Source organism: Diadema setosum, chromosome 7 (assembly GCF_964275005.1).
Source record: "Diadema setosum chromosome 7, eeDiaSeto1, whole genome shotgun sequence".
Lineage (NCBI taxonomy): Eukaryota > Metazoa > Echinodermata > Echinoidea > Diadematoida > Diadematidae > Diadema > Diadema setosum.
In genome coordinates this window covers 7,487,789-7,776,146 of record NC_092691.1, presented here as the reverse complement: position 1 = coordinate 7,776,146, position 288,358 = coordinate 7,487,789, and the positions used below count along the sequence as shown (strand labels likewise).

At 37.3% G+C, this 288,358-nt stretch overlaps 8 protein-coding genes and 4 pseudogenes across 8 annotated transcripts in view; 11 read left to right on the top strand and 1 right to left on the bottom strand.

Moving 5' to 3' along the window:
* The first annotated feature begins 10,806 nt into the window (after positions 1 to 10,806).
* LOC140230328 (scavenger receptor cysteine-rich domain superfamily protein-like) lies at positions 10,807 to 26,699 on the top strand (annotated as a pseudogene).
* Positions 26,700 to 31,531: 4,832 nt separating this feature from the next.
* Positions 31,532 to 46,541, top strand: LOC140230667 (scavenger receptor cysteine-rich domain superfamily protein-like). The gene is made up of 7 exons (XM_072310807.1): positions 31,532 to 31,595; positions 32,791 to 33,135; positions 36,284 to 36,613; positions 38,093 to 38,422; positions 43,967 to 44,296; positions 45,501 to 45,812; positions 46,129 to 46,541. Exons 1-7 carry the CDS (start codon positions 31,532 to 31,534, stop codon positions 46,539 to 46,541), a joined length of 2,124 nt encoding a protein of 707 aa, XP_072166908.1.
* Positions 46,542 to 52,144: 5,603 nt separating this feature from the next.
* Positions 52,145 to 102,209, top strand: LOC140230666 (scavenger receptor cysteine-rich domain-containing protein DMBT1-like; annotated as a pseudogene).
* A 4,158-nt stretch (positions 102,210 to 106,367) lies between these two features.
* On the top strand, positions 106,368 to 120,216 carry LOC140230664 (scavenger receptor cysteine-rich domain superfamily protein-like). The gene is made up of 6 exons (XM_072310805.1): positions 106,368 to 106,431; positions 110,046 to 110,393; positions 116,108 to 116,428; positions 117,195 to 117,527; positions 118,810 to 119,136; positions 119,987 to 120,216. Exons 1-6 carry the CDS (start codon positions 106,368 to 106,370, stop codon positions 120,214 to 120,216), a joined length of 1,623 nt encoding a protein of 540 aa, XP_072166906.1.
* A 5,263-nt stretch (positions 120,217 to 125,479) lies between these two features.
* LOC140230663 (scavenger receptor cysteine-rich domain superfamily protein-like) lies at positions 125,480 to 149,987 on the top strand. The gene is made up of 8 exons (XM_072310804.1): positions 125,480 to 125,539; positions 127,883 to 128,231; positions 130,367 to 130,699; positions 132,536 to 132,868; positions 134,739 to 135,060; positions 135,507 to 135,517; positions 148,229 to 148,552; positions 149,950 to 149,987. Exons 1-8 carry the CDS (start codon positions 125,480 to 125,482, stop codon positions 149,985 to 149,987), a joined length of 1,770 nt encoding a protein of 589 aa, XP_072166905.1.
* On the top strand, positions 138,515 to 139,528 carry LOC140230506 (uncharacterized; annotated as a pseudogene).
* Positions 149,988 to 152,685: 2,698 nt separating the features above from the next.
* LOC140230661 (scavenger receptor cysteine-rich domain superfamily protein-like) lies at positions 152,686 to 183,725 on the top strand. The gene is made up of 8 exons (XM_072310801.1): positions 152,686 to 152,728; positions 155,433 to 155,759; positions 156,533 to 156,877; positions 157,984 to 158,313; positions 162,598 to 162,930; positions 164,064 to 164,399; positions 180,131 to 180,460; positions 183,388 to 183,725. Exons 1-8 carry the CDS (start codon positions 152,686 to 152,688, stop codon positions 183,723 to 183,725), a joined length of 2,382 nt encoding a protein of 793 aa, XP_072166902.1.
* Positions 183,726 to 185,475: 1,750 nt separating this feature from the next.
* LOC140230658 (scavenger receptor cysteine-rich domain-containing group B protein-like) lies at positions 185,476 to 199,733 on the top strand. Its single transcript, XM_072310799.1, has 7 exons — positions 185,476 to 185,518; positions 188,950 to 189,276; positions 189,517 to 189,861; positions 191,164 to 191,493; positions 193,985 to 194,317; positions 197,334 to 197,660; positions 199,429 to 199,733. The coding sequence occupies exons 1-7, from the start codon at positions 185,476 to 185,478 to the stop codon at positions 199,731 to 199,733; spliced, it is 2,010 nt and encodes a 669-aa protein (XP_072166900.1).
* A 5,154-nt stretch (positions 199,734 to 204,887) lies between these two features.
* On the bottom strand, positions 204,888 to 242,963 carry LOC140230657 (scavenger receptor cysteine-rich domain-containing group B protein-like). Its single transcript, XM_072310798.1, has 8 exons — positions 242,900 to 242,963; positions 231,467 to 231,817; positions 229,352 to 229,684; positions 210,218 to 210,544; positions 208,784 to 209,098; positions 207,455 to 207,775; positions 206,090 to 206,407; positions 204,888 to 205,204 (listed from the first exon to the last, which is right to left on the bottom strand). Exons 1-8 carry the CDS (start codon positions 242,961 to 242,963, stop codon positions 204,888 to 204,890), a joined length of 2,346 nt encoding a protein of 781 aa, XP_072166899.1.
* An 11,246-nt stretch (positions 242,964 to 254,209) lies between these two features.
* LOC140230730 (piggyBac transposable element-derived protein 4-like) lies at positions 254,210 to 256,057 on the top strand (annotated as a pseudogene).
* Positions 256,058 to 273,001: 16,944 nt separating this feature from the next.
* On the top strand, positions 273,002 to 279,705 carry LOC140230656 (neurotrypsin-like). The gene is made up of 5 exons (XM_072310797.1): positions 273,002 to 273,056; positions 273,877 to 274,197; positions 275,915 to 276,244; positions 277,882 to 278,205; positions 279,674 to 279,705. The coding sequence occupies exons 1-5, from the start codon at positions 273,002 to 273,004 to the stop codon at positions 279,703 to 279,705; spliced, it is 1,062 nt and encodes a 353-aa protein (XP_072166898.1).
* Positions 279,706 to 286,348: 6,643 nt separating this feature from the next.
* The window catches only part of LOC140230655 (CD5 antigen-like), a 6,659-nt gene continuing 4,649 nt past the window's right edge, over positions 286,349 to 288,358 (top strand). Inside the window, exons 1-2 of the mRNA XM_072310796.1 lie at positions 286,349 to 286,403; positions 287,086 to 287,406. Of these exons, the coding sequence (XP_072166897.1) occupies positions 286,349 to 286,403; positions 287,086 to 287,406 (376 nt within the window). The remainder of the gene's footprint in view (positions 286,404 to 287,085; positions 287,407 to 288,358) is intronic.

The window sequence follows — 288,358 nt, the reverse complement described above, 5'->3', positions numbered from 1 at the left end:
GATAATTGCACCACCGTACAGATACGCTAAATGGGTGGCATAAACACCATATTTCAGACGAAATTGTGGGCTATTCTTCTTTGTTTGTTAATCAGGTTTTCGTCACATACATTCCTTTCATAAATTACTGTATTCTTCAAGGAACATAGATGCTCCTTGACTCCGTAAAATCTAATTTCGTGTATGACGAATGTTCTCTGTAAATGATTATATGCTTGGAATAATATGGTGCAATATAATTAAATGCATTGATTATCATTTTTCACAAATCTTTTTGTTATTGTTAACGAATGCTACTTTCAACAAAACAAACAAACAAGCGAACAAAAAAGACCCTAACCTGCTTCTTCGTGTCACTTCCTCAGAAAGATCCACTATTTCCTAGCACGATCCCCTAGATATCCTGGCCACTGCCTTGATTAATGTGAGTATGCCAGCAGCTGCACATGTATATTGAAATGCTTACAAGTACACGTAGGCCTCATTATTTGCGCATGTTTTCAACCGGTTGTATGTTCATAGACCACATTGTGGTAACATCCAAACTTCTAAAGCCTTATATAGAGGACACAACACATTTATTTCATTGTACCAGGTCAATTGTTTTTGCAGCGCTTCTTAATTCTCTTTTTCTCTCTTTATAAGGCCCCAGTCACATAATGCCCTGCGTCCGGAGTTACGTCCCAAAAAGTCATTTTCCTGCGGACTCTCGCGGAACCCTTACCGTCACAAGAATTTTGTATAAAAAAAAAATACGGAAAAATGCAGGCGATACGGACAGATACTATCAGATGCGGACACCTGCGTCCACTTGCGGATAATCTTACGAATTGACACCTTATTTGTTTTTTTCGACTTGCGTAAACTTCCGAATACTTCTGAACACTTGCGGAGAGTTACGCATAGTTACAGATTGTTATGAATAATTATGGACAATGTGGTTTTCTCTGACGATCCCTGCTCAGATACTGTATTATGACAACAAGGTTATCACATATTGGACTGTCTTGTATTGTACACTAGGAAAAGTTATGTCACGTACAATTTGTTAAGACTTTTCGCATTCCTTGTTTGTTTTACAGCAATAGAGGAAAAATGAAATTTTGAACTCTAAGTTTGAATTGATTTTGTGCAACTCAAATATGAATACGAAATGTCCAGTATACATAGCATAATTATACCACAAATGAATAGTTCGATAAGTTAAACAATAGAGTAAGAAAAAATAAATCAGAGTCATGGAATAGACAAACTTTGCTTTAGCTGTAATTGTGCATCGATAGTCATGACTTACTGCGTTACGTTAAGGAGACTGATATAATAAAGTTACCGTAATGCTTAATAAGTTTCCAGATATAAAAAAAAAATAAACATCTGGACTTTAGAACACCCTCCATTTCCAAAATATAAAATAAAAAATGTAATACACATTCCCTGGAGTGTAAAGTGGTTTAAGGGGATGGCTAGTATACCTGATCAGTGGGAATCAGTGGGAATGCTGGGGGATGATTGTTCCAATCCTTGTGGGATTCATTTAAGAGTACATTATATAATATATCTCTTGTTGTGTGAAAATTATTTGCTTCAGAATGGCCTCATATTCAAGTAGTGTGCAGTTCAATGTTTCCAGGTTAGCATGCATGTACAGTGACTGGGCGATCGTTAACTATCGCCCCGACACTGTACAGGCATGCAAATTACTTGAATGTGAGACCATTCTGAAGCAAATAATTTTCACACAACAATAGATATATAATGTACTCTTAAATGAGTCCCACAAGAATTGGAACAATCATCCCCCAGTATTCCCATTGATTCCCACTGATCAGTTACTAGCCATCCCCTTTAAGACTTTATAGAAATACAGTCGTTCTCAATTTAGTCTATCGCTGCCCCACATCCTCCCCAGCCAGAAAAGTAAATACTATGCTGTAACCCCATTCCCTACCCAAAATATTGACCTTTTTCGAATAACATACATTCAGAGAGTGCAAGAAAAATAAGTTCAGCACCAAGGGTCAACAATGTCATCTGTATATGGGTGCCACCTAAAATGACCATTAATGGGAGAAATTTCATAACTTAACCATGCAACTGTTCTGCCACTCCTCCGCTCGAATGAGTTGCAGTATTCCTTCAGATACAACGCGCTGCAGCTTAGCAACACGGGTGGTGTACTAGTAGGTTACCATGAGTCTCTACTCCCATGGGAGAGGAAAATGGAAAACGCCAAAGGACGCAATAGTCCGCAGCACCCGTAACTGTCCGTAAATGTCCGTAAGAGGTCGTAAGTGTTGAAATACGTTAACTTGCGGTTATTTTCGGATACGTACGGTGGACGCAAATGAACGCAAATGGACGGGAGGTACATTTTTTTTTTTTGTGTGGATAGTCTGCGTCCAAGCTACGGATAGCTACGTTTAGTTACGGATAGTTACGTTTAGTTACGGTTACTTGCGTAAGTCTGCATCCGTGGAGTCCCTCTGTGACATTTTGAACATTTCAAAATTTCGCAGGCTTGGCGCCGTCATTTTCCGTTTCTTTACGGATTATTTACGGACAGTTATGTCTACATACGACCCTGCGGATGCCTGCGTCCACGCTGCGTCCCTCTGCGTCCACTCATCCGTATCAATCCGCGGCCGACGTAACCCATCATAAAGCACTGTGTGACTGGGGTATAATATCTATACATATGTAATGCACTGAATATGGTGACGTAGAGGATGATAATGTACAATATTGTATTCCAAAATCTAAGTTACTCAAATAATGATAATAATCAGCGAAATTTGAAAATCAAAGTAGGTACAAGCAAAATCATTAAGTGCGAGAGAGCAGAGTTTTCATTGACTTTGTATATACTGTATATATGTATATAGTTGCGATGGAGGAATGGCTGCTGGCATACTGCCAAGCCCTTGAAAAATGCCTGTAACTAGATCGAAAGCTTTGGAGAATTAAAGGCAAAGTCCACATACTTTTACTCATCACGTACGAGGCCGAGCCAACTTTACCTTATATGTATATGTATATTATGTTTATATATATATATATATATATATTATATATATATATATATATATATGTGTGTGTGTGTGTGTGTGTGTGTGTGTTTACTAACGTGCCTCCCCTCGGAGAAAGTTCTTAAACAATGTTTCTACAAAAACAGTGACACCTGTAAGTGCTGGAGATTGCTGAATGCTCTATGATGATCTGTGTTGTAACCAACAGTTCCGACGAAAGTAATAATTAAAATGTAATAACAAAACAAAGTACATATCACTCTCAAAAAATATGTGACCGAAGGATAACGGCTATTCGATGATAAAACTTGAATCTTCGTATTTTATGTTTCCGAGGTAAACGCCGGGTATGAGACCATAGTACAGTGTGATATGAGTAGGAAAGCTGAGTCTGCATTGTTCGTTTGGCTGCATATCACAAAAAACAAAAAAAAAAAAAAAAACCCAAAACAGAATTTGTGAACGGACAAAGAGGATTCCACAGGAAGATATGACTATCTTGGGGATGAATATCTGACTATTTTTATCAAGCAGGCTCGAATAACAGCTCCTCCGATGACACCTGCACTGATGACGATCAACCAATCTCCAAAGTCAAACAAAAAAGTGAAAAAGACAAGAAATCCGGAGGGAAAAATGGGAGTCAACGAAAATAGAAAAACATACAAAACAAACAAGCAAACAAATGAATGATCATGAAACCCACGGTGGTGATGATAATAATCGAAAAGAAATTTGAAAGAAGTACATAGTATGACGTTCTAAAAAAAAAAAAAAAAAAAAAAAAAAAAACCAAAGCATATCTCTTTTATCTCTCAATGTACGGGGAATCAGAGACAAGTTCAAAAGAGAGAAAATTTATTTTTTTTTTTTCTGGATAAATCATCAAAAATCAGATGTTGTTATGTTGCAAGAAACATTTCTAACACCGGAAGTGGAAGCAGTTATCAGAGTAGAAGGTTGTTACCATTGTTATTTCAATCATGGTTCAAACCACTCAAAAGATGTAGCCATCTTTATTTGTAGAAATGAATTTGTCAAGCCACTCGAATGCTACCCTAACTTTGATGGAAGAGCTATAGCATTACGACTGAATAGTGAAATTTCTTTATCTTGATTTGAATGTTTATGCACTTACCAAACGTAGCGACAAAGAGCAGTTTTATAGAAAATTGTTCAAATGGCTAAAGATTGTGAAACGTAACAGTGACTTATTGATATTAGGAGGGGATGAGAATTGCGTGCAGAACCCTTCGCTTGATACTCGTGGCGTATCTTGTGCATATCAACAAGTAAATTTGATTCAGAGATTGCTTAAGCGACTTCAGTTGAGATATATGTATGGAGACATTTTTTTTTTCCACTCAAAAAGCAATACACTTGGCGTCAATTAACGCTGAATGTTTTTTTCGCAATTAGATTGTTGGCTAACACCAAACTTTCTTTCACCTTTTGTTCAGGCAACAGAAATAAAACCAGTAGTAAAGTGTGATCATTGTACCATCACCTTATGAATAACAACCTCGCATAATCAGAGAGGAAGTGGAGCATGGAAGATGAACAACTCTTTGTTGAAAGATGATGATTATAAAGAAAATGTAAAGTGTGTAATTGCCAAATTTAGATTGGAAAATATTCAAATGAATGCGCAAGTTAAATGGGATATGTGCAAAACACGAATTAAAGAATACACGATTAAGTATGCGAAACAAAAATGTAGAGAAAGAGAGGAAATGTGGAGAAAGCTACAAAATGAATAAGAGGATTTTTGTTGTTGTGAAGACTGGTGAAAATCCGTCTGAGGAAAGTGTAAGGAAATTAACAGAAATTCAGAAGAGATATGATGATGTTTTAACACAAAAATGTAAAGGCGCGTTTATAAGGTCAAGACAGCAATGGATGGAAAATGGTTAAAAATCCACTAAATATTTCCTTCAAGTTGAAAAAAGGAATGCTCAGAAAAAAACAAATAGACTGTATCAAAAGAGATGGTAAGCATGTTACAAATCAAGAAAGTATACTCAAGGAAATATATTATCATAAAGAGCTGCATTCTCAGAGGTCTGAATTGGATGTTGATGAATGTGATGAGTATCTAACCTCAGTCAAAGTCCCCACTCTTACTGATGAAGAGGCAATGTCATGTGAAGAACAGATTACTGAGAAAGAATGACACGAAGCCCTTTTAACATGAAAAATAAGTCACCAGGTAGTTATGGACTGTCGGCTGAAGTTTATATGTGTTTTTGGGATGATGTCAAGTCTTTATTAACCGAAAGTATGCATGAAGGTTTTCGGAAACAAGAACTATCTGAATCTCAGAAGCAGGCTAATTTGACATTATTGTATAATAAGGGGGATAAACAATGTTTGGATAATTGGAGACCAATATCCTTATTAAACATAGATTATAAGATTATGCGAGGTATTGTGTAAAAGATTGAAGAAAGTAGTAGAAAAGTTGGTTTCTATTGATCAGACAGGTTATATCAATCGTCCTTCGGCTATGCAGAATTTACGTTTAGTTCAAGACATTATTGAATTTGATTTACCAGGTATTTTATTATTCATCAATTTTCAAAAGACTTTCGATTGTATTCGTCATGAATTTGTTTTTCATTTCAATATTGCGTAAAATGAATTTCAAAGAAAGTTTTATTGGTTGGATTAAAGCATTATATTTTGATGTTAGAGAGAGTGTAATAAATAATGGATGGGTATCACAGAAGTTTGAAATAAAACGGGGAATAAGGCAGGGCTGCCCACTTTCCGCTTTATCATTTATACTTGTAGCTGAAGCAATGGCCTTGAGATTTAAGCAGAACAGTCGTATAAAGGGTATCACTGTTATTTCCGGCAACACAACCCAACAAAAAGAAATCAAAATCTCACAACTCGCTGATGATGCTGTTATTTTTGTTAATTTGATAGAGTCTGGTAATATAGCACTCGGGGAAGTTTAACGTTGTGGGCAAAATTGCTGGACCAGTTTTGAATGTCATGAAAACAAAAGCAGTAACAATGAAATTTCAAGAAAATAGAGTAAATGATTTAATTTGACTAGTGACCCTGTGAAATATCTGGGCGTATTTTCAACAAAGAACAAAAACGAATCTAAACAAATGAATTGGTTTTCAAAATTAGAAAAGGTCAAAGCTATTTCAAAGTTCTGGTGAATGAGAAATCTAACATTGTATGGTAAAGTGGTAATCATCAAATCATTGATAATTTCACAATTTGTGTATGTAGCTTTAGTATTACCATTTCCAGAGAAGTCCATCATGCAATAGAATAGATTGACTTATAATTTTCTTATAAATTCTAGCAGAGAAAAAGTGAAGCGATCTATTCTACTAAATCCTATTGGAAAAGGCGGTTTTATATGTTTGATTTACATGCTCAATTTCAATCACTGTATTTCTCGTGGTTCGCAAATTATCCAAATTGTCATCCAGACTCTCGCCATAGAAGTTTATGTTCAAATGTTGGGTAGAGAAAGTCGGTCCAGGTCCACTGACAAAGAAAACGAATTGTTCATGTAAAGATATGTTAGCACTATGCAAGGAGCATTGACTACCTGGTTTCTACACTCACTGTTTACTTTCGTGGTGCGAATTAAAATATAAAATGATTTTCTTCATGTGAATAAGATACTAGATGATGTATTGTCGAATAACAGTAATATTATGTTTTAATGGAAAAACTTTGTTTTTTGAAGAATGGCATAAGAAAGGTATCTTGAAACTTAATGATGCAGTTGAAAATGATGTTTCGAATCTTGTGAGTTATTTGTTGTGCTCTTAATTCTGATAATTTGTTAGTGAACTTTAAGTATTTAAAACTTAAAAAAAAAAGAAAATTCCAAAGATATGGGTGGAACGCATATCAGAAGTAGATAACTATGAAAACGCTCACAAAGATTGTGATACTTATTTACATGCAATAAAGGACAATGCTTATGTCAGATTATCTGAAACAACATCGAAACAATGTTATGATTTGTTATGTGAGAGTAAGAAAAGTGATCTAACTATACTCTTATATTGGAAAGAGAGATTTGATTTGAATACTGATTTTGATTGGAATACCGTTTTGAAACAAAAATTTCGAAAACTAAGGAACAACAAAGTCAAGCAACATCACATAATGATATTACCTTGTATTTTACCTTATAGATATAATCTTTTCAAATGGAAAATTGTAAGTGACAATTTGTGTACATTTTGCTCTGAAACAGAAACCTTTAGTCATGTTCTCCTGGAGTGTCCTAAAGTGTCTATGTTTTGGAAAAGGATTACTGATTTTGAGAAATTATTGATTATTGGAGTGGAATAAAAAAGTCCAAATGTAACAAATATAAAGAAAATATTGATATATGCTCTGTATGCAATTTATAAACAAAACATGATGCATTTATTTCAAGGGCATTTACACCATAGTTTGAAAATATGGATTAGTTCCAGAAACGAAATGCTGTTAGACAATGTTTCTGAGATCAAACATGATGAGATCATTTACTTATTAACCAATGAAGAAGCTGTACTTTTTTGTGTATGTGCCCATTCAATTGTTTAAAAGAAAGAAATCGTTCGATGTATAATTTTGGAAATGAATGGATAAAGTGCCTCTGTAGGGGAAAAAATCAAGCAGGCTCGTCATACTCAATGAGTTCATCGAAATCGATGGAATGGTAAAAATACGAGATTATTATAACTAGTCGAATTGACCTCCTATGAAACGAGTGTTGGAGAAGTGGGATGTGCAGTTGATTTGATTTGATTTTGATTTATTGATTCCTGTATTATCATTGAACATGAACATGCATGTGTTGGAGCCATTCATATATACATAAACATGCATGTGTTGGAGCCATTCATATATACATAAACATCAGTTGTTAACAAAACATTTTTCTATATTGCCTTTACACAATGTACAGCAGAAATGTATCAGCAGTACAACCGTACAACGAATAATACAGTCATGACAGTAGGGCTACAGAGCTTTGCTTGATTTGGGTGCAGCCCTCGTACATAATACACATAGAAAAATAGGAAGGAAAAGTGATGTTGTGTAGAGATAGGATAGTAGAAAGGAGAAAAGGAAAGGAGAGGTCTGTCTGCTTTCACTAAAGGCTTTACACAAAGTTAGTTCACTTGGATCAATGATCAGTAAGGCATGACAAAATATTTCTCACCGAGGTACAGGTGAACAGTTACAGTTCATGGTTGGTTACATGATTACATTATACATGAAATGCGGCGATATTTCTACGAAGGAATTTCCTGTATTATACACTAACAGTGACAACGAAATTACCGATACCGAGAGAACAACATTGCTCTACAACTTTCTTAAAAAAGGACACGGACTTTAAACTTCGAATTTCAGAACGAAGAGAGTTTCAAACATCGGGTTCGGTGTGTCTGATAGATTTTAGAGCCATCACTGTTTTAAGATTATATAAATGAAGTGATCAGATTGTCTTGTGGGATAAGAATGTATGTCCTTGTTTAATTGAAATAGTGAGAAGAAAGAAGATGGCAACTGACCATTATGTAAGCGAAAACATAAAGAGGGAATTTTGCAAAAAAAAAAAGTTAATGTCATTTACCTTGAATGTTTTTATTTAGAAACAGATAAGGTTAAAATAATGTCCGTTATTTAATTTAGAGAAAGTCATATATTAGCTAATAGTTGTCCAGCAAGCTCTACAGGAAAGTCTACATTATTATAATAACTAGTAGTAATAATGATAATAATAACAATAATGATAATGATAATAATAATAATAATAATAATAATAATGATAATAATTATTATTGTTATTATGACATTAATAATTATGATAATAATAGTAATGATATTTACGATAATTATGATAATAATAATAATAGAATAATGCCTTTTTTTTTATCAAGGGTAGCCTCTTCAGAAAAGTACAGAATGAAGGAAACAATGGTGACAGGTTACTGTAATGACCAACTGATGCGATGGAAAACATTTCTAAATCATCTTGAGAGTCTAAAGAAATGAGAAGTAAACATCCTTTTTTTTTTTTTTATGAAGCAGGACCGAACAAATTATTTAATGTACATTTTTTTTTCAGTTGCTCTACAGTTTATAGCGTAGTTATTACATATTTTCTTTTTGATAGTCTGACGTCGAAGGTCGTTAAATGTATTACATCAGTTTATCACTCTTTTCTCTATCTCTGCAGATATTGCATAGACAAAATGGATCTATGGAATGATGCGATGACGGATTTGCATTTCAATGAGAGGTTAAAGTGAAACACTTCGGAAAATACTTTTTCCTATTTTTTCATGTTCCTTATTTTATGCTATCTTATATATCATTAATTTTGATTGTAAGAAAGAAGTATGATACGAAATAGTCAATTGCACATGAAAAGAAGACAATTCATAGCATAATACCCAAAGATCTAGATCTAGATCTTTGGGTAACTCATGCGGACCTCGACGTGAGTCGTATCGCGCTCGGCATGGTGCACTCGTTCACGCCTACGTCCATGGCCCTACAGACTGTGTTGCATCAAGGAGGTGGGAAGAGCACCGTCCTGGTTGCATACAGCTGGTTGCCATCTGGTTGTGTGGCTACTATAGTAGTTCGACATCCCAAGCATGCATTACGGTCGATATTGCTCTACATGCATTGGCGTTCGAGAGAAGTACGCGAGCGCTGCTAGCACTGTTCAGCAGTATGCTCTCGTCACGAGGCGGGCGTGCGAACGTCATGGCTCATGCATTACAGTATTTAGCCTATAACCTAGGTGGGGACGCAGCTGGTCTGATGCGACGAGACTACGAATAGTGGATGCGCGCGAATACACCGCCTATGATCCAGTTGTTTGTCGTTGTTTTCTTATTTTTTTTTAAGTCGGTGGCAGTCTTCTTACACGGAAAAAAAAAACAAAAACTGCCACCGATCGTGGCGCCTAGCGGACGCGGTAGATGCGTCCACTGTCCGCATCAGATGTATCGCTTGGCAAAGACAATTATCTCGCTGCATCATACGTTTAGCTTTAACAGCAAATTACAAAGACAATAACTGCATTCTCCGCCTAGATTATAGGCTATGCAATAATCCATCATGCTGAAATCAATATCACCACATTTCTTTTTGTTTGTTTTTTTGTTCCTACATCTTTTTCTTTGGAGAATTTCGGGGGGGGGGGGATATTTGTACAGGCCATCCCCCCTCCTTCAAAAGTGGGGGGGGGGGGATATATCCCCCCATCCCCCCCCCCCCCCCGATTTACGCCCATGCTTCTCATGCAGCAGTGACTGCACAGAAACTTCAAAAACTCATAACATTTGAACGTATCGTCCAATTTTCATTAAACTTTCAGTGATGTTTTCTACTAATATTGCTGCATTCACTCAATCCACATGTATACGAAACTGGACTTGTCCTTTAGATTTCCGTATAAGTAATAATTTCATTTTAGCTCGAATTATCAAGGCACTCATTTGGTAAAGTGCGTGGACTTTGTATGAATCTACATGGTTACTCTATCTCTAGGACGTATACATTCAGATCATCTGTGGGTTGCTTGCATTTACGTTCTGGGCTCAAAGGTTGTGCACAGAACGTTATAGATGAGCAGCATTATTTCCTCCATATACGCATGATGTCAGATCGTATATCGCGAATCGCATATACGTCTGAACTGCCATGCCAAAAGGACGCAGTATTTTAGCCATAATATGTTGTGACGGTATTTAAAAGAGGAAATATTTGGAAGGTGAGGGACACAATGGTCAAGTTGGTCAAAGCATGTATTTTGCTGTTGCTTTGTGGGATCACATTCGCCGACGTTGGTAAGGGATCCACAGTGACTGTTGTTGCGCAAAAAAAAAAAAAGAAAAGAAAAAAGAAGAAAGAATCTATCTGTGACTGAAATTGATATCAATCTGTATAGGTACGTGGGAACAGTTCATTTAAAAATTAACCCTCATTCTTTTGTCTGTGGATCGTTCTAAGTATCATTTGGCTACTCTACTGCTTAAATCACTAAGTACTCGTTAGATAATCACACACATTTTTCCCATTAAATGTTTTGGTTTACTTTTTGGATATTATTCGAAAATGTTACATTTGTATGACCTGAATGTATTTATGTCATATTATACACCATTTCAAAGAAGAAACATTAGACATTTTCACTAGCAAAATTTGTCATTGACAATTGCATGTTTCATTATAATATCTTATTCAAATCATAAATTTGCATATTGAAAAAGACATCGCAATTAAAAAAAAAAAAGATTGTAATTCTTCAAATATTACTGGAACGTTTCCCAAATTCGCAAACTAACGTTATTATTATAGTGTCTTGGGAAACCGATACAGGATTTTTAGGTCTTCATTTATTTTCTGCTAGGATATTTTAAAGTCATGAATCATGTTTCGCAATGTCTGTGTAGTCCCATGTAATATTTTCCCCGTGGCACTTTGTGCAAAAGCACATATTTTGACCTCATTTGTAGCTGTAAAATTTAATTCTAAAAGGACACTTTCTACATTCGTTTGATGAAAGTGAATATATTTAAATGAAGTAAAAGGGGTTTCACTTAAATAAATTCTCATCTCATGATAACAAGCACTCTATTTGCTTTTTGATGACGGTGTCCACGAAATATATAACTGTTCACACGTACATGTATGTCATTTCCTTTTGTGTACATGGCAGACCGTAATCCTTTATTATGTCGCAAGTAAGATTAGAAGTCTTAATTTTATTTCCATTGTGCATTTGTTTATCTTTTTTATATTTATACAAGTGGACAAATAAAATCAAACTGAATCGCAACTGAAAAAGAAATAAGGTCAAATTGTGTTCATAGATGATCGTTCATTTAAAGTATGTAGCATAAGAACTACATTAATCAGAGTTTCCTATCTTTTTTCACTGTTCTTAGGTTAGTCAGACCCCTCCCCTTACTTTTTTTTTTAAATTTTGCATGAAAAGCGTACACAAAAGTAGCCACAAATAGCGGCTTTGAGGGGTGGTAGAGTTTTGAATGAGATGAGAGATACAAATCTATACTTTTATACTAATCGAAAAGACATGATATTAAAAAAAATACTAGAGAAATTCATCGTTTAGTTTATGTGAAATCGGTCTCGAAAGAGCTGAGAAATCCCCCAAAACAAATAAAACAAGGTGGTTCTAAAAAGGTGGTCCTAAAATAGGACCTCATGTTTGTTTTTTGATATTAAGCCATTTCTTAACCGATTTTCATAACATGAATTTTGAATTCATCTTAGATTTGCATGCTCCTACCTATTTCATAATGGTTTCTCATTTCGTCACTTAAAAAGTTGGAAATCTAAGGTCCCTTTCAACCAAAGCCAGGGGCGGATTAAGGAATTCCGTAAGGGGTTAAGGGACAAGGCAGTTTACATTTCTGACGCCACTTCAGGACTGAATCAGCTGATAAGGTCCCTCCCCCCTCCATATACCTCATCAGGAATTTTCTCGCGGCGGGGTTAATTGACAAGCCAAAAAAAAAAAAAAAAAAAAAGAAGAAGAAGCTAATCTGGACGGTACATGAATTATCTATTCTTGACCTATTGATTAAAATACGTGTGGCGTATTATTGATAATTTCAAAAAAAAAAAAGGTATTTCCAGCTCCATTTTTTTTTCTTTCCTGATGTCATCAACAGTAAGGCCAGCTGTAATAAGCATTAGTGTCTCCTGTTAACGCACCTCATATCTTTTTAACTACAGGGCAAAACTGAAATAGCAATACAATTCTAGTAAAGTTACACCTCAGATAATGATTATGAGGGTCAAAGCTGCTTACCTATTAAACAATGTCAGGATTGGAAATATATATGAAACGATGTTGGCGTTTTTGTCTTTGATATGAAGCAAAAAAAAAAAGTTTGTGCACACTATGGAAGTCATTACTTATGTCTATACATTTGCCGATGTTTGCGTCACTAGATCTGTCAACTGTCAATTGTCTCCTTCCTGTAAGTTTCATTTCTTGTAAATTTTTAGGCAATGGGAGTGCAAAGAGCTTTCAGAGGATACATGAAAAATAAGATCACCACTTTCCATCGCCATTGTTCCTCAGGAACATTAACCTTTTTTTTTTCAAAACAGAAGGACTTCTAGTTTTCTTATTCTATGAAATTCAAGACGTTCAAACCTATAACACTTCCATGATACTTTGCCATACGGGGTCAGAATAGGGTACAATGTATTTGAAAAATCTCCTCTGAAGAACTTTCAGAGCGGAATTAAATCGCAGATAAATGAAGTAGGGCATGCTGTCTTATGTCTTCACTAAATTCTAATATTTCTTGGAGGGAACATTCAAAACTATCTGTCTTTCAGTTGAGTAACAAAATATGATTATGTCAATATACTAAAAGTCATCACGTTACAATTATATTGTTTCCCAATGATCATTAGGAGTGCCAGAAACTGGTGAAGTGCGTCTTGTCAGCGGTTCGGGAAGCTATGAGGGACGAGTCGAGGTTTTCTACGACTCTCAGTGGGGGACCGTGTGTGACGATTTGTGGGATATCGACGATGCCTCAGTTGTGTGTAGACAGCTTGGCTTTGCTAACGCCACCAACGCCTTCCGATGGGCCTTCTTTGGTGGTGGCACGCCTAAACAGCCTATCTTTATGGATGGCTTGCAATGTAGTGGGCACGAAACGGAGCTAACAGAATGCGAACACAACGGATGGGAAATTCATAATTGCGTTCATTCTGAGGACGCAGGGGTGAGATGTCATACAGAGTACACCGAAGGTAATAATCTAAGGCCAAAAAAAAAAAAATGTTTCTTTGCCCTTAACTGTCAAAACCCAAGAGGGTCGGTAGGTCGTGTTGTTGTTGTTGTTGTTGTTGTTGTTTTTTTAGATACAGGGTACCCTTTTTTCCATGTCAGTGCACTCAAAACTCCAAGGGATTCATTCAAATTTACATCTTGCCAGGGCCCGGTACGCGAGGCAGAAACACTCACTGACAAACACTTAAAACATTCATCTTTGTTAAATTTTGCAAACAGCTCCAAAAAAAGTACCTTCCAGTGAGATGCTGGCAACTGAACTCCAAACAGTTTTGGTGCCATGACAGCTGGTAACGGATGCTGCAAAAGTAGCCATCTAGGCAGTCGCGCTGGAGCGCTGTGCCGTGACCGGTACGGTTGCTAGCTAGCGAGTGCACTATCATATATGCATGCATTGATTGGATTTCGTGCGTGTGCACGCATGTGAGCCAAAAAGGTAGCTAGCATGCAATGCATGCTATAAAACGTAGCCTGCGGCCCCGCGGGGCCCGAACGCAATTACGACGGGTCGATGAGATGAGAAAAAAAAAAAAACATTTTTAGACTTTTTTTCATTCTTTCTTTAGCTTAAAATGGATAATTTTGGGTTTAAAACCGTTCACAAATTTGTAGAAGATGAAATTTGTGGAAAAAAATAAACTTGAAAGAGAGAGAGAGAAAAAAAAAACGCGACCCGAAATTTCCGTGATTTTCGGTCGGTCGCGAAGGGCAAACAAGCCATTTTTTTTTTTTTTTGACCTAATGGAAATCAAACAAACCTGAAATAAATGTTGTAATGAAAAAGCTAAATAAAAAGATGTAAACAATGGTTGACATGAAATCTGAATCAGCGAAATGCATAATTGAAACCGTATTTTTATTTTATGCATGCTTCGTTCACAAAAGTTGTCCTTTACAACCACAAAGCTTATCGCAGACTGGCCCTTCATAATTAAAGCAACAACTAAATAATGATTCCTGCGTTTAGAACTTAAAGGGAAGATAAACCCCAAGAACAATGTGGATTGAGTGAAAGCAGCAACATTAGTAGAACACATCAGTGAAAGTTTGAAGAAAATCGGACAATCGATGCAAAAGTTATGAATTTTTAAAGTTTTGGTGTTGGAACCGCTGGATGAGGAGACTACTAGCGGTTATGACGTATGAGTGGACTACAATATCAAGAAAATATAAAGAAAATACTACAAAAATCCATTTTTCATGAAAATTACAAATTCCATCTACTTGATATTGACATATGTTAAGGGTAGCAATTATTCCCCCTGCTTTCTGAAAGCGGTTGGTCCACTGCTCTTTCATAATTCTAGAAAAGTGAATTTTTGTTGAATATCCTTTATATTTTCTTTGTATTGTTGTCCACTCATACGTCATATCCTCTAGTAGTCTCCTCATCCAGCGGTTCCAACACCAAAACTTTAAAAATTCATAACTTTTGCCTTGATTGTCCGATTTTCCTCAAACTTTCACTGATGTGTTCTACTAATGTTGCTGCTTTCACTCAATCCACATTGCTCTTTGGGTTTACCTTCCCTTTAATGAGAGGGAGCAGGTGAACGAAATGCTTTGTTTCTAGGCTGTTGGAAAAGAAACATCGATAATAGGCAGTACATTACAGAAACGAAAGTGATACTCTCTTACTCACCCTGCTCCTTTGGTCCATCTTGATAGACTCAGTAAATAGTGAAACACGCACACGCAGAACCAGAAATGACAGATATTACGATTAAGCCGTTCACTTTGTCTGTGGATATTTATATTCCTCACATTTGACAGGCGTGTTACTACATTACTGTGTAATATACCATACGAATCTTTCCTGTACATGAAAACTTATGTTATATATAACATATGCATTTTGCTCGTAATACGAAACCGATTGAAAAAAAGAGAAAAAAAGAGAGAAAAAAAAACTTAATGACCTGTACTAGCTGAAAAATTAAAAGGTTCGATTTCTTGTATTTTTTCAGTGCCATTGGAAGTAAGTGATACACAATGTTCATTTCTGTCATGAGGATTAAAAACAAAACAAAAACATTTGTATGGGCATTTAACACCCGAACTCAATTGGACAAGATGTGTAACGCATTTTCTGATATCATCACGGGGGAATTTCACATCAGGGACTTAAGCAGCTGAAGCAAAACGAGTATAATCATACCATGAAAGAATAGTAGTGAAATTTGTGTGCGATATTCAAGGCGATCGTCAACGAATCAATTACTTGCCTTCTCTTCAATTGACCATGTTATAGCTCTTATGAAAATTTGAGAAGTTCCCGTCTGTCTTACTTATCTTTAAGCGGATTTCAGGAGGTTGTCTTCTTACTATTAAGCTTAAGATTCCAGAGATTACAGATACAAACGGCGACATTGCCCAGAGTATAAGATGTGAATTAATCTCGGCCAAGTTTTGAGAGTGCTAACCCCTAGTGTGCTTTACGAGATGATCGGCACAAAATACGCCATTAAGTGCTGTAGCCTATGCAGTGTTCAATGTCCCTTTCACAGAAAGGACTAAGAGCCTTTAAGAATTGAAATAAAGATACTGAGAAATGAGAAGGTTTGACCAGGTTTCGTGAAAGATTTCAGACAGAAGGCTTGGTTGCAAGAAATTTGACTGTAGACATGGTAGAACTCTGTATTTTCAATACTTGTGGGGGTAGTTCAGTAGTACACTGTATACGTTATCACATGGTTAATGAACAATAGAGTTATTGATAAGGCTGCATTGATCTTAAACATACTTTGAGCTTAATGTCATGGTTATGATCTCGTGTGTATATTATTTACGTAAGCGATAATCAAGAGATATTTCTAACCTTCCTGAGAGTTCGTTTTATCTCTGAATGTCAAGAGGCATGTTTATGACATAGACGATACATATCTAGACCATGTAGACAGCCTGTCATTCCGAGATCATACGTTTGCCCTCTCACAAAGGATGGCATAAAAGCCCAAAGATACAGGAAGCCTTTCGTAACTGATGATATCAATCAAAGTGAGGTCGGTTACGATATCAATCCTATAGCGATTTTCCTCATTGAAATTGCACATACCATGCATACTGTGTATAATGTGACAAACTTTCCGGACAAATTAATTTCATTTATTCATTTTATTTCCACCAAAAATGTCATATAATTGCAAGTAAAAAAATGTTAATTCACATAATTACACACCACACACACACACACACACACACACACACACACACACACAATCTGTACAACATTGCAGTCTAAAAACAAAACAAAACAAAAAACCCACAACCTCAAGCCTGTTAACACACTATTTAATAGGCATATGCACAGACAGTCATATCTCCCTGTTCTTACCGAGTCAAGACGATATAATAAAAGTACATACTTGTGATCTAAAGAATACCTCTAACTGCTAGTCATTTCGAGATGTCATGTTTGCCCTCGTTCTAGGGAGGCATAATGGTCGATTGTATAAGAAGATAATATTGAAAATGCACAATGTTATAATATATGGGTGTAGACCAATAACTCTTCATATTCACCACCGTTCCTTGGACCACATACATCATAACTTACAGAATGGAAAACAACAAAAAAGTCATATAATTTCTAAGCTCTTTCTGCTTGTACGACAATTGCTTGCCAACCGGGGCTGACCACAAGGGGTCAGCATGTCCCACCTGTTCTCTGGGTGCATTTCATGTTGGAATTGTGATTCTCTCAGATACGGGAGCTCCATGAATGTCGATTCAGTGGGCAAAGTGTTGTGTTTCTTACTGGATTTATGGGACTGCACATGATAGACTCGCCGGGACTCGAATCCTACCTTTCCGTCTTTTCCTTTTGGCAAGCACGCTATCTACTGAGTTCCCCCCCCCCCCGCCTCCGCCCTGTGTGATGATACAAATAAGTGCAGTCCTAGAGCCTATTATCTCTACTAATAGAATCATCTCAATGAAACGTCTTCCATGGCTTGACATTAGAACTACATCATGTCCTTTACAAATTATTATTACATAATTGCTATGCCGGCGCCTTTCCGATATCCCACTTGCTTTGGTGATATTAAGAATAATGTAAAAAATGAGAAATGTATGAAATATGATTGCCGTACAAAATGTTATAATTTCCTGCAAGGTGACGTGAGATTGGCTGGCGGTCCCACGTCTAGAGACGGCCGACTTGAAATCTACCACAACGACGAATGGGGCACTGTGTGCAGTACGACCTGGGGTCCCGAGGAAGCAGAGGTAACCTGTCGTCAACTAGGGAATGACGGAGTGAACAATGTGTACTACTCTCCCACACCTGGTAATGGACCAATCCACCTGTCTCATGTGGGCTGTATTGGAAATGAGACTGGACTTGTCGACTGTAACGTTACATACGGTGATGATGGTAACAACTCATGTACACACAGCGAAGACGTGGGTGTTGATTGTTACACTTTACTTAGAGATCCAACAGGTAAGTTTGAATTGAGAATGTGGACCATAATTTTCTACTGCATTCTCAATTATGCCACATTTCCAGTTTGATAATAAGGAACATCGTCTGAAAATCTTGTAAGAGCTTGTGGTGTCATCATGCTTGCATTGGGTCGGGCATATTCGTCAATGTTGAATTCAGAACATACAACATCATTTCGAAGTGACTTGTTCCGAAAACGAAATCAAAACACGCCGTGCTTGACAAAAAGTTATATAGTTTATATTTTTTTTTTACTTAATTCAATTTAATTTAATTTGATTTATTTATTTATTTATTTATTTACTTATTTATTGTTATTTTTTTTGGAGGGGGGGGGGAGGGGTTGTTGTTCGTGTACGATGTTGTTTGCTTTACGACATCATGGAAGTTTTAGGTGTTGTCTACTACAAGTGTTGGGTCACACTGTAGAGACTGAGGAGCAGTGGATTCCAGAGTTTGGGGCAGCCTTTCTAATGCTTTAGCACCAAACCCAATATGAAACCGTTTTACATGTCGAAAACAGATATCGTGAATCATGAGACAGTTTTATATCATAAAACCCTGTTCACAGCGGGGTGACTTCGTAATTACTAGCCATGCGAAAAGTGAACATAATCATCAAGCTTTCACATATATGGCGCTTTTTAAGGCCTGTTGCAACTTTCATAATATCAGTCATAACTGTGCAGACTTGTATCTGGTATTTCCACCAGACTAGAATCATCAGCGTATCAAAAAAACATGATACCCCTAAATCATCAAGTAGCCTGCTTTTGATAGATGGAAATATTGTTCATTTCCTGCAGCTTTGCAAGGGGAAATTCGACTCACCGTCAGCATGACAAAACCAAGAGATGGTCGTCTGGAAATCTACCGTGGTAACTCCTAGGGTACCGTGTGTGGAGACGGGTGGCATCAAACTGACTCGCAAGTCGCTTGTCGGCAACTTGGCTTCTTGGATGCGGGTGGCGCTGTCGAGCTCGATGCACCGAGGGGATTCATAGGGCCTGTCCATCTATCTGATGTCAACTGCACTGGGGACGAGGTTGCACTTTCTCATTGCTCCCACGGTGGTTGGGGAGAAAACGAATGTCGACATGCCAGGGACATATGGCTGTCATGTTTACGCGACTACTACGGTGAGTGCCTATTGAATTGGAATTGAATATTTTTGCGTGATTATTTTCTCTGAAGAGTGATTGTGGATAAATTCACATATGTGGATTTGGTGACATCACGATGTCATAGGATGACAAGTTTCCCATTGCCTTACGAACGTAATTTCGCTTCCCCCCTGATAATTACTCCTCTACGGTTTTCCTGTTGAAGTGGGTCATGATCGCATTCTTTTCAAGCTGTCTCTGCGAAATTATAAAACATTTTACAGATTGATATAAAAAAGGAATATGCACTGCCAGGAAAAAAAAAAAATGAGAGTACCTGTTCAATATGTATGGCCTACATATCTTCAACCCTTTTGCCGCGGCCTTACTTATAGGAAGTTTATGTGGATTTTAAAGGTGACATGTAACGTGTTACTATACAACGTATACGATTCCATGTCTTTATCATCATTTCTCGCATAGATTCAAGAGGAAGTATTTACATTCTCCGCATCTAATTCTTTTAGAGATATGAGAATTAGCGGTGGAAAAACCCGATAGTTTGTATGGTGTTTGCGTACCAATCAACCAGAGGACCACCCTAACCTCCAAGTCTACTATGCATACCATACTTTTTGGACAATCATGTTCAACTTCAAAAAATTTGATAACGTTTTATTTCTTGTTCTATTTCGAGGCAAATGACATATATGTATACTGTTTGTGATAGGCAAATTGGATATATTGTGATTATCTATTCTTTATAGGTCCGACTTCAAGTCAGTTGACATCAGTCATAAGCAACCATGCTTATGAAATTATTTTTGTACACCTGAACATGAAGGAGGGACATCACAGGAAAATCAAATTGTTTAAAGACGAACGCACCTTTCCGCAATAGAAAAAATGGTCTCAGAGTCAAAATTCATGGATATCAACCATAAAGTGTATGATACACAACAGAGGAACAGAGGGCTGAAGGGTGGGTGGGGAGCTGCCCCCACAATTTTGTCACTTAGAAATAAAAAAAAAAAAAACAGGAAAAAGAGTGTCGAAGGTACCGCCCCGATTCTATCAAAGAAAGGGGGGGGGGGGGGGCGATGGGAGCACTGACCCTTGACCCCAGCAACCACAAGTACCCCACAATCGCCCTGTCCTACCATAATTACATTTTGTCAATTCATTTAGTCATTTCAGTCAAGTTTTCCACACAATTTATAATATTTTTATAACATACATCTACAGATACAGCTTGTAAGTGAACGGTGTTATGTCTTTGAAACCCAGTGCATCAGAGTATACAGACTGAACATTAAATGATATCTTATGGCACAGAATGGATTTAATTTAGTCCAGAATTTATGTCATATTCATATTTGAAAATCAAGATAAGATAAGCAATGATGAGAGAATGACATTAGACAGCCTTTTACTGCACGTCTGATGAAAAGCCGTTTGTGTTAATGGCAATGACATTTTTTGGCTATAAATGTAAACTCATAAGTAAAAGCTCACTGGGACAATAATCAGTTTCTGGTGATACTAATGATATTGTTTTTAAGCATAACAAGTTATGAGTTGTATTACAGTTGTAGTTACTATGATTAACTTTCATACCTATAGTTGGTTCCATAATGTTTATCTAATCCATCTTCCCATTGCACATATAACTGATACCTGGTTTCATTAACATAGTACAGATGAAATTCTATATTATGAAGGCGATGATTCAATTTTCTGGTGCATTCATATTTCTTAATCCAACGAAATGACAAGGAGAGAATCTGTCATGAATGACTCCCACTATTTGCTAGCGCTCACACTCTTGATTTCAATCGGATCTGGTCTTCTTTAACCCTATGAAGCCCAAAGGGGGGGGGGGGGGAGGGGACATTGTGCCCTACCATATTTTCGTTTGCCACTCCTATATATACACCCTATACTCGATTTCAACCAAATTTGGTGACTTTTTCAAGAATCATATTGCAAACATTTTTATGTATGTCAGATATTGTTGGTTGCCATGGCAATTGTAAACTGACAACCATGTTCGTCAGATTTTGCATGATTTTTCTGTTCCAATTTTAGTTAACGATATAATAATGGATGAAATGGGGGTTTTCCTAGCTGTAATTTGCTGAAGAACCAAAATGTGAAGTAATAATGGTTGTGAATTATCCTGAAATTGATCTTCTAATTATTTCCTTTATTTTTATATGACATATGCATCAAACAATAGATATAATAGAAATAATCGAAATAACAGCATTTTCCAAAAACTAACCTTTTATTTTGTGTTATCTTCACACAAGCTTTGCCTGTAACATCATTTGTTTATCATATTATCAATCTGCAAATTAAAAATGTTAATATTTTGGAAATATGAAATGTGATACTAATATGCAGTGGTTCAGGAGTTATCAAGAGTTATCTAACTGATCGCAAACAATATGTTTTTTGAGCAATCATAATTCTGATATGAGAGAACTTAAGTGTGGCGTGCCACAAGATAGTTTATTGGGCCCGCTGTTGTTTATTGTTTACATTAATGATTTTTGTGCTTCGTCCGATGTGTTATCGTTCATACTTTTTGCCGACTATTCAAATGTTTTTTACTCACATGAAGACCCAAATACTCTTGTGCAGATAGTTAATTCTGAATTACAAAATTAATGTGAGTGGATACGAGCAAATAAGCTGTCTTTGAATATCCAAAAAAAAAATATATGCTTTTTAGTAACACTTAAGATAATTTGAATATGGACGTTTGTTTTGGTTACGCTGTCTTAGAAATTGTTTCCCATATAAAGTTTCTCGGTATTACAATGGATAATAAACTTTCTTGGAAATTTCATATTGATAATGTCTGCAAGAAAATTTCACGTAACATAGGTGTTATTAATAGACTAAAACTATCTATTCCTCAACATTCGTTGTTTACGCTGTATTCATCTTTGATATTGCTCTATTTGAATTATGGAATTTTGGTATGGGGAAACATGCACCAATTATTATTGGATAGGGTTCTACTGGTACAAAAGAAGGCTCTTCGCATTATATGTAATACCGTTCCATATTCTCATACAGATCCTTTGTTCTTTGACGATAAGATTCTGAAAATCAAAGATTTGTTTTTACTTAAATTAGGGCAATGTATGTATACTTATGATAATAATTGCCTCCCGTTTATTTTTAACTGCATGTTTATGCGCAACCAGACATACCCAACTAGACAGTCAAATAAATTTCATTTACCTCTGTTAAGAACCTTGCTGGTTCAGCAGACTTTTATTTATGTAGGTCCAAGATTCTGGAACTCCCTTCCTATGGATATAAAAAATGCACCTTCATTGAATTCTGTTAGAAAGAGATTTAAAATGTTTCTTTTGAAGTTTTATAATGTAACCGAATGAACTTAATTTTGTAATATATTTCGTAAGCACGATATTATCTTCTCTTCTTTCACTACAGGCTGTGTTCTCTTGAGGCATCAATCAATTTTTTTACTGCCTGCTAGTATTCCATAATGTGCTCTCGTCCTCACAGTTACAATCTCTTCCGCTGGAAAGCAGCTCGTTAATGTATCACTTTCGAAGACACTTGGCTAACTGTCTCTGTGGGCTTTCGTCCTTGGTGTATGCATCAAAATGATTTAGGCTTTTCTCTCTTTCTCTCTCTCCTTTTCCTTGTTTTTTGTTCCTTTTTTCACACTTTTGCTTTCTTTTTTTTTTATTCACCTCTTTCCCAGTTTTCCGCACTCTTTGTAGTTGTAAGTTTTTCACATCCTTTTTCCCCCTTTCCCTCAGAGGTACCCACATGATACAAGCATAGTCTTTTGAGTGGGTACCTCCATTTTTTTTTTTTCGCAGAGTGTTTAAACAGTGTATTTTTTTTTTATACTGATCATGTAGACATGAACATATTGTTAATCCTGTCTGGCTATGTATATTTTCAACGACTCTCATGTCAAATTCATAATATTGTTTCTTGTGCATTCTGTTGAAAAAAGTGAAAATAAAGGTTGAATTTTAAGTTCGAATATGTACCCATTCCAATCAATACATCATAAGTTTCATATAATTCTTTATATTGTATTGAATAGCGCCCCCATATCTTGACCTTGACAAATTTCAACCATAACAATAGTAAAGATTGAGTTGCTTTTCCTTTTTGGTAAATATAAAATAGAAACATATATACTGGGGATAAAGAAATAAAAAGAAAAATAACATGATTTTAGCATATTTCCTATGTATTAATTAATATTTTGGTAAATAACGCCCTCAGTGGATGACCTTGAGAAATTTCAAATTCAAATGAGTCATGTAGAGTATGAGTTGGTATACCCATGTGCCCAATATGACGGTCATACATCATATAATAAAGAAGTTATATAGGGGGCATAATGTGCCCCCCCCCCTTTGGGCCTGGAAGGGGTCAAAATAGCTTGGCTTTATAGGGTTCAAAGGCCAAGTAGTTTCATTACCTTGCAGTTTCACGAGTTCCATTTTAATATGTCTCACAAAATGCACCATAAACTCCTCTGTTCCTCTCAGGGCAATGAAGACTTTACTAGATTCTAGTTTGTGTATTTAAAATGAGTTGAAAGAAATAGCATGAAAGTAATTGAGTCATTTAGGTTGTTATTCTTCGTGTCTAATTACTGCGAATAACGTAACAAATCAGCTCATGACGGCGACGTCCGAATTGTTGATGGTGAAAAACCTTGGGCTGGCAGACTTCATATATTCCATGACCAGCAATGGGGCACGGTTTGTAACGACAGCTGGTCCTACGAGAACGCACTGGTTGTCTGCCGTCAGCTCGGCTTCGAAGGTGTCGTGTCGTCCTACGAATACTACGGGCAGGGGTACGGTCCAATCCAACTGGGTGGAGTGGCTTGTGCGGGAAACGAAAATACGTTAATGGACTGCTCGCGCAGTGAATGGGGTGTCAGTGGCTGCACATCCCACGAACAGGATGTTGGAATTAAGTGCACGGAGAGGGTCGGTAAGTGCTGTGACTGTGGTCTTAAAATTTTGATCTTACATGACTCCATAATGTCGTTCTTGAGATTGTTTCTCTCATTTAAGGACATATTTATGAATTTGCATTTTTTATATATATTTGCCATAGTCAGACGTCAGCATGTTGGAAAGATTCAATGCATCAATAGTATATTTTAATATCTTATTGTTATAGTCTCAAACATACCTTTTCATTTCACTAGTATTTCAGTCTAATTAGTTACAATGTACTGTTTGGTGATGTGTCGAATTGTTAGTTGATTATCATGTATCTATATGTGCATGTGCATTTATATGTGATCTGTTTGTTATTCTTGTCATGTTATGCTCTGTTATCTTGCCAGTGGAGGAAGATTTTCTGTATTTTTTTAAATCAGACAATAAATGATTGAATCTTGAATCTTGAATAATTGCAATCAAAGTTAATCAAAGTTACATAATATTTGACGGAGAGAAAATAAGCACAAAAATCACTTTTCTTGGCAGGTTGCCTTTTCGATCCTTTACATATACGCTTGCCTTCATGTTTTTGATGCTTATTACCTAACATAATTGGTGTGAAGCAACGTGAATGACTGATTTGCAGGTTTCTTGTTTTACATCAGGTGATCCAGTAATTCATGATAAATGTTTAGTTATGTGAATATTAGTTAGTTTTGTGAATATGAAATGTTTGTATGATTATTAAATGTACTAATATACTGTATGGAGGAAGGGGGCATCCATGAATTGTAGGGTTTATACGTGGAAGGTAAATATTAATGGCATAGGATATTTGCTTGATGAAATACTTGTAATTTACCCTATGTTCTAAGTCTTCCTTCGTTAGTTACGTACTCTTTCAATCACCCATTGTCGTGCACATGAAGAAGGTGAGCTACGTCTTGTTGGCGGCCATGACTATGGTCGTCTTGAAATCTTTCACAACGACGAGTGGGGTACCATCTGCAACGACGGGTGGTCAACAAACGAAGCCCTGGTCGCCTGTCGCCAACTCGGGTTTCCAGGGGTTGCAATGGCGTCAAGTTATTACGGGATTGGCGACGGACCGATCCACCTCGACGACGTTTCTTGCACAGGCTACGAATCACAACTGATAAACTGCAGTAATAATGGATGGGGTATACACAACTGCCAACACTACGATGACGTAGGAATCCAGTGTTTGCAAGGTAAGAGCAAGCACATATCATACACTGTCATAGGGACACTTTACATTGAATCTCCTGCAATGCCATATACCTGGAAAGACGCTGATATTTTTGATCTTGCTTTTAAACAATTTATTTGATATACTGGTACATGTACTATGCTGATTATGACTCTTTCAAAAATACTTCTCCTCGTTCAAAAAAAAAAAAGAAAGATGTATGAATATCATCACAAATGGATTAATATCTGCAATGATGATCTGAAATCTTTTATTCTTAGATGCCTGGAACTTTCTATCCCAGATATTTTTATTACAATATGGAGTTGATGTCTTTTTTTCGTTGCAATCTGGGTGGATCTAAATCTGAATCACTACAACTGACACAGACGACTTTTTTGTATATTAAAGCTAACTCAGTGTGTAATCAACGAAGTGTAGGGTTGACACTTTTTGCATGTGCCTGCGAATCGTGAGTATTAGGCCCTATTCATGTTTTGCGAGTATACGACATGGTTCTTTTCGTATCTAATCATTTTTAGCAAGAAGGTATACACGTGTTTGTTATTTAAACTATTCCTGCCATTGGCAATAGCGACTTTACTGAATTGAACTGAACTTCAGCACTTTTTAAACAATGTGTTGACTAGGTGTGATTTATGCGCATCCTATTCTACGCGGATCTTAATGATATTAAAGTGTTGGTTGCCTTTTTTATTCGGCTTGTATTGCCAGCGTGCTACAATCACATGCGCTTTTCAATTGAAATGATATCATATTTTTATAAATTGCTCGCAGTACCTGAACCAGTGGATCCCATGGCAGGAGGGCTGATTGCAATTATCGTCATTGCATCGGTGGCGGCGCTGTGCTTTATTATTGGCATCATCATGTGCTTGTGCTCCATGAAGAAGAAACCACAGAGGACAACCACAGCCCCACAACTTCAAGCAAGCGGCCAAACCATGCCAACTGGGCATACAAACCCCGTGGCATTAGCACAGAATGGCGTCATGTATTACGACCCAAATAATACCCAACTGAATTATGGAGATTCTCCACCTTCTTACCCCGACGTCATGGCGGGCTTACCCACTTCAAAGTAGCAAAACGTGGATATCCGCGAGTCCACTGGAACCGCACTCATCCCGAAGAAAGAATAGGATAGCAGCTAATCTACTACTTTACAGTACTTATACGAGTGCAGAGCTAATCTTTGAATATAAGGGAGAATCAATGTATACCAGTTAAGGACGATTCTACACTCTCAGGCTGTATACAAGGTATAGTCCATTTACCCAGGTAATAATAAATATTACAAATGAATGTTTTAAAGGTTCCAAATTCATCACAATAAATGGAGAGCAGCTGGTGAACTAAAAAAAATGGCATGTAATATTGTCGAAGCCACCAATCATCGCAATTCTGAAATGTCATCAAATCTGACTAGTCTGCCTCCATTTTTGAGAAACTAGACAGCACAAAAGTTTTGCATCTTAATTTTCAGTGATGAATGCTATTGAAACTGATACATATTTGCAGGGAAATAAGCCTTGAAGAACTTGATCTAATGTTGCTTCAGAATGAGGGATGTGTAAAAAAAAGAAGAAGGTGAAAACACCCTGTCGCTCACAATAACTCTTGTCATATAATGTATAGATGTCACAAATTCAAAAGACATTAAATTAAAAACGACAAAATACTGGTTAAAATCACACTGCGCGACTGAAACCTGCATAGTATTGTATCATTATGAAGTCATAACTGTGCACCGTGGATCGTACAAAGAAGGTGTTTTTCTTTCAGCTGAGTCAGTTTATGTTTAATTATAACACAAATGCACTTGCATCTTTAATGCAATGTCTCCACGAAATCAATCTTTTCATAATAATCCCACCAGGCGATCTAATGAGTTTCATTTACCCCTCCTGAGAGCTTTATTGGCTCAAAATACATTTTATATACACCGGCCCTAGATTCTGGAATTCTTTAAGCTATGATATAAAAAATTCTCTATCCTTGAATTCTTTTAAGCGCAAGTTGAAACTTTTCTTTGGTTAAATTCATACTATAAAGATATATACTATTTGTTAGCTAGCTTGTCTCTACAACCTAAATCATTGAATTCATCATTGTGTAATTTTTACATCATCTTATTTGTGTAAACTTTGCTCAGCTGCTCGAGCTCTTCAGCGTGTGGGCTTTTCCTTTCTTTTTCTTTTTTTTTCTTTCTTTCCTTTCTTTCCATTATCCTGTTGTGCTTTATTACTTTCAATGGTATACCCTTCTGTCAAGTCATGTAATGTCGTTGTGTTTCTCCTGTCTTGTTCTGTCCTGTCTTTGTAAACAAATATGTCCACAAAATCCTTTGCGTGGTTTACAATTTACAAGCATGTTTTTCAGTGGACCTCTCAATTCTTTTTTTTTCTCGAAACATAACTTTGTATTTTGCCGGTATGCATGTATAATTTCTTATTTTGTTAACCATTATCTATCATGTAAAGTCAAATACATGTCTATGATATATCTTCTGATTCATTTTGAGGTATGTTTGGTGAAAAAAGAAAGAAGAAAATAAATGAAATGAAATGAAATGAAAAAAAAAAGAAAGATATCGAATCGGTTGCCTACGTTACGTAGGGTATCGAATGTCACAAGATATCCCTCATTTTGAAGCAACAATACCTTCTTCCAGGTATTATGAAAATAAATGTCATATATCTAACTAAAGAGCATTATTTTTCTTGAATGTCTTCTTGCTTCTTTCAATAAGTCAGCACTTAGAAATAAAGTAAAGCCCAATCCACTCTTCTGAAAAACCCTAAAACCGCCGTGACGTATGTTACATGTTTTTATATCAAAGTGATTATTGAATAATTTTGTAATTAGATACGTGGCAGAAAAAAAAAAGTAGTTTATTAATCTTGATATTATCGGTAGTAGTGTCTATGACTGCTGTGGAATGGGAAATCGTTTAAATCAAGCAAAATATTAAATTTTGTCCTTTTGTTCCATCAATATTAACTGTAAAACATGTTAGAGAAAGTTTAGTTATGGAAGGTGAAAAACGGCATTAAAAAGCACGACAAATCGATCGTTCTTTCCTATTTGCGTTGAACAATCATAAGCGTTCATATAAACATAATTTTAAGAAGGATTCTAATTTGCATTAGCATTACCCTGACAAGACTTGTTTGTTTGTTTGTTTGTTTGTTTGTTTTCCAGGGACAGGTGTTTTTTTTTTTTTTTGTCCACCTATACCCCTAACTTAGCGGGCCATGATACATTGTACCAGTCTTATATCCCTATAGATATGCTTTGAAATTTACTTGCACATGCCACTGAATATACAGATGCAAGAATTAGGTTTTTCAATCTTTAATGTCCTTGAAATGAAGGAAGAAGGTTCAGCGACGCCAAAATTTAAGTATTGCGCCGATTAAGTGTGCTTGACCAATTAAAAATTCAGCACGTACATACATTCCGCAATAGACGTTGCCTAATGACAAAGGGTGTGTCTTATAACAGAATAAATTTTACGGCAAATGGTAGGTTGTTTTGCCTTAGTTTAACCGATTTTCCTGTACTATACTTATGCTCAAATTGCTATATTCTGCAAACATGGATATAATCAACTACATGAATACATAACGTATCTGTAAAATCTATTTTCGTTTAGGACAGATATTTGTACTGTATGTCTGAGGATAATGTGAAACCGATTATGATGTGCAATCTTGTGTGCAATGATATATGATTCAATGATTATAAGATCTATCACATTACGTTTTGTTATCTTTCAATACTTTTATAACAGGCCCGTATAACTGTATAAAAAAAGAATATCCGCAACGACAAAAGACCCTCTGTCGCTTCACTCCCTAAGATAAGTGACCTTTTTTCAATATCATCCCCCCGTTCCCTCGAAATATCCTAGTTACCGGCTTCCTTGATATAATTATGATACTGTATGAGCATACCAGCAGGTTAATGTATGCCGTCATATTCTTATACATTCAGTGCGTGTTATAGATACAGATTTACAGAGACTAGTAAGATCAATACGTATACATTCGTATTTACGTAAAATTACGCATTCACCTTTTTCTTTATTTATTGTTGAAGCTTGGACCAATACTAAGCAATATACGGCTATGAAAAGCTAACGCATTATTTTTTTCTTTGACTTTTAATACTGATAGAAAGTATTCGGTAATGAATAAACCAATGACACCAAGTTTGTGTATTCACGGAATTTATCAGCTGGGTTAATGATGATATTGTCATTAACTTTACAGACCATGGTGTTAGAGTTACAAAATGAAATATGACATGATAATGTTACAGTAATAGTTTAATATAACATTTCGGATAAACAAAATAGTCTTGTATGTGTGGATGATTTAAATCTGATTTGAAAGTTTAAGTCGGATGTGATCTGAAGCCACTTGTTGCCTCGTTCATACTATCTGTTCTTCCGACAACGAAATAGAAATCTCCGAAGAGCAGAAAAACCTATTCAAGCTCAAATGGGGAAAATATTAAAGGATAAAGTGGAAGTATAAATAAAATCGACAGTAAGAGAAGCATTTAATAATCAACACTTTTGAACTGCAGCGGCCAGATAAACACATGACAGTCATCTTATAGACCTATGTATTACTTTGCCTGAATTATCATACTCGTAATAATATTTTTGTGAAGAGTCCATTACGCTTGTAACCGCACAGTTTTGAACTAGGTCTTTGTAACGAAACCACTGTTCATAGAATAAATCATATCACATCAAAACTTATAAGCATTTTGGCGAGAGGAGAGAAGCATATCTTTAATATCCTAAAATCAGTTGTGGAAAAAAAGCCTCAGTTTGTTCATTCTCACAGTTAACTATGTCATTAAATCGATGAAGAGAGAGAGAGAGAGAGAGAAAGATAGACAAACACAGAGTGCGAGATAAATGAAGATAACAGGGACATTCAAAATTTTGTTTGAGCAAATGTCATGCCATGAAGATTATCAAAAATCATTTTTCATCTATTCACTATCTTTCTGGAGTACAATAAAGAGACACTCAAAATCACATTATCATATATACAAGTAGATTTTGTAGTAGAAAACAAGACTAGTTGAGCTGATGGTGAGAACTCGGGAGAAGCAGTGCCTTAAAATACAGTAGTTCAAACATTGTATTAAACTATAACTAAACTTCGTCATGCTATCAAGGAAATATTTCAATTGTCCGTTGCCCCGCACTGGACTAAGCGTGTGTGGGAGTGCTGTGTGGGTGCGCTTCAGTGCGTGTGTGGCTGTGTGTGTGTGTGTGTGTGTGTGTGTGTGTGTGTGTGTGTCTTCGTGTGTCTGTGTACGGTCGGGGTGTATGGCTTAGTCATGGAATCGAAATTCGGCTCCTGTGGATGTTGTATTCTATGATGACGAATACTACTACACTACATTTATCTTTAAAAAATCAATTGGAGAAAATGATTTTGGTGTATTGAAGATAATGATTTAAACAAAACAAAACAACAACAACAATAACAACAACAACAACAACAAAATAAGGTTTCCCGACTTAATGGCATGCTTTTGTTTTTTTTTTGGGTAACAATAATCTATTTTAATACATGACGCTGGTTATTATTTACTCATTTGCTAGAGAATGGAAGATACGGCACACTTCAGGTTAGGTATGTGGACTTTGGAAGAGGTCTGTGATAAAATGCGTACCCATCCCATCCACACAGGATCAAGCTTTGATAGCCCGAAATGCCAAAGAAAAGCGATAATATTTCTTTATACACATATCACGTCAAGCTGTAGGCAAATTGTATGCGTTATGATATATATTAATTCCCGCTCTAAGGAGGCAGTAGTTTATTTCACTCATCTAACATTGAGGTACGAGGTAAAGAACAGACACTGGATTTGACAAGACACGATGCCGAAATCTGTCAAAGCATGCTTTCTGGCTCTTCTTTGGGGGATGACATTTGCAGATGTTGGTAAGAGCTCTTGTGAAATCCTTCGCATCGAATCTATGTAACCCGTATGTGATTAGAATAGACACGGAAAAATACAAAGACTCACAAAAATAAAAGTAGAAATGCAATATCAATAGTGGGTGTATTGCTGTCTGAACCATTGAGCTATAGGTGTGCAGCACAAATTGATTGCTCATGAGGAGATCATACGACGGCTGTGCATTTTTAACAGGTCGCTGAAAAATGATCTATAAGCATATACCTGTATTAGTTAGCAATTCAAGTAGCAATTCAAGTACCACCTTGGATTAACTTTAAATGAAAAAGAAATAAGAAATTCCACTTAGTCTGCCCTATATTGAGGTAATAGAAGCCTTACTGACTTTGAGAAGAATTTAACAAAAGAAGGCTTTAATACTAAATGTTGATTTATGAAAGTCTAGTTCTCGGCGAGCTTATTTGGATGTGTTTAGACAGTATCCAAATGACAAGGATAATGCATCGCCGGTTTGTAAACAGAAAACCTCTCTCACAAATCCACCGTAAGTAAGAATGAAGGAAGGAAAATACCCAAACATTTCGGTGTATTCGTGATTTGTGAGCCATTTCGCAATTAAGACCATGCACATTTTGATGCATGATACTAAATTTAGAAGCACCCATCTGGCCCTACGTAAAGATTCACTTAACTTTTAAAGAGGAGGCTCCAAATTGAAAACAATTTCTGACAGCTTGACTGGCACTGCTAACCTGTTCAAAGTTTGGGCTTTTAGAATTCCGGGACGTATAGAACTGATTACAGTTCGTTATTGAAACGGTTCTTTATTCAAAAGCTTCGTTAATCCGAACATGAAATAAAATTTTCTGATACCGATGGTTCGTTGTTTTGAAGGTTTGTTGCTGCCAACCTTTATGTTACTTTTTATTTCTCATTGCGTCTTTTTTTTATAGAACCCAGAGAATTACTAGCGATATTTCATTTTCGAATCAACGACACTTCGGAAAACGCGCATCATCCAACGAACTAGCTTAATTAAGGAAGTTTCGACACAAAGTGTATGATGATGATTCGGTGCTTTCCTGTCACGAGGTGAAGAATGAACAAAGTTACGACTGCTTCTTCTTTTCTCCATTTATTATCGTCATACTGGGTGGCATGAAAATCGCGAACACTCTAGTCCATCTGGTTGCATTGTTTCTTAAATGTCATGTACAGGTGCTCAAGAAACAGGCGCAGTACGTCTTGTTGATGGTTCAGGAAGTTACGAGGGACGCGTAGAGATCTTCTACGACTCTCAATGGGGGACTGTGTGTGACGATTACTGGGATATAGCCGATGCAACGGTCGTGTGCAGACAGCTTGGCTTTGCTAACGCCACCGATGTCTTCAGACATGCATACTTTGGCGGAGGAGAACCTGATCAGCCTATTTACCTAGATGACGTACACTGCGACGGGAATGAAACAGAACTAACGGACTGCGAACACAGGGGTTGGGGTATTGAGGACTGTATACATTACGAGGACGCGGGCGTGAGGTGTTATGTAGAGCAAAACGAAGGTGAGGATCTTTAAAAAAAATGGTGAATGCAACTGGTTGACATATTGGGACTTGGATTTTTATCATAGCCACTGCAAACACCGAATAAGCGGTGCTTGCTGATTTTCATATTGTTCATAGATGTTAAAAAATGAAGGTTATTTCCGTCTTTTTTGTATTCACTCTTTTAAGAGTGAATATTTTCACTCGATTTTTTTAGAGAGTACTCTTTATTTCCTTTTTTATTACTTTATTTATTTATTCATTTTACTTTGCTGGTGATGTACTTAACGAGCAGAATGTTTTCAACGAACTTACAACTGCAAAATGTATGACTGAATTTTTGATTGACTGAAATGCCGTTTCTCAATAGAATTGACAAATATATGCACACTTCCTTTTGACTCTGTACATGATTATCAAAAGGAAATAAGTCCATCAACTCTTTTCTGATGAAAATATATCCAGTGAAATTCAAAGGCGGTAATGAAATGATAACAAATTAAGCATTAGAATTTGACGAGTAAATACGAAAATTACCATTAGCAATTTGTGACTTGAAATGAATTGAAGTGAATGTGTATATTTTGATAAGTTTAATCCACAAGAGCAATCGTTTAAGAGGACTGAACACAATTATGACACTTAAATATCATCATGTTCTCATAATTTCGAGCTTCAAAATGATTTTGAGCTGAGAAAGAACGGTTTGTAATACATGTATCAAAGTTTGCCAAGTCCTGGTAAGAAATCTATCTAGAACGGAATTAATATCCACAATCCAATCAATATATGATGACAGAAGAAAACGTTGGAGACAAAAATCTGGAGCTACTACGTTATAATTCAATAAAAAAATTTGGAAGACCTCGGACAGGCCTCATAAGGTATGAGCGTACCTAAAGATTCGGAAGAGATATATTTTCTCCGTCATGAATGAATTGAGAAAATTATTAGAGACAAAAAATGTAATCAATAGTTCTCGGTAAAATATGCTTGACACATGAAAAATATAAGACAATTTTTCTCATTTTGTTGATCTTTTTTTTAATAATTCTGATACCGAAGAAAGTATTTAAAACGCTTTTGTTACAACGGCTTTACACATTAAGAACATTAAGAACCTACAAGTAACAATGTATGCGAATGATTCAGTAGTTTTAAATTGAAATTTCAAATTCATTTTTGTTTACTTTAAATCAGATATTAGTTTGTTGAATGTTAAAAAAAAAATGTTTACTTGTTGTCCCGTTATTGCCTGCTGGCCAGTCGAATCGTTCAGCTCTCGAGAAATAGTTACATATCATTTTTTTTTTTTTTTTTGTCGACAAGGAGAATACATATTGTCCCACGGATTTCCTCCATGAAAGAAATTTACATTACATTCTCACATCAATGTAATTACTCATAATACTTCTAATTCTACTACGGTGCTCGACAGGACCTATCACTCTGAATGTAGCGTCGAGGGGACTTGTGAGTGTCCCGTGCAGTGCAGACAGAAGGTGCTTATAGTACAAGGTGCAAGTATATAAAAAAAAAGGCCACATCATTTAGTGGTTGAGTGATGTGAGCGCACCCTTTAAAAGGCTGCTATTGATGTGGAAGCGGGGAGCGCATTCCATGCCAGTATGGTCCTCGACCAAAAAAAAAAAAAAAAAAAAGTTCTGGTATAACCGGGTTCGTGCAGGTATGGATTTGAACTTGTTTGGATGATAATTTCTAGTGTTTGTGTAGGGCATGGGTGTCAAGAGAAAGATGGTCTGCGTTGACGGCTACCTTGTTGTCCTTTATTTTGTAGAGAAGAATGAGGCAGTAGTGAAGCCTGCGGTGCTCTAGTGTGTCCCAATTAAGTTGTTGGATCATATCGGACACATTGTCCCTGTGGTGGTACAGGACAAATCGAGCAGCTCGTCGCTATACTGTCTCAATTCTGGATACATCCTTCTTTGTAAATGGATTCCAGACGATGGCACAGTATTCCAGTCGTGGCTGCAGGAGGGAGAAGTAAGCCTTCTGTCGTATCTTCTGCGAAGAACGTCTTAAATCCCTGTTTATTAAACCTAGCATTTGGTTGGATTTAAAAACAATGACATCGACATGGGTTTGCCATGAAAGATTGTGGGTGAGAGTTAGTCCTAGATATTTATAACTCTGCACGGCTGTGAGTTGGGAGTTACCCAATGAGTAATTTCCTTCTATGATGTTATGAGGCAGGGTGAATCAGAGAAGATGGCACTTCTCAGTGTTGAATTTCATCTGCCATATGCTGGATCAGAGGTGGAAGCGGTCTAGGTCTTGTTGAAGAGCATGGTGGTCTGAATTGTTACGGATTGGGCGGCAATCTGCAAACAGTAATCTGCAAACAATCTTATCTTGGATGTTATGTCAGTTTTGAGGTCATTGATGAATGAGATGAAGAAGAGAGGCCCCAGGACTGTCCCTAGTGGTACTCCTAATGAAACATGGGTCCACTCAGATGAGACACCATCAATAACAACCCTCTGTGACCTAGTGGTGAGAAAGGATCTGATTCAGTCAAGGAGATGAGCTCTAATACCATAATGATGGAGTTTTAACAAAAGTCGTTCATGGGGCACCCGGTCGAAAGCTTTTGAGAAGTCAAGAGCGATTGCATCAACCTGGTCTTTTTGGTCCAAAGGGAATCCTTTACAGAATTACTCAGTGATATGTGGCATTTTTATCCAGTTGATCTCAGTGACTGAATAATCTACGCAGATGCCCTTATCTACCCCTAATCGATGTTGTTGTCATAGTCCGATCTCATTTTCTTTTTTTTTCTATTGCTAATGATGTAGATATCAACGTGGGAGAACATCTCTACAGGTCAGGGTGCATGTTTGTGTCTCAGAGAGCAATATCATGACCAGTCAGCAATATGAGCCTTGTAAAAAGAAAGATGCTTCGCCTTCTAACTCAACATTACTCTCTCGCCACTATTACTCATAAATGATCAATAGAAACAACAAGAAAAAAGAAACAAAAAAAACATACAAACAAGTGCAAATGAAGACAAATTTGTAAGATTAGTAGGCCCTATTCTGTTCTGTCAATGAGATGTTGTAGATCCCTTCTATGACAAACGAGAAAATTATAAAGTCACAGAGATATGGTGGTTGCCCTTCAATCTTGTATCATTTCCTGCAAGGTGACGTAAGATTGGCTGACGGCCCGACGTCTAGAGACGGTCGACTTGAAATCTACCACAACAACGAATGGGGAACTGTGTGCAGTACGACCTGGGGTCCCGAGGAAGCAGAGGTAACTTGTCGTCAACTAGGGAATGACGGAGTGAATAATGAATTCTACTCTCCGACACCAGGTAATGGATCTGTCCACCTTTCCTTCGTGGACTGCAATGGGAATGAGACTGAACTCGTCAGCTGTAACGTTACATATAGTGACGGAGGTAACAGTTCATGTAGACGCGGTGAAGACGTGGGAGTAGATTGCTTTACTTTACTGCCAGATCCCTCAGGTAAGTTCGGATTGAAAATGTGCACCAAAATATGACACAAATACTTGCTTGTACTTTGTATAAAACACGTCCTCACAATGACGATAAGTAAAATAATCCTAAGGCAGTTAGATATATACCTTACATAGATCTACATGTAGTTCTCCAAATTGCCCAAAACCTTTCAAACATATCTTCGAAGAATCAATACCTTTTTTAGCTTTATATATCTCTGGTCTTATCTGAGTTTGTCATTATCATATTATAATAATTATCATAAAATGTAATTCAAGATACCATTCATTTGCAAATATTAGGGAATGTTTTATATGTAATTTCATATATAAGAGATATTAGAGCAATCCGGTTCCAGATGATGCTAGCAACTTCCAAAATGTTCTGTTACAAGCAGAAAAAGTCTTTGTGTCAACAGGCTGACGACAAACAACAATTCAAATCAAATCAATTTAATTCAATTCTACATGTATAGTTCTCCTTATTGTCCAAAACCATCCAAAATACCTTCGTAGAATCAATGCTTATTTTGGCTTTATATTTCTGTGGTCATATCCGAGTTTGTTATCATTACATAATTATCATAAAATGTGATTAAGTTATCATTAATTTGCAAATATAAGAGATTGCTTCATATGTAAGAAATATTAGAATAATCCGGTTTCAGATGATGTTAGCAACTTTCAAAATATTCTGTTACAAACAAAAAAATATCTTTGTGTCAACAGGCTGACGACATCGACGGTTCAAATCAAATCAATTCAATTCAATAGTTTATTCATTTCCATCAAAAAAATATAAAAAAAATGATTCAAACCGCTTAAACTGCCAATCTGACCATTAGCCATGTGTCAACCCTGCTAGAAAGAACGCAGTGTCCCTCAGTGTGAGAAACACAATGCGAATACACTGTGAAATCTTTTCACACTGTTAAATTCGAGCTTTTTAACAGTGTGAACACATTGTGAATCATCAATTCACAGCTTGACACAGAACATTACCATGTGAACACTCTGCGAAAACCAAACCACCCAGTGTGAAATCCCCGCACTGTTAATTTCGAGCGTTTTTACATAGTTTACTATGTGACCACACTACGGGACACAGGGTTCCTTACGCACAGGGTTCTTTCCAGTAAGGAACCTTTGTGTGTTGCCACAGTATCAGTAAGATTCATCGATTACTAAATATTGGAGTTTACTATTAAAACAATGTTTACTACACGCACATGACAACTATGCCTTATGGAAAGTTATTAGCTGTGAGGTCTAGCACAATAAATTTCACATTATGTTTTATTAATCATGATGCACATTACCATGACCGTAGAACGTAGTACACACTTTCTATCAAAATCTTGTGATATCTTCTGAGTGTATTTACACTGAAATGTCATGAAGAGCCAATAGAAAGGCTATCATTATAATATCACACGCCCATCACGTTTTTGATTGATGGCAACTGTCACTGGTTCATATTCTGCAGCTATGGAAGGGGATATTCGCCTTACCTGGGACTCGTCAGAAACATTTGGTCAATTGCAAATCTACCATGGTAACTCCTGGGGTACAGTGTGCTCAGACGGATGGGACCCTTACAACACGCGAGTTGTTTGTCGGCAACTCGGTTACACGAGCGTGGGAGTCCTTTACGAGAGCATTCCAGATCCAGGATTTATTGGGCCTGTACATCTGTCCGAAGTGAACTGCACTGGGGACGAGATTGCACTTTCTCACTGCCCCCATACTGGATGGGGAGACACCGGGTGTCGACACACCACGGACTTGCGGCTGCACTGTCCACCCGACATCACTGGTACGTACCTGTTGAGAAGAGACATTATTTAAACTTCCAAGTGAAGATCATATAACCAATTATTGCATCAAGCAAAAAGGAAATTGCATGAATATAAGACAAAAAAGAGAGGTATGAAATATTGCAGTTTCATACATTTATTTTTAGGGTATTATTTACCCATATTTTGTAGATGAAACAAAAACCCAGCGTAAGCGCTTCAAAGTAGTTCTTTTAATGTGAGTTAGGGATATTAACGACCAACGTAAAAAAAAATGTAATCAGTATAATCAATGAAAAGTATTGCTAAATACACAAAATGTTAAAACAACGGTTACAACAAATTTTTTGTATGTTTGTTAATTTTATTTGATTTATTGCTTTGTTTCGAGACTAAACTGTCTCCAGTAATGTTTTACTCAGAAAAGAAGTGATATCTCCCTATGTTTAAGGTTCTATAGGGAAATTTTATATGATGGACACATAATAATGCATCAAGTGTGTTAAGTTAAACTTTTTTTTTTATATCACTGCTCCCAATGGTATTAAATGTTGGGGTATCGGAAATTAAGAATTAGTGAGACTGTAAATGATATCTATATTTTTTCTGATATTTCTCGCATTCATACTATCGTGAATTTAGTTTTGAGAATCGCTACAGTATCTTATGCCAGATTTTGATTCTTGCGAATTTTTGATGTATATATTTCTCGAACAATTACAGTCATATTCGACGACTTTTAGTATTCATTAATTCTGAACTATTTCTTTGTATTATTCCAATTTACAAATTTCTACAAACTTCTACTGAACAAAATAATAAGTTTTGTCCTAAATTATCATATAAAGATATTTATCAGAGACTTGCAATATTTCCTGCACTTCACAAAGATAGTCTGCTATAACTGTCCGAATCCAGTAAAGCTAAACATTTTGTATCTTTCCCTCTCGCACGCGAGATGCACACACACAATAGGCAACCTTCCACTCATTCACTTGCACTCACCCACAGTACGACGCGCGTCTGTGTTCAATGGCCTCCATTTCTTCCGTCGTGTTCTCCTTTGAATAATGAATAACGAACCTGCACACGAAGCTGAGGACCAATATTTAACAGATCATCATAGTGAATACTTCACAATTGACGAATTCAATTCCGAATTTTGCCCCCAAACTGGAAATGACAGTCGATCTGTTCACAGTTTTTCCATAGATAAATACTTCAGCCTCATTCATATCAATTCACGAAGCTTGAATAAGAACTTTGAATCAATCGAAACGCTCTTAAACTCTCTTCACCATTTTGCCTTTTCCGTAATAGGAATTTCTGAAACTTGGTTGCATTATGTCTCCCCAAATATGTTTAGTATTCAAAATTATGATATGATTCGTGCAGATAGAAGGACTGGAAGAGGAGGTGGAGTAGCCTTGTATATACATAATCATCTTCGTTACAAACTCCGACCTGACTTATCCATTAATGGTGTTGAAAGTTTATTCGTCGAAATTATAAATGATAAAACTAAAAATATTATTATAGGTATTATTTATAGATCACCAAATAACGAAATAGATTTATTTTTAGACAGCATTGAAATTTTTTCAAATACAATTATTCATGAAAATAAAAGTTTGTTCTTAATGGGGGATTACAATATTGATTTACTAAGTACGACAAACCATAATTCTTCTAGATTTCATAACACATTATCATTAAGTAGTCTTTATCCTCACATTAATAAGCCTACGAGAATCTGTAACACCACGTCAACTGAGACTTTAATCGACAACATCTTCTCTAACATTATTGATAAAAACTATACTAATGGCATACTTTATTCAGATATATCTGATCATCTTCCAATATTTACCATTCACGAGCAGATTGGAAACGTTCAACCAAAACAAAAATGCTATAGAACGCGAAGAAAAGAATCTCACGAAAATATTAATTCATTAATATCTGATTTATCACGCGAACAATGGCAAGATGTGACTTCGGTCAATGACGCGAATTTATCTTACGAAATGTTTTTGCATAAATTTCTTTATTATTATGATAATCGTATTCCCTTAGTTAATAAGAACAATCGCGCAAAAACAAAACAACCATGGATTACCAAAGGGCTAATGCGTTCTATACTCACCCGTAATCGCTTATATAAAATGTCCTTACGTAAACCAACACCACAGAACAAAGCAAAATACAGAACATATCGAAATACATTAACCACATTAATCCGGGCATCTCGAAAGCGATATTATTCAGACATACTAGAATCAAATAAGGACAGTAAAACCAAACTGTGGCGAACTATCAATGACCTTATTAAGAATAAAACGAAAGAACTCCCGACCGTTATTTCCGAAAATGACCAAGATATTAACGACCCTGAAATCATTGCAAATTGTTTTAATAAGTTCTTTACCAACATAGGCCCCAATCTCGCCTCAACAATACTTCCAAACGCTGGAAATTTTACAGATTACCTTCCAGAAAGTAATAATAATTCTTTATTCTTTACTCCCACGAATGAAAATGAAATACTGAATATTGTTCGATCTTTTAAGTCGAGTAGATCTTGTGGCCACGATGGATTAAGTATGCATTTACTAAAACAAATAATACATTTTTTAGTAACCCCCATAGTACATATTTGTAACTTATCATTATCTACTGGGATCTTCCCAAATTCTTTAAAGATTGCGAAAGTAATCCCTATTCACAAAAAAGATGATGCGTCCCAAATAAAGAATTATCGCCCAATTTCATTATTGCCCGTCATTTCCAAAATCCTTGAAAAGATTGCACATGAACGTTTGTATAAGTTTCTGGTTGATAACCACATTTTAAATCCTAACCAATTTGGCTTTCGCAAAGGTTTTTCTACAGATTTTGCAATCATTCAAACTTGTGACAAAATTATCGATTCTATTGCGAACAAACAGCACGTGATAGGAGTTTTTATGGACCTGAGCAAGGCCTTTGATACAATAGACCATGGAATTTTATTAAAAAAGCTACATAATTATGGCATAAGAGGAATAGTTCTTTCCTGGTTCCGAGATTATTTATCCCAACGTCAGCAATACGTAGCATTTCATTCAAGTACCTCGCTTAAAGGGGAAGGCTAGTAACTGATCAGTGGGAATCAGTGGAAATGCTGGGAGATGATCGTTCCAATCCTTATGGGATTCATTCAAGAGTTCATTGTATATCTATTGTTGTTTGAAAATGATTTGCTTCAGAACGGTCTCATATTCAAGTAATGTGCAGTTTAATGCTTCCAAGTTAGCGTCCCTGGTCAGTGACGGAGCATTAATCTGCACATTACTTGAATATGAGACCGTTCTGAAGCAAATCATTTTCACACAACAATAGATATACAATGAACTCTTGAATGAATCCCATAAGGATTGGAACGATCATCTCCCAGCATTTCCACTGATTCCCACTGATCAGTTACTAGCCTTTCCCTTTAAGTCATATATTACTTGCGGTGTACCACAGGGATCCATTTTAGGACCTTTACTTTTTCTTATATATATCAACGATATCATAAATTCCTCAACCCTTCTCACCTATGTATTATTCGCGGACGATACCAGTGTCTTCTACTCTCACAACTGTTTAAACACACTAGTTGATATACTTAATTCTGAGCTTGCAAAAATTTCTACATGGTTTAAATGCAATAAATTATCACTAAATATAGATAAAACGTGTTTTATAAACTTCAATACTTCACATTTGCAACCGATAATGCCTAATAACATTATTATTGATGGTATGCCCATTATTGGAAAAAAATCAACCAAGTTCTTAGGGGTAACCCTTGACTCCAACTTAAATTGGAATAACCACATTGACAATATAACCACATTAATATCCAAAGCCATTGGAATACTTCGGAGATTAAAATATTTTGTAACGGAAAAAGTACTCTTTATGTTATACAATGCATTAATCTTACCGTACATTAATTATTGTAATGTTGTCTGGGGAAACTGTAATAAAACCAAAGTAAATGTTATTTTTCTTTTACAGAAAAAGGCAATAAGAATATGTACCAACTCACATTATCTAGAACATACTGATCCATTATTCCTTAGACTAAAAGTTCTTAAAGTTGACGATATACACAAATTTCAAACAGCAATATTTATGTTCAAATACACGCAAAATCTACTCCCACTCTTCCACAACGCATTTTCCCTTAACAGGGATGTCCATGCTTATCCCACGCGCCATCGTAATGATTTCCATTTGAATAACCCTAAACTCCTATTAGCTCAAAAATCAATTCGGCATAACGGGCCTGATATTTGGAATTCACTCCCTCTCCACATAAAACAGTGCACATCTCTCTATTCCTTTAAGGCAAATACAAAGAAATATTTCTTGGCACAATATCATACGGTACAGTAATCATTAAACATGTACCTCTTATACTCAACAACAAGGCAATATTTGGTCCACCCCCTTTTCCTTTTCTTTTACTTTGCTGCTTGACCCTTCGCCCATATTATAACATATCCAATCATTTTCTTAGAAGTGCTGACCATCAACACTTTCGCGCTTCATCACCTGCACACGCACCCACAGGCACCTCTCCTGTTTACCAAGTAATTGTATAAAACTGGATTTACACGCACTTTAACATGGCCCATCTGTATTAGTGTTCAAGTACTACAATAAAAAATGGTAATTTAACTCTGGCTGTCCGTCTGCTCAAGCACGGCTTATAACGGCGGCCCTCTGCATCATATGTATATATTATATATTGTACTGTGAATTAAGTCATTATTGGCCATATAAACATTTTGTATGTTATTTAACGTTTCATTTGTCTTTACATACAAAATATGACATACTATGTAATATGTCAATAATTTTCAGAATTGTATTTGTGTAATTGAACCTGCCTTTGTTATTTTTGTTATTCTGAAAGAAAATATGAAATGCAGAAATAAATCTTTTTTTTAATATCAAATGGAGATGTTGGTACCTGTAATGAATGAGAATCCGGTGACATGGTGACGTTTTGGCGTCGCAAGTCGCTCTATTTCTTGTAATCTTCTTTCTTTACCCTTTGCCACTTCCTTTGATTTTATTTTAATTTCCTCAAAGATTTATCTTAAATGTTATGGCTTTTGTTTATTTTAAGGTGCCTCTGTCAGTATTGATACTGAACGATTTTTGTTAGATCACTTTACGATTTAGTAGCTGAATTAACAGTTCGATATATAGGCCTTATCTGTGTACATCTTGTTAAAACATCTCCTAGAAACTTACAGAGGATCAAGAGATTTAGACAAAAGTGCATTTGTCCATATAATGGCGTTATCATTTCTGAAGTGACTTCAAGAAGAAGAGTTTTTATTCAAACAAAGTGCACCTTACGATGAAAACAACTGTTATGCGGCGATTAAATGACGCAGTTTCGTTGAAATGTATTGATTAAATTTTTGTTAATCAGAAATTATGCTCTAAGATATGTTGCAGAAAGGGAGATGCAATGGCCAAGTCAGGGCGTTGTTATTTTTCTTGTCTATTCATATCAGCTGAAGATGGCGACGTCCGGCTCGTTGACGGGGATAACTCTTGGGAAGGTAGACTTCAGGTATTCCATGACCTGAAATGGGGCACGGTTTGTAATGATAGCTGGTCCTACGAGAATGCTCTGGTTGTCTGCCATCAGCTCGGCTTCGAAGGTGTCGTGACGCCTTACCGTGATTTTGGGCCAGGGTACGGGCCAATCCACATTGGCGGAGTGGTTTGCACGGGAAAGGAACATACCTTAACGAACTGTTCCCACAGTGAATGGGGTTCCAGCGGCTGCATATTTCACGAACAGGATGTTGGCGTTCACTGTACTGAGCAGACTTTAACAGGTAAGTGTTGCGGAAGTGCCAAAGTCAATCTTATATAGATATAGATAATGCTTAGAATCTACCTATATATCCTGGACATCAAATTTGTGTACATCTAGAATAGACAAAAAAAAAAAAAAAAAAAAAAACAAAAAACCAGCCATAATTCACCTGTTAAAACCAATGAAAGTATATAAATCAGATTATATCTCCATAACAATTATTGACACCGGCCAGCACTGGTGGTTACGCGATCTACTAGCTATATAATGTGTGCGCGATTCCCCTTCGATCGGTTATAGCTGACCGCACGCACGCATTGCATGGTCGTTTAAGAAGTATTTAGGGAAAAATAATGAAAGCGCGATCATTCGATACAAATATAGCAAATATGATACTCAGGGTATTGGTGCACACTTTCAGAGGACAGGGACTGGTCAAGGAACTGGTTTCGTCCCCAGAATAAAAATGTGGATATCATAACTCCTATGCTATGTCCAAATATCTGTCTGCGAAGCGTTGCCAGTCTTTCAAACTGTAACTATTTCAGACAAGTGGCCTAACTTATGACAGCCAGAACCAATATCGACAACGCCAACTACAATACACACTCAGAGAAAACATTCATTCATACATACAAACAGATATGAGTAAATACATGACATTATAATAAATGCATTTATATTATGTAGTTATGATATATGTTAAGAGATGATTAATGTATTTGGTTTATAGTTTTCTGTTTTTGAGTTTATTCAAAATATTCACAGGAAACATTAACAGAAACATAAATACAGGATTATGTTTAGTTATTAAACCTAGAAAATTATATGATGAAAGTAATTTATAATAATTTCCATTATGTATTACGTAATTAATAATGTCACTCTATATACCTAATATGTTACTTTTCTGTTTACATGTAATTGAAATGTGTATATGCATGCATATTGTAATATATCAAATCAAATCAAATCAAATCAAATCAAATCAAATAGGGAGTGTTTGATAGACTGGTAGAAAAGGGCACGGCTTTTAGTTTATACCATAGAAGAAGGCTTGGTTCCTTTTTCCCCAAAATCAGGCAAAAGCCATGCCAAAAATAGTAAGAACAGAGAATACAACGTTTGCCTGTTAACAAAGAAAACCGATGTTCCCTGTACATTGGAACTCATCTTTCTAGAGTCTTTGCTTTATTTTGAATGTCCGTTGAGTGCAGGTGAAGAAGGTGAACTACGTCTTCGTGGCGGCCCGTTGTATGGCCAGGGACGAGTCGAAATCTTTCACGACTTTCAGTGGGGTACTATCTGCGACGACGGGTGGTCGAAAAATGAATCGTTGGTGGCTTGCCGTCAACTCGGGTTTGATGGGGTTGTCACTGCGATAGAATACTTTGGGGCTGGCAAAGGACCGATCCACCTGGATGAAGTTTCTTGCACAGGCGCTGAGTGGCGATTGGAAGAATGCATTCACGATGGTTGGGGTACACACGACTGCAGTCATTACGAAGACGTGGGAATATACTGTTCGTACGCTAGTAAGAAAATCTTCAAAATCCTTTTTTTTTTTTTTATTGCTAGGAATGAGTGAAAGGAAAGTTTGCAAATTACTTACTTCTGTTTAATATTGACAAGTGAAATCCCGAGATAATTATAACGCAAATAAGGTCAATTACATTATTCCGTATAGTGCCAATTGTCATTTTCGTTCGATAAAATCAGATAGCAGTCTGGTGCTTTGTTGTGCTTCAGCTTCATTTTCAAAATCCTTGAGTCGAAGACTTTTTTTTTTGTTGGAGACGTAGCCATAAAAACATCCTGCTTTTTTATTGTTTCATGCAGTGACTGAGCCAGGGGAACACATTGGATTGTTTGGATGGGCGATTGCACTTATAGTTATTGCGTCCGTGGCTGCTTTCGCTGTTTTTGTTGCCATCATCGCATGCCTATGCTCGATGAAGGAGAAACCGTGGCGAGTTGCGACTTCAGGAATTCAAGTCAGTGGTCAAACCATGCCCACTGGGCACACTAACTCTGTAGCTTTAGCCCAGAATGGGGAGGTGTATTACAATCCGAATGGTATCCCCCCGAATGGTATCCCCTTGAGTGGTGGGGCCTCACCTCCTGATTACTCTGAAGCTATGGCAGACTCGCCCATTCCCTACAAGCAACCCATGGACACTAGCGATCCTAGTGGAGGTATGCCAGTGCAAGCGGGAGGAACGAACATGTCTTCTGTTGATGTTGGGACAATGGATAGTAGTTAATCAGTACATTATTAATCCCTGTTCCGTAAAATTCAGATATTCAGGGATCATTGTATGACAGCTGAGGAAAAATAAAAAAGAATCCTCGGTTTTGATGATGGTCCGTATTGCGTCATCGTCACAAAAAGCTTTGTGCATCTTTGCTTGCATGCAGTGGCTGATGATGTTTTCCCTTTTCAGCAGCTTTAAGCTGGTACCTCACTGAGCCGCGAACATTTGCGAACGTAGCGAATTTGAGATTCGCCAACTTTTTTCACGAATGTTTTCGAAAAATCAAAGTTCGCTTCTGCCATTAGTGACAGTTAGCGAATGGTAGCAAATGTTAGCGACAATTTTGCAAATGTTAGTGACAGTTTTTCCAATATTAGCAACTGTTTGCAAATCCTTCGCGACAATTTGCGAATGTTTTTGGACCTAGATAAGTATATACCAGGCGAGTATGTGTAGTCAGACCCATAAAACGAACGTAAAAACTTCCCCTGAATTCAGATCTCATGTGACAACCGTTCAAGATGGATTTCCAGTATATGGAAATAAATTTCTGCCAAGAAGAGGCTCAACGTGTTACTATTCTTGAAGAGCTGCTTTGTCTGGCTGCTGCTACTTACTATTGTGCAGCATAAGAGAAAGAAAATAAAGAAAAACAAGAAAGGAAGAAGAAAAGAAAGACTGTTGGGGTCAGAGAGTGGTTGTTGCAGAGGACAGACTTTGGTCAATATGAAAAGCTTTTGCAGCAATTACAATCATGATGGAGATGTCAAGAGCTTCGAGAACTTTCTTAGAGTGGAACCATGTCTGTTTCAGGAGCTTTTATATCGCCAGCAGTGGCGAATCAAATAACAATATTAGCGATACCGTATTACGACCGTTTGTGAATTCTTGTACGAGTGTTTTGCGAATGTTTGCAATTGTTAGCGAAAACACAAATTCGCAAAGGTTCGCAAAGAAATTTTGAACATGTTCAAAAACCTTGCGACAAGAAAAACTGTTTGTGACAATAAAAACCGTTTGCGAACTTTCTTGCAACTGTTAACGAACCTTTTGCAACCCCTTACGAACCATGGCGAAATCCCAAATTTGCTACGTTCGCAAACGTTCGCCGCTCAGTGAGATATCCCCTTAAGAAAGCTCTTGAAGCTCTTGACATCTCCATTAGGTAATTGCTGCAAAAGCTTTTCATATTGACCAAAAGTCTATCCTCTGCAGCAATCACTCTCCCCAAAACAGTCATTCCTTTCTCCTTCCATTCTTGTTTTTCTTCATCTTCTTTCTCTTAAGCTGCAAGACAGCTGTAGCAGCAGACAGGCAAAGCAGCTCTTCAAGGACATCAGCACGTTGAGCATCTTCTTGGCAGAAATTCATTTCCATATTCTGAAAATCCATCTTGAACGGTGGTCACAAGAATGCAGTGGAAGTTTGTACGTTCGTTTTATGGGTCTGACTATACAAAATCGCCTGGTACTTTTCCAGGTCCCAAAACATTCGCAAATTGTCGCAAGGGATTTGCAAATAGTTGCTAATATTTGCAACACTGTCGCTAACAGTTGCAAATTTGTCGCTAACATTTGCTGACAGTCGCTAATAGTCGCCACCTGTGTTTCGCAAAAATTTAGCAAACATTCACTCAAGTGGTGCTAATTGTCGCTAAATGTCGCTAACACCTTGATTTTCGCAAACATTCGTCAGAAATGTTGGCGAATCTCAAATTCGCTACGTTCGCCGCTCAGTAAGATACCAGCTTTACGGAGTGCTCTCCAAGGTTTGATATGGTGTTAATGATTCACGGTGTCACCTTTTGCATGTTTTGCAACCTGACAGAATGTGTTAACTGAAGGTCGTTAAAATGATAGTACCCTCAGCAGTGCACTGTGATGATCAGCTATATCAAATCTGTGGTGATCGCTTTCGTATTTTCTCAAAGGAATTCACTCTGTGGACTAGTCTTTTTACTGAAATGTCATAAATGTAGCGTTGTGGTATGACCATGGATAGAACAAGTGGTGATATATGCGTGTTCTTCTCATTGCTATTCCATGTAGAAATAAGAACAAAAGACAAACCTAACAATAAAAAACAACGAATTAAGTTACAAGATGACCCTCTGGAATCTTTTACATCTTTCACGCCTTAATGATCAATAAAAGCTAAAATAATGAAGGAAAATGAAGAATCTTCTGTGAAATCCAAATTCGAAAGAAATGCGAGAAGGAGCAATTTCAAAAAAAAATGTTAGGAATTTGAATTAGGATTTAGGAAAATTGCACATGACGGTCGGTTCTTGAATTAGTGTCATGAAGGCTCTCAAGTTAATAAGAAAACAATAAAATAAAGTTACTCTGTTCATTCAATCATATTTGTGCCTTACTCCCTATGTCATTTGAAGTTTGAGTTGACTGAAAATTCTTAAATTCTTATTTTCCCCTTTTGTTCCTCACATTGATTTTGTTTCAGGTTATAAAAAGATAAATAGAATGAAAACTTGTTTTTGTTGTTTCAGTCGTGTCTCTTATAGTGTGAAAGTGGTCTTTTGTTATCATTCGTACATAATCTTCATGCGTATAAGTTAAATTTATATTGACCTACTAATTCGAAAGCCAAATGAATTATGGTACTAAATACATTTATTTTTATCAGAATATTTCATAAAAATATCTTCTCCTTTTTTGCTGAGTGTATATATGCCCATATATCGACAATCAATAAACATCAATGGACATTGTTGTGTTGCATAACCAGTGTGCACATTTGTTTATTCAAAGTATTTTCTATGTTGTGGATCTGTCAGAGGACCGAAGCCCGAAAGTCTATAAAGGGTTTAATAGAACACAACAACGTCCAATGGTGTCTATCGGTTGTCATTATATAATAAGAGTCAATACACCCCCTACCATCACATACATGTTTATGATCCCCCTACTGCTAATAAGTTGTATGCGTTTTCCTGGTCAATTTCAATTACTTTTTCCATATCTAATTCATGAATGTTCATTGAAATTCACACAGCGCACGCACGCAAAAATCATATTCGAGCATTGGCATTCAGAATCCGAGCGATCAATTTCATTTAGGGGAGCTTTTCGTTTCCGTCAAATCAAATTGACGATTTGGCTTTCAATTTCAAGAATGCTACCACTGCAATTCCTACTAGTGCATTCAAATTCACGCGATACAAAGTCATGTGATAGTCCCGATGAGCTTGTTTGGAGCGTTCCATCTCATTTTCAGGCGATCACTTTCCTACTCCGTGCAATCAATTCAATGAGGAAAATGAAATAGATTTTTGAAGAAAGGAGAAAGGGGTATAGTACACAACTCTTTAAAGTTTGCATAAAATTATGATTGTTTACAGGTTCTGTAATTGTTCTGTGTTCATTTATTCTTTGCTTTTCAACTCAAGAAATGTTTAAGTTGTAAGATCCAATCAGAAGTACATAAAAAACACAGCGACAATAATATATAATAATAATTATATTCTTTAAAGGGGATGGCTAGTAACTAATCAGTGGCAATCAGTGGGAATGCTGCGTTAACGATCGCCCTGTCACTGTACAGGCATGCTAACCTGGAAACATTAAAAAGCACATTACTTGAATATGAGATCATTCTTAAGCAAATAATTTTCACACATCAAAAGATAATTTACTCTTAATTGAATCCCACAAGGATTGGAACAATCATCCCCCAGCACATTCCCCAGTATTTCCATTGATTCACGCTGATCAGTAAATACTAGCCATCCCCTTTAATGATACCGAGTACTGACAGCGCCCCAACACTAAACACACAATGACAATGCATCAAATTAAAGACAAACAAACACACAGTGATATCACATAGTTTCGCAAAAGTAAACCAATAAGATAGCAATAAACAAACAAGACGGTTACAATGATCCTGCTATCAGTTTCAATGTCGTCGAATTTTTTTCTTAATTTTGAAGGCGTTGATCAACCTTCCCTTTATGCTTTTTTGAAGATCTATTTATAACGCCTATAATATGTTCCTGCCATTTTTCGCTCATGAAGCCCGAGTTCAAATTTTAGAATGAACAGGTGGATCTACACTTGTATACCGCAAAATGAATAACCTTCAATCCTTTTTTATTTTTGCAACCCAAAGTGGTTGCAGTGAGAAGAGAAAGAGAAACTTTAATCCCCTGCCAATACTTCTTGGTTTATCTTGCATTATGTTATATCCAACGGTACATATAAAAAGGGGTTAAAAAGATGTTGACGACGTTTTGGTCATCTTTTGAATGTTTCCATATAATCTAAAATTAAAACAAAGTTATTGCTTTTAGAATTGCTTTTATGTTGTGTTTGTATGATGTGGAATTGTTATACTTAAAGTTGAACTTTTTTTTTCTGTAATGTTCCAATGTTTTTCTGTGTATGTGTTGTTCTTGTTTCTTGTATGCTTTTTATCAGGATGTGGAAATAAATGAAATGAAATGAAATGAAATGAATTTTTTAAAGAATACTCTGTAGATCGCCTAAGATAGGAAAGATAGAATACTTCTCTCTTCTGTCTGATCGCAGAAACAGAAATGCAAAATGGATGCTCAGACCCTGACTACCACGAGCACATTATAATTCTCATAGAGATTCTTATTCTTTTCGCTATCCTTCACGATGAAAACAAGGAAGCATTCGATGCTTTTATTTCTCCCGTTATCATAGCCTTCATTATGTTTGCTCTCCATAAACTCACTGAAGATATCACTTTCTTCCGATTACAGATTCTAAATATATGTTAGGTTGAAGTTAAGTTGGAGTTGGAGCTAAGTCCTGGAATGAGTTACCTGCTATTGTCAAAGAATGTCCTACATTTTCATCTTTTAAACGTAGATATAGAATGTTTTTAATCCAAAGTGCAGCTGAATTATAATTATTGGGATATTTGCCTTTTTGTTTTGTTTTATTTTGTCTTTTGTGTGCATTTTGCCCTTTTTGCAATTTTGTGTACAATTTCTAATGGTATCTATTCATTCTGAAAATGTATATCTTTGATTGCAATATGTAGCCTCATTTGTAAGGGAATCGGCCTTGATAAGTCCTATAACATCATGGTCTTTTCTGATTCCCACACATTCTAATTATAGCTGTTTGCATCATTCCTTTTGTTTTTTTTAATGTAAACCTAATGTGCAATATATGTTACGTCCATGTACATGTACTTATGTTTTTTATACTTTTTAGCATGTGGAATAAAATTGAATTGAATTGAATAAAAAAAAAGTAAAATACATAATACTAATTTCCACTCTATTTTTAAACGTGACGCAGATTGTACGTTAATCATTTGCTTCAAATTGAATGATAAGACGCTCCTCAAGAACCTCATTTTCTTGACGTCCCTGTCAAGAACCTCATTTCTTCAGCGCACAATAATTTACCAGCTCTTACCTGTATACATTCCGAGTTCAAAGTCTATTCACCAGGTATCATAGATAAGGAGTACTACACACTATATCACACTATATCAAGTTTGGCTACATAAATATGAATTGCCGCCTCAGGTAGAGGCAGTGTGATAGCTTGTAGTTGAAAGAGTAAAAGGATAAACTCGCGATTGAGGAGCGGGACTGTTGAGGAGACACAAAAATGTCACTGTGTGTCAAAGCATGGATCTACTCTCGTTGCCCTATAGTCAAACTATGGATTCTGGGGCTTCTTTACGGGATGACGTTCGCCGATGTTGGTAAGAGCTGTAGTGGAGTCATTGTATCTTTGATAATTTTATGACCCATTTGTGATAAGGGCAGCTTCCGAATTTAGTATTTTCGAACCGTAAGATGAAGAAAAAAATCACTGGTAGGTGGTATGTACTCGGAATCACTTAGACTACTGACATCGTCAATCAATTGGTCCGTATAAGGTAAGCATACGGGGGATTATCGTATGTTCCTTTATTCAAACAATGAAGCATTCAGCTGGGACATTAAAAAGAGGCCATTGTAACTGAGCAGAGTGGAACTGGTAAACATACGTTCACATAAACATTTTCTTTTCATTTTGCGCTCACATCTGTTCATCAAGAAACAGGGCATCACAAAACGAACGAAAAGTCGCACCCCTTATTTTACGTGCGGACTCAAAAAAGATGAAATGGGTCAACCAAGTTAGTCTTGAGTTTTTCACACTCTCTGAAAAAGCTATCCTTCTTCTACGTTATTCTTAAATTTGAGATCATAACATGAATAGGAAAGTGTGTTTTGAGCAGTTTTTCTACAACCCTTTTTGTGGGGAGAGTAAAATGATCAGGTATGTCTTAGAGGCCCATTTTTATTTATAACCCTTCGCACGCTCTTCTTTTTCATGTCAATTAACTTTTGAAGGTACAATAAATGCTACTGCTTTGAAAGTTGGGATTAATCATGGCCACAATGTGTTAACAGCACATACTTAATTTCAGCCTAATCTGATAATCTCTTCATTGCTGTTGGTCCGGTGGTTTACATCTTGCTTTTTGTCCCATTCATCGGACAGCTAGCACCGCATGGTAAAGATTAGGCTCTTGAATATAGACCCTGCATTTCAGAGCCTCTTTTCTCAGTTCACACTTTTCCTGAGTGTGTGCTTTCTTTCAGTATTTAGATAGATAAGGGGAGTCCTTTTGAATTGGGTTATACAGCATTTTAAAGCTGAGAGTCTGCTCTTTCAGAGTCTGCCCTTAACTAAAAATCCATGTCTGGCGCCTTTTTGTTAGTTTCGTGATGCGGGGTCACATTTATCATTTAAGAAAGTTTAGAAACTCTACTTAGTGATATCAGAGCCAGGTTTGAATCGACCTAATTTGAAAAATGAAGTTATCCTCCTCTTCTGGGTATTGTAATGCATTACAAAAAATAAACAATCAAACTCGACACATACTAATCCTGATTTATTCGACACTTAACCCTATAAAGCCCAAGGGGGGGGGGCACATTGTGCCCCCCCCCACCATATTTTCGTTTGCCACTCCTACACCTTTTACTCGATTTCAACCAAATTTGGTGACTTTTCCTAAAATCTTATTGCAAACATTTTGATATATAATTTAGCTATGTCCGATATTGCTGGTTGCCATGGCAACCGTAACCTGACAACCATGTTCGTCAGATTTTGCATGATTTTCTGTTCAAATTTCAGTTAACAATATAATAATGGATGAAATGGGGGTTTTCTTGGCTATTATTTGCTGAAGGACCAAAATGTGAAGTTATTATGGTTGTGAATTACCCTGAAATGGTCTTCTTATTATTTCCTTTATTTTTTATATGACATAGGCATCAAACAATAGACATAATAGAAATAATCGAAAATACAGCATTTTCCAAAGACTACCCTTTTATTTTGTGTTATCTTCACACAAGCTTTGCCTGTATTATCATTTCTTCATCATATTATCAATCTGCAAACTCAAAATTTCAATATTTTGGAAATATGGAATATGATACCAATATATGTACCCATTCCAAGCAATACATCATAGGTTTCATATATTTCTTTATATTGTATTGAATGGCACCCCCACATGTTGACCTTGAGAAATTTCAACAGTAACAAATAGTGAAGGTTGACTTGCTTTTCCTTTGTGGTAAATATGAAAATGATTGATATGAAATAAAAACATATATACTTGGGATATAGAAATAAAAAGAAAAAACATGATTTTAGCGTATTTCCTATGTATTTCTTTGTATTTTGGTTAATAGCGCCCTCAGTGGATGACCTTGGGAAATTTCAAATGTTGGGTCTTGTAGAGTATGAGTTGCTCTACCTTTGTGCCAAATATGACGGTCATACATCAATAAAGAAGTTATATAGGGGGGGGGGGGCACAATGTGCCCCCCCCCCTTGGGCCTGGAAGGGGTCAAAATAGCTTGGGCTTTATAGGGTTAAGACCGTGTACATTTTCATTGTGTGATATAAAGGTTAGAGAGATCATGTAGGTGTCAAACCTAAAAAAAAAACAAACACCTGCAAATTATCATCTGTGATATGTAATACTACACTTTTCGCCAACCACTTTCGGTCTAACTCTATAATAAAGTCTTTTACACATAGAATTTAAAAGCACAGGGAAATCTGGACGGACGGAATACTTGGTCTTGTCCTGTCATAAATTTGGTGACTTGAACTTCAATAGTAATATATATATATATATATTTTTTTTTTTTTAAGCTAAAAAGAAATCTAAAATCTAACTACTGTAACACGAGGGTTTCCATGTTTCTCAATGACTTCTCGTAGCTCCAGAAACAGGCGATATCCGTCTAGTCGATGGTTTGGGACCTCACGAAGGACGCTTGGAGATATTTTATGTCTATCAGTGGGGGACAGTATGTGGCGACTCCTGGGATATCGCGGAGGCATCCGTCGTGTGCAGACAGCTTGGCTTTGCTAACGCCACAGACTCCTTTCGCTATGCGTACTTTGGCAGAGGATCACCGACTCAGCCTATCTACCTAGATGACGTACGCTGCAGCGGGAATGAAACAGAGCTAACGGACTGCGAACACAATGGCTGGGGTAGTGATAACTGCGTACATAACCAGGATGTGGGAGTGAGATGCTTTATAGAGCACAATGAAGGTGAGAATCTAATGAAATGAGACCGTGCATCACAAAATGAACAAAAAGTCACAAGCAATGATTTTGTGTGAGGACTGAAAATAGGTGAAATGGTCAGCCCGGCCAATCTTGAGTTTTTCATATTTTCTGAAAGAGCAAATCTCCTGCTACATTACGGTAAATTTTAGGATCATAAAACGAAAAGGAAATTGTGTTTTTATCAGTTTTCCAACCGTTTATTTTTTTTAAGAATAGTGTGATTAGGTGCGTCCTATAGAATCCCCTTTTCTTTTCTTAAAAACCCTGTCCATACCCTTCACTTCCAACTTTTGATAACTTTTGAAATGATAATGCTATATACTGCTGTGAAGGTTGGCATTATTCATGGACAGTATATGTTGATAAGGTATGTTTAATTTCAGCTTAACCTGACAATCCCTTCATTGTTGTTGCTCCGGTAGTTTACATCCTGTTTTTTGTTCCATTCATCGCACAGCTAACATGGCTTGGTATTAGACCCTGTACTTCAGAGCCTCTTTTCTCAGTTCTTTCCAGAGTGTGTGCTTTCTTTCCAATATTAGGATAGGTTAAGAGAGTCCATTTGAATTGAGAGACATAATTTTAAAGCTTAAAGTCTGCTCTTTTAGAATCTGATCTTAACCAAAAATCCATGTCTGGCGACTTTTTGTTTGTTTTGTGATGTAGGGTCACAAATGTGAACATCCCTCACAAAGAGAGTTTCACAGTATAGGAATCATTCTTTTTTTCCTTGGGCAAGGAATTCTTTGCAGACAGAGAGTGGGAACGTTAATTCACTGATTCCGAAAGATTTGATGGTCCAAAGAGTAAACATTAGTCCCGATGTCACACTGTGTGCGATGTAAGCGAGAAACTAAAAAAAACACACTTTTTGTTTATCTATTTGCAAGGCCATATTAACCTGTATCTTTGTAATTAGGAAGATTATTTTTTTTTTGCACGGCTAAAAAATGTTTCACATGTACATTAACTATGATAAACCTGATTAAATTGAATTCTTTCCTTTTTCGAACCTCCAAGTCACAGAGCCGTATTTTTATGGGTTGACCTTTTTATCGTAATGTATAATACTAATCCGTATTTTTTCATAGGGGAGAATTAAAAAAAATTACGCATGTTTAATTATTGCTTTCTTTAGTACTTACCGAATTTTCGACATCCTCTTAATTTCTAAATGTTGACTGATCTTTAGATTGCCATCACATTTTTAGAGATCAAGGTTGTCTATTTTTCCCACAAATTGGCAAATGTTTGTATATTTCGTTCTGTCTTTTTAACCGTTACTTTCCATCTATTTTCATCTCTCATAAAAGATGTTCAATGACATTCAGCCGTGCCAATTTAATAATAAGGAAATGAAAATGCGAAAATTACAATCGGCAAATCGGCAGCTTGCAAAGAAAGAAAATTAGTGCGATTCTCAAAAGTGTTCACAAGTGGATTCATCGAGAATGGAAATACGGTACAAATGTTTCAGCATGATGTAATGTATATTTTGAGTTTCAGTATGATCGGTTATATCTACGTCTCGCCAGGTTCTCATCAAGAATTTTAGCTTGTACAACACTATTGTACTTGGGACTGAGGCAAGGGCAAAACTTGGAATATATGTGCAATGGAGGCTGTGGAAGGCGCATGGTATCCCATAAGAGGGAGATTTTGCATTTTCAGACCTGAAATTCAGCGATATGGTGCACTTTGGGTATTTCTTTTTTTTTATTTTTGTAGTATTCATGAACTAGCTTTTATATTTTTGATATTGAATTGATGATGTCTCGTATACATGTTTGTGAGGGAATATTTGTGAAAATGTCGATAAAAGAAGTTTACTAAATCTATGGAGGGGAACCGAGCATGCAGGGGAAGGGTAAAGTGAAAGATTTGGAATTGAAGTGACAGATATATTTTCGATCTCCAAAAGTTTGCTAAGTGTATATTGTGTATTGTGGGGGCGCTGTGGCATAGTGAATAAGACTCCCGACCCCCGATCGGAGGACCCGAGTTCGAATCCCACCCAGTAGGCCTGCGGATTGAGGCTGAATTTGGGGGTCAACTGGCAACTATCGTATAACAAACAAATTTTGTAATTTTTTGAAAGTATATGTCTTAACAAACTTACCGGTAAAATTTACCCGAAATTTCTGCGTCGGAACATGCTCAAATGACGTCATCAATATGGCCACCCCAAAACCAAAAAAATCAATGAGAATTTTAGGATATCTCAAGTGTTCATTATACAACTGACATTATAATCATTAGATAAGTTGCCAGTGTATGTATTTCTTATTTCCTGCCTTTCTTCAAACAAAATTGGGCCCATTTGTGACCTCTTTAAAAAAAATCTGAGCCCAAATTAGGTCATTTCTATGGCAACTTTATGCTGAAAATAATGCAACACCCTCTCAACGATGAACACCACTCTGAATTTATATAAGTATGTAAATTTAATAGACTAGAGTTGAGACCTAACCTGTGAGAGACCATAGCTACCATGGTTACACCCAAATTTGCCTGTAGCCATTATAACACAGCTGTCCAGATATCACAATTTTCATTATTAGTGGTGTATTATGTATATTCCATCTCAGTAGCTCGATTACATTTGTTGTTTTTTCTTTTGCATTTGGCACAATCATAAGACAATCTGACATTTTGTTCAAGCCAATTAGGCATAGAACATATAGATTAAGTCAATTTCTCATACTAGATGAGACCCTCCTCCACCTCAGCCCCCTTGTTAGTTCATGGCTGTTCCTTTCTTACAGTCCTGTAGGGTGTTTCACCAAACTTCTCATTGGTTTCAGTTTCACTTCACTGGTTTCAGTCTCGCTATCTCACTTTTTTGATTATGTTTCAGTCACGAGGACTTGCTAAGTGAAACTGAAAACACTAATTGACACTGATCTCACTGAAATCAATCGGTGAAACGGGTCTTGCATGGATTTCTGTACGATATCAAAGCAAGCTCATTATACTCGATGGACTACTACAACAAATACTGTACTTCTGAAAGAAATGAAGCACTGTTAACAGAAACTGGATACACATTTTTGTCATAGATCACATTAGTCCAGTCAAAATAGGGTTTCACCCACTATACTATACAATTGCAGTAGGAAATTCTACTGCAGTGCTACTTGTTATGGGCTCCTAAACACCTTACTCAAAGTCCCAAGAAATCCAGTGGGGCATAGTGGCTAAATTTCCATAATATGCAAATTAGCACCCATTATGATAAAAATACAGTGTTTCCATGAAAACTATACTTCTAGGTTTTAGATTGGAACACCGAAAGTGTTGAAACCTATGTTTATAATGTCAGTTAGTGCGATGCAAACATTCGCCATGACAAGTACATAGTCTTGGCCTCATTTGCATAATATGCGAATTAGCTCCCATAGGCCTAATGATAAAAATACAGTGTTTCCATGAAAACAATGCTTCTAGGATTGAGACTGGAACACCGAAAGTGTTGAAATCTATGTTTACGATGTCAGTGCGATGCAACTATTTCCATGTACATAGTCTGGGCCTCATTTGCATAGTATGCAAATTAGCTCCCATAATGATAAAAATACAGTGTTTCCATGAAAACAATGCTTCTAGGTTTAAGATTGGAACACCGAATATGTTGAAACCTATGTTTGCAATGTGAGTTAGTGCGATGCAAACATTTCCACGTATATAATCTCGGCCTCTTGCATAATATGCAAAGGGTTCCGAGCCAACGGAATATTCTAATGCATCAAAGTGCCCGATATGAGCATATCAAGAGTGTTCAAATATGATATTTCAGTTTCTCTTCACCAAAAACAAACTTTACAGCCTCAGTAAACTAGCATGAATAATATCATGAAATTAGAGTTTGTTATCCAACAGATAATGACAGCTTAAAAGTACTAAATTAAACAAGTGTCAACATCTATAATTTGTCTAATTTTGTAATGAATGAACTCTATTTGGAGGGTGGTTTGCTCGAATCTTGATGATTCATCTCTTGCATCCTTGAGGGTTTTGAGATATTGAAGATGGCACAGTCAAAGGAAACCCTGTAGGTAGTGCCCAAAGTCACCCCAGTCGATCATTATTATCCCCACGACCATTTACACAACATGCATCAACCAACGCGATTTCCTTTGTTTTAAGCGTACGAGATTTTATTTTTAAGTCGTTTGTCCGTCTAGCAAAGACTCTTTTATTTCCATGAAATAGAATTGGCAATGACAGAGACATTTTCCTACAATGTGTATAATTATCTTTAAAAAGTGGTGCACAGTCAAAGCGACTCGTAAGGAGGTACCCGAATTCATCCCTATACCCTCACGGCTCGGTACAAAACATAATTATACACACGTGAATACAGCTGTTTGAAGCGAAAAGACTCTGTTCATAACGTCCTTTTAGTTTCATTTCCATTAAAATTCAGTGGAAGTTATAGAAGAATTTTTGTTTTACAATATCTATAGGGTAAAAATGGTTCACATACGAAGGCAACCACGTGGAGGGCGCCCAAAATTATCCCACCCAAAGGCAGTCTAAGACATGCAATAATCATGTACCAACGCAAATACATAATTATGTTCTATGGGTACATGCCTTTACACAGTCCTTTTGGTCCTCTAGCAAAGAAACTTTTATTTAATGAAATTCAATGGAGTCAACAGACGATACATTGCTCTGCAATTTTGACTTACACTGACATAGTTAAAGTGGTATCATTCGAAGGGAGCGTACTGTATGGGAAGTACCCGCATTAATCGCCTCTATACATGACCCTTTGTAACGCAAATATCAACGCAATTACAGTCGTTCCAAAAGTCGTTCCTTGAGTTTTATGACTATCACTTGAGTTTTATGTGTAATTATCGTATGGTGCTATAATCATTGTAAATTCTTTTCATTCGACATAGTTTTACGCACCTCACTTTCTTTTACAAAGAAAGTGATGTCTCGATCTGTTCTTGTTGAAAATGAAATAAAAATTAAATTGAATTGTATTGAATGGGATTCCTGCCATATCAAGACACTTTTTTTTTTTCTATAAAAATTGCCGGGCTAGAGATAACATAACAACATTGATCTACAATATAATTATGCAGTCCAAAAGGTTCGCTTGCAAAGACCACCTTAGGAGAGGTGTTCAAAGTAACTCCATGCATCCTAAAGGCGATGAAAAACATGCAGTATACAACCGAGAAAAATGTTCCATGGTTATACTTCTGAAAAGCTCTTTCGCCTGTGTAGCACATACGCTTTTATGTTCGTAAAATGCAATTAAGGTGATATAGGACACGTTCGTTTACAATATATATTTTGTCAAGCCCTTCGGAAGTGCCCAGATTACCCCTACCCTAACCGTCGTGGTCCTGAAACAGATTAACAAAACATGCATTTATGCCGAAGCAAACTCACCTGTACATGCATGTAAAGTCGTTTTGGCGAGTGGTATAAAGGCACTTTACTTTTCATGATTTTTAAATGGTAGAGACACTGCTTTGCAATCATCATACAGTCAAAGGGGTGCACATTCAACGGCAACCGAGTGGGATGTGTTCAAAATCATCTAACCCCACGGCAATATAGAAACATACACTAGCATATAGCACAAATATATTTCAATTTTCCATGCCTTCACATATTCCCGATCGTTACGGTTGTAGAGCAATTGCCCTTTTGTTTGTAAGAAATGCAATATAATTACAAAAAGAAAAAAAATGCTCTACATTAACTACATTGTCAAAAGGGTGAACATTCAAAAGCAATTCCTTGGGAAATCTCCAGAATTACACCGCCGCTCAAGACCCGTAATTACATCACACGGATACTATGAACGCAAATACCGACGTTCTTTCGTGCATGCATGGTTTTAGAAGTACTTGCAGCAATACAGCTACACACTTTTATATCAATGAATGTTGTGGAAATGATAGGAAAAGCATTGCTTCAAAATATCTATTTAGTGGGAGGATGCACATTATATGCCAATCCTGTGGGATGTGCCCCCAAAGTGCACCACCCTCATGGCAATATAGAAAACATTGAATATCATTAACGCGAATACACTATATGTTCCAAACATACATGTTTTCAAACTTCGATCGTGCCGCAAATCAAGGGCACTTTTGTTTTCAAAAATACGTTGTAGTTAATAGAGGAGACAATGCTCTATAATATCCATATCGTCAAGAGGGTGAACATTAAAAGGCAACCCCATGGGAATTGTCCAAAGTACACCTACGCTCAAGCCCCCTTAAGACAAAATATAGATATTAGCAACACAAACATCGTTGTTCTATAGCGTGGATGGTTTTAAAAGCACTTCCGGCAATATAGCAAATACACTTTTTAACAATGAAAAGTCATGGAAATGATAGAAGAGGTTTAACTTTACAAGATCTATGCAGTGAAGAGGGTGCACATTAAATGGCAACCCTGTGGTATGTGCCAAGAAATATTCCACCCTCACGGCAATATATAAGACATATAGAATCATATAATGCGAATATGATTATGTTCCAAACGTGTCTGTCTTCAATATGCCATCGTGCCGTACAGCAAAGGCACTTTTGTGTCCGAGAAATACAACTTAATAGAAGAGACATTGCTCTACAATAAATATATTGTCAAAAGGGTGAACATTTAAAATTAATCCCTTGGGAAGTGTCTAAATTCACACCTAAGCTTACGCCCTCTTGTTACAGAACACATATATTAGCAACGCAAATACCGTTGTTTTAGCGTGAATGGTTGTAAAAGTAGTCCCGGCAATACAGCAAATACAATTTTCATTGACGGGAAGCAATGGAAATGATAGAAGAGACTTAACTTTACAAGATCTATACAGTGAAGAGGGTGCGCTATAAAAACGGCAACCCTGTGGGATGTGCCAAAAATACTCCACCCTCACCGCAATATAGAAAACATTGTAATATCACATAACGCAAATATATATGTTCCAAACGTACATGTTTTCGAAATTCCATCGTGCCGTATAGTAAAGGCACTTTTGTATCCAAAACTGCAACCAATTACTAGAGGAAGCATTGCTCTACAATAACTACATTGTCAAAAAGGTGAACATTCAAAGGTAAGCTTTGGGGAGGTGTCTAAATTTACACCTACGCTAACGGCCTTTATTACAAAATACGGATATTAGCAACGCAAATACAGTTGTTCTAACGAGAATGGTTTTAAAAGTAGGTCCGGCAATGCAGCAAATATACTCTTACATCAATGAAAAGTCATCGAAATGATAGAAGAAGATTTACCTTACAAGATCTACATGATAAAGAGGGTGCTTATCGAAGGGCGACCCGGTGCCGTGTGCCCCCAAAATGCCCTTTATCCTCTTGGCAATATAGAAAACATATATTATCCTATGACGCGAATATACAATATGTTTCAAACGTACATGCTGTCGTGCCTTATAGCAAGGGCACGACTGTTTCCAAGAAATGCAATGTAATTAATACAGATTGTCACATAGTTCTTTACCTCAAATGTGACATCCATATTGATATATTTTGATAAACAGAATACACAAGCAAAATGACACTTGACAGATATGTTGAAATTGCACTCTCATTCCATTGCGTAAACCTGTTTCCGAAGCTCTTTCTCGTTGCCATGGAAACAATTTTGGTGACCATGATTAGCCTTACAATGAGTTGAGTCATCTAGTGACTGGATACGTTTACTGGGCACCTACTTTTTTGAAAGTTATTAAGCTTAATTTATAACTATTTGCGTAGAAAGAATTACATTTTATCATTTAGGGTATTTTTTCATGAAAGCGTTACCATGGCAATGACTATATTTCCCCTATATTAACACATGATTAAGACGGAAATTGGTTCGGCATTTCTCTGAAACCAACAAGACACATAAAAAAACATACATTTAGGCATTCTTATTATATTTCAACAAATGAAATAAAAATTATGAAAATCATTATGAATTTTTTTGTTTATTTCTACTACGTCAGTGTAAGGTTGCTATAGAAACGCTACTGGTATGCGTAAAACTCACCAGCTCAACTGAAAATGAGCATGATTGATGGCTGATGACCTGAGGTACATGAGAAATAGCATTACTGTAGCTAGAATTACTTCTTTTCCGAAATATTCCATTTTTATTATTAGAGATGTCGAAGTGACAATTACTCTGGCAAAATTGCAGTTCTTAAGAGGCCATTTTGATGACGTCATTTGAGCATATTCCGATTAGATTTTTTTGGGTAAATTTCAGGTGGGATATTGTCAGGATGTATACTTTTTAAAAAAGTTAAAATTTGCTTGTTATACGATAGTTGCCAGTTGAGCATTTTTTAAGCCACTTTTTGGCCATCGTCTGCAGGCCTACAGTGCTCACGTCCTTGGACAATATGTTTTTACCTACTATGTCCCTCTCGACCCAGTCGTATAAAGGGTACCTGGCAACGCTAGGAAAATAATGATAGCAGGGCCCTCTGGTAGAGCAGTGGCAACAATGAAGAGGCTATATACCCTGGGTAAATAAGACCACATTATTATCATTATTATTATTATTATTATCGTCATTATTATTATTATCATTATCCTTATTATTATTAATATCATTACTATTATTATTATGATTATTATGATTATTATCGAAAAGTGTTGAAGGGCACCTAACATGGGAGGGTGTATCCCCCTCCCACAACAAGATATTTTGCATTTCAGAATTGGAATTCAACGATATGGTGCACACTGTGATTGATAATTTTCTATTAAGAAGGCAAAGAATTTTCCAGATCTGAATAATTGTTTTGACAAAACAATATATTTGCCATCCCAACAATATGTTCGCATATCTTCTCCAAACGATGGAGCTTTTGCACTTTTAGAATTCATATGAAAACATCGTTAACAAGCGGGGAAAGGGTACATTGAAAGATATCCCCTCCCACTCGAGGGAACTTTTGAATTTGTTGGAAAAGAAGTGACAGATGTGGCGCACACTTTCGATGAAATAATTCTTATTTTGAAATTCGTCAGTGTAATAAGTGTATGAATGGGAACCGAGAGATGGAGATTTTGCTTTTTCGGAATTGCAATTCTACGATCTGGTGCTGAATAAATATGTGGTCAGGTTTCTATCAGTAAAGCAAGACAACCGTCCAAATTTCTGGATTGTTGGAGAAGAAAATATGTTTGCCCCTCACCACTCATATGCAAGAAAGATGCCTTACTTGAGAATTTTCACTGGTTATGAATAACTTAAAAAAAGGCTTCGAGCGAGTTTTCTTCATTGTTTTTAGTAAGCTATGAACACGATGAGGAATCTTCAACTTCCGAAATTGGCTGAATTAGTTTCAGATACGGTTAGCAATGCACTGAAAAGATTACATAGTTATAATACTAACAGCCTTGTATCTATGCTTTTGACTGTGCTGAAAAAGCAAAATACAAAGTTGTCTTTAGTATCATTTGATCTAATTTTCGTGTCACTTTACATAATAACTTCCTTTTCCGTTTCGTACAGCTATCGAGGACTTAATGGGAGTACCTTCTATCTCTGAAGTTCAGGGGCCATGCGTGTGACTCAGAGAACAGTGTTTGTAGACCAACCGACATTTATGTTAAAACGGATGCACAGGTTAAGAATATTTTTTCACCTCCATGTTTTGACCTCTTTTCCGCAGAAATGGAAAAAAACAAAGATACAGTCCAGTGCTAATGATGACAAATCTGTAAAAATATAATGGTTCATAGACCACAAACGTTTTCAGTCTTTCTTCTTCCATGACAATGCTATATCCTGAACGCCTTCCAAGACGTACATTACATGAATACATGTACATTAGAATCTAATGGTCTTCGGAAACCAATTACATGAAATGAAAATATGAACGCAATTCAATTTTGTATCATCTACTGCAAGGTGACATCAGACTGGTTGACGGTCCGACGTCTAGAGATGGCCGACTTGAAATCTATCACAACAACGAATGGGGCACTGTGTGCAGTACGACCTGGGGTCCCGAGGAAGCAGAGGTAACCTGTCGTCAACTAGGGAATGACGGAGTGAACAATGTGTACTACTCTCCTACACCTGGTAATGGATCTATTCATCTGTCTCACGTGGGCTGTACAGGAAATGAGACTGAACTCGTCAACTGTAACGTTACATACGGTGATGATGGTAACAACCCATGTACACACAGCGAAGACGTGGGAATAGATTGCTTTAATTTGCTAACGGATCAGTCGGGTAAGTTCAGATCTGAAATGCACACCAGAATTTGCCTTTTCATAAATACTGTACTTGTCAAGATACTTGGTAATGATATCTTATCAGTAGGTATATAGAAAGTCGCAATTAGGAAAATAGAACATCATTCATACACCGAGGTCAGCGTTCTCAAGAAAACAATGCAAAAACGTCTTTTCCATAATATATGTATATCCCCTTGTATATTTCTAGGATGTGTTCAAAAACGACATTGACTTCAAAAACGAATAAAACAAAATTCAAGCAATTTGAAATACCGTTTACTGAAACTAGGTATGGAATGCAGGTTTGCATTATATTTGAGTAAGTTGTTCTAACTAATGAAAAAAAAAATCTCAACAAGCAAAGAAGGCCTGTCTGCCAGAAAATGGTGAATTAATGTTGTATGTAAAAAGTGAATTACTGCCATTTTTCACATGAAGTAAAGTTTAATAAAAGATGTGGTCATCATCAAAATATATGTATTTTCCTTTATGCTCGTTGAGGAGGGGCTGATTTTAATAGCTACAACACGCATTCCCACAGACCTCTGCCCGAGTATACTCGGGCATCCGAGAGCAACTTTCTCTGAGGTGATATTCAAACTCTATGCACATTCATAGCCATTGCAGACTTGCTCATAACATGTGCTGTCCCCATCTATTGGCATCTTTTTAATTTTTACTGAAATAATGTGGAGAACCTTTAAAGCATATCAATTTCTTCTACCTATCACACCATATCCAGGTGGTTGATACCATGAAAACTATGATTGATTCATATTTTGCAGCTATGGAAGGGGACATTCGCCTTTACTGGGACTCAACACCAAGGACACAGTACTATGGTTACGTGGAGATATACCACGGTGACACTTGGGGTACTGTATGCGTAGAAATATGTGACTTAAACGTCGCGCGAGTTGCTTGTCGGCAACTTGGTTTCCTGAATCCAGGAATAGTGTGCGGTAGCAGATGGAATCCAGGAATTTCTGGGCCTGTCCATCTTTCCGAAATTAGATGTACCGGGAGCGAGGATGCACTTTCTCACTGCCACCACGATGGTTGGGGGAACAACAACTGCCGGCACACCACGGACATGTGGCTACAATGTTTTCCCAGCTACATCGGTACGTGTCTATGTATGAAAATTCGTTATCTTGGCTTTGAAGTGGAATATAAGATCAAACAAGCGCAACAATCAAAGAAACAATCAAAACAATCAAAGAAAATGCAACCACCCATGCTATATTACTACTGGTTGAGAAAGTCGCATACAGTCGGTCTGTTTCTGGACTACTCCAAGGCCTTTGAAACAATAGATCACGAAATTCTCTTGTACAAACTAAATCATTACGGTATTCGTGGAAAGGCCTTGGAGTGGTTCAGAAGTTATCTTACCGGTCGAACTCAATTCGTTTCAGTAAATAATCATGACTCTGAAACAAATTGGATTTGTTGTTGTGTTCCACAGGGTTCCCTCTTAGGTCCTCTTTTATTCATTTTATATATCAATGACTTCCGGAACTCATCTTCTCTGCTGCCTTTTCTTCTGTTCGCAGATGACACAAGTCTCTTTTATTCTCACTCAGATCCTTATGTTTTGCTCGATTCTTTGAATAATGAACTTCAGTTGATATTTGAGTGGATTCAGGCAAATAAATTGTCGCTTAATATAAATAAGACTAATTATATTGTTTTTTAGTAACAAAATAGAATTTCTTCCAGGTTTAGTATTAGTGAACGGAATACAGTTAAACCAAATAGATTCAACAAAATTTTGTTTCATCGCAAAGAATTGCAATGAAACTCGGTTTTTTTTTTTCTGGGACACGCTGTATGATATCGTGGACAGTTCCTTTGTAAAAACCGCTAAATGCGCTAACCCCACATAATTTTAGGGTCACTAGAGAAATATTAATTTAATACATAAAGTTCGAGTTAAGCCCGCCGCACACTACACGATTTTGCCCCGATTCACCGGTCTTAAGACCTTAAGACTACAAGTGTGACGTCACAGTCTTGCTATTTTCTAGTCGTGCGACTGGGTCTTAGCGCCAGTCGTAGAGATTTGACATGTTGAATTTCTACGACTGGTCGTAGGCTTTCAGCCATTCACAATGCAGTAAAATGCAAGCGCACGCAGTGCGCACTGCGCGCGCTTTACAGTCGGGTCGTATAGTGTGCGGTGTCCGGTCGTACGACTGGTCGTAAGACCCAGCTTGGCTTAAGACTTTAAGACCAGTCTGATCGTGTAGTGTGCGGTGGCCTTTAAGAGGCACATGGTTTGACTCATCTGTTTAACGAGTGGGGTATTTGACCTTCAAAATATCATTCTCTGAACACTGATATGATATGATAGTCTGTTTCTTTTGTTTTAGAACACGTTTTTTTGTTTTATTTTCAAATGTTAAACTCAAATGTGTTTTACAGCAAACTGTAATTCATTTACTGTTATTAATGGCGTTTTACAAGGAAGGAGGACTTTACTTTATTGATAACACCCATATATTACTAGAAATTATGGCATATAATATTATAAAACCTGCGTGTACAGAGGTAACTAACCCTCATTTCAAGGATTTAAGGTGTATTTAAAAACATGTAAAGAACTTGAGTATCGCATTGCTAATAAGAATGGAAAACTTGTACTTCATTTCCGTAAATGGAGATTTGACATAATATGATGTAAAGGTATGTTATTGCGGTGAACACTCTGAATTTAACATATTGAAGCGATATTATTGTTTATGACTATACCATTGCATATGTACAACATTCTTATTGACTTTATTCTATGCTGCTTTGCTTTGATTCTCTTCATTTTTTTGACTTAATTTTTTGTTATTATTTATTATTAGTAGTATTTTTATCATTTCGAATTTTGTTATGATGTTTTGTAATCTTGTTAATTTGATCAATAAAAACTCAATGAAAAAAAAAATAAAACCTGCGTAAACCCCCCCCCCCCCCCCCGGCTAAATATTGGTTATTGGTAATGTTAGAGTTAAGATTAGGGTTAGGGTTAGGTTAAGGGTTAGGAGTTTGGGTTAGGGTTAGGATTAGGTTCAGGATTAGGTTTAGGATTAGGGCTAGGAAAAGGGTCCGGGGTAATGGCCCGGGGGTAATTGCCCTAGATCCACCAAAACAGCTACTAACATCACCGACTGTTAAACCAAGAAATTGAACAAAATACACCTGTTTCAGAATTTAAACGATTTCCAAGAAATTTTCCATGCAGCAATTTGTCAAACGTATTACCGAGTGACATCATATTCGATTTTTGTAGATTTAAGTGATAATCTATTTACATCTACTCGTTATAATGTTTTATTCAATTTTAAATTCCTGGTAATTACTGGTGCATTGGTGTTTGAATGAGAGAAAAAAAGTGATTAGAATCACCTGTAAGTTCAAGTATACTTCCATGCGGAACCCCGCAATCAATTTGGCTCAAAGAAGATATTTCATCGTTTAAGAAACCTATTTTCTTCTTTGTCTTGCAAAAAAACTTCTTAACCACTTCAAGGCCCATGCAACGTGTGGTATAGTAATTGAGTTTATAAGATAGAATGCCATGTTTAATCATGTAGGAGGCCTTGGAGAGGTTTTGACTTTTTTTTAGATTGGTATTAACCTATTTCCGATTATCAATTTAATTTTCTGCAAAAGCATAATAGATACCATGCAATCTTACCTGTTTTAACAAAGTTTTAAAAAGCCATTAATGAATTTTATCATACTATTGGAGTTATCCTGGACCTACCCAAGGCTTTTGATTCTATCGACTGTGATTTACGTCTCCATAGAATATATATATACACTGAATATATATTTTTCATGGTACCGTAAGAAAGGCATTGGAGTTGTACATGAGCTACCTTACTAATACCAAACAATATTTTACTTATCAATGGTTATACATCTATTGCGTAGAACGTCAGTTGTGTTGTTCCTCAAGGTAGCTTGTCTGGACCCCTTTTATCAAGTTGTTCTTTATGAACGATATATTTGTCGAATTCATTTTAGAATTCTCTTGATAGTAATATAAAAGAAGCTTAAGTTTGAAGGCCTTTACCTTTTAATTTAAGAAAGTTTTATGAAATTTGTACATTTCAGAATGAGCTCTATCTTTGTATGCCTTAATTTTTACCGCAATCTCTTATCGTTTTAATACAGATTTTATACTTCATTAGATTTGAGAGCTTATACTCTATCTCAATCCCTCTTCCTTATCCCTTTTCTCAGTCTGTCTACTATGTAGATAGTCTCTACCCGTAATTTATTCCACGCTTTCACCTTTCCTTTTTATTCGATTACATGAGAGCTGTCTCGTTTGCTTTTGTGTTTGTGTGTGTGTACTTCGTTTCTGTCTTAATACTTTACCTTCTTATGCCTCATTTTATCAGATTAATTTTTTTTTTTTTTTGTAATTAGATTTTTTTTTTTCTGAGGGGAATACATAATACAATCTCTGCTTTTTAGGCAGTTTTTCGGTATTCGCCAAATTTACAAAATTGTATCAATGTTCTTAGTTTTTGTTTTTATTGCATTGTTGTATTGTTAGTATGTGTATTCAAATGTTTTAATCGTATGTGTTGGAAATTAAATAAACGAACGCAACGCAACGAGGTTCAGGAAGACCCCGGCAGTTAAAGATAATTTCGCATGTGATGAACCATGTTCTTTGCGAAATCCAAATTGATTCTTTGACAGAAGATAAGTATAATTAAAAAATCATATTTTTTTTTTTAGTTTATCTTGATTTTGATTCCTTCATTCTTTTACCATAGGTATCTTGCTGTACGGATTGCAACCGATAAACTAAACTCCTATACATGAAGTATCAAATTAGTGTTCTATTGATTCCTTTGAATACAAAAAAAAAAATGACAATAAAATTCTGAAACAGATTGACGATATTGAGGATTTAATCGACTTCCACTCATCTCAAATAATGTGCACTCTTTCCGGCTCACGTCTTCAAATCTTTTGCTTTTATTTTGATCTCATCTTCTGTTTAATAATGTTATTCCAGACCGCTTCTGCAAGCCATTATATAAAATGCCCTACGTCATATGTCAATTCTGAGTATAAACTATCCAATGTCTCTTAATGTCGCTTCATGAATCATAAAAATAAAAAAAAAACAAACAAACTTGGCAGGCAATTTTCACCTCTCATTTTACTCTAGAATTCCTCGTGAAATCTGATTAAGACTAGAGAGTATCAAACATGTCAAATACTCAAATAGTGCTCTCAGTTTACTGTAAACCCAGTGAACCTTCAAATGTATTTTTTTTTTCTTTTGGATTGAAGAAGGTATTTTGCTTTTTTATTTAGGTGATTTTCGCCAAAAGGTATTAAGTAGTTGTTCCTTGATCTGAAATGTTCTCCAACGAATTGATATACAGAAGTTAAAATGGTGATGTTATGGCGGTGTCATTTTTGTATCGTTTTTATGCTACCAACATATAAAATCAGGTGAAGATGGCGACGTCCAACTTGTCGACGGTGAAGGTGCTTGGGCTGGCAGACTTCAGGTTTACCACGACCAGAGGTGGGGTACGGTTTGTAATGACAGCTGGTCTTACGAGAATGCGCTGGTTGTCTGCCATCAGCTCGGCTACCAGGGTGTAGTTACGCCCTACCGTGACTTTGGCCCAGGGTATGGTCCAATCCACCTTGGTGAAGTGGAGTGCATGGGAAACGAACATACCTTGACGGCCTGCTCGCACAGTGCATGGGGTGCCAGTGGCTGCACATCCCACGAACAGGATGTTGGTGTCGAGTGCACGGAGGAGAGGTTAACGAGTAAGTGATATGCTTGTGTATGCCTTAGGATTAAATAATTAAGTGGAATTGCTTAAGGGTGAGACAGGTTCTGGAGATGGTGTCTCCCCGTCAACGAAAGGGTGAGTGAAAATTAACTCTGTCCAACTTATGTCCAACGGACCTTGATTCTCTCTAACCCTATCTCCCAAAACCATGGTTATATTCAGCTCAGCTCCGTTTGTAACAACCAGAAACTAAATAAAAAGAGTTTGTTTTGTAAATGCTGGGAGAGGGTATGGCTTCAGGATTACGGCAGTAAGGGGTTGGGGACTTCAATGTCTCCAAAGAAAACAAGTGTAACGGCAAAAACATAGCAGGTATTACATATTGCCTATTGACTACCTAAACGGATACTTACATATATTCTGTATTTTGTGAGCCTTCTATCTGTACTCTTTTCATTCCTTCTGACATGACGTTGTGTTGAGTGCAGGTGAAGAAGGTGATCTACGTCTGGTTGGCGGTTCTACATCCGACCGGGGACGAGTCGAAATCTTTCACGACTTCGAGTGGGGTACTATCTGCGATGACAGCTGGTCGAGAACTGAAGCTGTTGTGGCCTGTCGTCAACTCGGTTATGATTGGGTTGTCAATTCAAACGAATACTTCGGGGCTGGTGAAGGACCGATCCACCTGGATGAAGTTTATTGCACAGGATATGAATTGCGATTGGAAGACTGCAGTCATGATGGCTGGGGTGCCCACGACTGCAATCATTACGAAGACGTTGGGATCCACTGTTCGCATGGTGATACAAGCACTGGTAAGAACATCTATGGAATTCTTTTCGACCGTAAAAAACGAGTGAAATGAAATTTTCTATCAGCTGTTTATTATCTAGCCTAAAAATCATGAAGTAATCATAATATAGTAACGCCAATGTCCACGATTAGACATTTTCTGCATGTTCAAGTTGATTGTCAGTTGCCGTTGATGTTGTATTTTTACTTCCTGACCTTGTTTCTTCAAAGTCGTGGAAAGGAAACGCTCTCTATTAATCTATTCATGATTGTTGTTGTTTTTTTTTACATGTTACATGCAGCTTTACCACCGGAGACCCATGTTGAGTTGGTAGGATGGGCGATTGCACTTATCGTAATTGCAGCCGTCGTTGTGGTGGTCTTTGTTGCTGCCATCGTCATATGCTTATGTTCGACAACGAAGAAACCGGGGACCATTGCGACTTCAGGAATTCAAGTCAGCGGCCAAACCATGCCCACTGGGCACACTAACTCTGTGGCCTTAGCACAGAATGGCGTGATGTATTACAACCCAAACGATATGCCGACGAGTGGTGGGGCACTGCCTAATTACTCTGACGTCATGACAGACTCACACATTGACTCCAAACAATCCATGGACATTGGCGATCCTCGTAGGGGTATACCACTACAATCAGAAGGAACGGATATGTGTTCTGTAGATATTAAGACAAAGGATAATGTTTAATCTACTACATATTGCTCATAGATGTTCGATGTACTTTTAGTAAAGGACAGAGCAATAGCAGCAGAAAAAGAAGCAATCGATCCTCTGAGTTTTTAAAATTATCCTTCATGCGTCATCGTTACAACATCTGGGTACATTTTGTATTTAGCAGCTGCTATTAATCTTGTCAACGGTATTGCCAAGATTACGGAGGTTATTACTGTTTTTTTTAATATAACATTGCCTTTTAGATCCATTTTGTTACCTTTTGCAGCCTTAAAAAACACTGGCGACAATTTTAACTTGAAAAATATACTCTTATCAGTTCATGAAGTGTAGTTTAGGTCGCAATCAGCTGTATAGATGGTCAGTCTCTGGAGATCATCTTTGCCTGATACAAAATGTCTCTGAGGACTAATCTGAATTTATGAAATAATTTTGATAGGAAGTAGTATTATGCAGTGATCATCTTGAATCATTGCGCTTTACATTTCGTACTTCTATCTGATGTGATACCAACATTTACTTTGAGGTGTGCACATTACGGAGTCTCAAAGGTCTCAAATTCAAGTGATGTGCAGTTTAATGTTTCCAGGTTAGCATGCCCGGTCAGTGACGGGGCATTAAGCTGCACATTACTTGAATATGAGACCGTTCTGAAGCAAATAATTTTCACACAACAATAGATATATAATGTACTCTTAAATGAATCCCACAATAATTGGAACAATCATCCCCAAGCATTCGCACTGATTCCCAGTGATCAGTTACTAGCCTTCCCCTTGAAACATAACTATAAATTCAAAAACATGTTTGTGTATGATGATGTCATGTAAATTGCTAACAAACAAAACAATATCGAATAACAAACAATTACGATATTGGCGAAAACAATTAAGAGCTGAACTTACGTACCCTTTTGCAGTTCACTGTGAGTCCGTGTGTGTTCAGCGCGAGGATTGTGACCTGATTTTTTTTTTTTTTTAGGTTTCTAAGTTTTAGTTAAGGTTTTCAAATTTTCAAGCTCATATACATTTATTCAACTCAGATCAATCACAAAATACAGAGGTACATTAAGATGAAAAAGACCTATACTGTGATTATGATAAGGAGGACATGTCCCGAGAAGATTCATAAAGGCCATTTCACACCTTTCCGGGCAAGCCTTGCGTGCAACTTGCGTAGAACAATTTTTACTACCCAGAGGTCCCCGCAGATGACCCGCACATGACAGTACCTAGGACGTATCTCACCCGTAGTCGCTCGGAGGTGCGCACGCAAATCCTTTTTCCCGCAACCATGTTAAGGTCCTCTCACACCTTTCCGGGCAAGCTAGGATTTGGGCGAGTTTTGCATGTGTCTTAATCGCTAGACGCGTTATACTTAAGTTCTACTTGCGGGTATTTTGTGTGACCTGCGTGCCAGGCGCCTGGGGACTGACAACTTTAATAGTGAAGGAATTCGTCTGATGGAATGGCAGGAAACCAACAGAATGTCAGTAACTTGGCCGCATACGGGGAAAGCGAAGTGCCTGCGTGGGAGGTGCCTGCGAAGTGCTGCTAATGGAATCCAACTGGCGCTCTGCGTGGACCTCTGCGGGCAATGCCCGCGACTCACCCGGAAAATGTTTTAACAAATTTCAGAATATTAAAGTCGAAGGTGACTGAAACTGTTGCCTTGTTCTACATTAACTCTGTTCTAACATGTGTTTCTATGACTACAAAAGAAAGCTCGAACAAACGGAGAAAATCGTGAAAACTACAGTGTACAAAGGCTTAGGAGAAAATATCTATGTAGTACTGACGGTAAGGCAATGATATGGATATCATAGTAATGATAGTGGGTGTTTGTTTTGCCCCTTACCAGTCTGTCTGAGTAATATAAGGGCACCATAAATTCCTCAATCAGCATGAACAGAAAAGAAATGAAAGGTCAATACTTTAAGATGCAGTGTTGAAACCCATTCATGAGAAATAATAATTTTTGTTTTAATCATCTCATTAGAAAAGGTATTTTTGTCTAATGGTATTAATTCTGTTTGACTCTTGAATAAATAAGACACTGATGAGGGACAAGAAGTACTTTTTAGAACATATTTTGCAAGACTAACACGCACGGGAAAAAAATCCAGTGAGACATCCATATAAATCATTGCAGTAATAACGAAAGCTACCATGATAATGAAGTACATTGTGGTATGTCTTGACCTCGATATAATCATCAAAAATCAAACTTAACTTTAAAGGAAACCAAGACCCAAAGAGAAATGTGAATTGAGTGAAAGCAGCAACATTGGTAGAACAAATCAGTGAAAGTTTTAGGAAATCGGAAAATCGATGCAAAAGTTATGAATTTTTAAAGTTTTGGTGTTGGAACCGCTGCAGGATGTGGAGACTACTTGAGTTTATGACATAATTATGTGTGGACAACAACTATTAAGAATGGTGCTTATATTTTATCTGTTTTATCTTATTGCAGTTCTATCTGGGGAAACACGTATTCTTGCCATACTCAAAGACTTTTTATGCTACAAAAGAAAGCAATTCGAATTTGTAAAAAGTCAGATTATAGAGCATCAACATCTAAACTTTTTAAATCATTACACACTCTTAAATTGGCAGATTTGAGTAAAATACAAATATGTTCTTTTATGCAACGTTTCCATGGTAAAACTCTTTCAACTTATTTACAAAATATGTTTTCTGTGAACTCTGATGTACATAATTATTATACAAGATCGTCAAATCATTTTCATCGATGGCGTTTTTTTAACCGATAAATCTAAATATTCGTTGCGTCATACTGGTTCCGTTTTATGGAATACGTTAGAACTTAGCAAATTCAAAACACAGTTTAATAATATGTTCAAAAGGCAGTACAAGAAGTTATTGATTAGTAAGTATTGATTGGATTATATGTATAGATGTATTGGTCTTTCTTCTATTTGTATTATGGTGTTTAATGTTTTTCTCTTTTTTCCTTTTTTTTTCTTTTTGTTATAATTGATTTGATTTTTCTACGTGCATACCATTTTCCGATCAACCAAACACATAATGTTAATGAGTTTCTGTTTTCTATGTACCTATGATGTCTGTTTTCCCGATGTGTTTTTTTTTTATTCTTTTGTCTTTATCATAATCCCACCTTGTTTTGTTGTCGTTTCCATTGTTTTTAAACTCACTTTTTGTACAATTTGCTCATATTCACATGTATTTTTGTATTATATATTGAATCGGAATTAAAGAATGAATTGAATTGAATTGAAAAAAAAATATAAAGAAAATTCAACATGTTTTCACTTTTCTAGCAAAATGAAAGAGCACTTGACTAACCGCTTTCAAAAAACATGGGGAATAATTACTACCCTTACATATGTCAGTATTAAATTGATGGAATGAGTCATTTTCGTGAAAAAATGAATTTTTGTGGAATTCCCTTTATATTTTCTTTATATTGTTGTCCACACATTACGTCATAATCTCTAGTAGTCTCCTCATCCAGCGGTTCCAACACCAAAACTTTAAAAATTCATAACTTTTGCATCGATTGTCTGATATTCCTCAAACTTTCACTGATGTGTTCTACTAATATTGCTGCTTTCACTTAATCCACATTTCTCTTGGGTTTTGGTTTTCTTCAATTACATATTAAACAAAGCAGTAGCAGAGGAGGAAAGTAATTCATTTGTTTTGTGCTCTTAAATATACAAATGTACTACAATGCTGAAGAAGCCAACATTCAAACTTGTTAAATTTCATTTATCTCATTGCATCTAAAGGGGTCAAAAAGAGTTGGCGGCGACATTTGAATTCTGCTTGATTCTGTATCATTTAATGAGTAACATCATATGAGGTTTAACCCGATAAACCTATCATAAAAAAAAAAAATCTATTTTTAAACGTGACGCAGATTGTAAGTTAATTGTTTGTTTCAATTGAGTGATAAGACGCTCCTCAAGAATTTCATTTATCTTACAATCTTCAGATCGTCATAAATTACTTGCTCTTCCCTGTGTACATTCTTGGTTCAGAGTTCAAAGTCTGATTATCCGAATCTCATAGACAATCACTGATATTTGTCACTACACATATTATGTCAAATTTCGTGAATTGCATGTATGAAATGCATGTATATATGAATTGCCGCTTTAGAAAGAGGCAGTCTTTCAGGCAGTTGTTGAAACGATAAAAGGATAGACTCAGGATTGAGGAGCAGGATCGCTGAGGAAACACGATAATGTCGGTGTGTGTCACAGCATGGAGCTACACTTGTAGCCCCATGGTCAAACTATGGATCCTGGCTGTTATTTGTGGGATGACATTCGCCGATGTTGGTAAGAGCTCTAGTGAAGTTGATCGTATCACATCCCGTTTGTGATTTGAATAACTTTCGAATTTAGTACTTTCAGACGGGTTTATGAGAATAAAAAGAACGAAATGTAAATGTAAATCTACCTCGCAATTGTACTTCAGAAGATGTAACGAAATGTGAAGCAACGGTCTCTCTTTTGGGTGTCATCTTTTAAAGCGTCACATCTTACCCGTGACATATGCAAAATTTCAACAAAATTTATTATCTTCATTGTACAACACCACTAAAGAGCTTAACAATAAATCCAGAAAATGCATGTCTTCCTCCAGTTTTGAATCTTATGATAAAAAGCCTTAATTTGAAAAGTTATGTAACATCTACTCACTAATCGGAAGGAAGCCTGTCTATTGACAAATCTCCCTCTTCCGTAGCAAATAAGAGGATCGTTAATCCGCGGTTTGGGAGATTTTTTTTAACCTTTTATCGCAATGGAGAATCTTCGGAATAGCAAATAGCTCAAAAATGTGTGCTTTCTTGATATTGACGCAGAAATATCCCTTCCTTTGAGTATTGTTCTTCCTGTTATTTCAGTGATTTAGATAGTTAGATTGGTTAGATCTTTCCCTTATTCAATCAATGCCTCGTATTGTGGCAGTTCTTTCGTACTATCACTGGACATCATCGTTGCATTTGACTGTTTCGCCGTATTTTTTTTTTTACTACACGTGTAGCTCACGCCAGAAAGATCGCCTCCATTTTCCCTGCTCACACATACCTTATTATAATCCTGTTAGTAACATCGTTTCCTGTGAGATAATGCATAAAACCGTGTCTTCAAAGCTCTTTCTTTAAAGGTTCTCTTCTTTCTGATGTAGCACACTATTTCATTTGGATTAGCCACTCATGACGACGAGGTTTCGTAAACATCGAACATTGCCTAATGATATCATTCTGCTTTATATTGCAAAATTATGTGACTGATATTTTATTAGGCGGAGTAACAGCCTAGCTGATTTGAAGTTTGGGTGGAGCTGTTCTTGTGTGTGTGTGTGTGTGTGTGTGTGCGTGTGTGTGTGTGTGTGTGTGTGTGTGTTTAAAGACCTACCCACTCCTTGCAACTGATTAACAGCTTGCCCTACATCGACGTAAATAAGCACTGAATTGATCAGTGTTTTAGTAGTAGCCATGATAAGAAATCATGGGGGTACATACTCGAGCAGGATTTGAACCTACGACCTCCTGATCACCGGACAGGCGTCATCTCCACTAGACCACCGAGCTTTCGCCCGAAAGCAAGTGTTGGTTTTAATCCTTATAGCAGGCAGCGGGTACTGCTTTGTTATTCAAATTCATGATTTTCTTTCGTCGAAATGTTTTCATTGCAACTGATTGACAAATTGCCCTACATCGACGTAGATAAGCACTGAATTGATCAGTGTTTTAGTAGTAGCCATGATAAAAAAAAAAAAAAATCATGGGCGTACATACTCGAGCAGGATTTGAACCTACGACCTCCTGATCAGGCGCGGTGGAGCACCCCAATTTGCATCTCATTATCGCCCCGTTCTATTTGAATTTCCAACGGGCATCCACGGCTGCCCGAAACTGTGTGCATGAAAAAGTCAAATCTTTACCTTCTCCTTGTGCCGCTATGCGTGCCGCTAGTAAACTCAAACTTCCCACACTATCTAAGTTTTTAAAAACCTTCCTTTTGATGAAAAAATTATGAAATTTGCTGCACTAGAACTTGAGATATTAAAGCGTTTTGAAAATCACCTCTCGCAAAACATGCTCTCTGTTTTTTTCCGACTGGACTATGGCCGGGCTCCAATGTGTCCGAAAGTGGCAACATAAGTTCATCAGGCCTCAATCCATATATGGTGAAAGTTTTCGCTTTGTACCACCTGTACTTTTTGAGAAATCAACTTGTTTCTACAGGGTTTGGAATAGAAAATTGTAGTCGGCGAAACAATTGAAAATGACGTCATTTCTTTTCCCGTAATATTGGGCATGCGTGGTACGTGAGATTCAGGATTTCGTGCTCATTGTTGGTATTGTTGGTTTGCATGTGACGCAGTCAATTTTGCTGAGTGTCGCACGGCGGTGATTGCTGAGCTGCTGCCGCGCACGCTGCATGCAGCAATGCGTTGTGTGTGCTGTGACATGCAACGCCACAGTGACGCGATTAATTATACATGGGACCGACCTGTACGCTTTGCGTTCGTGTCATTTTTGACATCACCTTCTGTTTTTTTCCGACACAACCATGGCCGGGAATATTATGGTATGAAATTTAAAATGCAAGCAGATAAATAAATTTCGGTGTACTTTGTTTGAATGGCGCTTTTGTTCCGCAATCACACTTCGTGAATTTTAGGATGATTTTCGAGGCATATTTTTGGTAATTTTGCTCGCCAGGTTTTCGCTAAAATTTCACATTTTATCATTGTCAAATCCTTTAATATGTTATATGTGCATATTCGGACATGTTTTCAAATTCAAACTAACTCAATTTTAATCCGAAAATAGGTTTCCTGAAATTGTTATTAGCTTGAGAAGTTGTTTACTTTTTCTCAACTACGCGAGTACATGTTGTTTACTTTATGCAAATGAGGCTCGGCTGCCGATGGATTTCTGCGAGATAATTGGGGTGCTCCACCGCGCCTGTGATCACCGGACAGGTATGACGGGCCTGGAGTGACGAAATTCAACACAACCATACAACTATACAGCCATGGAATGGATGTCAGGTTTTATCCAATAAAAACGCAAGAAACCGTACAACTATGCAACTGTGCAACTATGCAACTGTGCAACTGTACAGCCCTAGAATGCCTGTATGGTTGTCACTCGTACGGACCGAAGTGCCATTAACCGAACAACCATGCATCCCTACATGCATTACGGAACGCCTGTAGGGTTTTAGCCAATCAGGACGGGAAAAACCCGACAGACATACAAAAATACATGAGTGTAGGAACGGCTGTAGGGTTTTAGCCAATCAGGACGCGAAAAAACCGACAGACATACATGCATGGGTGTGGGAAAGACTGTAGGGTTTTAGCACACCAGAATACATTAAACTCGACAGACATACACACATGCATTAGTGAGGGACGGCTGTTGGGTTTTAACCATTCAGCCTTTCCCTCTGCACGTAATTAGCCTTGGGGCTCTGCTAACCACTGAAATCCCCTGACAGATTTATTATACCGTTGGTGCAATGGTCTCCATTCTTTCCACATCAAGGGTTCATGACCTGCCCTCCTAAGGCAGGTGTGGACGTATACTCAGGGAGGTGCTTGGAGAGAATGAAACTTTACATGTGTGCATGTGTGTATATCTGTCGAGTTTATTGCATTCTGGTGTGCTAAAACCCTACAGCCATTCCCACACCCATGCATGTATGTCTGTCGTGTTTTTCGCGTCCTGATTGGCTAAAACCCTACAGCCGTTCCTACACTCATGTATTTATGCATGTCTGTCGGGTTTTCGCGTCCTGATAGGCTAAAACCCGACAGGCGTTCCGTAATGGGATGCATGGACGTATAGTTGTTCGGTTAATGACACTTCGGCCCGTACGAGTGACAACCATACAGGCATTCTAGGGCTGTACAGTTGCACAGTTGCATAGTTGCACAGTTGCATAGTTGTACGGTTTCTTCCGTTCTGATTGGTTAAAACCTTACATCCATTCCATGGCTGAATAGTTGCATAGTTGTACTAATTTTGACTCCCCTCGCCTGCCATAGACAGGCGTCATCTCCACTAGACCACCGAGCTTTCGCCCGAAAGCAAGTGTTGGTTCTAATCCTTATAGCAGGCAGCGGGTACTGCTTTGTTATTCAAATTTATGATTTTCTTCCGTCGAGATGTTTTCATTGCAACTGATTGACAAATTGCCCTACATCGACGTAAATAAGCACTGAATTGATCAGTGTTTTAGTAGTAGCCATGATAAAAAAAAAAAATCATAAGCGTACATACTCGAGCAGGATTTGAACCTAGGACCTCCTGATCATCGTACAGGCGTCATCTCCACTAGACCACCGAGCTTTCGCCCGAAAGCAAGTGTTGGTTCTAATCCTTATAGCAGGCAGCGGGTACTGCTTTGTTATTCAAATTCATGATTTTCTTCCGTCGAGATGTTTTCATTGCAACTGATTGACAAATTGCCCTACATCGAGTAAATAAGCACTGAATTGATCAGTGTTTTAGTAGTAGCCATGATAAAAAAATCATGGGCATACATACTCGAGCAGGATTTGAACCTACGGTGAAAGTTATGGTGAACCTATGGTGAAAGTTTTCGCTTTGTACCACCTGTACTTTTTGAGAAATCAACTTGTTTCTACAGGGTTTGGAATAGAAAATTGTAGTCGGCGAAACAATTGAAAATGACGTCATTTCTTTTCCCGTAATATTGGGCATGCGTGGTACGTGCGGAGAGCTGTGGATATTTTTGGATAGTTACGGATAGTTACAGATTGTTATAAATAATTATGGACAGTATTGTTTTCTGTGACGATCCCTGCTAAGTCAGTGTATTATGACAGCAAGGTTATCACATATTGGACTGTCTTACATTGTACACTGGCATGACTGGGGAAAACCGAAATTGAATTACGTACAAGTTGTGAAAAAATTCGTAATCCTTTAATTTGCTGTACAGTGATAAAAGATATATGAAATGTTGAATTTGAGGTTTGAATTTTATTTGTGCAACTCAAATATGAATAAACTTCATAAATGTAAAGAATACATAACATAATTATACCACAAATATATACAATATAGATCGATAAGTTAAACATCAGAGTAAGAAAATTATTACTCACAGTCATGGAATAGACAAACTGTGGTTACGTTGTCGTTGTGCAGCGATATTCATGACTTATTTGGTTATGTTAAGGAGATTTTTATAATAAAACAATGCTTATTAAATTTCCAGAGAAAAAAAGACATCAAGACTTCAAACACCCCTCCCACACCCAAGTACAATATATATACAAAAAATGTAATACATATTCCATGGAGCGTAAAATGGGTAAGACTATAGAGAAAATTCGTTCTCAGTTTTCAAGTTGATTTATGTCACTTCCAACTAACAAAATAATTAGAAATACAATGAAACACTCGAATACACAGATGTCAGGAAATCAGTACCACAATGCGATGAACAGAATAACATCGTAAAAGAGATACAGGTAAATTATCAACAGAGATACAAATAACTGTTACGTCACTGTTGTGAATGCATAAACAATATTGCTGGAAATGGAGGAGACTGCTAAAAAGCAGGGCTTGTAGAATGCAGTCCCCTCATACAAAAAAACCCCACATATATATAATTGCAAAAAACAGCAACAACAACAAGAATTTCCCTAAACGGTAGTAAAAAAAAAAAGAAGACAGACAGAGTAATACACACATACAATACATGCACACATACCAACGCACATTAACAAACACAAAGCGGCTCTTTTATAAGGAAAGATTGATGAGAGGATAGAAAGATAGTAAGGAAGGTAGGAAGTCCGAGGTGGAAAGGGCGGAGGAGAGGGAAATGGTGGGTCATAACCAGGGCACTGGAGGCACAGAACCACGGGCTCGCTGATAAACAAAAGAGTTGTGAGGTAACCGACGCAACAACGATTTTGAAAATCAAAAGTAAAAAAAAAAGAATTAATTATTTTTCTGCATACGAAGTCTTCAAATAATTCTTTAACTTTAAAGAAAATGTATTAAAACTTAAAGCTTCTTTTATATTATTGTCAAGAGAATTCTAGAATTTTGGTCCAGAAAATGAGAATAAAGATTTTGCAAAAACCGTCCTAGTCAAAGGCAAATGATATTGATGGGATTGACGGGTTGGATATGCATGAACAGTTTCATTCTTTAAGAACATGGAATCAATCAAAAGGGGGAGAGAATGGTTAGTGAATTTGTGCATGAATTGTCCTAATTGCAAACGATTAAGGTCAAAAATTTTCAAAATATTATTTTCGTGAAGTAAATTATTAGTATGACTTCTCCACAATTCGTGAAAAAATGATACGAAGAGCTTTTTTCTGTAATAATAATATTTCTCGGTAAATTTTCCGGCGAATTACTGAACAGCACGCATTTTGTTTTCTTTTTTTTTTTTGCAAATTTATTGACAGTTTGTTCGCTCTTATCTAATGGAGTAACTTCGTTAATTCACCGTTTAAAGTATCAATAATCGATCAGAATCAGAATCAGATAAAACACAGTATTATCATCCGCAAACAATATGAAAGAGAGGATGTTTGAAGAATTTGATGTATCATTGACATATAGAATTTTGACATGGACATAGAGAATTTTATATAGTTATCGCTGTCACACACCTTTCCCGGCCAGAAAAGTGAATGAAATGCTGTCACCCCATCCCTTACCCAAAATATTGCCTTTTCGTAAACAATATACATTCAAAGAGTGCAAGAAAAAAAAAGTTTAGAACAAAGGGTCAACCGATGTCATGAGTATATGGGTGCAACCTAAAATGACCATTTTGTGGGAGAAATGTCATAATTTGACCATGCGGTTCTGCCTCTCCACTGCTCCGACTGTGTTGTAGCATTCCTTCAGGTAAATGCGCTGCAGCTTGGCAACACGAGTTATGTGGCTTCCCACGAGTCTCTGTGTTCCCATGCCAGTGGAAAACGGAAGGACGTAATCGTCCGCAGCATCGGTAGCTGTCCTCAAATATCCGTAAGCGGACTAAAGTGTTGAGATACGTTAACTTGCGGTTACTTTCGGATACTTCCGGTGGACGTAAACGAACGCAAACGGACGGGAGGTGAAATTTCTTGCGGATGGTATGCGTCCAGGCTACGGATAGTTACGTTCAGTTACGGAAAATTACGTTTGGTTGCGGTTACTTGCGTAAGTCTGCATCCGTAGAATCCCTCTGCGAAATTTTGAACATTTCAAAATTTCGCAGGCTTGGCGCCGTCATTGTGCGTTTCTTTACGGATGAGTTACGGACAGATACGTCTACATACGTCCCTGCGGATGCCTGCGTCCACGCTGCGTCCCTCTGCGTTCACTCATTCGTATCTATCCGCGGCGGACGTAACCCATCGCAAAGCACTGTGTGACTGGGGCATAAGGATTAGAACCAACACTTGCGTTCGGGCGAAAGCTCGGTGGTTTGTGGAGATGACGCCTGTCCGGTGATCAGGAGGTCGTAGGCTCAAATCCTGCTCGAGTATGTACGCCCATGATTTTTTATCATTTCTACTGCTACCCATTCCTGTTCTTAATTCTAAGTTTAGCAGCGTAACCTTCAGCATGAGTGTTCTATTTCATTTTCGTTTTCATTTTTTTTTCAAAATGATACTTCCTTTTTCCCCCAGCCATGGGCTTTTTGAAAGTGTGACTGAAAACCATACAGACACTTCAAACGCAGTTAATGTTACTTTTGATACGATTACGCAATCATGAAAGGTGCTTTTCATGGGTTGAATATGGTGCTTTTTATGGGTTAAGTACTCTGTAAGTTTGAATATTCATAATCTGATAATCCCCTATAAGTTGAAGAGAACTACGTCAAATTTTCTTTTGTCTTGCACAAAATTAAGAAGTTACTAAGTACACTTGAATAATCCATTACCTTGACAAAGTCGTTTCTCTAAAGTAATATTCCCTTACGTTCCATTTGGTAAGTATAATTAGGTGTGTTTAACGGGTTCAAAGTGTCCAAAGGGCATACGTTAAGCACCATTTGCATCGGACATGTGTGCCCAATAACCAGCGTATTTTCCCGTTCATTTTAAGTCAAACTATGATTTATTTCATTCTCTACGAGAGGCAACTTTATATTTGGCGATAACAACGGTGGTCGCGGGAAAAATAAAAAATGTCTCGTCCTTTTGACAAACACATTGCTAGCGTGGAAGTGCCAAACAAATAAACGAACAAGAAAACAGTCTGCATGTATACATTATTAGACCTTGCATCACAGTAGTAATTTCTGTTTTTTTATTAATAGGAGCTCAAGAAACAGGCGATATCCGTCTCGTTGATGGTTCGGGACCTCACGAAGGACGCGTGGAAATTTTCTACGACTCTCAGTGGGGGACTGTGTGTGACGATTACTGGGATATAGCGGATGCATCGGTTGTATGTAGACAGCTCGGCTATGCTAGAGCCATCGACTACTTTCGAATAGCGTACTTTGGTAGAGGATCACCTAATCAACCTATCTACCTAGATGACGTACACTGCAGCGGAAACGAAACTAAGTTAACGGACTGCCATCACAGTGGTTGGGGAATTGAAAACTGCGTACATAACGAGGATGCGGGAGTGAGATGCGATATAGTTCACAACGAAGGTAAGATTCTAACGAGACCATCACACTCGGAATCGTTTATTGCTTGGGCAATGAATCATTTAAAGACGTGTAAAAAATAATAACAAATGTAAAACGTAATTCACTGGTTCCGAAAGATTGATGTTATTGTTTTTTCTTTTCCTTTCTTTTTATCTTTTACATTTTCTTCATTAATTTGTAACGACATATTAACATGAATTCTTAAATTTAGGGAGTATTTTTTTTTCTGCCAGGGCTAAGTAATGTTTAACATTAATTCTACTATGATTCAAATTCAATGGAAGTTTTCTTTTTCGAACCTTCAAGTCTCAGAGCCGTTTGTGAGGTTCCATCTTTTTACTGTAATCTACATTGTTTCCATAGGGTAAAATAATAATTTCTCTCCATTTTTCTGCTCATGTTTTATAATTTTCTTCACTTGCAGAATTTCCGACGTCCTCTAAATTTTCTTTTTTTCCCCCGATTTTTACATTGCCAGCGCATATTTTTAGACATGAAGGTGCCCTATTTGGCTTGTGCCGAAAGGGTGGGTTGGGTGGTGGCGCGTCGCGTTAATGGGAACACCACCCTTCGTCCAAAGCCCCCCCCCCCCCCCCTCCCCCGGTTTTGCCGAAAGGGTGCGTTGGTACTTTTTCTCATGTAATATTAAAAGACGAGTTTTTAATTTATATTTAACCTTCAAACAACCATTTCAAAGATGCTATCGTCCGGATCGGTTTACACTCTATTACAACTTGGTCTACAGCCAGTTGGTCTAATAGACTGTTTAATATCAGTTGGTCTAATATATACCAGTTGGTCTATCATCATTTCGTCCAATTACTGTTTGGTCTAATTGCTATTTGTTGTTTAATATCAGTTGGTTAAATATGAATTCAAAACTCGTCTTTTAACCCTATAAAGCCCAAGGGGGGGGGGGGCACATTGTGCCCCCTACCAGATTTTCATTCACCACTCCTTCGCCCTTAATCCAGTCTTAATCAAATTTTTTTCCCCCTTCCACAGGGTGTTTTATTCATACACATATTCAGAAAGTCACATTTACAAATAATTTTTTTTTTTTAAATACAAAACAGAATAATAATTTGGTTATCGACAAACAGTGGCCTACTGCACTTGTACATATAATAACAAAATTTCTTTAACTTTTTTTACAACATATAACTTATATCATTCTTTTATTTTATTGGCAGAAATAACCATGAAAACACTATGAATATCATGTAATTTTAATATTCAAAAGCACTTAAAGGGGAAGGCTAGTAACTGATCAGTGGGAATCAGTGGAAATGCTGGGAGATGATTGTGGCAATCCTTATGGGATTCATTTAAGAGTTCATTGTATATCTATTGTTGTGTGAAAATGATTTGCTTCAGAATGGTCTCATATTCAAGTAATGTGCAGTTTAATGCTTCCAGGTTAGCGTCCCTGGTCAGTTACGGAGCATTAATCTGCACATTACTTGAATATGAGACCGTTCTGAAGCAAATCATTTTCACACAACAATAGATATACAATGAACTCTTGAATGAATCCCATAAGGATTGCCACAATCATCTCCCAGCATTTCCACTGATTCCCACTGATCAGTTACTAGCCTTCCCCTTTAATAAATAAAGCCCATTTTTTCACAAAATTTTTTTCTCTACTATTCATTTGACTTATACATTTTTCCATCTCAAAATAACATTTTATCTCAGATATTATATGTTCGAATGACGGAACGGTCTTTTTTAATTTCGGTGAAAAAATTTTCTCTTCTTATAACAATCATCATACAGTTTAATGCACTGTTGTTGAGACCATAGAATCCGAATAACTTGTGTTGGTTTGTAAATACAATTTGTTTATCTATCTTCAAAAGTAACCATCGCTCAAACTTATTCCATATATTATTTGAATAAGGACATGAACAGAATATATGCATTATGGTTTCCTCACTGTCATTACAAAACGTACACTTTTTATCTGTTACAAAACCAAATTTTAAAAGAGCGTCTTTCATATATAATATTCTATTGAGAATCTTAAATTGAAACCACCTCATATTAATATCAATAGTTGATTCAAAAGGAATTAAACAGTATAAAGACCATGTTTCATCATCAAGATCCAACATACTACTCCACTTAACAAAACTGTTACAATGTTTTGACGTGTGTCTTAACAACGTTTGATAAATATCAGAACAACCTTTCTTATGTTTCAGTATTACATTTAAACCATGAGGAATAAAAGGGTCTGCTATTTTCGACATGCAGTTTTTTTCAAATGATTGGATAGAATTACACAGTCCACCGTGCTGACGAAAGTTAGTTTGTATACCAAACTTCCTCTGAAATTCAAAATATGAAAGAAATTTTCCATCATTATCTAACAAGTCATTTATAAAACGTACACCTTTTTCACACCAAGACTTAAAATATACAGTGTTATTATTCATTTTAATCAAAGGATTATTCCAAAGAGGCTGGCTTGCCCAATTATCATTTGTATTAATTTGTAGAAATTCTGAAAAAGCCAGAAGTACCTCTTTCCAAAAATCATTAGACATTACATTGGCAAGTTTTTTGTAGTACAGTGACCCCATAAATAAATGAAACGATACTGGTTGGGGCAAAAAAGAACGGAACATGTGGAACGTATAATTTTCAGTCTGCGGATCACAAATAAACCTTCTGATCCAGGATATTTTAAGAGATTTAGCATGCATGAAAACATCAATCATTTTAGTACCACCATGACAATATAGCTGGCACATTTGATTTCTATTTATTTTATCGGGTTTATTTTCCCATATGAACGAATAAAAACAATGATTTATATCTGTCAATGTTTTAAAATTTGGTTCAGGAAGTGATAACAACAAATAATTTAATTTTGACATCAATAATGATTTAACTACAGTAATTCTTCCTAAAACAGTAAGTGATCGTTTAGACCAAGAGGTCATTGTGTTTGTAATATCTTTCATTTTTTCACAATAATTTTGTTCAACCATTTCATATAATTTAACTGAAAATTCTATTCCCAGGTACCTAAAGTACCTACCCTGAAAAATCCAGTCAAAATTACAATCTTCCAATAATTTAATTCTACAATTCCGATTCTTTCCTATCCATATTATTTTAGTCTTTCTGGGGTTAATTCTTAAATTCGATATGTTAGCAAAAGTATCAAAAATCTCAAGAGCATCTTTTAGATCCTGATCTGATCCGTTAAGTGTTAAAAGTGTATCATCTGCGTATTGTAATACTTTAAAATTTTTTTCATTAATTTGCAACCCAACCACAGAATTCGTGTGCCTAATCATAATTCCAAGAATTTCACTGACCAACAGAAAAAGGTAGGGTGACAAAGGATCTCCTTGTCGACAGCCCTGTTCTATTTTGAATCTATCTGTAAAATAACCGTTCACTAAAACACTGGAAGTAGCATTGTTGTAAAACAACTGAACCCATTTTTTTCATAGATTGGCCAAAGTTAAAAAAATCTAAAACTTTAAAAAGAAACTTATGAGACACAGAATCAAAAGCCTTTTCGAAGTCAATTAAAAGTAACAAACCTGGTATATCATGTAACTCTGTATATAAAAGTATATCATACAGTAAACGAATATTTTCACCAATGTATCGACCTTCCAAAAATCCGGTTTGATTTCCATGTATCAAATATGATAAAAATTTCTTAAATCTGTTTGCTATACAACCAGATGCCAGTTTATATATTACATTCAATAAAGAAATTGGACGCCAATTCTTCAGAAACTGTCGGGGTTGATTTACTTTTGGAATTAATGTGATTACTCCCATTTTTTGTGCTGCCGACTTTTGTCCTGAAAAATAAGCATAATTTAAGGAATTTAACAAAAAAGATTTTATTTCCTTCCAAAAAACACGATAAAACTCCACGGTAAAAGCGTCTAATCCGGGAGATTTGTTACATTTCATATTTTTTAACACAGAGTATACCTCTTCTTCATTTAAGGGACCTTCTAATGATAACGACATTTGTTGTGATAATTTTGGTATGTCAGAAGATGACAATAATAAGTCTAAATCTACATCTGTGGTTTCTTTTTCTTCATACAAACAGGAATAAAACTTAAACACTTCTTTCTGTATATCGCACTGATTCATAATAATATCATTTTCACAAAAAAGCTGACGAATTTGTCTATTAACATTATTTTGTTTTTCCAAGGTTAAGAAATACTTTGAGGGCTTCTCTCCTAATTCCATCCACTTAATCCTGCTTCTCATTGCGATTCTTTCACTTTCTTTTTAGCGTAATATTTCAAATTCTTCTTTCTGTTTATTTATTTCATCTAATATTTCACTTTTATCATTACACAATAATAATTTTTCTTCTAAATCTTCTATATTTTTCTCCAATTCCTTTTCTTTATCAATATTTTGCTTTTTAATATAAGAAGCGTAAGAAATAGGTTCCCCACGTATTATCAGCATTAAAGTTTCAAAAAATAACTGATCATTAACAGTCAGCTGACATTCACCAATTACGTTGTCATTGTGATCAAACTGGACACTTCTCTTTGCATAAAATATAATTTATAATTTGTTTAATTTTCTGAACATATATTTCATCTTTCAATAAAATATTATTAAATATCCAAAACCCTGGTCCCCGTTTAAACTCATTAAGATTTAAACTAAGAGAAACTTTAGCATGGTCAGTACGGTAACCTGAAGAAATATCAGTGTTACTAACTAAAGAGAGCAATTCGGAGGATATTAAAAAGAAGTCTAATCTACTTTGCTTAAAGGGATTTTGTTGCCGCCACGTATAACATCTCTCATCCGGATTACATATTCTCCATGGATCACATAAACTTAAATCATTTTTCATTGTGTCTAATTGTTTTTTGGCCCTAGGGTTATTTACATGTACATAATTATATGTATCGAGGGTTGTATCCTGAACTAAGTTCCAATCACCACAAAGGATAGTATGTGGGTTTTCGAATTCTAATATAATCTTTTGAAGGTCAACAAAAAAAATCAGGTTTATCAGTATTCGGACCATATAAAGATACAAATGTCAGATTATATTCATATAATTTCAAATCTAATATCACAAAGTTTCCTGTTTTATCTATCTGAACTCTATTAACTTTTACTGGGATTGTGTCTTTAAATAATATGGCGACACCTCTTGAATTTGAGGTATTACATGAAAGAAAACATTCACCTTTCCATTCCTTACGGATTTCTGCCTCAGTGCTCGGTATAAAATGAGTGTCTTGAATACAACAAACATCATACTTTTTTGACTTCAGATACGACAAAACATCTTGCCTTTTTTGGCTATTCGCTAGGCCACGACAATTCATCGAAATAAATGTTACATTATCCTGCATTAGGTAAATATACTTTCAGAAAACGTGCAAAAGGACAACCTGTGGAAGTAGTTTTCAAATGAATAACACACAATAGACTACAAAAGACAAATAGCAAAACACACACGGGAGAGGGCGTGCTAACCAAAACTCGGTTGCTTACCCGAAGAGTCTCAAGCGACCCCTCAACAACAATTAAAAATAAAATAAACCCAAAACCCAAAAAGAAGCTCCATGGGAACACCTACCCCCAGAGTACTTAGAAAAATGTTTGCAAACCAAGATGCCACGAAATGGTGGCACCTCTGCGTGAAACAATTAAAATTAGCATGTACACACTGCTTTCAAATACTAGTACACCCCTGTAGCCCGCGTATGCCTCGTAAAAACGTATTCGTGTCTGTCATGCATCTCGGGTCGAGGGAACCCTGAAAATACTTCAAACAAAACTACCATATGTGACTGTGCACCTCAAAACGAACATAAAGTCGCACACACTGATTTTGCGTGAGGACTGAAAATAAGTGAAATGGGTCAACCTAGCCGAACTTGACTTTTTCATATTTTCTGAAAGAGCGGGTCTTCTTTTACATTATGCTAAAATTTGATATCATAAAACGGGCAGGAAAGTGTGTTTTTTAGCAGTTTATCTCGAACATTTTTGGTAGAATAGTGTGATTAGGTGTGTCTTTAGAATCCCTTTTTTCATTTCTGAAAAACCTTGTCCACACTCTTCAGTTTCAACTCTAATAACTTTTGAAAGGATAGTGCTACTGCTTTGAAAGTTGGCACTAATTATGGACAGTATGTGTTACTGAGGCATATTTAATTTCAGTTTAATCTGATAATCCCTTCATTGTTGTTACTCTGGTGGTTTACTTCCTGTTTTTTGTCCCATTCATCGCACAGCCAGCATGGTTTGGTAAAGATTAAGCGCTTGAATAGACATTGTACTTTAGAGCCTCTTTTCTCAGTTCACACTTTTCCTGAGTTTGTGCTTTCTTTGCAATATTTAGATAGGTTAGGAGAGTCCATTTGATTTGAGTTATACATCATTTTAAAGCTTAAAGTCTGCTCTTTCAGAATATGGTCTTAACTAAAAATTCATGTCTGGCGACTTTTTGTTTGTTTTGAGGTGCAAGGTCGCATATAATGTCATAAACATGTATTATGCATACATGTATGTATAGACATATAATATAATATAATATAATAAGTTTTAATCAAATTTGGTGACTTTTCCAAAAATCTTATTCCGAACATTTTGATATATAATTTAGCTATATTTGATATTGCTGGTTGCCATGGCAACAATAAAAGTGACAACCATGTCAGTCAGATTTTGCATATTTTTCTGTTCCAATTCCAATTAACCATATTATAATGTATAAAATGGGCGTTTCTTGGCTGAAATCTGCCGAAGGAGCAAAATGTGAAGTAATTATGGCCCTGAAATGTTTTTTCTATTATTTCCTTTGTTTTTCTGTGACAATGCCATAAAACAGTAGATATAATAGAGATACTTGAAAAATAACAGTATTTTCCAAAGATTGCCATTCTATTTTGTGTCATTTTGATTCCTCCACCCAAGTTATACCTCTCTTTATCACATTATCAATCTGCAAACTTAAAATTCCGATATTATTGGAATATGAAATATGATAACTATGCATGTACCTATCCCTAACAATACATCACAGGTCTCATAATGTATTTCTTTATTTTGTTATGAATAGCGCCCCCATGTGGTGACTTTAAGAAATTTCAACGATAACAAATATTGAGCTTTGACTTGCAGATCATTTGTGGTAAATATGAGAAATATTGGTCTATGATAAGACATACTGGGGATAAAGAAATTATACAGAAAAATCATGTTTTTAGCATATTTCCTATGTATTTCTTTATATTTTGGTAAATAGCGCCCTCTATGTGTCACCATGAAAAAAAAATCACGTATGCGGTCATGTAGACTATGAGTTGCTCTACCCATGTGCCAAATGTGACGATGAAACATCAAACAATAACATCAAAATAGCTTGGGCTTTATAGGGTTACATGAGAAAAAGAGAAAAAGTACCAACGCACCCTTTCGGCAAAACCGGGAGGCTTTGGACGAAGGGTGGGGTTCCAATCAACGCGACGCGATCCAACGCTCCCAACGCACCCTTTCGGCAAAACCGGGGGGCTTTGGACGAAGGGTGGTGTTCCCATTAACGCCACGCGCCACCACCCAACCCACCCTTTCGGCACAAGCCTTTCTAGTTATCCCCGAACTGTGTGTTTGGTTATGACTTTGTAGACAACACAAATTTTAACCTGAACTATATATCTAGTTTTATCTCTAAACATTGTAATTGCTCTGCGTATTGGCAGTACTAGAAATAGCAATAATAGAGGAATGCATTAAATGCCAATTGCCTTGAGTTTAATTCAAAATCCGAATTTTCGGGGGCCTCCTCCTTCGTCAGGTATGACAGTGCTAATGAATTTTCACAGTGATATTACTGTTATAGCAGTTATAACAGTCTACAAACCTCATTATTTCTATTCATACTGATTAACTTGATTAAGGAAATTTACATCTCATTACCTCAAGCCGAACGCACATGACATTGCGTCTTTCATAGAATTATGCGTTCATATCTTACAGCTATACCGTTTACTCTGCGGGAAAAAAAAGCAAGTTACAAAGCTGCTTGTGCTACTTGTATTTGATATCATTTTCGTAGAACCAATGCATATGATTTACTCTTTTCTAGTGTTGTGCAGCTACAGAGGACTTTATGGGAGTACCTTTTATCCTAAAGTTCAAGGGGCATATGGGTGGCTCAGAGAAGAATCTGTATAGAACAACAGACATTTATGTTCAAACGGATGCACAGATGGAGAAGATTTATTCACTTTCATTTTCTTGACTACTTTTGATCAGGAGCAGACAATGGAAGAAAAGAAACCTAAATGCCCGTGGCAATGATGGCAAATTTTAAAGAAACGGTTCTTTTTTGCTTATGGCATTGTGATGTTCTGAACTCCTTCCAAGACGTACATTTGAATGCATGTACATTAGAATATAACACTATTTGGATATCAAAAGCTATTATAAATATTAAGATATAATGCAATTCAATCTTGTATCATCTCCTGCAAGGTGACATAAGATTGGCTGACGGTCCGACGTCTAGAGACGGTCGACTTGAAATCTACCACAACAACGAATGGGGCACTGTGTGCAGTACAACCTGGGGTCCCGAGGAAGCAGAGGTAACCTGTCGTCAACTAGGGAATGATGGAGTGAACAATGTATACTACTCTCCCACACCTGGTAATGGACCTATCCACCTGACCCACGTGGGCTGTAATGGGAATGAGACTGGACTCGTTAACTGTAACATTACATACAGCGATGATGGAAACATCTCATGTACACACAGCGAAGACGTGGGAGTGGATTGTTACACTTTACAAAGAGATCCCTCAGGTAAATTCGATTTTAGAATGTACACCAGAAATTGTCTCAATTCCTTAAAGATAGATATTTTCTGACATGAAATGACAGTTCATAATGAGGTCCGACAAGCAAGGTACAAATTCGCATTATAGGAGAATGAGCATCATACATACACACTTTAAGGTCATGTTGCTCCGTAAAACCATGCGAATACGTCTTTTTCGTTTCAAAAAAAGTTTTACCCCTTCATAATTTCTCGGGTGTATTCAAATACGAAATCTTAACAAAACAAATGAAACGCATTGTCTGCAATGTGAATTACCGTTTAATACCAAAAATAGGTATAGAATGCTGGTTTACGAGATATTGGGGTCGGCTGTTCCAAATCGTGGAAACAACTTTTGTTACCAAGCAAAGAAAGCCTGTTCGTAGACGAATGACATATATTAGTGTGTCACATTTCGTATGTAATCAGCAATTTACTACAATTTCTTTTTTCATATCAAGTGGAGTTTACTTAAATTCCGTCACCACCAAAGTTACTGCTTACCACGGAAAGCGAATGTCTATGAGGTAATGTTCAAATTTGATGCACATTACGACCATGGTAGACTTGATCATATCTGCTAACCTCGTCTGTTGGTATCTTCCGCATTTTCACTTATAAAAAAAAAAATATGTGGAGAGGCTATATAAGATGTACGTTTATATGTATATATGATATGTATATATGATTAAATATATATATATATATTTATATATTTATATAATATGTATATATGATTAAATATATATATAAATATGTACAGCGTGTCCCAGAAAAAACGAAACCGGGTTTCCATGCAACTTTTTACTGTCGAAATCCTACATTTTCTTTATGAGATATACATAAATGAAAAGATAAACTTTTCTTCTTTCATTTGATGTACAACTTAATGTTCATTGTTCATGCATGACTGAGTTAGAACAATGAACAGTGGGGCTAGCAAATTTTCATTTGCACGCGCAAATTATGACTTTAAGTGAATTTTTCAGACTTTTAACGTTACGATTTTGAAAAACAAAGTTCATTAGCCAAATATTCATATTTTCTTCTTTCATATGAGACCTAACGCGTCAAATATGAAAAACGCATGCTTGAGAAAAATTTCCATGATAACATGCTTTATTTCTACCGATTCTATATACTGATAGTCGAAAAACAAGCATTCAGCTCTCCCGACTTAGCATTAGACAATGGGCTCGTCTGCACCATTGAATTCACACAAAACAACCGCAGTGCTACAGTGAATGTTGTTCGGGGGGGGGGGGGGGTATTTACAGAGAATGCTGTATGAGACGGAAAGCCCTTTGTTGTCATTTATTATAAAATAAGCTATGAGACATAACCAAAATTATTGAAGACTAATATCGTGAGTATGCTCAGGCTTCACGCAGTCCAATGGCTATGGCAAACAACATTACAACAATGATACACATTTTGATGATTTAGTATTTAAAACTTATTTCCCTGTTTTCATTCCTCTCTACATTTCTCTCACGCGTGGTTAGTCCTTCATCACTGACAGGATTTTGAAGTTTTTGAAAGGGGAGGTGAAGTACAAAGAGAGGGTACATCACTTTATTTATCACTGAACTTGCGCTTCTAACATTTCAAAGGTGCAAGTGCAGGGCAGAAAGTCGTCTTTTTTTTTCGGGAGGGGGGGGGGGGGGGCTCGGAAGGTTTTTTTCGGTCCGTTTCTCCCACCCCACCTTCCCAATCATTCCGCTGATGAACACCAACACCCTTTGCTCTGTAGTTAGCTGCATGGTCAGGCAAGCTCATGATCATGTGCTAATTTAAGACCTTATTCAAAACTGAACAGTCAGTAACAATCTCTTTTACCCCCTCCCTTCATGTTTATGTAAATTCATTGAAGCATGAAGGCCATTGTTATCTGCCAAGTTGGGCATATCGGGAAAGCTAACTGGCTCCTTATTTATTATCTATCCATCTGGGTAAGATGGAAGCATATTTTCAAATTCAGTTTTCTAGAGCAGGCGTTGACCATTTTTGACGCATGGGATATCATATGAAAAGAAAAAAATGGATAATAAGGCTATGATTTTATTTCATTTTTTTTGCAAAAGATTGCTGAAAAAGTCTGAAAAACTCATTCAAAGTCGACATTTGCTCGTGCAAATGAAAATTTAGTAGCACTACTGTCTATTGTTCTAACTCGGTCAGCACGAATTTTGAACAATGAGTTGTGCATCAAATGAAAGAAGAGAAGTGTATCTTTCAATCCATGTACAACTCATAAAGCAAATTTGTAATTATGATCGCAAAGAATTGCAATGAAACTCGGTTTCGTTTTTTCTGGGACACGCTGTATATATAATACATCATTATATAATTATATATGTATATAATATTATATAATAACACAAACATGTTGATTTCTTTTGAGGATCACTAATGTCCGATGGATAATGCCGATTAAAACTTTGACGGATTCATATTTTGCAGCAATGGAAGGGGACATTCGCCTTTCCTGGGACTCAACACCAGAGAGATATGGTTACTTGGAGATATACCACGGTAACTCTTGGGGCACCGTATGTATACAAGGGTGGGGCCTATACGACTCGCAAGTTGCTTGCCGGCAACTCGGTTTCTTGACTTCAGGAATATCTTACAATAGCAGATCGAATCCAGGAATCGCTGGGCCTGTCTATCTCTCTGAAGTTAGCTGTACCGGGAGCGAGGTTGCACTTTCCCACTGCCCCCACGGTGGTTGGGGGAACAACAGCTGCCGGCACACGGCTGATACATGGCTATCATGTTCATACGACTACAATGGTACGTGTCTATACCGTATACGAATTTCTAAATGTTGCCTTTGAAATGGAAATCAATTGGTGGCGTCGAGATCAAACAAATACAACGATACAAATTACGAATGAATATCGGACAAGAAAAAAGCGGAATATCCCTTTTACGATTTCCCACTTTTTCCACAACAAGAACGAGACGTTGCTTATTGAAGAAAATTAAATGACATTTCGCAGGCATGGTACTGAAAGTCGCCCAATTTCTTGCACATTAACTTTCTTTCCTCTTTGTGACACCTCTCTTATTTTTATTCTATTTTCTTCAAAGATGTTTTCTAAATGTTATTGGTCAAATGCATGAATTACCAAAAAGCTCCCCCAAACTCTCACATTTTCTTTCTCTTCAGATATTAAGAGGTTAAATTGACATTTTAGTGTACACACGTGTATATCTGGTCCCCTGTTGTTCTCTCCTAGAAACGCATAGAGACTGGCGCGAAATGCGAAAATAAATGTGCGTGATCAAATTGCCGTTGTCTTTTCTCAAGTGACTTCCTGAAGAAGAGTTCATAATCTCCTTATCGAATAGTTCTATATTTGTTATGATTTTGCAATGAAGAGCTTTTTTTTGGGGGGGGGGGGTGGGGGGAGGGGGAGGGAGTGGGGGTGTTTGGGGAAGGTGGTTACAGTTGCATAGTTGTTTCATATACATATGAAAACTTTCACTATTTCAAATGTGCTATATTCACATGTGATGGTGGAAGTGAGGAAAACCTATACGATTTTTCATTCATTACACACATTCATTAATTCTTTCATTTTTTCACTTAAAACATTTAACGTGAATATAAAAAAAAAAAACCGTAAAAGTAATATCATGTTTCATGTAACATAGTACTACGTAGAAAGGCGTCCTTATTCAATCAAGGGTGTAAACATGCTGCTTAAAAGTGAACTTGTATATTCAAAATATGCAGTACCCTCGCTACAAAAACGGTACATTGCCACAAAACTTATAACATAAGTAAAAATGAAGCGAGCATCCCATGTGCAATAGTACACTTGTCATTATATCAGTGTAAGCACGCACACGCACATGCATACACACAATACTCACTCACAGTGGCGCCGAACAAGATTAAAACAACAAAAGAAAGTAGAAGTTTGTGGTCACCCAATAAAGGGAACAGTGAAAAAGGTGGAATAAGAAGCAAATAGAGGGAGAGAAAGAGAAAGGGGAGGGGATTCAAGTGAGAGAAAGCAGGGCAGTTTATTGTCCATGCAGGGATTACACCATAATAGGCCAAATAATAGTCATATTAGGCGGAAAAATCTGCGAATCCACATGGATTTTTAACGAATTGATCCTATAGGGATTTTGTAGATTTAGTACCTTTTGGAGCAAACACGGTGATGTACAACATGTAAGTGTTGTTTTGGTAATTGGTTTCTGTGATTTTGTGTATATTTTCTTGGGATAATGTCCACGCAATGGCATTCCTAGATCTCTCCAAAGAATTTATATTCATAGAAACTCACAGCTTATCTAGAAAACTGCACAGCTACACAGGACTTTTTTTATCCAGGTTTTTTTTTTTTTTTTTTTTTTTTTTTTTTTTTGATCCAGCTGGATTTGGCACCTTTAAGAATAAAACTTAAGTTTAATTGCTGGATCTCGCCTTTTCTAAAATACTGACTAATTTCAATTCTTTGAAGAACTACTTAAAATGAATAATATAGAAAAGTAGCTTTGAAGATATATGCATTTATCGTCATTTGGAAAGGAACTTCATGATATACATACTATATATGACCCTGTATCACAAAACCAACAAAAAGTCGTTAGACAAGCGTTCTTAGATAAGGGCAAATTCCGAAAGAGGAGATTTTAAGCTTGGAAAAGAGGCTCTGAAGGATAGAGTCTATTCAAGCGTTTGACCTTTACCAAGCAGAGCGTGTTGTGCAATGATTTGGAAAAAAAAAACAGGATGTAAAACACCATAGCAACAAAATGAAAGGATTAGAAGATCAAGCTGAAAGTATGCTTTGATAACATGAAGAGTTTGTTTGCAAAAACCGATAAGTCCATTTTTGAAGATTTTGAAGTACGGTCTCTGTAATAAAGTACAAAATAATACCTTTTAAATGATATATTGGTCACTACATATAAAGGTACATTTTTAAAGTTATGGTGAAAAGAAGCAAACAATTTCTTATTATTCTCTTTATTTTTCTTGACCTTTAATCGCAAATATATCCATTTGGCAAATATGGACTTATCTGTTTTTGCAAACAAACTCTTCACATATTCTGTACATGACTAATACCATTTTCAAACTAGTACCATCATCTTTCCAAAAGGTATTAGAGCTGAAACTGTAGAGTGTGTAAAGGATTAAAAAAAAATAAAAGGGGTATCTAAGACATATCAATTACCCTTATCTTCAGAAGCTGTTTTAAACAAACTGCTAAAACACAATTTTCCATTCGCATTATGATTCCGAACCTATTATGTACAGGAAGATTTACTCTCTCAGAAAATATGAAAAGCTCAAGATTGCCCAGGTTCATCTGTTTTGATTCCTCATGTAAAATTAGGATGTGCGACTTTTTGTTGGTTTTGTGATGCATGGTCGCATACAAATTATATGCACTATGACTGAGCCTAATATCACTGTTCGATGCTTAAACAACTTTAAATTCGATTACATTCTTATATTATTTGGCCGATGATAAGGATATTGTTTTTTTTTTTCAGTTTTACACAGGAAACCTGGCCAGAGTTACTTGTAGTTTTTTTTTTTTAATTACGTGATGAACTGTGAATACAACAAAACTAATATGGGTGGTTTATTTCCTTGTCTTGAGGGTACATTTTACAAAATCCTCCAAATCAGTCATTTATAATCACCGGATGAAATAAAAGTATGAAACTGAGGAGAGCCAATCTCCTCCAAAATCACAGTAATCCTGACATGAATAAATATTATAAACTGCAATCTTCCTAATCAGTACAACTTAATCGATCTTCAAAATCTTCCTAATCCATACAAATTTATCGATCACTCCAATCAATCATTTAAAAAAATCCAGCCGTTGTAATAATGCCTTTTCGGGGTAATGATGATGTTATTTTTCCACGTTTTCAATGGTTTTTGCCACATAGAAAATAAAGGAGATAATTGTTAGTTGTTCTCTAATTGCAAGATCCTCTTAATACGTTGAAAGACAAAAGTTAAAATGGTCGTGTTATATGTCGGTGTCATTTCCGTGTGTTTTTTATGCCAACAATGTCAAAAATTCAGCTGAAGATGGGGACGCCCGAATTGTTGACGGTGAAAGTGCTTGGGCTGGCAGACTTCAGGTATTCCACGACCAGAGGTGGGGCACGATTTGTAATGACAGCTGGTCCTACGAGAATGCACTGGTTGCCTGTCATCAGCTCGGCTACCAAGGTGTCGTGACACCATACCGTGACTTTGGACCAGGATATGGTCCAATCCACCCTGGTGACGTATAGTGTGCACGGGAAACGAACATACCTTGACGGACTGCTCGCACAGTGAATTGGGTGCCAGTGGCTGCACATCCCACGAACAGGATGTTGGTGTTCACTGTACTGAGGAGAGGTTAGAAGGTGAGCGATGCCAGTATATGTGTAAGTCAGTATTATATAATAGGGAGGAACTGCTGAAGGGTGGATGGGACTGGTCCTGAAGCTTGCCTCTTCCCCTTAAACGAAAGTTTGAAAATTATAATTTTTTTTATTGTTATATGTACGAATGAACCCTATGTCCAACGGACTCTCTGCAATTCTCTCAAAACATGGATTATTCTATCTAAAGCATTGTTATTCTGGACACGTCATCAGTCATATCCATACTATAGTCATATACTTATATCCCTACTTATACCCCTACTGCACGTTCTACTTATATCCCTTCTTAAAACACCTACAACCCACATTAAGAGGAATTGTTTTACGAATGCTTGAACAGAGCATCGCTTCAAGACTAACATAGACGAGATTTGGGGACTTTGTTTCTAAAGTCAAGCTAGTTCGATGCCACAATCAGTGCTGAGAAGATGTTGACTACCTAAAAAGACATATATTTTCTGTACCAAAATTGGGAGCCTTCATTCTTTATTGCTCTTTCATTTTCTCAAACATCTGTTGAGTGCAGGTGAAGAAGGTGATCTACGTCTTGTTGACGGCTCTACGTCCGGCCGGGGACGAGTCGAAATCTTTCACGACTTCGAGTGGGGTACTATCTGCAATGACAGCTGGTCGCGAAATGAAGCTGTTGTGGCCTGTCGTCAACTCGGGTATGATTCGGTTGTCAATTCAAACGAATACTTCGGAGCTGGTGAAGGACCGATCCACCTGGATGAGGTTTATTGCACAGGATATGAATTGCGATTGGAAGACTGCAGTCATAATGGTTGGGGTACACACGACTGTGCTCATTACAAAGACGTTGGGATCCACTGTTCGTACGGTGATATAATCACCGGTAAGAATATCTTTGGAATTCTTTTCGCCAGCAAAAAAAAAAAAAAAAAAGAAAAGAAAAAAAAAGAGAGAGAAATACACGTTTCGAAATGTTAATCATCTAGACCAGAAATCGTAAGGTACTTATACACATTAACGGAATTTGTATCCCTAATCAAATATTCTCTGCAATGTTAGTAGTTACTGGTCTGGATATGTATTTTGATTGTCAGTTGCCGTTCTCTAATATCTATAGGATATCTAAAAAAAAATTTAAATACTTTTCTTACATCTTAAGCTTGTTTCTTCACCGTCATGGAAGGAAAAGCGCTCTCTTTTTAATTGATTCATGATTGTACTTTTCATGCCATTGCAGCTTCTACACCTGAGACCCATGCTGGGTTAATGGGATGGGCGATTGTACTTATAGTAATTGCAGCCGTGGCTGTGGTGGTCTTTGTCATCATATGCTTATGTTCAACAACGAAAGAGCCACGGACTATCGCCACCTCAGGAATTCCAATCAGCGGTCAAACCATGCCCACTGGGCATACTAACTCTGTGGCCTTAGGACAGAATGGCATCATGTATTACAACCCAAACGACATCATCCCAGAGAGTGATGGGGCCCCGCCGCCTACTTACTCTGACGTCATGGCAAATTCACCCATTGCCTACAACACGTACAAGCAATCTACGGACATGGGCGATCCTCGTGGATGTACACCAATACAAGCAGGAGGAGCACATATGTCTTCTGTAGATATCGAGGCAGTGAATAACAGTTAATCTATTTCATTATTCATAGATATTCCGTGTATGCTTTAGAACAATAAAGGATAGAAGAACGACAGCGGGCGAACAATCAAAGAGTGCCCCTAGGTTTGATACTGGTCGTTTATACGTCATCGCTACGAAAATCTTTCGAGGTCTATATCTTTTTTTTTTCAACATTCTAGCAGTTGTAAATAATATTCTCATTTTTCCTAGTATCAGCATCATCGTCCAGTTTACGGAGTGTAATACCAGTTTTGATCAGATATAGTTGTCAAGAATCACTGTGTCACCCTATGCAACCTTAAGAATGTAATTATTAACGTTTTATGAAAAAAAAAAATCAGTACACTTGATAGTTTACATGTAGTGCAGTTTATGTTGCAAACACTGGTGGTCAGCTATAACGGTAATCGTTTTCTCGGGATTGCTTTCGTCAAATAATCAGATGCTCTCTGAGGACTACTCTCACTTCATAAAATGTCATAAGGAGAAATGTTTATCATTGTGAATAATAACGGATTAAAATTGACACGTTAACATGTAAATGCTTACTTGTAGGCACATTTTAGATGTATACATATCCGTGTTTATGATTTGTTTGTCTACCTCTCTGTGTATATCACTTGCACTCGAACGTTTTTAGATATTCAAGATTTTTGTGGCCATTTTGAAGGCCACCTTGGATATCTCAAAACCCTCAAGGATGGCAGAGTTGCATCAACCAGATTCGAATTCCGCTACCTCGAAATAGGGTAAAATTATGCCTTTTTTTAGTTCACTCACTTTTATTTGGAAATACTAAATTAGAATTGAACTTTTTGGCGTCCATTTTGGATAAATCGAAACTGTCAGTGATGCAAGAGTTGCATCACGTAGATGTGGATTCAGCACCCTCAGAGTAGGTTAGAATCATCGGGGCATTTCAATACTTCACCACTGTTAAAGAAATATATGGAAATTTTTATTTTTGGATATATTATATCGAATATCTCAAAATCGATAAGTAAGCGTCATCTAGATTCAGATTCAGGGCTCTGAAAGATGAAAACGTTCGTTCTTATTTCCAATTTTATACCATGTAAATAAGAACTTCTAAGAATGTTTGCGGCTATTTTGAATACTTCAAAATCACGCAGATTCGTATTCAGCACACTCGAATTAGAGTTAAACCATCTTTAAACATTGGGCGGACGGTAGAACAAGGTTCAGCCTCAGGCACCCAGGCTTGATAGGCCTACTTTAAAAATGTTTCCGTTTACAATAAATTATGTTTTTTTAATTATCATCATGTACATCAGTTAACAATTGTTCTAATTGTGCACAGATAAATGTTGAACATAATAATTGCAGTGTCATTCGATTGATCCAAGTCTTAAAGCTTTCAGTATATCAGCCTTATCCACCCTCGTGTTAGGTTCTTTTTGGTCCTTGCAAAGTATCTATTCTTTCTCTTACTATGTTCATTTGTATATAAATTTTGTATTACACTTTGACTTTTACTTTTAACATATTGTTAAACAATTAAATTTGTCAAAATTCTGTGCATTTTAGTATAACTATTTGTTACATGGAAATGAAATAATGGAAATTGAATTGCATTAAATTGTTTGATGCAGGCTTTCGTCAATTTCAATTACTAACAATGGTGGCAGCAACAAATGCTCTAGCTGCCAACAGATTTTGTTTATTATTAATGAATATGTTATAAGTGTTGTGGAGTGTTTGTGGAGTATCCCCCATCTTACAAGGTCAGTTGATAACTCGTCAAAGTCTGCATAGTTTCTTTTTTGTTATCATTGCAAAGCATGAATTGTTTTGATAATTACATTTTCATGACTACATTTATATCTTACAATTTTACATTACTAATTGATAAAACAATATGATTTGTCAGATGTACACGGTGTGTTACGTATTACATTCTGTTGTATTTGAATAAATTGAATTGTACATTGAAATGAAATTGATTATTGTTTGATGCAGGTGTATATCAGCTACTACCAACCTGTAAGATTCAATAAGCAACCTGTTACAATGCCTTCGCTTTCAGACAAACTCACTTTTTTTCTTTTCTTTTCTTTTTTTTCCCTCCCAGGACGATACCGCCTGCTCACAAAAAGTCATAAATTGTCCTGCAGTCCCGGGATAACGAGAAGTCTAATCAAAGAGAGAGAGAGAGAGAGAGAGAGAAATAAAGAAAAAGAGAAAAAGGAAATCACTCATCTGTACTTTTCTCAAATATAATAAGAGTAGAGTCGAGATAACTAATTTGTGGGGGGGGGGGGGAGGAACGCGAGTCAGATGATATCATCAAAGCAATCTTTCGAGAGTTGAACTGTGAATGGGATGTCGCCTGCCTGTCTCATTTATTCGTAGCACAACTCTACACCCGATCTGGGACCAAAATCAACAAGAGGAAATCGTGAGCAGTAGTCCTAACTATGCATGGGGACCTCTAGTGTAAGAATGGGCAATAGAGATGGTGTTCGCCTTTTGTATAAGATAATCAACGATCAAATAAGAGTTAATGGAAAGTGACTACAGAGACATGGCTTTGTAGACTCCGCGGTAGACGTTAGTGCATTGCACTCCCGTTGTGACGAACACGGTTATAACGAAATTCCGGTACCAAGAAAGTGAACATTTAGGCCGTATAATTATCCGCGCTTTGTTATTTGTTGTTTGCTTATTTTGTTATTACGAAATTTCGATATAACGAAAAAAAAAAAAAATGCCAGTCCCATGGACCTCGTTATGACGGGAGTCCACTGTATTGACATAACACGCACAGAAATTAGAAAAAAAAATCGAGATAAACGTAGAAATAAAATTTGTCGTTGCATTAGAAATAATTACGAACAAGTAGACCAGAAGGATTCTGAGCATTGGTGTAAGCATTAGTTTGTACAATTTCCGTGTATTATACATACATACATACATACATACATACATACATAAGTGTGTGTGTGTGTGTGTGTGTGTGTGTGAAATATCTTATGTTACTGTGTGCATGTTTTGTCTTCATGATTGAACGGTATTATGATTTTTACAGCGGGTCAGAGATACCATTGAAATCGCGCGATCTTTATGATCTTAGGGTATAAAGTTTTATCTGAGGCAATGAAATAATGATTGTGGCCTTTAAGGCTCTCGCTACTGATTATACTCTCCTTCATGTAGAACAATGGAAAACCACAATGAAATAGAACTCTCAACCAGTGGAGAAACTGACAACATGAAATAAATTGTCACCACGCTGTTAAACCTCCCATCAAGTTAGTTAATTAATGTATTTGCTGTATTTGACTGTAATGATATAATTATATATATATTGCATTGCACGGTGTGTGCTATGATGAAATTGATAATGTTCTATCTCACTTCTTTTATAAGTCAAAAATTGTAAATCCCATCAAATTGCAGACACGTTTTTCTTGTTGATTTTTCATCGACTTTTTGTTGGTTTTGTGATGCACTTTCATATTTGTCATCTATATTTCATCTATATGAATAAGAGAAATCAATATTAAATGCACTGAAAGTGTGATTCCTACATAATCTTCCGTCAATGAAATATTTGAGAAGCAAATCTTAATCCACTTGAACGCAACGAGATGGAGGCATTTTTGGAAGTTTGGCGCAAATGAATACTGCATCTCAAATCGCACCAGTTCATAACATGTGAAATGGCATATCAGCAAAGACGAGATGACTTCAGTGAAAAAAAAAGATTCAAGAGACTGGAATCGCGTTTCGATAATATACTTGGCATGCAATGTTGACTGCTCGATACCCGTAAAACTCTTTCTGTATCTTTATACGTTTCATCTATAATCTAGACTATTTGGCCGACACATTATACATGACATTGTGCTACATTTCAGGTCATTATCCATTTTGACATTTTAGTAGATATGATTAGCTTCCACCTTAAATGAGGTGCATGAACTTTGTTAGATCACGTAAATGCTGGAATCAACTCATATAGGCCTCTTATCACGGTGACGCAGTCTTCATTGCCTCATTACTTGGTCTGTTGTATTATCTGGATTCAAAGGTTGTTTATTCAATCTTGTAGATAACCTGTTCCGAGTGTTCTGTTCTGAGGTTTACTGGCATGCGTTAGCAATATTGACAGTGATGGCATAGACATCCGATCGACAAGTCAAAATGCTTACGTTTTTCAAAGCATGTATTCTGGTCCTTCTTTGTGGGATCGCATTCGCCCATGTCGGTAAGAACTCCTATTTAACTTACAGCTTTAATTTCTGTAGAGCCTAGGCCTACATTTAATAGTGTACATATCTTTCGCCATGATAGCAGCAAGAAGTCATGGTAGTAGGGAATACATGTAGTAACAAAGATGTGACTAGTTAAATTAATTAATCATACCAAAATCATTCGAAATTAGCACAGTACACCGATGGGGAGTACTTCAGCGTCTCGGCTGTTATGAACGATTTTTGTTTGAAAAAAAATGTCAAAATAATCTTTTGTCTATCTGTCTATCTATCTATCTATCTGTCCGTCTATCTAGGCAAATCAAGGAGATAAAAGGAAAGTCTTTCAGACTGTTTCAATTTTAGTAGATTCTGAAATGGTAGCTGATGGGAACATTTTAAATCGTGCTTTGCTGATGAACACATGATAATAATTTATTATAGATTAACTTGTAATGAGTTTTGAATTCGACAATAATCATGGTATATAGTATTATGGCTTTAAACCAACTCAATATATGTCGGTTTTGATCCAGCATGTAATATGATTGCAAAGTCAGAAAAACAGCCAAAAGTGTGGTCAGTTGCTTATTGATATTTGTCTTTGGTCTGATTTGGTGGTTTTGCAAAGCTTCCCTCTCAGCTAGAAGATGATTAAAATTGGACTTGTATCCTAATTATCTTTGATCGTCAGATATTATCAATTTGGAATATATTGGTTGAATTACGTATCATGTATTCAGTGTCGATCTTATTGCATCTGCCAAATCATTTTTTATTTTCAGGATCTGTTAACCAAAGAACTAAATAAATCTGTTCACAATATGTAGTACTGGCATATTGAAAATGTTGATGAAATGTAACCATTTATTTACCTGGAAATTACAAGATGATAGGGCTCGTTGCTGTAGTCATTGTGCAGAAAGCACACGTACATGAAAAGCAAAAGAGCATCTAAATGTTTTGATTCCGCTGTCGATGAGCGTATAACCCAATCAAGCGATAATCAATCACACGATTGCCCCACTACAAATATTTATTCTCTTGAGGGTTCCCACTTGGCCGAGTTACAGTACCGAGCTTTGGCGAGTTGTGGCGAGTTGCCTCAAAGGGGCACTCGCGATCACTCGCGTAAAGCTCTTCATGTAACTCGGGATAACTCGCGACAACTCGCGTAACTCGTAGTGATTCTCCAAAACTCCCCGTGAACTCGCGAATTTTTGAACATGTTCAAAATTTGCCCTAACTCGAAATAACTCGTGCTGAACTCTTTTAAACTCGTAATATACTCGTACTACTCGTAACAAACTCTCAATACTCGTACGAAGCTCGAGATGAACTCTTCGTAACTCGCCACCTTCAAGTATATACGCGAGTTCTGCTCGAGTTTTGAAGAGTGCGATACAAGCACTATAACTCTACTACCAGTATGTGTAAGGGGGAATTGCCCTCGAGTAAGGCGCGAGTTTAGATCGAGCTCTGCGACTTACAACGAGTTTTGTATTAGCTTATTCAGAGTGCATTGCACTGACCTATTGATATGGAATTATTCACATTTTCCCAGGGTTTTCAAGACAGGAGACATTCATTCAACCCTAATAGGTCATTGCCATTACATTTCTAGAACTACTTAAAAACGAAGACAAAAAACATGCCTCGCGGCTCAAGAAATCCAAGAAAAACCGGAGAAGGAAATGGAGATCAATCAAGCAATGGTAGAAGTAGAGGTAGAAGAGCAGGAAGAGACAGTAGAAACAGAAGAGATCATCCGTGATGAGCTACAGAGGGACTCCGGAAACCAAGCCTCCAAACAAGATCTACAAGACCAGGGCCCCATATTCATAAAAGATGTTAGGATAGCAACTAGCTCTTGCTGGAATGTCAACTTCCAATACCAACAACCAATATCAGGAAGCTGGATTCTTGTTGTTGCCATGACAATACATAATGACATTCAAGCAAGAGTTGTCATCATATCAACTTTTTGTGAAATGGGTCCCAAGTCCCTGTAGAAGAAAATGGGAGAAAAGACGCCACTGGAGGCCAAACCGAACAGCAGGGATTGCGCAAACTCGTAACGAGCTCGTAACGAGCTCGTAACAAACTTTTTACAACTCGATGAAAGCTCGCTTGAAGTCGTGCACAGGTAATCACAACTCACACCAAGATCGGTGTGACTCGTATCACGCTCAGATCGCTCGTACAGCTATTGTAGTAAACTCGATGTTGTCTCGTAGATCACTCATGCGCAGCTCATTAAAATTGACAAATTTCACGCGAGTTCACGCGAGTTCTCTCGAGTTCAAACTCGCGCAGCTCGGCACAACTCGAGATTCCAACTCGGCTAAGTGGGAACCTTGCTTTATGTTTGAACTGCTTGTCTAGATGACTGGCAAATTGGAGTTTCTCAGGAAAGGACAAGAATCAACTGGGAGAGCTTATTTTATTCTGTTGTTGACAGTATTTGCGCAGAAATTTACTGCAGTGCACAACCGGTGTAATTGAAAGTTGTTTTCATTCCCATAGTCTGGTGGATTGGACCCACTAACCTATACGCAGACAGCCAATCCAGGACAAAGGCAATTCTGGTCCCAACTGTGTACAATTAAAACTCTTCTCTTATATTTGCCACCTTTTTATTAATTTATTGGAAGCAGATCCCTCACATAATGGTGTCTTGCCTATATCAGACAAATAAAGACCTCGGTACAGTTATAATAATGATTATTATTACACTGACTGCCAACAAAACTACCTTGTAAATTGCTTATGATCTCAAGTTGGTCACACAGTGTACTCCTCAAGAGGCTTAAGATTGTTGTTACCAACCTCGTCAATCTTAAAATAACAACGACTTTACAAGGACCTGTCACGTACTTGCCTAGCATTTACGTCATCATGCGATCGATAGCGACAGCTAAGTAAATTTATGGTTAGTTTTGTATCAATAACTCAGTGATCAAAGTATTGTGCGGAGGAAATCTATTGCGCATACATACTCGACTTATGAAGAATTTATATGTCTACTCAAAATCATGATGCATGTATGAAGCATATAAAATTGAAACAATGAGACATGACTTATGATGTGCCTATTGTAAATAATCAAGTTAAAATAAGATTCTTGAAATAAATATGTAATGCATTGTTGATAACAAAAAGCCATGATACGAAATTGAGTGAATCTGTCAGTGTGTATGATATGAAGTCGAAATGAAATTGATTATCCTTAACACAAAATTAAAAGCCATTAATACCGAATATGGACCACGAGAAAAAAAAAATAGACGGCTAGAATGATTTCATTCGAACGTCTGCCAGAGGATTTTTATCTTTTTTTTTTTTTTAGATATAAATTTGGGAGTGAAAAGCATTTCTTGCGGTTTGTTTTTGCTTCGTTCGTTATATCGATGTGGTACAATATCATTATGTAGCCTTTGCCGTTATCCTAATAATTCTGCTCATTGACACCATACGGTGTTTTCTATCCTATGTAGTATACTTTGACAAATATGTAAAGCTAAAGTTTGCTATTCAAACAGAATCCCAGTGGAAAACGCTAGAAAATCGAAGTGACTATTTAAATGCGCAAACACTACAATACTAGTAATGTTTGAATTATTCATAGGAGTTCCTGCAGGAGCTGCGGATGTTCGTCTCGTTGATGGTTCGGGAAGTTACGAGGGACGAGTAGAGGTCCTCTACGACTCTCAATGGGGGACTGTTTGTCACAATTACTGGGATATCGTGGATGCATCGGTCGTGTGTAAACAGCTTGGCTTTGCTAACGCCACAGACTCCTTTCGCTATGCGTACTTTGGCGGAGGATCACCTGATCAGCCTATCTACCTAGATGACGTACGCTGCAGCGGGAATGAGACAGAGCTTACGGACTGCGAATACAGGGGTTGTGATGTTAAGGGCTGTATACATTACTATGACGCCGGAGTGAGGTGCTTTATAGATCACAGTGAAGGTAAGGATCGGACGAGAGTGAAGATCTGTGGGATTTGTTTTTACCACATATTACTCTTTAAATACTTTTAGGAGTAATAGTCAAACGGACACACACAAACACACATATATGTGACCCTGCCCCACAAAACAAACGAAAAGTTTGTTATTATTAAGATTATTAATTGCACAAAAATCTATAAGACACAATGGACCAAACCTTTGGAATACACTCCCAGATTATGTTAAATCGTGTAAAACTTTATATTCTTTCAAGGCTAGATTGAAAACTACATTACTGTCAGATTACAATCTATGAATATAGCATTTGAATATATATATATATTTTTGTATGATCACATTTCTTTTCCTGTAAATTGGATTTAAAACTACAATAAATATACGCAATGTTTCTGTGTCTATCATTTCATTTCATTCTCATTATCTTCAGCATCACCACTATCACTTCCATCTTCATTATCACATTTTTCTTCATCATTAACCTGTCAACATCATCATACATCACCATCATCATCATCATCATCATATTTCACGTTACTCTTATTCGTACCTATGCACTATACATATGTAAAAAACTATGTATTTACAGTGTTTTATATTTTGTAGTATTTCTCCATTCCGCAAACAATATAATTTTTTGTGTATTATGTAGATAGGTCCCTGGGCTGCCACGTGCTCAAGCTTTTGCTTATAGTGGCAGTCCTTCTTCCGCATAATTTCTCAGATAATTATTTGGAAAATTGGTAATACGATTTATAATTTGTTAATGAAATTAATTTACACATCGATTTTCCTTCTTTGAATCATGTACTTGTAATCTGCTTACTGATATTCCATGTGATATTACGGAAAATAATTTTGATTTATGTATGAAATTGTGTTGGAAGAAAAATAAATCAAACAAACAAACAAACAAAAGTCGTTAGACATGGATTTTTAGTTTAGGGTAGATTCTGAAAGAGCAGACTCTATGCATTAAAATGATGCATAACTCAATTTAAATGACTCTCCTAGCTTATCTAAATGTTGGAAAGAAAGCAAACACTCTGAACTGAGTAAAGAGACTCTGAAGTAAAGAGTGCTATTTAAGCGCTTAATCTGTTTCAAGCCACGCTAGCTGTACCATGAATTGGATTTAAAAAACAATGTGTAACCAACGGAGCAATAATAATGAAGGAATTATGAAATTAAGCTGAAACTAGGCATGTTTTATCAACAAATTTTGTCCATGGTTAATGACAACTTTCAAAGTAGTCGCGTTATCCTTTCAAAAGTTATTAGGTTGAAAGTGAAGAGTGTGTGCAGGTTTTTTTTTTTTTTAATATAGAAGGGGACTCTATTAGAAACATCCAATCACACTGTTCTACAATAAAGTGTTTGGAAAAACTGCTAAAAACACAGTTTCGGCAAACTTTAACATAAAGTAGAAGAAGACTTGCTCTTTCAGAAAATATGAAATACTCAAGATTGGCTCGGTTGACCGATTTCACCTATTTTCAGTCCTCACACAAAATCACTGCGTGCGACTTCTTATTCGTTTCGTGATGCGCGGTCATATATGTAAGCATATACTGCTTCAGAATTATTTGAGAAACTGCGAAACTACACAAAATGGCATAGACATTTATAACCTTTGTGCTTATTACAAAGTATTGTAGCAATTGTGGTCGTGTCTTTATTTGCATACGTAGCACTTATTCCAAATATGATTATCAATAAAGATTACTATCGGGAAGTGTATAGCACATCTAGTGGAAGTAGACATTATAAAAAGAAGAGTAATGGTATACAGGGATGTTTTACGTTTACGGCATTCATATTACTGCTAAAATCCAAGCTATTGTTTTTAAGTGAAAACTTTGTTTGCTCATGTTTATTAGGGAATTTGGGACCTAGCTGAAACGTATATGCGTAATTTCCTGCATATGACCAATAAGAAACTAAATGGTGTAGTATAACAATAACCCTAGTTTGAAGTATAGATATTACACTGGATGAGATCCTTGCGTTGAGTAATGTTTTCATTGCAATGATTGGCAATTATAAAGAAACGATAAAGGAAATCATGGGCATAACAGGATGCGAACAGAACAACCTTCTGATCAATGAACACTACACCATCGACCTTCCTCTCGACTACCAGTGCTGGTTCTACACTCACACACACATACACACACACACACACACACAGACACACACAGACACACACACACACAAACACACAAAAATATTCGGATTGTTTTTTACTCAAGTACGTGAATAAACGTTGACACTACAACGACATAATTCTGCGAGTATAACTCAAATGTATAACTCATGATTGAAAACACGCACTATGGTGAGTTTTATCATTATGACATTATAACGACTTGCCAAATGAGTATTATTTTCACGCAATCTAGTGAGTTATTTTGCCAATATGTTGCGTAAATTGCTCCACTTTATGTGGTGAGTAAAGTTCTGCTTTCTCAAATAGTTTGTAATTCCAGGTTTCCCTCCAGCACTCTTTTATTCACTCATCACTGAATCATATAACTCGTTTGCTAAATACAGAAGTAAACGGAGGATTGAATGGTTGAATGTAAATGACAATTATGAAGGCATTTCTTCTTTTATTTGATAACAGTTGAAAGCATATCAGGGATGTAGCACTTTTGACACTGTTGAGTTCTTGAGATAAAGATGCTATACAAACGTGTATGCACAACAACATTGCATTATCATACACCTGTATTAAATGAATATTCGACTTTGACATTTCTTGACTGCAAACAACACGTAGTTAGTGCTGAATAAATGGAATACCAAAATGGTCAGTCATTTCCTGGAAATGACTGAAACTTGGTCTCAAGAAATTGTTGGGAACATGAAAATTTGTTTTATAACTCTTCAAACTGTGTGAGGACATGTTTTCACTTTATTGATTGTTTGCAGGTACGACACAGGTATTTTTTTCTTCACTGGACCTTCAAAAGAACAAGGGAGAAGGGGAAGCAGCATATGAAAGTATTGTATTTTCCCAACAATGTAATCAAATTCTTAACATGAATTTCATTCTGGAGTAATTTAATTATAAAACTGATAAAATCAAGATGATGGATAGGCATTCATGGGACCAACTATACTAAAAACATGTTTGGTAATAGGAACCTGCCTTAATGACCTTCCTTGTTAAGTAAAAGGTTAAATAAAAAAATATGAATCCAGCATTCGAAGCTTCATGCCACGACATTCTTGCCTTCGTACTGCAGGTATTCACGTATAGAATAGCACAGTTAGCGCTGCAGGTGTCAATTCACAAACAGTAGACCTCCTTGGTCATACACACTGAAGCATGACCGAGTACGATGTGGAGCTATGAATATCATGTCATAGAATTTACATTTAATAAAGTAACTTTGCTTTCAGATTAGTTGTCACAGACTTATTAGCTATGGAGCCATATAAGACTAACATCCAGTAGTCGATATGTGCAAAGTGCTTGTAATTGGGGACAATTTACGGCTCAAACTCGATCAATGTGTCAAACTCAACACCCTATACACCGCGAAGTATCCAACAGTAAAAACAGTGCATTGGACTACACAAAAGTCACTTATTTGTCCAGTTGCGCAGCCGTTTCTCATTTGCTCTTGGCCACTACTTTTCAGCCTTGGTCCTTTTCTTTGGATGGTTTGTTATGCTATTGAATTTTCCTTCATTCCCCCCCCCCCCCCCCAATTGCTTGGTCAAAATATGATGAGTTTTTTTTTTTCCAAGTTATTTGTCAGCTTTGTGTGATGATTTTAACAGGAAGCTGAAAGCCAAAAGCCACTTGTAGTGTTCATAGATTAGGTCAGTGGACAATGGTAGAGCGGTCAATTCAATACTGCTTTCTGATTGGTTAATTTCTTTATTGTTCAAGTTCAAGTTTATTTCATATTTCCACTTTCTCAGTGATGGGATTACAAAATGATTGACAGTAAAACAAGAGTATAAAATATATACAACCATATCGTATGTTTGGAAAAGAAAGAAAAAAAAACATATCAAACACAAATGTAAATGGTCATTAATATCTGAGGATATCACAAGTCAATGTCAGAAATATGATGGGGTCTACATAAAAGCAATGATGCTTGTAAAAACTGTAGGTTCTCGAATTCATAGGCGTGAAATTATACGGAGAGCGGACATGTTTATCTTAACCAGCTTAAATTGTACCAGTGCAAAATCAATTTTAAGAACTATTGACCCACATGAATATCGCTTAAACGAGACTGTACATATTTCGCCGCGTTTACAGAAGAGTGCTATAACGGTACCGTTAGGTAACTTGGAGCTTCGGAAAGAGACAAAAGACTGGGGGTATTTAAAAAAAAAAATGTTAAAACCGGGTAGTGTGTATCCACTAAAAGTAACAGCAGTTTTAATTTGCGTTTGAAGGTGAATAGGGATAAGGAAGAAGTAATATCTTGAGGGAGGTCATTTCAGTATCTAGGTCCAGTAAACATAATTGTTTTCCTTGCAAAAAAATAGTGCGAGTACGGGGGAAGGTGATAGGCGTCACTCTGACGAGTGGGGTAACAATGAATAGAACGATTTCTTTTGAACATGTGGATAAAAACAGTGATGTCATTAGATTGGATGTGGTACCTTTTGAAACTGAAATGATTACTTAATGTTATTTTTTGATACTTTCTGGTTGGAAATTCAGCTTTTTCTTAGAATAGGTGAAAAAGAGGTCCTAAAAATGAGTACATTAAGACCAAAAAGTGAATTTTGATGAAAAATGGATGCAGTACCTTTTGCAACTCTAAATCATCCATATACGATTTTGCATATAAAAGATGTAATTGATAGGGCAAGGTATGAAAAAGTGTTTATGATGTTACTGAATATTGTAATGAGGCAACATTTGTTCTTTCATTTCTTTTTTTTTTTGTCATGATAAAGGAAGTAGTACCAACGTTTTGGTTACAATGCTAACATAAACCACTAACAACATACAAAAAAAAAAGAGGATACCTACTCAGATTTTCATTTCACTCAAAATTACTTCAATGAAGGCCATCAAATTTGATCCAGTATTAGTTCTTCAACCGATGAAGGTAGTAACGCTGGTTTGTTAGCAGTGACACTACCCTTATATCATTAGCCTTTTTTTCAAACATTCAACAATACAAAGTTCATAGGACAACAGAATTTAGTGTAACATTTTTACTGAATTAGAAAGATTAGCATGATCAAATGGATTGCTCCATTGGACTTTCAAACTTATAAAATTCATATCTTTATACTGTATTCCTCAGTAGATGGAACTTTCATTACATTCTTACCTGATTAGTTATCTTTATCATCATTTCGAGAACATAATATCTTGGTCTTATGCAGCAGGTCGTGGTGAATAAGCAGTCTACAAGCTGCCATATGCTTTTATTTTGTGGTTTGATCTCATTTTTCTACGAAATAGATATTCCAAAATAAAAAAAAGAAGCTCAATGCAAGTCAAGATACTGAGCATTCAGTTTGATTAGTACTCACCGGATGCACAAGATAATGCATTATTCATTTGATGACTCATCAATTTATTTCTTTTTTTCTCCTATGCACTAGCTGAGATGTCCCACATGTACTTCATTAAAAACATAAGAAAATGTCTGACTGTTATGAATGAAATATTAGAAAAATACAAAAATATGATCGTCATTAAATCTTATATTTCTTTTCTGTAAGGTGACGTAAGATTGACTGACGGCCCGACGTCTAGAGACGGGCGACTTGAAATCTACCACAACAACGAATGGGGCACTGTGTGCAATACGACCTGGGGTCCCGAGGAAGCAGAGGTAACTTGTCGTCAACTAGGGAATGACGGAGTGAACAATGTGTACTACTCTCCCACACCTGGTAATGGATCTGTCCACCTGTCTCGCGTGGACTGTACTGGAAGCGAGACTGAACTCGTTGACTGTAATGTCACATTCAGCGATGATGGTGACATCCCATGCGCCGACGTGGGGGTAGATTGCTTCACTTTGCTAACAGATTCCTCAGGCAAGTTCTGAATTTGAATGCGAAATATAATTAAATTTTCTGATCCCTATAGATAAATTCTTAAATGAATCTTAAAACGTCGGATTCTACTAGACCAATGGCATTAAATAATTTTCAATTCAATCTGTTACTTTTTGGATTCTTGTGATATTTTCATGGTCATTTTCAAATTCATTACCTTCACGTTATAAATTGATGTTAAGTTAGTTTCAGAAATAAAAAAAGCAAGTTTATTTATATTGGAGTCGAACATCGGTTATACTTTATGACAACAACTATTGTATGTTCCATTATAAGCATAGAAAGCCTCTTGAAAGACACGTGCTTGCTTATGATCAACGATGTTGCACCATCAGTAAATCGGTACCATTTTGTTATCATAAACTGCAGCTTACTAGCTGGTGCTTTGAATCACATACGTAACTACTTACCGTTTAATAGTAACAGCAAATATCTTGTGAGGTATAATTGTATAGGCCGAAAGTAAAGTTGATGAGCATTAACTATCCGGTAGAAGACTTGTACACAGCTGGCTGGTATTTCTATTTTTCTGGCTTATGCTGTGTTTCCACGAAAATGTCATGAAGGTCTTCCAGAAAGCATGGCGTTTTACATTTTTAGCCCATCACACTTCTATGCTTTGATTTGATTTGATTTGATTTGATTTATTGGTTCCTGCATGTGGTAATGGATAGAATTTATGTCTAACGTCTTTAATTTATTTATCTAGTTATGCATTTATTTATATTTCTTCATCTCTTTGCAGCGACAGAAGGGGAAATTCGCCTTTCCTGGGGTTCGACGATACCTGCATTTGGTCACTTGCAAATATACCACAGTAACTCCTGGGGTACAGTTTGTACAGACGGTTGGGACGATTACGACACGCAAGTTGTTTGCCGGCAACTCGGTTATTTGCCTACAGGAATAATTTACGGTAGCAATCCTGATCCAGGATTCATTGGGCCTGTACATCTATCGGAAGTCAGCTGTACTGGGGACGAATATAAACTTTCTAACTGCCCCCACGATGGCTGGGGAGACACCGGGTGTCGACACACCAAGGACGTATGGCTTCAATGTTCAGCCGATTACACTGGTACGTGTCTATTGATAAAATACAATGTATATTGCGTCAACTTCAGAATAATGACTTCAAGGCGGTGCACGCATGATCACACCATGCAAAGACAACGATGAAAGGTACATGAACGTACGAAAAGAGCAAGAAAGAGATGAAAGCTAACAGATTCATTTATGTTTTATTCGCAGAACAGTGATGATGGTTACTGTCATGAACAGAAAAAAAAAACCAGGTGACATGGAGAAGTTAGTCCGTTTGCTTACAAACTAATATCCCCCTGTTAATCAAAATCTACAATGTATTGATTATGTTTGACTTAAAAAGTATCTTTAATGTTCTCGTTTATTTCTAGCTTCCTTTGTATTATATGCACATGGAAAACAATTAATAGTGATATCGTCACCATATCTAATTTACATGGGTTTTTGTGATTAACATCAGTCAGCCACATATTCAACTTCTATAAAAAAAAAAGCCACAGCGTGATTTTATTGTATGTCAGATGATATTGAAATGTACACTGTTGTGTTAGTGTCTGACAGCCAACGGAACATATAGCGTTTACTCTTTTAGGTGTAAGCATATCGTCATTGTTTAAAACACATTTAATCGCACCGCGCTAAAATCAAAACAGCAATGGGGGGCTTAATCAAGATTCAAATTCACATATTACTATCTATTGGAGATACAAGAATGATCTTTGCTATCGCGGGATCCATCTGAAAATTAGTCTAATATCTTTGATGTTTAACAAAATTAGCAATTCATTGCCGCAAAGCCACCGATAAGTTTTAGTGTTCTGATTCTTGTACTCTTATCAGTACAACTGTCTATGATGACTTCGACTTCCGTGTTTGTCATAGTATTCATCATTTTACTATAAACCTATGACTTTCTTTATTTTCTTAATTTATCAACGGGGTGGTTCTCAGTAACTTCCCCATACTTTTACTTTCTAATGAAGGTAATGATATAAAAGTTTCTGGGTCAATATTGCAATGAATTTGATCTAAAGAATTCCCTCCAAAACTGGATTAAGCCTACACAGAATCAAACGCTGTCAAATGCACCTCGAAGCTTCAAGCGTAATAACATGCACTACCAGCTCATTATACATGCAAAACACAACGCATCTTACTTTTTGAGGTGTCTATTATGCAGTGTTTAAATGACGCAATTTCGCTGAAATATATCAATTAGAGTTTTGTTTATCAAATATGATTTAAAATGCGTTACAGATGAGAAGATGCAATGACCAAGTCAGGGAGTTAAAACTTTCCTTGTCTCTTCTTATCAGCTGCAGATGGTGACGTCCGGCTTGTTGACGGGGAGAACTCCTTGGGAGGTAGAGTTCAGGTATTCCATGATCTGAAATGGGGCACGGTTTGTAATGACAGTTGGTCCTACGAGAACGCACTGGTTGTCTGCCGTCAGCTCGGCTACAGAGATGTCGTATCGTCCTACCATGATTTTGGTCCAGGGTACGGTCCAATCCTCCTCGGTGGAGTGGTTTGCTCTGGAGATGAAAATGCATTGACGAACTGCTCGCACAAGGAATGGGGTGTTACTAGCTGTACATCGCACGAGCAGGATGTCGGTGTTAAGTGCACGGAGAGGATACCAGGTAAGTGATGTCATTTCCCCCAAGTCAATTTTGTATGATCAGATGGAATTGCTTAAGACTGGGAAATGTTATGGAGCGGGTTTCTTTGTCTTAACGAACAATTGAACAGTAACTCTTACGGATTTCCAACGGATGTAATGCAGCGTCAAAAAACAATAAGAAACAAAAAAATAACAAAATCAATTACCAATGACAGCCTGAAACCACGGATAACGACAAACGGGTTTGTAGAAACAGTTTTAACAAGGAGTGCAATATGTGTTGGGTCCAGCACATGCCATGTCTTCTGAATATTGAAGTCTTTATTCCGTAGTTTTCGAATTCTTTCCGATGTCCGTTTAGTGCAGGTGAAAATTGTCGTCGGATCGGAAACGAGTCGCATCTTTCGCAGATGACAGCTATCATGGCTGAAGTACTCAAATAAATCTTCTGTGGTATACCACTATAGTAACACGGGTTTGATGTGGTTGTTTATTGCAAAAGGAGCGATTCAACATAATTAGGATTCTTGCACGGGTTGGGAGTGGCTATTGGAAGACTACAGTAACGATTGATGAGTTAAGAATGAATACACTGTTAACTATACGCGTGTTACAACCCCTTTAGAACTCTGTTGATTGGAAGCAAACAAATAATGGCTACCATCTGTTCATCTGTGTGTTACACCTATGAATTAAATGATAACTTTTATGATAGCAGTACCATTTATTGATTACCAGTTGATGTCAATGATTGTTCACTTCTTATTCGACTTATTTCTTAACAGTTCTGTGGAAAGTGCTTTCTTTTATTCATCGAAATCATTGTATTTCTGTTTGTATGTGTGTGTTCCGTGCAATGCCGGTACCAGACAACCACTTCAAAATGGCAGGATGGGTGATTGCACTTACTGTACTTGCATCCGTGGTTGGGTTCAGCTTTCTTGTTGGCCTCATCGCATGTCTTTGCTCGATGAAGGAGAAACCATGGCGAGTCGCGACTTCAGGCATTAAAGACAGCGGTCAACCCTATGGGTATACTGACTCTGCGGCATTGGCACAGGATGATGTTATGTATCGCAGCCCAGATGATATCCAGTAGAGTGATGAGACATCACCTCCTGATTATTCAGAAGTCATGGCAGACGCACCCATGCCTACAAGCAAACCGTTGACATTGGCGATCCTTCTGGAGATACACCCATACAAGCAGGAGGAACGGATATGTCTTCTATAGATATTGGGACAATGGATCGTAGTTAATCATTACACTATTTATCCATGTTCCATGAATTTTAGATATTCAAGGTTCATTGTATGGCAGCTGAGGAAGAATCTAAGGCTCGAATTCACGAAGGTGGTACAAATGAAACCGTGGTTTAAACCATGGACAAAGACCGTAGGTTTTTTTTTTTTTTTTATGGGGCTCCAAGTGTGGCATGACGTATTTTGTAACAAAATCAGTTTACGAAATAGGCCGTGCGACACTTGGTGCCCAATAAAAAAACTACGGTCTTTGTCCATGGTTTATCAACCATGGTTTCAGTTGTGCCACCTTCGTAAATTTGGGCCTAAGAGAGCCTTTGGCTTTGATAATTATCCGTCATGCGTCATCGCTATCAAGATCTTCTTTCTTGTATTAAGATATCAGCATTTTTTTTTTTTATAAATTGTGTTCTCAATCCAAAGAATAAGTGCCCTTAGCAGTTAGCGTATTGAATAGTTTATGTCGTAAACACTGATGATCAGGTATATATCGGTAATCGCGCTCTCTGGATCGCTTTCGTTTTGATGTACAAAAATACTCTCTGAGGACATGTCTAATTTTACAGAATGTGGTACGACGTAAATTTGTGCAGAGAACATGGTGAGCTATAGCGCATTGCATTTGACATATTGAAATCTAATGATGATAAGTACTTGTAGACACACTATAGATGTGTACATAGCCGTCTTATCATTTTCCCCTGTCTGTTATTTTCTATAAACACGACGGGCATCCTTGAGGTTTTAGAGAGATTAAAGGATTGTTCTCTCTCTCTCTCTCTCTTTTTTTTTTGATGGTCACCATGAATGTCTGAAAAATTAAGAGTTGCATCCACCAGATTCTAATCAAAATAAATCAAATCATTTAATCAAATCAAATCAAGACATATCAAATCAAGCCAGATTCGCATTCAACAGTCTCGAAAACTTCCATTTATTTTCAGTTAATTCACTATACGGGAATACCTTCATCAAAATTTCAATTTTTGGTGGCCAACTGGGATACATCGAAATCCTCAGAGACGCATGAATTGCATCACCTTAAGTCGCATTCAGCACCCTAGAAGTAGAAATATATGTTTTGTTGGCCATATTAAATGTCTCTTGATTTTAGCGTTTTTCTTGTATAATTCTTTATATTTTGGTAAATAACATCCTAATGGATGACTTTGAAAATTGTCAAATGTCAGGTCATGTATATAGAGTATGCGTTGTTCTACATATGTGCCACATGTGACATTACTAAATCATATAATAAAGAAATTATAAAGGAGACACAATGTGCCCCCCGACAGATTTACACTACTGTATTCAATTATCATGCATCAGTTAACAAATTTAGAAGCAGCTCCACACAAATGAATGAATGGAAAATATATATAGATTCTTTATCTTCGTTTATTCGTACATTTCTTTTTTATCATACTTTGACTTCTATTTCTTATACAAGCTGTCTATTAAAGCAATTTGGTATGACAGATGTATGCATGGTATTATGTACTACTTTTTTGTTGAATGCAAATGAAATAATGGGCATTGAATTTGATTTCATTTTTCTGATCAAAGCGACTCAAAAACCAATAACGATAGCATGAACACATGCTCGAACTGCCAATATATCTTCTAATGAATATTCTATAAGAGCTGCGTTTTGTGTATCGAGTGATCCGAATCTTATAAAATCAGTTAATCACTCTTTTACGTCTATATTATTTCCTTCTTTGCTATCATTGTATAAATTGCTTTCCTCTTCAAATATTCATATCCGCATACATTTTGTACAATACATTTGCTTGTATTTCTTACCAATTGTTTAAACAATATAATTAGTCAAATGCATACTGTGTATTACACATTGCCTTGCCAAATAAAAGAAATTGAATTGTGCATTGAAATAGAAGTTAAATTATTCTATGCATACTATATTTCATTAGCTACTACTAGCTTGTAACATTCATTCTGCAACATGTTAAAATGCCTTTACTGTCAGGCACATCTCACCTTTTTTCTTTTTTTTTTGGCTACATGGAACAATAAAGCCTGCTTTCAAAAGATAACTATGAATTGTCCTGCACGATAAACGAAAAATCTGATCACAGAGAGAGAGAGAAAAAAAAATCTCTCATATTTCAGTTTCTGAACTGCTATAATGAAAGGAGAGCCGAGATAACCAATGGTTTAGAAGCAAACTTTTTTTTTTGGGGGGGGGGGGGGGGGTGGAGGGAACCCAAGTCATAAGATGTCGTCAATGCAAACTTTCCCAAGTTGAACTGTGAACGGGATGTCGTTTCCCATGCCTTTAATAACGAGCTTCAGGTCTGTGACGCGCCCCCTGTTAGAGACGACACCTATTACCCCACAAAAGGTTGACCAAACAATATTATGTAATGTTTATGAAATGAGAGTTTTTGAAAGTGCTCACACTTCAGTATTGATTTCTCCATTGCGCCAGTGGTTCTTTTTCATCGAAACAGTTCATTAACAGTAGCAGAATTGTTAAAGACTCTTGGTCTACTCCCATACAAGGCTGTTTTGCACATTCCACGAACACATAATCATAGCAACTGTGGTGTCATGTAAAAGATAATTGATATGGATTTCTTATAATGTCATATCTGATAAAATAATGCAGCGTAACATCTCCGATTTCATAAATGATTGCAGAAGTTGTTTTAAGGGGTAAAATTGTATGTATGAGCAAGGAAGGAAAAAACTTTGACATCTGTTATTCCTCTCCCTGTTCTACCTTTTCGGAAAAGTGCAAGAGTTGAAAAAATTGGTCTCCGTCGGGAATCGAACCCGGGTCTTTGGTATGAAACGCCAACGCCATGGATTTCAATTAAGGGAGTATATTTAAAGCTTAAAAATGATATATAACTCACTTCATATGGACTTTCCTAACCTATTGAAATATCGGAGGAAAGCACACACACTGGAAAAGAGGCTCCGAAGTATAGGGTGTATTCAAGCGCGGCTAATCCTATCAAACAGTGCTGTGTGCATGAATGAGACAAAACATGATGTAAGACTCTACAGCAACGACAATGAAGAGATTATCAGACTAAGCTACAATGCTTGTCAAACATCAAAACGGAGATGGAAACCAGATCCATTTTCCGTTTTCTGTATATGTTGATGTTTTTAGATATTAATTACATTTTATTTTTAGTTTGTATATACGGCTGTAAGTCCATATCTATCATATTTTTATGCCACAGAGTTTTTCATGTGTATTTCAGTATAATTTTGAATTATTGTAAAGTATAAATGTGACCCTGTACCTCAAAAAGTCGCCAGACATGAATTTTTAATTAAGACCATATTCTGAAAGAGCAGACTTTAAGCTTTAAAATGATGTATAACTCAAATCAAATGGACTCTCCTAACCTATCTAAATATTGGAAAGAAAGCACAAACTCAGGAAAAGTGTGAACTGAGAAAAGAGGCTCTAAAGTACAGTGTTTATTCAAGTGCTTAATCTTTACCAAACCGTGCTGGCTGTGCGATGAATGCGACAAAAAAAAAAAACACCAAAAAAAAAAAACGAAGTAAACCACCAGAGTAACAACAATGAAGGGATTATCAAATTAAACTGAAATTAAGCATGCCTCATTAACACATTCTGTCCATAATTAATGCCAACTTTCAAATCAGTAGTACTATCCTTTCAAAAGTTATTAGAGTTGAAAGTGAAGAGTGTGGACAAGGTTTTTCAGAAATGAAAAACGGATTCTAAAGACACACCTAATCACACTATTCTACCAAAAATGTTCTAGACAAACTGCTAAAAAGCACACTTTCCTGCCCGTTTTATGATACCAAATTTTAGCATAATGTAAAAGAAGACACACTCTTTCAGAAAATATGAAAAAGTCAAATTCGGCTAGGTTGACCCATTTCACTTATTTTCAGTCCTCACACAAAATCAGTGTGTGCGACTTTATGTTCGTTTTGAGATGCACTACGCATATCATAGTCACGTAACTACGTCCCAATTAGCACTAAGGAGGGAAAACATAAGGACATTTATATATAAAAAATAATTAAGAAATAGCTCATTGAAACCAGCTTAACTAAAGCTGAATATGGGCTATCCAGCCTTCTTCTCAAGATGGAAATGAACAAACAAATAAACAAACAAACAAACAGACGAAAACTTTTTGAAGGAATCCATATATTCGTGGACAGCAGTATACGGTGCTGAAGGAAAGTGCTTTTGATATTGAAAGAATGAATATCATTTAAATGTGTTGGTGCAGCATGAGCAAAAGCAAAAGATCACTCTCTAGAAAAAATGGTCTGAATAACAAGATAATGCTAAAGATCTTTACATGTACAGTCAATGTAGTGATAAAAATGTTATCATTTCTCACTATTATCTCTATTATCGATCGTGGATGCCACTTTTTTGTTTCAAATAGAAAGGCATTAATTTAGTTTGTTTCTTTTGTTTGGCTAATTCCATGCAATCAATTGAAGGGAGAGTAAAGGTATCATTATTTGTTATTTAGATCTGAGTCAATATAATTTAGAGTAAGCAACAATGAATACACGGAAAATGGATTCATATCTTCCTTCACTAAAATATACAAAAAGTAAATCTCCACCGACGTGGACTCATTGGTATAGGAAATATTTTTTTTTCGAAGAATATCTCCAGTAATGCTGCGTCGCACCAGCACAGATCATGAAAAACGGCAAATTATCACTATTGGGACGCTTTTAGGACTCATTCAATATTGTTTCGGTTTATCAATAATTTAGGTCATTTATCCAGTATACTATGATAAATTCAAGGTCATTATCAACTTTGCCTTTTCAAAGGACTTGATTACTTGCATCTTTGATAGGGTTCATGAACTCTGTGAGATCACGTTATGAGCTCGTATCAACTCCTATCTCTGTGACGTAGTCTTCCTTCTCTCATACGTGTGCTCCCAAATTAGCATACTGGGTTCAAAGGCTGTTTGCTCAATATCGTCGACAACCAGTTCTAAATGATGATTTGCGTTTAACAATATTTGGTGAATTTTACTGGTATGTAGACTGCCTTTGCAACTGTGACAGCAATGGAATAGGCACGCGATTGACAAGTCAAAATGTTCAAGTTTCTCAAAGCATGCATTCTGTCGCTTCTTTGTGGGATCACGTTCGCCGATTTTGGTAAGAGCTCCTATTAGCTCCTATTAGACATTCTATGTATGCATTATCAAATGTACAACTTTAAAAAAAAATGTAAGGCCTTTACTATGTTTGTACTGGCATATCTTACCAATTTTAGCAGAAGGCAGTAAGGAGCAATTCAAAATGTAATATAAAGATGTAAGCTGAATACAATTACAACATATCTTAATGCCTGTTCACCATCCTGAAATCATGTAAGACTGATAATACTTATCCATGGGGCAAACGGCGCATGTCTATACCTAGAAGTATTCCCGTCGAATTAGCGTGCCAAATTAATTCTGCATGAAAAGATTTCTACAGATTTAATGGAAAGTACATATTGATTTGCCTTGTAACTAACTTGTAACTGCCTTGAAACTGGTTTGTAAGTGTTTAATAACAAAACTTCATAAATTCATACTGAACTGTAAATAATGAAAGTCAAGTATGAATAATATTATTATTTACGTCGATATAGGGCAATTTGTCAATCAGTTGCAATGAAAACATCTCGACGGAAGAGAATCATGAATTTGAATATTATAACGATCTCAAAAAGTTCTGATGAAATAAAATACCTTAAAGCAAAAAAGAATAGATCAAATGATTAAAAAAAATGTTGTAATTTGGCCACGTTGCAAAAAAAGATTTAGCCGTAGAAACACGAACTTATATTCCAGAAAACGAAACTGAAATGGATTTGTGACTTTGTCATGCCATAAACTCGCCTGGGCAGATGTTGAGATGGAATTATTGTGTTTCGAAATATAATGACTCTTCCACTAATGTAGTTCAAGTGACATCGAAATAATCATGATTACATTTTACAAGAAATCAGAATTCTAGAGAGCAACCATTCATTATATTGTATTATTCACTACTATAATATAGCATCATCATGGAGAATAATGTTTGTTTTTACAATATACGTATACATGTGTATCATAATTACTCCGTGGCATATATTTATAGCGGTCTTATTTTTATTTTATTTTTTTTTTTCTGAAGTGCAGAATTTTTTTATATGAATTATTCCCGTAGTATTATGCGAATATCATCTCAAATATTGAAAACGGGTATTTTCTTATACCCCTGTGTAAGTGCAGGATTTGCTACATTTTTGTTTTACGCTTGTGCAATACAGAAAGGGAAAGTGCGTATATTATGCACATTCTTTTATATAAGATCCTGTGTGTGCATATGTGTATGTGTATACAATTATGTGGTGGTGTGGTTATGGTGCGTGCGTGTGTGTGTGTGTGTGTGTGAGTATTCAAGAATGCAAGTTGATGAGCTCATTATAGTTTGACCAAATTTATTCAATTATATGTATTAATGTATGATATTTTTTTATGTCGTGAAACTCATATGCACTCATGTAAACCCATATACAATTCTGTCCTATGGGTGCCATATATGATTTGAACAAAGACCGTTATCTATCTATCTCTCTCTCAATCTATCTATCTATCTATCTACCTGAGGATAAAAGGCATGAAGCTTCGCCTCAGTATGCTGTTCACGAATTTCTGTGATTTGGTGGTTATATTTTATAAATGGGACTATGCCAGATAGTGTTTTCATAATCTGTTGCATACTAATCAGTTGTACTATAATGAAACGTTGATCTTTGCTCCACAAAATTGTCGAGGGACAGCTTTTATTTATACAAATATTCAAAATCTTTTTTCATTAATTTGGAATAAAAAAATAACAGTAATGATAAACCTCGAGTACATATATATATATATATATATATTCAGTTTCGAATACTCCTGAAGTAGGCGTAGGACGCCGAAAATTCCAGTCAAATAAATTCATTCTTAAAGAGGGATGGCTAGTAACTGATCAGTGGGAGTCAGTGGGAATGATGGGGATGATTGTGGGATTTATTTAAGTGGAAAATATTAAAGTAATGTGCAGATTAATGTCCCGTCATTGTACAGGCATGCTAGCCTGGAAACATTAAACTGCACACTACTTGAATATGAGACCATTCTGAAGGAAACAATTTTAACACAATAGATTATAATGTACTCTTAAATGAATCCCGCAAAAATTGGAACAATCATACCCCAGCATTTCCACTAATTCCTACTGATCAGTTACTAGCCATCCCCTTTAATTGGCGAAATTTACACACACACACACACACACACACACACCTATATATATAATTAAATGTGTGTGTGTATATATATGTCTGTATGTATATATATATATATATATATATATATATATATGCTATATATATATATATATATATATATATATATATATATATATTCATATATATTGAAGCATTGCATCACAGTAGTATTGTTTCTCAATGATTAATCGGACTTCCAGAAACAGGCGATATCCGTCTCGTTGACGGTTCGGGACCTCACGAGGGACGCGTGGAGATCTTCTACGACTCTCAGTGGGGGACTGTTTGTGACGATGACTGGGATATCGCGGATGCATCGGTGGTGTGCAGACAGCTTGGCTTTGCTAACTCCACCGACGCCTTTCTGTATGCATATTTTGGAGCAGGATCGCCTACTCAGCCTATCACCTTATATCACGTAGGCTGTAGTGGGAATGAAACTAAACTAACGGACTGCGAATACTCGCTTTGGGGAATTAAACCCTGTGTACATTACGAAGATGCAGGAGTGAGGTGCTATACATATCAAAACGAAGGTAGAGATTTCATGAAATGTAGCCGTTTTTTTTTTTCTACAAAGGAAATTTCCCACTCGGAATTTCCTTGTGTCTTTCGCAAAGCATTCTTAAGATACTAACACTAAATAGACATGTTATTTACTAGTCCAGAAGTATCTGAGATTCCTAGTGTATGCTATATCAATGAATGATGCCATATTGTGTGTAATGCAAGTGAGAAGTAATATTTATCTTTTACTTCAACCATTTCTTTTAATGCCGATTGACCAGGATAACTCTAATAAGGTAACTGTTACTAAGGTCTACGTGCTTTGTCATTTGTGGAGGCACACTGACAAAAATGATATACTGAAGTAGTGAATTAGATTCTTGACTTTTAATGAGAGGTGTCGAGTTCAAATTCCGTCAGGTGCCTTCCTTGGACAAGATATTTCATCCACCGTGTCCCAGGTTGTTTTTTCATGAGATAAAGCTCTTTTTGTTGTTTATTGGTCATGTTTATTTTTTTCCGACGACATTGATTGGCAAATTGGCAACACATTTCCGAAATAAAAGTCCCTGTTTCTCTCTCAAATTAGCAAATGTTTGTACATTTCTTTTTGACTTGGTACATACTAATTAAGTTTTAAATAATTAAACCCTTGTAGTGTTTATCTGATAACAGATATACAGTGCCTGTCGAAAAAAAAAAATAATAATCCAGCTTTAGAGGGCTGTTAATTGATATTTGCCAACTGTGAAGAGCGCAATGTTGGTTGTGAGAAAAAGGAAACTCTTCTTCTTTTTATTGATACCTTGTAAATTGTGTTGATAAATGCCATGCATGACTGAGCACATCAACTTTAAAGGCAATAATGTCAAGTTGCACTTCAGCAAAGTTTGAGCGTCATCATGAAGGAACACTGATGTTTTACTGAAATCGACGAAATCTGTCAATGAAGTGGTCAAATAAACAGACCAGCCTGCACTACTGAAGGTCTATGATTCGGGTTTTCAACATGGACACTTGTTAGATATCCTGGTCACTCCCACAAAAGCCAACCAGCACAATCCCCTTTTCTCTGTTCACATTCAAGACGTGGTATGTCGCTTGGAGCTAATGTTTTCAGCATGAACAGAGAAAAATGGACCGTGTGGGATGGCCTTTTTCAGAGTGACCAGGCTATCCAACTTAGGCCATGTTGAAAGTTATGGACCATAAAAAGCAAGAGGAAACCCTTAACACAAGCCTGCAGATGTGCAGGCTGGCATGTTTATTTGACCATTTTCAATGACAGATATAATCCATTTCAGTGAGGCACTTCGGTTAACACTTAAAACTTGGGAAAAAGTGAAACTTGTCATTGTTGTCTTCAAAGTTAATGTACTCAATCATGCATGCCATTTATTAATGTAATTAGGTATTAATGAAAAGATAAAAAGTTCCCCTTTCCCCACAACTAAATGCGCCCTCCAGACAATAATGAAACGGTAGCCCTCTAAAGTTGGATTACCTTTTTTGGAAAAACACTGTACAGAGAAATTCTGAGTTGCCCTTACAATTGTCACAATAATACTATGATAACAGATAACAGACAGATGATGAAAGATAATCAAAATAGATAATAAGGTATAATAGTATTAAATCGAGAGGCAGGAAGAAAATATTGTTTCTGTCACATGCATGAATCAAAAGTAAGATATACAATAATTATAGAATATGGTGAAGGAACGTCCCAAATGTTAATCAATATAAAGCGATAATCGCAATTTCATTTTGATGATATTTTTTTTTTGGTATGACCCAGAAATTATTTTCAACACTTTGGCAAAAAAAATCATACAAGTATTAGAACGCATTAAGTCTATTCATCAAAGAACAATGTTCAAATCTGTCCAGGTTGAGAATGACGTGGTTTTTAAAGTGGAAGAGGATAGTCTTTTCCCACATCCCCATAACGCAAAGCCTATATATGTGACAACAAACTTGTAGTCATGATGTGGTTAAGTATAAAAAAGCCCAGTAGATATAAATCTTTCATTCCTTGCACTCTATTAAAGATATCCTGTAGGCCCTACTCCTTCAAAGACATACCAACAACAAAAAATGCCGGACATAAAAACTGAAGAAGATGCAGGCCCCTTCAATCTTAAATATCATTTTCTGACTTAAGGTGACTTAAGATTGACTGGCGGTCCGACGTCTAGAGACGGTCGACTTGAAATCTACCACAACAACGAATGGGGCACTGTGTGCAGTACGACCTGGGGTCCCGAGGAAGCAGAGGTAACCTGTCGTCAACTAGGGAATGACGGAGTGAACAATGTGTACTACTCTCCCACACCTGGTAATGGATCTATCCACATGTCTCATGTAGGCTGTATCGGAAATGAGACTGGACTCATCAACTGTAACGTTACATTCAGTGATGATGATAACAGCTGTATATGTACACACGGCGAAGACGTGGGAGTGGATTGTTACACTTTACTAACAGATCCCTCCGGTAAGTTCTGAGTTCGAATGTGAAACAGAACTTCTCCTGATGCCTCTAAGATGATTTAGTTCACTATCAGCTAGTTTGTAGTATACATGTAATTGAGTACATGCTATACCGAGGAGCTCACCAATTTCTATCCCCTTCGTCATGCAACTGTGTTGAAATTCATTCTCACGGTCATGTTGAAAAACGTCCTCTTTACCTCATAAATTGATGTGACGTGAGTATCCGTTGAGAGAAATTAGGAAAATAATTTTAGTTTAGGAGGTATTTGAGCCGTCGGTTTCAGATAGCAACTTTCATATGTCACTTTCTGTCGCAAGACTCCCGTTTGCTTATGAACAACAGTTTTCTGTAATTGGTACATCTTATTATGAATTTACTGGAATTGACGTAAAAAATGCTGTCTTATCCCACACAAATACTTAAGCTACTTTCCAAAGCTCGTACGAATGTCACTGTTCGTACAAATTCGGGAGTTCGTAGAGATTCGTAGATGGGGCTTAGATTCTTACGGCCTTCTTACGAATTTCTTACGAGCGCTGTTTAATTCGCAAGAACAAATTGTGTACCTACTCCTTACGAGTCCATTACGAACGCCTTACAAACTCGAAGAGTTGTTCGTAAGAACGCCGTATGAATCTCTGTTCATAAGGCATTCTTACGAAAGACGTAAGAGTCCTTATGAACAACTTAAGACGTAGGTACAATCATCGTAAGAATTTAAGGCTTCAAGAATTGTCTCTCGACCCTGCAAAATCTTGCGTAGTTGTTGCGATGTTTGTACGACACCTTACAAAGAGAGGGTTTCGTACGAAGTTAAAAAAAAAAAACTCTTGGACAAGACCATCGACCAGGCTACGAACTTACAAACGGTCTACGAACGGTGGTTTCGTAGGCCCTCTTAAGAAAGATCTTACGGAATTGTCTACAAATTATTCGTACGGCGTTCGTAGCAGTTCTTAATGGTATTTGTGATCGAGCCTTTACCTTATATTTGGAATGGTGAAGGCAAATCAGATTTTTCATGACATCAATATAGGTTAACTTGCTAAAGCTACGGTCACAAAGGTTCGTACTAACGATCGATGCGTTCGTACAAATGTCACTGTTCGTACGAATTCGGGAGTTCGTAGAGATTCGTAGATGGGGCACAGATTCTTACTGCCCCCTTACGAATTTCGTACGAACGCTGTTTAATTCGCAAAAAAACAAATTGTGTACCTACGCCCTACGAGGCCTTACACACTCGAAGAGTTGTTCGAGAGAACGCCGTACGAATCTCTGTTCGTTAGGCATTCTATGATAACGAAAGACGTAAGAGTCCTCTATGAACAACTGAAGGCGTTCTTACAATCATCGTAAGAATTTTAGGCTTCAAGAATTGTCTCTCGACCCTGCAAAATCTTGCGTAGTTGTTGCGATGTTTGTACGACGCCTTACGAGGAGAGGGTTTCGAACGAAGTTAAAAAAAAAATCTTGGACAAGACCATCGACCAGGCTACGAACTTACGAACGGTCTACGAAAGTTCTACGAACGCTGGATTCTTACGGCCTTCTTAAAAAGATCTTACGAAATTGTCTACAAATAGTTCGTACGGCGTTCGTAGCAGTTCTTAATGGTATTTGTGACCGAGCCTTAAAACTTGATGAACGTTCACTGCCATAGAAGACATGTAAACAGCTAGTTTCCCCATCTTTTGGCATATTTTGTGTTTTCACCAAATTGACAAGGAGGTCTGCCAGAGAGCATATCGTTGCATCTTACGCCTATTATATTTCCTGCTGATTGTGGATGAAAACTATGTCTAACCTTTTTTTTTCTTCTTCTTCTTTTTACAGCTATGGAAGGGGAAATTCGCCTTGTCTGGAGCAGGTTATTCCCAGGAGACGGTCACTTGCAAATTTACCACGATGACTCATGGGGTACAGTATGTGCAGATGGGTGGGACCATTACAATACGGAAGTTGTTTGTCGGCAACTCGGATACCTCCCTGCTGGAGAAATGTACATAAGTAATCCAACTGCAGGATTTAATGGGCCCGTCCATCTGTCTGAAGTGAGCTGCACCGGAGACGAGAACGAGCTTTCGCACTGCCCCCACGCTGGCTGGGGGAACAGCGACTGTCGGCACACAAAGGACGTGTGTCTGCGATGTTCACGCGATTACACTGGTAAGTGTCGACTAATGTGAACTTCAGCATGCTTCACTTTGAGGTTAAAAATCAGTTGGTGCATGGAGTGTTAGATCCAGTAAAGAGAACAATAGATGTCACATAGGAATTTATAGGAAACAAGAAAGATATGAAATCTATTTCAACAGTTTCGTATATATATGTGACTCTGCACCTCAAAACAAACAAAAAGTCGCCAGACGTGAATTTTTAGTTAAGACCATATTCTGAAAGAGCAGACTTTAAGCTTTAACATGATGTATAACTTCAATCAAATGGACTCTCCTAACCTATCTAAATATTGGAAAGAAAGCACAAACTCAGGAAAAGTGTGAACTGAGAAAAGAGGCTCTGAAGTACAGTGTCTATTCAAGCGCTTAATCTTTACCAAACTGTGCTGGCTGTGCGATGAATGGGACAAAAAAAAAACAGGATGTAAACCACCAGAGTAACAACAATGAAGAGATTATCAGATTAAACTGAAATTGAGCATACCTCATTATTTACACATTCTGTCCATAATTAATGCCTACTTTCAAAGCAGTAGCATTATCCTTTCAAAAGTTATTAGAGTTGAAAGTGAAGAGTGTGGACAAGGTTTTTCAGAAATGGAAAAGGGATTCTAAAGACACACCTAATCACACTATTCTACCAAAAATGTTCGATATAAACTGCTAAAAAAACACACTTTCCTGCCCGTTTTATGATACCAAATTTTAGCATAATGTAAAAGAAGACCCGCTCTTTCAGAAAATATGAAAAAGTCAAGTTCGGCTAGGTTGACCCATTTCACTTATTTTCAGTCCTCACGCAAAATCAGTGTGTGCGACTTTATGTTCGTTTTGAGGTGCACGGTCACACACACACACACACACACACATTCGATTTCGATTTTCTATACTTTCTCAAAAATATGAAGTGCAGATGTTATGTGACACGTTAATTTCTAGGTGCCTCCGTGATACCAAATTTGCACAAGCCAAACCAGTGCTTTGTGTCGACGTCGCTTTGTTGAATTATTGCACCTGATATGGCTATCAGCCACTAAATGGTTCAGCTTCATAATGGGCTTTACAGGATTGTCATTTGTCCGAGATAAATAGAATTTTACTGTGTTGTTAGCGTTGGAAGGCAAAAAGGACATTATTGTTATTATTATTATTATTATTATTATTATTATTATTATTATTATTATGGAGCGTGTGACTTCTTCGACTTCTTAATTTATCAGCTCATCAGAGAAATACGTAGGGCTGTATCAATTTAGGGTTGTGTTCATGCCCCTGAATAGAAGCAGACTCTGAAACATAGTTACACTGAATATGTTCAATCAAATTCGGTTAAATTTAAGTGTGTTTTTATCTTAATCTAAAAAATCAAGCAGCTTGCAAGCATCCCCCATACTCTGCACTTTTGACTGGCTTAGAAATTAAAGTCTGCATGGCCTCCTTTAATTTGATCTCATCGTGTGTTGGTAGTGTTCCAAACTGCCCTGAGAAATTCTGTTTATAAAGACATATATCAGTAACTTAACTATTCACAACATGACATATACGTCGACTTTCTGCTGAATGCACAGAAATACGATAAAAAGCTGCACAGACATTTGGATTTTATTGGGCGTGCTATATAGAATGCTCTTCAAACCTGGATGGAAACTACTCAAATAAGTCTGTTAAAGTGCAAATAGAAATCTCTGCTTTAAAACGAACAACTATGCGGCGATTGATCGATCCAACATCGCTAAAAAAGTGTTCATTGGAATTTTAGTTACAAACATAGTAACCATGATTTAAGATGAGTTGCAGAAACGAAGATGTAGTGGTGGGCACGTCAGGCCGTTAGTGCTTCTCTTGTTTATTCAAATCAGCTGAAGATGGCGACATCCGGCTTACTGACGGCGGAGCCCCTTGGAAAGGAAGACTTCACATATTCTATGACCTGAAATGGGGCACGGTTTGTAATGACAGCTGGTCCTATGAGAACGCACTGGTTGTCTGCCGTCAGCTTGGCTACGACGGTGTTGTGTCGACTTACGAATACTTCGGGCCAGGGTACGGTCCAATCCAACTTGGTGGAGTGGTGTGCACGGGAGACGAGGATACCTTGACGGACTGCTCGCACAGTGAATGGGGTGTTATTAGCTGCACATCCCACGAACGAGATGTTGCTGTCGACTGCACGGAGGAGAGGTTACCAGGTAAGTAGGGCGAGTTTCCCCAAATAAATTTTGTCCAATTACAGGAAATTGTTTAAGACCGAGACAAGTCATGGAGCCGCTTCCTTCTCCTGAATGGTGAACAGAAATTCCAACTATCCATGTCTAACGGATGGAAAGAATATTCTCTCAAAACTTCACTATTCTGATAGCAAATTACTGATGATAGCCAGGAACGATGATTCGTTGACAGAAAAGGGAGTTCAAATAATGAGAAAGGGAGTGCATTATAAATGGTAGAAACGCGCAAGGGTTGATAAGTAGTCCAATAAGAGGTTAGGGCTTTTCGCTCTTTTATAAAGGCAAGCAGATACAAAGGCAAAGTAAAAGAAAATTTCCTATATATTAGGAGTCTTTGACGTCCCTTCAGTATAACCGTAAAGGAGGTGATCGATGGCTTGCTAACGACTGGCAGTTAAGACAGGGGGCGTGTCGAAATCTTTCACAACTACGAGTGGGATAAAATCTGTGATGGTCGGTAGTCCACAAAACAATTGAACTTGAGGTGATATGTTGTCAACTCGTTCGTTCAGTTGTTGTTTATTCAATATTCTATTACGGGAATTAGTAGCCCTACACTTATCAAAGTTCACGTATGGTAGAAATCATGTTTTTTAAGACAATGACTAGCAATTTATCATCTGTCATCATTCTGTTGGAATCACTTTTTTTTTTTCTACATTGCGTATCGTGCCTGCGTAAAAAAAAAGAAAAGAAAAGAAAAAGTTATCCAGCTTTGGAGGACTACTATTTCATTGTCAACTATGGAGAGCGCAGCGTTAGTTGTGGAGGAAGACATTTTTTTTTCTTTCTATTAAGACCTAACTTTTTATTGACAAATGTCATCCATTACTGAACACATGAACTTTAAGGATAACAATGACAAATTGCACTTTTTCCAGGTTTGAGTGTTTAATACGTGGAGAAACACTGAATGTCTCTCTGAATAGATGAGATCTGCCAGCAAAAATGGCATAGGCCGGCTTGCCATGACTGCAGGTTAGTGTTTAACGTTTGTGTTTGTATTTTTTCTAACGTTTCATGGTCAATAATTATAACCTTTTACATGGCCACCTGTCCAATAACTTGGTCACTCCCACAAAATCCGACCCACACAGTCCATTTTTCTCTGTTCATATCCAACACATAGCTTGCAGCGACAAGTTATGTCTTGAATATGAAGAGAGCAGCATGGATGGGTTAGCCTTTTTGGGAGTGACCAAGTTATCAACAAATGTGGTCGTGCTTATGGTTATGAACCATAAAAGGTTAGAAGAAAACAAAAACCCTGCAGTTGTGCAGGTTAGCCTGTTAATCTGACCACTTTCATATTTGATCTCATCATTCAGTAAGATATTCATTATTACTTAATGATGACTCTAAAACTTGGAAAAAGTGAGATTGTCATTGCTGTCATTAAAGTTTATGTGCTCAGTCATGCATGGCATTTAACTACATAATTTGGTTTCAATGGAAAGAGGAAAATGTCAGAGAAACTGAACTGCAAGAGAATTTTACGAGGATTAAGTTACTACAATAATGCTGTTGACCCCAAGCTGATATTCTTAACCTTTCATACAAAGCGGGTGGTTGTCACACTTTTGCAGATAAATGTGCCAAAATTATTGCTTGTTTATATTTTTGCTTGTTTTATACAATTAACAAAGGGGAAAGAACGACGTTCAATATGTATCTAGATTCGAGGTAATGTTTGTGAAAGTAATACATATTTGAATTACGGAAACTGTAATTCAGTATTTCTGTCATCGAAATATCTTTGAAAACGCATTGATCCTCTTGGACGCAAGGGGATGGAGACATTTAAAAAGAACTAAGGTATAGAAATGTTGCACCAGTCGACTGTGCTGCTTTCACTCATATCGCGTTGGTACAAGGCATCTAAAATGGTATGTCAGGAATATGAGGTCACTTATAGAAAAAAAAAACCAAAAGAATACCCTCATCTTGAGGACAGGACATAAGAGATATATCAGAGCTCGTGTTCTTCTATAACTTATAAACTCCTTCCAATTTGCCTGATCGATACCTATGGAACTCGTTGAATATCTCTAAGAACTGCACTTTTGCGTTGCTCCTTTGTTATTTGGTCATGTTTTGTTTAAATTTATCACCTTCATGTAATCCTTTTTTTATTTGATTTGATTTGAGAAGCAATATAAATACGAACGAATGAACGAAGATACATCACGATGAATCATCTACCTTCGACTAGTACACAGTAATACATTGCAGGTCATTATCGATGTTAAGTTGTTTCTGGGCAACTGATTAGCACTCATATTTGGTAAAGTGCATGGACTTTGTGAGATCATTGATTTTTTAAGCCCTTATCAGCACAAATAATACACTCCCATAACGCTGTGACGCAGTCATGAAATGTCCCATACATGTTAACATTTCGTGTTTAAAGGGCGGGTCTTTTAGGGTGAACATTGGGGCTACAAAGACTCTATACAGGTCCACTAACACGATTTCGACATTTTTAGATTTTAAAAAGTAACCAGTAGTCAGATATCGCTCTAAAACCACCCAAATGTGGGAACGCCCCCTAAAATTGTCCGCTGATTGGCTAGTGCGATTTGACGTACCAACAGGAAGCCCCCCGCGAAGGCAAGAAGTTCTCACCATTGCCCTAGCGTGTCAATGATAGATAGATTTTCTACTTTTGAATCACAAAATACACAATTTTTGCAAGTAGCACATCCCAAGAAAGGATTTAAATATGTTGTTTATATATTCCAGAAGCGACTTAAAGGGCGGGTCTTTTAGGGTGAACATTGGGGCTACAAAGACTCTATACAGGTCCACTAACACGATTTCGACATTTTTAGATTTTAAAAAGTAACCAGTAGTCAGATATCGCTCTAAAACCACCCAAATGTGGGAACGCCCCCTAAAATTGTCCGCTGATTGGCTAGTGCGATTTGACGTACCAACAGGAAGCCCCCCGCGAAGGCAAGAAGTTCTCACCATTGCCCTAGCGTGTCAATGATAGATAGATTTTCTACTTTTGAATCACAAAATACACAATTTTTGCAAGTAGCACATCCCAAGAAAGGATTTAAATATGTTGTTTATATATTCCAGAAGCGACTTAATGGCGACTCGGACATTTTTCGAGTTTTTTACCTATAATAATTTGTCATTTCGGATCATGTTTACATTTTGGAAAAAACTAAACATTTCCTTCAGGAAACAAGACAAGTAGGCGTGTGCGACAGCCTCTTAACTGCTGAATGTACATTGCAACTGCTGAGTGCGTGTGCAGGTCGTAACGACATATTGTTACGGGAGACTGGTTAACAGTCTAAATTTATATCGATATCTCGATCCAAGGTAGGTAGATGTTAGAATGTTATATCGATCGTGAGTATCTTATAGCGCTAGCGCTCGCCTCAGCTCAGCTCTAGCTAGCAGCTCTGTCGCTGACCTGTGTAGCTTAGTTCTAAGATACGTGTGAATAAATGATGGATTCAGACGACGAGATCGAGTCGCCCATTTCATGCCCCGCTACCGTTTCGAGTGAGTCAGAGAGGGAGTCAGAGTCGGATGTCGAGCGAGATGGTGAGGACGAAGATCCCCGATCAAGCAGGAGAAGCAGCCGTTGGCGTTGGTCGGCCTCAACAGCGATTGGGTTTACTCCCGTATAGTATGAACCAGACGCTGCACCTCCCGCCCCCGGAGCAGTCTGCGGTGAGGAAGCTCAGGGGACGGGGTGATGACAACGAGCCCGCAAGATTGGGGAAAAACAATTGGTAATTATCTACTTGAGAGTCTATATTCTATATAACCTTAGTAACTCACTTATTTTAGTAGTATATCTATAGGCCAGAAAAAAGTATAAGTCACAAATGTTGGAAGTACAAAACTGCTGCTTGTAAGTTGTAATAATACTCTAGACTCTCTACAACGTAAAAGTTTTTACCAATGCCACAGTTAGTTACTGCTTATTGACTTACTGCTATTTGGAATGTGTGGACAAGACAGTAAAGTCACTAAAGACTAAAGTACTGAAGAGGCTGGTGTAGATGTAAATCTCTGTGGCAATAGTTGGCATGTTGAACTTGAAGGATTGGTCTCAATTTATCATTGTGTGGCAGCTCAGTACTACGTGACTAAAACTAATTAAGTTACACAACAAGTAAACCTGAATTTACCTGTATTTCTTTCTTCAGGTGCCAATGTGGGAACTGTGTGCCAATGCCTACAACACGGGAGTCATTGTGCTGTCACAAGGCTGACCCGGTCTTAGAGGAGGTCGAGCAGTACAACGACCGGCCGACATGCAGATGCTCAGTATAACAGCACACCCAGGATTTTCCACCATTTGCCTTGGTGAATGGGTGTTGGAAGCTGCTTATCACCAGTATGCTCAACAGTATGGAGAAGGTGCCAGAACGGATGCCACAGATAATGAGTGAGTTTGTTTGTCAAATTTTTCAATTTTTCTTCTGAAATAATGCAAATTTGCCATTTTATATTCCCTTGACAATATGCTGTTTATACTGCCAATTTGCAATTGCACCCATCAAAAGAATGCAATATCTAATTCACCATGTGTGATTTCAGTCCTGCACTCCAGTAATTTATTCAAATATATTGGACCTGTCTTCGTAGATAATGCAAAAGTACATGTAGCCTTGTAGGATATATTTGTATAATCTTTTCATTTTTTACTTCTTGAGTGCATAGGGACATTATCACTTTGTGTTATGCGCTGTATAAGCACTGTCAATTATTACACTATTATTATTATTATTATTATTATTTTATGCTGCCATTACAGTTGTACCAGGTACCCAAAATAATGACTACCATACTCCATGGGTCCCATTCACATTGTCTAATTTAAATCCTATTCTCAAGATTAATTTCTACATGAACACATGATGTCATATAAAAGGATTATCAAATTTTACTCCTTTTGCATTCCATTTCGTTTCACTTTCGTTTCTATATCAGGTGATCAAGACATGTTGCATACACCAGCAACTGGTGAGATGATGCTGGAAATTTGTGGGCCAAAATGTGAGAGTCCTACTGCCATCGTCTGCTGTGAGGAAAATGTGATAAACTTATCCATCAGAAAGAGTGACACGTTTTCATTTTGCATAGGCTGTAATAAGACTGTATATGCAGCACTGATATTGGGTGTAGAATGTGACTTGTCACATTGCGATCTGCTTAACGGGAACGTGGTTGTAGAAATGCATCAGATAAGTTTGTACATTGCGAAAGTCACATGCATACTTTGTCAGACACCTTGTCCATTATGTGGTCATACTGATGATATGCAGCTTCCAACACCCACTCATCAAGGCACACAACTGGGAAACATGCTGTTGGACTTCAGCCTCTCTGTACAAATGATCATGTATTATTTTGTTGTAATTTATTGATGCATGTTCAGTGGAACCTCAATATTATAAGCACTGATATGACAAACTGTAGTAATAACAAGATCTTAATATATATATATAGGGGTGAGATCTCTGGTCCCATTGACCTCATTATAACAAGGTTCGACTGCATGTCAACTGCACTCTTGTCTCAATTCTTACTCTTGCTATGCTCTCCCTCTCTCTTTTGTAATGTAGACCTACTGCATGTTTTAGCAATTGGAAAATCACACTTTCACAACCATACAAGTGAAGATAATTTTGATTGTGTAGAATTGACACGTTGAACAGCTATGTTGTCAGTCATGGTCAGAAGAAATAGATAATGATCTGATACAATTAAGATGCTGTGGCCTTTCCGGCAATAGCTTCACAGCCTCTATTTAGAGAACAGGACCAAGTCTAGTTACGAACTCATTGAACTGGAATGTAACTGGCTCATATAGTAATGTTCTGTCATGAACCAGTATATATTTGTCAAACATTCCTTCCAGCTGATTACACTAATTATATTTTGTGAGCAAATGGAAAAAAAAAAGTGTGTTGTGTTTTCTATACATACATTTGTAGTTGTAGTAATACAGTACATGTACCGGTAGTGTAAATTTATCCTTATATACAAAAAGAAATGGATTAGCTTCATACAGACCCATGAAAATGCAAAAACATACACATATACACACACCCTCAGTACACTCATGCATATCCAGGCCTGGCATATCAGATACAAACATGCACAAACACACACCAACATCAGACACACATAGGACTAATATATCATTGATATATTTGCCCTATGTTTGTCTGATGCCCCCTTCATGGAATGGATAGATATATCCCCTCATAGATATGCACATACAATGTATTTAAGTAAGATTTCTATGGAATTGTACATCTAGCTGTATGCAATTTGCATATTGGTGGGAGTGTTCCAATGATGCCTGACTGAAAGTATTTGTGGGTATGTATGTAGTATGGCAAAGGGTGTGTGTGTGTGTGTGTGTGTGTGTGTGTGTTTTGATGTGTGTATAGATAGGAGACTAAAGAAAATTAGTCACAGGGAATGAGAAAAAGATGGGGGAGTGTACTTACAGGAATGAGATTGTAAAACCCTACCAGTGTGTTATCTCCATATCCTAATGTTGGAACAAAATGGGATTTATTCCACTGGAACAATGGCAGCTGGTCAGTCAAGCATGCATGAGTGACATCCACATTTGAAATCAAATCAGCCCAGAAGAGTTATCTTTTGCACATACATGTACATACTGTATATTTCATATCAATACTATATGAGACATTCTCATGTAACATTAAATCAAAAGCTTTGTGATTTTTTTCCTCATACATAAATCTATCAGTGAAATTACAGAACTCAAATTCAGGATAACATAATACATGTATTGCACGTGTAAATATACAAAACAGTACAGGTGAGTGATGTTATTCAATCTTTCACACAATATTTTAAAATGTGTAAAAATGTGTGAATGTATATGTGAGCATATGTGCATGTGGGTGTTTGCTTGTGTGCACGTTTTCAAAAGTACCTCTGCATGCAGATGTGATATGAATGATTATGAATGTCTGAGTCCCAGTCATAGCAAGATCAATTCATACCAAATTTTCTTAAACTGAGTGACCTTGCAACTGTTCTTTCATAAAGAGACCTGACACCATATTCATAAAAAAACAATGCTTATTTAACTTTTAATGCTTGACTTCAATGATTATGTATGGAGAACCATCATAGAAATCAACAGAATAATTCCCCAACTAGACTAAGCATTGCATTATGAATTTGGTCCCCCCCCCCCCCCCTGTGGAGGCATTCCAAGTCTCAGAACTTGAGTAACAGGGCCCCAGTCTGCTTCAACATGTCAGATGAAGATTATATAAAATGCTAATGCCTTACAGACACACATCTTGTGCTCATTTTTCATAAATTTGTGACTCATATACCAAGAGTATTGCTCCTTCCCAAAACTACAATTTTTCTCCATCTCTTTTTGAGTGTGTTGTGTTCAATAATGCATACACATTTTATTCTAAATTACCTTGTCAGAGATATTAATATTTGATCATAAGAGTGAGCTCTAATCTTAACAGCAAACATTCAATGGTAAAATCATAGTGTGGGACAGCATTCATGTAGAAATCTTCTAAACTTACCATTACAACACTGAATATCTCTAGAGAATTGTGTTAGCATGCAAGCTCATCTGTCCATAAAAATTGCCATGTATGCTTCAAACATCAACAAAAAAAATACAGTTTTCCTTTTGTATCCACATGACTGTTGTATTGTAAATGAATTGTGATTTTGCTATTAAAAGGACAATATTCAACTGGCAAATAAATGATCTTTGAAACACTATATCAAGTTGGCATCGTATTGTTTGTGATGAAATGCAACATACACGTTATACAGACACAATACAACAGTGATCTTATCTTGTCTTTAAATGATCACTCATGAATAGAAGGTATAAAAATGCAGGGTATGTGTAACAAAATTTTGAGTGTTTGTATCTACCATCTGACAGAAGAACAGATGAAAATAGTCTTCTGAAACATCATTCTGCAACAATTAAACACTATTTGCACAGTATCATGTATTGAATACATTGTATGAACTTCAATCTCAATTGCAAGGATTCCTGAACCCATCAGATCATTTGTCAGGCTGTGCAAATTGTCTCCTTTGATGTTCAATAACTTCCTCCCTTGGATGATACTCAAAGGCATTCACAAGGAGAGGCGTTGAAGGCTGGCAGGGTGCAGGAGTTTTGTCATTGTACTCCACAACAGCAGAAAGGACATCATCAACCTGTGCTGTAGAAAATTCAACAGAAAGAAACAAAGGGACACACAAAATAGATGGAATTAAGTTGTTTGCACTGGTTTTTAGCAACACATTTCTTGAGGTGTCGTGAACAGACACCACCACTTTGATAATGACATCAAAAATCTTTGCAAATTCATATAAAAATTGGGGTTTGCCCTCCTCAATGCAAAGACTTGACTTGAGAATGAATAAGTAGCCATTGGTCATGGCAGGTGGAGTGTTGGTCTTCAGAATGGACAACTGACTGCCTCCCTTCTATGACTTCTGATTAGTGGAACAGGCATAAGACCTGCCCCCCCTCCAAAAAAAAAAAGAGAAAATGTATATCTAGACCTTTTAAAATTGATCATTTTATGTGTACTCAGTGGTCAAGAAAGCCAATGTTCTACAGAGACAATCAAATAATAAAATGTGTAGTTGACAAATTGTGCCATTCTAATATTTTCCTCTGAGTAATGTGAATTAATTTTCTTCCAATATTGCATAAAATATCTACGCTGTTCTTTACGAACCTTCACGCTAGAAGAGCCAGGATTGTTCATCTTCACAATCCGGTAGAGCAGATCTCCTGTTGCACCTCTTATCGAGCTCACTGCCTGTCAGAATTTGTGTAGTACACTGTAGTGCAATGCTGCCAGATGAACCCTGTAAGTACATGTAATAATGGCACAGAGAGGAATTGATTTTTTTTTTTATTGTCTATGTAGGCCTGCAAGAATGTGGTTAACTAGATGCATGTAGGAACTCTTGGGAAAAACAAATACCGGTAATCACAAATAATGACTGCCATTAGTACCGGTACTTCCCCACATAACCAGGGCAAGTGAAATTGTAATGATGACAACTGAAAATAACTGACTGCAGAAAGTTCCCTGTCTGATAGGAAAGTGACTTTTTTTTCCACATGTAAAATATGAAATCGCATTACATTAGTCAACTAATATAGGCATCATTTTGGGGCAAGGAAAAAAAAATGGACATTGAAGATTTCACTTGCCTAATGGGCAAGTGAAGACAAACAATAATGGCCAGTCCTGGATCAATTCAATCTAATAATATGTTTTGGAACACACCATCCAACCATTCGGCTACAAGTTTTAGAGCTCAATGGGGAAGCAAGGCTGTCATAGCAGAAGTCAGAGTCATAGAATTAACTGTTACTGAATATGTATGATTGATACATGTAAGCCTTCTAATGTAGCAGCGATGAAAATATACAGAGGCAGCCAACCCGGCTGGCTGGCTGGTACGCGGTCTCAGTTGGTAACTGATGACCCCATATGCCCATACAAGTACTACGTGGTATCTAGAATCGATAGCTATAACACGCAGGTACCGATGTAACTGTGTTGTAGTGAATGTCTTACTAATCTTCGATAAATTTTAGGTCTAGTAATGTAACGTTAGAGGTGTTCACTTCATAGTATAGTACGATTTAATGAGCACACAACTTGACTACTAGTACATTAAAATCCCTCCATGATCTTAATTTTACTGACATTGAGTGATGTTCCACTCAAAACACTACAGACGGAGCTTATCAATCTATCGAAACCGTGAAACTGTTAGTAGTGATACAGCAATTACAGGCCGACCAGACGCCGTGCGAACCCTGTCGCGATTATTGCAGCGACTGTGCTGTGTATAGTTACGGTACAAGTACGATAGCTACTGTATAATAAGAGTCGTCTACACAGTGGCAAAACATACCCGCTTTCTCTGATCCATCAGCTTCAGAACTGCTGATCCGCTTTGTTTTTCAGCTCTCTGACGATGAGTTTGGCTTCCATTTCCCAGCTTGATAACAGGGATAGCTATGGGCTGCAGGATCCTCTTTTTGGGCGCAAATCCTAGCCGAGTATACAGCACTACTTCCTGCTCCACTACAAGCGATCACTCCATACGAGGCTGTACAACCTAGTGCGTAGTAATGTACATCGTAGTAGAAGGGACCATCTATCCCACTGGGCTCGCGTCAGCAAATGATTCTCAACGAACCCAATTTTTTCGAGTAGCGTCATCTTTAGGGAAGTTGTGCAGACTTACACCCCATCTTTTGTGTCTTTGCTGCGGTGATGACGGCACACTTCCTCGGCATTTTCTTGAAATACTTTCTCCAACTTTCCTACAAATACCCCGGTACACAAGATCCCTGCACTGTGAAGTACAGTTTAGGCGAGACAGTCGCACTATGAGTTCCTGTTGGTGCGTCACAGTGTCACCTGACAAGGCACGTGACCGGTCCTTGCTTTTTCTGGGGGCGTTCCCGACTACCCGAAAAATGAGCGATTTAGGCGATTTCAACTGAGTTTTTTGAAGTTCACAGATCTCTTTGAAGAAAAGTATATGCGATTTCTAATAGTATTGACACAGTATTTTCATATGATCATGCATTATAAAATTAAAAGACCCGCCCTTTAAAGGTTGTTCACTCTAGCTCTTCTAAACGATGATTTGTATTTACCTGTGTTTGGCGAATCAAAGAATCCTTGGTAAATGATGATTTTGTCTTCTACATAAGTAAGTTGGGCAGTCATTTGATAGACACGTGATTTACAAGACAAGTTGCATTTTGGTGCTTCTATGAAAACAATCCATATGGGGAAACAATTCCTACTGATCAAATGTCCTATAATAGAGGAAAGAGTTTAGTTAAGATTAAATCGAAAACAAAAACAAAATACAGGAGTATGCGCCCTCGGTGAGACGTTGACTACTTACAGCTTGTAACAATAAGCATTCTGGGGCCTATACTTGCAACTCTTTCCAAATTACATCGAGGTAGTAGGGTATACCTTTCAATTTTAAATAGAACAGGACGAGGGGAATAAACCTATTTTGGCAGTGGCGGATCCAGAGGGGGGTGCAACCGGCGTACGCCCCCCCCCCTTTTATTTTGCGTAAAAAACAAAAGAAATAAAAAGAAAAAATGAAATGAAACCCGGAAGTGCCACCAGAAATATTAGTCACCCCCCCCCCCCCCTTTACAGAATTCCTGGATCCGCCTCTGTTTGGTGACGTAGAACTCATATCCATGCCTGAAAATGATATTCTCTTGCTATTACACAAAATGATGAGATATCACACAGATAATTATTCCTTTAGAATTCCTGTATTACCCAATATACATGTTTTTAATCAAGGGAACGTATTGTGTGTCATTTGTGTATGGTTGACACCCAGACAATGGTCCTAGACAATGGCCATGATTTGAATGTTTCATTATTTATTCATGAGGAATTCCACTATCACAGCTAGTATTTATTCATTCTGAAATGTGGTGCATGCAAGCACATGGAAACATGTGCTTACGTTTTCTCATGTGCATGCATTTCACCCTTTGCCTTGAATGCAGACTAGCAGTGCCCAGGGCAATCCACAACATTCAATAAAGCATTCATGTGCCTCGGAGCAGAGCTCTGAACAGATGGTATCCACGTCCATTGTTCAGGGTCATTGTAAGCAGACACTCATATACACATCATTAGTTCCTGTGTTCAAGTTCAAGTTTTATACAAAGGGTTAATATTTGACCAAAATCTGGAACCTATCTTTGAAATTAATCATGGATTTTATGAAATCAAATTACCTTCAACAAAATTGTACACTATTCAGCTATTACTCATATCAATGACAATTTCATCTGATATACATTTTTGGAACTATTAAGGATTAAAAGTGGGAAATGCTTTTTTAACATACAGTGCATACATTATAATCATAATCATATAATATCTAGATTAATATGCGAATAAATTTTGAAAGCAATTTCATTTTGGTGTAGCTTATAGACCATGACTTATCAGACCATTCCCAGTTTCCGCTCGTCGGAAGAGAAAACTCTGTGTAATAATAAACCATAGATAATAGATTTGGACAATAGATGATAATAAATTTCATAAAGCGTATGGTGACTGAAGCAAATAATGTTGGTATCTAACTGGCATTAGAGTTACACAAATTAGCCTTTAGTGTTCTCAATGTTACGACAGTTAAGATATTTTTATTAATAAATTGTATGATATCTTATAATAACTATTTCCCGATGCAAAGTATAGTTATATAAAGTATAGTTGGATTACTATATAAACAAGCTTGCTAAGTATTGTTCGCAAAACAAGCATACTGTAAGACTTGATTTCTTTTTCCATTCAAAGGTAATATGCACAATACTGAAATCAAATAAATTCCATGCCTGGTTAAAAAAAAAAGAAGAACAAGCAAACACGAAGTAGAGGGCACTTCAAAAGATGATATTGTCAAGGAATTTATTTTGTAGAGTCAAGACATTATTTGCTCATTTGAAGATTATGTTGCATGTGGAAATGTTCCCTTCTTCTTTGTTTCACAAACCTCTGTCCATGAAATCATTGAAAATAATGTCTTTGTGATACATCCGAATCATCAGAACCAAATGTGATACGTCCACAAGTAGTCAGGAAATGTACCCATTATGTCGCTAAACCCCCTTTGTGATATCTTTAATGTATCATTTATTAGAAGTAGTATTGTTGCAGAAATATTAAAGATTGCGAAAATGTTAAATTCTTTCAAAGAGATAACCCTGGGTATATTTCAAAATGAATAGACCGATTGCATTAGTTTTCATGTTTTAGCTAAGCTGTTAGAAAAAAAAAAAGTCTTTTAAGAGGTTTTATACCTTTCTGATGAAGAACCATGTTTGCATATCGAAAAAAACCCCACCTATTACGTGTCATTGGGTTTTATTCATATCACTTATTTTATATAATTAAAATATTATTAATTATAATTATTTACACAACCGGAAGCAGTATTAGGTGGTTGATATGGAGGCATTGCACGATGGTAGTAATGTTTTCAATGATAATTTGGGGTTCCAGAAATTGGGGCAGTGCGACTCGCTGATGGTTCGGGAAGTTACGAAGGACGCGTAGAGATCTTCTACGACTCTCAGTGGGGGACTGTGTGTGACGATGACTGGGATATCTTGGATGCATCGGTCGTGTGTAAACAGCTTGGCTTTTCAGCTGCGACCGACGCTTTTCGATTGGCCTTTTTTGGAGGGGGATCACCGACGCAACCTATTTACTTGGATAATGTACATTGCGATGGGACCGAAGCAAAACTAGCAGACTGCGAGCACAATGGATGGTACATCGATAACTGTCTTCATTTCGAAGACGCAGGAGTGAGATGTTTCATTGAGTACAGCGAGGGTAAGAATTTCATGAAAACTGAATATTTCTTCCAAAGACAACATTTTCCTTTAAACCATTTCTTATTCCAAAGACAATCTTCAAAGAAATAACAAAGCAGAATGTATCTGCTCTAAAGAAACACTCTGCAGAAAGAAAATGGTAAATCTGCATTATAGATGTTGTCACTCATCCAAACTTTTGCAAATGTTACATTTCATTTTTCTTACCGAAATGAAACGTTAAATGTTAAAATGTTAGATTCACCTAATACTTTTTTTACTGCCGTTACCGATACAGAGAATATAAGATAGATTGATAATTATGTGAATGGTTTATATCTGCTCTTTTTTTTAAGAAGGAAAAGAATATCAACTTCAAAACACAACGGGCTTCTGACGAAATAATGAGCATAATGAGCAAAATGAACACATAATGAGCCGACGACTCAGATAAAGTCCACAACACTCTTTTACACTTGGCATCAGTGATAATAAGTGAAATCGGACGAAGAATGTAAGACGAATGCCCTCAAAATCAAGTCGGAAATGAAAGTTAGGCAACTTCGAGTTTTACCTGCTTTCATATGACATCAATATCAAAAGGATATCACGCCATTACCTCAAAACTCTCTGGCCCGAATTCACAAAGGTGGTTTCAAATGAAACTACGGTTTTTAGAAACCATAGTTTTTAGAAACCGTGGTTTCGAGTCTGCGATTCACAAACAGTGGACTCAAAAAACCACGGTTTCATTTGAGTCCACTGTTTCAGACCACCCCAAACAGTTGACTCAAAATCGTGACGTAGAAGACTGCGGAGAAACCATGGTTTCTGCCGAAACCACCTTTGTGAATCGCAAGTTGAAACCATGGTTTCAAATCTGAGGTTTGAAACCACCTTTGTGAATTCGGGCCTCTGTGTCCTTCCAAACAAATTTCATCAGGAACAAAAACTTGCATCTGATCACGAAGCACTGACGGATTACACCGGAACCTATCGTACTTGCTAAAACATTGAACATGAATATGATAATTCAGATAATGTAATGCATCTTGCAGTAAACGAATATGGAGATGATTAGATATCACCTCGACTAGTGTGGATGATATTCGCAATAAAGAATGTTCGGAATTCCAAAACACATAAACTCCCGAAACCTACAGATTAGTTAATCCGAATTGAAAAGGGCTTCATTGATCCGAAAATTTGCGGCGTTATTCAGAAGGTACGTTAACCAGAAAATTATTAGTGTTCTGTATTCCGAAGGTTATTTAATCCTGAAATAAGATAAGGTTCGTTATTCCCAAAATGAAATACGGCTCGTCTTTCCTATGGTTCGTTAACCCAAAATGCATGGCAAAATACATCCACGCAAACAAACGTATGTTTATGTTTGTCTTTCAACTATTATGCAAGCGAACAATGCCATGATGATGCTGTCGGCAATCCTCTGATAACATTTGTTTTCTCGATATAATAACAAAATAAGGGAAATCTTAGACTATTATTTTCTATAAGGTGACATAAGATTGGCTGATGGTCCGACGTCTAGAGACGGTCGACTTGAAATCTACCACAACAACGAATGGGGCACTGTGTGCAATACGACCTGGGGTCCCGAGGAAGCAGAGGTAACCTGTCGTCAACTAGGGAATGACGGAGTGAACAATGTGTACTACTCTCCCACACCGAGTAATGGACCTATCCACCTGTCTCACGTGGGCTGTATTGGAAATGAGACTGGACTCGTCAGTTGTAACGTTACATTCGGTGATGATGGAAATAGCTCATGTACACACGGCGAAGACGTGGGAGTGGATTGTTACACATTACTTACAGATCCAACAGGTGTGTAGTTATTTAGAATATTAATCATGAAGTTTATACACCTCTAGATTTGTTGTAAACAAACTGTGTCAGAAGGATGCACACATTACTAATATAAAAATGGAAGTATTACGTTACTAGTTAGGTGGACTATTTCAACTCCTGAGCACAAGGTGAACAAATATTGCTTAAACGATACGGGTTTAGTTTGCAATTATTTAAATCGTAAATTTATGACATGGTATTAATATCCATTCATTATAATAATTAAGATATAAGCTAAGATGATAACAATTCAGATGTTTATGTATATAAAGATCTTGAGTAAAATCTGAATTGCTCCGATTAATGAATATTGTTTTGATCTTCAGAGAGATTTGAGACGGTATTAGTAATATACACTCAGCAAAAAAAAAAAAAAAAAAAAAGTGAATACTTCTCCCCCAAGTTGATATTTCTAAACAATATTTTTATGAGAACTAAATTAATGTATTTTTTTTTAGTTCGAGTTCGAGTTTGAATCTATTCGTTTTTCCACAATAAAGTAATATAGACATAAATCTCCCTTTCTTGAGTGACAGAAACAATGCATGTAAATTTGTACAAAGAAAACAACAATAATGGGGAAAACTAACAGTATCAATACATTGCAATTGTTGCAGAGGTAACGAAAATGAAAGAATTGTCAATATGCACTGTGTGAAAAAAAAAAAAACGGAGGGACCCACTAAAAAGTCAATGCTTGTAGAGTGTGGGCCCCTCTTGTATTAAAAAATCGACGCAAAATTTGACTGAATATAGCAACAAAGCAGCATGAAAAGTTTGGCATAAAAAGTTTAGCAGCCCACTAAGAGAGAGACGGACAAACAGTTACACACAAAACAATAACAAACAAAATAATGAGCATGAGACAAGACTGGGACAGCAACAAGACTACTTATAGGAAAGAAAACTGACTTGACGACACGACAGGAAACATTTCATTTCATTTCATTTCATTTCATTCCAAATTAAAGGTAATTTAATTGGTTGTCAGCCTGGTATGTCGATGAAAGGGGAAACATGAGAGAACACATTAGTTTTATAGGGTAAAAAAATCTACAGAATAAAAAACATGAATAAATTTTCAAAATAATCTCTGATCTCTATAATGTCTTTGTAACCCCAAAGATTTAGAAAGGCTGATAATAATGGAGGAAATTGAAGAATCTTTAGTTAAAACCAAATTCAAATGACACTAAAGAGAAAGCAACATGAACAAAAATGGAAATTTTAAATTTTGATGCAAATTATGAAATTTTGAAAATAAAAATAAATTCTTGCTTCCTAAATTTGTCTCAAGAATTCTTACATTCCTGGACTGAAATTATGAAATTCAGTCCATTTACAGTAGTCACCTTTTGTGACTTTGCTCCGTATATTATTTGAAGTGTACGGGAGTTGATGATCATGTGTAATATATTTTCATCGAAATCTTTTATGAAAATCTTCTATGGAATCTTCTATGATCTGGAAAAGTGGTTCCTTCCTTTTTGCTCAGTGTATTAGCATGTAGTTGTCTGTGTGCAGAGGTTGGCTTTCCTTTCCGGGCCTGCATTGTGTGCGTTCTATGAGTTCAGATACTTTTTTGTCAGAATGCGTCCATCTCTTGAAAATAGCTAGTGCTAATTTTATTTATTTTTTTTATTGCTTATGAGAAAAGACGGAATGCAGGTCAGAATGGCTCACTTGCAGAGATGGCATGAGCTTGTAATGTGAATGGAATGACAGAGAGAGGGGGAAGAGCTATATGTATATGTATATATGTATCTGTGTGTATCTCTTGTGTGTAACGCTGGTGAAAGGCGCATTTCCACTTTCGCATCGTGGACAATAAAACAATCAATCAATCAATCAATCAAGAAGGTAGACCACACTGAACAGGTTTCTGAGGAAATCACAATTATTTCTACCGTTATGAAGTAAAAAGCTTAACAAAAAGAAAGCAACGATCTAAGTTCACCCAATTTTATCTGGTTCATATGCAAGAACACTATTGAAAGCACATTGATGTCTTAATTACAGCTATGGAGGGACAGTTGCGCCTTACCAACCGTTGGACATACATGACAGATGGTCGTCTGGAAATCTATCACGATAACTCTTGGGGTACAATATGCTCCGACGGGTGGCATCGAACCGACTCGGTCGTTGCTTGTCGGCAGCTCGGCTACTTGTCTGGGGGACCCTTTTACCAGAAAACTGCGGCTACTGGATTCATTGGGCCTGTCCATCTTGCGGATGTCAGCTGCACTGGGGACGAGTATGAACTTGCCCACTGCCCCCATGGTGGCTGGGGAGATAACGATTGCCGACACATTGCAGACGTGTATTTAGAATGTATACAAGATAATTACGGTTCGTGTCTGTGTTCTTGAGTTTCAATTTCAGTAAGTTTTATTTATCCAATTGTGCATAACAGAAAATAAGTATATTAATATCGAACATACAAGTCATGAAAATAATAAAGAAAAATTCGCATGACAGATATGTAATCACGTGAAATAATATATGATTATCATTACAGATCTTTAAGTGTACATACAAGTGGAAGAGACCGTTAGCAATAAGGAAAACGCTTGACTTGGACAACGACCTCTGAACATGATATGTCTTGTAAAAAATGTTTTATTTGATTAAAGAAATGAACAGAACAATATTATACACACGTAGAACAAAATAAATGAAATCTTTTAAGTATTAATTTTTAAATGCATTTGACCAAAATGGACAACACAAGGTGGAATATAGGTGACCGTGCACCTCAAAACGAACATAAAGTCGCACACACTGATTTTGCGTGAGGACTGAAAATAAGTGAAATGGGTCAACCTAGCCGAACTTGACTTTTTCATATTTTCTGAAAGAGCGGGTCTTCTTTTATATTATGCTAAAATTTGGTATCATAAAACGGGCAGGAAAAAGTGTTTTTTAGCAGTTTATCTCGAACATTTTTGGTAGAATAGTGTGATTAGGTGTGTGTTTAGAATCCCTTTTTCATTTCTGAAAAACCTTGTCCACACTCTTCACTTTCAACTCTAATAACTTTTGAAAGGATAGTGCTACTGCTATGAAAGTTGGCATTAATTATGGACAGAATGTGTTAATGAGGCATGCCTAATTTCACTTTAATCTGATAATCCCTTCATTGTTGTTACTCTGGTGGTTTACTTCCTGTTTTTTGTCCCATCCATCGCACAGTCTGCACGGTTTGGTAAAGATTAAGGGCTTGAATAGACACTGTACTTCAGAGCCTCATTTCTCAGTTCACACTTTTCCTGAGTTTGTGCTTTCTTTCCAATATTTAGATAGGTTAAGAGAGTCCATTTGATTTTGAGTTATACATCATTTTAAAGCTTAAAGTCTGCTCTTTCAGAATATGGTCTTAACTAAAAATTCATGTCTGGCGACATTTTGTTTGTTTTGAGGTGCAGGGTCACAAAAGACGAAAGAAGAACGAAACAAAACAAAACCCGAGAATATGGTACCCGAATAGGAAGAGTAGAGGGAAGAGAGAAGGAAAGAAAAGCGTGGGATACAGTGTTCAGGAGTTGGGAACTATAACAAAAGCGTAATTTATAATTCGAGTGGTACATTGCGAGAAGAACGTTTTTTTTTTTTTATAAGATGATTTTTAAAGAAATGTAGAGAAGAACTGTGTTTGGGGTCATCATTCAACAACTTCCATGCATTTGGACCATGATGTCTTATGGAATTTTGAGCTATGAGGAGAGGGGATTTTCCCAATGATAATCTGTTACATGACGGGTAGGATATGAATAAATTAATATACAGATATGAATAAGATGTAATAAGTCTTTTGTAGAAACGGTGCAGTCGAATTTAATTTGTTATTAGGTATTTCACTCTATAAGGCAATCCGATCGCCCTCAAATCGTTTTGAACCGTACACGTGGTATTCAAGGAAGACTTAAGAGGGTACATTTTGAATTCCACAAGCGGATGTTGTTTTAGCTGCATTTGAGAGCGATTTATTATTGGAATATTCACACTTCCACAACTTTACGCATTTGTCATATTCCGCTAGTATGAATTGAATTGATTTATCTTACTTGGCCACTTAGGGAGCACTGAATACTCGTAAGTAAGCAGCCACAAGATCAACAGCTTAAATAGGGGAAATAATATACTTTTTGTTGAGAAGGGGACTGAGGGTTATTACTTACATGAAATATTGAAAAACGCACAATTCTAGCAAGAATTAAAAGTTGATTTGATGAAAATCTGTTTTGAAATGGTTAAGATATCCGAAAAAAACAAAGCCCACCTTTCATTATGACCACTTTAATTCCATTCAATTCAATTCAAACTTCATTTTATTTTTCGAAAAGGACATGAATATGTCACTTTCTTTGGTAACAGAAAATAAGGTTGCATAATCAAAACAAAATAAATTTGGAAAAATATAATTGTGGAACCTCAGAGTGAAAAATACGTTGTCATGAAAATTGACTAAGCAAAACATCGAAAAATGGGAGGGACCGACTAAAAAGACAAGGCTTGTAGAATGGGGGCCCCTCAGGTACAGAATGTGAAATAAAAAAAAAGACTGATGCAAAAAGAGGGCAAAAAAGCTGGGAAAAAAAGTCAGGAAAAATGTCTGAAAGCCTACTTAGAAGACAGAGTTACAAACAGATACACATGCACACGCGAATAAACATTAAACGAGACTGGGACGATGAAACTAATAAAGGAAGACATTATCAGTTCCCTCCTGGACCTAAACCTCTTACATTTGGTCCAAAAGAACCCAAAGTGTTGAAAATGTTACGACAAATCATCAACTTTAATTCGGTTCAAAGCGAAGAGGACTTCTTGACTTTTAGCGCCACGAAAATGAAAATCGAGTGGCCCTTGATTGATGCAATTTCATTATCTGGTAGGACCCTACAAGCCTTTTCCTTCCTATATCGGAACTAGTTGAAAGAAGGAAAACAAGATCGTTGTTTTGAAGGCTTTGGCTTTCTTATTTCGTTTCTTTTGCTTCTCGTTATGTGAAAAACGACGCACAGCTGCTGAAGGTGATATCCGGCTTGTTGACGGCGGGGCTCCTTGGAAAGGTAGACTTCAGGTATTCCACGACCAGACATGGGGCACGGTTTGTAATGACAGCTGGTCCTACGAGAACGCTCTGGTTGTGTGCCGCCAGCGTGGCTACGCAGGAGTCGCGTCGTCCTACCAATACTTCGGGCCAGGGTACGGTCCAATCCACCTCGGTGGGGTGGTTTGCACCGGAAATGAAGATTCTTTAACAGGCTGCTCACACAATGACTGGGATGATACCAACTGCACATCCCACGAACAAGATGTTGGAGTAAAGTGCACGGAAGAGACGTTCGGTAAGTCATGCGAGCATGCCTCAATTACTCCTAACATAACCACTGTAGATACTGGACATTTCATGGGATTACTTTCTTCCTTCGAAAAAAACAAACAAACACATGTGCCAATGGCCTGGAAAGTGTCTCTGTTTTATATTTTCTTTTGTTTTTCTTCATTATATCCGTTCTATGGATATAAATTACATTACCATTTATAAGTAGAACAGCCACTTTTGCAATGATGAGGCCTTTCGTCTCCCTCTTTTCTCTATTTCTATAATTTACACATCTTTATCGTACTTGTGCTAAATTTCTAATCAATTTAACCTTCATAATGACATAATGCAATTTGTTGTTTATAATAATGTGTTCTTGTTATTGTACAATAACATATACAGGATACTATACTGTGTTGTTGTGTTGTGTTATAATGTTATGCATTTTATATGTTTTGCCAAATTATTATGATATGTGAGACCACGTCACAATGGCGTTTGCGATGTTTTGTGTTATACTGATTAGTTGTGTGTAGTAATGTTGGAGCTTGTTCAACAGAATCCTGCACGAAAACTGTTGATAATGTTTGTCGGTAATAATCTTTGTTAAAGATTAAGAATGACATGTGCCGGATTTATCTGCAATCATCTTTCATTTGGGAATTTAAAAAAAAATGGTTTCATTTTTATTTATTTATTTATTTATTTTTTTTTTTTTGCCAAAGAGAATAAAACTCGAGTATGCACGTATATGGAGTCAATTGCATGATACTGTTTTTCAATGTTTGTTCGTAGGGGTACCGGAAACGGGTGCAGTGCGACTCGCTGATGGTTCAGGAAGTCACGAGGGACGCGTTGAGATCTTCTACGACTCTCAGTGGGGGACTGTGTGTGACGATTACTGGGACATCTTGGATGCCTCAGTCGTGTGTAGACAGCTTGGCTTTTCATCTGCGACCGACGCTTTTCGATGGGCCTTTTTTGGCGGGGGATCACCGACTCAACCTATCTACCTGAATAATGTATATTGTGATGGTAACGAAGCAGAACTATCGGACTGTGAGCACAGTGGATGGGAAATTGAAAACTGTGTTCATTACGAAGACGCAGGAGTGAGATGCTTCATAGAGTACAACGAGGGTAAGAGTTTCATAAAATGCGAACATTTCTTGGAAAGACAATACTTTCCTAAACAGGAATCATTTGTAATCCGTGGGATAATTTGTCAAAGAAATGATAAAGAAGCGTACACTGTATATCCACACTCTAAAGAAATGAAATGGTAAATCAACAGTATAAATGTTGTCACTCCACCACCTTTTGTAAATGTTACATTTAACAAAAGTAATGGAATAATTTGCCATTTCTTTATTTTTACCTAAAGGGAATGTTAAATGTTAAAATATTAGATTTACCTCAATTTTTTTTTACTGCTGTAACTGATACAGAGAGAATAAGATATACATTGATAATCATGTCAATGTTTTATATATTTTTTTGTCACGAACACAAGAAGAAAAGAATACATTAACTTCAAAACACAAAGGCCCACTGACGAAATGCTTTTAACAGTCAATGAGCCGGCGACACAGATACCACCCACAACACTATTTTACCACATCTGGCATCAGCAATTAAAATCGGACCAAGAATGTGATACAGATTCAGCAATCTGTCAAAATCAGACCGGAAATAAAAGTTTTACGTGATTTCACAAGACATCGATATTAGGATATCAATTAGCCATTGCCTCACAACTTTCACTGTCATCCAAGCAAATTTTACCAGGAACAAAAACTTGCATCTACTGCATCACGCAGCATTGATGCATTACACCGGAACAGATCGTACTTGCTAAATCATTGAACATGGGATATGATAATTCCGATACTCTTGTGCATATTACAGTAAACGAACAGCGAGTTGATTGAATATCACTTCGACTAGTTTGGATGATGTTCACAATAACGAAGGTTCGAAATAAAATTTATTCCGAAACACATAAACTCCCGAAACCCACAAATTAGTTAATCCGATATGGAAAGGGGTTCATTGATTCCGATGATTCGTTTATCCAAAACGCTTGCTAAATGCGTCCACGCAAACAAACGTATGTTTATGTCTGTCTTTCATCGCAGCTAGTTAACAGTGCTATGATTATGCTGTCTGTAATCCTCTGATATTCTTTCTTTTTTCCTCAATAAAATAGCAAAATAAGAAAATCCTTGAATCATGTTTCCTTAAAGGTGACATCAGATTGGCTGACGGTCCTACGTCTAGAGACGGCCGACTTGAAATCTACCACAACAACGAATGGGGCACTGTGTGCAATACGACCTGGGGTTACGAGGAAGCAGAGGTAATCTGTCGTCAGCTAGGGAATGACGGAGTGAACAATGTGTACTACTCTCCCACACCAAGAAATGGATCTATCCACCTGTCTCACGTGGACTGTATTGGAAGCGAGACTGAACTCCTCGGCTGTGACGTCACTTTCAGCGATAATGGGAACAGCTCATGTACACACGGCGAAGACGTGGGAGTGGATTGTTACACCTTACTTTCAGATCCCTCAGGTATGTAGAGATTAAGAGAATCAATCATAGAATCACTACAGAGCTAGATATACATTAAGTGAAAAATTTGATTACTCATTACATGTATTTGATATTTATATGTCCTTTATCTCCTTCACTTTCTCTTCCTTCCACGCATGGAGCACTCTGCAGAGTGGATCTGGCGCTATATAAATCATATTAATTATTATTATTATTATTATAATTGTAAATTCGTCAAAGACGTATATCAGAACAAAAAGTGGGAGGGGGAGGTTGCAAAACAGAGACTTTGTGTCAGACTACGCATGGAATAGGTTTTGGGGAGAAATGAAAACCATTAAATTTAAGTCAGTTGAATTGAATTCAATTCATTGTCACATTTCATATTAAAAGATACGTCAAATAGAGCGAAATAAAACGATTTATGATATCAAGCCGTAATGCACACTTGACCATTGCAAACATACAGAGCATGACGGTTATAGAAAGTTTGAATCCAAGTGAAAAAAAAGACACTAAAGAAATATTGTGGAGCCTACTTTCAAGCAAACTTGTTAATTGGTCGTAATTTCATTCGCGCTCCTTACCTTAATTTTGTAAAGAAAAAGAACAGACAAAAAAAAAACCAACAACTTGCGGATATATAGCAAATTCTCCTCAAATCAGATGCAGTATAGGAGAACGTTGTCAAATAAACCACATGATGCAGACAGATTAACAGTTGTTTTATAGCAATTTTGCCAGTTTAGTGTCATAGTGCGATTTTAAATGGACCATCAGAAGACAAAGCCCTCATAAGAAACAAGGGAAATAGTCAATTTGAAAAAAAAAAATCCAACAATATAACAATGATCTAGCACTCAGTTGCTATCAAGCGCGCCGGAACACTTTTGATTTCTTTATTTCTTTATTTATTTTACTTAATTTTTTTTTTGGGGGGGGGGGGGGCGGGGGACAAAATCTCGACGGGGGCACATTATGTGACGGTGTAAAATCCTCGGCGAGGGAGCGAAACGACCGAGCGGGACTGCTACGGTAAGGACTTTTTGTAATAACAGAGTACAAAAGTCGCATCTATAGAGCATCTAAAAGCAGATTTCTAGGAAATTACACATAGTAGAAAAACTTTCTATAGACAAGCGCGCCGGAACACTTTTGGTTTTGGGGAGGCAAAATCTCGATGGGGGCACATTATGTGACGGTGTGAAATCCTCGGCGAGGGAGCGAAGCGACCGAGCGGGACTGCTACGGTAGGGACTTCTTGTAATTAAAGAGTACAAAAGTCGCATTTATAGATCATTTAAAAGCACGTTTCTAGGAAATTACACATTGTAGAAAAATCTAGTGCGAAGGACTAGTACGGGGGTACATTTATGTGACGGTGTAAAATCCTCGGCGAGGGAGGGAAACGACCGAGCAGGGGGGTGTTTGGGGGGGGGGGAGAGATTCCCCCTCCCACGGTAGGGAATTTTTGTGAAAACAGAGTACAAATGTCGCGTTTATTGAGCATTTCAATGCAAATTTCAAGGAAATTGAACATACTGAAAAAAAATTGGTGTGAAGGACTATGGTTATGACTAACATACGGGGGGTACATTATCATGTGACGGTGTAAGATCCTCGGCGATCGAGGGAGCGAAGCCACTGAGCAGGGGGAGGGTGTGGAAGGGGGATCCCCCCCCCCCCCCCATGGCAGGAACTTTTTTGAGAAAACAGAGTAAAAAAGTCGCGTTTATAGAGCATTTAAAAGCAAATTTATAGAAAATTAAACATAGTGAAAAAATAGTGCGAAGGACTATAACATACGGGGGTACATGATATGACGGTGTGAGATCCTCGGCGAGGGAGAGAAGCGACCGAGAGGGGGGAAGGTGTTGGACGGGGGGGGGGGGGGCTATCACGGTAGGGACTTTTTGTAAAAACAGAGTGTAAAAGTCGCTTTTGCAGAACTTTTTAATTCAAATTTCTAGGGAATTAAACGTAGTAAAACAAACATCACTGCGAAGGTCATTCTTCTGAAATGTATTCATTTAAAGCTTAAAAGTGATCGCATTGTTCGAGCAATAGAAATTATTCTTATATTGCTAAAAAGCATAGAAGAAAGGGAAAATGTAAGGTTTACTGAAGGTATAATTCAGGGGGCACACTCGAGGACGCGACGCGACGCTAGACTATCTATACACTAAATTTACTCATAAGTAAATAAGTTTGTTTTGTTTAATAGATACTTAATTTTCTGCAAATCAATAAATCAATCAGCAAAACAATATACATAAGTTACATAATCATGAACACGTGGGAAATATACAAAATAAATTCAAAACAGAGTCGTTTGACTTGCATAAACAACGATATAAAAGGAAATTAATGATACAGTATGCATGTCTATGCAGCAGGATTACAACAACAATTGTAGTTAAGAAGCGAGTATGCAGAGGGCCGCCATTGTAAGCATTGCTTGAAAGGATGGCCGGCTCGAGGAAATGGTAGGGACTTACTAGATTCGTAACAATACAAATTCTGCTGCGAAGATAGCAGGGGAAAATAAACTCTGATGTGTGATGGTGGTGATTGTGCGTGCAAGTGCTTGAAAGTGCACAAGGGCAGATACATCTCTAGGCTGGAATTTAGAATAATAGAATTGGTTTGCTGGAAGAGGGGATTATAATTATGCGATGTTGCTATCGGGAGACGAACATTAGTCCTATGAATTATTTGTTTTTAGTTCGTATTTGAAGTATACTGTAATAAAATGTGCTTCTTTAAGTTTGCTTTGAACAAAAAAAAAGGAGGCACACTGTTTCAACTCCTCAGGAAGAGAGTTCCATGTATCCGAACCGTGATGTCTGATCGACTTTTGAGCAAGTAAAAGCTTTGGTTTACTTGAATGAAAATAATGGGAATGACGGGTTGGGTATGAGTGAATAATTATGGTCATTGGTTACTAGGGCATTATGAAAAAATGGTAATAAATTTCGAGTGTGTTTATACGTAAATATGGCAGTTAGGTATAAATGTATATCACTGGCCTTTAGAGTTTTTAAGCGATAAGATATGGGATCAGTGTCAGCCAAAAAAAAAAAAAAAAAAATTGAATGTGTGCCGTCGAATGAAGAGCCTTTTTCTGGAGAATAAAAATTGTGTTTCATTTAGTTTTGCAACAGTTGCCCCATACGAGTAAGTAAGTGTATAGATATCATAATGTATATTAATAATTAATTATGCTTTTCGAATTTTGCATTTTCAGTTATGAAATCAATAACTTTTAGACAAGAAAAGTGCCTTTATTGTTCATTTTGGTCTAAGAATAATTATTTGTTTCAGGGGGCACGGGGGGGGGGGGGAGGGACAAAAACTCGATTTGCCCCCAAAAAAGAAAATTATTTGGGAGGGGGGAGGGGGCAAGTGCCACCCCTGCCCCACCCGCTTCCGGCGCTCTTGGTTGCAATGAAGTAATCACAGCAATGTCAGAATGTCGGAAGCCCCTCATGTAGGAAGAACAACTTTGGTATAGCGGAATTTGAACAGCGCAAACACTTAGACCAGATCTGGCATTGTTTGAATTGCACGACAGCAACCAGGCATGCACTACACCATCATATCAATGAACAACTATCTCATATTATCTTGGTGATAATGATAAAGAACCTGAGAGACCTCCCTAGTATTTCTACCCTGTGTTCATAGTTTTGTTGTTTTCTCAAAAATTGTTCCAGCACGATGAAGGAGATAATCCTCACGTTAATAGCCTGTAGGATAGTCATGGACGGACTATTTTTTTTGAAGAAAACCATCATGAAAATTCCTATCATCGTGACGTCAAAAGCTTATAAAAAATAAGAGATCAAAGTTTATTAAAGGGACTGTAAAGTACTGGTTGAGACCTAATTTCAGGTTTCTAACATACTTAGGTGAGATAATAAGAAATCTCATACGAAATATGAAGGAGCATGCAATTCTATGAGGAATTCAACGTTTATTTGATAAAAATTAGTTTTGAAATGGCTGAGATATCCAAAAAGAGCGATTCTAATAAAGTGTGGGACCCACACTTTGGAATGATCGCTTTGTTTTATTTTGTTTTTGGATGTTTCAGTAATTCCAAACCCGATTTTCATCAAATAAACTTTGAAACGCTCTTAAAATGGTATGCTCTGTGCTATATCATAAGTGTTTTCTGGTATCTTGCAAAACTTTAAAAGCCCAAACTCTCATCTCAACCAAAACTGTACTATCCCTTTAACCTTTATCCCGTTTATACATGCGGCGTTATTCTACATTTAGAGCACATTTATCTTACAGCTTTGGAAGGAGAGTTGCGCCAAACCAACAGTTTGACACCACCAACATTTGGTCGTCTGGAAATCTATCACGGTAACTCTTGGGGAACAGTATGCTTCGACGGGTGGCATCAAAACGACTCCGAAGTTGCTTGTCGGCAGCTCGGCTACTTGTCTGCGGGACCCGTCTATGAGAATACAGCGGCAACAGGATTCATTGGACCTGTCCATCTTGCGGAAGTCAGCTGCACCGGGGACGAGTATGAACTTGCCCACTGCTCCCACGGTGGCTGGGGGAACAACGACTGCCGACACACTGACGACATATATTTGCAATGCATACATGATTATGAAGGTTTGTTTCTATAATTATTCTCTGAACTTCTCAGTCTTCACTTTGAGAACTCCAACCTCAAACCCTTTTCCAAATATTGTGCGTATCATTCTATGTAATTGTCAAAGAAAGTATGCCTGCTGGCAGGACCATATCAAATTCGTTATTATCAAGATTTGTTGATTATTTTCCTGATTAAAAGACCATGTCAAGACGAATTTTCAAGGAGTTTGCACTTTCTTCCTTTTTTTCATCCAATATGGTAAAATATTGCATGTTTTACGCGGTGTGCATATCCGTTTCAAACATGAACCTATAGAGCAAATCAACTACTACCCCCAACCCCCATCCCCCCCCCCAAAAAAAAAGGCAAGAAAAGCAGAGGAAAAACTTACTTGCTACGGCGTATACATGCAGAGTTTAACTCGTTTGGGGTATTTTATCCATGTGGCACTCAGATCGCGTTCAAGTAGTTTTGGACCATGTATGTAACGAAACGTTAATAATGTCGGTTTTAGACTGCAGCAGGTGTTGGTTTATAACTGCCGTCATCTATAACTGGAAATTTCACACTTCCACAACTTTACACAATCCTGTCATCAGTCATGTGCCATCTTGTTCTAAAAGTGTTGCAGTCACTCAATCCACTTTTATATTTGGGCTTTCGTTTCTTCTCACATTTTCACACAAAGACGCATGGAGCTGACTAGATGACCCTAGACTCTTACACAAAATTACAAAGTTTTCCCTTTCACTAGTCTCACGTGTAAAACGGAAAAAAACGCGTATTGTACTCAGTTTGTGTACTTTTTCCACTTCCCTTATGGACTTGATCAAGACGCTGTCATCTCTAAGAGTTCTTTCAAAACATCCTTGAAGTGTTCATATTGTCCTGACATATCATCGGTTTTCATTAAATTCAAAACACAAAGCACCTTCAGTTCCCTCTTGACTTTTACTGAAATACAATCCAGTTGGCCCAGTATACTTACTTGATGCAATTTCATTATTAGGTAGAACCATTGATGCTTACTGGTATTTTTTTCTGCTTATCGAAACATTGTTGAAGTAAGGAAACGTGACTGTTGTTTTGAAGCCATTAAGTCATTGACGATGTTATTTCTTTTCTTTACGTGAATAACATCGTACATCAGCTGGTGAAGGCGATACCCGGCTTGTTGACGGGGAGAACTCTTGGGAAGGCAGACTTCAGGTATTCCATGATCGGAAGTGGGGCACGGTTTGTAATGACAGCTGGTCCTACGAGAACGCTCTGGTTGTGTGCCGCCAGCTTGGCTACGCAGGAGTCGTGTCGTCCTACCGATACTTCGGGCCAGGGTATGGTCCAATCCATCTCGGTGGGGTGGTTTGCACGGGAAATGAAGATTCTTTGACAGACTGCTCACACAATGAATGGGATGATACGAACTGCACATCCCACGAACAAGATATTGGTGTACAGTGCACGGAGGAGATGTTCGGTAAGTTAGGCTAGTATGCCTCAATTTCTTCTAACTTAAATTATGAAATATAACCTCGTTAGAAACAGGATATTTTTCATAATTAATATCATGGTTTTATTCGTCATTTCAGACATTTGACATACACATGGGTAAACACAAACACATTTGATTCAGCATAACAAAAAATAAAATACAACGCTGAGACAAAGCACAATAATGAGAGAAAAAGAACCCTAGATTTCAAGGGGTTACTTTAAGATGCTTTAACTGACTGCTCAGATATTTAATGGGACGATACCAACTGCACATCCCACGAACAAGATATTGGTGTACAGCAGGTGATGCGGTCGGTAAGTTATAGAAGTATGCCTCAAATATTGTTTTTACACATTTTGTAACATTATTTTAACGTTAGTTTTGCTTGAGCATGGAGCTGTCCAAGCTCCGTCAGCAGTAAGCAGTAATTGGTTCAACTTCACATATTCTTCCTGTGTGGTGTAAGCATGACAGGTTACAAGCAATAGTAAAACCTAGCTATCTTCATTCTTTATGAACATCAACATGCATACTGTAACAAGAAAAGTATGACATAAATAATGATTTCTGTTACATCTTAAGAAGCTAAGCAGAAGCCTTTTAGTGCTATGAGAAAGTACATCGATGACCGCAGTTTTGAAATTGTTCATGGCAAATCCGGACTCTAAGGTGGGGGGGGGGGGGATCAAGTTGGGGGCCAAAAGTTCAGATTTCAATCTCCTGTTGTAAACACAGGGTCAGATTTTTAACGAATTTTTACAGGTGTTGAATGTTTGTGTACAATGGGACGATTCCCTCAGTAGGAATCCCAAAGATGCACTATGCCCTGTTTTTTTTTTTTTTTTTTTTTTTTTTGGGGGGGGGGGGGGCAGGTCCCAAATTCAGGGATTATTTGATCTTTAAAACCAGAAATGATAAGCCAACTCAGTGATACGAGTAAGTAGATTGGTGACTGTAGTTTTAATAGGGACCAGTAATATTTGAGGGATTTTTTTTTTAACAGCTTGTCCGTTTGCTCGTTCATTGCAGCATGCGATAGGTGATTTTCTGATATATAGCCCCTGGCTCGCTTCTCTACTGTCCTAGACTCGAATGCGCCATCACCGGACTTGAATATTTCTGTTTCTCTGTTGTACGCAGTTCATAAATATAAAATGGCAGGATGGCTGATTGCGGTTATTGTAATTACATCGATGGTTCTACTCTGCTTATTTCTTGACATCGTCTACGCATTGTCAATGAAGAAATCAAAGAAAGCGCAAGACGGTGCGGCTTCAGGAACTTACATCGGCAGCCAAGTTCCGCCAACTGGTCAAAGTAACTCTGCGCCGTTATCCGAGAATGGTGCGATGTATCACAACCCTCACTATGATAATATGATATCAGAGAGTGATGAGGCCCCGCCTCCAAAGTACTCTGACGTCATAGCAGACTCATCTACGGCACACTAAACCACGGACAATGAAGATCATGTTGGTACAAAAATCCAGGCTTAATATACACATGATTATGTCTCAGGAATTTTAACAGTGGATACAAGACTCGTCTACTCCTAAATAAGCACGATAAGGAAGGATTGAGACATAATCGCTCACATACAAGAAAAAGAACCTTACATTTGGATTATCATACATCATGCGCCATTGGTTGGTTGTTTTATATTTCTTCCAGCATAAATTCATTCATAAGTCGAAATTCTTTTCAGTAACATCACATGGAATATCAGTTTTCATATTACAATATACATGTACACGACTTGACGAAGGAAAATGAATGTGTAAATTAATTCCATTGAAAAATATATATCCCATTATCAGATGTCCAAATAATTACCAATTTTTCACATAATTGTTGCGAAAAAATTTTGAGCTTGTACCAGTCAAAGTATTGTTTTTGTTTTTATTTGCAAGATTCCAACAGTAACAGATAATCACTAATAATTGCGGACTTTTCTCTCGTATCAACAGTTTTGTCCAGCTCAAAAAGTGTAAAGTACGGAGGCTTACTGATTTATATACAGTAAAATAGTTTCAATGTTTGTTCTATTTCAGGTTTTACCGAACCACATGTGGTCAGGTGAAACAAGTTTACTGATGAAAATGTTATCAGGAGAATTAGTACCTCGAGCAATTTATTGAAAATGTTGAACAGATTGTGATTATCAACATGGCCAATTATGATTCTGCGGGGATCACTTTAGCTTTTAAGACCTATGTATAGGTAGCAATACTGTCTATGGACTGCTTTGCTTTAATTAGACATGATACAATGTGTATTGTCTATGCCATTTTCGATCATAGTGACTCATGATAAATGATCCATTCACTGTATGTTTCGCTCTCTAAATTTCAATGGTTATTATAATACCACAATGGACGTATCTCGATACATTTGTTCGAACCAATATCTGTATTATGTCTATTTCTCTCAACATAAATTTCGTGCGACAATAATTGCATGGGTGCAAGGGTACTTTGTTCATTTAAAGTGTTCTTTGTACTTGGTAGTTGAAAAATAATGTTTCCTTTATCATATTCTGGGCTACACGTATGAATGCATAGGCCTATCTATATTCTACATATCCCTTTGAAAACCTACTAGAGGTTCTGTAGGTCTTGACTATACCTAATGATAAATGATATTGATTTAATACTCAGTCATTACTACCTTTCATTTTAATGTGACATGCACATTTGAAACCATACAAGCGTAAATGCTTTTGTGTGTAGGCCTACATATTGTATGTTTGTAGATGTATTTTTAAGAAATTTACTTTTTGATCTCTATTTCAACCATTTTTGCCATGATTGTGTCAAATGATTATTCGTGTTATGTTAACACAAAGATGCGCACAGACTGCAGGCCCATATATGCATTTATGTCTTTTGTTCATATGTAATATGGCCGGCGGAACCGGCGGGGGGGGGGGGGGGGGGGCGCTCGGGCCCCCATACTTTTTTGTGCACCATACAAATTAATACATGGTGTCATCACTTTGGGTCTACACTTTTTCAACCCCGAAGTACGTAAGTGACACTAAAAAGAAAGAGATAGAGATCTTGAAGTGCGATCGCAGTAAAGTTATGTTTTCCGCTGAAGACCTCCCTCCCCCTTTTTTTCTTGCAAGCTGAAGAAACTCGGAAGTGGAAGGGGAGAGATTTCCTGTCAATTCTAAATATTTGCAATGGTATAAGCCCGCTTTTAAAAGAAGAAATTAGGAAGAAAATATGGGATTGCTTTTAGAACTTCAAGAATATTCCTTGCTATGAAACAAATGAAGTATCTTTAGAATGGTTAGTTTTTGCACTATCTAATGATGCACTTACTTTGTAATGTTTACGAATGTCTCTCTGCCCGTTTTACTATTAGTCTCCACATCGTTACTTTCAGTATCTGTACATGCATCTCGATAAACTGTACACGATGTTTCGTGAACTTTTACTGCATTTGTTTTTCTCATTCATTCTTTAAGGTCAATTTGAGCCATTTTCTAGACATTTGAACTGTCCGATTCAAAGCAAAATTCCTGCTCAGGGGAAATATATATCCCGGTTGCTGTTTGCAGTTGTTTGTTGGCAAACGACTGCTGAATCTTGCTTGTGTGCATTCAGAGTCAGCAGTGTATGGTCGGCTTGATTTCTAACCCAGTCATCATACAATGCGTTAACAGCCGGATGCTTTCGAATACGTTGTGATATTATAATGTTGTACTGAAAATCACACAGCGTAAGCTACTGAGCGAATAGTAGAAAAACTATACATTCTCTGGCCAGTAAAGAAATGTAATTTATTAGTGCAATAGATTGGAAGTCATGGCTAAGATGGCAAACCCATGGACCAACTCTTTTTAGGATATTTAAAATCTTTTCATTGTATTATATCATATTATAAGTGCCAGTATTCATAGCGGTCTGTGAGACTTAATGATTTTTGACGTATGCAGATTTGCATGGATATGTGTAAGTATGTAAGTGTCTGTTGATTAAAATAACTGTAATCAAACAACCGAGCAGCATTCCCAGTACAGGATATATATTTTTATTTTAAGAAAATACATATATGCCGATCATTACATACACCTTAAGATGAGATCGAGTTTGTTGCTATAGTTAAAACTTAGATTGAGATCAACCTACCATTTGTCGTTTCTAGTAAGGGAAGATACTTGCTTTAAATTAAAAACAAAAAAGCGACAATTCATCAACTTACCTTCTTTGTATCTAAATGATTTATTGAATTGAACACTTGATTTTCCTCTGAAAATGTTATTGAAATTTTACAAAAATTGATATCTTACTGGTAATTTCATTTGTACATTGAATTTAATTAAAATGAAGGAAATTACCGCAATTACACCGGTATTAGTTTTGAGACTCTCTGAACAGTTCTATACATTCACTTTCATATCTCACTTCACATTGATGTAATACATAAAAGAATGACGAACAAGATGTAAAAAAATAATATGCAGTTGATCATGACAAGAAGTTTTTTAAGGGCACGAAGTCTTCATAAGTGATTATTCTCTATAAGATTGGAAATATGAAGGAACCGAAATTTGAACATAGGAATACTAAATAAACTTTAAACTACAGTGTGTATTCCTAACAAAAATTAACAACCCCCCCCCCCCCCAAAAAAAAAAAAATGAATTGTAGCATACTCTTGTCAAAGTGCACATATTGGTGCCTAGTTATCATGTGTTCAGATCGTATCTCTGTATGGACAGAAATAATATTATGATAGAGTAATACTCTAAGTTCTAATTTGCCGTTGAATTAAACAGTTTTCGAGGAGTGATTTTATAGGCGGATTCTTTGTATTGGAACAGATGAGATGATTTATATACAGGTATTATATATATATATATATATATATATATGAAGAGTTTGTTCGCAAAAACCGATAAATCCATATTTGCCAACTGGAGATATTTGCGATTACAGGTTAAGAAAAATAAAGAGAATAATAAGAAAATTTTTGCTTCTTTTGACCATAACTTCAAAATTGTACCTTTACATGTAGTGACCAATATATCATTTAAAAGGTATTGTTTTGTACTTTATGACAGAAACTGTATTTCAAAATCTTCAAAAATGGACTTATCGGTTTTTGCGAACAAACTCTTCATATATATGCATATATATATTATATATATACTATTCCTATCGAAATCATCAAGAAATGTCCTTTTTCATTAGTTACTACACACTTTATTATTTAATTGTTTTCGTATATTCTATGTATCCTTTGTAAGATAATTTGCATCAAACAGTGCCTGCATTGTTCATAGAACAGCTGTATTTACATTTGTATATAGGAAAATTGATAACATACTTTTATGCAAATTGCATTGATGTAATGATGTCTTGTATATATATTTGTGTTATGCACACATGCTAAATTTTATTTGAAATTATTGCATTTTGTACATAATAATAATATAATAATTTGAAATTGGTACTGTTCTTCAGCACCCCATGAGGGTCGTTGAGTCAACAAACTTCAATTTCAACTACAGCTGGAAATTGATAACGTAACAAAAGGCTGCTATATTCGGAAATAGGGCGATTTTGTATGATTGCAGAAAATTGCTTAAGACTGGAACAAGTGATGGAGCCACTTCCTTCTCCTGAAGTGTTAACAGCAATTCCAACTACCCATGTCTAACAAATGGAAAGAATATTCTCTAAAAACTTCACTACTCTGATGGCAAATCGGTGCTGATGATAGCCAGGAACGATGATTCATCGACAAAAATAGGGAGTTCAAATAATGGAATAGGGAGTGTCTTATAAATGTTAGAAAAGCGCAAAGTTTACTAAGGAGTTCGATTGGAGGTTGGGGATTTTCACTCTATTACAAAGGCAAAGTGAAAGAAAATTTCCTTTATATTAGAAGTCTTTGACGTCCCTTCTATATAAATAAAGAAGGTGATCTACAGCTTGTTGACGGCTGATAGTCAGACAGGGTGCGTGTCGAAATCGTTCACATGTACGAGTGAGATACAATCTGTGATTATCGGTAGTCCACAAAGCAAATAAACTTGACGTGATCTGCTGTCATCTCGTTCGTTCAGTTGTTCATTCAATATTCTATTACAGGAATTAATTATGGATCTGTTTTTCCTTTCTGTCCGCTGTATTGTCTTCCTATTATGTCAACCTTGTCTCATTCTGTCTTGTATTGAAGTCCCCTTTCATAAGTTTTGTCGTCTCAGTCTCGTTTAATGTTCATTCGCCTGTGTATGTGTCTCTGTCTGTTACTCTGTCTTCTTATTGGGCTTCCAGACCTTTTTTTTAATCTGACTTTATTCCCGATCTTTTTTCCCCTTTTTGCATCAGTTCATTTTCTATTGACATTCTGTACCTTAGGGGCCCACATTCTACAAGCATTGCCTTTTTAGTGGGTCCCTCCATTTTTCGATATTTTGTGTAATGTTATATCGTCTATATCACTTCAGTCAATTTTCATTACAACATTATAGTTACCCCAAGGTTCCACAATTATGTTCTCTTTTCAATTTTACTTTGTTTTGATTATGTAACCTTATTCTCTGTTACCAATGAAAGTGAAATGTTTATGTTCTTTTCGAAAAATGAAATAAAGTTTGAATTGAATTGAAAAAAAAAATAGGCCTACGCTCAGCCGTTCACGTGTGGTTGAGTACATGTTTTTTTTTTAGACAATGATTAACAGCAATTTGTCACCCATCATCATTCTGTTCTAATCATTCATTTTTTCTACTCTGCGTATCGTGCTTGCGTAAAAAAAGTTATCCAATTTTGGAGGGCTACTATTTCATAATTGTCAACTATGAAGATCGCAACGTTAGTTGCGGAGGAAGAAAAACTCTTCTTTTTATTGATACCTAATTTTATTTACAAATGTCATGGATGACTGAGCACATGAACTTTAAAGACAACAATAACAAATTGCACTTTTTTAATGATTGAGTGTTACATGAAGAACCAATGAATGTCTAAATGAATAGATGAGATCTGTCAGCGAAAGTGACATAGGCCAGCTTGCACGACTGCAGGTTTGTGTTTGTTTGTTTTTTTTTCTAACATTTCATTGTCAACATAAGCTTTAACATGGCCACCTGTCCAATAACTTGGTCACTCCCACAAAGGCCAACCCACACAGTCCATTTTTCTGTGTTTATATTCAACATATTTTGCAGCGACAATATCATGTCTTGAATATGAAAAATATGAAAATTGAAGTTATCCACAACGTGGTAATGGTTGAAGGCTATGAACCATAAAAGGTTAGATGAAACCTTAAAAACAAAAACATGCAGTTGTGCAGGCTGGCCCGTTAATGTGACCACTTTCAAATTTGATCTCATCATTCAGTGAGGCTTTCATTGTTACTTCATGATAACACTAAAAAAAGTGCAATTGTTATTGTTGTCATTAAAGTTCATGTGCCCAGTAATGCATGACATTTAACAACATAATTAGGATCAATTGAAAGAGGAAGAGTTCTTCTGTACTCACAACCAAGACTGCGATCTCCATTAGTGACGATCATGAAATAGTTATAGCCCTCAAAAGTTGGATTACCTTTTTTTACATGCACTGTAGGGATGCTCCACGCAGACTACTTCGACTTAACAATTTGTACTTCAATTTCTTTTATGATACACACAAGAAAGCCCATAAATGTGTACAACTTAAAATTGTATATGTCTACTATATCCATGTCTATGCATATGTCTTTTTTTTTGCATCTGACTTCTTTTTCCCATTCCGTTGAGTCAGTTTGGGGAAAATTGCTCTGAGTCATAAGACTGAGATTATTTCATCAGGAGTAGTAACTACTCAGCCAATAAAATAGATCAATGATTTTAGATGAAATTATTCGTCATTTCAAACGTTCAGATGGAGAAAAATTAAAGAAAGATACAAATAAACACCTATAATACAGTGTGTGTTTGTACGTATCTGCCCTTAAGTTTCAGTGAAGGTTGTTTGCATGATTGAAATATCAATTCAATTTTTCAATCCAAACTTTATTTCATTTGTGGAAAGGTACTAAAACATTTCACTTTCTTTGGTAATGGAGAATAACGTTGCATAATCAAAACAAAATACATTGAGAAAAATATAATTGTGGAACCTTGGGGTAACAAATACGTTGTAATGAAAATTGACTGACTGAAGTGATAAAGACGATAATCAATTATGATATAACAATACGCAAAACATCGAAAAATGGAGGGACCCACTGAAAAGACAATGCTTGTAGAATGTGGGCCCCTCAGGTACAGAATGTCAATAGAAAAAGAACTGATGCAAAAAGGGGAAAAAGGCTGGGAATAAAGTAAAAAAAAAAAGTCTGGAAGCCCACTCAAGAAGACAAAGTATCAGACAGACACACATACACAGGCGAATAAACAAACGAACTGGAACGACGAAACTAATAAAGGGGGACTTAACATTGTGGCTTTTGGCTTTTATCTTAGGCAATGCAATAATGACAATTTCTTCGTTATAAAGCGTTATCAACTCTCGCAGGGTTTTCATTCACAATCATGTAGAGAGAAAAATAGGAATAATATTAAAATGCATGATGAAATGGAACTCTAAAATGACAGAGAAACGGATAATGTAAATTGAACTGCAATAGAATTTTATAAGGATAAAGTTACTATGATAATGCTGATATTGTTAACTTTTAAACAGAGCGAGTGGTTGTCACCCTTTTTGCAGATAAATGTGCCAAAATTATTCTTTGCTTGTTTGTATATTGCTTGTTTTATACAATCAATAAAAGGGAAAGCAAGTCAGCGACATTATATATCTAGATTCGAGGCAATGTTTGTGAAAGTAATCAATATCAACATTACGGAAACTGTAATTCATCAGTTCTGTCAGCGAAATATCTTTAAAAACGCATTGATCCACTTGGATGCAAGGGGATGGAGACATTAAAAAACATTAAGGTATAGAAATGTGGCACCAGTTTGTACTGCTTTCACTTTGATCGTGTTGGTACAGGGCACTGCAAAACGGTACGTCAGCAATATGAGGACACTTTTAGGGAAAACAAAAGAATACCTTCATCATGAGGGCAGGTTAGGTATACCAGAACTTACATATTTCTACAACTTATAAACTCCTTTCAATTTGCCTGATTGAAACCTGCGGGACTCGTTGAATATCGCTAAGATACGTCACCAGTTGGTCGACCAGTACACAATAATACATCCCAGGCCTTTATTGATATTAAGTGGTTTCAGAGCAAATGATTAGCACGCATATTTTGTAAAGGGCATGGACTCTATGAGATTATTTTTAAGCCCTTATCAGCGCAAATACACTCCCATAACGATATGACGCAGTCTCTAATGCGTCATAGTCACATATGCGCTCTCCTATTAACATATTGGGTACAAAGGTTGTTCACTCAACATTATGGGCAAGCTGTTCTAAACGGTGGTCTGCATTTACCTGTGTTTGGCGAATTTTAATCGTATCAAAGAATCCTTGGCAAATGATGAAACATGTTTTCTTTTTCTACTGTACATACGTAGTTTGGACAGTCACTTGTTGGTAGACACGCGATTTACAAGACAAAATGTCAAGGTTTTTCACAGGATACATTCTCGCGCTTCTATGTTGGATCACATTCGCCTATGATGGTAAGAGCTCCTAACCTGTTGTTCTTCATGTGTAAACAATCCATTGGAATAACAATTCCTATGGATAAAATGTCCTATAATTTATGGGAGAGTTGAATGAGGATTAGAGAGAAAAGACGTTGAGAGACGTTTGTATCACCCCTAAATGTAATATCAACGCTAAATGTAATAACGACCCTAAATGTAATACACCTTAACCCTAAATGTAATAACAACTTTAAATGTAATACATTTTAACGCTAAATGTAATAATCGAGTCAACATAAATGTAATACATTTTAACCCTAAATGTAATAACAACCCTAAATGTAATACATGTCAACCCTAAGTGTAATATCGACCATAAATGTAATACTTTTTAACCCTAAATGTAATACCACTTAACCCTAAATGTTATATCGACCCTAAATGTAATAACAACCCTAAATGTAATACATTTCAACCCTAAATGTAATACATCTTAAAGCTAAATGTTATAACAATCCTAAATGTAATTCATGTCAACCCTATTAAATGTAACACATTTTAACACTCAATGTAATTACGACCTTAAATTTGATACACCTCTTTATAGACAGTGTCACCAACGCAGAATATCGGGCTAAAAGTCAGGGGGTAGGGGATATGACGCAACTTTCTATAGCAGTCAAGAGCAGCAATAGTTGATTATATCTGTTTTTGTCGTTTACCCAGGTAAAAATCACAGTCTTATTAATCCCTTTCATTGCTGCAAAGTTAATCAGGTCCATGTGACATAGTCTTTAAATCTATTACTTTTATTATACAATCACACAAAAATTTTGTATTCCAATCTTCATCCAGTGTTCATGATTGTTTACAGTTTTGTTGAAAAAAAAAAAAGATGGGAAAAATTCTTTGCAAGGAAATTCTGAATATGAATAATATTGCAAAAAAAAAATATTCTGTGTACCCTCCCCCACGACAAATTGCCCCAGTTTTGTGTCACTAAGTTGTAGTGATTGCCAGGGGTAGTGAACAATGTCATGAGGCTAATATTTCGGACAGTTATTTGCTGCCATGTCAATGTGTGACAGATATTTCGTCATTGAAACACTATATAGATAATGACGGTTCATAAAATTTTTGCGAAATCTTTCTGAATCTTTCTAATTTCTTATTCTCGTTCCATCAGTAGGCGTATGTGTTTCGTTCTTGCAATATCATTCATATTCAGAATTTCCTTGCAAAGAATTTTTGCCCGCTTTTTTTTTTCAACAAAACTGTAAACAATCATGAACACTGAATGAACATTGGACTACAAAATGTTTGTGTGATTGTATGAAAACGGTAATAGATTTAAAGACTATGTCACATGGACGTAATTAACTTTGCAGCAAACAAAGGAATTAATAAGACTGTGTGATTTTTACCTAGGTAAATAACAAAAACAAATCTTGCAATAGCAATTATTGCTGCTCTTGACTGCTATACAAAGTACATGTATATTGTATTATACACAACACCTTGAACATATTGAAAGTGACCAATAAATCGTCATGTTTCTGTTACACAGGGAGTATCAATTGAACATGCACACTGAATGCTTGGAGTTTGCTACTGTACACTTGTATGCTAGATGTATGTAGTTTGCTACTACAATGTACACTTGTATGCCAAAATTACAGATTCTTTCTGTCTTATTGAAAGAACAGCTTTGTATAATATGTAATACACTGACTCATTGTGCTCATTTACTGTGTACACATGCAGATTAATCTGAGCACTTTATTTGGCACTCTTGCACTGTACACGTATTGTGCATATCCTGTCTAATTTGTACTTCTGCACAAACATGTAATTTTGTACAAATACAACATGTGTTATCACCCCTTTAACTCTCAGTGACTGTGCTTCATACACTTGCAGTCACAATTCATATGGATATGAAACAGAACTTACATACAGCTGTATGTACAAGTCAAACCACCTGTACTTATTCTTACATGTTATATGTCAAACATCACTTGCATCTACACTCTGATTGTACTGTAGACACTCATAATCTCTCTTTTGAGCTCGGTAATTGATGCTGAATATACTCAATGTAACACCTTACAACGAATCTACAGGCTGCATTTCTGTATTCGCTAAGCACTACTGTATATTGTACACTCAACATTGTTACCTCCATACCATGGATTCTAGTTCCACTCCAGAAATGCAAATTAAACCTTACAGCACACCATTGAGTAGATTCTTACACTTTAGATTCCACTTAGGCGCTACAAACACTGTGCGAACTGCTGTCATTAAACACAGTTCTGTAATTACTTTGCAATTTGTCTTGCAATACAAACACCCACACTGATGCATGTCGATAAATCATACACAAATAACCTATTAACGTGTGGTGACCTTTTCCCACTATCGACTCTATTCACCAACAACTTTGTCTCTTTGAACCATTATCGACATTTATATAACACTAAATCTGTCTTAATGTCAATTTCTGTCACAACTGTATCTTCACACAACCACCACATCAGGTTGATTAAATGACATACACGTAGTTCATAAATTCCTGGCATTATATGCCTTGACATGAACGTGCATTACATGAACATGCACTACTGTTCACGTGCAATACCTGCGTAACCATGTACGTACCACGTTGCAACTTACTGGTATGCATGCAACAAATTCAACACTGTAACTGAATTCAAATGAGTTCATAAGTTCGCTCAAGCATACTCTAATTTGCTTTCCTTTCAGTTTTAATGTTCATTTCACATTTTCTGGTATTAAACAACTTACTCCTGTAGCGGGGCTAAACTTGACTTGCATGAGTCTTCTGCAGAAACGGGCGAGTCAGCATTCGCATCCCATGACGCGACCAGTCTTCACGTTGATACCGTCAGCCGCTAACTAACTGAATGGCACAATTAAAAACTGCGCGAAATGTGACAAATGACAACTTTCACTCACTGCGCATGTCGTCTATGGTGTCCTCAACTCACAAATGAGGCAAACTCAAACGCAAATTTTCCTAACCAGAATCAAAACCCGCTTCGCTCCGCGAGACATCTATATTTAGGGTTAAGATGTATTACATTTAGGGTCGATATTACATTTAGGGTTAAAAAGTATTACATTTAGGGTCGATATTACATTTAGGGTTAAAAAGTATTACATTTAGGGTCAATATTACATTTAGCGTTGATATTACATTTAGGGGTGATACAATGTTGACTACTTACAGCTTGAAAAAATAAGCATTCTGAGGCCTATACTTGCAACTCTTTCCAAATTATATCGAGGCAGTCGGGTATACATTTCAATTCAGAATATTATGACAACGGGAAAATACCTTTCATTTGCGATAAAGAACTCATATCTATGCCTAGAAATATTATTCTCTGGCAAAATGAGGAGCTATCACACAAAGAATTATTCCTTTCGAATTTCTGAATTTTCCAATATATATATATATATATATATATATATATATATATATATTGCTTTTAATCGAGGGAGACGTATTGTGTGTCATTCGCCGTAAAGGAAGAGAGTAGGCCTGCGCCTATGATCAAATCATACTGTCTAACCTAGAAAACTGAAAGATCTGTATATGTGTAGGCCTATGTGACTCGAACATAAGCTGTGAAGTGCAGTACTCCCCAACAAGTATTATGTCAATACATGTATAAACACTCCACAATGCAACTTTTAATCTGTAATAGACAGACAGGTTACGGATCGGCAAATGTTTCACGGCGCTATAATGCCCTCGATCAATTGACAGAAATTGTGTTGTATGAAAATATTCGAGTCTTTTTAAACCATTCAAAATCAAGAAACGAGTTTACGGCAATAGAATAAAAAGACATCCCATCGTGTTAACGTCAATAAATTCCTGGAGGAACTATGAAATGCAAATGCATGTTAATCATCTATTTTGGTTTGATTTATGATACTCTTAACATTACTTCATTGTCGAATGATTAGATGACTACTTGCCCATAATTTTCAGCTTATTTTAGATTTTCTGGACACGCCTACCAACAGAATAGGACATTTCAAACAAGATTCTGTCAATGAAAACATTTTCAGTGATTGATAAAAAATAGCACATAATAATCAACAAAATACGCGTGACTGCAGTTTAGCCTGGACTGAACAAATATACATGTTTCCATGTTGCTATTAACAAAAGACACTCCAGGGAAATAGGCAAGAAAGAGGGGAAGTGAGTGATGGGAATCGCTCCAAGACAGATGCCTGTTAGCGAATTGGACACAATGTTTGTCAAACTGAAATCTTAAGTATTTTTGCGGGTTTTCCGGTATTTCATCAGGTATATCAATAGACAATAACAACATTGTGAGTAAAATTGTTACTGATGTAACGATGATTCTTCCTGTCTGCCTTTCTCTTTGTTTATCGCTCATTCAGAGAGTTTCTTTACTGCTCTCATTTTTTTTTTACCTTTTATATTATGGGAAATCAAGTTAATCTTCATGTGTTGTGACGTCGTTGTCAATACTGCCACGGTCTTGTTATTGTAAGATTAGTTATACTCTAAATGTGTTGTGTTGTGTTGTGTTGTGCTGTCTTACAACGTTGTGCATTCCGTGTGCATTGCCATGTATCATTTATGGTATATCAGACCATGGGGTGTTTCAAAAAACTGTTCGTAAAGTTGCGAACAACTTACGAGCGACTGGTGATCAGTTGTGATGTGATATACTTACCAGAATTTCAACAATTCAGCACAAGAACTGATCACCAGTCGCTGGTAAGTCTTTCGTAACTTTACGAACAGCTTTATGAAACAGGGCCCATGTCAGTACAATGGTTGTTTCGATGTCCTAGATTATACTGGTAAACTGTACTGTGTGCTTCGTGATGTGTGAGTTTGTTCAACAGAATCCTCGAGGAAATCTCTGGTTTACCAGACAAGGTTTAGATAGATAAACAATCTTGCATATCAGTGAGTAGAGCCTCTTATGCATAAATAAGCTACACCAAAATAAGATTGCTTTCAAAATTCATTCCTTCATAATTCATTCCTTCCATAGATGATAATAAATAAAGCGTATAGTCACTGAAGCAAATAATATTGGTATCTAACGAGCATTAGAGTTAACTAATTGGTGTATTAGCTCTGAGTGTTCTCAATGTTATGACAGTTATGATATTCATATCAATATGTTTTATAATTTATTTAACAAACGTTTCCCGTTGCAAAGTATTCAATCATTCGAATGTTAAATCAAGAGACGTTGGATTGTAAATGGTATATGATATTTATATAAACAAGCTTGCTAACATTGTTCGCAACACAAGCATACTGTAAGAATTTTTTTCCATTCAAAGTATTATGCACAAAACTTGAATCAAACAAATTCCATGCCAAGTAACAATAAAAAAAAATAAACACGAAATAGAGTGCACTTCAAAATGTGATACAGTTTCACAAAACCTCTGTTCATGAAATTATAGAAATAATTTCTTTATAATATACATCTAAATCATCAGGACTAGTTAATACACATCCCCGAGTAGTCAGGAAAATGTATCCATCATGACGCTAAACCCTTGTGTGATATCTTTGATGTATCATAGGGGTTGTAGTATTGTTCCAGAAAAATTAAAGACTGCGAACAAATTTTATTATTTCAAACAGATGACCCTGGGTATATTTAGAAATAAATAGACCGATTGCATTTTCATGTTTTTGCTAAGCTTTTCGAAGAAAAGTCATTTATAAGAGGCTTCATATTTTTCTGATAAAGAACACTGTTTCTGAACGGTTTGCATATGAAAAACAACAACAACAACAACAACCTTTTCCATCTCATTGGGTTTTGATTTCATTTTGCATTAATTTAAAAGCGGCAACTTCCGTTGTTGACTTTTTATGGATCGCTCAAAAGCAGTTGTCACCATCAACCACCACATCCTTAAAAAAATTAAATGGATTAAGGGGAGTGTCATTAAATGGTTCCAAAGTTACATACACAATCGGAAGCAGTATTAAGTGGTCGATATGGAGGCATTGCATGATAGTAGTAATGTTTTCAATGATTCGTAGGGGTTTCAGAAACAGGTGATGTGCGACTCGCTGATGGTTCGGGAAGTCATGAGGGACGCGTTGAGATCTTCTACGACTCTCAGTGGGGGACAGTGTGTGACGATGACTGGGATATGTTTGATGCATCGGTCGTGTGTAAACAGCTCGGCTTTTCAGCTGCGACCGACGCTTTTCCATATGCCTTTTTTGGGGGAGGATCACCGACGCAACCTATTTACCTAGATAACGTACATTGCAATGGGACCGAAGCAAAACTAGCGGACTGCGAGCACAATGGATGGAACATCGATAACTGTCTTCATTTCGAAGACGCAGGAGTGAGATGTTTCTTTGAGTACAACGAGGGTAAGAATTTAATTAAAACTGAACATTTTGGTTTTGGTTTTGGTTTCATTTCTGCATTTTTCATCATTTCGATTGAAAGTTACATCAAGACTATATTTACATTTTTTAAAACATTTTAATACAAAATAACGTGATTAATAATATTTCTCAACATTGCAAACGAAAGAAAATACAGTGCAAATATAACGTTCAAATCAATTATCAACGATGATGATAAACGACGCCATTTAGAATAGGGAATGTTTAAGGTGAAAAATGCATCAGACCACATATCGTAAGCGTGTGCTTGAAATGATAATGGCCTGAGGATCCATAGTGTTATGCCAAAGACAATCTATCAAAGAGATAATAAAGCAGAGTTTATCTAAACTCTAAAGAAATTAAATGTTAAATCAACATCATAAATGTTGTCACTCCTCCAACCTTTTGTAAAATGTTACATTAAACGCTAATTATGGAAATAATTTGCCATTTCATTTTGTTGTCTAAAAAAAATGTTAGATTACTGATACAGAGAATATAAGATATATTGATAATTATGTGAATGTTTTTTATATCCTCTTGGTTCACGAACACAAGAAGAAAAAGGATACTTAACTTCAAAATACAAAGGACTACTGACGAAGTGGTAACTCACAATGAACCAGTGACGCAGATAGTATCCACCACACTCTATTACACTTGGCATCAGTAATAATAGGTTTTCCCGGTCAATTTCATACTTTTGTCATTCAAAGTCATTAATTTGCATTCAAATTCGCACAGCGCACGCACGAAAAAATATTCGGGCATTTAAATTCAGAATCCGAGCGACCAATTTCATTTATGGTCGTTCTATTTCGTTTTGGTCAAATCAAATTCACGATTGGGCATTCAATTTCCAAATGCGAGCAGCGACTTACCTACTCGTGCATTCCAATTCATGCGATAGTCATGTGACATTCCCGATAAGCTTGTTTGGAGCGTTCAATTTCATTTTTGGGCGATCAAGTTCCTACATACTTCGTGCAATCAATTTAACGAGGAAATGGAGTAGACTTTTTTAAGAAAGGAAAAAGGGCCAACACAACCAATGGAGGCTTGCACATAGTGTAACTATGGTTGTTTACAACTTTTATATTTTTCTCTGTTCATGTATTTTTTTTTTCATCTCAATAAATTATATTGTAAGGTCCAATCAGCAGTGCATCCAAACAACACAACGACAATTTAATCATATTTCTTGGTGATGCTGCATGTTGACAAGGCCCCAACACCAACCACATAATGACAATTCATCAATTTAAAGACAAACTGACACACAATGATGTCATATAGTCCCGCAAAAGTAAACCAAATAAGATAGCAATACACAACAAACAAGACGTATAAAATGTTCATGTATCAGTTTCAATATAGTCGATTTTTTTTTCCTTGAAGGTGACAACTCACATTCGGTATTATGCTCTTAATGGACCTATACAGTGCATAATGTTTGTTTGTTTGTTTGTTTGTTTCATTTTCCATCAAAGAAGATGGCTGGATAACCCATATTCAGCTGCAATAGCTGGTCTTCCATTATGGGGTCCAGTTAAATGTAAGCCTTAAACACCTGCTCTTTGCTATGAATAAATAAAGTGGGATCTTTTACGTGCATGAGGTGTGACTCTCTCACACATGGGATCTCCATTTTATGTCCAATCAGAGGGACATGTGCCTGTATATTCCTTTTCGCTAAGCGCGAATTCAAAACTTTCAATGAACAGGTGGACCTCTACTGCAAAATATAATCACCATAATCCCATTATATTGAAAGCCAAATGAAAAACACATGCATACACGGCCCCAAAGTAACTAAATTCAGGACTTCTTTTAAATTGAATGCAGTTATTTGGAACATGGTTGGCTATTCACGAATTTGAATGACCGACGAGATTCCGTCGACAGCTTGACATGAATTTGAATGCTCATTGATGAAATGCGTGCTCCTCTCTTAAATTTGAATGCTCCTACAGTGAATTTGAATGTCCCGATAAAGAATTTGAATGCTCCGACAGTGAATTTAAATGACAGGATTTTGAATTTGATTATTTATTCAGTGCTTCGAGTGTGGAATGCGTGAAATCGAATGCTCGGAATAGGAACTTGAATGACAAAAGTATGAAATTGACCGGGAAAAACTATGACAAGTGAAATCGTACGAAGAATATAATACGGATTCTGTCACAATCAGACCGGAAATAAAAATTAAGCAACTTTCAAGTTTTACGTGTTTTCACAAGACATCGATATTAGGATATCAAGCTATTGCCTCACAACTCTCTCAGTGTCCTTCCAAACACATTTCACCAGGAACAAACACTTGCATCTACTGCATCACGCAGCATTGATGGATTAAACCGGAAAGGACCGCGTATACGCGCTAAATCATTGAACATGAACATGATAGTTCCGATACTGTTGTGCATATTGGAGTAAACGGAAAGTGAGTTGGTTAGATGTCACCTCGGATAGTTTGGGTGATGTTCACAATAACGAAGGTTCTAAATTCCGAAGCACACAAACTCTCGAAACCTAGAGGTTAGTTAATCTGAAATGGAAAGGGGTTCATTGATCTGAAAATGTGTGGCGTTATTCCGATTTGGTATGTTAACCATACAATTCTAGTGTTCTATATTCCAAAGGTTCTGCAATCCTAAAATGAAATAAGTTTCGTCAATCCCAAACTAAAATACGGCTCGTTATTCCGATGGTTTGGTAATCCAAAACTCATTTAAAAATGCATCCACGCAAACAAACGTACAACTGTACATTTATGTTTGTCTTTCAACGAAGCAATTTAACAATGCCATGATGATGCTGTCTGTTATTCTCCGATAATCTTTTATTTTCTCGGTGACATAACAAAATAAGGGGAAACCTACATGTATATTGTTGTTTCCTAAAAGGTGACATCAGATTGGCTGACGGTCCGATGTCGAGGGACGGCCGACTTGAAATCTACCACAACAACGAATGGGGCACTGTGTGCAATACGACATGGGGTCCCGAGGAAGCAGAGGTAACCTGTCGTCAACTAGGGAATGACGGAGTGAACAATGTGTACTACTCTCCCTCACCTGGTAATGGATCTACCCACCTGTCTCGCGTGGACTGTATTGGAAATGAGACTGGACTCGTCAACTGTAGCATTACATTCAGTGATGATGGGAACAGCTCATGTACACACGGCGAAGACGTGGGAGTGGACTGTTACACATTACTTACAGATCCCACAGGTGTGTAGTTATTTAGAATATTAATCATGAAGTATACACCTCTAGATTTGTTTAAAAAAAACTGTGTTCGAAGGATCCACAAATCATTAATACAAAAGTGGGAGTATTCCGTTTGATAATAGTGAGGTGAACTGTTCTAACAGCTGAGCACAAGGTGAAAAAAATATTACTTGAATGATACGGGTTTAGTTTGCAATTATTTAAATCGTGAATTTATGTATTAATGTCCATTCATCATATTGATATATAAGCTAAGATGATAACAATTCAGATGTTTATGTACATAAAGATCTAAAGCAAAATCTTAATTGCTCCGATTCAAATAGAATGTTTTGATCTTGAGAGAGATTGTCGATAGCGTGAGTAATAATATTATGTATATTATACACTCAGCCAAAAAAAAAAAAAAAAAGAGCACTTTTCCCCAATTTCATAATTACTCCGAAAACAATATTTAGATGAAACTGATGTATTTTATACCAAATTAAAGGTAATTTAATCGGTTATTAGCCTGGTATGTCAATAAAAAGGGAAACATGAGTGAAAACATTAGTTCTCCAAGGCACAAAGTGAAAAAATGTGAGCAAGTTGTCACTAATCCGGTATTACAAGTGTTCTCCCATTACAACAATAAGAACACAAGAAAAATTCCACAGAAGAAGAAACATGACTAAATTCGCAAAATGATCCCTGATCTCTATAATGTCTTTGTAACCTAAAAGATTAAGAAAGGCTCATAATAATGCAGAAAATTGTAGAATCTTTAATAAAATCCAAATTCAAATGAGACTGAAAAGAAGAAGCAATATCAACCAAAATGGTGGAAGTTCTAACTTTTGATTCTTCAGTAATTAGGAAATTTAAGAACAATATTTGCTTCTTAAACTTGTCTCAAGAATTCTTACATCCCTAAATTGAAAGAATGAATCATGAAATTCTCTCCATTTGGTCACCTTTGTGGCATTACCCCGTTTGTCCTTTGAAGTTGGAGTTGAAAATAATATGAAATAATGTATTGATTTTCATCGAAATCTTCTATATGATAAATATAATCTGGAAAAAGTGTTTCCTTCCTTTTTGCTCAGTGTATTAGCATGTAGTTGTCTGTGTGCAGAGGTTGTCTTTCCTTTCCGGGGCGTGCATTGTGTGTGTTCTATAAATTCAGATACATTTTGTCAGAATGCTTCCGTTTCTGAAAATAGCTATTGCTTATTTTTCTTTTTGTTTATGATAAAGATGGAATGCATGTCACATTGTCTCACTTCCAAAGATGGCAAAAGCTTGTAATGTGAATGCTATGATAGAGAAGGGGGAGGGGGAGAGCAATAATATGGCAGACCACACTGAACATGTTTCTCAGGAAATCACAATTATTTCTACGATTAAAGTCAAAAGCTTATGAAGTCAACAGCTTAACAAAAAGAAAACAATGTCCTAAGTTCACCCAACTTTATCTGGTTCACATGCACGAACACTATTGAAAGCACACTGATGTCTTAATTACAGCTTTGGAAGGAGAGTTGCGCCTTACCAACCGCTTGACATTTGGTCGCCTGGAAATCTATCACGGTAACTCTTGGGGTACAGTATGCTTCGACGGGTGGCATCAAACCGACTCGGACGTTGCTTGTCGGCAGCTCGGCTACTTGTCTGCGGGACCCGTTTACCAGAATACTGCGGCTACAGGATTCATTGGGCCTGTCCATCTTGCGGATGTCAGCTGCACTGGGGACGAGTATGAACTTTCTCACTGCCCCCATGGTGACTGGGGAGAAAACGACTGCCGACACACTACTGACGTGTATTTACAATGTATACAAGATAATGACGGTTCGTGTCTGTGTTCTTGAGTTTCAGTTTCAGTTTCAGTTTCAGTAAGTTTTATTTCTCCAATTGTACATAACAAAAAATAAGTATAATAATATCGAACATTTATTCACAATTCATGAAAATGTAAACAAAATGTCGCATTAGCAATATAAAATCATGTAAAATGATACATTAACAGCATTACAGATCTTTAAGTGTACAGGTGGAGTAGACCGTTATCAATAAGCAAGACGCTTGACTTGGACAACGGCCTCTGAACATAATATGCCATGGAACAACTTTTTATTTAACTAAACGAAGGAACGGAACAATTATACACACATAGAACAAATAATGTAAATCTTTAAAGTATTTTAAATGTCATTTGACCAAAAATGACAACACAAGGTGGAATGTATAAAAACGAAAGAAGAACGAAACAAAACAAAACAAAACAAATCCGAGAATAAGGTACCCGAATAGGAAGAGTAGAGGGAAGAGAGAAGGAAAGAAAAGCGTGAGATACAGAATTCAAGAGTTGGGAACTATAACAAAATCGTAATTTCTAATTCGAGTGGTACATTGCGAGAAGAACGTTTACACGAGATGATTTAAAACATTGTAGAGAAGAACTGCGTTTAAGGTCATCATCCAATGAGTTCCATGCATTTGGACCAAGATGTCTTACGGAATTTTGAGCTATGAGGAGTTAAAGATTTATCAAAATGATAATCTGTTGCCTGACGGGTAGGATATGAATGAATACTATAATTTGAAAAATACATATCTTTAAACAATATCAATGAGCTATTTGTTAGTATATTTATACATAAATATTGCTGTTTGCCATGTATGTATATCAGAAATTCTAAGAGTCTTTAAATCATGAAACAAAGATTCAGTTTGTGCTAAGTAGTGTGAACCGGTCATAAGTCTTACAGCACGTTTTTGTAATAACAATATCGACTTTATTTTATTCCATACACAATATTACGGTAGGTGATATGGGGTAATATAAGTGTATTATAAAGAATTTGAAGGGGGTTGCTTGGTAAGATATTCTCTTACTTTCCAGAGGATCCCGATATTTTTTTTTTTATATTGTTGAATAAACTCGGTGTATATGATCGGACCATGTTAGGTGTGAATCGATAGTTACCCCCCAACATTTTACACAAGACTTTTGATCCCATTGCTTACCAACAATTTATAACATGATATCATCCATTTGTGTATGGCTATTTGTAAAGAAGACATAAGTCGTTTTTTCAGTATTCAATGACAATTCATTACACTTAAACCACGTTGAAACCTTTGATAATTTTGAATTGACAACTGTAGTGAGTGTATGTAGGTTTTTATGAGAAAAGAGAATGCTCGTGTCATCTGCGAAAAAATAAAGTTAAATAACGAAGATGAATGCACTGAATCATTTGTATATATCAAGAACAACAAAGGTCCTAAAATCGACCCTGTGGGACACCACAGAGAGCGTTTTGTTTATTGATCTCAGCCGATTGATAAAACACATATTGCTTTCTGATGTGTAAATAATCGTTAAACCAGTTTAGAGCTTTGCCGCGGATACCGTATTTCTGCATTTTATACAATAAAGATATTATGATCTATGGTATCGAATGCCTTGCTCAGATCCATGAAAAGCCTGTTCTTTTTTCATAGACGATTCAATAATTTGATCATGTAATTGAATAATTGCATTATATAATCAGTACAATGGCTTTTTTCTAAAACCAAATTGATTAGGAACTAATAATGCATCATCATTCAGAAACCCATACAGTCTTTTATGTACAATCTTTTTTAAAACTTTTCTTACTCTTTTCTAACTCTCTTCTAAAACTTTGAATGCCACAGTCTCTATTTTGAGAATACAACTCTTATCAACTTATACAACTCTTATTAACCTGTTTGATTGTGCGCATAATTTCATGTAATGATTATAATGTAGTAGGGCCGCTGTATTAAATTGCTGAGTTATAATTTATCATTTCTCGGGTTGTAAAGATAGTATGTGAGAAAGAAGCTTTTTTATGGAATTCGCACTTTCTTGATGTTTCTTTTTTTATGCAGTACGATATAATTTTACCTACGAACGCGTTTGATACATGAGTTTTTATATTAAACTCATCAAGCAGTCAAGAAAAAGATGTAATACGTCTTTTGCGGCAGGGACGGTGCAGTCGAATTTAATTTGTTATTGGGTATTTCACTCTATGTGGCAATCCGATTGCCCTCAAATTGTCTTGAACCGCATACGTGGTATTCAAGGAAGGGTTAAGAGCGTAGATTTTGAATTCCACAAGGGGATGTTGTTTTTGGTTGCATTTGAGCGCAATTTATTATTGGAATATTCACACTTCCACAACTTTACGCATGTGTCAAATCCCGCTAGTATAAATTGAATTGATTTATCTTACATGGCCACTTAGGGAGCACTGATAACTCGTAAGTAAGCAACCACAAGATCAACAGCTTAAAGAGATGAATTATAGTTTTTATTGAGAAGGGGACTGAGGCTTTTCACTTACATGAAATATTGCAAAGCGTACAATTCTAGCAAGAATTAAAAGTTGAATTGATAAAAATTTGTTTTGAAATCGCTGAGATATCCGAAAAAAAAAACACAGCAAAACTAATAAAAGGTGGGACCCACCTTTTTATTATGACCACTTTAATTCCATTCAATTCAATTTAATTTTTCGAAAAGAACATAAACATTTCACTTTCTTTGGTAACAGAGAATAAGGTTAATACATAATCAAAACAAAATGAATTGAGAAAAATATAATTATGGAACCTTCATGAAAATTGACTGAAGTGATATAGACGATATAACAATACGCAAAACACAGAAAAATGGGATGGACCCACAAAAAAGACAAGGCTTGTAGAATGTGGGCCCCTCTGGTACAGAATGTCAAATAGACAAAAATAAACTGAAGCAAAAAGAGGAAAAAGGTGGGAAAAAAGTCTGAAAAAAAAGTCTGGAAGCCCACTTCCAAGACAGAGTTTCAAACAGATACACATGCACACGCGAATAAACATTAAACGAGATTGGGACAACGAAATTATAAAGGAAGACTTTATCAGTTCTCTCCTGGATCTAAAACGCTGCCATCTCTAACATTCTATCCAAAAGAACCCAAAGTGTTGATAATGTTACGACACATTATCAACTTTAATTTGGTTCAAAGCAAAACGCACTGCTTGACTTTTAGGGCCACGAAAATGAAAATCGATTGGCCCTTGATTGATGCAATTCCATTATCTTGTAGGATCCTACTAGCATTTTCCTGTTTATATCGGAACTAGTCGAAAGAAGAAAGAAAGATCGTTGTTTTGAAGGCTTTGACTTTTTTATTTTTTTCTGTTACTTCTCGTTATGTGAAAATCGTCGCACAGCTGCTGAAGGTGATATCCGGCTTGTTGACGGCGGGGCTCCTTGGAAAGGTAGACTTCAGGTATTCCACGACCAGACATGGGGCACGGTTTGTAATGACAGCTGGTCCTACGAGAACGCTCTGGTTGTGTGCCGCCAGCGTGGCTACGCAGGAGTCGTGTCGCCGTACCAATACTTCGGGCCAGGGTACGGTCCAATCCACCTCGGTGGGGTGGTTTGCAGGGGAAATGAAGATTCCTTAACAGACTGCTCACACAATGAATGGGATGATACAAACTGCACATCCCACGAACAAGATATTGGTGTGCAGTGCACGGAAGAGACGTCCGGTAAGTCATGCGCGTATGCCTCAATTGCTCCTATTATAAATTATGAAATATAACCTCTATTGCACCATAATGTGCAATGACCGGATTTATCTGAAATCATCTTTCTTTCTTTTTTAATTTGAAAAAGGTGCTGTTTCATTTTTATTTATTTATTTTTTTTTGGCCACAGAGATCGAGTATGCACGTACAGAGTGTATATGGAGTCATTGCATGATGATATTTTTCAATGATTGTTCATAGGGGTGCCAGAAACGGGTGCAGTGCGTCTTGTCGGCAGTTTGGGAAGTTACGAGGGACGGGTTGAGATCTTCTACGACTCTCAGTGGGGGACAGTGTGTGATAGTGGCTGGGATGTCTTGGATACATCCGTCGTATGTCGGCAGCTTGGCTTTAGAGCTGCGAGCGACGCTTTTCAATCGGCATTTTTTGGCGAAGGATCAGCCACTCAACCTATCCACATGGTTAACGTACTTTGTACTGGGAACGAAGGAGAGCTTGCGGACTGCCAGCACGATGACTGGGGAAATGAGTTCTGTTCTCATTACGAAGACGCAGGAGTGAGATGCATCACTGAGTACAACGAGGGTAAGAATTTCATGAAAAGTGAACATTCATGCAAAGACAACTTTCCCCTATACATAGGAACCCTTTATTATTCCAGTTTATTTGAGATAGAGATGATGTAGCAGCGAACATCCAGACTCACAGTAAAAAATAAAATGATAAACCAACATTTCAATGTCACACTGATCTTTGTTTAGATGTTTAATGTAATGTTCAAAATTTTGGATTAGCCTTTTCATTTTTTTTTAGCTAAAAATGAAATAGTAAAGCCAACATCTTGAGTGTTGAATTTAACATTGACGATAGCGAAAATATTGTAATTACCATTTTATTTTTTTAGACTGCAGTTACTGTTACAAGGAATATAAGATATATTGATCATATGCGAATTTTTAAAACCTTGTTTCATTCTTCCGCGAACACAAGCTTATGAAAATACATTAATTTCAAAAGACAAAGCTATCGACAAAATAGTAACGCGCATATGAAACAGCGCCGCAGATATCGTACCATGCACTCTGTTACACTTGGAATCAGTGATAATAATCAAAATCAGATGAAGAGCGTGACACTAATTCTGTCATTATTGCACCGGAAATAAAGTGATAAAACTTTCACAATTAACGTGTTTTCACAAGACATCAATAATAGTAGGATATTAAATCAATGCCTTATACGTTCCTCAGTGTCAACAAATTTCACCTGGAAAAAGAAATGAATCCTTGGCATTACAACAGAAAACGTAGGCGTTCTACATTACACAGCATTGATGGATTTTTACCGAAACGGATGTCACTTGCCGAATCATCGAAAATCAACATGGTTATATTGATACTTTTGCGCTTATTCCAGTAAACGAATAGTGAGTTAAATAGATATCACCTAGCTAGTTTTGCTGATATCTTTCAAAATTTATAATTCCGAAACACACAGATTCCCCAAACCTAAACGTTCGTTAGTCAAAAAATGACAAAGGGTCCATTGATCCGACAAATTTCGGTTTATCCCGAAGGTTCGTTCTTCAAAAGGTTAGCTCACCCGAAAATGAAATAGTGTTCCTTATTCCGAAAGTTCATTAATCCTAAAATGAAATAAGGTTAATCAATCCGGAAAACGAAATATGTTTCGTTTTTCCGAATCTAAAATTCAAACACTTATTGAATATCCATACTAATACAGGTATCTAGACCAGTACTTATTTCTTTTTCAACGAAGCAGGTTATCAATGCCATGAATGCTGTCTTAATCCTCTTATAAACGGTTTTTTTTTTAATGAAATAATACCATGGAGTGAGAGAAAAATCGTGCATTGTTTTCTGGAAGGTGACATCAGATTGGCTGACGGTCCGATGTCGAGGGACGGTCGACTTGAAATCTACCACAACAACGAATGGGGCACTGTGTGCAGTACGACCTGGGGTCCCGAGGAAGCAGAAGTAACCTGTCGTCAACTGGGGAATGACGGAGTGAACAATGTGTACTACTCTCCCACACCTGGTAATGGATCTATCCACCTGTCTCGCGTGGACTGTACTGGAAGCGAGACAGAACTCATTGGATGTGACGTCACATTCAGCGATAATGGGAACAACCCATGTACACACGGCGAAGACGTGGGAGTGGACTGTTACACTTTGCTCACAGATCCGACAGGTATGTGGGGATTTCACTAAGAGCTAAATAAAAGAGTACGATTAACGAGTACAGAGAACGAAACTGCAAGAATGAAAAGGATTAAGTTTGCAGTTCAACCCATAGATTCCTTCTTAAAAATCAGTTCATTATTATTAGATAATATCGACAAGTCAGATGCAAATCTGAACTGCTTTTAATTATAAAGAATGATTTCATATTGAACGGAGATTGTCGATGGTGTCAGTACTTAACATGTAATTGTCTGTGTCGAGAAGTTCGCCTAGCAGATCTCCCTGTTGTGTGCATTATTGTGTGTGTATGTACAAAGATTTAGAGAAATTTTGTCAGAATGCTTCCATTCGTAGGACAGGTTACAGCGAATTCATATTTTCTCCATTTCTGCTAAAAGATTGAATGTTGATGTCTCAATTGTAAATGCGGCCAAAAAATTAAAAACAACAACAACAACAACCAAAAAAAAAAAACTTGTTCCCGAACACATAGAGAGAGAAGGTTGCAAAGCAAAGACTTTGTGCCAGACCACGCATAGAATAGATATCTAGGAGGAATCAAAACCATTCAATTCATTTCAATTTGATTTAATTCAATTCAGTATCATATTTCTTATTAAAAGATACGTCAAATAGAGGAAAATAATGATGCAAGATATCAAGCTGCGAATTACAATAGAACATTGCAAATATGTGGAACATGGGAGTTAAAAAAAAAACAAATATGTAAAATTAACAATGCTAAAGAAATACTGTGGAAGCTACTTTAAACCAAGCTTGTTAAGCGTAGGTCCCAGTATTGAAACAGAGTGTGGAAATTAAGAGGACCAATATATAGACAGGGAAAAGACTAAAATGAAAAGACAAGAATACTTGGGGATATAGCAAATGCTTCTCGAAGACAGATAAAGCATAGGAGAACGCTGTCAATTAAACCACGTGCTGTATGCATTTAATAGTTGTTCTTACAACAATGTCGCCAGAGTATAGCGTCGTAATGCGAGTTGGACATTCAGAAGACTGTGTATCATAGTCCTCAGAAGAGATACTGTAGGGAAGTAGCCTATTTGGAAAAGAAAAACATAATAACAACGATCTAAGAATGAATAATTATGATCTACCGGCTAGTTGCAATGAAGTAATCACAACACCACGCCACGCCCTCGAAGGCTCTAATTAGCGAGTTTTCGCAAGCACGACGCGACCGATAGTTGAACATGCCGTGTGCAAAAGTTGTTTGTGATTATGATCAAATCCGATGAATGTCCCCGTCCCGGAGAAAACGAATACGGTAGTCGGCCAAAATAGCGTTCGATCCCAATGCTCGGCAGGATCGAGACAGCCAGCCAGCCAGCCAAACAGCGATTTTGTCCCCACGCCTCCGTCCACACAAGAAAGGGAAACTGCTCAGATAGGAGGACGGAAGTCAGAGTGCGGGGACTATCATGGCTGATTGCTAGCGCGTGCTCTCAATCTTCCCGTCGTGTTGCGAAAACTCCCTAATTTTGAAAGAGCAATACTGGTATAGCGGAATTTGAAGAGCGCAAATACCTGATTGGCATGACAACAACTGCGCATTACAGCATATCTATGAACAACTATATCATTAGCCGGGTTCACACGTACAAAATAGCGGGATGACGATCGCGATGCACATCCCGAGTTTTTTTGCGAGCGTCCACACGTACCAAATTAGCGGGATAGCGATCGCGATCGGTATCCCGCTAATTTGGCGAGCGTCCACACGTACCAAAATTATCCCGCTAATTGCCGACTGGGTCACGCAGCGCCCTTCTCTATCACTGCCCTCGCGCACTTACCTTTGTCCATCGTCTTTTACGCGTCAGTGGTGTGGTTCGCGCGCTGTTGTTATTGTGCTCCAAAGAGGTGAAGGACCTCTTCGCAGAGGCCTCGCTGTTGTGATGTGCGCATTGCATGATAGGATGTAAAAACTCGAGATTCTAATCCCGACTGTTCACACGTACCAGCGCGGGGCCAATTATCCCGCTAATTGATGAACCAGCGCAAGATTTCTTGGGATTAGCATCGCGATGCTTATCCCGCTAATTTTCGGGTTTTTTCTGTCCACACGTGCAAAAAACTCGGGATGACGATCGCGATGCAAATCTCGAGATTTGTATCCCGCTAATTGGTGTACGTGTGAACCCGGCTAATATCTCATAGCATTGATAAATAACCTGTGAGATCGTATCAGTATTTTGACCCGTTATCCAAAATTGTGTTATTCTCAAAATACGTTCCAGTACGACCATGACGGAGAAGGAGGTAAGCGTCATGTTAGCGGGTGGGATAGTTATGGACAAAATAGTTTCGGTTGAATATAATTACGTAGAAAAAAAAAAAAACAGGCAGCATATTCGACCTTCCATTTTGAAGTTAAAAGCTTATAAAAAAGAACATATCAGTGATCAATGTTGATTAAATTCGATCCCGTTTATACATGAATTCTATTTTTAGAGCACATTGATATCTTGCAGCTTTGGAAGGACAGTTACGCCAAAGCATCGACAGGACACGACCAATATTTGGTCGCTTGGAACTCTATCATAGTAACTCTTGGGGTACAATATGCTTCGACGGGTGGCATCAAATCAACTCGGGCGTTGCTTGTCGGCAGCTCGGCTATTCGTCTTTTGGATACGTTTATGAGAATACAGAGGCAACAGGATTCATTGGGCCTGTACATCTATCTGACGTCAACTGTACTGGGGACGAGGTTGCACTTTCTCATTGCCCACACGGTGGCTGGGGAGAAAACGACTGCCGACACACTGACGACATATATTTGGAGTGCATACCTGATGATGGCGGTTCGTGTCTATATTATTCTCTTAACTTCTCAATCTTGACTTTGAGAATTAAAACCTTAAACCTTTTTCAATTTAATGTTCTGCGTATCATTTTATGTAATGATCACGCAATATAGGGCTATGAGGGCCTATTAAAGGAGGTTTTCGGATGATTTTCAGACTTTTACATTTTAACCATTGTAAATTAATTAGTCATACGAAGTATAGGTTTCAGAATTTTCAGTGATTGGGATGAAGAATATTAATGATTTCCCAATTTATAACAAATTTGCAATGAACAATGATGATGACATGGCAGAATCACCATAACAATACATGAGTTTTGGGCCAAGGAAGCAGAACAAAAGAAGACGGCATGCATAGACTCTACATAGGTGAACTTGTTAAGCAAGCGGTATTGTAATAATATTACACTGCTATATTTCTTTTAAAGATATGTGAACCTCCTATGTCATCAACATTGTTTAGTGTAATTTGTTTGTTGTTGTTTTTTTCAGAGTAGTGTTTTCTCTGCTCAGGGAGCACATTGAATCCGACAAAATTAATTTGTACATGGAGCTGTCGATTTATGTACTACATGATGCGAAATTATGATAATTGTCTCGTATGGGTCCCTTCAAATTTGTTAAGATTTGTCTATTTTTTTCCTAGCTCAAAAGACCATGTCAAGACGGCAATTTCAATACACGGAGTTTGCGTTTTCTTGTTTTTTTTTTTGTGTGTGTTTATGTGTGTGTGTGTGTGTGTGTTTTTTTTTTATCCAGTACGAGATACTATTCCATTTTTAAGCGGCGTGCATATCCGTTTCACACATGACCCTATATGGACAGCGAATCCATCCTCCCCCACCCCCCTCCAAAAAAAAAAAAAAGAATAAGAAGAGGAGAGACCCATTTGCTGCGGGGTATACAGTTTATTGTATACATACAGAGTTCAAGTTGTTATGGGGTATTTCATCCATGTGGCACTCGGATCGCCTTCAAATAGTTGTGGGTCATGTATTCAAGGAAATGTTAAGAATCTAGATTCTAAACTGCCGCAGGGCGATGTTGTTTTTGTTGTAATTAGGCGCCATTTCTTACTGGAGTATTCACACTTCCACAACGTTTCACATGTGCCAAATCGCTCTAGAAGTACATTTATATGAATTTAATGCCACCAAAGGAAGTACTGATTATTGTAACCAACCATCCACGGGACCGACAGTTTAAAGTCTCCTTAGAAGGACTCATAAAGAGCCTTATCTATAATAATGAACACAATAAGCCAGTTCGTTGTTAGCTCACGTGCACGTTGGTACAAACGACCTTTCCTTTTTTTTTTCTCGTTCACTATATATAGTAACATAATGCATATTAAAACTTGCCCGATGAAAGAGTTTATTGGATTTATGTTCAAACAAAGAATGAGCATGCGTAGACCAGGTGACCAGAATTTGGGAAAGCATCAATTTCTTTGCTTTACATTCCACGCATTAAGAAACACTTTCTCTTAATCGTGCTAAAATACTAGACTTGCTGCCAGGTAGATGAGCTTGCACCATTTGTACGGATAACATTAAAAATCAGGGCATCACAGATGCTTATCTCAGTGAATTTAAAATCGATCATGGGCGTTGGTACAAATGACTTGTCTGCTCATGCGCGAAAGTGAACTACGAGCTGGTTATTAGCTGTAGACTGGCGACCAAAATGCTGGGGCCTCCTGACTGACTGCTCGTGGTGGTGTTACCCTCAATGCCCCCAAAAATGGTGTATAGGAATTTCTTTTGACTTCTGGGTTACATTGCAATGTAACAGTATTTGACATTAATCATGTAAACAGCTATGGGGGAGGGTCCACTGCTTGCGATCATTATCTCAAACAATGAGGCCCGCCCCCTCGCCCTTCGATCCCTCAGCATACACTTATTCTTCTTGATTTTTTCGTCATCTCCTACCAACAGGAGATGCCGAAAAAACTACTAAACATGGAGGGACTCCAGTTTATAAGACTTCATCCTCAATCTGTTTTCTTTCAAAAAGATTATAGGCCTATTTGACACTCAATCGTAACATTGTCGGAAGATTTTTTTTACTAGTTTAGACGTTAGAGGATTTTGCCATTTGAAACTGTCATGGGTTGCCAATGGGAAATTAGATACAACACGTCCAGAGCATATATTCAACATAGTTTTTACTTTCTAGCACAATCAAAAAGAACATGATTGAAGTCTTCAGAAAGCAAGTGGAATAATATTGCCTTTAGAATATGCCTGAAAAAAAAATGGCGCCATAAAAATGAAGCGGTCTCCTCAGCATCAAGTGAAGACGGCAGCGAAACTTTGACAAATTCAAACTTTTGAATCGATTTTCCTTATTTTTAAAACTTTCACCGACACGGCTAATGTGCACTAATATATTACTAGTATTGGTGCTTTCACTCAATCCACAATTTTAAGGTATTAGTTTCTCATAACATTTTCGCACGACGCACTAGACGCACAGACCTGAGTGGAAGACATAAGACTCTATTCAAAAAATTACATGGCTCATGTGTGAAACGGAAACGTGTGGACTCGACTAGGCCATTATAAGGCTAATGTCAACTTCACTTTTTTGGGGGCATCTTCCTGACTTCATACTCAAACGGCAATTTAACTCCAAACATCTCAGCTCTTCCATAAGGGCTTAAGTATTAGCGTTATGCAGTTCGGTCATGGATTTGATCAAGATGCTATCATCTTTAACATTTCTATAAAAAACAACCTGTTACGACATATCATCAACTTTAATTGAAATGAAAAAAAAAAAAAAAAAACCCGCACTTTCAATTTCCCCTTGCCTTGACGAATATGAAAATCGATTGGCCCTTTATTAATGCAATTTCATTATCATGTAGGACCTTTTCTGCTTCAGGTATTTTCCTGATTATCAGAACAAGTTGAAGGAAGAAATTTTTGTTATTGTTATTTTCAAGTCATTGGCAACGATATTCCTTTTCTGTTACATGTTACGTGAATAACGTCGTACATCAGCTGATGAAGGCGATACCCGGCTTGTTGACGGGGAGAACTCTTGGGAAGGCAGACTTCAGGTATTCCATGACCAGAAATGGGGCACGGTTTGTAATGACAGCTGGTCCTACGAGAACGCACTGGTTGTCTGCCGTCAGCTGGGATCCGAAGGTGTCGTGTCGTCCTACAAATACTTCGGGCCAGGGTATGGTCCAATCCACCTCGGTGGGGTGGTTTGCACGGGAAATGAAGATTCTTTAACAGACTGCTCACGCAATGACTGGGATGATACCAACTGCACATCCCACGAACAAGATGTTGGTGTTCAGTGTACAGGTGATGGGGTCGGTAAGTCATACAAATATGTCTCAAATATTGTTTTTAAACATTTGTAACATTGCTTTTATTTGCTTGAGCATAGAGATTTCCCAGCTCCGTCAGCAGTAATTGCTTCAACTTCATAAATATCTTTTCTGGGCGGTGTAAGTATGACAGGTTACCACCAATAGTTAAACCAAGATATCTTCATTCTTTATCAACATAAACATGCATGATGTAAAAGACAAATTTACATCTAAAGATGCTAATCAGAAGCTGAGTTAGTGCTATGAGAAAGAACATTGATGACTGCAGTTTCAAGTTTGTTAATAGCAAATCCGGGCTATAAGCAGGGAGAGGGGGTTCGAGTTGGAGGCCAACTTCAGATTTTCATGTTCTTGTCTTTCAGCACATGGTCAGATTTTCACCGAACTGTATACGATAAAATGTTTTTGTACAGCGGGCACATTTCCCTCGGTAGGGGCCGAAAGATGCACTATGCCTGTTTGGGTGGGGGTGGGAGAGGGGAGGCCAAGTCCCCAAATTAAGGATTTTTTTTTGGTTAATTTGTTATCTCTTAAACCGGGAGTGATAAGCTAACTTAGTACAACGAGTAAGCAGATTGGTAACTTTAGTTTTAGTATAGACCGGTGGTAAGGAACATTTTTTTTTTTATGCCTCCGCCAACGAAGTGGCTGGAGGCATTATGTTTTTGGGTCGTCCGTCCGCCCGTCCGTCCGTCCCGTTTTGTTTTTGTCGATATCTCAAGAACCGTATGTGGTTTTACATCACACTTGGTATGAAGGTATATCCTGGGAGGATAATACTTTGTTTGGATTTTAAGGTCACGGGGTCAAAGGTCAAAGGTCACAGATTATTTTGTGAAAAAAAGGTTGAAAATTCATGTTTTTCTCCATATCTCACAAATGGTTCGAGGTATCTTCATGGAACTTAGTATATATGCTTGTTCCAATGGGCAGTGATTATCTAGGGAAGTTGGGGGTCATGGTTCAAAGGTCAGGGGGTCAAAGGTCAAGGTAAACTCCTCAAAATATCACTACTTTCCTTTAATATGCAATGCCTGAAGTTTTTTTTTTAAACTTGATGTATACATGTATTACCCGATATAATTATATTCTGTGGGAAGTTTCTCGCCAAAAGGTCAAAGGTCAAAAGGTCAAAGGTCAAGTGAAAGTTCTAAATTGCACTTTTTCCTCCATATCTCAGAAGTAACTCAAGGTGTCATCGAAACTTACATATTTATGCATGTTCAACCTAACAGTGATTGTCTTTGGAACTGTGAGGTCAAATGTCAAAGGCCAGGTTTAGATAATGCTATTTTCCCATTTGATACTGAAATTATACTCTTTCTCAATACCTTGAAAATTACTCAATGCATAAACTTATAAAAGGGTCAAAAGTCAAGTAAAAATCATCAGTTCCCCAAATACCTGCACTCAGACATTTTAATCATTCATCCAATTGAACCTAATTCTAGGAAAGTGAACATTCAGCACGTTTGTGTCAAACCTGTCATTTTGATATTTTGCCAATTGTGTGAAACTGTCATCACACATTGTCAAGACATTGTACTATAGACCTATTAGGAGAACCATGCATTCTGGCGGAGGCATATCAGTCGCCATAGCGATATATCTAGTTTCTACAGCTTGTCTGTTTGCCTGTTCGAGGTGACCTGAGAAGATGATTTTCTAATATCCCACGGTTCGCCTCTCCACTGTCTTAGAATCTAATGAGCCACCTGACTTGAATATTTGTGTTTCTCTGTTGCACGCAGTTCCTAAAGATAAAATGGCAGGATGGCTGATTGCGGTTATTGTAATTGCATCAGTGGTTCTACTCTGCTGCCTTCTGGGCCTAGTCTACGTGTTGTCAATGAAGAAATCTAAGAAAGCGCAGGACAGTGCGGCTTCAGGAACTTACATCGGCAACCAAGTCATGCCAACCGGTCAAAGTAAAAGTGCGGCGTTCTCTGAAAATGGTGCGATGTATCACAACCCTAATTATATCCCAGGGAGTGATGGGGGCCCTCCTCCAGAGTACTCTGACGCCACAGTAGACTCATCCACGGCATACAGTTAGACCACAGACATTGACGATCATACAGGTATAAAAATCCAGGCTTGAGAGCCACATGATTATGTCATCTCAGGAACTTTGACAGTGGATAATAATTAATCTACTCCATCACATATATAATTCTACATAACGAAGGATCATGACATTATTGCTTACGACGATCATGCATTAATCGTCATTGTTTGTTTGTTTGGTTCAAATTTCTTCCAACATAATTTCATACATAAATTAAGATTCTTTTCAGTGATATCAGTATACAGATTACAATAATACAGGTACATGATTCCAAGAAGGAAAATATGTGTAAATCGATTCCATACTACGTTCCATACTAAATTCTGAAATCCCGATAGACTTAATACACAGGCCACCAGGTTCCCGTATGGAACGGGTTAACAAAATGTGTATTCCATTACCAAATTTCCAAATTACCATTTTTTTAACATAATTGTTACGACAAAATTATCACCTTGTACAAGTCAAAGTAATGGTTATTTTGAATTTTCAAGATTTTCAACAGTTACTGATATTTGCGCGCTTTCTCTCGTATCAACAGTTTTGTAGAGCTCAAATAGTGTAGTACAAAGGCTTACTGATTTATAAAAAGTAAAATAGTTTCAATGTTTGTTCTTTCTCAGGTTTGACGGAATCAACGGTGACCAGATGAAACAATTTCATCGATGAAAATGTTATCAGGACAATTAGTACCTCCAGCAATTTATGTATTGAAAAGTGCATGTTAACGAGATGAATTATGATTTCCAGATCGCTTTTGCATTAAACAGTTAAATACCCAGCGATGTTCCCTGTGGACTGCTCCGACTTTATCAGACATGTTACGAAGTGTATTGTTATTATTCATTACTATCCATACATTGGATTTTTAGAGCCCAAATATAAGTGTTATTTTGTCGACGCACCTCATAACCTCCGACCCACTTAGAAAGTTTGTTGAACTCGACCAATATTTTTTGCCGAGGCGACCAATATTCAAAATATTGGACGGCAAGTGGGGGATTCCCCAAAGTTGTTATAAACTGCACCATGATTGGTTGAGATATGTACGAGATGACCTGAAATATGAAGTAAAAACGTCTGTGATTGGTCAATCACGAATTAACTTAAATATCGTTTCTTCTAAAATTCTGTGTTTATGAATTTTATATATCAATTCGTTGAAATTGTTTTTCATACTTTTTTTCAAAATATCACTTTCATAACAGAAAATTAAATTTAGGTTTGATGAAAACAAGTTGATTTTTTTTTTTTTTTTTTGGGGGGGGGGGGGGGGGGGTGCATGCAGGCGACGATTGATCAGCTCACCGCTACTGCTATGTAGCCGGCCGCCGCTTGCATTTGCATGCGCGATATGCATATTACAGTACGTTATGTGTTACAAAGTACAGTAGGACTACAGTTCTATTCGATCTTTCACGATCTACGGTAGATATGACGTGAATTGTTTCTCAGATCTCGGATACAAATACATCTACTTCTGGTCTAAATTAGCTAGATCTCGGCCTGACAGTAACATGAAGGCTACCTTGGATACATAGATCACTGTTTTATCAGAGACGGAAGTGGATTAACTTGCACTGAAGAGTGTACCATACCCCATGTCAGGATCGAGTACAGTAGGGGACCATACAGCACTCGGAGACAGAAAGGGTAGACCTAAGTAAAAACATTCTTCGCTAAAATCCTTTGTAGGATATATAATGATAATATTGGATGTCCTATTTTCGGTTAATACAAGGAAATATTGGACTCGCTAAGCAAAATATTGGACTCGTCTTCGACTCGTCCAATATTTGTGCATACCTCGTCCAATATTTCCTTGTGTTAATCTCAAGGCCATCCAACATTATATAATTATTGTGATCGTGGTAACTCATGGTAAATGATATACGTTTACATTTTGCTCCCTAAATTGTAATGGTTTATTATGGAGGTATATACATTTTTTATCAAAAATCTGTTTTAGTAATCTTATGCCTATCTCTCTCAACATGAATTTGTTGCATACGTTTACCCAAGTGCGACAATTGCATAAGTATGCACCATATCATACTTGACTGAATAAAATGCTCTTTGTACTTGGGTGGTTGCGAAATGAGTTTTCCTTAATTATTTGATTTGATTTATTGGTTCCTGCATTATATCATCGCACATGCAGATACATACACATGTATATATTCGTACCATACATAGTATACATAGACATTAGTTGTTAACAGAGTAAGTTTTTCATTGCCTGTACCACGTACAACAAAACATATCAGAGATGCAATGAATTACACAGAAGGGCTACAGCTTTAGCATTGTTTGATTTGCAAGCAGTCCTTACACATAATACATAACATATAGGAAAATAGGAGGGAGGGATGACTTGCATAGAGATAGGATAGAAGAAAGGAGAAAGGAAGGGAGAGGTCTGTCTGCTTTCTCTATAAAGGTTTACACAAAGTTAGATCACGTGGATCACTGATCAGTAAAGTATGGCAAAGTATTTTCTCACCGAGGTACAGGACAACTACACTGTCGGCTTCTCGTATTATATGCATGCATATCTGTGTCCTACATACCTATTTTGATAACATCTATGTAGACACGCAAACACTGATATTATAGACTACATAATTCGTTAGTAATATTAATAATCGTTCTGTACAATATGACTCTAACTCATGATAAATGATATTAGTGTAACCATTCCTTCCTTTTATTTTGAAGTGACATGCACATTTGAAAACATACAAGCTTTAAGTATATCTGTAGATATACTTCGTGCAAAATACGTTCCGATTTAGATAAAAAGAACATGTAGACATTTGAACTGTCGGATTCAAAGTAAAATTCCTGTTCGGAGGAGCTATTTCCTTGCCTATCAGTTGGTTTTGGTTAACAAGTGCTGAATCCTCTTTGTGCGTATTCAGACTCAGCAGCGGCCGTCTTGGTTTAAAACCAAGTATTTATTGCCAATTGCGTTGACAGTTAGATGCATTCGAATTTTTTGTCATAATTATTCTAATGCTGTACCGAGAATCATACAACGTAAACTCCTAAAAGAAAAGTAGATAAACCATACATCCTCTGGCCAGTATAGAAAGGTAATTAGTGCAATACATTGGAATTCACGGCTAATATAGCAAACCCATGTTCGGCAAGGTTTGAAATACATATATAGAGGTGTGGAAGATTAAATAATTTTTGATGTATGCAGATTTGCGTTGATATATGTAAGTACGTATGTGTCTGTTGATTAAAATAACTAGTAATCGAACAACAGCTGTGCAGCATTCCCAGTAGAGAGTATACAATAAAGAATAGATATATCTGCCGATCATTACATAAACCTTTAGATTGAACTCAACCTCGCGCAATTTTTTTTTTGTTTCTAGTGAGGGAAGCTACTTGACTTAAAATAGCAACATAAAAAGCGACAATGCAAAAACATGCCGTCTTTTGTATCTAAATGATTTATTGAATCTGAATTGAACACTCGATTTTCCATTGAAAATGTTATTGAAATAAAAAAAAATAATGATATCGTACTGTAATTTCATTTGTACATTGAACTGAATTGCAATGGACGGAATAGCCGAAATTACACCGGCATTAGTTTTGAGATTCTCTGGACAGGTCTAGTACATTCACTTTCATATCTCACTCTAGTACATAATCATACTGATCATGAAAAAAAGAATGACAAACAAGATGTAAACACAATATGAAGTGGATCATGACAAGAAGATATGTATTCCCTCACAATCACTCGCAGGAGGTTACAAAAAAGCAAAAAAACAAGCAAACAAACAAAATACACGTCAACAATTTGTAATACTGAAATAAAAGTAACAGGAAAGATTATATGCAGCTGAGATGGTCACAAGAAAAGTATACATTACAGAAAATGTAACTGCTTATATAGGCGCTTAAAATTCTGAACAGTCCGGGCATGTTGTAGAGTGTCTGGTAATGAATTCCATACGTGTGCTCCTGAGAAACGAAAACACTTCTTGAAACATGCAAGATTTGGTTTTGGAATGACCACATTGAGTGAGTTGGCTGAACGAGTGTTATGAGAATGCCTGTCACAGACCATTTCTATTTCATTAACCATTGTACGAGTGGGAGCTAAACCATATAAACATTTGTACGTTAATGTTGCCAATATATATATATGTATATAATGTTTGTTCGTATTCTTATTGGAATATTATCATTTGTGGAGAAATCTTGTTCATAACAAAAACATCAATACACACAATAAGAAATAGCCGTTAGTACACCACTCATTATTGCAGGTTGATTTCATAAATTCGTACATGCGAAGAGATAAAGATATTCAACAAAAAGAAATACCAATTGATTATACCAGGGCCTGCAACAATGAACAAAATGAATACATGTATATCTTTCACGTTATGGTTCAAATTGAATAAACTGATAAAGCTAGTTGATCATTCCTGGAGACACTCTGTAAAAGTAAATTGCATAATCAAGATCGCTCTTGACCTGTACTACAATAAATCTTAATAAAGTCCGAAGAATACTGTGAATTGTGCAAAAAGAATCAGCATTTGATGAGACCAAGGAGTGCCATTGAATAAGATATTCGGAAGTACATCTGCAAGGCACTATTCTCTTTTCTTTTTGAATGCAACTTCTCAAACCTGGAACATTGCAAAAGTTTGCCAGACAATCTTTCAAAATGACAATACACATGCATGACAGATTCTTTAATGAAGCTTTTGGAATAAAAAGTAATTAGAAGGAATATATTATTTCAAGTAACAACAATGTCTGAAAGGAAAGACAGAGGAACAGGGAATAAGTGGGCTGTTTTTAATGTTTGCGCTGACTCCCTTATGATATTGAAGTGAAAAAGGTCCTGAGTTTCGCTTAATATGCAATATCACACTACATGAGTCCAATCCCCTTCCTCCATACTTGTACAACTTTTGTATTAACTAAATGTGTTTGTCATGACTGAAGCGTTCAATAAAACGGTAGAACGGCACAGAAGTCCGTAACATCATTGGCGACATTTGTGACGACAATGTCAAAGGTATCCTGGAGAAGAAGTGTTCGTGAGAATGCAAAGAATGAATGTGAGATTCTTCATTTCCACTCATTGGTATCCCTATGGGTGACTTATTTAGATGTGGGCTGCTCTTCCGTTACCTCAGAGTAGCTAGGCGGCGCCACGACCTTTGTGTCCACAGTCATACTTGTTGGATCGTAGATAACCGTTTGGTTCTGCGGTGATGGCGCCGGAGGATTGGTTGGGCCTTTGGGGGAAGTCGAAACAGCAGCACTCTGCTTGGGTTTCTTCCTCGAAGAGAACACTATGCATAATACGACGAACAACACACCGCCAAATACCAGGAACGATGCTACTGTAATGATAGCAATTAACCACGCTTCCATCCCAGTTCTTGGTTCTGGTATGACCACCGGTGAGGGAGCAGCTGTATGCAAGCACAAGGAACAGCCTGTCGTAACGTATTGATCTATTGCAATCATTGCAAAGACCACGGAGATTATGTTCAAACTATAAAGACACAAATGTACACACACACACAAAAAAAAAAAAACTTCGTGAATGCTACATCATATTCAAACTTAATATTTTTAATATTGCGGCTAGGTGAAATTGAATCTTAGACAAGGATGAATGGTAATTAGGCTGGCTTGTGTAACTCAATCACCTATTAAAGTGACATCAGGGAGTGTTTCACAAAGCCGTTCTTAAAGTTGAGAAGGACTTAAGACCGACTGGTGATCAGTTCTTGCGTGCTATACTTATCAGAATCGCAACAGTAATTCAGCACAAGAGCTGATCACCAGTCGGTCTTAAGTCCTTCTTAACTTTAAGAACGGCTTTGTGAAACACCCCCAGAACTTAATTTTATTCAATGTATTGCAAACACAACTTCCATCTCTGCAAATGTATGAACAGGTTGTCAAGGCAACAGATGTCACACACGTATCAAAAGCATGCGTAAAGCATTTGGTATTGTATAATATGACACGTGATGCTGTTAGAGACATTTTCATAACACGTGATGGCACTGAAATGAACGGAGTTTGTTTCATTTCACTCTATTACAAATGTCTAAGTTATGACAGATTATATCTGTTGTGGTGTAATATTGTAATATGTAATAGTACAGTTGATATAAATTTTCAATATTTTGAACTTCTTGTATTTTTTTACATTCTATATTTTGCTTTATAGTCGAGTGAAACACTTGTTAAAAGTGAGCTAAACGGTCCACTGAGTGACGTGTGTAACATCGGTGCAGTTCCACCCTCATAAATGAAACTGACGTGTCTTGACTGTTTATACTTACGAGTCAAAGACAAGCAGTAGATTCCGACGTCGTCGGAATGTTGACAGTAGCGTGTGCCCCATTCGGGAATATTGCAGTCTATCAGTTGCGACTCTGAGCCGTTGCAAGAGACCTTCTCCAGATGGATTGGTCCTTCACCGCCTCCGTAAAATTCGTTTGCAGAACGAACTCCAAGAAAGCCGAGTTGGCGACAAGCGACCTCAGCGTCTTCCGTTGACCAGCTGTAGTCGCAGATAGTACCCCACTCGTAGTCATGAAAGATTTCGAGTCGGCCTTGGTCAGGCAATGCGCTGTTGACAAGACGTAGGTCACCTTCCTCTGCAGGTTGAGAGTGTATGACATGATACAAAGTCAATTGAAAGAACACAGCCACTATAATGATAATAAGAATGCCGCGTGATTCAAGGAGTTCTTAATGACAACTGTTGAGTAAATCATACGATTCGTTTAAATTGTAACGGTGGAACACTTATGTCGGAACTTCGTTCCTAGGCTGAAGATTTATTGTATTGCTTTTAGAGAAAAGGACCTGAGGTATTCCACCTCTTCTAAAACAACTGTTAGCTTTGAGAGCAACTCGATCATAATAGCATAGGCGTACAGCGTTTCTGATTCCGGTAACCAGGATGAGTAGGGGAATAAGCCCAAAGCGCGTCCAAGGCATCGAGCATGCAAAAAAGCTCAACTCTGACAAGTTGTAATTTTCTGACAAGTATGGTAAAATCCTTGGATTCGATTGGCTATGTTAATTGTCATAGAATCACTACTTTTCAGGGCTGACAACTTTCACGAGACGGGATCCCGGTTACGTGTTTTCTAAGGATACATTTGAAAATTTATGCACTTAATCGTCGTGTCACCAGCATATAACAGCTTCACAGTGATGACCAGTGGCTTTTAAATCAGTCAAACTGAGAAACTGTGTAGACTCTGTTTACGCTTTATTAAACAGGAGAAAGATAAAAATGGGCGTATAAGGTATTGGCTGCATTGCATTGTATAGGTCCAATATTCATCGGTATCAATCATAATCGGCAGAAAAGGCAAAATATTAAGTAAATAATCACATTAATATCCCTTAACAGAATGGCGTAGGCATCTATCAAATTTTGAAATAGTCATGTCATGAAAATGATATGTTCGATGACTGAATTACATGTGAAAGTTATCTGCGATGTCAATTAATCTCACACTTTCATTAACACCACGTTTCCTTTTGCAGAAATTGATAGGTGCAACAGCATACTTCTTATCCCCCCCCCCCTCAAAAAAAAAAAACCTTTTCTAGTGCATTTTGGTGTAATTCCTGTGAATTCTGTGACAATCTCAACACTAGGACCTATTCACTATATAGGGCCTACTTACTCTGTTCATTTCTCGAGCACTTGATTCCAACGTCTTCTGAGTGTCCGCAGTTGCTTGTGCCCCATTCAGCAATATCGCAACTTGTCAGCTGCGACTCGGTGCCTGTGCAAGAAATCCTTTCGAGGTGGATCGGTCCCTCGCCGCTTCCGTAATCATGAAGGGGAACAGAAACTGAAGGAAAATCGAGCTGGCGACACGCAACAACAGCTTCCTTTGCCGACCAGCTGCTGTCGCAGATGGTGCCCCACTCGTAGTCATGGTAGATTTCTAGTCGGCCATTGTCGGAAGATGTACCACCAACCAGACGTAAATCACCTTCATCTGGACATGTCAATATGAGGGATGTTGAAAGAATAAAAAGACCACTATATTTACGTGGACGGAACACATTCACTGCTGACACCATTCAAGTTGCCCGCGCACGGCACGCTACTATTCACGAGACAACATTATTTCTTCCATTCAGGTGGTTCTCTCGGGAGCATTGCCTGCGAAACTTATAATGGAGACTTCATTCCCTCTTGTCAAGAATGAACGCAAAATAATTTTGTTACAGAAACACGTAAGTGTTGTTCTTGTTTTTTTTTTTTTACTTTTCTCGTCACTATCAAATGAAGCAATGCCGAAAGGATTATTTTTTTTATTTCCCTTTTTTAGGAGGTTAGGGGGTGCGCCAGTAACAAAGTTATGTGACAGGCAGTCTATATTAAAAGACTTCACCAACGTTATTATTATCAACATTATTATCATCAATACATCAATATTATTGTCATTATTATTATCATCATAATCATCATCATCATCATCATCATCATCATCATCATCTTGCTGAGTGGAAGCTTTTTCCTCGCCGTCTAATTGTACTTCCCAATACTGGGTTATAACATAGCGTCTTACCTCATTCCACTATGCGAATAGTTAACAAAATCACAATAACAGGGAATATAGTTTCTAAGGATGCAGGGTGAATCAAGTCTTTCGTCTTTGTATACATGTCAAAATCTTCTTCTCCAACCTCCGTCAAGATTTGTCTGATATAAGTATGATACACATCTAGACATGGAAAACTGCTGTTTCAATCTGCACGACGATACAAATAAATGCTTTTTATATGACAATTAAACTTTTATAATCGTACATTAAACATTAGTCAGCAACGTAGGATCGTATGATAATTATGTACAGTCCTGTATGTTATAATGTCTTTGTATCACCGATGTTCATAAAATAAAATAAAAAAAAAATCATGAAATTACAATGACTGTATTATCAGGCAAACGGGTCAGTTTGTGATCAGAATCGAAATGAAATGGGCAATTGCTTGCTTACAAATTTCAGTAGATGAACACTGGACCCCAACGTCGTCGGAGTGAGTGCAAGTGTGTGTACCCCATCCTCTACTACGGCAGTCTGTTAGTTTCGATTCCGATCCTGTGCACGACACTTCGTCGAGATAGATCGGTCCTTCACCTGGCCCATAGTAGTAGCTTGGGATTGCCACCCCGGGAAACCCAAGCTGACGGCATGCGACTAGTGCTTCCTTTCTCGACCAGTTATTGTTGCAAATGGTTCCCCACCTATTCTCGTGGAAGATCTCGATTCGGCCACGGTCGGAAGACGGTCCGCCAACAAGACGTATATTACCTTCCTCACCTACGCGTCAAGGGATAATTGAGATATCTCAAAGTTTTCAGTCACTTATGAAATGTTTGTTGTTTGGATACGTCATTCTTGAAAAAAAAAAGATACTGTGAGACTGTTGCTGATATACAAAACGATGTCCCTTTTTCCAAGGAGCTTCCTTGCTTTTTCTAAGGGAACATCCCTTATTTATTTGTTGTATGAGACACTAACAACAAGACTTTTCGTCTTTTTCAAACACGCTATTGCACACTCGTACACTCGAGAGTGAGCTCGTTCTACATATCCTTATTCTTTACTTTCAGTGCGTTTGCACACTCGTACACTCGAGAGTGAGCTCGTTCTACATATCCTTATTCTTTACTTTCAGTGCGTGCTCCTGACGAAGCAGGTAAAAAGGGAAACCGTAAAGTGAGTTAAAATTATTAAACAAAGTGACATATTTTCTTGTCTTTATCGCTCTTCTTATTTGGTACCATTAAATCACCTGGTCTTATCTATCCGTTCTCAGTTTCTTTTACACAAGCTAGCTTTTATGCAGAGCTCGAAACTAACGGTGGTCCGGTGGCCCGGGGCCACCAAAAACACACGTCGGGCCACCGAAATTTCAGAAATGATGAATTTGGTGACCTGATCGGGCCACCAAAAATAAAAGTCAGTGTGGAGCCCTGTTTTATGTACACTGTAGGTCCCGTCATACTTCTCTTTGTTCAACCTCATTTGGATTTTTGACCAGTCATCATTACAATTGCTGTGTTATCACCGTGTATATTGTTTGTTTTCTGCACATTGTTTACAAGGTTAAAGAACTTGTACTATCATTTCTGTTGTAATGTTCATAAATGAGAAGTATGAAAATAAAATGAATGAATGAATGAATGAATGAATATGTAAATTCGTCAGCAGATCAATGTTTGTCTTTCAAATCATATCTCAAAACTCTCTTCCTCTAATTTTAAGTATATTCATTATATAACATAATTATAGCATCATCATTTATGTTTCATGTCTATCGTTATTTCATCAAATATCAGATCATAGAATGAACTTGCAATACAGTCCTGTAATGACTCGTCGCGCTATCTTCTCACGTCTTAGAGATGGCACAATCACTTCACTTACCTAACCTCTCCTCCGTGCACTCGACACCAACATCTTGTTCGTGGGATGTGCAGCCACTGGCACCCCATTCACTGTGCGAGCAGTCTGTCAAGGTAAACTCGTCCCCCGTGCAATCCACTTCACCAAGGTGGATTGGACCATACCCTGGTCCGAAGGAGTGGTTTGGCTTTATGATGCCCGTATACCCGAGCTGACGGCATATAACAAATGCATTGTCGGCAGACCAGTTTTCACTGCAAACCGTGCCCCATCTCTGGTCGTGGAATACCTGAAGTGTGCCTTCCCAAGCGTTCTCCCCGCCCAAAAGCTTGACCTCACCATCTTCAGCTGATGAATCAAAATATTGGCAAAAAAATAAAAATAGACACACAAAAAAAAACACACTACAACTTGTTTTTATCTCACAACATGCCATCATAATCTGATAACATTATGCTAACACCAGCGGCAAATAAGAAAATGTATATACGTTTGCTCAGATCCAGTGTTTATACAGAAAAGACTACATGCATTCGAATCAGGGTATGTCATTCATCTTTTCGATATTTAGCAACTTGTGTGTGTGTGTGTGTGTGTGTTATGCTTTGGCAGGTATTAAGTTAAATTCGATTGGTGCATATTACAATCAAATTCAAATTAATCCATTACACATTAAGCTTGATTAAAGAACACACAAAATGTTTTTTAAAAATCGTATGCAGAACAACGTAAAAAGTATTCTAGCAGAGTATTCGAAACAGACTAATACCAAATGCAAGGAAAATACAAAGGCCTATCAATGGTTTATCTTGAATAGATTACACTATAGGTATGATATTACAATAAAAAAAAAATCTGACATTTAAAACAGCACACGGACGAAGTGCAAAGTCCTAGATGATTTAGTTAAAGGCTGTACAAATAGGCCTATGTGATTTTTGCTTGAATTTCTTTTTCTTTTTTTAATCATGTTAGCAATGATTATTAGCTGTGTGTACTCGTGATAAAGGCACATTTTGACTGAACTCTGTCAACAGCACCTATGATTCTCACTACAGTCCCCACTCAAACTGTAACGAGACATGAAACTCGTCACACTGACGAGTTAGGTGATACGCCTGGGGTCATCAGATGTCGGTCATCTGTGATCGACAAAGAAAAGAATGTGATATAGGCACCTTGAAGTTATATTGAGCGTGCATGCAAAACGGTTTCTCTATATGGAAGCAGGAGTCCGTCAAAAACACGGATATACGTCGCGTAGTAATTCGAATTGCTACACGACGTTAATAATTACGTCGTGTCGTTGTTCGAATTACTACACGTCGTAATTCGAATTACTACGCGACGTAATTATTTATGTCACGTAGTAATTTGAATTGCTACGCGACGTAATTCCAAATTACTGCTCAACGACTTAACGTCACGACATTAAATGAATTAGTGTCGTGTTGCAATTCCTAATGATACACAACGTAAATAATTACGTCGCGTAGTAATTCCAATTACGACGCGACGCAAATAATTACGTTATGTTGTAAATAATTACAACGCGACGTAATTCCGAATTACTGCCCAACGACTAACGCAGCGAATTAAAGTAGCGACGTTAAATCAACCAATGAAATCATTCGTTATTTGCTCAGTGATGCATCACGGTGCACGTGCCAAAGGGCTAGACACTCATTTCCTACAGCATGTTTGTCAGTATTTGGTGAGCGGATATGCTTTGAATACATATTTTCTGATACAGTGTAGGCCCTATGATTTAGGTTTTAAACATTTCATAGGATTGTATTGTCAACAAAATGCATATGGCTCGCTGTATAGCAGGGAGGTGGAAAGGAACTTCCACCTCCCTGCAGTATAGCCAGCTTCGGTTTTCACCAGCACGCAGTGAGCGGATTGCATGCGCTTCACTCCTGGGTTTTTCACCCGCTATTACGAACGATCCCATTGGTTGAATTAACGTCGCTACGTGAATTCGCTGCGTTAGTCATTGAGCAGTAATTCGGAATTACGTTGTGTTGTAATTATTTACAACACAACGTAATTATTTGCGTCGCGTCGTAATTGGAATTACTACGCGACGTAATTATTTACGTTGTGTAGCACTGGGAATTACAACACGACACTAATTCATTTTATGTCGTGACGTTAAGTCGCTGAGCAGTAATTCGGAATTACGTCGCGTAGCAATTCGAATTACTACGCGACGTAAATAATTACGTCGCGTAGTAATTCGAATTACGACGCGACGTAATTATTTACGTCGCGTAGTAATTCGAATTGCTACGCGACGTATATCCATGTTTTTGACGGGCTACTGCTTCCATATCTCTAACCACTCGGCCACGGGACATCCACGGAAACGGTAAGGCCGAAAAAAAAAAATGTATAGATATTACAGGGGGAAAAAGTCAATGCCCACTCAACAATTGTGGCCGCGTGAACATGTATTGCATTGCTAGAAGGAAATGCGGCCTTGTAACGACTGAGGTCGCTGTGCCATTTCTGGCAATTTCGGAAAAATACGTCCCGCAGACATAAAACCTATAATCGGCTGATTTTGATACCTTGCCTTTAATCACAATTTTCAGTGTGATGACGTCATTAAAGTACAAAACAATGACATGGACTTGAAAGACAATTGCTCAAAGTACAACACCTCCGTTGTCGTCATTACATACTATTTGACAGAGTCAGGATGCAACATTCTGCAGCAGTCGAAGCAATGTGGTCTCCAACACAAAACAGAGGGATATTGTGTGTGTGTGTGTGTGTGTGTGTGTGTGTATAGGTGCGTTTATATACGAACGTAATTTCTACATGGACGAATGTGTAATACACCATTGAAGAAAAAAAAAAGTAAAATAGCTAGGTATTTTGTTTCGTGATCTTGTGCGGTTCGAACCCGCACGAGTGCAACCTCACGTCTCTGAGACGGCGCCTTTAACCACTCGGCCATACGTCTCGACGAGAAAATATGAGGAACGTAAACTTATGTATGTGAAAGATGAATCACGAATCGATTCGTCCACATTCCATTCTCATTTTCAGTTTTAAACTGCAAAATTGTCAACCTCATGAGAAGATTTCAAAGAACAAAATGCATGATTACTGCAGCTTATTGTCTCAGCTACAACATACTTAAATTTCAGAGGAAATGAAGCAAAATCAGCTGAGATAAAGGTGCTTAAACGTTGTCAAGTCAATGGATGGTTTAAAAAAAAATCACTTCCCATAGACATAACACGTAAACTTGTCCGATTTTGCATCTTTACTTTTAATCACAATTTAAAGTATGATAACGTCATCAAATTTCAAAACCATGACATGGACTTGAAAGGCAAATGTTAAAAGTGCAACATATGTGAATTTGGGATAATATTGAGCTTAAACAACAGAGATACGAGCAAATGAATGTTAGAAACAGTACCTCAAAAAAATTAATTCCACTTTTTTGATTTCAGATGATGATATGATGACGTCATAATGTATTTCGGGAAATATTGATACTTGAAACGTTATTTCCAATTCATATGCTTTTGTAATATGCAATAAAAACATAGGGTCAACGGACTTTTTAAAGAGCTATTGCGAAATAAACAAAGACATGTTTTTCGCTATATTTCCACATAGACACGCACACGAAATTTCAACTTTGACGCCAGCGCATTCCTTTGTTATAGGTCAACATCGATCGGAAATCAGTGGATATTGTTACTCAAAGTATCAGGAATCCAAATCAGTCAAAAAAATTGCATTTTCATGTTGGTTACGCCCTCTGCGCGCGAAATTGCGCGGACGGACGCGCACGCGAGAAAATGTTTGAAACGCTTAAAATTGTCTGAAACTTCGAGATTTCCCATTGGGAAGTCGTTTTGAGCCTTTTAAAATTTTGACGCGCGCGAACGCGCGCGTAATGAAGACCTGGGTAACTAGCGTTAAAAAGTAAGATAGAGCGTGACCTGAACTTTATGTCCACCGAAAATGACGCAGAAATTACATCTAGTTATGAAGTTATGATCGATCATGTGACAAGGTCCGAAAATCACAAAATGGCGCCTAACTGACGTCATAGATATGTTACTGTCATGAAAACCTTATTGTGGCTAGATATTGTTATGAGACATGTTGACTGAAAATTTCATGTCATTCCGTAATGTCATTGTTGAGATATTGACGACACAAAATTGTCCAGAAAGAAAGAAGAATAAAAACGAGACATGAAAACTCGTCACATTGAGGACGAGTTAGGTGATACGCTTGTGGTCATCAGATGACAGTCATCTGTGATCGACAAAGAAAAGAATGTGATATAGGCACCTTGAAGTTATATTGAGCGTGCATGCGAAACCGTTTCGTAACCACTAGGCCACGGGTCATCCACGGAAATGGTAAGACAAAAAAAAAAACAACAACAATGTATAGATATAACAGGGGGAAAGTCAATGCCCACTCAACTAACGTGGCCGTGTGAACATCTATTGCATTGCTAGACGGAAAAGCGGCCTTGTAACGACTGAGGTCGCTATGCCATTTCTGGCAACTTGGGAAAAATACGTCCCGCAGACATAAAACCTATAATCGGCTGGTTTTGATACCTTGCCTTTAATCACAATTTTCAGTGTAATGACGTCATCAAATTACAAAACAATGACATGGTCGTGAAAGACAATTGTTCAAAGTACAACACCTCAGTCGTCGTCATTACATACTATGATCGGTTTGACAAAGTCAACCTGCAAAATTTGCTGCAGTCGAAGCAATGTGGTCTCCAACACACAAAAAAGAGGGATATGGCGTGTGTGTGTGTCTCTGTGTGTGTATAGGTGCGTTTATATACGAACGTGATTTCTACATGAACGAATATGTAATACAAAACTGAAGAAAAAAAACAGTAAAGTAGCTAAGTATTTTGTTTCGTGATCTTGTGGGATTCGAACCCGCATACTCACGTCTCTGAGACGTCGCCTTTAACCACTCGGCCACACGGTCGTCTCGACGGGAAAATATGGGGAACGTTATGGACTTGAAAGACATTTGTTCAATGTATAACACATTCATCGTACGTTGTCAGTTTGCTATTGACATGACGATCTATCACTCGACTATGAGGCAGGCACTAGTACCTGTATGAAATTATTATAGGCATGGTTATCAAATTGCCTTAAAATTTCCTTATAATTGCCTTATTTTTACACACAGTTATGCTATCCCTTTAAACTCGTCACAGTTTAATTAGAATCATTAACATCATACATTAGTACCATATTCAGTTCCATAGCTGATTACGTTTGCTAATCAATTAAGATTAATTGTCTAGAATGTGTCATATGGCCAACCTGTATACACACGTATATACACACACACAATGTTAAATGTATGCATCAAACATCTGTAACACAACTTTGAACTAACTGTAGGAATTATCGCTGCACTTATCATCCATACTTTTTATCACTATCTGAAACTCCACAAAAACCACTAATTGACAAATAATCATCAATACAGAAGACTGAATACCTTTTTTACAATGTATAGCTTGTTACATGTATAAATCAGCACAAAGTAACCACGACTACATTGTGTTACTAAATTGATATGAACAAATTTCATTTTGTTACAATATACTGTATCAGTTTGAAAAGCCCATCCTCCAAAAGTATGATTTTGCAGCAATCGAAGTAATGCAGTCTCCAACGCAAAACAAAGGTATACTGTGTGAGTGTGTGCGTACAGGTGTGTTTACATGGAAACGTGATTTCTACATGGACGAAGGTGTAGTACTCCATTGAAGAAAAAAAAAAGTAAAAAAAAAATATTATTTTCTTTCGTGCTCTTGTGAGGATCGAACCCGTACGTGTGCAACCTCACGTTTCTAAGACGACGCCTCTACCCACTCGGCCATACGTCTCGACGAGAAAATTAGAGGAACGTAAACTTATGTACGTTAAAGATGAATCAGAATCGTTTGGTCCGCATTCCATTCTCATTAGGTGATACGCTATCAGCGTATCACCTATTGTGATTGTCAAAATCTCTCTTTATTTCTTTTTATTCTTCTTTCTTTCTGGACAATTTTGTGTCATCAATATCTCAAGAATGACATTACGGAATAACATGACATTTTCAGGGAACATGTCTCATGACAAAATCTAGCCACAATAAGGTTTTCATGACAGTAACATATCTATGACGTCATCTAGGCGCCATTTTGTGATTTTCGGACCATGTTACATGATCGATCATAACTTCATAACTAAAGGTCATTTCTGTATCATTTTCGGTGGACATTAAGTTCAGGTCACGCTCTATCTTACATTTTAATGCTAATTACCTAGGACATTATTCCGGGCGCGTACGCGCGCGTCAAACTTTTAAAAGGCTCAAAACAACTTACCAATGGGAAATCTCGAAGTTTCAGACAATTTTAAGCGTTTCGCGCGTTCGCGTCCGTCCGCACATTTTCGCGCGTAGTGCGCGTAAGCAAAATGAAAATGCACATTTTTTGACAGATTTGGATTCCTGATACATTAAGCAACAATATCCCTTGATTTCCGATCAATTTTGACCTATAACAAAGGAATGCGTTGGCGTCAAAGTTGAAATTTCGTGTGCGCGTCTATGTGCAAATATAGCGAAAAACATGTCTTTGTTTATTTCGCCATAGCTCTTTAAAACGTCTGGTTACCCTATGTTTTTATTGCATATTACAAAATCATATGAATTGGAAATAACGTTTCAAGTATCAATATCTCCATGAATACATTATGACGTCATCATATCATTATCTGAAATCAAAAAAGTGGAATTAATTTTTTTAAGGTACTGTTTCTGACATTCATTTGCTCGTATCTCTTTTGTTTAAGCTCAATATTATCCCAAATTCAGATATGTTGTACTTTGAACATTTGCCTTTCATGTCCATGTCATAGTTCTGAAATTTGATGACGTCATCATGCTTTAAATTGTGTTTAAAGGTAAAGACGCAAAATCGGACAAGTTTACGTGTTATGTCTATGGGAGGTGATTTTTTTAGAAACCATGCATTGACTTGACAACGTTTAAGCACCTTTATCTCAGCTGATTTTGCTTCATTTCCTCTGAAACTTTAGTATGTTGTAGCTGTGACAATAAGCTGCAGTAATCATGCATTTTATTCTTTGAAATCTCCTCATGAGGTTGACAATTTTGCAATTTAAAACTGAAAATGAGAATGGAATGAGGACCAAACGATTCCTGATTCATCTTTAACGTACATAAGTTTACGTTCCTCTAATTTTCTCGTCGAGACGTATGGCCGAGTGGGTAGAGGCGTCGTCTTAGAAACGTGAGGTTGCACACGTACGGGTTCGATCCTCACAAGAGCACGAAAGAAAATAATATTTTTTTTTTACTTTTTTTTTTCTTCAATGGAGTACTACACCTTCGTCCATGTAGAAATCACGTTTCCATGTAAACACACCTGTACGCACACACTCACACAGTATACCTTTGTTTTGCGTTGGAGACTGCATTACTTCGATTGCTGCAAAATCATAGTTTTGGAGGCTGGGCTTTTCAAACTGATATAGTATATTGTAACAAAATGAAATTTGTTCATATCAATTTAGTAACACAATGTAGTCGTGGTTACTTTGTGCTGATTTATACATGTAACAAGCTATACATTGTAAAAAAGGTATTCAGTCTTCTGTATTGATGATTATTTGTCAATTAGTGGTTTTTGTGGAGTTTCAGATAGTGATAAAAAGTATGGATGATAAGTGCAGCGATAATTCCTACAGTTAGTTCAAAGTTGTGTTACAGATGTTTGATACATACATTTAACATTGTGTGTGTGTATATACGTGTGTATACAGGTTGGCCATATGACACATTCTAGACAATTAATCTTAATTGATTAGCAAACGTAATCAGCTATGGAACTGAATATGGTACTAATGTATGATGTTAATGATTCTAATTAAACTGTGACGAGTTTAAAGGGATAGCATAACTGTGTGTAAAAATAAGGCAATTATAAGGAAATTTTAAAGCAATTTGATAACCATGCCTATAATAATTTCATACAGGTACTAGTGCCTGCCTCATACTCGTGTGATAGATAGTCATGTCAATAGCAAACTGACAACGTACGATGAATGTGTTATACATTGAACAAATGTCTTTCAAGTCCATAACGTTCCCCATATTTTCCCGTCGATACGTGTGGCCGAGTGGTTAAAGGCTACGTCTCAGAGACGTGAGGTTGCGGGTTCGAATCCCACAAGATCACGAAACAAAATACTTAGCTACTTTACTGTTTTTTTTCTTCAGTTTTGTATTACATATTCGTTCATGTAGAAATCACGTTCGTATATAAACGCACCTATACACACACAGAGACACACACACACGCCATATCCCTCTTTTTTGTGTGTTGGAGACCACATTGCTTCGACTGCAGCAAATTTTGCAGGTTGACTTTGTCAAACCGATCATAGTATGTAATGACGACGACTGAGGTGTTGTACTTTGAACAATTGTCTTTCAAGACCATGTCATTGTTTTGTAATTTGATGACGTCATTACACTGAAAATTGTGATTAAAGGCAAGGTATCAAAACCAGCCGATTATAGGTTTTATGTCTGCGGGACGTATTATTCCCAAGTTGCCAGAAATGGCATAGCGACCTCAGTCGTTACAAGGCCGCTTTTCCGTCTAGCAATGCAATAGATGTTCACACGGCCACGTTAGTTGAGTGGGCATTGACTTTCCCCCTGTTATATCTATACATTGTTGTTGTTTTTTTTTGTCTTACCATTTCCGTGGATGACCCGTGGCCGAGTGGTTACGAAACGGTTTCGCATGCACGCTCAATATAACTTCAAGGTGCCTATATCACATTCTTTTCTTTGTCGATCACAGATGACTGTCATCTGATGACCACAAGCGTATCACCTAACTCGTCCTCAATGTGACGAGTTTTCATGTCTCGTTTTCAGTTTTAAATTGCAAAATTGTCAACCTCATGAGGAGATTTCAAAGAATAAAATGCATGATTACTGCAGCTTATTGTCACAGCTACAACATACTAAAGTTTCAGAGGAAATGAAGCAAAATCAGCTGAGATAAAGGTGCTTAAACGTTGTCAAGTCAATGCATGGTTTCTAAAAAAATCACCTCCCATAGACATAACACGTAAACTTGTCCGATTTTGCGTCTTTACCTTTAAACACAATTTAAAGCATGATGACGTCATCAAATTTCAAAACTATGACATGGACTTAAAAGGCAAATGTTCAAAGTACAACATATCTGAATTTGGGATAATATTGAGCTTAAACAAAAGAGATACGAGCAAATGAATGTCAGAAACAGTACCTTAAAAAAATTAATTCCACTTTTTTGATTTCAGATTATGATATGATGACGTCATAATGTATTCATGGAGATATTGATACTTGAAACGTTATTTCCAATTCATATGTTTTTGTAATATGCAATAAAAACATAGGGTAACCAGACGTTTTAAAGAGCTATGGCGAAATAAACAAAGACATGTTTTTCGCTATATTTGCACATAGACGCGCACACGAAATTTCAACTTTGACGCCAACGCATTCCTTTGTTATAGGTCAAAATTGATCGGAAATCAAGGGATATTATTGCTTAATGTATCAGGAATCCAAATCTGTCAAAAAATGTGCATTTTGATTTTGCTTACGCGCACTACGCGCGAAAATGTGCGGACGGACGCGAACGCGCGAAACGCTTAAAATTGTCTGAAACTTCGAGATTTCCCATTGGTAAGTTGTTTTGAGCCTTTTAAAAGTTTGACGCGCGCGTACGCGCGCGTAATAATGTCCTAGGTAATTAGCATTAAAATGTAAGATAGAGCGTGACCTGAACTTAATGTCCACCGAAAATGATACAGAAATGACCTTTAGTTATGAAGTTATGATCGATCATGTAACATGGTCCGAAAATCACAAAATGGCGCCTAGATGACGTCATAGATATGTTACTGTCATGAAAACCTTATTGTGGCTAGATTTTGTCATGAGACATGTTCCCTGAAAATGTCATGTTATTTCGTAATGTCATTCTTGAGATATTGATGACACAAAATTGTCCAGAAAGAAAGAAGAATAACGAGACATGAAAACTCGTCACATTGAGGACGAGTTAGGTGATACGCTTGTGGTCATCAGATCACGGTCATCTGTGATCGACAAAGAAAAGACTGTGATATAGGCACCTTGAAGTTATATTGAGCGTGCATGCGAAACCGTTTCTGTAACCACTCGGCCACGGGTCATCCACGGAAATGGTAAGACAAAAAAAAAAAAACAACAATGTATAGATATAACAGGGGGAAAGTCAATGCCCACTCAACTAACGTGGCCGTGTGAACATCTATTGCATTGCTAGACGGAGAAGCGGCCTTGTAACGACAGAGGTCGCTATGCCATTTCTGGCAACTTGGGAAAAATACGTCCCGCAGACATAAAACCTATAATCGGCTGGTTTTTAGACCTTGCCTTTAATCACAATTTTCAGTGTAATGACGTCATCAAATTACAAAACAATGACATCGTCTTGAAAAACAATTGTTCAAAGTACAACACCTCAGTCGTCGTCATTACATACTATGATCGGTTTGACAAAGTCAACCTGCAAAATGTTGCTGCAGTCGAAGCAATGTGGTCTCCAACACACAAAAAAGAGGGATATGGCGTGTGTGTGTGTCTGTGTGTGTGTATAGGTGCGTTTATATACGAACGTGATTTCTACATGGACGAATATGTAATACAACATTGAAGAAAAAAAAGTAAAATAAAAAAAAAATGTGTCGTGATCTTGTGGGGTTCGAACCCGCAACCTCACGTCTCTGAGACGGCGCCTTTAACCACTCGGCCATACGTCTCGACGAGAAAATATGGGGAACGTAAACTTATGTATGTGAAAGATACATGAGGAAACGTTTTGTCCACATTCCATATTCATTTTCAGTTTTAAACTGCAAAATTGTCAATCTGATGAGAAGATTTCAAAGAATAAAATGCATGATTACTGCAGCTTATTGTCTCAGCTACAACATATTAAAGTTTCAAAGGAAATGAAGCAAAATCAGCTGAGATAAAGGTGCTTAAACGTTGTTAAGTCAATGCATGCTTTTAAAAAAAATCACCTCTCATAGACAATACACGTAAACTTGTGCGATTTTGCATCTTTACCTTTAATCACAATTTAAGGTATGATGCCGTCATCAAATTTCAAAACCATGACTTGGACTTGAAAGGCAAATGTCCAAAGTACAACATATCTGAATTTGGGATAATATTGAGCTTAAACAACAGAGATACGAGTTAATGAATGTCAGAAACAGTACCTCAAAAAAATTAATTCCACTTTTTTGATTTCAGATGATGATATGATGACGTCATAATGTATTTAGGGAAATATTGATACTTGAAACGTTATTTCGAATTCATATGCTTTTGTAATATGCAATAAAAACATAGGGTCACCCGACGTTTTAAAGAGCTATGGCGGAATAAACAAAGACATGTTTTTCGCTATATTTCCACATAGACGCGCACACGAAATTTCAACTTTGACGCCAGTGCATTCCTTTGTTATAGGTCGGAATTGATCGAAAATCAATGGATATTGTTACTTAATGTATCTGGAATCCAAATCTGTCAAAAAATGTGCATTTTCATGTTGCTTACGCGCACTGCGCGCGAAAATATGCGGACGGACGCGAACGCGCGGAACGCTTAAAATTGTCTGAAACTTCGAGATTTCCCATTGGGAAGTTGTTTTGAGCCTTTTAAAAGTTTGACGCGCGCGTACGCGCGCGTAAAGATGTCCTTGGTAATTAGCATTACAAAGTAAGATAGAGCGTGACCTGAACTTTATGTCCACCGAAAATGATACAGAAATGTCCTTTAGTTATGAAGTTATGATCGATCATGTAACATGTCCGAAAATCACAAAATGGCGCCTAGATGACGTCATAGAGACGTTACTGTCATGAAAACCTTATTGTGGCTAGATATTGTCATGAGACATGTTGACTGAAAATGTCATGTTATTCCGTCATGTCAATGTTGAGATATTAACGACACAAAATGTGCCAGAAAGAAAGAAGAACGAGACATGAAAACTCGTCACATTGAGGACGAGTTAGGTGATACGCTTGTGGTCATCAGATGACGGTCATCTGTGATCGACAAAGAAAAGAATGTGATATAGGCACCTTGAAGTTATATTGAGCGTGCATGCGAAACCGTTTCTGTAACCACTCGGCCACGGGTCATCCACGGAAATGGTAAGACAAAAAAAAAAACAATGTATAGATATAACAGGGGAAAGTCAATGCCCACTCAACTAACGTGGCCTGGTGAACATCTATTGCATTGCTAGACGGAGAAGCGGCCCTGTTACGACTGAGGTCACTATGCCATTTCTGGCAACTTGGGAAAAATACGTCCCGCAGACATAAAACCTATAATCGGCTGGTTTTGATACCTTGCCTTTAATCACAATTTTCAGTGTAATGACGTCATCAAATTACAAAACAATGACATGGTCTTGAAAGACAATTGTTCAAAGTACAACACCTCAGTCGTCGTCATTACATACTATGATCGGTTTGACAAAGTCAACCTGCAAAATGTTGCTGCAGTCGAAGCAATGTGGTCTCCAACACACAAAAAAGAGGGATATGGCGTGTGTGTGTGTCTGTGTGTGTGTATAGGTGCGTTTATATACGAACGTGATTTCTACATGGACGAATATGTAATACAAAATTGAAGAAAAAAAAAGTAAAATAAAAAAAAGTGTTTCGTGATCTTGTGGGGTTCGAACCCGCAATCCCACGTCTCTGAGACGGCGCCTTTAACCACTCGGCCATACGTCTCGACGAGAAAATATGGGGAACGTAAACTTATGTATGTGAAAGATACATGGAGAATCGTTTTGTCCACATTCCATTTTCATTTTCAGTTTTAAACTGCAAAATTGTCAATCTGATGATGAGATTTCAAAGAATAAAATGCATGATTACTGCAGCTTATTGTCTCAGCTACAACATATTAAAGTTTCAGAGGAAATGAAGCAAAATCAGCTGAGATAAAGGTGCTTAAACGTTGTTAAGTCAATTGATGCTTTTAAAAAAAAATCACCTCCCATAGACAATACACGTAAACCAGTCCGATTTTGCGTCTTTACCTTCAATCACAATTTAAGGTATGATGACGTCATCAAATATCAAAACCATGACATGGACTTAAAAGGCAAATGTTCAAAGTACAACATATCTGAATTTGGGATAATATTGAGCTTAAACAACAGAGATACGAGCAAATGAATGTCAGAAACAGTACCTTAAAAAAATTAATTCCACTTTTTTTATTTCAGATGACGATATGATGACGTCATATTGTAATTATGGAAATAATTATACTTGAAACGTTATTTTCAATTCATATGCTTTTGTAATATGCAATAAAAACATAGGGTCACCTGACGTTTTAAAGAGCTATGGCGAAATAAACAAAGACATGTTTTTTCACTATATTTGCACATAGATGCGCACGCGAAATTTCAACTTTGACGCCAGTGCATTGCTTTGTTATTTGTCAAAATCGATCAGAAATCAATGGATATTGTTACTCAAAGTATCAGGAATCCAAATCAGTCAAAAAATGTGCATTTTCATGTTACTGACGCGCTGTGCGCGCGAAAATGCGCGGACGGACGCGCACGCGCAAAATTGTTTGAAACGCTTATAATTGTCTGAAACTTCGAGATTTCCCATTGGAAAGTTGTTTTGAGCCTTTTAAATGTTTGACGCGCGCTTACGCGTCCTAGATGACGTCCTAGGTAATTAGCATCAGAGAAAGAAAGATAGAGCGTGACCTGAACTTTATGTCCACAAAAACTGATACAGAAAGGACCTTTAGTTATGAAGTTATGATCGATCATGTAACATGGTCCGAAAATCACAAAATGGCGCCTAGATGACGTCATAGATACGTTACTGTCATGAAAACCTTATTGTGGCTAGATATTGTCATGAGACATGTTGACTGAAAATGTCATGTTACTCCGTAATGTCATTCTTGAGATATTGACGACACAAAATAGGCCAGAAAGAAAGAAGAACGAGACATGAAAACTCGTCACATTGAGGACGAGTTAGGTGATACGCTTGTGGTCATCAGATGACGGTCATCTGTGATCGACAAAGAAAAGAATGTGATATAGGCACCTTGAAGTTATATTGAGCGTGCATGCGAAACCGTTTCTGTAACCACTCGGCCACGGGTCATCCACGGAAATGGTAAGACAAAAAAAAAACAATGTATAGATATAACAGGGGAAAGTCAATGCCCACTCAACTAACGTGGCCTGGTGAACATCTATTGCATTGCTAAGACGGAGAAGCGGCCCTGTAACGACTGAGGTCACTATGCCATTTCTGGCAACTTGGGAAAAATACGTCCCGCAGACATAAAACCTATAATCGGCTGGTTTTGATACCTTGCCTTTAATCACAATTTTCAGTGTAATGACGTCATCAAAATACAAAACAATGACATCGTCTTGAAAGACAATTGTTCAAAGTACAACACCTCAGTCGTCGTCATTACATACTATGATCGGTTTGACAAAGTCAACCTGCAAAATGTTGCTGCAGTCGAAGCAATGTGGTCTCCAACACACAAAAAAGAGGGATATGGCGTGTGTGTGTGTCTGTGTGTGTGTATAGGTGCGTTTATATACGAACGTGATTTCTACATGGACGAATATGTAATACAAAATTGAAGAAAAAAAAGTAAAAAAAAAAAAAATGTTTCGTGTTCTTGTGGGGTTCGAACCCGCAATCTCACATGTCTGAGACGGCGCCTTTAACCACTCGGCCATACGTCTCGACGAGAAAATATGGGGAACGTAAACTTATGTATGTGAAAGATACATGGGGAATCGTTTTGTCCACATTCCATTCTCATTTTCAGTTTTAAACTGCAAAATTGTCAATCTGATGAGGAGATTTCAAAGAATAAAATGCATGATTACTGCAGCTTATTGTCTCAGCTACAACATAATAAAGTTTCAGAGGAAATGAAGCAAAATCAGCTGAGATAAAGGTGCTTGAACGTTGTTAAGTCAATTGATGCTTTTAAAAAAAATCACCTCCCATAGACAATACACGTAAACTTGTCCGATTTTGCGTCTTTACCTTTAATCACAATTTAAGGTATGATGACGTCATCAAATGTCAAAAGCATGACATGGACTTGAAAGGCAAATGTTCAAAGTACAACATATCTGAATTTGGGATAATATTGAGCTTAAACAACAGAGATACGAGCAAATGAATGTCAGAAACAGTAACTTAAAAAAATTAATTCCACTTTTTTGATTTCAGATGACGATATGATGACGTCATATTGTAATTATGGAAATAATGATACTTGAAACGTTATTTTCAATTCATATGCTTTTGTAATATGCAATAAAAACATAGGGTCACCTGACGTTTTAAAGAGCTATGGCGAAATAAACAAAGACATGTTTTTTCACTATATTTGCACATAGATGCGCACGCGAAATTTCAACTTTGATGCCAGTGCATCGCTTTGTTATTTGTCAAAATCGATCAGAAATCAATGGATATTGTTACTCAAAGTATCAGGAATCCAGATCAGTCAAAAAATGTGCATTTTCATGTTACTGACGCGCTGTGCGCGCGAAAATGCGCGGACGGACGCGCACGCGCAAAATTGTTTGAAACGCTTAAAATTGTCTGAAACTTCGAGATTTCCCATTGGGAAGTCGTTTTGAGCCTTTTAAATGTTTGACGCGCGCTTACGCGTCCTAGATGACGTCCTAGGTAATTAGCATCAGAGAAAGAAAGATAGAGCGTGACCTGAACTTTATGCCCACAAAAACTGATACAGAAAGGACCTTTAGTTATGAAGTTATGATCGATCATGTAACATGGTCCGAAAATCACAAAATGGCGCCTAGATGACGTCATAGATACGTTACTGTCATGAAAACCTTATTGTGGCTAGATATTGTCATGAGACATGTTGACTGAAAATGTCATGTTACTCCGTAATGTCATTCTTGAGATATTGACGACACAAAATAGGCCAGAAAGAAAGAAGAATAAGAAAAAAAACAGATTTTGACAATCACAATAGGTGATACGCTAAAAGCGTATCACCTAATAAGAAAAAAGACAGATTTTGACAATCACAATAGGTGATACGCTGATAGCGTATCACCTAAAAAGAAACGAGACATGAAAACTCGTCACATTGAGGACGAGTTAGGTGATACGCTTGTGGTCATCAGATGACGGTCATCTGTGATCGACAAGAAACGAATGTGATATAGGCACCTTGAAGTTATATTGAGCGTGCATGCGAAACTGTTTCTGTAACCACTCGGCCACGGGTCATCCACGGAAATGGTAAGACAAAAAAAAAACCAACAATGTATAGATATAACAGGGGGAAAGTCAATGCCCACTCAACACAAAAAAGAGGGATATGGCGTGTGTGTGTGTGTCTGTGTGTGTGTATAGGTGCGTTTATATACGAACGTGATTTCTACATGGACGAATATGTAATACAAAATTGAAGAAAAAAAAACAGTAAAATAGCTACGTATTTTGTTTCGTGATCTTGTGGGGTTCGAACACGCAACCTCACGTCTCTGAGACGTCGCCTTTAACCACTCGGCCATACGTCTCGACGAGAAAATATGGGGAACGTTATGGACTTGAAAGACAATTGTTCAATATATAACACATTCATCGTACGTTGTCAGTTTGCTATTGACATGACCATCCATCGCACGAAAACGAGGCAGGTATTAGTACCTGTATGAAATTATTATAGGCATGGTTATCAAATTCCCCTAAAATTTCCTTATAATTGCCTTATTTTTACACACAGTTATGCTATCCCTTTAAACTCATCACAGTTTAATTAGAATCATTAACATCATACATTAATACCATATTCAGTTCCATAGCTGATCACGTTTGCTAATTAATTAAGATTATTTGTCTAGAATGTGTCATATGGCCAACCTGTATACACACACACACGCACAATGCTAAATGTACGTATAAAACATCTGTAACACAACTTTGAACTAACTGTAGGAATTATCGCTGCACTTATCATCCATACTTTTTATCACTTTCTGAAACTCCACAAAAACCACTACTTGACAAATAATCATCAATACAGAAGACTGACTTAAAGGAACAATTCAAATACCTTTTTTACAATGTATAGCTTGTTACATGTATAAATCAGCACAAAGTAACCACGACTACATTGTGTTACTGAATTGATATGAACAAATTTCATTTTGTTACAATATACTGTATCAGTTTGAAAAGCCCAGCCTGCAAAATTTTGCAGCAGTCGAGGTAATGCAGTCTCCAACGCAAAACAAAGGTATACTGTGTGAGTGTGTGCGTATAGGTGTGTTTACATGCAAACGTGATTTCTACATGGACGAAGGTGTAGTACTCTATTGAAGAAAAAAAAAGTAAAAAAAAAATAATTAATTTCTTTCGTGCTCTTGTGAGGATCGAACCCGTACGTGTGCAACCTCACGTTTCTGAGACGACGCCTCTAACCACTCGGCCATACGTCTCGACGAGAAAATTAGAGGAACGTAAACTTATGTACGTGAAAGATGAATCAGGAATTATTTCGTCCGCATTCCATTCTCATTTTCAGTTTTAAATTGCAAAATTGTCAACCTCATGAGGAGATTTCAAAGAATAAAATGCATGATTACTGCAGCTTATTGTCACAGCTACAACATACTTAAATTTCAGAGGAAATGAAGCAAAATCAGCTGAGATAAAGGTGCTTAAACGTTGTCAAGTCAATGCATGGTTTCTAAAAAAATCACCTCCCATAGACATAACACGTAAACTTGTCCGATTTTGCGTCTTTACCTTTAAACACAATTTAAAGCATGATGACGTCATCAAATTTCAAAACTATGACATGGACTTGAAATGTAAATTTTCAAAGTACAACATATCTGAATTTGGGATAATATTGAGCTTAAACAACAGAGATACGAGCAAATGAATGTCAGAAACAGTACCTTAAAAAAAATAATTCCACTTTTTTGATTTCAGATGATGATATGATGACGTCATAATGTATTCATGGAGACATTGATACTTGAAACGTTATTTCCAATTCATATGTTTTTGTAATATGCAATAAAAACATAGGGTAACCAGACGTTTTAAAGAGCTATGGCGAAATAAACAAAGACATGTTTTTCGCTATATTTGTACATAGACGCGCACACGAAATTTCAACTTTGACGCCAACGCATTCCTTTGTTATAGGTCAAAATTGATCGGAAATCAAGGGATATTGTTGCTTAATGTATCAGGAATCCAAATCTGTCAAAAAATGTGCATTTTCATTTTGCTTACGCGCACTACGCGCGAAAATGTGCGGACGGACGCGAACGCGCGAAACGCTTAAAATTGTCTGAAACTTCGAGATTTCCCATTGGTAAGTTGCTTTGAGCCTTTTAAAAGTTTGACGCGCGCGTACGCGCGCGTAATAATGTCCTAGGTAATTAGCATTAAAATGTAAGATAGAGCGTGACCTGAACTTAATGTCCACCGAAAATGATACAGAAATGACCTTTAGTTATGAAGTTATGATCGATCATGTAACATGGTCCGAAAATCACAAAATGGCGCCTAGATGACGTCATAGATATGTTACTGTCATGAAAACCTTATTGTGGCTAGATTTTGTCATGAGACATGTTCCCTGAAAATGTCATGTTATTCCGTAATGTCATTCTTGAGATATTGATGACACAAAATTGTCCAGAAAGAAAGAAGAATAAAAAGAAATAAAGAGAGATTTTGACAATCACAATAGGTGATACGCTGATAGCGTATCACCTAATAAAGAGAGATTTTGACAATCACAATAGGTGATACGCTGATAGCGTATCACCTAAAAAATAAAGAGAGATTTTGACAATCACAATAGGTGATACGCTGATAGCGTATCACCTAATAATAGTCAGTAAAATAAAAAGCGAGACTGAACACTATCACAGAATACACCTACCTGACTTATCAGGTCTGCAATCCAAATAAATGTCATATTCATGTCCGCAATCGGTGTTCCCCCAACCACCGTGGGAGCAGAGAGAAAGTGCAACCTCGTCCCCAGTACAACTGACTTCTGATAGATGGATAGGCCCAAAGAATTCTCCTGTGGAAAAGATCTGCGACGAACCGCTTCCCGTCGGAAAACCGAATTCCCTGCAAGCAACTTGCGAGTCGAAGCTATCCCATCCGTCTCTGCAGACAGAGCCCCAGGAGTTGTCGTGATAGATTTCCAGGAGACCATACGTGGGCGTCGATGAGCTCCCTGATAGACGAATTTCTCCTTCCTTGGCTGCAGTGTAGCAGCAGTTCGATGTGAAGGAATAAAATCATTTTGTCATGATAGGTATACATTCATAGTAGTTAATATAACGATGTTACAAAAGAACGTAAAGTGGCATTCTAGCTTTAGATGGGGTTACGGTGTAAATATTGCAAATTATCGTACATTGTGACTTGTGACCAAACCGTTTGCCCCTCCCCACCCCCCCCCCTTTTTTTTGTTGCAAATTGCACATACCAAAACCTAGGATTGTATATGAGAAATAATCCTTCTCACAGTATGCTGCAAGCAAAATATTTAGCTAGTTACACACTTACTGAAACAGTCGCTCCATTGAAGACATTAAGAATCGTATAATGATAATAACAATAATTAACATTTTTACCGCGCTTAATACAGATTTTCTAAGCCCCTAACATAACGTAATGTTGCAACTCCAATCTCCTATTTGTATACCCTTTTGCACTAAGCAATTAGATGCCATAGTATCATTTATTGAATTGTGTTTTTTTCTTTTTGTTTGTTTGTTTGTTTTAAATATATGTTTTACCCTATGTGTTCATGCTCTTGCAAACCGATTTTTCGCTTTCTTTTCATTTTGGATTCAGCGCACGTCGTAATGAATATTGACGTAAGGCATAGCCTGCTTTTGTGACTATGAGTGGGATTACCCTGCTTTTGAAGAAGACTTGATAAATAATAATCTGATAAAATGGGAGAAAAATCATTTATTTGATCCATGTCAAAGCGCCGCATCTTTTACCAAGATATTCCAGATGTCACATTAACAATGTCATGGACAGTCAGATGTTGTGGCGTAAACTGGTATACGCGTTTCAGGTTCCACATTTTAACACAGAAGTTTATTTGAGGTTTATTCTGCATTATATTTTCAACGCAATACAAAGTACAATAATTAAGAAGGTTTTAGGATAATTGCATGAATATTTGAAGAGTTTGTTCGCAAAAACCGATAAGTCCATATTTGCCAAATGGAGATATATGCGATTAAAGGTCAAGAAAAATAAAGTGAATAATAAGAATTTGTTTTGCTTCTTTTGACCATAACTTTAAAAATGTGCCTTTATAATTATGTAGTGACCAATATATCATTTAAAAGGTATTATTTTGTACGTTATGACAGAAACCGTACTTCAAAATCTTCAAAAATGGACTTATCTGTTTTTGCAAACAAACTCTTCTGTATGTATCAATACATAATTTGTTATTGTATGATATAGAGGAAAACGTATAAAGAGACAAAAAAAAAAACACACCAGCAAAAGTGTTTTGGCAAGTATAGATAATTGACACAATTCAAGAAATAATCATGTCAGGACTATATTTCATGATGGTTTTATCTTTGGATGTAGAATATATTCTCATATGGATTAAAGGCATAATCTACCATTTGCAGATGAAACAAAAACCCAGCATTAGTGCTTTAAAATAGTTCCAAAATGTTAGTTTGGGACAGAAAGAACCACTGTAAAAATTTGAATCCGTATAATCAATGTTAAGTATTGTTGAATACACAAAATGTGAACGATAGTTATAATAAAAATGTTGCCAGACTAAACCGTCTACAGTTATGGTTTAATGAGAAAAACACTGATATCTCCTTATATTATAGACCTTATTGCAAAATAATTTATGTGGTAGGATGTTTTGTGATACAATAGACTCACACATATGCATCATGTGTGATATCTTGAACATTTTTTGAAATCACTGTTTCCAAGGGTAAACTGGACCTTTAATCAGCAATGCTTATTGCTTTGTGTGACTTACCCGAGGGATCTGGTACTGACGAGTAACAGTCGACAGCTACGACAGAGAGGTAATAGCAATGGGTCCCACCATCATAGTAAGTGAGGTCACAGTCGATGAGTTTAGTCTCGCTTCCAATACAGCTCGCTTGGGTCACGTGCGAATAGTAATTATAAGGAATGCTGGTTGGTGAATGATAGTACGCTCTATTCACTCCGTCATTCCCTAGTTGACGGCAGGCCACCTCTGCCTCCTCGCTGCCCCATCCCGTACGGCAGACAGTGCCCCACATGTCAGCGCCCCATTCGTTGGTGAGGTAGATTTCCAGTCGGCCGTCTCTAGACGAACGACCATCAACCAGTCTGACGTCACCTTTTACATGCAAAAGAGGAGTCAAACGTGATATTTCATATTACATAATTATATGTTAAAATCAACTTTCTTCGCAGTTATTATTACCCCTTAAACTGAACATATTTCAATCGCATACGTGTTTTTAGATTGAATCACCAACAATTTAGCTATAGCCTGTGATTAATATCTGTGAGTTATCATGATTAGGCCCATGTGTTAAAATCAAATTTCTCCACAGTTATTATTACCATTAAAACTGATGAATCTATTTCAATCACAATTTTCCATGTTTTCATTAGAATAAATCACAGACACTTGAATTATACTTTGCGGCTAGTATTTAAGAGTTATGAATTATTACAATCAAACGCAAGTAAGTATTACAGCATTGTAGCAGTGAATGTCACGAAAGAAAGGAATTAACGGCAAAATGAGGAAACTGAGAAAAAATGCAAAATAGGAGACAAAAGGTAATTGTAGTATTATATGAGCATATCAGATTTCACCATGTTTAGTAATCTGATCAATAAAAACATCAATGACTTCACTCTGTACAGAAATAGGAACTTATATATTTGAAACCTTATCATAATTAACTTTCAGTATTTCGTGACATTTTATCTCCCCCTTAAAAAAAGCCACACACCATGTATTGATAGGTATCCAAATTTGCTGATAATGAGATGTCTTCTATGAATGAACTCTAATATGGTTTCCCCGGCCAATTTCGCACTTTTGTCAGTTAGATTTCTTTTTGCTGCATTCAATTTAGCAAAATTCAGCGTAGATGTCATGTTTGGTATTTCAATTTTATGATTTCTTCATTCAAATTCGTTTTGGGGCATTCAAATTACCTTTAACATCATTCTAATTAACACCTTTTCGATTGAAATTGGTAAAACAAGCACCATTTCGTTATTCGTTCATCCAATTTAGAATGATATAGTCACGTGATCACGCATATGCTGCTCTCGTTCATTCAAATTCATATTTTTGGCATCCAATTTAACATCTTTTACATTCAATTTAGGACACGTGTTTATGCTTTAAATATTTCTTAATTTTTTCAACATAGTTATTGTTTTGTAAGCATCATTACATTTCATATTTTCGTATTCATTTTAGAGATTTTGGGACCAGTTTTTTTTTTTTTTTTTCAATGTGCTTATTGAGTCTCTTAGTCCGAAGACAGTGCATGTGGCCACAGTTTATCTGGCCGTTGAGCGCTTTATTCCGGGAGTGTGTCGGCCATGATCTCTAGGAGGTCAAGGTTATGATTATCAAATGTTCCGATAATTTTTTGTCTGTCTTCTTGAGATATATACGTCTGTATCTACCTCGCCGGACGTGCTGTCATGACTGTAACAAGATTAAGTTAATCTGTAGTATTGGTACATGTAGGCCTATAATGACATGACTTCCATGTATGAAAGAAAAGGGGCGTCACGGAATAACAAACTCGAGTTATATAGGGTCAAAACTAATACTTTTACTGCTTAATAGTATGTGAATGAAACAAAAAGGCACATAAAACTGCACACTTTCAAATGTTCTCACCATTTAAAAAAAAAAGAAATAACATGACGTTAATTTGAATGAAAATGTTTGGAATTCGACTGCCCATTCGCGAAACTGAATGACTGAAATACCCTTTCGGCGAGTGGTGGAGAATTTGAATGAACGTACAGTTTTGTCTGTTCATTTCCATCTGAGAGATGGCTGGATAGCCCATATTCAGCTACGTTAAGCTGGTCTTCCATGGGGTCCAGTTGGATGTGAGGTGGGACCACTTCACCGGGTTAAACACCCTGCTCTTTGCGATGAATGAATGAAGCGGGATCTTTTACGTGCATGAGTTGTTACTCTCTTATACACGGGACCTCCATTTTATGTCCTATCCGAGGGACAGAGTGTTTTGCCTCTTGCCAGAGGGGACGGTATGCTTAAACACAACATTGCTCAGTCCAGACTCGGGTTCGAACCCGGGCCGCGTGATCGTGAGGCAGACGCGCTACCGACTGAGCCAACGCACCGCCAATTTGAATGCCCTTTTTACGAATTCGAAAACCACATGTGCAAATTTCATTGACTGAATGCACAAGTTACAATTCTGAAAGACAGACTGTGCGATAACGAAGGGTTTTGCTAAATTGAATGAACCTTGTATCAAATGGACAGACAAAAGTGCGAAATTGGCCGGGAACACCTATGTATATAGTGTACTAACTTGTTTATTCTATCATAAATGTCTTGTGGGGTGAAGAGGGTGTTTGGGCCAGCTATTCTTCCTATTTGTAAGATAGGCTAGTTGGAGTATAGGGTCTCGGAAGGACAGAATGTCTTGTGATGTATGCCTCCTTGTTTTATGTGGCCCCTCCCACACACTGTGGCAGTCTGATTATGCAACACTGACCCCCACTGCAATACCGGAAAGCCCGACGTGGCAGAAATAATAAACCCACACTCCTACCTCGCAACGCACTTGAGTCGGACGTGCTTTCTGTATCCTCTGTGCCTACATGAGTGAATGCTAGATGCGAATATATCACATGGTGTCAGGAAAAGGGAGTGAACATTGAATTCTACTACAAGCACGATGGCAGGATTGAAGCCGCCAGGACCCCTCAGCTTCGAAGGGAATGTGGCCACCAACTGGAAGGACTGGCTGAGATCATATGAACTATTTGAGACGGCAACAGAACTAAACAAGAAACGTGACGACGTGCGTTATGCTACGTTCTTGCACGTGGCAGGTGCCACAGCACAGAGGATTGCGAGAACATTTGAATTCAAATCCGAGGAAGTCGGAAAAGTACAGCCACTGAAAGAAAAGTTTGAGACATACTGCCAACCGAGGAAAAATTTGTCGGTATTGAGATATCTATTTAACTCTCGCAACCAGCAATCTCATGAGAATTTCAGCACCTACCTCACCGACTTAAAAGCGCTCGTGGCTGACTGTGAATTCAAGGATCTCGAGGATGAGATGCTACGAGACCGGATAATTTGTGGTATTAAGGACCACGGCCTCAGAGAAAAGCTGCTTCAAATAGACAACCTCAACTTGCAGAAATGCATAGACACTTGCAGCATTAAGGAAAGCAGCACAGCGCAGATGGAACAATTACGAATTGGCACTGAGACTGAGGTGCACTATGTGAAAAGCCGTTCACGATCTCGACCACATCAGGAAAAGTTTCGCCGAAACGATCGCCCGTCCAAATCCCAAGCCCGACGCGACACATGCCCGAACTGTACCTTTGTTCATCACTCGCCATCCTATTGCCCAGCGGCAAAGGAAAAATGTAGAAACTGCGGGCAAATTGGACATTTTGAAAAGTCAACCAGATGTAAAATGAATCGGAGCTTTGGTGACGGAAAACCCACGCCATCGATAGGAAACCCAAGCCAGAGCGGACGAGGTGACCGACTACGCGATGCGAACGATGAGCGCCGGATTGACAGCCGTGGTGACCGCCGAAATGACCGTCGCGACTTTCGACGAAACAACAAGGACTACCATCATCGTGACCATGACCAAAGTATGTCGAGAAAGAATTACAACCGGGACGTGGGCAACGTCGACCAGTACCACCAAGGTCCCCGCGATGACGAGTACGACAACGGTGACGACGATGACGAATGTTTCTACGTAGATGTTATAGTCGACAATGTGGACCAACTTACAGCGGATGAATGGAGACAAACCTGCAGTGTAAACGGAGTGAGAGTTAACTTTAAGCTAGACTCAGGTGCTCAGGTTAACATATTACCCGAGAGCATCTTCAGGGAAACTAAGTCATGTTTGGAGGACACAAACATAACCCTACGTACATACTCAGGACACACAATGAATCCCGTTGGACAGGCTACATGCGACGTAAAAGTGGGTAAGAAAATATTCTCCCTAAATTTTCAAGTGGTGGCTGACAATGTCAGGCCTTTGTTGGGTTTGAAAGCGTGTGAGATGATGAATTTGATGAAGAGGTGCGTTGTTGATGACGTGGCAGGTGCAGGCGGGGCAAAACCAAATGACGCTGCGACCCCACCCGAAACCCGAGACACAATTTCTCGCGCAACCGCAGAAAATGCAGCAAAACTCGACCCCACCCGTGGGAAGAGCGACCCGCTAGATGCGCATGCGGATTTGTTCACCGGACTTGGCCGATTACGCAACCATGAATATGACATCTCAATTCGAGATGACATTGCACCCGTAAAGTGTGCTCCGCGTTCGATCCCGCACAAGTTACGCGACAACGTAAAGGCTGAGCTCGATCGAATGGAGTCGATAGGGGTTATTGAGAGGGTAAACGGTCCCACAGAGTGGGTAAGCGCAATGACCGTAGTCCATAAGCCGGATGGACGCGTCCGAATATGCCTTGACCCCCGCGGATTGAATATGGCTATCCGACGAGAGCACTACCCCATGCCTACTTTTGAGCAAGTATCCGCGCGTATGCCCAATGCACGAATTTTCTCGAAATTTGATGCCACAAGTGGGTACTGGCAATTACCGTTGACAGACAGCAGTTCGTACTACACGACATTCAACACCCAGTTCGGCCGATATCGTTACAAGGTGATGCCATTTGGCATCTCATCAGCCAGTGAAATTTGGCAGAGAGCCATGGTCGATGAGTTTGGCCAACTGGAGGGTGTTGAGGTCGTTGCAGACGACATTCTGATATGGGGCACAAATGTCACAGAACATGATGCCCGTCTAGCCACTTTCCTCGACAAAGTCCGTTCGTGCGGCTTGAAGCTGAACAAAGCCAAGTCGATCATTCGCGCGAGCGAGATAGAGTATGTAGGTCACGTGATCAGTAGTGATGGTGTAAAGCCCAGCAATGATAGGATCAACGCAATCACACAGCTACCCTACCCGGAATCAAAAAAGGAGGTTGAAACCTTCCTTGGAATGGTTACTTACCTGGGAAAGTTCATCCCTAACCTATCAGAAATAACAGCCCCTCTACGCGAACTGACTAAAAAAGACGTGATCTGGCACTGGGAACCAGAACATGCACGCGCTGTCGATTCACTGAAGAACATGATCACATCTGCACCAATACTGAAACTCTACGATGCAGCGAAGCCAGTTGCCCTAGCAACAGACGCATCCAATGCCGGATTTGGAGCCGTGCTCATGCAGGATGATAATCCTATCGCCTATGCATCGAGACGCGTGAACGATGCGGAAAGCAACTATGCGCCGATAGAAAAGGAGATGTGCGCCATACTGTTCGCTTGCAATAGATTTCACGACTACGTGTATGGACAAAAAGTGACGATACACACAGACCACAAGCCGCTGATTGGTATAGCCGCAAAACCGTTGCACAAGTTAAGCCCTCGCTTACAGCGCATGCGTTTGCATCTCCTGGCTTACGACCTCCAGCTCCAGTGGAAGCCTGGGAAAGAGATGTTCGTACCAGACGCCTTGAGCCGCTTGCTCCCTGCAAGCACTACGCGTGTGCAAACAGAGCCTCGTATCAAAGTAGAGATTGACACGGTAGAAAGCGCTATGCACATGTCCCCTCGCAGACTAGAGCAATTTCAGAGAGAGACTGAACGCGACCCCGTTCTCCAAAAGGTTCGCGCGTGTATACGCAGTGAATGGCCCGAGAACAAGAATGACGTGCCGCATGAATTGAAGCCTTATCACTCATTTCGCGATGAGCTCGTTGAAATCGATGGGCTGATAATGAAGGACACTAGAATCGTAGTACCTGCAAATCTTCAGAAAGAAATGCTAAAAGTCCTACATGAGTCCCACATAGGTGTAGTCAAGCTCAAGATGAGAGCCAGAAACATCTTCTTTTGGCCGGGGATGAACGCCCAAATCGAGGATAAGGTTGCACGCTGCTCTATCTGCCAGGCTACCAAAAAACAGCAACAATCTGAGCCACTCATCCCACATGAGATACCAGATAGGCCATGGTCGAAAGTAGGGATAGACATATTTCATCTTGACGGAACTAACTACCTACTAGCAGTAGATTACTACTCTAAATTTCCAGAAGTTCAAGCCCTCCAAGAAATGACAGCACGTCATGTCATCAATGAGCTAAAAAATATGTTTGCCCGTAATGGCATCCCCGATGAAATAATCACAGACAATGCCAAACAATTCGTCTGTGCAGAATTCGAGAGGTTTTCAAGGGAATGGGAAATTGAACACAAGACATCGAGCCCGATCTACGCACAAAGCAATGGGCAAGCAGAACGGTGTGTTCAGACAGTAAAGTCGCTGATGAAACGAGCAAAAATGAGCAACCGCGACCCAATGTATGCCCTTCTTGAGTATAGGAACACGCCCATTGATGGTTTAGATGGGTATGCACCTGCTCAACTTCTCAATGGACGGCTATTGAGGAGTCGCGTGCCGACCCAGATGACCCGCCTCAAACCACATGTCGTACCCCCCATGCATGATAACCTAGTGGCCAGACAGAAACAGCAGCAAAAACACTTCAACGAAAGAGCCCGTCACACCCCCCTCTCCCAGCTCCCAACCAATCAGGAAGTAGTTTTTCGCGCCACGACTAAGTCGTGGAGAACTGGCCACGTCGCACACCCTACTTCCGCCCCTCGAAGCTACCTTATCAAAAACGAGCAAGGCGAATACAGGCGAAATCGGAAAGACATCCGACCAATTCCCGCTTCCCACCCTCCCACAGCCCCGCCAACTGCAGCGAGCGACAGCTCCGTTCCAGCCCCCAGCTCGCCACGTCATACCCGCACCCACTCACAACGCTATCGCACCATCATGCTCTCCCAACCAACCACCACTCGAAGCGGGAGAGTATCCACCCCACCAAAGCGTCTTGATTTGAAATGCCTCAAAGCATAGTGAACTAAGCAGTAGAAAGTTGAAGTGTAAATAATTGTACATTGAACAATGTATTTAACTTCTGGTAACATCGCTCACACTTACCAGTATATTTGTTTATAAGTTGTGTAGTCCATATGAATATGACTACATGTAGTCTGTTTCATTGACAAATTCCCCTCTTTACTTTCAATCCTTCTTCTTGATCTTTGTCTTCTTTCTTTCTCTCTCCTTTATATTTTGATAAATATAACTCACTTTGATGTAATGTTGACATCTGAGTTACCGATTGAGAGATAAAAGTGCTGCTTTTATCCAACCCACTTCTGTAACGGATTGTAAGTGTATTATGATTATCCACACCACATCAGATTATCAATCACACAGGCCCAAATCATTCACGGTTAACGAAAATGTAATGATGTGCTAAATATCAGTGATCGTTTTCTCTCCATCATTAATGAATTTTATTTACTGATTGGTTTATTACAGTGTTTTGTGATCGAACATATCATTAACCCTGATATTAATAATGTTTAAAACAAAATTCTGATGGAATAAAAAAGGCTATCGGTATCAGTACCAACCTTGTAGTACCACTACATTGACCACTTTGTAAACATGTGTCCCTCTACGGCACTGTGATTACTGTAATAACCTAATTATCTCACTTATTATGTGATGCCTAATTCGCATAAATGATGAATGTTAATGGTGCGATGAGGAAAATTACGTAACAAAAGATATAATTGAAGATTTAATGATGTTAAGTATTGTGCAATTACAAAAAAAAAATGCATATTTGTAGAAATCGAAAGTGGCAAGAGAACCAAAAAAAAAAGGAGTAAAACTTATTTGTATATGTGATGACAGAAAGTGGAAAGAGAACCACACAAACACAAAAAAAAGGAAAAACGACAATGTAACTTGTATATAGTTAATTTGTAACGAAACTAAGAAGGAAAATAAGATACCAAGATGCACGCATTGAAGAACATGACGAGCAAATTATACCACTTAATGTGATCACGAATTCATTTGGACTTATTTGGCTTATTTTTTATATCTAGTGATCAATACATGGCTTTGGAAATTGCCCCTAAAAAATAAAATAAATAAGAACATCTTACTAAGTGATTCCCTGTAACATTATAAAAAATTTGATTCGCAGCATAAGTCTTTTCATGTTATGTTTCCCTATAAATACGAATCTGCTTCCTCTTCGATAAAAGGGGGAGATGTGATGTATGCCTCCTTGTTTTATGTGGCCCCTCCCACACACTGTGGCAGTCTGATTATGCAACACTGACCCCCACTGCAATACCGGAAAGCCCGACGTGGCAGAAATAATAAACCCACACTCCTACCTCGCAACGCACTTGAGTCGGACGTGCTTTCTGTATCCTCTGTGCCTACATGAGTGAATGCTAGATGCGAATATATCACAGTCTTGTGGGGGAAGATGGTGTGAAAAGCGATTGAGAGTTCCGTTTCATAAAATAGAGACTAAATGACGAGGACAAACTGCTCGAAACTCATTGCAGTGTGAGATAAGGATACCCTTCGATACTTTAAAAAACAACTAAACGCCCAAAGTTATATACAAAGTGTGAACATAATGGTGAAATTTCTTCATCTCACAATCATTCCCTTGGATTACGATTTTGTAGGGGGTACCAAGAATTACAATAGGGTGTTCTCCGTTTTAGGAATGGGAGGGGGGAGGGACAACACACACACACACACACACACACACACACGCACACACGGTATTGTGTATACATATATATATATATGTATTATTATTATTATTACTATTATTATTATTATTATTATTATTATTATTATTATTATTATTATTATTATTATTATTATTATCATTATAATTAATATGTATAAGCAAGAGCTACATAGTGGACGTATTTTGACATGATTTTCTTACATTTTTCTTTATTCCGTCAACACCGGAGGGGTTAAAACATCAACATTGTGGGAGTATCTGTCTGTGGGAGCAAACTACAAGATACTCCTACAATATTGCTAGTTTGTGTTTGTGTGTGTTTGTGTGCGTGTGTGTGTCGGTTTGTGTGCAAATAGTTAGATGACACAATTTGAAACCCATATACCTGACTGGACTTGCTTACTACTTCATTCCAGATTAAAGCCCAGTAACTAAAACATTGAAATTTTGATATCAGTTGATACCAGTTGGTTTCTATTGGTTTCTATTGTTGTTGTTTTTTTGCTCATAAATATTCATAAGGTATTCAAATTCTCTTGGTAAAAAAGATAAAATATTGCTAAATGTAATGTTTTTTATGATTTCAATAAATTCTGAAATGTCTGAAATGTATTAGAAATTTATTGAATATTATTGCCGTGATATTCACAATTTCAACTTGTACCTTTGATGAGGTATTTTCATATTTTCATAATAAAAGTGTAATCTACATGGTAACCATGTCTTAAGGCATTACAACTAGATGGCCCTATATATGTGAATGAAATATCCCTGGTACTAACTAGGTCTAGAATGTAGGCTAAGCCTAGATGTACTTGTAGGTATAGGTTTTACGACTAGCTGTAGGATTATGATAGGTTAGATATGAACAATGTCTTGACAAACACATGTTCTGGTAAACACCCATACATCAAATAATTCAACACAAAATTTTTTGATTAACCAAAATTCAACTTACTAAACAGTTAAACAAATGGAAGTTGGGCAATATCTAGTTGGGTAAAATTGGTTGGGCAAATGATTACCCCGTATCCGGGCGATTACCCAACTCAAATTATAACCAACGGTTGGGAAATTGCAAAGCTGGGTAAAGTCTGATTGGTCAACAGCTGATGGGCAATTTGATTTGCCCAACCACATAGCAAACTCATTACCAAACATCAGTTGGGCAGATTTTAACCAGTAGTTGTGTGGACAGTATGTTGCCAAGTGTTGGTCAAAAGTTGGAAATTTTTTGGCCCAACTATTTTAAGAGTGCAGTTGATTCTAGTCACACATTCTGATTTCCATATTGAAACTAGTTGCCTCAACTGGAATCAACTGGTACCAGCACCAGTTGCCAAGTGGTTTTTCGACCTGGACTTGATTAAACAGTTGGACAAATGGAAGTTGGGCAATATCTAATTGGGTCACAATGGTTGGGCAAATGATTACCCAACTCAAAATAACCAACGGTGGGAAATTTCAAAGTTGGGTAAAGTCCGATTGGTCAACAGCTGATGGGCAATTTAATTTGCCCAACCACATAGCAAACTCATTACCCAACATCAGTTGGGCAGATCTTAACCAATAGTTGTGTGGACAGTATGTTCCCCAGTGTTGGTTAAAAGTTGGGCATTTTTGTGCCCAACTATTTTAAGAGTGTGTTTTTTTTTTTTTCGATAATTGAACAACTTTAATAGTTTATCCTCGAAGTCATTACCACTAGGATTATGCACACAAAACTTGATATTAGGAAAGAATATATACTATATTGAAGGTTCCTGGTAGAACAAAGTGACACTTTTGTGACCATGAACGCAAACATCCGATCAAAGTTACTTAGATGGTGTAAATGTAACAACAACATCGATGAAAGTCATAATAGGGTCATAATAAGAAGGCACAACATCTAAATACATTGTGTTTAATTCTGTTGAAGAAAACACAATTGTCTTCAATCTTAAAATACCATATCTATGTATAATGAAACATTACTTTGATTATCATGGGGACAGTGCCTTTATCATCATGCTGAGACAGTGTTTCGGTTGTAACTCTTAATGCATGTCAGATCTTGCAATGACATTTTTGAATTTATATTGGTGATCTACGATATAATGAAATTGCTGATTGGTGATGAACGATAGAATAAATCCCGACGGAATCCCATTTTCTTTGCTCATTTTCCACTAATATATGATAAAAGCATCAGTTTTTACATGATACCCTTCTTATGGCGCCATTTTGTAAAGCAGAAATGATTATCCCTGTGGCTCTCTACGTTACCAATGTACTAACCAAAATACTAAACAAAAACACTGAACATAATTCTGTCTTCATGATGGTTGACACACTATGTATACTCCATGCGTCGTTTTCGAAAATCATGGCGGTGTGATGTTTAACCATTACATCGCATTTAGTAATGCACCGCCGCACTGTTCACTCAGTATTTTTTTTTTATTAATTCATCAAGTTATTTTCTATACTCTTAACACGTTTACTAGAAAGCAAGAAAGTAAGGACACATTAACCTGCTTACCAATAAGAGCCGAGGTGGTTCCGAAGAGAAATATCACAATCCATGTTACACAGTATCCCGCCATGTTGCCGGTGTAGTATTTCTTGAAACTACTGGCGTCTTATCCTAGATTATTAACATAGTGCGAGCTCTTTGGTATTAAACGCAGGGCACAGAGGGCAATCATACAACGGTTTGTACTGGGTGAGGCAAAAAATAACTCTGACGCTAGTGTCAATAAATTTGGAACACACTGTTTGCTGACAGTTTGCCGCGTCTGAAATTGATGAAGAACGATATATAAGTTAAATTAATTTGCTTTCAACTCCACGTACCATCAACATTTAAAGGTACCTCACACTTGGCGCAAATAAATGCATACATACACACACACACACACACACACACACACGAATATTTGATTCCGTGCCTGACTTTGAACCCTGCGGAGTCACAGGTTGACATATCTATATTCAATTCAATTCAATTCATTTTATTTCCATACTTCTCATTTATGGACATTATACAGAAATCAAACAAGTTCTTTCACCTTGTAAACAATGTGCAAAACACAAACAATATACATGGTGATAACACAGTAATTATATGTAATAACTGGTCAAAATCGAAAGCGAGATGCGGTTGATCAAAGAAAAGTATGACGGGACCTACATGAAGCAGGCTTGTTTGGCTGTAAGCCCCGAGTAATCAGTGTTTGTGAAAAAGAAACGGAGAACGGATAGTAGATAAGACCAGATGATGTAATGGTGCCAAATAAGAAAAAAAAAATACTAAAATGTGAACTATTACTGTGACCGAGCTATCATTGGTTTCAGGAGTACAACATGATTTGCATAATCATAAAGCCTACTTTGGTATATACATTATAAACTGTTGTTGCATTAAAGCTATCGCCAGGATATGATCAGTAAGACACAAAAAGTAACATGTACAGCTATCAAGCCATTTGGTGCCTGCCGTCAAGCTCTGTATAGAAAGTTAGAGATAGGAAGAGGGAAAGAGGAAGAGAGGGAAGCGAAGTAGAATGTGGAATTGCTAATGATGAATTCGGAGAGCCTGACAGCAAGACCCAAAATGGAATCTGCAGCGTGTTGACAAGAATGTTTGATCGGACAATAACATACCACAATATTACATAAGACATTACAATTACTCAGTTTCTGCAAGATATGCACTCAATAAAGACTCTTTTAATTTGCGTTTAAAGGAATATAAAGACGAGCAGCTTGTTATTTCGGGGGAGAGGTCATTCTAATATCTAGGGCCCGTATACATTATCGTTTTTATAGCGAAAATTGTTCGAGTATGTGGAAGGTGAAATGCGTCACTTTGGCGGGTAGGACAATTATGAATCAAATAGTTTTTCCTGAACATGCGAGTGAAAACATCCGGCAACTCCTTGGCAGAAAATTTATACATAAATATGCCAACGTTGTAACTAAATAAATCTGATGTTTTCAGTATCTTATTCTTGAAAAATAAATCATTCGTGTGGGACAAATATCCAAAATGGTTGATATTTCTGATGGCGCGTTTTTTGAACACGGAACAGTATGTCAAGAAGATTTCTAGGTGCATTCCCCCAAACAAGACTACCATAATTAAGGAACGGAGTAATCAAAGTAGAATAAAGATTAAGCAGGATTTGACTTGGAAAAACATTCTTCAGTTTATTAAGAACACCCGTATTTTTGGAAAGAATATTACTTAAATAACTGACGTGGGATTTCCAAGACAAATCACTGTCAATAAAAAGCCCTAGAAATTTTATACTACTAATTTTATTTAATTCAGTTTCATTAAACTTAATGTTACAAGGAAGGGTTTTTAAGACTGTTGCTAAGAAGCATGCAATGAGTATTAAGTGACAATTTGTTGGCGTATATCCAAGATCGCACAGATTTAAGTTCTGTATTCATTGTGTTAACAAGAGTGTAAGGATCTCTGTGTGTAAAAAAACAGATTGGAGTCGTCAGCAAAACATATAAAGGAAAGAATTGACGAGGAACTAGGAAGATTGTTAATGTACAAAATGAACAATAGTGGGCCTAGTAAGGAGCCCTGTGGAACACCACATGAAATTAACTTTAATTGAGAATCACGACCATTTATACTCACAAATTGTTTTCTGTTTGATAAATAATCTCGAAACCAGTCCAAAGCCTTCCCACGTATGCCATAATGTCGTAGATTGTAAATCAAAATATCATGGTCAATTGTGTCGAAGGCCTTTGAAAAATCAAGAAAAACTCCAATAGTGTGGGAGACATCATCTATAGCATGAGCAACTTTATGGATAAAAGAGAGTAAGGCATGGGTCGTACTGTGGTTTTTCCTAAAACCAAACTGGGAGTTACAAAAAACTTCACACTTTTCGAGAAATTTGTGTGTGCGCGTATATACCAACCTGTCAAGAAGTTTTGAAAATGAAGTTAACAAAGAAATAGGGCGACAATTTATCACAGATTCTTTTTGTTCTTTTTTAAAAATTTGTACAACTTTAGCTATTTTCATTTTTTGTGCAAGCATCGACAAGCATATAATGGCGCCACTCCCTCCGCGATTAAGGAAAATAAAAGTGAATGAATGGTACACTTCACTACAACAATGCGCTTTGATTCCTCATTATGTCCCTTTGTGCATATCTTTTTTTTATTTGGTTTTGTTTTTCATGATTCCTAGCAATCTACCAGACAATTGGGAAAGATTTTTTTTTTTTTTATTGAAGCAAGTAACGTATCTCAAGAATTCAATGAAGTATGCTTGTGTAGGTCGTTATGAGTTTATCTGAATTTCAATGTTTATGTAAGATAGAGGATTTATTAAAGAAAAAAAATCAAATTAAAAAAAAATTAAATTAAAAAAAAATCATTTTTAAGTAACATGGTAACTGATGAACTAATAAGAATAAGAGTAAATGGACATGGAGCATTTTAAAATACTCTAAAGATGTTCTGACTTTTCCTTCCTTTAAATCAAAACTGAAAAAATTCTTTTTTCATCCTCATGAAAACAATCAAATAGATTAAAACATTATTTTTTTGGTTATTGCCATAAAAATAAACAAATAAATAAATGATAAGTATTTTTCAGAAATTATTAAGAGTTTGTGTTTTTACAAGCTATGCTTTTCTTGTGAATTCCGCTTTTCCATGTAGAGTTACAAAATAAGTAAGTTTGTTTGCTTACTTGTTTATTTATCCAAACCAAAGTTGACATCATTATAATATTGTATTCATGTTTTGTTGAAACTTATGTGATTCAAAGTTCCTTCATAAGTACTACTCATGTAAGCGATATGTATACACTCAGCAAAGAAAGAAAGTAGACACTTTTTCCAGTTCATATTTTTCATAGAAGATTTTGATAAAAATCATCGTTTCATGTACCATATTAAAGGTAATTTAATTGGCTATCAACATGATAGGTCTATACAAAGATGGAATTTTACGCATGAGTGAACACATTCGGTTTTTGTCCTCCAAGGCACAAAAGTAAAAATTGCAGAACTTGATATATTGAAATCAATATGCAAAAGTCCTTAAAGATAACAATAATAACAAAAGACCAATTAACCGCAATGAGAGACAGGAATGAAATAACAGAAATAAGTTTTCATTCCCTTGTTTCTCTTTGTGTTCGCAAACAAAACATAGTTGGGAAACTGAAGGGAGAACATGATAAATTTCTGTGAACTCAAAAATTAAAATGACATACGGAGTAAGCTGCAAAGGGGATAAATTGGCAGAATTTCTTTATTTCCTTTTTAAATTAAGGAATTTAAGAATTCATTTCATTTCATTCATTTCATTTTATTTCATTCTCCTTTTTCCAACAAAACACAACACAGTATGAATTAGGTTATTATCACAATCGTATACACACAACTTACAAATGATATCAAATGATGCAATAATAAAGTAACATTATGTAAACGCAAAATAATACAAGTCTTTGTTTCAGTTGAAAAAAAAAAGGAGAACTGAGAGGTCCACTAAAAAGCAAGCTTGTAGATTGTGAACCACTCAAGAAACTCTAACTAAATACTTATTTGTATATGCTGGACACAAGTATGATTTACACAAGACGGAAACAAACGGGAGACATACAATAACATGACACGACTAGACAGAAAGGTGGAAAATGAAAGGAAGGAAGGAAGAATGAAAGAGAATGAATACACGCTGATCAAAGAAACGAAAGAGAGAATTGAAGAGGGAATTAAGGGGAATTGAAGAAATTCTTTAAACAGCCGGTGGTTGCATACAGCTGTGTAGAAATTATAATGGCTATTTCATAAATAAATGAATTCAGAAATCAATTGATTGATGGTTGGATGATAAACCCTGTGGTTGTTGGAACTTGATTAATAAAAACGAACATCAGAGAGGGTTTAACAGAAAGGATTTCAACTTACGCTTAAAGGAATACAAAGAAGGAGAGTTTTTTTATTTCGCTACTTAATGAATTCCAGAATCTAGGACCTGTGTATATAAATGTATTCTGAGCCAATAATGTTCTCAGAAGAGGTAGATGAAACTCAGAAGATTGTCTGGTGGGATAATTATGGAAAAATTGATTCCTTGCAAACATTGAATTGAATATACAGGGAAGTGCATTTGTGTTGAAATTAAACATAAACTGTCCAAGTTGAAAAAAAAATACAAATCTTTGATTTTTAAAATCTTATAATTAGTGAATAATGGATCTGTATGGGAACGTGGCGGGACGCCACAAATAACACGAAGTGCCTTTTTTTGTAAAACCAGTAATCTATCTAATAAAATTTGATGAGCGTTACCCCATGCTAACAGACCGTAGTTAAGACAAGGTAAAATTAAAGAGAAATATAACGTCAGCAAAGAAGACAATGGAATATGAAACTTAAGTCTATTAATGATTCCAATATTACGTGATACTATTGTACTTATGTTAATAATATGTGGCCTCCATGAAAATTTATCGTCTACTGTAATCCCCAGGAATTTTATTTGAGATACGCGTTCTATTTGAATGTCATCAGAAATAATCTCTTTACGTAAAACTTCTATAGAGTTACTAAATAACATATACTTAGTTTTCAAAAGATTAACTCTTAATGTGCCAGGCCCAAAACCCCTAACGTGCCAGAGATTTTTAGCCAGTGCTCGGAAGCTCCGAATCTGGATAGACAGGGTAATTTCAAACTGTCATATCTCTGTAATTACTGCTTGTTTTGAAATGTTGTCTGCACAAAAAATGTGGAGAAATGGTAATTCTTTCGTGCCATGTCGTCAGTTTGCAGTAATATTTATCCTAACTTGAAATATTGCTGAAAGAAATCATATCATAAAAAAAATATTAGAAAATTTTGGGTAGCATGAAAAGGAAGAATTAATTGTGAATTTGCTTCAATAGAACGTGTGTTTGACTCTGTGACAAACTTTTAGATATACATTTTTTCTTTCGAATGATACCACATTTGTCAACTAGAGTCGTATACTTTCAAAGATATTCGCAGTTTGTTTTGCCCATGCAATTTACTTTTTTGACCGAGTAGTTCATTCCCAAACTTTGGTTATTTAGTCCCGGTTCCTCTCTGAGAGTAAAGGTAATTGTCCCTGGTCTCTTTTATCCATTTGAGCAGGAAGTACCAACAGTAATCCCTCTTTTGTTAGTGTGAGGGGCGAGCGTGCCCTATTGAAATCGGCAGTCCTTTGTCGGTGAGGGGCTCGTTCGCGTGCGAGCCCATGGTCACAGGCGGAGATAATCCGAGGATGCCTTGAACAATGTGCTACACTGTCGGACCAAAAAATATCTTATTGACAATGCGGCGCATGCCTTCCTTATTATTTCATCAAAAGTCTACGAGTAATCGATCAATAGTCAGTTCCTTGTTTTGCGTAGCTACCCACCACCAAAGCGATCGCGGCATGACTAAAGTGTAACCTTAGTAACTTCATAACAACGACGCGTGTTTGGCTCACAACAAGCGATTTACTCACAGCACCACGAGGACAGCCGCTGAAACCTGCAGTTGAAGCCACGTGCTTGTTGCGCCTAGTGCTGGTTGAAACCAGATACGTGGAACAAAGTGGAATTTGAAAATATAGCACTACACATATCTACATAATCCTCATTCTGAAACGTTCACCAGATTTTGAAGAGCAATCAGACCCTCATCTAGGTCTAATATTCTCGCGAACTGTAAGCGAACATTGTTTTGTAGAAATATGAAATTCTCAAACTAATTAGACTATTTCAAAATGAAGGACAGAATGGCACACAGACCAAGAACTACACATCCATATGCATCAAGATCAGAGTAATGAAATAAACAAAGGTTACTGATAGTTCATTTGCGTGCACTGCAGTGCGGTGATTTGGGGGGGGGGGGAGGCGTAAAGAAAGGGAGAGAGTGATTTTTGGTTTGCGTATTTCTGAATATTTCAAAAGATTTTGATCCGTAACAATATCATTGTTTACTGAAATTACATTTTGGAGCTTAGTGAGTTTCATTTTCGTATCGCACCAATATTATGACCATGTGAACAAATCTATTACTTTGCTTTTTGACGTGATCGGTACATTGGGTGTTGGGTAACACTTACAAACAGAATATCAGCGATATACGAGGTATCCCAGAAATTGTACTTCACTTCGGAAAAGTGTTTTGATGCTGGACCTTCGCATGACGGCAGATTCATTTCCCGACATTTTAACCGCTAACATCTCACAACCTTAGTAATATCGGAGAAAACTGCAAAATCAGAATGTAAAGTCTAGCACTCATCCGTCGCGAAAGTTATGCATCCACACATCAAAGAATAATACGATGATCAAGTCAAGCACGCATCCTTATGTTTTGAAAAAAAAAGAAAAAATATATAAAATTGTTAAACATTATATGATTAGTATGATCACGTTATTTGAGGTAAAAAAAAAAATCATGAGGGAAAACATTTGAGGTGCAGTAAAAACTAAAATCTTTCCAACAAAATTACCATGATGCAAAATGATAGAAAGAGAGAATCAAAGGACTTCAAAAATCATCGTACCCGTGTAGCAGCTATAAAGAAGAAGGCAATGCTGGTAAGTGGGATTGAGCCGCCGGGGCAACAAAATACCAAGCAAAGAAACAAGATGTCAATCAATCAAACAAACAAACAACGAAAAGAAACTACAAACATAAAGACAACCTTTAGAAACTCTGCTAATGTGGGCTTTTTTGATGTCATTATCTCTCATTTGAAATTACGTCTCCTTACTCGCTAATCGCTCCTGATTAGTTTACGTTATTCAGCAGTATAGTCAATACAGCTATCTTCTGTCCGAAGATCTGAGGCGCTTTTCTTATTGCTGCGAATTCTGTTCACTACACGTCTTGTAACTCAGAGTGTCATCTTTTTCTCTAGCAGAAACAGTATTTACACTGTATACTGTCGAAGTTCAGTCGTCCCGGTGTAGCGTAGAATGCTAGCTTCATTATTCATACTTTTCTTTATCAATTTTTATGATTTCGATCACTGATCGTGCCTTTGCATAAATCAAAGTATGTGCTCTGTCTCCCCCTCTCTTTCTCTCTCCCTCACTCTCTCTTTATATCTTGCCCCTCAACTTCTTCATTTCTGATCGTTGACTTGTTATTCACATTAGGCATAATAGGACTGTGAAGTTACGATAATCTCAATGTCAATAGTGATCACTATCGCTGCAAAGGAAGGGGGAAGTTTTCGCCGTCTGGTTCATGAGTTCAATTAGATACTCTCAATGATGATAATATACATAATAAATGAATGCATGTACACGCCAAATACAGAATGAGCTGTTTTTCACATTTGTAGTTTCGTATACACCCATGCAATCACTCGTATGCTGTAGGATGCATATAGGATGATGCTTCAGTTCGCTACAAACTGAAGGGTTTCAAGGAATGAATGCAGAACACAGGTGGTACTGAAACTCATATTTTGTTGTGCACAGAAATGAAGCAAAATATGCTTTAGGCAAAGGGAGTCGAAGTAATTCCTGTCAAAAATTAATTTGGAAACGTGTTTTACTGACCTAAACACTCAAACCATGTTCAATAAAGCGTAGGTGTCACGCTAGTATATAAGTTTCATTCACGGGCTTCGAATATAACTATCATAGGGCTCTTCTAGTCTTCATAAAATATGTATCGTTTTTTTGCAGCTCCGCGATGCTCACTGCATTTGAAAGTCGACCGAAAGAACTCTCAAAAAAGGCAAAGTTTGTATAGGCTTATACTGCGTTTATTCATGAACAAAAGCTTCCTTTGAACATGTAAAATCTTCACAACTTATGCTACCATCAGGGGAGGTCTCTTGAATTCTTGGTTTCTGTTCTGTACGTTGCTCTGATTGACTATTCTTTCTTGGTAAAGACCCCATCTGCGCTAATTATAATCATTTTCAATTTTTTCTCACAGTCCGTCGAAATCAGAGGCCTTCCTTCAACACCCTGTCATTACCACATTCTTCAAACAAGGTACCCCACGTATTTCAAGTACCTGTATACAGCTTGTTGATTTTCTTATTTGACAACAATTAGATGCATTACTGACATAATCACTTCTTGAAAAATGTACACGAAAATCGTTGGCACAATGCATACAGTCAATCCACGTTACTATAGACATGATGGAGGATGGTTACGGAAATACATGTACGGACCCATCACGACAGCCACGTCCCACCGGTATCGAGACAGGAGTAATGCAACTGGAATGGACAGAATTTGAATATGTTTTGAAAATTGAATAATACAGAGCGAAAAAAAAAATGATAGTGTGATTTTTTATGCACATGTGAATACCTCTAGTATCCAAAATTCATGGAAATGGGTATTCTGCTACCCGCGATCTTCAATTCTGATCTGTGATAATAGCGAGTTCTTCAGATCGGCGACGCTAACATCAAGACGGCGCAGCCTCCCGTGTTGGACAATGATCATGGCTGCTGGCTGTGTCGCGCATGTTCAAAACATCATAATGATCTGCCTGATTAGCGTCCTCTTAGCGTTTGCGTGGCAAATCTTTAGTTCGTGTTTATACCACTGTGTGGTCAAGATGAGAGAGATGAATGGCAAGTTTTATGATTGAAACTTGTCTGTGTTCTTTCTTTCCTTTTTCTCACAAAAGCTGATTGCTTTTCTTATAGGCTACAACAACACGGTATTATGTATGCTGAAGAAGCTTTGCAAAGCGGGATAAAAAAAAAAAAAATCTGACTGAAGCATGAAGGAGAAGCATTTTTATGTTCTGCTTTACATGGTACATATATTGTCCTATACTATCATAACAGAGAAGAAGCGCCGTCCTAGGTTATCAAGTGCAGTTGTTATAACATTGCTGAATTTATAGTTGTAAGATACATATATTTTGGTATATATATATATATATATACATGTAGACAGAAAAGATGAAGATGAAGACTGTCAAAATGCATTACCACTCCACTTTTTCATCTTTTCTATACCTATACCGGTACCAACACGCGGACTAAACGTTTCATTATATATAATCATATATATCTTTACAACATATAAGGTGAAGCGGGCTTGGCCTCCTACGTTGTAGGTGCTGAATTATATTTATGTGTAGGTGTGACGGGAAAGACTGCTCGCAGACGTTGCAGTAATGTTCACTAATAGCCTTTTACTCTCCCAAGCTTTCGACGGAGTTACCAGTCTTTTTCAAGGGCTTGGGACGTAAACATAAAAGCGCGCAAAAAAGCAACCAATTTGCATACATTTGAACAGAATAAGGCAAAATTATATATAAAGATACACATATGTGTATCAAAAAAGATAATATATATATATATATATATATATATACATATATATATATATAAATATATATATATATATATATATATATATATATATATATATATATATTATATATGTTGATAAGGTAGTCCACGTGTTGGCAAGATAAAAAGATAAGTAACAAAGCTGTAACAAAGTTCATGCTGTATTCACCAGCGGTTTATTTCTTCACACAAATTTTCGAGCGTCTCGCCGCCCTTTCTCTAGTGCTGATACTGAGAGAACAATAACAAAATTCATTTTATTTTGTTATTGTTCTCTCAGTACCAACACTTGAGAAAGGGCGGCGAGCCGCTCGAAAATTTGTGTGAAGAAATAAACCGTTGGTGAATACAGCATGAACTTTGTTGCAGCTTTGTTACTTATCTTTATATATATATATATATATATATATATATATATATATGAAATGAGAGAGACAGAGCGAGAAAGAGAAGGCGCCTCGACCTTGTACAGAACAAGTGTACATGTAGCTACTTCATTATTCATCCAGGGTGAGAAGATAAGGGCATTCACGAACGTAGTTCAACGAATGTGTATATATATACGTGAAACATGTACGCTGAGTTATCTATACGTCCATGAATGCCATAATCTTTTCCCACTCTGTATATATGAGTGTATATATATATATATATATATATATATATATATATATATATATGTACATATGTCTTTTAAATCGACATGGTAATGGTTTATTGAAATGAATGTACTTCATTTTATTACAATGTTTAGTTCGTTGACATATTTGATGAAACTTAGATTTACTGACTAAAATCAACTGCATGATAATTATAGTCTGTCACAATTATTCACGCGTTTGAATCTGCTGGCAGAAAAGGTACAATATAACAGGGAGAAGGTAAGGTTGACATTCGCAATTGAAGTACTGCCAGTTCAAAACACTCATTCCCAATTATTTTACGAGTGCTTACAGACCGATATTCTTGTTTCGACAGGATATTTTCATGTATTTCTATAGTTTGACCAACAAAATACTGAGACATGTTTTTCGAATGTAATAGACCAAGACCAAGGTTGGGTGTCAAGGCCTTCTTTTGTTTGAGGCGTTCTTTCGGTAGGCGCTTTCATCTATGCAAATAAGGCACTCTTATTGTATTCGCGGTGAGGTGGCGGTGGCCATGAAACATCTATTGACGCGTGCCGCGCCTTTATTATGGGCTAGGTTTAGGAAATAGGCGGCACTCTTTCTTTTCAGGTCTTTCAAACGAAAGTTTTATTCTAGAGCCATAATAACCTTTGCTTATACGTGATTGGCGAAGGTATCAAACGTTGATAGTTTTAATCCTGCTATTCTATCACCCGAACTGATCACATTGACTTACATAAGAAGGGGGAAATTGCCAGTGATCATCATTTATCTCGATCTCTCCTGCGATTCAACAACGTTACTGCTTCATAATCTCTAAATACTCTATCAGTCTCTCCTGAATGAGCTAAAGTGTGCTCGCTTCTATGGCTCCACCGAGAAAACGGCGAAGGCGTGAGTTCACTGCCGAAGAGGTCCGTGATTTCATGTTGGACTCTGACTTCGAAATCGAGGATATTGTAGATGACAACTGGGAAGAAGACACGTAATCATCTCGTAGCAGTGAAAGCACAGAAGAACGTGATTCCTCACGTCTTCTCCCGGAGTTTGAAGAGCACGGTGAATCACTGTTTGAAGACTCGTCAGGCGACGAAGCTGATGGAGGTGACGATGACCACCTCAATGATCTACCTGCGCCTCATCCAACAACTCATGCTGAACCACTCTCCGATCACGATTGGCGGAGACTTGAGCCTGACGAGCGATTCAAGTCAAGTCGACGAGTGTATGAAGACCAACCCAGACTACTTTTCGACGCTGAAGGATTGGAGCCAGTGGACTTTTTTACGAAGTTCTATCCGACTTCCATCTTTGCCCACATAGCAGATGAAACGAACAAGTATGCGCAACAATTCTTCGATTGCCCAGCGCCCCTCCCAGAGGCTTCTCGATTCGGCGTATGGCTGGACACCGATGAGGAGGAGATACGCGCTTTCACCGCACTTCAAATAGCGATGGGACTGGTGTCAAAGCCATCTGTGCCTCAGTACTGGGAAACGAACTCCGACATCTTAGTGACTCCTGGGTTTGCCGACGTCATTTCCAGGAATCGATTTCAGCTATTGAACACCTTCCTACATTTCAATGACAACGAGAAGCTCGTGCCCCGTGGACAGCCCGGTTTCGACCCCCTTCACAAGACGCGCCCCCTCATCGATATGTCCCAGCCGACGTACCTTGAGCATTTCCTTCCCGGGGGATACCTGTCAATCGACGAGAGCTTGGCGCCGTTCAAAGGAAGAATCTCCTACAGACAGTACATCCCAAACAAACCACGGAAATGGGGGATAAAATTCTGGATGCTCTGTGACGCCCAAACGGGATTCTGTCTGCGGTGGCGGCAGTATGTCGGAGCCGAGGGACAAGACAATGGGGACAGCGCCACTGAAGCCCTGGTGAAGCAGCTGACGGAACCATTCTACAACACGGATCGCGTGATCGTGATGGACAACTATTATAGTTCCGTAAAGCTCTACGAGGATCTGTCACGGAACGGACTTGGAGCCTGTGGAACGGTGAGGAGCAACCGACGAGGACTCCCAGAAGAGATCCGACGTGGTGGCCTGCACCTTGCGAAAGGTGACGATCCCGTGTTTTTCGCCAAAGGGAGGGAGATGTCAGCAGTGACTTGGCATGACGTGAAACTCGTGAACGTCCTGTCGACCGTAAGCAGCAACGATCTCAAACAGAAGCAGATACGGAGTAAGAACGCCGAAGGAGGTCGCCGTACGATTCAGAAGCCAGCAACTGTTGACGTGTACAACAGGTTCATGAACGGCGTGGACAAAATGGATCAACGCATGTCCTACTACCGCTACCCTCATAAGAAAATCAAGGGATACCGCGTAACCTACCACTTCACCATGGAAGTAGCTCTCGTGAACGCTTACATCGCATTTCGCATGGCTGGCCACAAGATGTCCACGCGCGACTTCAGATGTCGGGTGATTGAGGGTCTGCTGAACGGCTACAGAGCATCTCGCTGTCGTCGGACACCGTCACCTCCCATCGCCGACAACGAGGCAAGACTGACTGAGCGCCACTTCCCAGCAGAGTTCGAAGATCGACAACATCGTCCTGACTGCTACGTGTGTTCGGACCGCAGGAGGGGAAGGCGAAGACAGACGAGGACATACTGCCGACAATGTGGACTTGCGATGTGTTGCATCCCGTGTTTCGAGATCTACCACACCAGAAAAGATTTCCGATCATAGGTCACAAACACTGAGTCTTCTGATGACATGAACTCTAAACAATGTCATGAACTTGTCGTGTATAGGACTGTCTACCGTTGCTTATAGAATATGCATGTTCAAATTACAGCTCACAGATGGCAAGCATTTCCAGGTGCATGATTCATTGCAATTACATGGACATTATTGGTTTTACGATCCAAGACTGAGATGTATTGAAGTATAATCACGATATCTGTCTGAACTTCACCTCAAAAGAAACGTTCTGTGTACTCTCACTTGTACTCATTTGCATGTACACAAAACCAGGCGGTTATTGTCTGTCAAATCGATCCCAATTACCAATGATTATGTCATTAGCCACGGTAACGTGAAATCTTTAGACATGAATTTCTCTGCCAAGTTATCTCTCATATTACATTGTCTATTTACAGTGTACACACAATGTATGTACCTTACAATAATGGTGATATTCCCGTATTTGTAAGGATTGGTTATTTATTATCCGTAAGTCTTCGAAATAGTAATTAATAGCATTAAAAAAATCAAATACTGTACAAAGAGATAAACGTTCATATTGATGATATGGTTATACACAAAATATCAATGACAATGTGATAATTTATTGAGATGTAGCTCACAAGTTCTTGTATTATCGGAAAAGGTTGATATTATGGGTCAAATCGATCCCCATGAGTAACCAGTGATATGCCAGTGATTGTGCCACTAGCAAGTTTATTATCAACTTGTAATTTATTTTGTATACTATGTCCGACAAATTATTGAATTATGGATTTGTGTAGTGCTCATTACACTTACAATGTATACTTGTCAGTGGCAATTCTGAATCTCGATGGTATATTGTCGTGTTTATGAATTCAATGGTGTATCTTCTCAAACTTTAGATTATGTGGGGTTATTTATGTCATTGTGTAATTATTCCTTGGCTCTTCAACAATAAGTAGCCGCTGTCATGATTTTACAGCGAGTTCCACGATCGCATTTGAATAAGTAATTGTCATATCACCACATATTACATGCATGTAAGTTGTCAATGTAAGAGCAGTGAATTCTTTTCCGGATATCACTAGTCATCGTGTGAATGAGGAATTGAAAATAAAGCATTATTCACAGTGACGAGTGAAAGAGATAAACTATACTCATCTGTTTCTTATTTGTAATTTAATCAGCGTTGCTGAGTGTGTAATGTCAGATCAAAGCTGATCAATTATAGAGAGATTGCAAAACTGAAGTGTATGTAACTACTGAAGGATACTAGTATCTAGAGATATTGACGAGAGAAGTTGCAATGTATATTCAGTAACAGGTTGTATTTTTATGCGGAGTGAGATCAGTTTGAAGAGAGAATACTATTGCCAGAAAGACAGAGAGAGAGAGAGAGAGAAAGTGACGAATGGAAATGGAACTCGACGTTCCAAAAATAGTTATCTATGACATACAGTATAATGATAGTAATGATAATAATAATAATAAACATGTGTGCATATAATATATATACATATATATATATATTAATGTGTGTATGTATATATACATACATATGTGTATATAAATAAATATGTATATAATATGCGTATATTTCTTACTCTCTCTCTCTCTCCCTCTCTCTCTCTCTCTCTCTCTCTCTCTATATATATATATATATATATACATATAATACCTACATAGATCGGGGTCGTCAGTTTCTTCTTCGCCTAAAAACACAAAATCAAACAAACAACCGACAAACAAGACTCAAAAGCACACATACAAACAAAGCAAGAGTATGATTATTAGCACACTTAGTTGCATGTAAGGTTGGAAAAGTATAATAAGCCAAGCTGAAAACGTGCACAACAAAGGAATTCATCAAATCATACACTCCATGCAAACGTACAACAACGTCAACATGTAAGATAACAGTTTTTATATCCGCATCAAATCATACGAGACGCAAGGTACGAAGAAACAATGCACGAAGCCTTGTACAGCAATTCCTCTTTATAGTATATAGTTCTCCCCCCCCCCCCAAAAAAAAAAGAGAAAAAAAAAAAACAAGAAGAAATGAAATTCGGCAATAGGGTATTAGTAACAACAAGAGTTTGAGAGACAAAGCGATTCTGTCAGAAAGAGAGAGAGAGAGAGAGAGAGAGAGAAAGGACAGATTGATATTGAGGTTAACGTTACAACAATAATTTGAAGTTATTCATATATCATAGAGAGATATTACAATTTTACCTCGACTTCTTCACTTATTTTGTGAAGTAAAGATTTGGGTTAACGACATTCTTGTATGACCAAATTGCACTATTATTATTGAATATTGAAAAAGGCTGCGTCTTGATTGTTTGTATGGATAGTACCCCCCCCCCAAAAAAAAGAACACACACACATATCAAACAACACACAAACAAGAATCAAGGCAAGTTCCACAACAAAAGGTTTGATTATACAGCTACACTTAGTTCTATCTTAGATTAGAACAAAAAAAGCTAAGCTAAAAAAAGGTCAAAATCACGTTGCACTTTGCACAAATTACGTAAAACAGCGTCAGGTGTCCAGCAAGACAGCCTACAGTACTGTGATCTGTTGTATTTGCCAAATTTATTCACCAAATTTTGTAGAAGAGGAAGTGCAAGAGAGTTGCTCGCCAAATGAGGAGCTCATTGATACACAACAACAATAAGAAGAAATAAAAACATATCGCGGTTCGAATCATTGCCCAGAAATGTCAAAAGTAATATCTTTAGTTTGTATTTCCGATGGATTTTTCACCGAGTCAAAAATCCGTTATAAAACGATCTTCAGAAGTATACCGTCATAATAATTTGCAGTCCTCGATACGTACGATAACAACAACAGAAATGAAAACACGGCGCAGTACGCGGTGCAGATAGCAATAAGGTTCGTAAGTCCACAGGGTTTTAGTGAGAGTTTAGTCAGTTTGAATGACTTCCGCTATCTTGGAAAGTCCTTCACGTACGTTTTTGGATTTGATCAATGTCAACATTGGAATTCCTTTTGTTGACTAGTTTTGTTGAGCACTTTACCATTTTGCAAAACATGGGACACTTATCGTCAGAAGAAAGTACACAATAAACGCATACAAAGGGCCAAAAAGATAGGACATTAGCTATCGCGATGTGTGCTTTGTGAATGTCTATGAATCGTTTACTATGTATGCAGTAGGAGAGCGAATCGTATCACCGAACGCCTTTTTTTTTTTTTTGTGGCTTTGAATTCAGCACAAAGTGGATGAAATGTCGGGGAAAAATAACACCGGTTATTCACAAAGTCCTGAAAATACGAATTCAGCAAAAGTACGCAAATTATTCACTCAGGTTTTTGGAAAATAGGCTTCAAGTATATCTTTCTCTCCAAAAATAAAAAAAAAAATCAAAAGTTGTCTTTTACAACCGCAAAAAAAAAAAAAAATCGCATTATAATTAGGTACATGATTTTCGTAATGGCATAGTCGATGCTTTCACATCTTGTTCTTGCACCAGAACCACAATTCTTACCCAAGGTTCACTACATGTACCTACAAGTATTCTTACCGAGGGGAGGACAAAGAGAAAAAGAATCGGCTAATGAGGCTCATTTTTTTTTTTCACCGCAAAATGTCTAATACGAACATTTTGAATAGTTCCCATGATAAAATCTTGCGATAAATCGACATCTTCTTCTAAATCTGAGGTAAAATGTGAATTTCTTAACGTTTTTGCATTTTTGTGTTGCATTCTATTTTTGCGATTTCGGTCCTTATAAACGATTTGTGAGGCCAGTCTACGAGGTCCCGCGAGTATTGAAGATCATAAGTACGCAGAAATATGCGCACGGAATTACTATGATGTCGGGCAATACCATACCAGCTGCATTATGTACTCAGTACTTCCCTTTCTCAAGGTGTGTATATCGAACTCTTTCTAGCGCTAATGATATTATGTAATGGCACATTCATACACAAAAGAGGACTATACCTGGGTATTTTTATGCCCTTTTCACCTCCCCCTCTTTTTCTACCATTCTTTCTTTAGTCCTAAAGTACGCCAACCTAAATTTCTCCTGGTATTCACTTTGATTTGGACAAGGAGACCGGCAATGACAGGCTAAAAATGATGACGATCACGTCAACGCAAATTATATGGATGTGCCGTGCGGCTTAGTTCACGAGTCAAGTTTTCGCTTGCTGATACGCGTGCATACACAAGGACAAAGGCGTTTTCTTCTTTTGTATCTGATTGTATGTAAGCGTCGGGACGATTACAGTACATCAAACAGACAAAAGGATGAAAGGTTTGACCGTCAAAATAAAAGCTGACCTTCTCTGAGGGACAAAATGAAAGCATGCTTTCAGCCGTCCCGCAGGACAGCATCCAAGCGGAACAAGACGACTGGAACCTCATAGAAAAGACACGCAGACTCAATAGCGTACACACGCGTGGTTTACCAATGAGACTTTTGATTTATACACAGCTCACAGAGGGTGCGCTCACGCCGAATTTTCCCGGCGCGAAGAAAACATACCTTGTCGAAAAATCATGAATTTACTCTAAAAAATCCTATGTAAGCATACACAAATATTTAGTTCAAACGATAGATACACTTATCTGCTATCACTACATATCAATGGCAGTTTCATAGTGCAAGTAATTATGATACCACAAACATTTTAATGAGCAGGAGTTTTCTTGCTCTTCTTAGTCGCCGATCGGCGACCATGGCACGTCAGGACTATGGTCGCCGATCGGCGACCATGGCACGTTAAGAGTTAATAGATAATTTATTAGCTCTTATCCATTGGGTCACTTTTTTTAATTCGGAATTAACAATGTGCACGAGTTCATCTGGATTTTGATGTGAAAAGAAACAATTTGAATCATCAGCAAAAAGCATAAATGACAACACGTCGGATGATCTGCAAAAAATCATTGATATAAATGATAAAAAGTAAAGGACCTAATAAGCTACCTTGTGGGACGCCATACTTAATGAATTCGAAACTTGAAACGTTCTCGTTCACAGATACGTATTGTTTGCGGTTTTGCAGGTAGCTCCTGAACCACTCCAAGGCCTTCCCCCTTATCCCATAATGAGATAACTTGTAAAATAAGATTGCATGATTTATTGTGTCAAAGGCCTTGGAGAAGTCCAGGAATATACCAATAAGATGATAATGATTATCAATAGTATGCGCTGCGTGGTCGATAAACTTCAAAAGGGCATGAATGGTACTGTGTTTTTGACGAAACCCAAATTGAGGATTTGTAAAAACGTTATGAAAAGTTAAAAAAATTAATTGTTCTTTTAAATATCAATTTCTCCAAAACTTTAGATAAAGATGAAAGCAAGGAAATGGGCCTGTAAATACTCGTATCAGAACCATCGCCTTTTTTGAATAAAGGGAAAACTTTAGCTACTTTCATAAAATCAGGAAAAACACCACCTGATATAGATCTATTAAAATATGTGAAAGTGGGTCAGCGATTGAAAATATAATTTCCTTTAAAAATAAAATTACGTATGTCATCGTAACCAGCACTTCGCTTGTCATTCATTGCAGTAACAATATCAATAACTTCATATTTCTTAGTTGGAACAAAAAAGATAGAACTTGGGTTTGGTTGACCTAAAATTGTTCAAAAATGCGTATTTGACTGTGGTACCCTTCTTGCCAAATTCTCCCCAATCATTGAAAAATAAAAGTTAAAAATATTAGCTATGCCACTTGGATCTTCATATATTTTGTTGCCATATCTTATTGTTGTAATATTTGATTTCTTTTTCGATATATTCATGGCCTGGTTCAAAACCTTCCATGTATTCTTCATATCATGTTTATATTTTTCTAACTGAAACATATAATATTTCCTCTTTTCTAACCGTATAATCTTAGTTAAAGTATTTCTATAGAAAGTATATTTTTCTTTTGACTTCTCAGTTTTTTCCATTTTGAATTTATAATGTAGCCTATTTTTCCTATTGATTGAACGAAGAAGAGATTTTGATATCCACGGAAATCTGGGGAATGTTTTATAATCAACTAACTTATCTTTTGATTTAGATATATACTCATCTAAATAATTACTAATTATCCCTGAAAAATTATTAAATGATATATTAACGTCATCACTATCGTAAACACTAGACAAACAGCCCTTTCTAGGCTAGCACCAAGGCTAGCCAAATTTTCAGGTGTAGCTCTACGTCTGGTTGGAGAAAAACCAAATTTATTTACCGAATACCCGAGATCAAAACACGCTATAATAGGGAAATGATCAGTCATATCAGATGAAATAATAGAAGAGTTTAGAATTTCCAATACATTAGTGAAAACATTATCAAGAAGGGTGGCGGAATGATTTGTAACACGTGTGGGTTTCGAAATTAATGGCAAATATGAGGCTGACAAAAATATTTCAAAAAATTCTTGTGACGTATTATCGTCATTTTTAATCAAATCAATATTAAAATCACCCATTATAAAAATATTTTCATTTGCCAACAGGGGATTTTTTAAATAAATTTACAATACAACTCAAAAAATCTTTAGGATTAGAACTTGGGGGTCTATAAACAATACCAACAATAATGTTTTTATTTTGCGGAATGGAAATTTCCACAAACAAGGACTCTATAGTATCATTCATAATTTGTAATTCCTCACAAACAGTAAACTCAAATTTCTGTGATAAATAAAAAGCAACACCCCCGCCCGTCCTATTCACTCTATTATTGACAATTAACTCATAACCATTTAATGCGTATGGTAAATTAATATCAGAAGATAACCATGTTTCCGTTAAACCTATTACAGAATTTTTTTTTTTATTTCATTACCTAATAATATCTGTAAATCATCAAAATGCTTATTTATACTCCTGATATTCAGATGTAACATTGAAAATGTACTTTCTGAAAAACTTTTGACAAGATCTGTGAATTGACCAACTGTAACATACTTTGAAGAAATATGGGAGGAATCATATTCACAATCGTAATCATCATATAAATCTTTCGGAGATAAATTAACATTATTGGCAATGAGGTTATCAAAAGTAGCAGAAGAACGTGAATTTATCCGACTTAATTCTGTAGGGGAGCATCTAAACAAATCATAGAGTTCATCATCATTAAGGGAATCAAACGCTGAATTGAGTTGACCAGCCATAAGGAGGAGCATAAAATCCAAAATGAAAGCATATCAACAATTCCGGTTTCGCGAATCGTACAGAGAGTAGGCAAATACACATAAACATAGAATTCTGAAAAAGAAGATAGGTGAGAGAGGACAAACACAAGGAAGATGACAGAGAAAGAAAGACAGAAAGACAACATACATACAAACATACGTATCAAATCGTGTCGTAACATGAGAATTGAACATTGCTAGTCTCAAATCAGATAAATTTTCAAAGTAGGGGACAAAAAGGACAACTAAACACCGTTGAACGTTTTTTTTTTTTTTTTTAGTAAACAGTAGCAAAAACGGAAGAGGTAGTCATGTATACGCAAAAAAGGGAAGAAATCAAATATATCAAACTATATTCCTTGATTATTGTGAGGTAATCAGAATCATATGTAGTGGGAATAAAACTTAACTGGATAACTTAATGGGACAGTCATGCATACATGTAATACATGACTGTTCACATTATAAACAAAGGGTTCTTTATCCCAATGTAGTAGGCTGCATACCGGGACACAGGGTAAGTGACCACGACTTACCCTGACCATTAATGTGAACAGCATACAAATAGAACCTACCCACACGTAAGCTCAAACAAATGAAAAGTAGCCGTGAACATTCTTGGGGTCGATGAACGAATCACTATTGAGAAAGAAAAAGGCTACAAAGCCTTAGCCTTAAAGTTTTAGGAGAGTGTTTACAGACTTAGAACATAACTGGAAAAAATTTCCCGGTGTCTGACAACGGTACACAGATCTCTATTATATAACATTTTAACACAACTGCAATCTGTTCAAATTAACATTTTAACAGAACTGCATAACTATGAGATGCGTGTGTCTGTGTGGCAGGTTGACATTGTGATGCAAACTGTCACGACTCAACCCAATCACCACATCATGACAATCAAATGTTCCGCTCCATTCCTGGCAGATCGCACCCAAACCATCACAACAACGTTGCAAAAGACCACGATTGGGAAGCCATGTCTTGATCTGAGAGCGATAACTTGCTGCGGACCTCTTTATTGGTATTAGCCTTGTTCAAGGCGCATCACATCTCCCCCCTTAAGACGGGAAGTTATGGAAGAACTTTCCAGTCAAACTGCAAACAGTCGTTACAAACATGTTCCGAAACACGATACATAAAAATGCACAGTTGTGTGTTCATACACTAAAGTGGATTCTTCACATAAACAAGCTCAGACTTAATGAGCCTTATCAAAACCTTTCTTGAGCGTAGGCTAAGTCTAAATATAGATCCACTACCTGCTCGGAACAAGCATGTGCGTATACGCGCAAAACTTTACAACCACAACATTCCTTGTTTTCTTTTCTTCTTTTTTTTTTTTTTTTCTGCTTGGTCATAAATCATGAAACATGTATTCTCTTTAGCTTTCCTGAAATGCTTATGAGTATCAAATGGCCAAACATTTCAACACCTAGTCGAAATCTAAGAAATGCTGCTGGTTCAGAACAAAATACACTGTAATTGTATCATGAAACAATATACCATAAGTATGGACATATCAAACTTCTCTCTTAGCTTGATGTGCATATGCTTGAGAAAAACCGCTACACATATCACTGATTAACCTGCATACACTGACAATCATGCAGGTTGAATACTGAACTTTATACGGTTTTGTTGTTGTATTATGTCACCAATAACAGAAGTAATCTTCCATTCACTATACTTAGTAACCATTTTTACATGGTGAGCTTGCAGCAATCTGACCTTTGATGAAAACTGACATAACAACGCGTTCAGCTCAACTGTTTGGTCTGACAAACATCTCTACATTTCTAATTTCTTGACACTTCTGTTCAAATACCGTAAAGCTTTGTTCCTCAAGACAATAAATGCATGTACAGTGACTAGCGTATAGCAAAACAATGCAATTATGAACACCTGTTATACTCTCTCTGTTTCTGAAACAAGATATCACATGAATATAACCTGGTTATGTCTGTACACCTGTATGGTCTCATGAACCTTACACATTCACAACATTATGAATATCATAGTGTCATAATTTCACTCAGTCGATATCTATGCTATGGAAAATGTGTATAATTGGTCAATTCTGTGATGCCACAAATTCCAACTCTTGCAGATTAAGCATTTGAAAAAAATGCAACAACAGCTTTTGTGTGCTTGTGTGTGCTTTTTGCAAACAGCAATGCAACTTAATTTGCAGTTCCAATTAATACAATGTCTACATTATACCCTGTATCAAAATATGCTGTATTACTGAAAACCCCTTTCTTCACCATATAAAGCATAAAACATAGCAAAACTCATGCTATATCACTTGAAATGATTTTGCCCTGTTTTGGTGCAAAAATCATGACAATTTGGAAAACATGCTGTCTTTTTCCCTGCAGACAAGAACAAAAAGAATAAATTAAAGTAGTGTACACAATGTTTGTGTCATCATTTCAAAGCAATCAATAACACTCTTTTTTTTCAACATGAGAAATATAATTTTCTTACAAATGCATGGAAACACATTTCTTTTGTCTCGTATTGTTCATGTTTCCAAGTCATTACCAGTCTTATTATCTATGGATAATAAGCACATCTGTGTCCTTTTGTCCTATCCGTGGAAATATGCGTACTTCTATCTTATCCACGGGACAAAGCGTCTGCAATGACATTGTCTTTTCCACGTACGTGCTGTATCACGAGGTTGTACTCCTGTAGCACTAGCGCCCATCTGGTTAGGCGTCCATTTTTGTTCCTCATTCGCGACAGGAACACAAGCGGATTGTGGTCTGTGTACACCAGCACTGGATACTTTGTAGTGTTCAGATACACGTCAAAATGACGAAGAGCCATGACGAGCGCTAACGTCTCCTTCTCGACAGTGGAGTACCGTCGCTGATGTTTGTTGAATTTTCTGGACATGTACGCGACGGGATGGTCAACTCCGTTGTCGTCCTTCTGCATCAGGGCTCCTCCTCCTCCTGTGTCACTCGCGTCCACCATAAGAATGAACTGCTTGTCGAAGTTCGGCGCTGCAAGAACCGGAGAACTCGCTAGCATTGCCTTCAGCCGGTTGAAAGCAACTTGACAGTCATCTGACCAGTCGAACTGCGAGTCTTTCCGCAACATGTTGGTGAGCGGTGTTGCAGCATCAGCGAAATTATGGCAGAACTTCCGATAATAGCCAGTCATGCCCAGAAATCGTCTCAGCTCTCGCTTACTCTGTGGGCGGGGAAAGTTCAGGATCGTCTCCACCTTTGCTTCAACAGGCTTGACAGAACCATGTCCCACAATGTGACCCAGGAACACGACTTTTGCTCGGGCGAACTCACATTTCCTCAAGTTCACCGTAAGGTTGGCACTGGTCAAGCGGTCAAACAGTGCTCTGACTCTCAGAAGGTGGTCCTCCCATGTATGGCTGTACACTATGATGTCGTCGAGATACGCCTCGCATCCCACCAAGCCAGACGTGACGGTGTTGATGAGTCTCTGGAATGTAGCGGGCGCGTTCTTCATCCCGAACGGCATCACTTTGTATTGGAAGAATCCGTCAGGAGTCACGAATGCAGACAGTTCTTTCGCTCTTTCACTGAGGGGAACCTGCCAGTACCCCTTCAAAAGGTCAAACTTACTGACGTATTTGGCATTCCCTACGCGATCAATACAATCATCGATGCGGGGCAAAGGGTACGAGTCTGACTTTGTTTTCGAATTGAGCAACCTGTAATCCGTACAGAAACGCAAAGAACCATCCTGCTTTGGAACCAACACACAGGGAGAACTCCATCCACTCTTACTGGGCTCAATAAGGTCATGTTCAAGCATGTATTGAACTTCCTTCCTCAGAACATCCATTTTCAATGGATTCACACGATATGGGTGTTGCTTGACAGGGGAGGAGTCCCCCACATCAACATCATGCACCACCACACTAGTACGACCTGGTACATCACTGAAGAGGTGTTCATACTCATGGACTACATCCATCACCTGAGCTCTCTCTACTCCTGGAAGATGAGATAATGTGTCAGATAGATTTGCTAACACCTCAGAATTCTTCAACATCAACTGCGGAATTTCCACATCATCACTCTCACTGTCTTCACCATCCACTTCACAACCGATTCCAACCGTAGCAACAGGCTTTTCATTAGCCTCTTCTACATTTTCAACATACTCCTTTAGCATGTTGACATGACAGAGTCTTCTCCTCTTCCTCCTATCAGGTACAAGTGACTGTGCAAGACGCACTATTTCAGGGTCTTTGCCCTGCAATTCAACCAGACTCTGACGAGAAATCTCTGACATTTGACCATGGTCCATATGTGCATCATCACTGCTGTTAGACTCTTCAAGTCTAGAGAAGAAAGTATCAGCCAAGATATCCTCTTGCTCCTCTTTCTCCAGTTCACGAGCCATTGACCTGGTAACAGCACATGAGGGAAACACATCAGGCATATCCTGAACCAATTTCTCTGTGGCTTCGTCAACCACGGGTGTCTTACTTGGGAGAAAGTGAGGCAAAACCTTCTCTCCAGCGATATCATTGCCGAGCAATAAGGTGACACCTTCGACTGGCAATGTAGGCAAAATACCTACTACAACTGAGCCACTGACAAGATCGCTCTTCAATTCAATATTATGAAGAGGCACTCGGACACTCCCACCTTCAACTCCCCTCACAAACACTTCCGAATTCACAGAAGATTCAACCGAAAATGGCAATGTCTTTGCACACAGGAGACTCTGTGATGCTCCTGTATCCCTCAAAATGTGAACCTGAACCTGCTCACTATCAGGCGTCAAACTAACATACCCTGAAGATATGAAAGGTCTGTAATTCTCTGCCACCCGTTCAAACGATGGCAGATGCTCTGTGCGAGTGATAGCAAAAGCATCTGGCAATGCTTTGGGGTTGCTAATCCCCTCTTTTTCTCGCTTCTTCTTCAACTTCCAGCAAGCTGACATCACATGTCCGTCCTTCTTGCAATAGAAGCAAGCCTTGTTCGGCTTTTGATCAAGATCGGGCTTGGGAATGCTTGGAGCAACAGCTCCTCTTCTTGGCACACCCTGGCCTCCTTTCTTGCTTGAAGAAAGTTTGAAAGTACCCTTGTGGGTAAGCACATACTCATCAAGGAGGACAGCAGCTCTCCTGGCACCATTCACTTCCCTTTCCTCCAGGTACTGCCGCTGATCTGGGTGAACACACCTCTTCACCTCCTCTAACAATACCAACTCTTTCAGTTTGTGGAAATCATCAACACCAGACGACCTTAACCAGTGTTCAAAATGGGTCTGCTTGTGTTGTACAAAATCAACGAATGTCTGATCATCCCTTCTCCTATAATTCCGAAACAGTTGCCTGTGGGCTTCCGGCACCAACTCGTATGCCCTTAACACGGAACTCTTCAAATTCTCATAGTCAGAACACTCTTGGATAGTGAGAGACGCATAGACCTCTTGGGCCTTCCCTACCAGCGAGCTCTGTATCAATGTCGGCCACACTTCCTTGGGCCATTCCAAACTCACAGCCACTTTTTCAAAGTGCTGGAAAAACTCTTCCACCCGGTCTTCACGAAATTTCGGCACCAACTGAGATTGCCTTAATGCATCAAATTTTGATGACTTTGCTGAACTGCTGGAAGAAGGTTCATTCGATTTTGCATCGATTGACTTGATTTCGAGTTCTATTTTCTTTGCCTCGACTTCCAGCTGCTTCATCCGAAGCTGGATCTCAATTTTCTTCAATTCACTTTCTGCAGGGGTTACCAAAGGTGTGATAATTTCACCATCATCTGTCCCTGCTTCATCCTCTGACAAAGAGGCAGGCCAAATACCAGTATTGGTAAAAAACTCCGAAATTGTGTCCTTGATCTCTGCTTTTCGATCCGATGTTTTGATCGGGATTTCTAAAATTCGAGCAACTTCCACCAGTTCTGCCTTCCTCAGGTTATTAAAACCTTCCTGAGTGGGTTCATCAACAAAGCTCTGCACGACATCAGCCATTGTGGGAATATCAAAATCAAAACTTGCAAGAAGTCACAAATCCTCACAAAACTACAAAGCCTTAACAAAAGAAATGCACTGCATATGAGTACACATGTATGCATGAACCCAGTCACACGCGCAGAACAGGCAAAAATTTTCTACGATAAGCAGAAAACATCAAAATCCCTAAGCCTTCGAATCAGGCATACAATCAGAACACCACGGCATCACATTAGCATGTGATCTAAGGACATAGAATGAGTATACACACTCACTACAAACGACCACATAGCACGATTGTGCAAACTAAGGAAAATATATCAAAGCCTTTAACCGAGGCTAATCTTCCAGAAAATTCGGCGTGACCCGTAGCCAATGTGTACGCAAGCCCCCACACATACACATCCAGCATACGCACACTCACAAACTGCACTAGCCCTACACACGACGCGCTAGACCGACCGTCTGCGACTACAAAACACGTGCGAGCCCAATGCGCAATACCCACGCTATGCACTATATACGCACACAACTGAATCGGTCTACACAAGACCTTCATGCAAAAACGACAAACGTTCCAAACGTGAGAATCCTCACCAAAATCTGCACTAGGCCTTCACACAAAATGTAGTCTGAAAACTACAAACACAGTCAATGACTGCCAAAGCCTACGCAGCATAAATGTTATACACAACGTGCACAACCAAACGTGAGAGTCTTCACCAAAATCTGCACTAGGCCTTCACACAAAATGTAGTCTGAAAACTACAAACACAGTCAATGACTGCCAAAGCCTACGCAGCATAAAAATGTTATACACAATAATGTGCACAACCAAACGTGAAAATCTTCACCAAAACGCATGTGGCCTGTCAAAACCAACATGCAAACAATGCAGGCCCAATACATAAGCCTGTCATCGACGCTATACACTTGTCTACATACTAAAAACAAACGTGTACAGCCAAACGTGAGAGTCCTCACCAAAACGCATGAGGCCTAACAGAACCTACATGCAAGCAGGTACATAGGCCCGATACGACATGAGCCTATACACCATCGACGCTATACACTACGTACTTACAGCACACGTGTACAACCAGACGTGAGAGTCCTCACCACAATCCGCATGGAACATGCGAAAGAAAACGGCTTGTCTGTTCATTTTCCCGGACAAGGTCCCAATTTGTCACGACTCAACCCAATCACCACATCATGACAATCAAATGTTCCGCTCCATTCCTGGCAGATCGCACCCAAACCATCACAACAACGTTGCAAAAGACCACGATTGGGAAGCCATGTCTTGATCTGAGAGCGATAACTTGCTGCGGACCTCTTTATTGGTATTAGCCTTGTTCAAGGCGCATCACAAAACTTATAAGGATAATAGTAATGAGAAAAAAAAATCAGATCGTTTGATTATATATGAGTCCATGATACAACGACCCAGGCAAATACTGGGTTGTTTATAAGCAGAGGCTTACACGAAACAAGAATTTGCAAATCGAACTCACATGCCCGCATTCTCGAACAAAATTCTTTTAACAAACAGAGGAACGGTATGACAATAAATTCCAGAGGGACCCCGTCGTTGCAGTGTCACGAGGGGCAACCACGGCAGACAAAAACTATGGGGTAGGGTTCATAATCACTGATTAAAGAGCCCATTGCTTTGCCAAGGTAAGTAGATAATCATCAATGACAGGGACCAGTAATGATCGTATAAGTAAAAATACTACTTAAATGAAAAGGACATTAAGAATGAACAAAGTGCAAATTTCCGAGGGCGTTCTGTAAATATCGTGTGATACAAATATCATATCGTGTGATATAAATATCATTATTCATATACCAGAACCAAATATCATTTCAAATGTTTTTTATTTGGAATAACATTTCAAATTTTGTACCATCTTTGTTACCATTGCTTCGTCTCTTATATTATGTTTTGAATATAAAATTGACAGAAGATTCTTCATTTTCCTCCATTATTTTCTTTTTGCTTTTCTTTATCTTTGGAGGGTTACAGAGACATTATAGAAATCATAGGTTGATTTTGCAAGACATCATAGAGATCATAGGTTGATTTTTGCAAATTTATTTGCATTTCTTACTGTGTTGAAAATGTCTTTTGTTTCATTGTTACATGAGAGACCACATACGTTTGAATAACAACTTGTCCATTTTTGCCATTTTTACTTTTGTGCCTTGGAAGTAAAAATGAATGTGGTCACTCATGCATAAAGTTTCCCTTTTATTGACCTAGTAGGATGATAGCCGATTCAATTACCTTTAGTTTGGTATATTCAACAATTATTTTTTGTAATAGCCAAATAATCTATGAGAAAGGTGAACTTGAAAAAGTGTTTACTTTCTTCTTGTTTTTTGCTGAGTGTAATGGCTTTGTAGTATTTTATATGGAAATAAAATCATTTGAAATTAAAAATTGAAAAGTTAAATTATGAAAGAAAAAAAAGAAAACAAGTAGACAGTCATATGCCTGTGTAATTAAAGCGAAGAGTAGAACATTTCTAAACAAAAACAAAAAAAAAAAATCCTGGAACTGCGTATAAAACATCAAATATCTCTTTGTTTCTGCAGCTCAATAATATCAAGCCCAAGAAGCCATAATTATTTTTATGGTGTGGCTCTGTATTTCTGCATCATGATCACTATTGATGATTCATATGTATTATATATATATCTTATTATGAGTTGGGGTTAGAAAAGAATCTGTTTCATTTTGCTTGTATATGTATCATAGTTTCGATTGTGAGCTGCCTACATCTTTTTAAAGCCTCGCAACTGGTCAATCTATTATTGAGTCTAACGTTTCTGTACAAAAATTGGCGATCTTCCCTTTTCTTATGCTATTTAAAGACATTATCTAGTTCCAAACATTCTACCAATTCAATTGTTGCCAATTCAAGAATACGGGAATAATTTCTTCAGCGAAAGTAGTTAAAAAAGAATCCGGAGATTACTGGGTTAAATACCTCCGATACCAGAAGATTACGCTATTTTACTCAGCTTATCAAGACAATGGTCGTAATTATCTGGACAAAGTAGGAGAAATGTTTAGTTCAACCAACCCTGTCTTTCCTTTTGACAAAATATTTTGACAGTTTTAAGAGCCACAATAATGCTTAATCGATCGAACAGCATGACTCCTTTTTATGAAGACTTCGTTGAATCATATTCAAAACTGACTTTAATAGAGGCCTGGAAAGAGAAAGACAGACAGACAGACAGACAGACAGACAGAGACAGAAAGATGTCGTCCATCACAGACCATAAAACTGCAGTTTCTATTTGTCGTCTTTCCCGGGGTCATTTGACACTTGTAGTGCTTGTATTATTAAAGAGAATATTTGCTTATGATAGTCGGTAATTTTCGATTATCATCAGTTGCATTAAAGAACAAATAGCTCTCTCAAATAATGCTGTCCCGTATTCTTTATATTTACCGTACTGCTATCTCCAACTAATTTCGGGCCATTATAAAATCTGTCATACGTCATGTCAACGCTAAGCTGAGATAAGCTCGTTGATGAAAGAAAATAATACAAAAACTAGATAAAGATTTCGTGTCACCTTATACGCATCGGTGCCTTCTTTATTTTCCTTGGGGGTCAAAGTCCAATCGGCTACTAATGAAGGTTCGTCGTATGTATGTAAAAATAAATATGATCTTTCGTCATAATAATCATCCGGGTGAAACGTATTCCTTACGTCTTATAAGCACCAGTAAGAAGAGGACAAACAGCAGTTCTGCAAAACATCTTTTAACCAAAGCAATGTGGAGATTTGTCACATTTCTTGTTTTCCTAAAGACGTCCCTTGCTTCTTACGGTAAGTAAAAGGTTTCGACAAAGGGTATTAATATCCTCGATGGTAAGTAATTAATATATTCCGTTATCAATTGCGCCGCGAGCTCAAAGGCACTATTTACCATTAAATTGCACATGAAACAAAAACCTATAGCACTAGAGCTTCAAGATAGCTCTAAAATGTGAGGGGAAATAATCAATGTAAAAAAAAAAAAAATGTTAATCAGTATAATCAATGTTGGTTATTGTTAAATATACAAAACAATTTGCAAAACGTGAACAATATTTCTATCAACATCATTTCTAAAATAAATCGTCTTGGTGTGTCTATAACGCCGAACATATTTTTTTCTCTCTATCTTTCTCTCGAGTGGTAGAATCGAGGTTGCTCCTTTCGACCTGTTGTATGACAGCTGTGCTAGCCATTCTTTCATGGAAATGTCAGCTTCTGTTCCGCTACCTATTCGCCAACCTTTGCCCAATTCAATAAACTTACTCAAGTTCAAATTCAAGTTGTAACGTGCGAATTTAAATGCTAAAAAGATCTTCCCTCGCATTCCCATGAAATATAATGCTGCCTATATTGGGCATTCTAATTTGGATCATATAAATGTTACATTGTTTGATAGAAGTGCGTAATTGAATAATCGAAAATCGAAAAGGAATGGCTATCTTCATGGTGCTATGGGGTATTTCAAATTGTGAATGGCGCGGTCAGCGTACGAAATAGACAACGAAATTCTATAATATTTAAGTAGCCTATCTCGATATGAGGTTACATGAACACAAGCTTTGCCGTGACCGTCGAGTGCTGCATTTCAACTCACTGTCTTCTTTTTTAGAGGGTAGTGTTCGTCTCATGGGTGGACATGTAAGTCATGAGGGGCGAGTCGAGGTTTACCATAACTCCCGGTGGGCTACGGTCTGTGACGATAGCTGGGACCTACAGGATGCGCACGTAGTGTGTCGGCAGCTCGGTTCCCCAGAGGCCCTAACATCTACAAAGAGCGCCTTCTTCGGTGAAGGAAACTCTTCGCAGGCAATTGCAACAGTCTCATGTTCGGGATACGAGAGCGGGCTTCTGGAGTGCTGGTATTCGGAAAGTACCGACTTTAGGTGCGGACACAATGAGGATGCAGGAGTTGTTTGCAGTGATGGCATAGGTCAGCAATACAAACTCTACTTTTTTTGTAAGTCTAAATGATACAAACCTGCTGGAAATAACACATATGCCCCACAATGTGTTCACACTGTGTTCACATATTCGGATATGTGAAAACGCTCGAATTTATGAGTGTGAAGATTCACACTCTGGACATTTTGAGGAATAAAAGCGTCACACAAAGAAATTTACTGTACAAAGAAAATCTGCCTTCAAATATTGACAGTGAATACTGTCAAAGGTGTGAATGGAAATGATAGCACCGGGAATTATTTTTTTTTTCGCCATAACCTTTGAAGAAGATCAATTGAAACAATCTAAACGTCATCACTGTATCAAAGAAAAAAAAATAATGTAACACACATTGTGGTTTACGCCATGGCACATAAAGAGTAAAGAAATGAAGGGCCCTCATAAAGCAATGAGTATTATTTTGTTTATTGCAAAAAAAAAAAAATCTTTCTCCTTCCAATCCACAAAATTTCGTAAATTTACCGGATACAACAAACTCAAGAGGATATCACAATTTGCATCCCTTTGACATATTATACAGTGTGTTCCTAAACAAAGGTAACACAAGTTCAAAGGTCAGGCATTTCAAAAATGGAAAGTTTGAAATCGTTATGGTTAATTGGGATAAGAGAGCAACTCTCTGGCTTTCATTTGACACCAAGCTTGTAAAAGTACTACCATCGGTCACTGAATTAGATGCTCTTGAAGGTAATAGGTACAATATCCATTTTTTTCCAAGTTTTTACCAATCAGATCCCGGAATAACGCTTTAAGAAATAATCAAATCGTAGTTTCTTTTCTGTTTGAAATCTTAAAAATGTGTGATATCATTCAACCCTTACCTTTTATGGGCCAACACCTTCGACGTGTCCACCTCCCCTGTCGACACAAAGCTTTGAACGACATTGCATGTCTTGCACTGCTCTTCTGTAGTCTTCTAACCATTGCGGGATCATGACGAAGGACATCGATCTCATGACGGTTTTGTACCCGACAAACCAAAAACTTGGAAAAAGTAGGTTTTGTACCCTTCTCCTTCGATGGACCCTACCTCAGTGACCCTGACAATGTTGACGCAAATAAGATGTCAAATGAAAGCAGATGAGTTACTTTGTACTTTGATAAACAAATCACAAGAATAAAACAAGTATTCTTTATATGGCTGACCTTTGAACTCGTGTTACCTTTTTTTAGAAACACACTGTGTACACAAACATAGATGATACCTACTTTCGCTGTTGCATGCCTTTATTGAGATGGACAGCAGTTGCACTGGAGTCCATTTTAATAGGAGTTATTATGACTGACTTCCATGCAATATAAGTTTCTCAGGTTGCGACTCTTTGTCTGTTCCGACAACATTTTTTTCCCCTCTTATAAACCCCTATACAATACTCGGGTGACAGGAAAACATGTTCAACAGACCAATTTTTACGTGAATGCCAGCTAAAGATTTTTCATAAATGTATTTCATATCTAGGCCTATGTACAAAATATTACTTAATTCAATCGCTTTATTTACTATTTTAACCAAGTTGATAATGATGATAAAGAGAAATATCAATTTCACGTTCATACATGCTATTGTCCTGATTACTTATAAAGATTACAGAACTCACATAAAGATATTTTCCCATCTCTATCTCTCTTCCTTTCCGAACACCCCCTGCTCTAACCGAACTGTACATGTTAACTTATTTTCTTAGATGTTGAAGGCAAACTCAGGTTTGCGGGTGGTTCGACACCGAGGGAAGGTCGAGTTGAGATCTACCATGGGAGTGAGTGGGGGACAATTCGCGACGATCCGAGCTGGTTCACGAAAGACGCCACGATGGCCTGTCGTCAGCTCGGGTTTGATGGCGTCGCGTTCACTTTTGCGTACGTCACACAAGAAGTGGAGCAGAGGCCTAATCACCTCTCAGATGTCGATTGCACTGGATACGAATCCAGGATCCAAGATTGTTCTCACAGTAGTTGGGGTAGCATCTGTTCCAGTGAAAGTGCAGCTGCCATCGAATGCAGTGGTGGCCCATATGGTACGTAGAGATTGGTGTGCGGAATGACAGAGTACCGATAGTTGTTTTTGCAGCATATCTCTCACACATGTACACACGCACACACACATACACAACCACCCATAGTAGATCCTGTACACAGGCATTAATCGAGAGAATTCCATTCAGTAATTATGCTGCTTTCCCACTGTGTACGACGCCACGATCGGGCATTCGTTACTGATCGTGGAAGTTTTGTTAAACTCATCTAAAAGTCCACGTAAGGGGAACCGAGTCTATCACGAGTTAGGACGCTTGGATGCGATAAGATCTCGATTGGTCTATTTCAAGCCGATAGGATTATCCCGACTGAGTGCATGATTGGTACTCCCGATCTAACACGACCTTTACGATCGGTATCCCCGATTTGGTATACGTGCAGCTATGTTCTGATACTTTCCAATGCGACTACCGCGGACTGATAGGCTCTGTTGAGATAGGATATGTTGGCTTCGATTGGAGCCGAATGGAAATGTTATATCCCAGATAACAATGGATTTCATTGTTTTCTTAATTTCTGCAGAGATGTTACAATTCACAACCATTGTATTGTGAAATACTATTACGTTATCATGAGAGAGGAAGAAGGCGAGCCGCTGCAGCCGCACCTACAGTAGTAGACCAGCCTCAACCCCAGATAGTTCCTCCTGTAGATTAACCTAGGGAAATTGACAGGTCATTCAATCTCTGACATGCTAACCCTCTCCACCCCCACCACCCCACCACCCCCCCAAAAAAAAAAATACATTAGATCTTGCCATTGACCCTTCTTCCCAAGGAAAAAAAAATCTATTTAAATGTTTGCGCCTGAATTCCCCTGAAATACATGTACAAAACATGATGAAATGAAATGTTAAAGAATAATGAGATCTTTTTTATTGCTTCGTTAATAATCATACCCTAGATACTAGAAAAAGTTGGCCGAATTTGATAATATTGCTTTTGTGTTTTATTTTGTATTCGCATATAACATGTCTTTTTTTAAAAAAAATGATGTCTATCTTATGAGGAAGGGTTTTGAAAGTTTGATTTGATTTGGCTCGATTTATTGTATTGCTTGACAATGTTTAATATAACTGATGTACACGCAACAGAAAAGTAACTGCTCCTCATCTAAACCATGCCACATTTTAATGTAAAAAATCTAAAAAAATTATTTCGCAGTTGTATTGCTACACTAACTTCTGTCACTGTTTATGAGAGTGGTCACTAACAAAGGTCACAAAAGTTATTTCTGTGGGGTATGTGAAACACTCCTGTTCGATTCAATTCAATTCACTTTTTATTCATAATAAAAAAAAAGAATATGCGTCTCAAAAACTGAAAGAGTTCATTTTACAAAACACATACGACATTTTTTGCTGAAATTAGCTATGAATATGACGAAAATGTGTACAAGTGGTGGAAACCATTGAACAGTGTTAAATAAAGGACTGGACTGAGTTTGGTAAAGTATCTAAAATGAAATGTTATTAATATACAGCTAAAAGTTGTTTGGTTTCAGTTTTTTTTTTCTTTTAAATCATCCATTGTGCCACTCCCTTACGCATTGTTGCATTCCTCGCTCCATCTCTGAAGTGTGTTTAAAAGAAAATGTCCTAACAGATTAACTTCTGCAGCGCAAGAATACGACGTTCGTCTGGTGGACGGGCCATCACCACAGGCTGGCCGGGTCGAAATCTTTCACGATAACTCGTGGGGCACGATCTGCGACAACACCTGGTCGTCAACCGAGGCCGAAGTCGTCTGCGACCAGCTGGGCTACGATGATGTCGATGTGGCGTTAGAGTACTTCGGACCAGGTGATGGCGCTATTCACATAAACAGCTTGTCGTGTGACGGGGACGAGTCTTCAGTGGAGAATTGCCTGTACGTCAATTTTAGCAGCACTGGCTGCGATCACACCGAAGACGTTGGGGTTCGCTGCGAGTTCACCTCTTACGGTATGTCTTTTGTTCATGTAGATCTTACACTTGGAGTATATCTTGGAGTAGCCCGAGTCCCATATTTTTTTTTCTCTCTCCCTCTCCCTCTTTTTAGCGAAGATATTCAAAATAAATCTTAGATGTGGTTTATAATGGTAAATCCCTCTTCAAAAATGTATCTAAGTGGGTCTTTGAAATGAATATGAGCACCATATTTCATTAACTGTTTCGGCGTAGATTCAGGAAACCGTGAAATCTATAAATAAAACTGGATTATCTTTAATAACAAGTTCACCCAACATATGTGTGCTATAATAGTTAAGCACGTCAGTGAGAGGGAGTAAAAATAGGACAAAATAGTTTTGTGTAGTCAACGCTGCATGAGAAGACTACTACGCGCGGTTTGTGATGGCACGTATGTAAAAGTAAAAAAAAAAAACATAATTCCTTATTTATTTTCATTTCTACAAAACTAAAATCCACTTGACTCGCCTCTTTATGGAAACAATGTAACCTGGCTTAGCATATTTTTATTTGATTTTTTTCATTTATGATTTTTTTTTTTCGTACATTAATGAAATACAAAGTCAGTTGATCGAAATAATTGAGCACAGTATAATTTGAATCTGACATTTAAAACAGATAAATGATTAATTCAAATTTCCAGCATTTTCTATAACACAATGCATATGCGGGATCCTATTTTTCTAAAACATTTTCCTAAAACAGGATCTCGCATATGTCTGTCTTTCAAAGATAAGTTAAGCAACTCTTGAAGTGACAGAAATACAGGAGAGCATCATTATATTAAACAAACGCTTGACGAGGACAGTGGCCTCAGAAAACGATTGTCTAAACAATACAACATGGTAAGAATATGATAATATACAAGTCACCACTCACTGAGTGGTGATAAAGAGTATTACAAGATGAGGGAATGTGCACCACCTTCCATTGAAAATGGATTCCATGAAACTCAGTCTTTATCTTCTTTGATCCTCAAAATTGAACATCTCTATATAGTTAGAATCAATTAAATGGGGCGTGGTATTTGCGGCGAGTCTTAAGTTAGATTGTGTTTGTGTAAGTGTGTGTATGTGAGTGTGTTTTCTCTCTTTCTCTTTAAGTGTAAAAAAAAAGCCTATTCCATTGCGTTTACATACAAATTATGTCACTTTGGTGCACTTTGTTTGATTTTCTTTACAGAGCATAATATTAGCAATTCTTTGCAAGAGAGACTCAAACTTTTCATTAAAGGTCACGTTAGATCATTTAAGCTGTCGCTAGTCATTATCTGTTATAATTTCATATCTCCGAATTTTCCGTATTGAGTGTCTCTCTCAAAGGATTAAAGTTATCATCTATTGTCCTTTCTGTTTGTTTTACTTTATTTCAACGATTTCTAGGACCCGCTGGATTCAGATCCTATAAGATATATGTAATTGTGTTTTGCACGCTGATACTTCCCTGCGCCATATTCGCAAAGATATCCGTAAGGAGGAGGAGACCGCAAAATAGTTCCGCAGACATGTCAGAAGACTCGGCAGCATTAACTGTCAATGACGCAATGAATTCCAACGGCACCACTGCAACATTTTTTAACCCGACTCAACTACCAAACCATCCGCAATCGGTAGGCGATCCGCAATCGTTCGGTGATCCGCAATCAGCGGATTGTTTGCAGTTGGAAAACTATCCGCCATCAACAGGAAACGCACAACCCGTAGGTTATCCGCAGCCACCTCCGAGCTATTGCCCCAGTCACACAGTGCTTTACGATGGATTACGTCCGCCGCGGATAGATACGAATGAGTGGACGCAGGGGGACGCAGCGTGGACGCAGGCATCCGCAGGGACGTATGTAGACGTAACTGTCCGTAACTCATCCGTAAAGAAACGCAAAATGACGTCGCCGAACATGCGAAATTTTGAAATGTTCAAAATTTCGCAGAGGGACGCCACGGACGCAAACTTACGCAAGTAGCCGTAACCAATCGTAACTATCCGTAACTGAACGTAGCTACCCGTGGCTTGGACGCCGACCATCCGCAAAAAAAAATTACCTTCGTCCGTTTGCGTTCGCTGACGTCCACCGTAAGTATCCGAAATTAACCGCAAGTTCACGTATCACAACAGTTTCCTCCGCTTACGGATATTTACGGACAGCTACGGATGTTGCGGACAATTACGTCCTTCGACGTTTTCCGTTTTCCACTCGCATGGGAACACAGAGACTCGTGGGAAGGCACACTACTCCTGTTGCCAAGCTGCAGCGCCTTTACCTGAAGGAATACTACAACACAGTCGGAGCGGTGGAGAGGCAGAACTACATGGTCAAATTATGAAATTTCTCCCACATACTGGTCATTTTAAGTGGCACCCATATACCATGTGTACTCATGACATCGGTTGACTCTAGGTGCTGAACTTTTTTTCTTGTACTCTTCGAATGTATATTTTTCGAAAAAAAGCAATATTTTGGGTAGGGGATGGGGTGATAGCATTTTATCCACTTTTCTGGCCGGGGAAGGTGTGGAACAGGGGCAACTATATAAAATGAGAACGAATTTAGTATTTCTCTGTAATCTTACCCATGCACTTTACGCTCCATCGAATGTGTATTACATTTTTTTTTGTGATAATAATAATAATAAAGGATATTTATATTGCGCAGCTACTATAATAATAATACTTTACTGCGCAATACAAAATGACATGCATACAAGAAATTCAAACAGAAAATACATTACTTCAAGAGATGACTTGATATTGTAGTTGGGTGTGGGAGGGGTATTTGAAAGTTTTGATGTCTTTTTTCTGTAAATTTGATAAGCATTGCTTTATAATAAATATCTCCTTAACATAAGTAAGTCATGAATATCGCTGAACAACGACAGCGTAACCACAGTTTGTCTATTCCATGACTGCAGAAATTTTTCTCACTCTAATGTTTAACTTTTCGATCTATATTGTATTTTATTTGTGGTATAGTGATGTTATATGTGACCCTGCACCACAAAACACACAAAAAGTTGCCACACATTTTAGTTGAGAGCATATTCTGAAAGAGCAGACTTTAAGCTTTAAAATGATGTATTACTTAAATCAAATGGACTCTCCTAACCTATCTAAATAGTGGAAAGAATGCACACACTCAGAAAAAGTGTAAACTGAGAAAAGAGGCTCTGAAGTACAGTGTCTATTCAAGGGCTTAATCTTTATCAAGCCGTGCTGGTTGTGCGATGAATGGGACAAAAAACAGGATGGAAACCACCGGAGTAACAACAATGAGGGGATTATCAGATTACACTGAAATTGATGATAATAATAATAATAATAATAATAATAATAATAATAATAATAATAATGATAATAATGATAATAATAATGATAATAACAGTAATGATAATAATAACAATAACAATAATAATAATAAAAGTAATAGTAATAATAATGATAATAATAAAAGTAATAGTAATAATAATGATAATAATAAAAATAATAATAATAATAATGATAAAGCCTTATTTACCCAGGGTAGCCAGGTCAAGATCGGCTCGGTTGACCCATTTCACCTATTTTCAATCCTCAAACAAAATCAGTGTGTGCGACTTTTTGTTCGTTTTGTGATGCACGGTCACAATATATTCTTTACATTTATGACGTTTATTCATATTTGAGTTGCACAAAAAAATTCAAACTTCAAGTTCAAAATTTCATAAATCTTTTATTATTGTAAAGCAAATTAAAGGATTACGATTTTTCACAACTTGTACGTAATACAATTTCAGTTTTCCCCAGTATACAATGTAAGACAGTCCGAAATGATTATTGTAGTCCGGTTTGGGCAAATTCCTCCAAATCTTACCTTTCGCAATTACAAATACTGCAAAATAGATCACTTCGTATTGTTATGAATGTTGATTATATGCATCCTTCTGATAATTTATATGATACATTGAAATTAGATCGGCTACATGTAAGATGGGCTAAACAACTAGCATGTACAATGTACCGTTCATTACATGAATTATACCCTCCCTATTTAAATCAAATTTTTTGTTTTCGACAGACTGCTTATAGCACAAGGTCCGGCCCATCCAAATTGAAACTCATTCAACCGAAGACCAACTATGGTAAACGGTCCCTATCTTATCGAGGGGCCAAACTTTGGAATGAGCTTAATTATCCCTCTTCAACAATTGTATCAATTGAAGCATTCAAACGTTACGTAAATCACAGCCCCGACATACCCATTTTTGCAGGATAATGAGTCACCGCAATTAGTAGATTATTTGAGATTGTACGAGAACGATTTTTCTCACCCATCCCCACCCCCATTCCCCGATTTTTGATGTTGAGTATAACATATTGTTTCTAATTTCTTAGTATGTAGGGGTTTTTTTCCCCTTAGTTAAATTGTATAGCTCATGCCATTCTGGCTTGTTATGTAATTTTAGTTGTATATGATTGATTGATTTGTTTTTTGTACTGATGGCATGTTTTGTATTTTGGTTGGACCCCTGTGAAAACCAGCTTTTAGCTGACCAGGGAATCCATCCCATGAGTGGAGAATGAATAAATAAAATAAATAAATAAATACAATAAAATGTGATAACTTTGCTGTCATAATACACTGACTTAATAGCAGGAATCGTAAGAGAAAACCAAATTGTCCATAATCATTATCTGTAACAATCTGTAACTATCCGTAACTATCCGAAAATATCCTCAACTCTCCGCAAGTGTTCAGAACTATTATGTGCCAATTCGTAAGAATATCCGCAAGTGGACGCAAGTATTCGCATCTGGGCGTATCTGTCCGTATCGCCCGCATTTTTTGCCCGCATGTTTTGTACAAATTTCTGGTGACGGCAAAGGATCCGCGGGGGTCCGCGGAAAAAATGACTTTTTTTGGACGTAACGCCGGACGCAGAGCATTATGTGACTGGGGCTTAAGATTCTGTGGCATAGATGTTGCAACAGACGGCAGAAAGTCCGTTGTTGCACCACCGACGAATTCAGTGGTAGAGAATACACAGCAGACCCAGCTGGAAGATTAAAACACTTGGTCGATCCCCCCATATAGGTCGATATTTTTTAATGGCTTTCTTGTGACCTATGCCATTGGTCTCAAAATAGATGATATAGTCAGAAATCGCTTGTCCGCCGCTTTCCTATTATAGTTTATGGTTATTGTATAAACACATAATATTATTATAAATGTACCTTGTGATTATAACTATATATTCTGAGAATAATGTACACAGTGAAGAAGAAAAATAAAAGAAATCTCTTTTTTAATCTCTTTCATGTATTGCGTCTTTGAAGAGGGATGAATCTATAACTCAAAATAATCAAAATCAAAATCAAATAAATCAAAATGTATTGATTTATTACTTATATTGAAACACTTACACGTTATGCAGAAACTGTATGTAATATTTTATACATAAAATGACTACCTGAAAATGCATTGATGTTGCATTATAGGTAAACGGTAAACTGTAAGGAATTTTACTGTGGCAAACTATCGCAGTTGTAAACTCTGATGGAGAATTGGGAAGTACAAATATCAAGAATATATACGTTTTTTTAGTGCAATTAAAACACGCTAGAGAATTGCGTGTTTCTAACATACTCATTGAAGTTGAGTGTCATTTTGTTTTGCTTTTTGTTTGTTTGTTTGTTTGTTTGTTTGTTTGTTTGTTTGTTTTTGTCGCGAGTGAGCTATGTATAGATTTGTCGCCGGTGGCGTGGTTGCAAGTTACAGAGCCAAATAAAAGAGAAACTACCGGAAAATATAGATATAATCATTAAAAAAAAAAAAAAGCACAATGACCTCCATGTACAGAAATTTCCATCCAACGCAATAAAGATGTAAATTGTGGGATAGGGTAAAAAAATAATAATTATAGAAAAGGCAATAGGACAAGTAAAACTCGAAATAAAAAGACGGAGGAAACTGAATGATACACAGCACCGTGATGGTAGGGTGGAAAACAACCCCGTGGCAGCGGTAGCTCATTCTTTCTTCCAACCTTTGAGACGATTGGACAGTCATGACCGCCAGGTGCATGAAACAGACTTGGTGCAAGATGATGACCGCAGTCGGTTAAAAAAAAAAAAAAAGAAATCAAATTTTGAATCGCTAAATAATAAAATAGCGCCATCACCAAATTGTTGGAATGATTACAATGTATATTCACCCGGTAAATATTGAATTGGGGAAAATGTGTTTTGTCATCTTTTTACTTAAATTGTGTTGGTCAATGAGTTTGTGCGTAGGTGTGTGTCTGTGTGTGGTTTTCTGGTGACGTTGGTAGTTTGATTACTTCATGCTTCCCTGTTATTACGTTGTAAATCGTTTTTGGGGTTTTTTTTTTTTTGGTTTTTTTTCGACAAAACATTGCGGAACTAATGCAAAATGTCTTCGTATTGTGACTGAATGATGAGTAATACGACCATGAAAATGCTTTCTTAGTTAATGATTTATAGTATTCAAGAGAACTCCTTACATGTCTTTATGTTTGAGTACTTGAGCAAGACAGCCTTTCGTTATCGCTCTTCTCTGTACAGTGTTGTACGAATGAGCACCCAGTATGATAATTTGATCGTCAATATCGTGAGATGTTTGGTTTGGTATGTTTTAATTTCTGTATTTTCTTTCTCCAAATAGAAAACAACAAATGAAAACAGAATGATACAGAGTATGCTAACAAAAAAAAAAAGGAGAGTATAGCATACAAATCAATACAGAAATTGTCAGTTTCATAACAACATCAGTCTCTAACGCTGTAATAACATGTGAATCAAAGTAACATGTTAAAGCATATCCATTATTTGAACAAGGGAGAAGGGACCGTCATTGTAAGTAGAGCTTGACGTGGATTGGATATTATACGAATATATTGCAACACAAATAAACATACATATAGAACTCTTAAAGGGGATGGCTAGTTACTGATCAGTAGGAATCAGTGGAAATGGCGGGGGATGATTGTTCCAATCCTTGTGGGATTCATTTAAGAGTACATTATATATATTGTTGTGTGAAAATTATTTGCTTCAGAATGGTCTCATATTCAAGTAATGTGCAGTTCAATATTTCCAGGTTAGCATGCCTGTACAGTGACGGGGCGATCGTTAACGGCTAGTTACCGTTATAGAAATGACCTTGCTTGTATTATTAAAGAGAATATTTGCTTATGATAGTCGGTAATTTTCAATTATTATCAGTTGCATTATAGAACAAATAGCTCTCTCAAATAATGCTGTCCCGTATTCTTTATTTTTACCGTACTGCTATCTCCAACTAATTTCGGGTCATTATAGAATCTATCATACGTCATGCCAACACTAAGCAGAGATAAAGCTCGCGGATGACAGCAAAGAATACAAGAACTAGATAAAGCTTGTGTCACTTCACTGTAAAAACATCGGTGTTAGATTTAACACCACGGGTGTTAAATCTAACACCGATCAAACTTCAATAAAGGACCACACCCACAGGTGTTAAAAATGCACTGTGATGGTGTTGAAAAGTGTTCACCTGACACTTCGTGGTGTTAATTTGACACTGTACCTGGTGTTATTTTGACACTGTACTGGTGTTAATTCAAAAATGACACCACATGGTGTTGGTTTGATATTTGCTGGTGTTAATGTCAATGGTTTAACACCCGTCCAGCTTCAATAAGGGACCACACCAGCTGGTGTTACTTTGATGTAAATTTATTTTCACATTTTTTTCAAAAATCTAGTATTTTAATGTAAAATTTTCGATCGTCTTGTTTAAATTAAAAATCAACAAGAAGTGCAGTTACTAGGAAACTCTTCAAAAAACAGTTTAAAATTTGGAAATGACACCCGTAGGTGTTAATTTAACACCATAAATGAGCACCGAAAATTTAACACCAGCTCGGTGTTCACTATCTAACACCGGACTTTTTGCAGTGTTTATACGCGTTGGTTCCTCCTTTATTTTCCTTCGGGGTCAAAATCCAATCGGCTACTTATAAAGGTCCGTCGAATGTATGTAAAAATAGATATGACCTTTCGTCATAATCATCGTGTGGTTAAAACGTATTCCTTACGTCTCATAAACACCAGTAAAAACAGGACAAACAGCAGTTCAGCAGAGTATCTTTAAACCAAAATCATGTGGAGATTTGTCACATTTCTTGTTTTCCTAAAGACGTCCCTTGCTTCTTACGGTAAGTAGAAGGTTTCGACAAAGGGCATTAATATCCACGATGATATCTAATCTGTATAATATTCCGTTATTGATTGCGCCGCGAGCTCAAAGGCACTACTTACCATTTGAACATGAAATAAAAACCCAGCGCTAGAAAGCTCTAAAATGTAAGGGGGAAATACTCATTAAACCGGTGTCAAAATGTTAATCTGCATAATCAATGTTGGATATTGTTAAACATACGAAACGTGAACAATAGTTGTATCAAAATTATTTCTAAAATAAACCGTTTTGGTGTGTCTGTAACTCCAATTTTGTTTTTCTCTTTCTCTCGAGTGGTAGAATCGAGGTTGCCTGTCGACCTGTTGTATGACAGCTATGCTCACCATTCCTTCATGGCAATGTCAGCTTCTGTTCAGCTGCCTACTCGTCAACATGCGAATTTAAATGCTGAGAAAGATCCTACCTCGCATTCCCGCGAAATGTAACGCTGCTTTTCGGGCACTCTAATTTTGATGATGTAAATGTTAAATTGTTTGATGGAAGTGCGAAATCAAATTGATCGAAAATCGAAAGGGAATACCTGTCTCCATGGTGCCATGGTTTGTTTTAAAAGTAATTGACACGGAGCACATGCGAAAAAAATAACAACATTCTATGATGATATTTATTTCAGTATATCGATATTGTCTTTTCTTTAGAGGGTAATGTTCATCTCGTGGGTGGACATGTAAGTCATGAGGGACGAGTCGAGGTTTACCATAGCTCCCAGTGGGCTACGGTCTGTGGCGATAGCTGGGATCTGGAGGATGCGCACGTAGTGTGCCGACAGCTCGGTTTTCCAGAGGCCCTGGCTACCATACCGCGCGTTTTCTTTGGTGAAGGAAACTCATCGCAGACAATCGTAACTGTTTCCTGCTCGGGATACGAGAGCGGGCTTCTGGAGTGCTCGTATTCGGAAAATACCGACATTAGGTGCGGACACTATGAGGATGCAGGAGTTGTTTGCAGTGATGGCGTAGGTGAGCAGTACAAACTCTACCTTTTTAAGTCTAAAGCTGCAAACCTGCTGGAAAGAACACAAGTGTCCCATAGTGTGAAGATTATTTTCACACTGTAGTGTCTTGTTGCTTTTTCAAAGGGTATTCACATGTTGATGCTTTGTTTCACACTGTGAATTGATGATTCACAGTGACTTTTGTTCACACTGTTAAAATGCTCCAGTTCAATGATGTGAAGAGATCTCACACTATGTTCACACTGTGTTTTACATTGTGTTTCACATTGTGGGACACTGTGTTCTTTCCAGCAGTGATGAAGGTAGAAACGAGAGATCAGCTTCATTTTGTGGAATTGTTCGCGAATGTCGTTTTTACTTCGGCGAGAATTTCAAAAAAGTTTGAATTTTTTTGCGAACCTTTTCCGCACACTTGGTCGTGATTTGCTCGTGCATTGTTCTCGAAAGTGTCTTCAAAGCCTCGTCATAAGGAAGACCTTCGAAAGACACGCGCGATGTTCGCAAAATGTTCGTGAAACCCCAAACAGACTCCGAAACTTTGGAGAATGTCTCGCGTATGTTACGCGAAATCTACGAAGTTTTTCCGATCATTTTACGACGTAATCGCAAACTGTTCGCGTGCCTTTTGAGATATTCTCGCGAAAGTCTAGCGCACGTTTGGTGGATGTATGACCTATACGTTTTCTACAAATAAAAATCGTAGCATACATCTAAACATCAAACAATTATTAACAACTACAGGAACAAAAGAAATTAAAGACTAGCAAAGAGAAAGAAATGTTTGATATAGAAAAAAAAACGCAGAATACACTTTTTATTAATCTAAAGTATGCGAAATTTCATTTGAACTATAGAGGTTATGTGTTGGAGGAACTGCTAAAAAAAAAAAAAATCAAATGCTTTACTAGTGGAGATAGGTCCTAGGAAAAAAAATGTAGGCAAGCTCACGATAGAAA

Coding starts and splice junctions, on each gene's coding strand:
- LOC140230663 (XM_072310804.1), top strand. CDS start 125,480: ATGTTCAAGTTTCTCAAAGCATGCATTCTGTCGCTTCTTTGTGGGATC. Junction 130,700..132,535: donor TTTACTAACAGATCCCTCCG/GTAAGTTCTGAG, acceptor TTCTTTTTACAG/CTATGGAAGGGGAAATTCGC. Junction 132,869..134,738: donor ATGTTCACGCGATTACACTG/GTAAGTGTCGAC, acceptor TATTCAAATCAG/CTGAAGATGGCGACATCCGG.
- LOC140230658 (XM_072310799.1), top strand. CDS start 185,476: ATGGTGACTGGGGAGAAAACGACTGCCGACACACTACTGACGT. Junction 189,277..189,516: donor GTGCACGGAAGAGACGTCCG/GTAAGTCATGCG, acceptor GATTGTTCATAG/GGGTGCCAGAAACGGGTGCA. Junction 197,661..199,428: donor GTGTACAGGTGATGGGGTCG/GTAAGTCATACA, acceptor TGTTGCACGCAG/TTCCTAAAGATAAAATGGCA.
- LOC140230657 (XM_072310798.1), bottom strand. CDS start 242,963: ATGGCGGGATACTGTGTAACATGGATTGTGATATTTCTCTTCGGAACC. Junction 207,776..208,783: donor GTGTTCATCTACTGAAATTT/GTAAGCAAGCAA, acceptor TGACATGTCCAG/ATGAAGGTGATTTACGTCTG. Junction 206,408..207,454: donor GTGCTCGAGAAATGAACAGA/GTAAGTAGGCCC, acceptor CTCAACCTGCAG/AGGAAGGTGACCTACGTCTT.
- LOC140230667 (XM_072310807.1), top strand. CDS start 31,532: ATGCCGAAATCTGTCAAAGCATGCTTTCTGGCTCTTCTTTGGGGGATG. Junction 31,596..32,790: donor GATGACATTTGCAGATGTTG/GTAAGAGCTCTT, acceptor TGTCATGTACAG/GTGCTCAAGAAACAGGCGCA. Junction 33,136..36,283: donor TTATGTAGAGCAAAACGAAG/GTGAGGATCTTT, acceptor ATTTCCTGCAAG/GTGACGTAAGATTGGCTGAC.
- LOC140230661 (XM_072310801.1), top strand. CDS start 152,686: ATGGTGGCTGGGGAGATAACGATTGCCGACACATTGCAGACGT. Junction 155,760..156,532: donor GTGCACGGAAGAGACGTTCG/GTAAGTCATGCG, acceptor GTTTGTTCGTAG/GGGTACCGGAAACGGGTGCA. Junction 164,400..180,130: donor GGAGATGTTCGGTAAGTTAG/GCTAGTATGCCT, acceptor TTTCAGAAACAG/GTGATGTGCGACTCGCTGAT.
- LOC140230664 (XM_072310805.1), top strand. CDS start 106,368: ATGCTTACGTTTTTCAAAGCATGTATTCTGGTCCTTCTTTGTGGGATC. Junction 106,432..110,045: donor GATCGCATTCGCCCATGTCG/GTAAGAACTCCT, acceptor AATTATTCATAG/GAGTTCCTGCAGGAGCTGCG. Junction 110,394..116,107: donor CTTTATAGATCACAGTGAAG/GTAAGGATCGGA, acceptor CTTTTCTGTAAG/GTGACGTAAGATTGACTGAC.
- LOC140230656 (XM_072310797.1), top strand. CDS start 273,002: ATGTGGAGATTTGTCACATTTCTTGTTTTCCTAAAGACGTCCCTTGCT. Junction 276,245..277,881: donor ATGCAGTGGTGGCCCATATG/GTACGTAGAGAT, acceptor TAACTTCTGCAG/CGCAAGAATACGACGTTCGT. Junction 278,206..279,673: donor CTGCGAGTTCACCTCTTACG/GTATGTCTTTTG, acceptor ATATTCGCAAAG/ATATCCGTAAGGAGGAGGAG.